Below are 247,087 nucleotides of genomic sequence, written 5' to 3'. Positions count from 1 at the left end.
TTATATTTTTGCAAATGTCTTGAACATCCAGCTTTGTAGAAGCCACCTGGATTTTCATATCTGCTTCTTCATTTAATTTGTGGAGATATGTTATTTAGATTGAAGTATATGGGAAAAAATCTGGTCTCACAATATGGAGTAGATAAAAGGAGGAGTATTTTAATAGGATTTTAAAAATAATTGTAGATATTCTTTTCTGATATTGAAAAGTTGGCAAGTGATAGTTTCCAAAGGTTAGCTCCAATGTGAAATCTGAAATCATATCAAAGACCTTTTATATATTTTTCAAGTCCATTGTTCTATCTTGTACTTTGAATGGATCTCTTATCCGTGCATGATTTTGTAAAAATATGTCTCAGTCATTGTGGAACATACTGTTCTACAGTCCATTTTTAAAATCCATTGTTCTATCTTGTACTTTGAATGGATCTCTTATCCAGGCATGATTTTGTAATAACATGCCTCAGTTATTGTAGAACATACTGGTTCACAGATGCAGAAGTTATTCAGATCTTCCAAATGTTGACATATTTCGTTACACAGTATCAAAAATCACATTCATTGATATCATCTCTGATCCCATCAGAGAACTTTGAGTATTGGAAAGATGTCAAGATCATGACACGGGTTTTCTAACATTTGAATTTTTACTTAAAAGCTCTGATTTCATCAATGGCAACAAATACTGTCTCTTTCTTTCAAGTGACAGGCTCACTTTATTCATTTTCAAACAATTGTCTGCCAAATTTTTAAGTCTGAATAACCATAGTTTCAAGTAAAAATGGTGTTCCATGGGGGAAAACGTCTAGTTCAGCTGGCAAATCCAAAAATAGCACAAGTGCTTTTTTTCCCAGAGCTACCTTCATACTGTAGTATTCAGCAGGAGTGCTTTTTGCTTACTTCTTATTTGTCACATAGAATAAAGATTGTGCTTTAATAATATTAATAATTTTAACTGCTTCATTGAGGACATTCTTAAATAAAAGAACGCATCCTCTGAATGCATCAGGATGAAAAACTCCAACAGCTACTACTGCAGCTTGATGCCACTGCTATTTTTTTTTTTTTTTTTTTTTTTTTTGGCAAGGTGTCACTCTGTAGCCCAGTCTGGAGTGCAGTGGCGTGATCTTGGCTCACTGAAACCTCCACCTCCCAGGTTTTAATGATTCTCCTGCCTCAGCTTTCTGAGAAGCTGGGATTACAGGCACGTGCAACCATGCCTGGCTAATTTTTGTATATTTAGTAGAGACAGAGTTTAGCCATGTTGGCCAGACTGATCTCAAACTCCTGGCCTCAAATGAACTGCCTGCCACAGCCTCCCAAAGTGTTGGGATTACAGGCGTGAGCCACCGTGCCCAGCCTGGCGCCAAGGCTTTGATTCATGTGAAGGCACAAGTGGTTTTACTCATCATTGCTTTTGCTCCAGGCAAATTATGTCAGTGAAAAAGGCAAATTGTATCTTTATGTTTATATGCAAATAATTTTGAACTCGTGGACCACTGAAAGGGTTTCAGGGATCCTTAGGGGTTCATGAACCTCACTTTGAGAAGGGAGAGAAGAACCATGGTGCTCAGAGCTGAAACTTAGCATCTTGAATATCCGACCTAGTTCTTCTCCTAAGCATTACTTGAGACACGTAAGCTCTCTTCAAGGGGCAGCCCAGCTCTCTGTTCCCCCTTATGTATAGGATTCCAAGGTGCCTGATCAGTTTCCATTGAAGTGTGGTGTCCACTGAACCCAACACTCTATGAAGGAACTAATCAGTCTGGGGTCTAGCAGAGTGAGGTCCCTGATACCAAATTTAACCTTTATTATAACAATCAAAGCCTCCGAACTACATTAGAGGAATTCTGGAAAATTAGGAAAAGAAAAAAAGTCACCTATAGTCACACTACCTTGACAACCACTGTCATGCTGTAGCCTAGGGTGGCCTAAAGGTTGACTCATCCTGAACTTCTTGTTGTTGAAAAAATCCCAGGGCTATTTTTTTGTCTTGATGCTGCTAAGCCACATCATTCTGGCCCTTTCCAGTTGGGTCTTAGGTTCCCAAGAGGGGGACCTGATATTCAGATCTATCCACTTCATTCATATAGAGCTCCCCTGTCAGTGGTCCAGAACCCATTGCCCAATTGGACTAACCCTTCTAGCTTCATGTGATCTGCACATAGAATGCATCCATGTCAATGGCTCTTTCCTAAATTCCCTGTTGAGGCTTAGAAAATGATACCCCAAATAAAGTCCTCCACAGTAGCCTCAGAAGCAACCATTTTTCTCTAACCTTCTGCCCTCAAGTCTCTCAGTCCCATGCTCCCCCAAGATTAGCCATAGAAACTGGAATCCCTCTTCTCCAAGGCAGGTAGAAACAGAACCCTTTTCCCCCAAAGTCAGCCATAAAACCTAATTATATTACTCTACTCTAAGTTTCCCTCCACCTTTCTGTATAAAAACTGGCCATAAAGAAATTTTCTTGGTTTCGGCTTTGTTTGACTCTATGTAGGTTGTAAGACTCCCATTCCAGAGAGAGCCCCGTCCTACCCCCAGAAGGAAGGAATGCAGCACAGAGAGGCCAAAAAGAATCTAGAACCTGGGATACCAAGAAGAATCTAGAACCCAGGATACCTAGAAGAATCTAGCCAGACAGGCCTTGTTTGACTGTATGTAGGTCATAAGACTCCCATTCCAGCGAGAGTCCTGTCCTACACCCAGAAGGAAGGAATGCAGCACAGAGAGGCCAGGAAGAATCTAGACAGACGGGCCTTGCTAGGTTTCCCCACTCAGTCCGTTAGCATTAGATCATACCCTTAGGGAGCCTGGATAGCTCAGTCGGTAGAGCATTAGATCATACGCTTTTTGTTCAATTCTGTATCTACACGGCTGTCCACACTTTGCTGAACCTAAGCATCAAAGTGGACAAGTTCCCTCGTCTCTTTGGGTATTCACTCTGTAGGCTCCCATGTACACACATTAAATACATCTGTATGCTTTTTCTCCTATTTATATGCCTCTTCTCTGAGATTTTTCAGTGAAACTTCAGAGGGCAAAAGGGAAGTTTCCCCTTGGTGCCCCCACACCCCATGGGAATCTTGGATTATAGCTCTTGATGGTGAAACCACCGGCACTGATGATGCATCCCTTCTGTATTAGTTTTCTAGGCTGCTGTAACAAATTACTACAGACACGGTGGTTTAAAACATCAGAAATGTCTTCTCTCACAATTCTGGAGGCTGGAAGTCTAAAATGAAGGTGTTGACAGGGCTGCTTTCCCTCAAGAGTCACTAGGGGAGAATCTGTTCCTGCCCTCTTTTACCTCCTGGTGGCAGTGGGAGTTCCCTGGCATCCCTTGGCTTGTGGCTTCTCTTCTATGAGGGTCTATCCAATCTCACTCTGCCTTTCTCTTGTTCGGGCACTTGATATTTTAATTTTTTCCCAAACCTCTTGTGTCACTTCATAGGGCATTTCTGACAGCTGTTAGGGTCCATCTCAATAGTCAAGAATAAGCTCCCTTCTTCAAGATCTTTAATTTAAGCAAATATTTCACCCTACGAGGTAATATTCACAGGTTTCAGGGATTAGGATGTGGACATATACTTTCATGGGGGAGGCACCATTCAGCAGACATTTATTTGTAGCAGCAGTTTTCAGCGAGGAATAATTTTGCCCCCAGGGGATGTTTGGTAATGTCTAAGACATTTTTCAGTTGTCACAACTGTGGGGGATGGAGTGCAGCAAGCATCTGTGAATAGAGGCCAGGAACGCTGTTGAACACGCTACAGTTCACAGCACAGCTCCCCACAGCAAAGAAGTATCTAGTCCAGAGTGCCAGTGGTGTCGATGTTGAGAAATTCTGACTTACAGTAAATTAGTATTATAGTATACACTATCCGAAAAGCAACTGCTGTCATCCCTGTCTCTAACTCTTTTTCATTATCGCCTTTATTACGTATGACATTAAATCTATTCTATCCCATATTTATTTGCTTGTTGTCTCTTTCCCATCCCAAGGGCAGAGATGTTTGTCTGTTTCATTCACTGTTGTGTCCTCAGCACCTTGAATAGCACTCAGCACATTGTGAGCATTCTCAATATTTACTCAATTTATTAGTTAATAACGGTGCAGATATTTCCTCTCTCTCTCTCTCTCTTTCTCTCTCTCTGTCTGTCTGTCTCCAGGGTCTTGCTGTGTCACCCGGGCTGAAATGCAATGGCACAATCATGGCTCAATGCAGCCTTGACCACCTAGGCTCAAGAGATCCTCCCACCTCAGCCTCCTGCCTGGCTAATTTTTAAATTTTTTATAGAGATGGAGTTTTTATTTTATCTTATTTTTTGAGATGGAGTCTCGTTCTGTCACCCAGGCTGGAGTGCAGTGGCACAATCTCAGCTCACTGCAACCTCCACCTCCTGGATTCAAGCGATTCTCCTGTCTCAGCCTCCCCAGTAGCTGGGATTACAGATACACGCCACCACACCCGGCTAATTTTTGTATTTTTAGTAGAGACAGGGTTTCACCATATTTGTCAGACTGGTCTCGAACTCCTGACCTCAGGTGATCCACCCTCCTCGGCCTCCCAAAGTGCTGGGATTACAGGCGTGAGCTACCGCACCGCACCAGGCCTGAGTTGGAGTGTTGCCAATTTGCCCAGGCCAATCTCGATCTCCTGGGCTCAAGCGATCCTCTCGCCTTCATCTCCCAAAGCTCTGGGGTTATAGGCATGAGCTACCACGCCTGGCAGGTACAGACATTTCTTGAGCCCTTACTCTATGCCAGCCACCATGCTGGGTTATTATCTCTTTTTGATACTCACCAAAACCCCTCTACGTTAAGTATAATTTTTCTCCTCCATTTCTCAGATAAAGAAACTGAAGAGGTTAAGTTATTGCTGAAGATCACACAGCTCTTAAGAGGTCAAACCAGGGCCCTTTCTCTGGTGACCCAACTCCAGAGTATTCCCTTGGAGAGGATGTGACTTCTAGGTACCAGGCATGGTGCCAGGCACTGAAACAGAGAGGAAGAAAACACGAGCCCTGTCTTCAAAAAGTCACTAGTCCAGTGAGAGAAACAGGCAAGTAAGCAGGCTCGTGTGACATGAGTTGCCGCGAGGGATGATGAGGGAGAACTGTTATAGGCTGGATGTTTGTCCCCTCAATCTCATGCTGAAATGTAATCCCTAGTTTTGGAGGTGGGGTCTGACAGGAGGTGATTTGATCGTTGTAGCAGATCCTTATGAATGGCTCATCACCATCCCCATCCCTTATGGTAATAGGGAGTTCTTGCTCTGTTAGTTTATGGGAGATCTGGTTGTTTAAAAGACTCTGGGGTCTCCCCCTTCTCTCTCTTGTTCTCTTTGTCGCCATGTGACATGCTGGCTCCCCTTTGCCTTCCATCATGATTGCAAGCTTCCTGAGGCCTCACCAGAAGCAGATGCTGGCACTATGCTTCTTATGCAGCCTGCAGAACCATGAGCCAATTAAACCTCTTTTCTTTTTCTTCTTCTTCTTCTTTTTTTTTTTTTTTTGAGACAGAGTTTTGCTCTGTCTCCCAGGCTGGAGTGCAGTAGCACAATCTTGGCTCACTGTAACTTCCACCTCCCAGGTTCAAGCAGTTCTCCTGCCTCAGTCTCCTGAGTAGCTGGGATTACAGGTGCCCGCCACCACACCCGGCTAGTTTTTGTATTTTTAGTAGAGATGGGGTTTCACCATGTTGGCCAGGCTGGTTGTGAACTCCTGACCTAGTGATCTACCCGCTTCGGCCTCCCAAAGTGCTGAGATCACAGGCATGAGCCACCACGCCCAGCACCTCTTTTCTTTTCTTTATAATTACTCAGCCTCAAGTATTTCTTTACGGCCATGCAAGAACAGACTAACCCAGGATCCCAGCCTTGAAAAATCAGGGGAGACTACTCAGAAGAGGTTACATCTGGGTCAAGTCCTGAGGGATCAGTATTCATGAGTCATAGAAAGTTCTAGGCTAGAGGAGCAGCATGTGCCAAGTTCCAGATGAAAGGCGGCTGGAAGCTGACCATGGCTGAAGGCAGGGTGGGAGCAGGAGACATGGAGAGAGAGCAGTCAGAGATGAACTTGGGAGTTGGTCCGGAAGGGGTTAATCCTGGAGGGCCTGCAAAGTTGGACAAAGAAGTTGAGACTTTGTCCTAGAGAATCCAGAACCAGAGGGTGCCCTTTCAGGGTTTCAAGCACGCTGGCTTCAGTGCTGAACGTGAACCGAAAGGTCCTACTGCAGTGGTTCAGGAAGGGAATGCTGGCTGCCCAAACAGGGGCAGTGTTGTGGGGGTGAGAGAGAGATGGGTGGACACAAAACAGAATGACCAGGCAACATCAATGGAACTTAGGGGCAGGACCCTTGGGGATATCTGCAACAGGGGGCAGGCATGACTGCAATCCATTTTCTAAAAGGTGGGTGAGAATGAACACTTAATAAAATGATGTAAGAAGAAAAAACTATCTTTGGCAAAATGTTGCCTCCCCCTCCAGATCCCAGTCTGTGGATGGCCTCACTCCTCCTGGGTGCTAAGGGACAGGGAAGACAATATGAGGGTGTATCCTCTACTGTCATCCTCCCCACTGGGGGCCATGGCCTTCCACAAGCCAGTCCACAGTCTATGTCTCATCCTAAGCTGTGGCCCTGGGAATGTGCTGCTGATTCATTCTGGCCCCATCGGCTTGGAAAGGTGTCTGCTCTGTCCTACTCCTTTCAAGGCACCGGGCTGTCCTTGTAGTCATGGGGATGGGGCCAAACATCAGTTCTCAACCTTGTCCTGCCACAAGTAAATGATATTCCACGGGCAGCCACTTGTCTCCATTGGGAATGGGAATGATGTGTGGACAATTCAGCGGTAGGTTACCTGCAATTCCTGGTGCACCTGCTACACACCAGGGCATGCTGGGACTGACCACCCTGGAGTGAGCAGGATGTTAGGATTGGTCACTGCAGCATAAGAAGCTGCTGTGGATGAATGCCTGCATAGCAGTCAAAAAATTCCCCAGACTGTCACTGTCCTTCCCTCTACTTTGCCTCTCCTCAATCTGTGGCTATTATGCTTTTATCCAGGTGGCTCAATTTTTTAATTTTCACCTATTGTCAAGCCCAGGATCACCCTACAGGTGTAGAGAGTGGGTTGGCCAGGTATAAGAGAAATCTAAATTGTTCTGAAGGTGTGAGGCAGGCCTTGGCTAGATCTGGGGGATAACCTTGCCTCAACTGCAGGGGCCACCTCTTGGTCCTGCTTGCACAGTCTTGATGAGGCTGTGTGTATTTGATGCTCACCTGTGAACTATAAAACCTGTGGGCAACACAGCAGGATGGTGCCAGTGCATTACTAAGAAATTGTACCTGGAGAGTGAAAGTTGGATCAAGGTTTCATTGCTTCATTTTTTTCAACCACATAAAGTAATTGTGCTGGGTTTTAAAAGGTAGAGCTGGGGGCCTAAGTGGTTAGTCAAGTCCTACTTTTGAACTTCCTAAAATCTGACGTCTCTCACCCTGCCCTGGCAGAGTGCCATCAGGAGAATCTAGGAGACTCGAGAAGCCACTTCACCTAACATCCTCATTGTGATCTCTCTAAGAAAGCTCGCTGATGACGCAGCCCCTGTGCTTCTCACACTCAACAGTAGCTGTGTTAGATGCACAGGTAAAAAGGCTCATTTTCACCAGCCTCCAACCAAGGCATCTGCAGGGACACTTCAGCATGTCACCGCACCAGACAGTGTTGCTGCCCTTGGCTCTCTGTGAGCATGCAGGCCCAGAGATGCCAGATCCTCTGCAATTTCAGGAGTAGCCAAAAGTCCGGATCTTCATGCTAATACTTCTGATTTTTTTTTTTTTTTTGAGATAGAGTTTCGCTCTTGTCGTCCAGGCTGGAGTGCAATGGTGCGATCTGGGCTCACTGCAACCTCCGCCTCCTGGGTTCAAGCGATTCTCTTGCCTTAGCCTCCTGAGTAGCTGGGATTACAGGCCTGTGCCACCACGCCCGGCTAATTTTGTGTTTTCAGTAGAGATGGGGTTTCTCCATGTTGGTCAGGCTGGTCTCGAATTCCCGACCTCAGGCGATCCACCCACCTCGGCCTCCGAAAGTGCTGGGATTACAGGCGTGAGCCACCGTGCCCGGCCAATACTTCTGAATTTTTAAGGAGATAACTAAAACTTCAAAAATGTTTTAAAATTAAAAAACAATATGGCCGGGCACGGTGGCTCATGCCTATAATCCCAGCACTCTGGGAGGCCGAGGTAGGTGGATCACTTGAGGTCAGGAGTTTGAGGCCAGCCTGGCCACCATGGCGAAACCCCTTCTCTACTAAAAATACAAAAATTAGCTGGGCACGGTGGCGGGCACCTGTAGTCCCAGCTACTCGGGAGGCTGAGGCACGAGAATCTCTTGAACCCAGGATTCGGAGGTTGCAGTGAGCCGAGGTCACCCCACTGCACTCCAGCCTCCAGCCTGGGTGACACAGTGAGACTCCATCTCAAAAAAAAATAAAAATAAAAAAATAAAAAGAGAAACAGTAACAGAAGCTACAACAAAAACTAAACACCATGTAACTAAACACTATCAGAGCCAAACCACATAGACCTGTGGGTCACGGCCATGGCCCACCAGCTCTGGGGCTCCTCAGTTCTAAGATTCTGCTCTCCAGCTCCCTCCCACTGGTCATCAGTGTTGTGACTCGTGCCCTGGGTGACAGTCATGTCCGCTTTTGGAACATTACTTCCCCTATCTGCAAGAGGCAAGTCACCCCTACCTTCTCCCCAGCTAAATGTGTCCCCAGGACTTTCCCCAGTGAACCAGCCCAGCACCTGGCCCCCTGGTACCTTGGAGATGGAGGCTGGGCAGTAAGAAAGACGCTGGGCTGGGTGCGGTAGCTCACACCTGTAATCCCAGCACTTTTGAAGGCCAAGGCAGATGGATTACCTGAGGTCAGGCATTTGAGACCAGCCTGGCTGACATGGTGAAACCCCATCTCCACTAAAAAACACAAAAATTAGCCGGGCGTGGTGGCACACGCCTGTAATCCCAGCTACTCAGGAGGCTGAGGCAGGAGAATTGCTTGAGCCTGGGAGGCAGAGGTTGCAGTGAGCCGAGATCGTGCCACTGCACTCCAGGCTGGCCAACAGAGTGTGACTCTGTCTCAAAAAAAAAAAAAAAAAAAAAAAAAAAGATGCTGCACTCCTCTTTTCTTTGCTACTTTCCTCTCCTGGGTTTTTCTCTGCAGGCCACACTGCTTTTAGAAGCCTTTCCCTTCATCTACCACCCGCTGAACATCACCGATGGCAGGCCAGCACTCTCTCAGCTCTCTGGGTAAGACTCAGCTCTCTGGGCTAAGTCTGAGCTCATCTGCCAGCCTAGTGATCTTGCCAAGAGAGGAAGGAGCTGGATCTGATGTGATCTGAACTTCGTCACCATACCGTCACAGCTGATGACCTAAGCTTCCTCCAAGTCGAGGGATGGTGCAGCTCCATTGAAGTCTCCTCTTCTCTCCTCCAGGCTCTGCCCACCTCACGAGAGCACATGGTCCTGACTGCAGTGACTGCAGGAAGACCTGGGATGGAGGGCTTTGCTTTCTCACCATCCTCTTGGCCTGGCTTCTCTAACATGTTAAAAACTTACAGTGGCCCACAACTGTAATCCCAGGACTTTGGGAGGCCGAAGCAGGTGGATCATGAGGTCAGGAGTTTGAGACTAGCCTGACCAACATGGTGAAATCCCATCTCTACTGAAAATACAAAAATTAGCCAGGCGTGATGGCACGCGCTTGTAATCCCAGCTACTCAGAAGGCTGAGGCAGGAGAATTGCTTGAACTCAGGAAGTGGAGGTTGCAGTGAGCCGAGATTGTGCCACTGCATGGCAGCCTGGGCGACAGAGTGAGACTTCGTCTCAAAACAAACATACAAACAAACAACAACAACAAAAAATCCCTCGCTTTTTTGCTGGTATCTATAGTGCTTTTTTTGCTGGTATCTATAGCTTTTGTGAGACTCAGTTTATTTAGCTTTAGCTTTCCTGATATTATTATTCTTACAAATTTTGCCTTGGGACACTCTTTCCATTCATTGATTCAGGCAATACTTATTGAGCACCTACTATTTGCCAAGCACTGGGAAGCCATTGAGAATAAAACAGTGAAGAGTTAGAAAAGGTCTCTGATCTGATGGAGGGCCTATTCTACTGGTGCTAACTGAACAAGTAATATGTGCTCTGAAGACATTAAAACAAGACAATGTGATGGGGGATGCTGAGAATCCAGTAGGAAACTACTTAGATGGGAAAATCAGGGAAGGTCCCTACAAAGGAGACATATATGCTGAAACCTCAATAAAGAGAAGCAGCCAGCCATGCAAGGATATGGAGGGAGAGCAGTTATGGCAGAGGGGTCAGCAAAGACAAAGGCCCTGAGGCAGGGAGGAGCTTAGCATGGAAGGGGAACCTGGGAGGCCGGCTGGCTGGACTTGAGTGAACATGGGGCTGAGATGAGATCAGAGGAGAGCAGAGGCCAGATCCCCCGGGCTCCTAGGTCAGGGTGGGGCTGGTGCTTAGGAGTTCTGAGGCTGACTCTGATTTAGTCTGAGGTCGGTGTCCCTCTCAATCCCGACTCACTTGTGGTCCTCTATGGCCCGCAGGCTTGTTGAAAGTGCCCCACTTCCTTCCTCACAGCAGCCTCTGTGCAATCCGAATTGCGCTGTGAATTTCCCTGCCACTCAGGAGCCCGGGGCAGGGCTTCACCCCTAGTTCAGTTACCAGGAACCAATCTTTCTCCACCTTCCTGCCCTAGCCCCACTGGGTCTGTCTCTGCATCTGTGAAATGGCTGAGTGTGACCAAATGATGCAGGTAGCCTTTCCACTTCTTTCTACCCGTGGCGCCTCGGGTGGAGGCGTGGAGTTTGATTGGAAGAGGGTAAAGCAAAAGTGGAATCCTGGCGAGAAATGAAACTGAAAGAAAAAATTCCTCCTGGAATTTTTTGGCTCTAAGGAGGCCAGCAGCGGGGGTTTGGGGTAGGAGGCAGAGGTAGAGAAGGAGGGAGGTTTTTAGAAAGCTGACCGGGCAGGAGCCCTGTGACCCAGGCTTTCACTTCTCCTAAACACCCAGTAGCGCCATGTGATGCAGGCAGGGGACTGCGGATAGGGCCTGTGAAAGGGGAAGCGAGGGGAGCCCAGAGTTTCTCAAGAAGCCGAGAGAGGGACAGAGGCTGAGCCTGGGGGGAGGGCTGCAGGGGACTGAGAGGGGAGTGTAGGCAGTGGGGGTGAGGGGGACAGGGAGGAGGTGGAGAAGACGGCAAGGGGCAGCAGGGTGACTGGGGCAGAGGGAGCCCCCACCCCACGCCCAGGGCAGGCCAGGAGTCATAAGGAGAGGGGACAACAGGAAGGGGCGACAAACGGGGAGGGGAAAGGGAGGCGGAGGGGCAGCGAAGTGAAGCAGGGAGGGTCGCAGTGTGAACAAGAGTGCGAGGAAGGGTCAAGGTGGAGGGAGGAGAGGGGAGAGTTAGGGAGAAACAGCTGCAGGAGAGGCGCGGGGAGGAAGCCTTAGGGGTGGGGGAAGGGAGAGGGGAGTTGAGAATTAGGGAGGAGGTGGTAGAGTCCGGGTAGTGAGCGGAGGGACAGGAAGGGTAGGGCAAGAAAGGGAGAGGGGACAGGAGGGAAGGGTGGGCCAAAGCGGTGAGAAAGGAGGGCCAGCCAGTTGGGTGGGGGAGAGGGCCGAGGCCCGGGGGCAGGAGTGCAGGGCTCTGAGGCGGGGAGAGGAGAGGAGAGAAGAGCCGCGGGGGGCCCAGCCCGGAGCCAGGATGCCCGCGCCGCGCGCCCGGGAGCAGCCCCGCGTGCCCGGGGAGCGCCAGCCGCTGCTGCCTCGCGGTGCGCGGGGCCCTCGACGGTGGCGGCGGGCGGCGGGCGCGGCCGTGCTGCTGGTGGAGATGCTGGAGCGCGCCGCCTTCTTCGGCGTCACCGCCAACCTCGTGCTGTACCTCAACAGCACCAACTTCAACTGGACCGGCGAGCAGGCGACGCGCGCCGCGCTGGTATTCCTGGGCGCCTCCTACCTGCTGGCGCCCGTGGGCGGCTGGCTGGCCGACGTGTACCTGGGCCGCTACCGCGCGGTCGCGCTCAGCCTGCTGCTCTACCTGGCCGCCTCGGGCCTGCTGCCCGCCACCGCCTTCCCCGACGGCCGCAGCTCCTTCTGCGGAGAGATGCCCGCGTCGCCGCTGGGACCTGCCTGCCCCTCGGCCGGCTGCCCGCGCTCCTCGCCCAGCCCCTACTGCGCGCCCGTCCTCTACGCGGGCCTGCTGCTACTCGGCCTGGCCGCCAGCTCCGTCCGGAGCAACCTCACCTCCTTCGGTGCCGACCAGGTGAGTGGCAGGAGGCCTGCCCCGGCATACTCCGGCGGGTGTGGAGGGAAGGAGGGCTGGCCCCCAGCGTGACCTGGGACAAACCAGGTCCCCTGCCTGCACTAGTTTCCTGATTTGAAAGAAGAGGGGGGCTAGCCCTTGCAAAACCGATGGCAACCGCAGTGGGAATAACCATGGTTGTTTTTTTGTTTGTTTTATTTTTTGAGACGGAGTTTCACTCTGTCGCCCAGGCTGCAGTGCAATGGCGCGATCTCAGCGCACTGCAACCTCAGCCTCCCGGGTTCAAGCGATTATCCCTCCTTAGCCTCCAGAGTAGCTGGGATTACAGGGGCCTGCCACCACGCCCAACTAATTTTTGTAATTTTTTTTTTTTTTTAAGTAGAGGTGGGGTTTCACCATGTTGGTCTTGAACTCCTGACCTCAGGTGATCCACCTGCCTAGGCCTCCCAAAGTGCTGGGATTACAGGCATGAGCCACCACGCCAGGCAGGTTGGTCTTTTTTGAGCTACTTGCAGGCCCTATGCTAAGCACTTTCACTGTTTAACTGATTTAATACTCTTCACCACCCAGGAAGTAGGAATTATTATGCCCATTTTACAGAGAAAGACACTGAGAGGTTTCATGGCATTAATCAACTTGCCCAAGGTGACATGGAGGGTCGAGGAGCCGAGTAAAGGCAGCTGGACTCCAGGTCCCACCATGAACCTCCTCTCTGTGTGTTATGGGGATGTGCGGGCAGGGCAGGAGCAAGCCAGCTTCTTCCTACCAGCAGTGCTAGAGGCTGTCAGGCCGACTTGCTCAGATCCCAGCTCTGCCTTTCACTAGCTGGAGCCACATGGGCAAGAACTCATTTATATCCTGAATGGGCTGCCTGGTCTTCTCCCTTAGCTCAACCTCTGAGCCTTTCTCCGTTCCCCCTTGAACAGAGCATGGCACGTAGAAGAAATTTAATAAGTATTTGCTAAATGAATGAGTAAATGCCCAACAACACGGCTATATTTTGATAGCTGTTCCCAGTGGGATATTAGACAATAATTTAGACTAAAATGTAATATTATTAAAATAACCACATATGGTGTAAATGAGCAAAAGCAGGAGGCAGGACTGCATACAGATAGGACTGCAGCCATGTGGAAAGACGAGGTGTCAACGAAAGGAAACTGGAAAAAGATTGTCACAGTGGTATGATCAGGCCACTGGACTAATTGCACTTTCTTCTTGTCTCAGTTTATCAAATGTTCTTTGATTGCACATATTATACTCATAAAGGGGACATTTTTCAAAAGGATCGTTTCATCCAATTGGCACCCACAATTCAGCACCTAGCAGTTTCCAGTGTCCTTGACAAGGAGTCACTTGTCCAGCTTGTTTAGGATCCTTTGATGATGACTTCATGCCCCCAGGCCAGCCCTGGCCATCTCTTTTCTTTCTTTCTTTCTTTCTTTCTTTCTTTCTTTCTTTCTTTCTTTCTTTCTTTCTTTCTTTCTTTCCTTCTTTCTTTCTTTCTTCCTTTCTTTCTCTTTCTCTCTCTCTCTTTCTTTCTCTTTCTTTCTTTCTTTCTTTCTTTCCTTCTTTCTTTCTTTCTTCCTTTCTTTCTCTTTCTCTCTCTCTCTTTCTTTCTCTTTCTTTCCTTCTTTCCTTTCTTTCTTCCTTTCTTTTGACGGAGTCTCGCTCTGTTGCCTACGCTGGAGTGCAGAGGTGCGATCTCAGATCACTGCAACCTCCACCTCCCGGGCTCAAGCAATTCTCCCTGCCTCAGCCTCCCAAGTAGCTGGGATTATAGGTGCCCGCTACCACGCTGGCTAGTTTTTGTATTTTTTTAGGAGAGATGTGGTTTCGCCATGTTGGCCAGGCTGGTCTTGACTCCTGACCTCAGGTGATCCACCTGCCTCAGCCTCCCAAAGTGCTGGGATTACAGGCGTGAGCCACTGCGACCGGCCAGCCCTGACCGTTTCTTACTTCTTGTTGACATTCTTTCTGACCTAGAGACCCCCAATATTTGTCAATGGGAATCTCTCATCTTCCTTTAATCCTATTATTTCATTGACATCCCACTAGCACCCCCAACCCAGTACCCTTAACCTGTGTCATTGACCCTATTGACCTCCAGAGAGCCTCACCCATCTAGTACCCCCTGTGGCAAAACTGATCTTCTGGAGGCCAGGCCACTGAGCAGAGCCTCCCGTGGCATCAACAGGGCCAGAAGCTCCTGTACGTTCTCCCCTTGGCTGGGCACGAACTTTGGGTGGAGCAAAGGCAGGCCACAAGGCCTCATGAAGTCGGGACCTGATCCCTAGGACAGTGCAGAAACACCAAAATGATTTGAGGCAGGAATGGACATCACTGGATTTGAGCTCTTCAAAAATGGCTCCGGCTGCAGTGTAGATAGCATATGGGTTAACAAGAGTGGGTACTTCACAACAGGCAGGAAGCGGCTGCAGAATTCAGGGGGGCAGTCAGATGGGGATGTGGGGGTGGGTGGGACTGGCACCATCTGGCAACAGCTATACCCCAGGAGCTGCGTGTTTCACATACTTGCTGATTTCAGAAAGGGCCATCCATCACTCTCGACAAAGCATCTGCTCATTCTAAAAGAACTCATTTATATCCTGAATGGGCTGCCTGGTCTTCCCCCTTAGAGTTACAATAGTCACATTCATTTACTTCCAATTAATAAATGGAAGTGGCTGCTTCTAATGGGACCTATTCAATTTTCTGCTTGAAAGTCTAGAGCGAGAATTATCAGTGAGCTGGTATGCCCCTCCCTCCCCACTTCCAGGAGGACCCCGCAGAATCTCCAATGGAATGCGGGTTTAAGTGCATCTGTGTGGACTATAATTTTACATTTGAAAAAGGAAAAATAAATACTTGTCTTTTCCCCAATGCAACTACAGAAAGTAAAGTTTGACAAAATCGCCCTAGCTAGTGGAAATATAAATCTCTACTTGAAAGGCAGTAATGGATCCTGAGATTTGCAGGGGCATGGAAAGGGTGACTGGTTTAGCAATGTAGAGAAGTATTTATTCTCTCCATTGAAATGGCCCCTAGTCCTCACTGCTTTTTTTTTAAATGCAGATGCCCAGGTCCTGCCCCAGACCTGCTGAGTCAGAATCTGGGACCTGGGCCTGGGAGATTTGGAAGCAGCTAGTGCAGCTGACTGGAGCCAACAGACCAGAAGGGGCCTGGGGCCTGGCTGTTGCTGATTGATCCAAATTCTGGGTAAAGATTTTCAGCCCATCTGCCCTTGCTGGGAGGCCTGAAAAAAAACGTTTTTTTCACCAGGCCAGAACTCACTCTTGGGGCTGTGCCTGGGACCACCTCTGCTGTATATCAGAGGGACAAAAGTGGGGTGAAAGGATGGGTCACAGTAGGCTTCTCTGCTTGCCTCTCCGAACTGCAGAGGAAATTCTCGCTCAGACTTCTGTTCTTTCGGTAACATGCATACAACATTTTTAATAATGTGCAATAAAACTGAGATCTTATTGGCTTTTTTCTGATTATAAAAGTAATGAATAGGCCGGGCGCGATGGCTCACGCCTGTAATCCCAGAACTTTGGGAGGCCGAGGCGAGCGGATCACGAGGTCAGGAGATCGAGACCATCCTGGCTAACAAGGTGAAACCCCGTCTCTACTAAAAATACAAAAAATTAGCCAGGTGTGGTGGCAGGTGCCTGTAGTCCCAGCTACTCAGGAGGCTGAGGCAGGAGAATGGCATGAACCCGGAAGGTGGAGCTTGCAGTGAGCCGAGATTGTGCCACTGCACTCCAGCCTGGGCAACAGAGCAAGACTGTCTCAAAAAAAAAAAAATAATGAATAGTGTAGGTTGCTCAGTGAAAAACAAAGGGATAAATCAACCAGAAATGAACAAGTCCATCTGAGACATCTGTTGTATGTGTTCCTCTGCGACAATAAAAAAGCAGTGTGTGTCATGGGTATGCAAAAGCAGCTGGGCCAAATGTCCTGATCTTTAGCAAGTGACTCCCAAGAGAAGGATTCATTCATTCACTCAGCAAATATTTACTGAGCATCTGTTTGTGATCAGAGACTGGGAAAGTGTCGGAACGCCCACCACCCACTGACCCAAGAAGTGTCTCTGTAGGAGGGAGGGGTATGGGTACAGAGAGTGCCCCGGACCCCTTTGGCCCTCACTGTCACCCCTTCCTGAATGGCAGGTGATGGATCTCGGCCGCGACGCCACCCGCCGCTTCTTCAACTGGTTTTACTGGAGCATCAACCTGGGTGCTGTGCTGTCGCTGCTGGTGGTGGCGTTTATTCAGCAGAACATCAGCTTCCTGCTGGGCTACAGCATCCCTGTGGGCTGTGTGGGCCTGGCATTTTTCATCTTCCTCTTTGCCACCCCCGTCTTCATCACCAAGCCCCCGATGGGCAGCCAAGTGTCCTCTATGCTTAAGCTCGCTCTCCAAAACTGCTGCCCCCAGCTGTGGCAACGACACTCGGCCAGGTAAGGAGGGGCTCTGGGTGCAGGGAGCCTCCAAGCCTGGAGAAGCGCTGGATCGCTCCCGGGGAGGCATGGTCCAGGTTGCAGACATTCTGGTTCAGCTACAGTGATAGCTTTTTATGATGATCTGCTCTCCAGTGGGCCAGAGCTGCCCGCTGTGACTGAGGATGGAGGTCAAGGTAGTGGTGGTAGTGGTGGTGGTATTATTGGTTGCCATCTACGTACAGAATGTGTGAGGATGGGGCTGGGGGCGGTGGCTATCCCTCTAATTCCAGCACTTTGGGAGGCTGAAGCTGGTGGCTTGCTTGAGCCTGGGAGTTCGAGACCAGCCTGGGCAACATGGTGAAACCTCATCTCTACAAAAAAATACAAAAATTAGTGGGGTGTGGTGGCCTGTGCCTGTGGTCTCAGCTACTTGGGAGGCTGACATAGAAGGATCAATCGAGTCCAGGAGGTTGAGGCTGGAGTGAGCCATGATGGTGCCACTGCACTCCAGCCTGGGTGACAGAACAGGAAAAAAATAAAAAAAGAAAAATGAAAAAAAAGGAAGTGTGAGGATGATCAGGGTCTTGACAGTGAAGATGGTAGTAAGGATAAGGATGATGGTGTTGGTATCTACACTGAAGACACAAACATTGGCAATGCGGATGACAGTGGCATTAAAGGAGAGGATGATGGGGATGATGTTTCCAATGAAGGCTGTTAGGATACAATGTAAATAATTCCACATTACCCTGTTACTAACCATCACAGCGTCTTAGGAAATCGGCCAAACTCGCTCCCTCCTCATTAGCTGACATCCAAAGGAGGAAGGTTCTGAATGACCTTGCATAGGTCCCATGGCTTCCTTTTGCCCCTCGCCTTCCTAAATTAACTGTCTACTTATGCCAAGCAAATCTGTCTCCAGACCTTGCAGCCAGTTACAGCTCCTGTCAATAGGATCTAAATGAAAAAGGTGAAGAACATGCTTTCCCCAGTCTGGCATATTGCTAGAGGTTTGTAAGTTGTCAGGAGCCGAGAAGTGTGGTGGTTTTCATTACCTATCGCTGCCTAACAAACCACACCAGAGCTTAGTGATTTAAATGACCTTTTTATCTCCTCTCCCAGTTCTGAGTGACTGGGCTCAGTCGGGCCGTTCTGCTTCTCGTGATGGCACTGGGGTTGCAGTCATTTGGGACCTGGAAAGGGCTAGAACTTCTGAGTCTGCTCACTTACATGGCTGGCAGTCAATGTGGGCTGTTGGCTGTGAGCTCAGATGGGACTGTGTGGACCAGAGCACCTTGGTTCCCATTCGTGTGGTCTTACCATGTGGCTTGAACTTCTCACAGCGTCGTGTGAGGGTTCCAAGAGGAGGGAGCTTTCCAAGAATGAATGTTCCGGGGAGGAAGAAAGCAGAAGTTATGGGTCTTCTTAAGGTCCTTAAGAGGCGTTGAAGTCCCAGACCACCACTTCTGCTTCATTCTAACAGGTCAAAGCTGTCACAAGGCCAGCAGGGAAACAATGGCAGTGAAAGTAAACTCCACCTGTTGGTGGCAAAATGGCAGCACACGCTGGGAAGGGTGGAGTTGACAGTGGCTGTCTTTGGAGATGACTACACTAATATTGTCCCTTTTGGAATCTCAAAGGACAGTGCAAGGCTCTTGGACAAAAAGAGGTCAGAAAGCTCTCAGGACAAAGGGCAAAGGGCAAAGGGTAAAGGCTGCAGCAGTGATTGATCAATCTTGTCGCCTACTGATATTCCCTCTACCCCCACCTCTCCACTCTCTATGCCTTGTCATGGAGGGAGAGGGTTGCCATGTTGACTGTTGAGGAGGATGGACTTGAGACAGCAAGGGGGGGGAATTTTGGTGTATCAAATCTGTGACAGCGTCTCTCTCTGAGTCAGGCTTGGACTGGGACTCCCCTGGTTCCCGTGGCAAATTGATGCTACGAGCCAAAAAATCCCTTCAGACTGTTTTCCACAGTCTCTGGTCTTACTTCCCTCAGGACTCAGAGGGGCCACAGCTCTAGAGCGGAATGAGTCTTGGCTAGGCACTTTTGCAGCAAAAGAGAGGATAGAATAATATTGGCAGTAGTGGTGCCAACATTGAAAAAGAGTGATGGTGATGTGAATGGAAACCCCGTGGAGAGGACGATTTTGCTGACAGCAGTCACCTTACTAAAGGTGATGATAGTAAGGATGCTGGCCTTGGCGATGGTGGTGATGATGGCGAAGGTGGTGCTAACAGCGGGGTGGAGGAGATGAGGGTACTGATTTCAGAGACGTGCTGATACTGGGAGGAGGATTAAATTAGGGGGTGATGGTAGAAGTGAAAACGTTGGCTGAGGTGGTGGGGAAGATTATGGCTGCTGCGTTTGTTTGTTTGCTTGTTTTTTGAGAGGGAGTCTGGCTCTGTTGCCCAGGCTGAAGTGCAGTGGCACAGTCTTGGCTCACTGCAACATCCGTCTCCCAGGTTCAAGCAATTCTCCTGTCTCAGCCTCCCAAATAACTGGGACTACAGGTGCACGCCAAAACAGCCTGGCTAATTTTTGTATTTTTAGTAGGGACGGAGTTTCATCATCTTGGCCAGGCTGGTCTTGAACTCCTGACCTCAGGTGATCCACCCGCCTCAGCCTCCCAAAGTGCTGGGATTACAGGCATAAGCCACCAAGCCCAGCCTTGACTGTTGTTTTATCTGCTGCCTCTGGGGTCTCACAGAGACCGTCAATGTGCCCGCGTGCTGGCCGACGAGAGGTCTCCCCAGCCAGGGGCTTCCCCGCAAGAGGACATCGCCAACTTCCAGGTGCTGGTGAAGATCTTGCCCGTCATGGTGACCCTGGTGCCCTACTGGATGGTCTACTTCCAGGTGAGCATACCTGCCCTTTTTCTCTGGGGGCCTGGCTCCCCACTCACCATCTGAATGGCCTCATTTCTCATCACAGAGGCCCAGGGCATGTGGAAAGGGGGAAAGTCTGGGAATAAAGTGAGGTGCTGCCCCGTACCAGCTAGCATGGGGCCTGGCACAAAGCCGTCTCAGCAATCCAACTCCCTCGGTGGTACGGCAAGAGGAACTCTGGAGACAGCTTCCTCCTGCTATACCTCCTGCGGGAGTTGAATTACTGGGATGGCTTTGTGCCAGGCTAGGTCCTTGAATAAGTCACCTCATCTCTCTGGGCCTGTTTCCTCATGTGTACAATGGGTGGCTTAAACGAGAGGCTTTTCCAGCTCTGCTGCATTCAGATTGTCCGACTTGGTAGCTGAGGCCTAGAGAGGGTGTGTCAGTTGCCCAAGGCCCCACGGCAGGCAGGTCAGGGGCAAGCTCACAAAAGTGAGTACTTTGCAACAGTGGTTCCCCAGCCTGGCTGTGCTTCAGAATCACCGGCAGAGCTTTTAAAAATATGCTGTTTTAAAAACAGATTCCAAGTCCAACCACAGGCTATTGAATCAGAATTGCTGGGGAAGTTTCTAGTTTAAGAAACTTTTCAGATGATACAGATACTCAGAGTTGAGAACTATTGTCTTCCACTCACCATATTACTCCTCAGTGGGGAGGTTAGTGATGTGTTTGTGTGTGTGTGTGTGTGTGTGTGTGTGTGTGTGTGTGTGTGTGTGTGTGATAGGAGGGTGGGCAGCAGCTTAATGCTAGCCCCCAGGCCATAAGGTCATTGCCTTCCATACCCCCTTCACAGGAACATTTGTTGGAGCTCCCAGCCTGCTACTTAGGGGCACACAGTATTTCTATGATGAGATGGCGGCATGTGGTGGGAGGGTGTCCATGGCTGATTCTCAGTCATACCAATCAGATACTGACTTCCTTCCATACCAGTTGGTAAATGGCTGCTGCCCTGAGCAGTCCACATGCTCTCCCCTGCCCCAGCCCTTCCTGTGGGAGTCTCCTGGATCCTACTCCATTATATAGCAACTAAAGGGGCAGTGCGTGGTATTGGAGGTGGCCCCTGGGCCCTGCTCCTGCAGCTGTGTCCAGAGCCATTCTGGCAAGTCCATGTCTATGCAGTGCTTGTGTCAACCTGTGGACTCAGCTTGGCTTCAGTGTCAGATGAGAACTCCCTGTGGGGGCAGCCATTATCTTTCCCATTTCAGCAAACATTTATCCATGCTTACCCTGTGCTGGGCCCTGGGGACACAAATACTAGTCAGACCAGCTGTGCCTGGGCTCTGGGATAAGGCTGCACGCACTGCCTACAGGCCTGAGAGCAGAGCACAGGAAGCTCCCTGCCCAGCCCAGCTACCTAGGAGAAAGGAGGGTGGGAAGGTGACTATCTCCCTGAGACTGGGAGAGGGGACAGCTGCCCAGCTGTCCTGTGGTACGGCGCTGAGGAATGCCACCTAGGAGTTGGGAGGGGGCATGGCCGTTTCTGTTCCAGCCTCACCCCTGTCTCTCTTGGCAGATGCAGTCCACCTATGTCCTGCAGGGTCTTCACCTCCACATCCCAAACATTTTCCCAGCCAACCCGGCCAACATCTCTGTGGCCCTGAGAGCCCAGGGCAGCAGCTACACGGTGAGAGATAAAGCATGTGTTCGGCACCCAGTTCAGCCAGGTAGCGGCTTCCTCTGAGAAGAGGAGGAAATGAAACTGCCTTCACACTCCCCTTTCCTGCCTGCAAGGCAACCTCAGGATACAGGAAAAGCACCTGGAGGGTGGGAGGACTTGTGTCACAGCGCAGGGATCCTGCCAAGATGCTCAACTGCTTGAAGGAATTCAGGCCAGCTGCACACCCCCATGCTGCTGCTCTGAAGCAGGTCTCGCTGCCTAATTTGCACCCTCAGATCAAGCATACTTAGGTCCCTTTTCAACTCTTCCTTGTCCCCTCTTTCTCTGGGACCCTTAGATACCTAGATCTCTGCCTTTCCCAGAACTTTCTAAACCAGTTCCTTGGCATTTCAGACTCATGAAATGAATGATCTGCAGAGCTGGCAGATATATGAGAAATTTGCCATTGTAGTCCATTTCCTTGCCCATGGCAGACATCACTAGTCAATCATGACTTTTTTTATGCTGAGCCCATAAATGTTCCATAATCAGCCACTACCAATTGATAAAAGTTAGAATACAAGAGGAACCTATTTGCCATCTCTACATAATCCCACTCCCTGGTTACACAGCTGAGGAGCATGAACTCCAGAGAGGGAAAGGAGCTGGACCCCAGGGTCACCCAGGGCCAGTCTAGAGTCCAGGTCTCCTGACTGCAGCCAGGCTCCTTGCACTCTGCTAGCCTGCCTCTCCTGACTTCCTCCTGCCCAGATCCCGGAAGCCTGGCTCCTCCTGGCCAATGTTGTGGTGGTGCTGATTCTGGTCCCTCTGAAGGACCGCTTGATCGACCCTTTACTGCTGCGGTGCAAGCTGCTTCCCTCTGCTCTGCAGAAGATGGCGCTGGGGATGTTCTTTGGTTTTACCTCCGTCATTGTGGCAGGTGTGCAGAGGGGTGTGGGGCAGGGGGCTGAACTTTGGGCTTGGGGAAGTCTGCTTCCACCATGGGCTGATGCTGAAGTGGTAGCCTGGACCAAGTTCAGCCTCTCCCAGTGGGCGTCAGTGTTGGCTTCCCAGAGGTGCAAGCTGAAAGAGACCCTCCTATCTAATCCAGCTGCCCCTCATTTTGACAGAAGAAGAAACTCAGGCCGAGAGAGGAACAAATATTTTCCCCCAGTGAATTATCAGCTCCTTGAAGGCAGAGATAGTTTTTCTTTTTTTATTCACTGCTATGAACATGCACGTGGGCCCTCCATAAATGTGTTGAATGAATTTTCCACTTAGTGGCAAATGAAGACTTAAAAAAAAATTATCTTCCTTCTTCCATTTCAAAAGGATCTGAAGCCATTTGTTACAAAGTGGGGGTTGGTGGGGGCAGTGGGGGGGATCAGCTAAAGAAGTCTTTCACACTGTTGCACAAACCTGAACCCTTTTTACTTAGTAACTTTATGACCCTGAAGTTCCTTAGAGTCTCTGAGCTATGTCTTTAAAATGGGGACAGGTGTCATTCGGACCCTGAGCAGGGCTCTGCCCTTGTGGAACTCAGTCTGATGGGGGGTGTTGTGAGGATTACAGCAGATGAAGTCTGTAAAGCACTCAGTAGTGTGCCTGGATCACAAGTATGAGCTGGAGAAATGAAAGCTCCATAAACGGTATTGTGTTGAAAGTGTGAAAACCCAACTAGATTTTATTCCAGCTATATCCTTAAAGCAGTTTGTCCTATTTTATCCTCACAATAATCCTGGGAATGTTATTCCTGCTTCTTGAGTAAGGGAACTGAGTCTAGAGAGGTTAAGTGATTTGCCCAAGGTCACACAGCTAGCCAGGCTGGGAACCCAGGTCCCCCAACTCCATGTCCAATGTTCATTCCACTAGAGCACAGCTATCTCCCAAGCAACACAGGAGAAGGAGATAACATAGTTAAACTTGAAAGCCAGGTTAGAAACACTACAGCAATACTTGACGTTGCAGTAGAGAAGTCATGTGATATCATGGAAAGTAGGCCAGCTTTGAAACCAGACATACCAGAGCTCAAATCCAGCCCTGACTACTTATCAGCTGTGTGACTGTGGGCTAGTTGCTTAACTTTCTAGTTAAGCACTTGAAAGTGCTAGTTATTTCACTTTCTTCCGCAGCAAGGATGCATGGTAAATGCCTAGCACATAACAGGTTCTCCATTAATGAGAGTTGTTAGTGTTATTGAGTGCAAAACTCAGCTTGGAGCTTCTAGCAGCCAAGACCAAAAGGGAGGAGTTGGTCACATCTTGGCCCCCTCCTCCACCCCCCAGTCCAGCATTCTTTTCCTTGCCTGCTGCTCAATCTTTGGCTGCTTCATGAGTACCCCATCCCCACCATGTACAAGCTCTTCTGTGGGCTAAGCTGCCTGGGGTGGGCCTGACTATAATCCCCCTCTGCTCCTCCACCAGGAGTCCTGGAGATGGAGCGCTTACACTACATCCACCACAACGAGACCGTGTCCCAGCAGATTGGGGAGGTCCTGTACAACGCGGCACCACTGTCCATCTGGTGGCAGATCCCTCAGTACCTGCTCATTGGGATCAGTGAGATCTTTGCCAGCATCCCAGGTACCCTGGATCCCCTCCCCTGCTCCTGCACCAGTGATGGGCTCTGCCCGGTGGCACCTCAAAGTCAGGTACCCCAGGGATGCAGCCCCCAGGGCCCATCTGCATGGAGGAAGGCAGTGTTTTCTGACCAGGGCTCATTCACCCAACGGGGGTCTATAATTAGCACCTGGTTCAAGTCAGCCCCTATGTGACAGGCACTGGGGATTTGGAGGCGAGCAAGAAACTTCCCACACCAGCTCTCCACGTATTCCCCTGGTGCCAGGTTCTCCACCCTCTGTGTCTTTGAAGTTGCTGTTCCCTCTACCTTAGACTGAAGGTGAACTCCAATATCCCCTTCAATTCTGAGCCTAAATACCAAGGTCCTTGGGCAGAAGGGGTCCTCCCTTCCCGCCCCGTGTTCATCTCTCTATCATAGCACACAGTACTCTGGGTCATAGTAATGGATTTCTATGTCCTTCGCTCCCCACCCTCCCAACCCCCTTCCCCGGGCTGGGAGCTAGAGCTGCAAGGCTGGGGCAGGCCCTTCAGTCAGCAAAAAAGCAAGGGCTTCCTCAGCTGCGGGCCCAGGGCTAGGCTGGGTCAGACATAAAGAAAAGACTGACCCTGGGAGCTCACTCAGATGGGGAGAGAGTCAGGCAAACAGTGAGCCAGTGGAGTGCTGTGGAAGTCAGGGCAGAGTGCAGTGGGAGCCCTTAAGCATGGAGAGGAGGCGGGCAGGTGAGTGGGTAGGAGGAGCGGTCTTACAGGCAGAGGGAACAGCATAAGCAAAGGCCCAAGCCTTTGGGAAGCGTGGGGGATAGGGCTGGAGAGGCATGGGAGGTGCAGGGAGCCGAAGTGTCGAAGGGCTTTGTGCGCTGAGCCTGCACCTTGGGATTTCTCCTGAAGGCAACAGCGCCCCTCCTCTCCAGGGGGTTTTGGCCGGGAAAGGACCCCATCCGAGGTCCTTTAGACTGATGCTCCTGGCTGTGTGAGGAGGACAGGAGTCAGGGGAGTTTAAGAGGCATTTGCAGAAAGTGACCAGGGCTGGGGTTGGACCCAGGGCAGAGGGAATAGAGAGAAGGACATATATTTAGAATAGATTTCAGAGGCTGTATCAAAACAATTTGACGATGACGTTGAAGGTGGGCAGAGAGGGTGGGGAGAGAGAGGAGGTAAAGATGGTGCTGTCACTGAAATGATAGACCTGGCAGGAAGGGGAGGAGGGGAGACAGAGCTATTGGGGCAGCGCATGGAGTACCCCGGTGCAGGGGTTCAGCCAGGAGGCAGGTGAGCAGGGCAGAGGGGAAGGCGGCATTGATGCATGGGTGCTGTCATTGCCACTGAGTGGACAGGCATCCAGGGGAAGCCTGGAGGGTGGCTTGGTGGGGGCAGGGTCAGGGGCAGCAAGCAGGGGCCTGGGCCTGTTCTCTGCGCCTGCACCAGCCCCTGAGATCGTCTCTGCTCCCCCTCTGCAGGCCTGGAGTTTGCCTACTCAGAGGCCCCGCGCTCCATGCAGGGCGCCATCATGGGCATCTTCTTCTGCCTGTCGGGGGTGGGCTCACTGTTGGGCTCCAGCCTAGTGGCACTGCTGTCCTTGCCCGGGGGCTGGCTGCACTGCCCCAAGGACTTTGGTGAGTATGGGGCCTCCCCAGGAGTGGGACATGGATGGAGGGAGGCTTGGAAAGGAGGTGGCAACTGCTAAAGTGCTTTGACTCTGGGGAGAAGCAAGTAGAGGGCTAGACTTGGGAGAATGGGGTTCTAGCCCGGGCTTGGCCAGTCACCCACAGCGTGGCCTCCCTCCTTGGGCCTTTCTTTCCCCAAGTGTTGAACTTAGTGGACCTCCAAGGCTCCTTTCTGCTTCTGGAACTCTGCCATCTCTGGCTGAAGGGTTACCTTTCTCATGGTGTTTATATTTCACGCCCCCTTCTGAATAGCTGAAGAGGAATTGTAGACACCCCTGGAGATCTTCAGGAAGTCAAACATTAGTGGGTATCTGTCCAGTGTCTTCAGATCCCACCACTGCCCACATGGCCTCAGTTGCCAGCCCCAGGGCTAGGACACGGCAGGCACAGGGCGCAAGACAGAGGATCCCTGTCCTGACCCAAATCTAACCCCTCCTTTCCCCAGGGAACATCAACAATTGCCGGATGGACCTCTACTTCTTCCTGCTGGCTGGCATTCAGGCCGTCACGGCTCTCCTATTTGTCTGGATCGCTGGACGCTATGAGAGGGCGTCCCAGGGCCCAGCCTCCCACAGCCGTTTCAGCAGGGACAGGGGCTGAACAGGCCCTATTCCAGCCCCCTTGCTTCACTCTACCGGACAGACGGCAGCAGTCCCAGCTCTGGTTTCCTTCTCGGTTTATTCTGTTAGAATGAAATGGTTCCCATAAATAAGGGGCATGAGCCCTTCCTCACGACCATGGTCCATGACAAGGGGCAGGGCAGAGGGGGCCTGGATGGGAGTCCTTGTGGGGGACCAGGCAGGGGACTTGGATCAACAAGCACCAGACGAGTGGCGGGGGCAGGCGAGAGGCTCAGTGGGACCTCCACCCTCGTTGCCCCAGCTGGTGGCTGACCAGGTGGCTGTGGAGGGTCAGGAGCTGCCCCGGATCCTCTCCATGTAGTTGCGAAGCTCCTCAGGGTCCTTCAGCCCCATGTCCTCACACACCCAGCGGATGTCCTCCTCGCCTGCCACAAGGATGGACTGCACAGCAGGGGCCCCTACAGGCTCCTCAGGTGACTGGGCTGGAGGGGCTGGCGCAAATGTCACAAACTCTACTCGCTTCCGCCGCCCCCCAGCCTCCTTTCGGGCCAGGGTGCTTGAGGAGCTGGTGGTGCCCCCAGGAGGGCCAGGGGCCAGGGTAGGGGCCTCCCCTCCTCCCCCACTCTCACAGGGGCAGCTCCCCTCCCCCTTGGGCGGGCCAGGGGACTGCCGGTCCAGCTGGCGGCTCAGTTCCTCCTGGTCAGTGCCCAGCCAGACCCAGTTGTGGGGCTGGGGGGAGGTGGGGTCAGTGGCACTGTCGGGAGGTTCTTTGCGCTGATAGCGCAGGACGAAGACCACACCATTGACCAAGAAGATGAAGATGGCCACGCAGAAGACTCCCAGCAGGGCGTACATGCCCAGCTCTAGCTCAGTGACATGCTGAGGGGCAGGGACCATCTCCTCCTCCTCTTCCTCCTCCTCCTCCCTGGCTTCGGTCTCCTCCTTCCTGGCCTCCTCCTCTGCCCGCTCAAACTTGCCCCTCACACCTGTGTTGCCCCCGACACTGCCTGCCACCTGCCGTTTACCACCCATGGTGGCTTCTGTGGCTGGTGGGCTCCAAGCAGGGCTGGATGGGAGAGCAGGGGCTGGAGTGGAGGCAGGGGGCAGCCCCAGCCAGGCGGTGCCAGAGGCCAGAGGCACACGGTGGCGGCCCCGGCGGCAGGGCTCGGGCGGGTGCAGAGCCACATGCAGCGGCAGCCCCTCGGCGCCTGCCCCACTCACCACCACCCCGAGCTGGGCACCCTGCTCCTCAGCTGGCAGGATGGCACCAGGCTCCTCGGCTGAGACGGACAGTCCCAGGTCACGGCGGTCGTAGAGCTCAGCTGGGGCCACAGTGTGATCAGAGAAGGACAGCCATAGGGAGAGGGCCACCTCCTGTGGGGCACACAGACACAGGCAGAGACATGCGAGGGCACGCACGCATGCACAGAGAAACCACTCCCACAGAGATAGGCCACATGGAGGAGAGACCAGAGAGAAAACAGAGACACAGGCAGATAGACAAAACACAGGGAGAGAGGGGACGCGTGTCAATCACCTGTCTGCCACTCAGCCCTAGGGTCTGAGTTATTGGGAGGGTCCTCAGTTAGAGCCATCTAACCAACCTCCCACTGCCATACTCCAGCCACTGCTTGATCACCTCCAGCTGCAGAGAGCTCACTACCTCACAGAGTCAGTCCTCACTCTGAAAACCCTAAGGGGTCGAGGTACCAGGGTCCCTTCCTCCCATTCCCCTCTACCATGAGCCCCCATCTGGAGATGTTGACCTCATCCCCCTGACCCCCCAACTGTCACCTGCTTTGGGGCGGGAAGGGCTGACTGTGCCCAGCACGTAGCTGTGACCTCCCCGGGGTGGGCAGTGCCCCGGCTCAAGGTCAGCGAGATGCCCATCACTGGCTGCACCCTCAGCTCCAGCACTGAGACCTTGTCGTCCGTCACAGCCAGCGCCTGCTCCCCCAGGATGGAGTCAGACAGTGGGGAACGCACCTGAGGGTGGAAAGGAGCTGGAGGTGGGGGGCCTTCCATACAGACAGCCCCCACCCAGAGGGAACCGGGTGCTCCCAGCACCCTCACGGGCTGCCCTCCGGAGGTGGGGGAGGTCTTCGCCACGGACAGCCCCCACCCAGAGGGAACCGGGTACTCCCAGCAGGCTCATGGGCTACTATCCCTCTACTCTTTGCACCCCGGTGCATACCTGGACCCCAATCCCACACCTAGGGGGCAGTTCCCTTTTCCCTCAAGACCCGGTCCCCACACTACCCACACCTCAGCCCTTCATAGCTAGAGGGCTTCCCCCCTTATGCGGCCACCCCATTCTGAGCCTATCCCCAATCCCACTGCACTCAGACCTAGACCGCACAACTCCCCCACACACTCTGGGCTCCTGGCACACTCTTCACTCCCACCCACGAACATTTTGGGGGCCCCTCCACCCTTCTCAGGGGGTCTACTCTCCTGGTCCCCAGCTGCTTACCTCAATGGAGGTGACACCGGGCTCCCGGCCCACCACGACACGGCCACCCTCCAGAGAGGCTACACGCGAGTCCAGCACGCGGGCGTGTGGCGCCACGAGGTGGGACACGTCTAGCAGCCAGTCGGGGCCAAGCAGGTGCGTGAGGCGGCGGCCGCCGTCCAGCGGGTGGGCCGCGAAGGGGGCGAGGAAGCGCACACCGGCCCGCTGGTACTGCAGGTGGCAGCCACGGGCGCGCCGCTCGGCCTCATCCGACGCCTCTGCAGCGGGTTCCGCAGGCCTGCAGGGCGGGGAGGCCGGGACTGGCCGTCAGCGCTGAGCGGCCCCAGCCTGCCCAGGGCCCAGCTGCTGGAGACCCGCAGCTCGTCCCCGGCGGCTCCTAATCACCAGCAGCTCCTGTTTCTCAAACGCAGACATCCGCCCCTCTTGGGGTCAGGCCCTTCCACCTGCAGGCGAGCCGCCCCAGCCCACTCCCGACTGGCGCTGTGCCTCGATCACCGCTCTTGCTCCCAAGTGGACCGCAGGGGAGACGCTCTCTTACGGGGACCCTGGGGGCGCTCACTCTCTGAAGGGCCTGGAAGCTAGATTCCAGAGGCGTGGGCCACCTCTCCCTGGGTTTTGGGGAGCCCCCTCCGAGGGTGTTCATTTCCTGAGCTCTGTGTCATCTTAGGCTCTGAGGGTACGACCAGCATAGACAGACCGCAGCTTCAAGGGGCTGACATTCTCGGGGGAGGAGCGTGGAAAGGATGGACAGGCAACATTAACCAGTACTGACGTAGATTAGGAAGTGGAGGGTGCTACGGGAGAAGTGAGGCAGGGAAGGAGGAGAGGGATGCGGAAGTCAGCAATTTCACAGAAAGCGATCATTGGCTGGGCGGCCCAGGGTGGAGGTGGGCAGAAGGAACTGCAAGCAACAGGGCAGTTTTTCTGACCCCGACTTGGGCCCATGGCTGTGTCCCCTGCGCCCTCTCCGTCCCAGTGTGACTCGCCAAGGCCTGCCAGCTTCCTCAGGCCTCCACTCACCCTTCAGCAGGGCCAGGTACCCTCCAGCCGCGGACCTGCTCGAGGGTGGTGTCGGTGAGCTCGATACGCAGCGGTAGCAGGGGGGCCCACACGGTCAGCCGCAGCGAGGCGCGGAGCCGGCGCCACCAGAAGTCCACTCGCACCCCCCGGGCGCCCCGGCTCTCCTTGCCAGCCACGAACACGGCATCACAGGCCTCAGACACCTATGGAAGGGCAGAGGGCAGGTGGGCGGGCTAAGCCACTAAAGACAGGTGTGAGGCTGGGCCGGGTGGGTGGCTCATGCCTGTAGTCCCAGCACTCTGAGAGGCCGAGGTGGGTGGATCGCTTGAGTCCAGGAGTTTGAGACCAGCCTGGGCAACATGGCAAAACTCCCTCTCTACAAAAAATACAATAAATCAGCCGGGTGTGGTGGCACATGCCTGTAGTCCTAGCTACTGGGGAGGCTGAGGTGGGAGGATCCCTTGAGCCTGGGTAGCTGAGACTGCAGTGAGCCGGACTGTACCATTGCACTCCAGCCTGGGGACAGAGTGAGACTCTGTTTCAAAATAAATAGATTAAAAAAAAAAAAAAGGCATGGGCCAGAAGAGAGCAGCCCTGACCTCAGGCCGTAGGACGGGCTCCCACTGAGTTCAGCTCTGTGTGTCACTGGAATGCATGTTGCAGCAGGATTGTTGGTTAAGCCCCTGTTCTTTGTTTAAGATTTTACTGTAGGGGCCATTCCTTGAGGTTCCCTGGGGCTCAGTCAGGGGAACTGGCCATTGCATACCAGTCTTCCTCCTGGCAGAGCAGGGGTGTGAACCCAAAACTTTGGCTCCTTATTCATGCTGGCCTTTGACATTGCTCTTGGAGCCACCTGGCAACCAGCTACAGCCAGGTAGGCAGAGGTGGGACAAAGCAGATCTCCCACCAAGGCCCTCCAGCAGGAACCACACACATTTGAGCAAAGGACCACAAGTGGGGAAAGGCACCTTCCCCCTTCAGGTGGCTGGGATTTGCATACATGCAGACTCCATGCTTCCCCTCTTAGAACTTCAAGATAGAGGAAGTTGCTCTACCACCCTCCCTTTTATTTCACTTCACAATCACCGGTAATAATAATAATAATAATTTTTACCATTGTATAATTATTACATCATATTATAACAGCAATAACTGCCATTGTTTCAGCCCCTGCTATCTGCTAAATACTGTCTTAAAGTGCTTTTAATTCTTACAACAACCCGAAGATATGTTCTCATTTTAAAGTTTAGGTAACGAGGCTCAGAGAGGTTAAGAGACCAGCCCATGATCACAAAGCTGGTTGACAACAAAGATGTGTTTCAAACTAAAACTTTCTGATCCCAGAGTATGTGCTCTCGACTCTCTCAGGCCAGCGCACTTGCCAGTGCAATAATGAGCGTGAAAGTGTCTAAGGTCGGGGGGCTGTTAGGGTTACTTGACTCGGGAGAGAGGTGGCTGGAACAAAAGAAGTTGAAGCTGTGGTTCCTCCCATGAGGTTTCTCGTCTCAAGAAGAAGCTGTTCTCTTGGGGACCCACATGAGGAAGGAGGAAAGGTGTGTGTGCGTAACTGTGCCCACACAAATGCAGACTCACATGAGCTGGGCACCTGCCACTCACCTGCAGGACCTGTGTGTTGGCAGACTCGCAGCCGACATGCTCTGTCACCTCCACCAAGGCCCCCCCGCCGTCCACAGTGACAAGGCGCACGGGGACATGCTGGGGCACTCCAGTCAGTGGTGCTGTATTCACCAGCTCCTCAGCCTGGGGGTGGAGGAGGGGCTCAGCCCCAGGCCCCTCAGCTCATGGGGCTCCTGGGACTTGGCCTCCAGCCTTCCCAGGCAGAGATGGAGGTCTCCTTACCTTGGCCAGTGGGATAAGGGCTCTGATGTCCCGCTCAGACACCAGGATTTCCCACACCATTTTGTCCTTCTCTGCTTCAGGGGCCTGGCCTGGGTACTCCAGCTGCCACGTGACGGGGCGAGTGACCGCTACGCCCCCACCAGTGCTATTCTCCACCACAAAGTCCACCCATAGGAACTCAGACAGTTCAAGGGGACTGCTGGCCAAAGGAGACAGAGAAGCCAAATGCTTGCTAGCTGCCAGGCATGGCCTCAGCACTTCCTGCATTCATGATTATCCCCATTTTACACAGGAGGAAACTGAGGCACAGAGGTTACATAGCTCACTTAAGACCACACAGCAAAAAGTAGCGGGGCTGGGATCTAAACCCAAGCATCCTCGCTCTAGACCCCAAACTCTGACCCACTCTTGGCCTCTCTAAGATCCATGAAGCCATTTAACCACCTCCCACCTGGCAAGGTGGCTCACTCCCCTGCCTGCCCGGGCCCGCTTCCCCCAGACTTCCGCTTTCCACAGCCACTGAGGTGGCATGCGGGAGATTCACTTCCAGGTCCCAGGACCAGACACTTGACCCTCTGAATGATAAGCTTCCTTTGATCAAACAAAAACCTATGTGCTGGGAACCGTCCTGGGTGCCTGATATGTAGCACTGTATTTTATTTTCAAAAATGCTAAGGGATGCATTATTATTCCTATTTCACAAGTGAAGAAACTGAGGCTTGGGTAGGGGAATGTTAACTGGCTTGCCCAAGGTTTTGCCCATCCCAAAAGCATCAGAACCAGAATTCGAACTGGGGCTACTGAGTCCATGGCCTTGACCCAGGCTCAGGGCATGAATAAGAAGAGTTCACAACCGCAGAACTGCAGCTGGGCTTTTTGGGGGAATGTGAACGGCCCAGAGAAAGGATCATTTGGTGGAAGCAGGGGGATGGAGTAGTGGCTATGAGGGCTCTACCTGGGGCACAGGATTGGTTGGCATCTCTTAGAATAAGACTCACAGACACTTGCTATGCCTGGCACATGGCTGGGGCTGGGAAGATAGTGGCCGAATGAATGAATGAAGGAATGGATTATGCCTGCTTTGTGCTGCTTCCTTGAAAAAATCTGTCCTTGGGTCTGCTCACCTGGGGATCTAGAGGCAGCATGGCAGCCTCCAAATCTGCTCAACTGCACTCTATAACCAGCCCTCCCTCCTTTGCCCCCTGGGTGGAGGGAAACTGCCCACCTGGAATCTGGCTCTGTGAGCCCAGCACGGTGGCAGGTGATGAGGGTGGTGTGGTGCCTGGAGCCCTTGAAGCGGTCCAGCTTGGCAGTCCAGAGTGTGGGCTGGGCTGGGCGGGCGGCTGTCACATGCAGCCCCTTCTTCACCTTGATCCTGGGGAAGAGAGTATAGGCTCAGTTTGGCAAGGTGCATGCTGAACTGTGGGCTGGATTGAAGGGGAAAGACAAGGAGCCAAAGCCATCTGACCTCCCTGGCTCCAGTCTGAATCTCCTCTTCACCATCCTCCAACCCAGAAGGACCCCGCCTCAGTGCAGCTCACACCTTACAGCTCTCCCCCACCCAAAGACCACTTACGCCTCCCCACTGCCCATAAGGTCAAAGCTTAGCCGGGCATTTGGGGGCCCTCCAGGGTCTGGTCCAGCCTTAACTTCGGTTGTGACATCTCTCCATGCACTCTCTGCTTCAGCTACACACAAGTTTCCCACACACACGGCACCCATTCGTGACTCCAAGCCTTTGCCCAGTCTGTGCCTTCAGCCTGCTCTGCCCTTTCTTACTTTACCTGCTGATGCTTTAAGCCTCCAACAACTCACAGACCATTTCCTTTAGAAAGCTTTTCCAGTGGTGGGATGAATTTCCCCCTTACTGCACCCACTCACCTGAGCTCCCACCGCACTTTGAACCTCCCTCAGTGCTTACACACCCACATGCCTTCTAATCCAATTCATGCCCATCCAGCTCCCTTCCCTACCACTGGGGCCCCTTTCTGCCAGATAGGGACTGGCCCTTGCTCGTGTTTGGATCTGCAGAGTGAAGACACAGGGCTTGGCAGGCTGTAAGTGTCTAGGAAAGATCTGCTTAATAAGAGTGAGCATAGGAGGGCGTAGGAGATGGGGAGACACAGAGACGGGACATGCACAAACCCAGGCAGGGCTTGAAACTAGGTCTAGGTTTCAAAGCATGTCCACAGACCGCTCTTCGATCCTCAGGAAAGATATCATTACAAAGTGAGCAAGTCCCAGTGCCTCACCCTAACCAAGCCCAGGACTATCCTGCCTAGAACTCAGGCTTCTCAGAATCTTAAAGCCTAAGAGATGCCTCTCCCATGGATTCCTGCGCTGGACTCCAGAAGCAAGTCATACTCTGCAAGCCCTTGCCGGGTGAACTGGGTAGGTGGGTGGGGGCTGCTTTGGGGGAACTTATTACGGAAAAGGACACAAAGAATCAGGGCCTTCCTATGGGGAAGAGCAAGCTCTGTCCAAAGGCTAGACTCCTACGGCGAGGGTGGCAAGGAGGGACAGCATGTAGGTGAACGTGATTGGGGCAAATATCCCTCTCTGGAGCACTGGAGCAAGAGCTCACACTTAGGTACTGCAGTCTCTAAGCCCTTTGCGGGTTCCCCTCCCTGGAGACTTGCAGCTGCCCTGAAGGTGGACCGTTAGCCCCATTGGACAAAGGAATCTCAGGGAGGTGCCAGGGGAAGGGGCAGCTTCCTACTTCTGACTCTAATTCCAGGGCTGTGCCCATGGTGGGCTCCTACCAGCACAGTCATGGCTTTTTACCTGGAAGGAGTTTAGTTTGGTGGACACATGTTTTGCAGAGGTCAAGGATTCCAGCAAGGACCCCAGGAGGAGCAGGTACCTGTCCCTAGTCTTCCCACAGAGGTTCCCACCCTCACCCATCCCCGTGGCCTGGTGCTCACCGCAGGGTCAGGAGGCTGGCTGTGAAGTTGTGCCGAAGCAGGAGGGTAGCACTAAAGAGCTGGCCGGGCCGCACTGGCATGTCAGGCACCCGCAGAGTCACAGCCTCGTCCAGAGGTACCTCCTGGTACTGCGGGGGGTCTGCTGGGCGCAGCTCCACACCCCCCACTGGGAGGGCCTGCTCCCCAGGGTCGTTCTCCTCGCCGGAGCCACAGCCCCCAGGGCCCTCAGCTGCAGGCTCAAGCGTGTAGGCCAGCTCGGCCCGTGTGGTGGAGGCCTGTGAGAACCAGTGCGAGGGAAGCTCCAGCTCCACCACGCAGGCGCCCAGGGATGGCTGTGAAGACACGACAGCAGTAATTGGCATGGGGGTGGGTGCAGGGCGAGGAACAGGATTCTCAGCACCCATGGCAGGAAACCCAGAGCTGGAGGGGCTCATGAAAGGGAGGCCCAGCATGGGCCGGAGACACAGCCTGAGTGACACAGCAAACCAGCAACCTGGCTGGGGCTTCAAACCAGGTCTAGGTTTCAGAGCATGTCCGCAGACCACTCTTCAGCCCTTGGGATAGGTCTCATTACAAAGTAAGCCAATCCCAGGGCCTTACCCTAACCAAGCCCAGGACTATCCTGCCTAGAATCCAGTCTTCTTCTCAGAATCCTAAAGCTCAAGAGACGCCTCTCCCATGGATTCCTGTGCTAGACTCCAAAATAGTGGAAATAGCAATTATAAAAGTAACACTACTAATAATGCAAACACACTGGCTGATTGATTACTCTGCCGTAAGCTATCCTTACATTCATCTCACTTGTTCCTTACTCCAACTCCAGATGGGGTAGGAATTCTTAACACCCCATTCTTCAGATGAGGAAACTGAATCTCAGAGAGATTAAGTTACTTACTCAAAGTCACACACCAAGGACTGAACTCCCTCTGGGGCCCTAAATAACCTTTTCACAGCACTGAAAGCTAGTGGGGGCAGAAATGGAGTCGGGTGGTCCACAACCCCCGCGCTTCCCAGGAGTGGGGGTTTCCTCTCTGCCGCGGGCCCACCACCTGGCTGATGCAGCTGCAGCAGGACCAGCCTAGGTGGGGCCTGTCTACTCACCTGGAAGCGGCAGGCTTGGTGAGCAGTGCCGGCAGGGTGTGTGGCATGGAGCCGGGCACAGGGCAGGCTGCCAGACCCTGGTGGCCAATCCTGCCCTTTGAGGTGGAAGAGAACCCGGGCGTAGGGCTCTGCTGGAGTCACAGCCGCTTCCACTGAAACGGCCCGCACGTCCCATGGGACTGGCCGTTGGTGGGGCTCAGTGACTCGAGGGGGGACCACCTGGAGGGAGAATGAGAGGGCTTAACAAAAGAGGAGCTTGGGAGGGGAAGATCTAGGAAGATGGGATCCCAGCTTGGCAGAAGAGAACCTTTATGGGCCTCAGTTTCCCCCTCTGGAATATGGGGAGCACAGCCGGGGCTGGGGAAGGCTCCCAATTTGTACCCAGCAGACCTCAGGCCCTGAGTCCTGTTAGCCTGAGAGTCCCCGGTGCCCCCTCCTTACCTGCTGAGTGGCAAAAGGTGGGTAGGAGGCCCGGAGAAGTGGCTGGGCCCTGGGCCAGGGCTGTAGGAGCAGAAAGGTCTCAGATCGGGAGCTCAGAGAGGAGTTGGCAGGTGGGTAGTGGCCCACCTGCTGCACACGGAAGTGTTCAGGGGCGTCTAGGAGCTCCAGGGCTGCCGGCAGGTAGACAGGGTCCAGGGGAGCCTGGCCACAGTCCACTGAAGAGGCATAAGAGGGAGAGATGATGACAGCTCCAGAGCTGGCAGGGGCTGACCCGGGTGCCATGCTGGGGCACAGTAGTTGTGGGCAAGGGAGGGAGAAAAGGGCTGTAAATGTCCCTTCCCCTCTCACCACCATTTCACAGATGAGGTCACTGAGGCTTAAAGAGCCTCACACAGGTAGTATGTAGCAAAGCCAGGATTCGAATCTGAGTCCAGGACTGGATGCTTCCCAGCTATTCCTTCTACTTTCCACAGACCTTGGCCTTCTTCTCGCCAACAGCCTTCTCAATGTCTCCTTTTCCCCAACTCCTGCCCTCCATCTACTCGCCTCTGATACCAAGGCACTTCTGGGGTGCAACCGTCGGCAGACTGGGCCAGTGTAGTAAAATATGGTAATGAAGTGAGCTTTCTCTGCCCTGAATCCTTGGCCAGGCTCTGCTGGGCATCCACCCCTCCTCCCCCATCATTGCCATGGCAACCTGCACCATCTTTCCAAGCTTGCTCCCTTCTTCCCTGAACCGACTGGTATCGAGTGCAAGTGTGGGATGGGCGGGCGCGGAAGGTGCTGAAGAGGTCTGTGAAGGCACTTGCTTGCCCTGGGGGTGGGGTGGGGACCAGGAGCCTGGGGAAGACAGTCAAAATAGTCAATCATCAGAAGGACAAAGGAGCACTAAGCCATATTGGTTTGCTCTAACTATGAGCACTAATAATAATAATTAGCATTTTGTGAATGCTATATGCAGGTGAGAATTTAAATACTGTATGTATATGAACTCTTTGAGTCTTTGTAATAATTCTGTGAACCAGGTTCTATTATGATGAATCCCATTTTGTGGATGTAGAAAATGAGGCCGAGAGGTTAAGGTATTTGCCTGTGGTTCCACAGCTGGAGAGTGAAGGAGCTGGGGGTTGATCCCAGGTATTAGCCACTAGACCATCCGGCGTCTCCACCTGCCACTTCTCTCTCCACTCTCCACTGCCACGGTGCACCCTGCAGGCTTCATGCCCTGGAGCGCACCTCCTCTCCTCTGCTCTGCCCGGTGGCACCTCCCTCCTCATTCAGGGCCATGAGTGAATACTGCCTCCTTCTGAAGGAAGCCCTCCTTGGTTACTCACCTTCCCACCAGTCTCCTGTCTTTTGCAACCCTGGGTGCCTCCTCTGAATTAGTAATCTTCCTATAAACAAGGGACCCTGTCTTGCTCATCCTGGAATTCCCCCAAACTAGGAAGCGCTCCCTAGAGAGGATTTCCTGGGAGCCTGGAGACCTGAATTTAAATTGATGAAACTTGGGTCAGGCATTAACATTTTGAAGCCTGTTTCCTCACTTGTAAAAGGGGCAGGAGCATTAGGTGGCACTGTGGACAGGACAGGGCTGTGTAAACTGTGGAGTGCTGTCTGGAGGGAGCAGGCATTATTGCTGCTGCATAATGGATTTGACAAGGTTTTCCTCCTCTCTCTATTAGGACTCCCATGGCGTCCCTCGGGATGGGGAGCAGGTGGCTGAAAGCAACCCCACAGCTAGCTCCCTCTCAGCCCCACAGCTGGACTGTGGGTGGGGGTGGGGGAATTGGTTTCAACCTCCTTCCTGGCCCTCCCCACCAAGGAGCATATGACTGACAGGCTCTCCCTGCCCCCTGCCCCAAGCGTAACAAGTGACCACTGCTCTCTGGGGGCAGCCACTGGCTTCAGGTTCGCCTCCTACTCCATTGCCTCCATAATTACAAGATGCTCTTAGCCTGACTCCCACGGACTCCCATCACCCAGCGCTCGGCTCTCTCGGTGGGGAGGGCAGAGAATGTTTCACTGTCCCTCTGTCTTCTGTGGCATCCTTTGCCTTGCAGCCACAGCCCAGCTAGCCCAGGCCAAGGGAGTCCGACCCCCACCCCGAAGCACAGGGAAGTTGCTGCCCTTTCCCGCAGTGACAGGAATCCTCTCAAAGGTTCTGGAAGGCAAGGATGCGGCCATCCCTGGAGACGCCAAGGTCAGGGAGCCCTGGGGGAAGGGGGAGGGAGGGCTTGCGTCTGTTGCAGGTCCCAGGCAAAGGGGCTGCTTTCCACTCCCGAGGGGGGTGGGTTGGTGGCGGCGGAAGGAGGCTAGGAGGGTGCAGCGCTACAGACCACAGTGAGGGAGTGGGGATGACGCTAGTGCGCCCGGGACCGGGGCCGCCGGGTTCGATGCCCGGGCTGAGGGGTCCCTCGCAGAAGGTGCGGGACGGGGAAGCCCCTGCGCCGGGCTGCCCCGGGTCAGGAAGGAGTTGCCGGGTCGTGCAAGGTGAAGGAAGCCTTAGGGGCGAGTGGCTGGGGGCAGGTTCCCGAGGGCAAGAACTCTCCGACCTTCAGGGCGCTGCGGGGCGACCCCGCTCAGGGTTCAGTCCGAGAACCCAAAGGTTGGTGGCTCCCGGGCATCACTCGCTCCCACTCGGCCGGGCCCGGCCGCCCCTCGCCCCGGCCCTCCCCTCCCGCTGACCTCTCACGACGTCCAGGGCGAGGGCCACCAGGAGGCAGAGCCAGGGGCCGTAGGGCCCCCGAGGGGCCGCTGTTGTGCGACCGGCCATCCGCGCGCACATCCTTCCCACAGAAGGCGGGGACGAGGCGGGCGGCTCAGGTGGCCCCAGTCCCGCACGGCATCTCCCGCACCCGCTCCGCGCCGTCCCCACCTGGCCCGCTGGGTCCCGGCCGCCGCCGCCGCCGCCGCCGCCCGCCCCGCGGCTGCAATTCCCAGACAATGGAGCGGGAGCAGTGGGGTGGGAGGGAGCGAATCGCAGCACATGGGCTGCCCCCTCCGCCCCGCCGGGTCCTAGTGCCCTACGGATCCCCAATCCCTGCGCGCTCAGGCGACCGAGGTCGGGAAGAGGGCCACGTCCCTGGAAGCAACAGAGGACGGCCGCCTCTGCCAGGAGGGACTCGGTGAGTTCTGTGTGGCTCCCTCACGGAAGCTTCTGATCAGGGAAGAAAAAGCCACTTTCTCTGCCTCACCCACCCCCACAAGCAGCTCACTTGTGAAGGCATCTGACACCTGAGTCAGAACCAGAATTCAGGGACACATGGGACGGGAGCTGCAGGGACAGGAAAGGAGGGAGGGGGTCAAACGGGGCCAGATGCCAACCACCTGAGCCTGCCCTGACAGAGCTAGGCCACCGCCGTGGAGGAAGGGCTCTAGGTGCAGGCAGCTCTAGTCTCTTGACCAGCTCCACCTGGGCAGCGTCCTGCAGCGCTTAGGAGGGTTGAGGGTTGCCCAACACTCCCGAGGGAAGGCCAGCCTCAAGGGTCCTGACCCAGTGTTGCCTACCAGGCAGTTTGGGGAGAGGCCCAGAGCAGGGGCCCCAGCTGCACACTCTCATGCCCTGGGCAGCTTACAAAGAAAAAATTATGTCTGAGGCCCTCCGCAAAATTGGTCCAGCCTGTGGGCCGACTGGAAACCTTGGCACAGGAAAGTCCTCAGGTGGGTGGTGAAGGGGAGGGCAGGCAAGTCTTCTCCAGGCTGCCCACCCACCTCAGCACACTGCAGGGAAGGGGTGACCCCTCTGCCCAGCAAGCACACGCATTTCCAGCAGTGCCAGTCGTTCCTACGTTTTGTAATGGGGGCATGCTTTCCTAATTCCTTGTGCTCCTGGAGGGAAGGGTACCTGGTACCAGCCTGCCTTTTCAGCTCTCCCCTCTGCCAGCTTCACACTGCCCCCACAGGGAGAAATTGGGAGGCGGAGCTGCACTACAGAAATGGGTTTAGCAGTAGAGGAGACATGGAAGCAATCCAGACTTGGAGTAAATACATTTTATTCAGAACAAGATAATAAAATAGCGTGCACTTTATTTAAAACCAACCAAGCACTGATAAAAAATATATATCACTGCAGCTGTGATTCCACATCAAACCTGAACAGTAAGAATTGGGCATTTATTCTTCACATCATGTGCCAAGCCTGGCAGAGAAGGACATCCACCTCCACTAGAGCCTCAAAGGAAAAGTGGCCCCTAACCACCAAGACAGGGTACCCTGGTGGAGAGGGGCAGCTGGCAGCTCACCCTGCTCTCTGCAGACCACGTGAAGGGAAAGGAGCTGCCTGTGTTCCTCCCGGGCTGCCGGGGTGGGCACTGGTCAGCAACTCCTTCTCGGTTTCAGGTTGTGGAGCGATGGGGAGAGAAGTGCATGCAGTTGTGCAGACAAGGAGGCGGGTCCTCCCTCCTCTTTCAGGGTCTCTGAAACCCCCACAGGGCATATAATGCCCAGCAAGGTCCCACTTGCAGGCACATGCCTACAAAGCAGCAGCCATCTTTTGCTTTGGCTGATGGGGAATCAAGATTCTGAGAGTGACTGCTCTTTTCTTGACACAAAGCAGCCACAGAACACTTTCCTACATACAGTATGGCAGCAGGCAAGCAGAAGGCCCTGCTGGCTCGGATTAAGGCACTTGAAAGAGACACAAGGTACATCCTCCTCCCCTGCAGCCCCCACAGGCCTCAGGGGACCCTGTTTCCCCACCCTTTATCCTCAGGTCCCCTTACCCCTGCCCCTCCCTACTGCTGGGCAATGAGGAGGACAGGAGCGTGCCTTAAAGGACCATGGTTTGGTGGGAGTACAGGGTAGGAGGATGAGGAAAACAAGAAGGGAGCTGGAGATTTGGCCAAGGAGCAACTTCAGAAGGACAGGAGAGCACGAGCATTAGGAGGAAGCCAAGGCAGCAGCAGAGGGAAGCCAGTTAAGTCATGAGAGACCAACGGCAGTGATGTTTGCTGGCGCAGATGCAGAAGCCAGAGGGAGGCCCCTCCAACCTTCCCTGGTGAGGCAGGCTGGGAGCAGAGAAAGGGTTAAGAGAGCCAACCCCAGACAGAGAACCTCAGAAGACAGGGCCGCAAGGACAGGCAGGGGGAATGGTCTTTCTCTGTTTCTCTTGGCTAGTGGGGCTGCGGCAAGGATCAATGTTCTGAAGGTTCAGAGACAGGGCAAGAAAAGGGCAGGGGGCTGGCAGGAGGGCTGCATGGCCCCGAAGCAGCTCAGCTCTTTGGTATGACACTGGCGGTGTGTGGGGCATCCGGCTCACTCCTCCTCCACACTGCGGGCCCCCTTGGCCGCTCGCCTCTGGCGCCAGCGCAGCTCCTCCACCTGGCGTTCCAGCCCTCGCACCTTGGCCTCGAGTTGGGCCCCAGAGGCTCGGGAGCCAGTGAGCCGGCTCAGCAGGGCGTAGAGGATCAGCAAGGCCAGGAGTAGCAGGGCCCGGGTGGAAGGGTCAGGCACCGACCTCATCAGGGCCACGAAGCCGGCCAGGAAGATGACAAGCTTCAGGCCCCACAGGATCCGCCCCAGCAAGGCCAAGACCAAGCCGAGGAGCAGAGACAGCAGCCAGTAGACGACCAGGGCCCCTGCTCCCCACAGCAGGAAGGTCTGGACCTGGCCAGGGCTGAGCTTCAGGCCCTGGGCGAGGTAATCACCTGGAAGCCAAGAGAGTCACAGAGTCAGCCAACCTGGAGAAGTGGTGAGGGGAGAGCGGGGCAAGAGCTAAAAGGGTGGGAGGTGCTAGGCACATTGCAAAGGAATAAGCCGTTCTCGCAGACTCAGAGTGATATGGGTTGGAATCTCAGCTCTGTTTCTTGCTGGCTGTGAGGCCTGGAGTAGATTACTTGCTTCTGTTGAGCTGCAGTTTCATTTACTAAACGGGAACAATTCTACTGCCTCCCTGTACTGTGGCTGGCAATTAAATGAGATACTACAGCTCAGCACGATGCCTGATAGGAAGTGAACAACTGGCACGTGGTGGCGGAAGTTCTTTTTTAGGGGGTCTGGGTGGGACAGGGTTTTGCTCCATCGCCGAGGCTGGAGTGCAGTGACGTGATCCCGGCTCACTGCAACCTCTACCTCCTGGGCTCAAGCGATCCTCCCACCTCAGCTCCCAAGTAGCTGGGACAACAGACACACGCCACCATGCTTGGCTAATTTTTTATAGAGACGAGGTCTCATTATATTGCCCAGGCTGGTCTCAAACTTCTGGCCTCAAGTGACCCTCCTGCCTTGACCTCCCAAAGTGCTGGGATTACAGGCGGGAGCCACCACACCTGGCCATGGTAGTTCTTGGCTTGCTCTTTGGCCATGTCTCTGCAGAATCCTGGGAAGGGTTAAGCAGCTTGGGGAAAAGGCTAGACCCTGACAAAGATGAACTCCCACAAGTAGGAAAGTACAGGCAAAGCTCTGGCTGACTACCCAGCACTCGAACACTCACCAGCTAGTCCCAAGGCATTCAGCAGCTGTGCGGCGATCCCAGACAGAGCAAAGAAGGCCACAGAAATGGCTGATGAGATGGCCCACAACACTTGGGACGAAGACTGTGGAAAGAGCACGGAGCGAGATGAGTTCATAATGAACAACGGTCCTCGCCTTCACGCCTGATCACCACTGTCCAGGCAAGAACTGCAGGAATGTCTCAGACCTGTTTCTCACCCAGTGGTGACAGGCCTGGGTCAGAGGGTAGGGGCCTTGGGCCTGGCTGAGGGGTCCCTTCCACATCCACCTTCTAGTCTACAGGGATGGCCAACAGGCTGTCTCTCCTTCCTGAACTGGAAACTAGGGCATCTGGGACATAATTTAACTGCTTTGCTGGGATACTTTGGAGGGAGTAGTAGGTGTACTTGTGTGTGAATGACGGAGACAATCAAATACTTTTAGTAGTCACCCTATAAAACTGGAGGCCTGCTAGCTGTCCAGGGAGTCATGAAGGTGCGTGGAGAACATCTGTAAAGGGATAGGATGTTCCAGTGAAAAAGGAGTCTATCAGCTATACTATATTATGGATTTAATAAATGATTGTCTCAGCCCTTCAGTCCAGCCTATCAAAAGTATGTGATACCATGCTTGGGATGCCACCAGGTAAAAAAAGATAACCCTGCCTTAGGCTCCCAATAAGCTCAACCCACTTCTGCAGGTGAAGGAATGGATTCAGGACTTGATATTTTGCCATTTCGAGATTCTAGGTCAGATTTAGACCAAAGTGAGACTCTACAGTCACCCAGTAACATGGGCTTATAAAGATGGCTCATTTCCCAGCCTTTCTGGCAAGGAAAGGGCAGGAGCCAGGAAAGGATAGGGGTGGAGCTAAAAGGCCCTAGGACAGCAATCAAATAACGAGGAATTCAAAGACAAGTGCTGTGTGGCTTCTTTTTGTGGAATTTGGGGCTCTCTGCACCAGAGAGGATGTGGAACTAAGATGAGGTGGCCATTACCAACCTTTCTTCTTTTATTTTTCCTTAATGTGTGTAGTCACACAGGGACTACCTTCCTTACCTCTGACACCAGGTGCATGGTCTCTGGCCCAATCCAGGCATCCAGTGTCCCTCGCACAGATCGACCTATCTGGGTCAAGACATCAACTGGGGCTTCTCTCTTCTGTTGGCCTGGTGGTGCAAAGTCTCGACGGGACTGGGCCAATGCTGAGTGGAGGAGGATAAGGGCCACTAGGACCATCAGAATGGCTTTGAACACATGCTTTCCCCATGGTGAACTGATGCTGGAGGCTGCCATGACTGGGTCTGCCAGGAGAGAAGCACAGTGAGCTGAGTGCCATGGTAGACACACTCACCCTCTCAGCTCTGATTATCCCAACATCCTTCTCCACCCCTACCCCAAGCAAGCACCAAACTAACCCTGGAAAGAAAGTGCTGTTAGCTGGGAGAGGAAGGACTGGGACTTCCAACTGAAGCTGGGCACAACCATCTGACTCACAGGTTCCTCTTTCACATTCTTTACCACTTGCATATTAATTAACCAGCAAGTATTATTCAACACTTTAGAGTTGGCGAGAAGATCTCTCTAAGGTTTGTGCCAGTTCTAAAAATCTGAAGGCCTGTCCCTGTATCTTAGGTGCTATAGGCATAAAAGTATTATAAGACTCTATAAAGGCTCTGTCCCAAGGAGCTTATAATCTACTTAAGATACAGCTGGTATAAAAAACAACTTAAAAATAGCACACAAGTAGGATTACTGCCATATAATGGTATAAAGAAAAGTGCTCAGTTATGTGCTCAAACAAGAATAACTGCACATATGTCATCTTCTCTGCAGGACCATCATGTGAGGTGGCTTTTATCCTCCTCGCCCCTACTGGTACAGACGAGAAGAAACTGTGACTCAGAAGTTAAGCATTTTCCCATGGTCACTGGGCTACACAGAAAGGCCAGGATTTGAACCCAAGCTTCTGCTTCCACCCATCTTCATTAGGAGTCAAGTTATACTGTGGGTCTCAACCATGGCTGCTCACTGGAATCACCTGGAAGCTTCCCAAGTACTGATGTCTGTGTCCCCAGCCCAGAGGTTCTGATATCATTGTCTGGGTGTGGCCTAGCCTTGGATCTGCAAAAGCTCCCTAGGCAGTTCCACTGCATGAAGTTGAGAACCACTGATACAGAGTGACCTCACCTCCCCACCCCCAATGGAGGTGCTATGGTTTGAAGAGCAAAACTCATGTTGAAATTTAACTGTTCTTGCACCTCCTGCAGAGCCTGGGAGCTCCCAGTCCAGCCAAGGATGTTGGATCTCATGGTCCTAAGTACTTCTTTGACACCCCATTCCCCTCAGTAAAATAGTTTGACCCCTTCTCCACCAAAAAAAAAAAAAAAAGAAAGAAATTTAATTGCCATGATGATGGTATTAAAAGGTGGGACCTTTAAGAGGTGATTAGGTTATGAGGGTTCAGCCCTCATGAATGGATTAATGCCGTTATCTTGGGAGTGGATTAGTTATCCCAGGAATGCAGCTCCTGATAAAAAGGATGACTTTGGCCTGATTTCCTGTCTCTGTCTCATGTGCTGGGTTCTGCCTTCTGCCATAGGATGACCCTTGCCAGATGCCAGCGCCATGCCCTTAGACTTCCCAGCCTCTGGAACTGTGACCCTAATGAATTTCTGTTCATTATAAACTACGCAGGCAGTGGCATTCTGTTATAGGAAGCAGAAAATGGACGAGGACAGTGAGCAAGGGTATAATGAACAACCTTTAAAGAAATACTATTAATAAAAAGCTAACATTCAGCTAGGTCTTGCCATGCACCACCGCGCTCATTTAACTGTCACAACAGCCCATCGGGTAGGTGTTGCTATTATCCCCCATTTTACTGAAGTAATTGAGGCAGGTTAAGTATTAACTGGGGAAATCAGCATTTGAATGTAGGTACTTCTGACATTGGACCCCTCATACACAACAACTCTGCTGTATTGTCTCCAACTAAGTCTCAGAAGTGATTTAGAAAGTCATACAGGCCAGGCACAGTGGCTCATTCCTGTAATCCCAACACTTTGGGAGGCTGAGGTGGGAGGATTGCTTGAGCCCAGGAGTTTGGGAGCAGCCTGGGCAACATAGGAGACCCTGTCTCTACAAAATAAATATAAATAAATAAATTAGTCAGGTGTGGTGGTGCGTGCCTGTACTCCCAGCTATTTGGGAGGCTGAGGGGGGAGGATCACTTGAGCCCAGGAGGTCACGGCTGCAGTGAGCTATGATCATGCCACTGTATCCCATCCTGGGCAAGAGAGCAAGACGCTTAAAAAAAAAAGTCACACAACAGATTATTCATGAGTTAAAATAAACTTGGCATCTACCAATCATCTCAGTGAATTACTGGTGAAAATTACCTAACAACTTTGTGCTTTGTGCTCTGGTCTTGTAACACAATGCCACAGACAAGTTAAGACCCAACAAGTGCCAACTCATTGAAGCAGGTAAGGATCAGCCAAGAAAAAGTACACAAGTTCAACTTCTACTTGCCACTGTGCTTGAGAAATGTCAGACAGCGCCAGCAAATTCCCTGTTCCCCTCCAGGTTCAGAAATGAACCTGTAGCTCCAGGAGTTTTCATGATTCAGACCTGATGATCAGAGGCTAAGCCATGCCCCTGAGGTAGGAGCAGTCAGGTTTTTGAACTTTTTGCAGTTACACAGGCACTCAGGGAGTTGACAATAAATCCAGAGCCATGAGGGATGGAGAAGGAAGAGAATGATGTCCTAGTCTTGCTTAGGGGGAAGGAGGAGAGTCTAGGAAAGGGTTCTAAAAATACTACATTTAGGGTACTTTTTGGTCCAGAAACAGCTGCTCTAAGCCCTTCCAGAAGCCTGGAGGGTCAAGCAAGGCTGAAAAACATGCAATTCATGTAGAAGGCCCTCAGGCTGGGAAAGCCTTCTACTGTCTTTGGCACAAATCAAGAACCAGATGGTTCCTGCCTGCCAGTGGTCGCAGATGAGGAAAGCACAGGTGAGTTCCTGAGCTATCTGGGTCATAACCATGTTGGGGACTTAAAAGAGCAGGGTTGCTATCTTGGGTTGGATCCTTTATCCAAGGACCTCCACCAGGAGGGATCAAATATCGTTTCCTCAGCCCTAGGAGGTCAGGGTGCCATAAGCTGCTCCTCCCACAGCAGCCTGCCTTGTTCTGTGCCAGCCCCAACTCTCCAGTGGCTGTCTGCCCCAGTTAAGGGGAGCTAGGAGACCTTGAAATAAGCCCTCTGCAGTGAGGCTGGCATCGTTATGCAGACTGATGTTCTGAAGTGCACCAGATACCAAACCTAACAGGATTGTGTAGTGTATCCTTTGGAGATAATGAGTGCAGAGATTGGCTGGCTGGTCTGCTTTTTCAAATTGTTTTCTTTAATAGGATTCCTTCTCATTTTTTTCCAGGTGAATCTCAGGCAGTATGGACTCACTGCTATTAGGCCTCCTCACTTTGGCCTAATCAAATAGTTTTACTAAAGGCATGGAAACAGTCTCAGCCTCTGAGAGGAGGAAGCATGTCTTAAAACTTCTTCACCTTCTGCAATGCCTGGCCTCAGACAAATAATAGGCACTCAATTAACAACTCATAATAATACAAATGTTATACATATCTATACATATACATATGTTATAATAATTTTTGTGTGGTGCTTTATAATTCACAGAGTGCTTATTGTTTCATCACTTCATTTAACTCTAACAACAATCTTTTAAGGTATTATTACCCTCTTCATCTTACTCAGAAAAGTATGGCTTAGAGAGGTTGAGTGACTTATCCAAGATCACACAGCAGAGCTGGGACTTGACTCCAGTACCCAGGATCTCAATCTTGCCTTTTTGCTTGTCCCATACCCGCATGCTGCCTTGATAGTGGACATAGTCCCTGCCCTCATGGAGCTGAAGTTCACCAACAAGCTCAAAGTGGAAGGACATCCAGACTCCTCCGAGGGAACACATACCAGGAGACCATCTGCCTTCTGGGCTTACAGGCCATGGTTTTGTACCAAGAGGTATGAGAGGACAGCAAAAGGTGGGAGACAAAACCTGCCACTTCTGTTCGGCAGCTGCAATATGGCTCAGGTGGGTCTGGAGAGCCCAGCCTGGCTGGGGAAACAGCTTTACTTATTGTGTTAGTGAGAAGGCGCCACTGCTTATGTTTAGCTGTGGTTTGCTACAAGGGTAGGATGGGGCATTTCGCGCCCCCCCCTCCCAATCAAGGCTCCTTCCTCCTCTTCTCTTTCCTTTTGTTAGTTTCATTTCATGCTATGAATCACCAGGTGGCAGGAGGGGCGGCAAAAAGTGCCCTCTACCGGCTCTGACTGTCCCGCCGCTGCTCATAGCTGCCCCTAAGGAGCGGCGGTTCTCAACTTTGGCTGCCCATCGGAACTGCCTGTGCAGCCTGTTAAACAAGGACGTCTGCCCCACCCAGGGCTACTCACTCAGACTCTTCCAGAGAGGGACTCAGCCCTTTGTTTTGCAAAGCTCCTCAGGAATTTCGGATGCATAGCCAGCAGCTCAGGGAAAAGTCTAAGCAAAGCTTCAAAAGTGCAGCAGTGTACAAAGGACCCCTGACTTCCGTCCCAGGCTCAAGTGTGCCACGGACTAGAAGCTACTACCTTACGCCTGTTACTTAACCTGCCTGAGTTGCAGTCTCCTCAAACGTAAAAGGGAGTGAACCCAGGTGAAGAGTTGCTGTAAGGAGTTAAGATATTTCTGCAGCAAGCGCTTTGTAAACTAAACATCTATAGAAATGTTGCAGCACACACATTACCACTGACTATATATCGTAGCATAATTTAGCAGTTTATCAACCTGCCTTCCCCAGTAGACCGAGCGACTCCCGGTTAGACTTGACATGTTGGAATCCCCAGCGCCTAGTAGGAAAGATGACTAATAAATGTTTATTAAATGAATATTAGCAACCTGCCAAGAAACCGTGAGGGTCGAACGAGAAAGCCATGGAGAGGTGAGGAGGGAGGTTATTTTAATAGTAGATCCAAATATACAGCAGCCACACGAGAAGCACAGCTGAGTCTAAAGGAAGGTCCTAAACAAGGCGAAGCCGCCACTGCAGAGAATGAAGTCAGCGCCCTGGCAGGTTGGGGGCAGCTCCCACTAAACCCCTGACAGCTGCTGCCCAGCAACTGTTTGGGGGCAGGGCGACGGCAAAGGGGCAGCTTCCCTGCCGCTCCGCGCCCTAACCGGGGCGCAGCCTCCCGGAGACAGGGTGTCAGTGGCATGTGCTATTTCGAACGGCGCGTCCCCTGCCAAGCGCTGAGGGGTAGCGTCGCTGGCAAGGAACGTGGCGCGACCCATGAGTTTGGGGCCCCCCGAAGGGCTCGAGCCGAGGCTGCAGGAGGCTGGGCCGTGGGTCGGGGTTCGGGGGCTCGGGCTTGGCGCTGGCCTGGTCCCCACGCCCGGGAGCCGCTCCACCTCTGCCGGACCTCGGAACCTCGCCGCAACCCTCTTCTCCCCGGAAACGTGCGCCTCCCGGGTTGCCTGGAAACGACGCCCCCGGTTGCATAGCAACGGGGATCCGGGTCCCCGGTTTGTTTCGCACGCTGGGCGCGCGGACCCCTCCCCACTCGGACTCTCCAGGCCTCGCGGCTCCGCCTGGTGCCGCCTGCAGCGGCTGCTGTCTCCCCTTCCCGTGCGCTGCCCCACATTCCGACCTCGGCCCGCTCTCACCTTTCTCAGGCCACTGCTATCCTTCACGTGCGACTTCGCTGAAACGCGCCACCAAACCCGCGCCTCAACTCGGGGCGCTGGTTTACCTTCTCCGCATGCGCAAGGCGGGATGAGCTCGGAGACTAGCCGGCCTTCCTCACAATCGAAGCCTGTGCCGGGAGCGCATGCGCCCCGCTTTATCTATTGCGTTTCTTTTTCCCCCCACAAGCATTCCCACCGAGAGAAGAATGGGATCGGAAGTTCCAGCAGGGAACGGAAGTCTCTGGCTGGAAAGGGGAAATAAGTGACTATATCTGGGCTGTAGAGTGGGTAAACTGGATCTTTGAAATCGGAGTGGAAGCTAATCCTCCTCTTGCCACCACTCGGCATTTTGGGTCATGTAGTTCTAGAGCTACAAATGTTCCCTGGGGCATTGTGGGCAATGTAGTTCTAACCGAGCCGCTAACGAGCACCTAGTCTTCCCATACACTTTTCGCGCTAAAAAGGCACAAAAGAGAAAGATATTAAAGGAGCAATTAAAAGCACACTGCTCTAGGAAAACGAATGCGCTCCCCCAGAGAGAAAATTCATACCTGAATACTGTAGACGGCTCCCAAATGTTAGCTCAGAATTTCAGAGAAAGAGAGGAACCAACTCTCACTCTCCTTTTTCTGCCACAAAGGCAGTGCATAGGGACAGGAGGCAGATAAATGCTAGGTAGAAAAGAGCGGGTCCCTGGTGAAACCCCACCCTCAAGCCAAAAAGCCTGAAACCATGGCCCAAAGTGAGAACTTCTATCCATGTTTTTCCAGTTGAATGTTGCCTTTTCCTAAGCCACCCATGGCTCTGCCCTGCCTCATCCTGTGCCTAGAAAGACCCCAGACTCATCTGGCAGAGAGGAGAAGCAGCTGGATGAGGGGACGACCATGGCTGGATGTCAGAGAGAAGCAGCTTGTCTTCAGAGGGACAGCTTAAGGCGTAACTTCTGAGACGAATCTGGCTGGAGATAGCTGGACTTCAAGGGAAGACTACATACCGGCCTGTCCCACCCCCCTCTTTTCAGCTCACCTTCCCTCTGAAATCCACTTTGATCAGCAATAAAATCCCAGGCATTTGTCCTTTAATTTGTTCGTGCAGCTTTATTTTTCTTGGACGCTGGACAAGAGCTCGGGAGCCACGAGTGCGGATACAAAAGCTGTCACGCTGGCCCTCTGCCCTTGCTGGTGGAGGGCAACCGCGGGCCCACGGAGCTGTTAACACTTAAGCTGTCCACGGACGACAGAGCCAAAAGAACACTGTAACATGCCCTCTGGGGCTTCAGGAGCCTCAGGCACTCTGCCTGGACACTGCCCCGGGGCCTGCACGGAGTTCGCTCCTGCCGGTGTCCAAAAGCGCACGCTCTGGCTCCTGCACCCACTCACCTGCACGCTCCCTCCTATGAGGGGTGGAACGCGGTGAATCTTGAGTGAGTGGAGTGTGATCCCACTGGTGCTGAAAAACGGCTGGCTTGTTCCAGCGCTTGTGCACTCCAGTTCCCGCCTTGTTCACTTGCGTACTCCCTCCCATGAGGAGTTGAGAGCAGCGGGCTGAGTAAACGGGGCACCCCTGTTGTGAGTCCTGTGAAAGGTCAGGGCAATATCCTGCTTCAGCAGCACCGTGAAGGAGAATGAACAGGGCTTCAGAATGAGGTGATCTCTTGCCTGTCGTGTGATCCTGAGCACACAGCTTCATTTCTCTGAGCCTTCATTGCTTGACGTTCAAGAACTATAAAGGACCTAAAAATACCACTTCACAGTAGGTGTGAAGTTTCAAGGAAGCAACAAGCATGAACATTAAAAAAAAAAAAAAAAATCCAGGTTGCTGACTGAATGTTTTTATCACCATCAAGAGCTGTCATAGGAGAGCTTCCTTTTGATGTTAAAACTTGTTTCTCAAACTCAACCCTCTAAAACGTAACTCTTCCCTCCCACCCCCAACCATTCAGCCTTCCAGTTCTGCCTTCCTCCTAGAGTACACACTCTGTAGGCTCCCAATCTGTCACCTCACCCAGTTGTTTCTTTCCATCAGATGTTCCTCAGACACATCCATCTTCATCTGAGCTCTTGTCACTTCCTGCCCCTCAGCTAAGAGTCCTTCTTCCAGGACAGGCTCTGGTAGCATCCTAAACCTCACCTTCCAGCTTTTCTAACAGTTTCAATTTTACATTTGCTTGTGCGATCCTTTCTGATGTCTAAGATTAACAATCTCAGGTCACAGACTTTCCTGGGAAAGAAATTTAACCTTTTTTTTTTTCTATGACAAATTAATTTCTTTTCAACTCTCTTTTCCATGTGGGTAGTAGAAACAGTCTCAGACAGTTCAGGGTTCTTCCCATCCTTGATTTTCAGGTCGTAGACACCTTTTGGAAAATGAATATAGGGCCAAAGTTGGGGGAGAAAATGTATCTAATCCTGGCCGGGGGCAATGGCTCACACCTGTAATCCCAGCACTTTGGGAGACTGAGGCAGAGGGATCACTTGAGGTGAAAGAGTTCAAGTCCAGCCTAGCCAAAATGATGAAACCCTGTCTCTCTAAAAATACCAAACAAAACTAGCCAGGTGTGGTGGTGTGTGCTGTAATCCCTACTCAGGAGGCTGAGGCAGGAGAATCACTTAAATCCAGAAGGCAGAGGTTGCAGTGAGCCAAGATCACGCCACTGCTCTCCAGCTGGGTGACAGTGAGTGAGACTCCATGTAAAAAAAAAGAAAAAAAGAAAATTCATCTAATTATCAGTGTCAGTTGTTTAAGCTGGCAACTTCTCCCTGACTAATCTTCTGTCACTTATCCACACAGATTGCTACTGAAGATACCTGGGAAATTAAGCTTCTTTTGGGTCTTTGGCCAATGTGTCCCCATGCTCCCCAGGCAGCAACAGCAGCTTTGGTCTGGGAGGAACAAGGCATAGAGTTCCTTCCTCAGGGACCCACCAGCACCAATGCATATATCTCTTTTCCCTTAACTCTCCCTGTTTCTCTGAAACCAAGTGCCCTGAATTTTTTCTATTCCCTGTGGGCTGGCTTATGAAACGGAAAAGCCTTGACAGGACTTCCTTTTTCCTGCATCCTGCTATCATAGCCATAAACTCCCCAGTAGAGGGACACCTCTGGTTTTGCTCATTGTGATACTACCAACACCTAGTATCGTGCCGGGCTGACACGCTATGGGTACTCAATAAAGATTGGTTCAACAATTAATTACTGAGTCTCCCTCCTTCTAGTCTGTCCCACTCCAACCCATCCAGTAAGTGTCTTCCAGAGGAAACTTCTGAAAGTATGGTTATCACTCCATAGCTCAAATGCAAACACATGCTGTTGTGCTGCCAGCCCAATCACCACCCAAGTTTTACCACCTTGGGTTCAAGGCCTCTCCTAAACGGATCCATTTTATTTCCAACCACACATCCAAGTACAGTAGTTGAGATGACTGGCCTGTCAGGCAACCTGTCTTCCAACCAACAATCATCATAAAGTTCCTGCTATGTGCCAGGCACAATGTGGCACTCTTACACTCTTGAGAGCAAGAGTAACCAGAACAATTATGGTTCCTGCCATCATGAAGTTTACAGTCTAGTGAAGAACCCAGACATCAGATACTTATAAATAGATAATTAAATGATTACAGTTCTTTGAAGTGGTTTGGAGGACAATCACAGTTTGCTGTATGGACTAAATTTAAACCAGGGACCATGAAAAGGGCTCCAGAGGAAGTGACATTTAAGGTGAGACTGAAGTTTACATTGGAGGGTTTGAGACAGGAGGGGGAAGAGGGAGGGGGGAGAGGACAGTGATCCAGGCAGAAGTTCTGAAACCAGCCAGCGCGGGTATGTTTGAGGAACTGAAAGGCCAATGTGGCTGGAAAGAAGATAAAGTGAGACTGTGATGGTCAGCATGGGCCAGATGGTGCAAGACTTACGGGCAAGTTTCCTCAGCCAGAAACTCTCTCCCTCATTCATGGCCTCAGGAATGACCCCTGGTTGGGGCTCAGAGAATGATACCCCAAAGTATGGTGCTTTAGTATTGTTTCTGAGCAAATAGGCTCACTGCCTGATGCACATAGAAGCCAATACTATGGTACCAGCTTTTGAGAACAGAAAGGCTTTATTGCAGGGCCACCCAGCAAGGAGACTGGAGGCATGGCTCACATCTGTCTCCTAATTTGGGGTCTGGGGCAAGATTTAAGGGGTCAGAGGGTGATATGGTTTGGCTGTGTCCCCACCCAAATCTCATCTTGAATTCTCACATGTTGTGGGAGGGACCCAGTGGGAGATAATTGAATCATAGGGGCAGGTCTTTCTTGTGCTGTTCTTGTGATAGTGAATAAGTCTCATGAGGTCTGATGGTTTTGAGAAACAGGAGTTTCCCTGTACAAGCTCTTTGTTTTTGCCTGCTGCCATCCATGTAAGATGTGACTTGCTCCTCCTTGCCTTCTGCCATGATTGTGAGGTTTCCCCAGCCACGTGGAACTGTAAGTCCAATTAAACCTCTTTTGTAAATTGTCCAGTCTCAGGTATGTCTTTGTCAGCAGCGTGAAAACAGACTAATACAGATGGCAAGGAAACGTATTAGGAATTTTGGCTTGGCAGGGTCTGATTGGAGGGTGTCAAATTTGACTACACGGGTATGTTGAGGTGGATTTTACCCCTGGATCTTTCTGGTCAACAGACCCTTTGCTCCTGAAAGAGTTCCAGCATTTAGGTTCCGATCATGTCTAGGTCTTCTTGGTACCACAGGGAGGAATCATTGGTTCTGGGTGTTGTTAGATGTCAAAGCATTTTCTATTGGGCATGCCCTACTGACATGACTTGGAGTTTTGGCTCTGTCATACCTACAAGAGAACATGACATTCTGTTATCAAAAGAGTAGGCCCAGTTTGGATTGGTCCTGAGGTTACAGCATGCTGAGCACTTTTGAATGAAAAGAAATGGGAAGGTCTTAGAAGCTGCCTTAGAACCAAGGACTTTCTAACCTTCTCTTGCCCCCTGACCCCCACCCTAAGTACAGGGAGAAGCTCTCTCTAGAAGTTCCCTTATCTGACTGAGAAAATTTCTTTCAGAAGAAATGCAATTGTCTCAAATCTCCCTCCACAGGAAACTCATCAAATAACCAGGAAAGATTAACCACTGGAGAAGAATAAAAACTAAAAGTCACCAACTCACCACTACACCTAGAGAGACTTTTAATCTATTCTTCTGATGGGAGCTCTAACAGATTACCTGAGAGACCTTATGTGCATAATAAGACAACCTTTGTTCACAATGGAGTTCTGCCCCTCACCTTCCCACAATTTGTTGCCACCTCCTCCAGAGCTCATAAGAACTTTGTCCCAAGGCATTGTTTGTTCTTGGGGCTCATTCATTTCCCCTAAAAATTATTTGCTAGCCCTCCCTAAAAATTATTTGCTAGCCCTCAAAATTGCCTACATTTCCCCCATCTCCGTCTTTCCTGGGTGCCATTTAAGTAAGCATCAGCCACCTGTTCCTTCTTTGAGCCTCATATTTTGTATTACTCCTGTGCACACTCACACACTAATACACTTGTATGCCTTTTCTCCTGTTATTCTGTCGATTGTCAGTTAATTTCAGCAAATCTTTAGAGGGCAGAGGGGAAACTTTTTTGCTCCATACCCTCATTCAGTTCTCAGCAAAAAAATCAGCTCCTCAGTGATGCACTCTCTAAGTGCCCTGCCTCAAGTAGCCGTTCCTCCAATCCCCAGCACCTCTGTCTACCTTGCTCTGATTTGTTGTATTCATAGCACTTACTACTCTGGAATTTTCTTCTTAAGTGTTGATTGTCTCTGTGCTCCCACCACCCACAGTAGAGTGTAAGCTCCAAGACAGCAGAAACTGTGTCTTTCTTGTTGACCTTTTCTATCTCCAGTTTTTACAATAGGGCTTGGCACATAGGAAGCACCCAATCAATATTTGTTGGATGAATGAAATGCCTGGGGAATAACATGAATAGATATTTCGTTCAAAGTGGATCACTGTCTGCTCTGTGGAAAGTAGATTAGGAGGAGGAGGCCAGGCTGGAAGCAAGGAACAAGTGGGAAGTTACTTTGTTGGTGCAAGACAGAGATGAGATGCCCTTTTGCATATTAACTCTTCATAAGAGTTCAGTGAGTTAGTTCTACCCTTGTCATCACTCCCTCTGTTTTACAGATGAGGAAACTAAGGCATAGAGAAGTTCATACTGCCAATCACCTGAGTGGTGCTAGGATTTGAGCACACAGTCTGACTTCAGAGTCCATGCTCTTGGCCACTATGCCATATTGCCTTTTGTACCTGTAACTTTTATTTTTCTCTCCAAGCTTTTGCTTACGTTGTTTCTTCTTCCGGAATGCCTTTCGTTCTCCTTCTCCTCTGAATACTGCCCACCTGTCAAAGTCCCTCTCACTCACATCCTGTTCATCCTGCCCTTTTGTCTTGATACCTTACAGTCCACACCACGTCTTTTGCATGATTCCTGAGAGTATCTTATCTTACAGATATCCACAAAGAATCATACACTATCTGAGCTGGAAGAGAAATAGAAAATACAAAATCCAAAATACAAAATAAAGAAATTTATAGGAGGCCATTGGTTTGGACTGAGCTCTTCTGCTAGGCCTAACAGACCAAGCTAAAAAGAGTTAGTCCTGCTGAAGCTCCACGCCAATAAGCTGAAACGAAGATCTTTACGACCTTCTGAGTGTGTATGTGTGTGTGTGTGTGTGTGTGTGTGTGTGTGTGTGTAGGGGGGAGCTAAATTCCCAAACAGGCAAGTTTTAGGTGGCATGATAAGTCCCCTCCACTTTAACCTTTACAAGAAAAGTAATTTTGAAATTACCAAATGACCAATCCGCTTTTTGTTCTCTGTTCCTGTTTTCCTCAGTCCTTTTCTGTCTATAAAACCAAGTTCTCCTGTTCAGCTCATTGGAACAACCATTATATTTTATAGTATGAGGCACTGCCCAATTCTATAGAATCGCACCTTAAGTCCCAGCTACTCCGGAGGCTGAGGCAGAAGGATCACTTGAGGCCAGGAGTTCCAGGATGCACCTGTGATAGCCATGATTGCTATGACCGCACCTGTGAATAGCCACTGCCTTCCAGCCTGGGCAACATTGCCAGAGTCCGTCTCTTAAGAAAAAAAAAATCTTTGAACTAAGTTTGTTGTGATTTTGTCTTTTGACAAAGAAGAAAGGGCAATGTGAATTGCCCCAAATCACAGAGCGAAATGGTAGTAGTCAGGACCAAAACACTTTCTTAGCCGTTTTCTTAGTTCTTGTACCCATCTGTTTCTGTATTTTCTTCACCAGGCCATCCAGCAGTGTCTCTTAAAGGGTAGCCCGAGAAACAACTGACTTAGAAAAGCGTGGGGCACAGTCTGTCTACGCAGACCCGAGGAATCTGCATTTTAACAAACTCACTGGGAAATTCTCGCGCACGCCAAGGTTTCAAAGACCAGGGTCCCGTGGCACAGTGCCGCACAGTTGTCAAAACAAGTGCTGTCCAATTGTTTTGGTTTTAAATTCTCACTGCGTCATGGGAAATGTAGTTTCGAGCCTCCTCTCTCCCGACGCCCCAGCCAATCCTCCGGCGCTTTACGGAACGAGCCGAGTCAATCCGGAAATAACCGAGTGTTCGTGGCGGGCCCTTTCCTGCCCGGCTGCATTCTGGGAAAGGGCAATTTCCGTTAGGTGCTGAAGGCTGTGGCGCGCGGCTGTCCCCATTCCCACGTGAAGCGCTACGCTAGCATCGCTCGGCTGGCGGCTCCCAGCTCGCCGCGGAGCAGTCCCGGCAGCAGCGGGGGACCGGAAGTGGCTCGCGGAGGCTCAGAAGCTAGTCCCGGAGCCCGGCGTGTGGCGCCTCGGAGCACGGTGACGGCGCCATGTCCCTAATCTGCTCCAGTGAGTGTTGGCTGCGGCCAAGCGCGGGTCTCAGGAGGCCAGAGAGCGGCGCGGGAGCGTGTGCGGTCCGCTGCGGCGCCCGGGCCGGGGTGGAGGCGGGAATGGGGCGCTCCGGAGGCCGAGCGGCGGCCTGTCAGCACCGGAGCCCCCCCCGTCGGAGCGGGGTGCATTTGCGCAGTGCCCCGCAGTTTACATAGTGCCTGAGGTTTATTGTCGCAGACATTACTGAGGCCGGTCGCCTCATTCTACAGAGTGGAAACAGGTCTGGACAGAGAGAGCTGGTGCAAGGGAAGCAGCCTTAATGTAGGAGTCAGAAAACTCGAGGTCTTGTCCAGGGTCCGCCTCCCATTGGCTTTATGAATTGGCTCAAGGCTCTGGGCCTCGGTTTCCCCATCTGCAAAATCGAGAGCATTGCAGTGGATGTTTTGCGAGGCCTCGCTCGGATAGTCGGAGCTTTTGCAATTTGCAAAGGTCACATGATGAGTTAGAGGTAGAGGCAAGGCTGGCAGCCAGGTATCTGGCTCCCAGCCTTACACTGTATGACTAATAAAAACAGCGCACATTTATAAGCCCTTATTGGTTTACAACGCGCTTCCAAGTCTATGATCTCATTTTATCCTCACAAGAATTCCCTAAAGGAGAAATAAAGATCCTGGTTTTGCAGATGAGGATGCAAGGCGCAGGAAGAGCGGGGCTTATCTAAGGATGCGTAGCTAGTCAGTGGCAGAGCTGGGTGACGTAGTTAGGTGACACGGATCTTGGACCCTGAATCCATGCTTTTTTCATACCTTCCACTATCTTTCCCTTTGATATTTTATCATGACGTACAGACATTTTCCTTTCCCTTTTCGTTGTTTCATCAGATTACTCGTTTCCCCTCCCTTTTGCTATTCACTTCCTTCTCTTCTCAGAACCTGTACATTGATCCAAAGAGGGGGAAGAAGGAAGGGAAATGATGGAAAAGGAATCCCTCACTTTGAAGAAATTACAGCTCGCAAAGTACCTTCACATTTATTGTTTCCTTCCAATCTTCGGGAAGCTCTCTTTTACGTTCCCCAGCACCATCCTTCCTGGCATGGTTCACTCATTTGTTAGATGTTTACCGAGTGCCCTGGGGGCATCTGCATTGTACTGGAAGTGAGAGACCAGCTGTAATCCTTATCCTCAAGGGGTGCACAGTCTACGCAGGCAAGAGTGTAAATGATACCTCTATTGCGGGTTGTTGTGAAGATGAATTACTGTACTGTATGCCTAGAATTGTGCTTGGCACATAGAAATGTGCCATGCAAATGTGCCATGTAAATATTTTTAAATATTTTTATTGTAGCGATTGCCACTTTGCTCCTTGGAATCTTCCAGGTGATAAGTGTCTGTACGCTAATCAGTTGACTGGTAGCTGGTAGACTCAATAGCTTCAGGATGGGGACTGGTCACCTAGGAAGACTAAAGGGTATTAGAAGGTTGGGATTTTCAGTCCTACCCCCCATTTACCTGGGGAAATGAGAGGAACTGAAGTCGTCACTAGTGACCAGTGATTTATTGAATCATGCCTTTGTAATGAAGTTTTCATAAAAATACAAAAGGACAGGATTCAAAGAGCTTCTGTATAGCAGAACATGTGGGGGTTCCTGGAGGGTGGGGTGCCCAGGGAAGGCATGGGAAGCTCTGTACTTCTCCCATACCTCATCCTATGCTCCTCTTCATCTGTATCCTTTGTAATATCCTTTACAATAAACTGGTAAACATAAGTGTTTCCCACAATTGTTTGAGTCACTGTTGCAAATTAATTGAACCCAAAAAGGAGGTCATGGGAACCCTGATTTACAGCTGGTAGATCAGAAGAACAGGTCAAACAACCTGGGGCTTGCGATTGGCATCTGAAGGGGCGGGGAGTCTGGTGGGACTGAGACCTCAACCTGTATGATCTGACACTATCTCCAGGTACCTGGTGTCAGAATTGAATTGGAGGACACCCAGATGGTCACATCTGAGGTCACAGAAGTATTTTGTTTTGTCAGAGAATAGGAGAAACTGAGTTTGTTATTCCTGTATTCTCAGACTTTATAATTTCTTTGATAATCTGTCTGGAGCTATAGACTAAGATGGATGGCAGGGATTTGAATGGCTTCATGTGTATCTCCATGTCATGGAGTAAACTGTATTCATAGAGTACACAATCATTGTTCAGATATGAGGTGGTGATAATGGACTGCTATTCTCTAGGTGCTTGGCACATAGTAGTTGTTAATAATTATTTGTTGACTATATGATTGTCAGATAGTCAGGAGACTATCTCCTCAGTCAGGAGACTAAAGGAAAAGGTAGTTCCATAGCTGGAAAGCATTCTGGGGCCAGTACAGAACTGGCTTAGGGTCAAATGTCTTGCTTTCTGCTAGTTGAGTGTGAGGATGCCTAGTCTTGTTGGGGCTAATAGCAGATGAGGAATCCTCTAGGCCCAAGATTGCCTTCACTCCAAGCTCACTACCAGCCTTTTCTCTACAGTCTCTAACGAAGTGCCGGAGCACCCATGTGTATCCCCTGTCTCTAATCATGTTTATGAGCGGCGGCTCATCGAGAAGTACATTGCGGAGAATGGTACCGACCCCATCAACAACCAGCCTCTCTCCGAGGAGCAGCTCATCGACATCAAAGGTGCCTATTGGCTGCCTTAGTCTAGGGCCATCTTAGCTCAGAGCCTGAGAGGATGGGAGGTGGTGCCAGTGCACTGGAGGAAGAGATGGTGGGCTGTTTATGGCTAAAAGGAAAAGATGTGATGGCGGGGGAGGCCCCTGGGTTATGTTCTTCATACCTGCTTTCCCTTTCGGCAGTTGCTCACCCAATCCGGCCCAAGCCTCCCTCAGCCACCAGCATCCCGGCCATTCTGAAAGCTTTGCAGGATGAGTGGGTGAGTTCCTGCAAGAGAATCAGCATCTTCCCCACTTGAAGAGAATGCATTGCTGGGTTAGGACTTGGGGGTAGGAAGGATGGAGCATTATTTAGAGGGTAAACTTTGTGACATCAGGGATTTGTTTTATTCTTCGTTGTATCCCCAGCACTGAGAGCAGCACCTGGTACATAGTAGGTGCTCTAGAGTTATGAATTGAATGATTGAATACATCCTGCAGGACTGTCTGGCACAGTGCCTGACACAACGAGGGCGATCAATAAATAGCAGCAGCAGCAGTGTTGTTATTCTCTTTTAGAGAGGGGACGGCATGACAGCTGGGATTTGCCAGTAAGTTAGGGAAGGTGGGGATGGGAAAGAGCTGGCTCCCACTCCTGTCTGTGTGCCCAGTGGTTCGCTTGGGGTAGGAGCTCAAGAGTGTCTGCCGGCACATTCGTGTTTGCTCGGATATTGTTTGGGTCACTGATACTGGTCTAGGCTCTGGGATAGGAGGCAGCATCCCCTCCCCAAGGGCTGACTCCACTGGGTACTCCCTGCACCCCCCACCTCACCTTACAATGATATTTGCTTCTCCCAGGATGCAGTCATGCTGCACAGCTTCACTCTGCGCCAGCAGCTGCAGACAACCCGCCAAGAGCTGTCACACGCTCTGTACCAGCACGATGCCGCCTGCCGTGTCATTGCCCGTCTCACCAAGGAAGTCACTGCTGCCCGAGAAGGTGCAGCCTCTCCCCTGCCATCCCCCACCCTGGGCTGGTTCTGCATTGTAATATCCCATTTCTAACATCGTCTTTTCTCTCAGCTCTGGCTACCCTGAAACCACAGGCTGGCCTCATTGTGCCCCAGGCTGTGCCAAGTTCCCAACCAAGTGTTGTGGTAAGTGTCCCCCTTCCCTTACCAGCAGCCCATTTGTGTACAGTGGCCCACAGAACTGTCCTTATGCAGGTGTCTTTGGTGCTCTGTGCCTCTCACCCTCACCTTTCTTCTCTTCAGGGTGCGGGTGAGCCAATGGATTTGGGTGAGCTGGTGGGAATGACCCCAGAGATTATTCAGAAGGTAAGTCCTGCTCTCACCTGGTGGGAGTGCTGATGGGCCCTTACTTTTCACCATCTGTCTGGAGTCCATCGTGACTAAAATCACTGTGCTTTTGGGAGTTGAGTGGTGCAGAGCATGGACCCTGGGACCAGATTGCCTGGGTTTGTATTTTGATGCCACTACTTGTAAGCTTTATGACCTTGGCTTACTTAGCCAACCCTTACGTGTCTCATTTCCCTAGCTTCTAAACTGAGAATATGATCATATCCACTGTATAGGCAGGCTGTGGGAATTTAAAAGATTTCATTACTGATAAGTGCACCTTTTAGCTCTTATTGTTATTGAGATTCTTTGCAGATAGTAAACTACTTTTATATATTTTCTTGTTTTTTTTCTATGAGGGCAATAGGATAGGAATTATAATCCTTATTTTGCAGATGAAAGACACATCTGAGAGGCAGAGCTGGGCTTCCTGATTGCAAGTCCAGTGGGATTCTCATTTGCAGGGCTTCTTAGTGTCTTTCTGAGCAGTTCAAATTGTCAGCATGTGTCTGAGCCCTTGGCTTAGTGGCGTGTAGACCTATGGGAGCTCTACAGTCCTAGCTTCTATTCTTGCTCTGCTGTTTATCACCTCTGCGACCTTGGGCAATTGACTTCACTTCTCTGAGGCTCAGTTTCCTCAGCTGTAAAATAAGGTCATCAACACCCCCCTCATAAAGCTGGGATGGAAGTAAGAAGAGAGAATGCCTTTAAGCCTGTAACGTAGAAGTTGGCAGATAGCAAGTTCTTGGTGCTGCTTTTGAAAGCACAGGTGTGACCAGCATCTAATGTACTTTTCTCCTTGCAAGATGATTTGTCTCACATTGAGCCTGTTCTTCCCCAGCTTCAAGACAAAGCCACTGTGCTAACCACGGAGCGCAAGAAGGTGAGTTCTCTTTCTGAAGCCTGGAGAAAGAGCTGGCCTGGTGGGAGGCGGTTGACTCCTTAGGAGAGAGAGGGCGGCTGAATCTTGGATTCATTGCTGCTCTTCTTTGGGGGCTTTTCATTTTCTCAGAGAGGGAAGACTGTGCCTGAGGAGCTGGTGAAGCCAGAAGAGCTCAGCAAATACCGGCAGGTGGCATCCCACGTGGTGAGTGTCTGGGTCTCCACTGTCTTGGAGACAGCCCTCCCGTTTTGTTTCTGGGGTGGGCGGGCCAGCATGGGGAGTGCTGAGTGCAGAGCTGTCCCAGGTTCCTGGCGCTGTTCCTGGTGCTGTTTCTCGCCTGGGCTGCTGAGTTGTCAGGGCTCCTCTTTCTGCCCAGCTGTGGGTTTCCTAGTGATGCAGTGAGGGAGTTACCGTACCAGGCAGATAGCCAAGAGGTATGGATAAGGAATAGAAGTAACTCTTGCTCCCCTGAGAACATGGGTGACTGGAGATGGCAGTAGGGGAGGTCTGTGGCTTTGTGGCCTGCTGTGATTTGGCCGTGACAGGGTTTGGTGTGTCTCTCTGCAAAGGGGTTGCACAGTGCCAGCATTCCTGGGATCCTGGCCCTGGACCTCTGCCCGTCCGACACCAACAAGATCCTCACTGGTGAGAGTCTGGGCCTAGCCCGGCAGGCCAAAGTGGGGAGGGGCAGCAGGGAAGGCGCATGCTCCTTGTCCTCTTCATGGGCATGGGAACAAAAGCATTTCCTTGAGCAAAAGGGCCTGGGTGGGCCTGACTCATTGTTTGGTCTTTTTGGGTCTTCTCCAGGTGGGGCGGATAAAAATGTCGTTGTGTTTGACAAAAGTTCTGAACAAATCCTGGCTACCCTCAAAGGCCATACCAAGAAGGTCACCAGCGTGGTGTTTCACCCTTCCCAGGTAAGGGGTTCTCCTCGCCACCCTTGGTTCTTCTTTCCTTGGCTGTTGTTTGTCCCTCACCCCGCTGCTGTCTCTGTGAAGTGGGGCTGGGAAAGAGCTCTGACTCTGACTCCTGAGTGGGCACTTGGAGGGGCTCACTTTGGAGTTGTGGAGATTGCCCTTCACTCTGCGTGAGACCTTCTAAAGCAGTGATCTTCCAGCCAGGGAGAGAACGGAAATGTGTAGTTTGACAAGCATATTCATTGAAATATTTCATATTAGGGAAAGAAAAAATCTTATAGTGTTCCTAATATAAACTACAGAAAACAAAGCTCAACACAATCTCAACTCACACTTACGAGGAGGACAGATATATCTGCTTTCCCATGATCCTCCAAGATGGGTAAAAATCATGTTGACTGTTGAAAGTGGTGTAGGTTGTAAACAGAACCTCTGGTTTACAGGGTAAAGGTAACTCATGGGACCAGATTAATGATATTATGGGATTCGAATTTTAAGCCTAAGACAGTTTGGGTTTGGGGCTGCAGGACATGGTTGGTTTAGTGCTTCGCAGTCAAGATTTCCCTTGGACCTTAGGGAAATGAGAAATATAAGAATAACATGGTGAATTTTTCATGACTAAATTTGTTCAAATTGAGAGCACTGTTTTCTTGCTTATGGGGTATTAATAGTTAGGTCTCATGAAATTGTATTGATAAAAAAAGATGGTAGTTATTTTTACCTTATGGCTTTTAATATCCTAACTAAACAAAAAATTGGTGAGTGACGCGAAATTCTCTCCCTGCCCCAAATCTTTTGGAAAATTAACTTACCCTGGAAATCCATAAAAGTGGAATGCACTGAAATACAGCCATGCAGCCCCTTCCAGTCCCAGTACTGCTCAGACCTGTGCCATACAGTACAGTAGCAGTTAGCTGCATGTGGCTATTTAAATTTCAATGAAATAGAATAAAAAATTCAGTCCCTCAATTGTACTAGCTACATTTTTCCTTTGGTCCTGGAAATGGGAAAATTGCTCTCTGTTGCAGTTAGCCTTTTTACCACTAGATGGCGAGGACGCCTCCACAAGCCCTGATGCTGTATGAGTTAGCACTTTAATAGCGTTTACCATTGGCTGTCTTGGGCACCATTGGGTGGATAGGTGGTTCCAGGGAGGGCAGAGCTGAAAGGAGAAGCAATTGTTGGCAGTTGTGGGCATCCCCAGCCCCGTTTTATAAGATTGTTTTGGTCTGTATCTCTTTTCTGACTCTGATATTCTGTCTTTGTTTTCCTTGTAGGACCTGGTGTTTTCTGCTTCCCCCGATGCCACTATCAGGATTTGGTCGGTCCCCAATGCCTCTTGTGTACAGGTGGTTCGGGCCCATGAGAGTGCTGTGACAGGCCTCAGCCTTCATGCCACTGGCGACTATCTCCTGAGCTCCTCCGATGATCAGGTGCGGTCCCAGCCAGTGCCCTGGAGAGGCCTGCTGGTCCCCAAGCTTGAACATCCTGGGTGGCAGGAACATCTTCCCACCCCAGCTGGTTCCCCAGAACCTCAAAGGAGAATGTTTGCCAGGGTTTGCCAAACCAGGGGCTCTGTCTTGCTGAAGGGCCACCAGAACCTGGGACCCACTTTCTCACTGACTCCATTGTCTCTTTTTTTTTCCCCAGTACTGGGCTTTCTCTGACATCCAGACAGGGCGTGTGCTCACCAAGGTGACAGATGAGACCTCCGGCTGCTGTAAGTTGCCTCATAGGCACTCAGCTTTTTTGTTTGCTGTTTATTATTTATTTTTACATTTTATTTAGTCATTTGTTTATTTGTTCTAAAGATATATTTACCATGAGCACCTGTCTAGTGCGGGCTTTGTGCTGGGTTCACTGAGGAATGTGAAGAACAAGGAACCTACCTTTGCTGCTCTTAGTCTCTCTCCCTGGTGGGCTCTGACCACAGGTCTCTCTTCCCTCCTCCACAGCTCTCACCTGTGCACAGTTCCACCCTGACGGACTCATCTTTGGAACAGGAACCATGGACTCTCAGATCAAGATCTGGGACTTGAAGGTAGGACATGGTAGGCCTCCATCTGAGGCCCAGGGCCAGAGGGAGTGTTTGTGACAATGCAGTGCTAATTAGGTGCTTGTGGCACCTGGCCCTGAAGGTGGAGAGACACTGGCTGTGCGTGTGTGATATGATGGTGTGGTCTGGGGGGTCCCGCTGGCTGTCCTTCCTGGAAGGACGTGAGGGACATCTCAGGTAGGAGTTTGGTGAGCCCCATTTTCTTCCTCTCATGATCTGTGGGTGACGTATTTTACTACCCACCGCCACTGTAGGAACGTACTAATGTGGCCAACTTCCCTGGCCACTCGGGCCCCATCACTAGCATCGCCTTCTCTGAGAATGGTTACTACCTGGCTACAGCGGCTGATGACTCCTCTGTCAAGCTCTGGGATCTGCGCAAGCTTAAGAACTTTAAGACTTTGCAGCTGGATAACAACTTTGAGGTGTGCCCTTCCCCCTCCGCCCAGCTTTCCATTGTGTCTCCTTGTTTGTCAATTATTTATTGAATTAATCTAATTGCTTCTGCTTATCCGCAACTGCCCCATAGTTTCTGTTCCCCTTGTGTGACCTTCTCTCTTTCTATTTCTGGCAGGTAAAGTCACTGATCTTTGACCAGAGTGGTACCTACCTGGCTCTTGGGGGCACGGATGTCCAGATCTACATCTGCAAACAATGGACGGAGATTCTTCACTTTACAGGTAGAGGCTGGTCCTGGGCTCCTGGGATCTCTCTAGGTGCCCAGGCCCGGAGGGAAGCCTCACTGGGTTAGGAATTTCTAGGGCTTGCATGAATTTACCTAAGCAGCTTTCTGTTACCACCTGAGGCAGAGCTTTATGACTAAGGAAGCAACTGAGTCAGACTGCATGGCAGTAGATGCTAGTGCTTGTTCTGCCACTTCCATGCCCTGTGGCATTGGGCAGGTTACTAAAGGGAGAGAAAAGTCCCTCTGAAGTTTTGATAACTGAATCTAAAATAAATGAACATTAGACAGTGACAGGAGGAGAGCCATTTTAATTACGTGCATATGCACGGGAGGCCCACATTATATTAGATCTGCAGAAGGGTCAGATGATTGAAGCTTATACAGTTTATATATCACTTAATAATGGGGATATGTTCTGAGAAATGTCTTGTTAGGTGATATCGTCATGTGCGACCATTGTAGAGTGAACTTACATATATCTAAATGGTGTAGCCTACTACACGCCAAGACTATTGCTATAACCTTAGTATAGTCTATTATTGCTCCTAGGCTACAAACCGGTACAGCATATTAAATGTAGTGAATACAATTATAACACAATGGTAAGTATTTGTGTATCTAAACAAGTGTAAACATAGAAAAGGTTCAGTAAAAATAAGGTATAAGAGATTTTTTTAAAATGGTACACTGGTATAGTGCTTGCCATGAAAGGAGCTTGCAGGACTGGAAGTTGCTTTCAGTGAGTGAGTTGTGAGTGAATGTGAAGGCCTAGGACATTACTGTACGCTGCTGTAGACTTTATAAACACAGTACACTTAGGTTTTACTAAATTCATAAAAAACTTTTTCTTCAGTAATAAGCCTTAGCTGACTTTTACTTTATAAACTTAAAAAAATGGATTCTTTTGTAATAACATTTAACTTAAAACTAAAACACATTGTACAGCTGTACAAAAATATTGTCTCTCTTTACATCCTTGTTCTATAAGCTTTTTTCTAATTTTTTTATTTTTATTTTTTACTTTTTAAACTTTTCTTGTTAAAAACTAAGACACAAGCACACATTACCCTAGGCCTACACAGGATCAGGATCACCAACTGTATTAGTCCGTTCTCACACTGCTATGAAGAACTGCCTGGGTAATTGATAAGGGAAAGAGGTTTAATTGACTCACAGTGACTCGGGAGGCCTCAGGAAACTTACAGTCATAGCAGCAGGGAAAGCAAACATGTCTTTCTTTACATGGCAACAGGAGAGACAAATGCTGAGCAAAGGGGCTAAAGCCCCTCATAAAACCATCAGATCTCGTGAGAACTCACTATCATGAGAACAGCATGGGGGTAACCACCCCCATGATTCAGTTACTTCCCACTGGCTCCCTCCCACAACACGTGGGGATTATGGGCACTACAATTCAAGATGAGATTTGGGTGGCGGCACAAAGCCTAACCATAGCACCAACATCACTGTCTTCTACCTCCACATCTTTTCCCACCGGAAGGTCTTCGGGGGCACCAACATGCATAAACCTGTCATCTCCTATGATGATAATGCCTTCTTCTCGGATACCTCCTGAAAGGGCCTGCTTGGTGCTGTTTTACAGTTAACTTTTTTTTATAAGTGGGAAGAGTATATTTAATACCAAAAAAAGTATAGTATAGGCATACCTTGTCTTATTGCACTTAGCTTTATTGTATTTTATGGATACTTTGCTTTTTATAAATTGAAGGTTTTTGGCAACCTTGCCCCAAGCAAGTCTGTCAGTACCATTTTTCCAACAACATGTGTTCACTTTGTGTCTGTGTGTCAAATTTTGGTAATTCTTACAGTATTTCAAACTTCTTCATGATTTATTGTGTCCGTTAGTGATCTTTGATGTTGCTATTGTAATTGTTGGGCGGGGGGGCACCATGAAATGTGCCCATAAAAGTTACTGAATTTATTTGATAAATGAAATGCTGTGTGTGTTCTGACCACTCCACCCACCAGCCGTTCCCCATCTCTCTCCCTCTCAGACTTCCCTATTTCCTTAGACACAACAATATTGAAACTAGGCCAGTTAATAACCGTATTATGGCCTCTCGGTGTCCAAGTGAAAGAAAGTGTCCCATGTCTGTTACTTAAAATCCAAAGCTAGAAATGATTGAGCTTAGTGAAGAAGGCATGTGAAAAGCCAAATAGGCCAAAAGCTAGGCCTCAACACCAAATATTAGTCAAGTTATGAAAGCAAAGGAAAATTCTTGAAGGAAATTAAAAGTGCTACTCCAGTGAACGCACAAATGATAAGAAAGCAGAACATCCTTATTGCTGATATGGAGAAAGTTTCAGTGGTCTGGATAGAATATCAAACCAGCCACAACATTCTTTTAAGCCAAACCATAATCCAGACCAAGATCCTAACTCTTGAATTCTGTGAAGGCTGAGACAGGTGAGGAAGCTACAAAAGAAAAGTTTGAAGCTAGCAGAGGTTGGTTCATGAGGTTTAAGGAAAGAAGCCATCTCCATAACAGAAAAGTACAAGGTGAAGCAGCAGATGCTGTTGTAGAAGCTGCAGCAAGTTATCCGGAAGACCTAGCTAAGATCATTGACGGTGGGTACACTCAACAACAGATTTTCAATGTAGACGGAATAGCCTTCTATTGGAAGAAAGTGACATCTGGAACTTGCACAGCTAGAGAGAAGTCAATGCCTGGTTTCCAAGATGCAAAGATCAGAGTGATTCCCTTGTTAGGGACTAATGCAGCTGGTGATTTTACATTGAAGCCAAAGCTCATTTAGCATTCTGAAAATTGTAGGGCCCTTAAGAAGGTGGGGCTAAATCTACTCTGCCTGTGCTCTGTAAATAGAACAACAAAGTCTGGATGACAACACATCTGTTTACAGCATGGTTTACTGAATATTTTTTAAGCCCCCCATTAAGAGGTACTGTTCAGAAAAATAGATTCCTTTCAAAATATTACAGTGCACCTCATTACCCTAAAGCTCAGATGGAGATGTTTCATGCCTGCAACATCCAATCTTCGGCTTATGGATCAAGGAGTAATTTTGACTTTCAAGTCTTATTACTTAAGAAATACATTTTATAAAGCTATAGCTGCCCTGGATAGTGGTTCCTTTGATGGATCTGGACAAAGTAAATTGAAAACCTGGAAAGGATTCACCATTCTACACGCCCTTAAGAACATTTGTGATTCATGGGAGGAGGTTAAACTATGAACATAAAGAGGAGTTTGGAAGAAATTGATTCCAACCCTTCAGCCCTCATGGATGACTTTGAGGGATTGAGGACTTCCATGGAGGGAGTAACTGCAGATGTGGAGGAAATGGTAAGAGAATTAGAATCCAAAGGGGAGTCTAAAGATGGGACTGAATTGCTGCAATCTCATGTTAAAACTTTAATGGATGAGGAGCTCTTAGGGATGACCAAAGAAAGTGGTTTCTTGATGGAATCTTCTACTGGTGAAGATGCCGTGAACATTGTTGAAATGATAATGAAGGATTTAGAATATTACATAAACTTAATTGATAAAGCAGGTGCAGAATTTGAGAGGATTGATTCCAGTTCTGAAAGTTCTACTGTGGGTAAAATGCTATCAAACAGCATCCATCACAGAGAAATCTTTTGTCAAAGGAAGAATCAAATGATGTGGCAAACTTCTTTGTTGTCTTATTTTAAGAAATTGTCACAGCCACTTCAGCCTTCAGCAAACACCACCCTTGTCAGTTAGCAGCCATCGACATCAAGGCAAGACCCTGCTGGTGGGTCTTGGAAAAAGATGACAACTCACTGAAGTGTCTGATGGTTGTTAGCATGTTTTAGCAATAAAGTATTTTTGATTAAGGTATGTACATTGTTTACTAGACATAATGTTATTACACACTTAATAGACTACAGTATAGTGTAAACATAACATTTTTTTTTGAGATGGAGTCTTGCTCTGTCGCCTAGGCTGGAGTGCAGTGGCACGATCTTGGCTCAATGCAACCTCCACCTCCCAGGTTCTAGCACAGGTGGGCACCATCACACCCGGCTAATTTTTGTATTTTTAGTAGAGACGGGGTTTCCCCATGTTGGCCAGGCTGGTCTTGAATTCCTGAACTCAAGCGATCCACCTGCCTCGGCCTCCCAAAGTGCTGGGATTACAGGCATGAACCACCATGCCTGGCCAACATAACTTTTATATGTAGTGAGAAACCAAAAAAATTTGTGTGCCTTGCCTTATTGCAATATTTGCTTTATTGGTAGCCTGGAGCTGAACCAGCGATGTCCCTGAGATATGTCTGTACATAAACCAGTAACGTACTGTACCTAATTATGTTATACTTTTTTTTTTTTTGAGATTGAGTCTTGCTCTGTCACCCAGGCTGGAGTGCAATGGCATGGTCTTGGCTCACTGCAACCTCCGCCTCCTGGGTTCAAGTGATTCTCCTGCCTCAGCCTCCCGAGTAGCTGGGACTTCAGGCGTGTGCCACCACATCTGGCTAATTTTTTTTTTTTTGTACTTGTATTTGTAGTAGAGATGAGGTTTCACTATGTTGGCCAGGCTGATCTCAAACTCCTGACCTCGTGATCTGCCCACCTCGGCCTCCCAAAGTGCTGGGATTACAGGCGTGAGCCACCGCGCCTAGCTATATTATACTTTTATACAACTGGCAGTGTAGTAGATTTGTTTATACCTGTATCCCCACAAACGTGAATAATGCATTGCATTGTGACATGATGATGGTTATGACATCACTTGGTGATAGGAATTTTTCAGCTCCACTGTAATCTTATGGGACCAGTGTTTGTGTGGTCCGTCGCTGACATGTCATTATGTGACACATGACTCTATGGCATCCTGAACTGCAGAAGGGAGTAGGGGCCTAAGGCTTCTAGGGGGTGGTGGTGACACAAGTTATGTGGGGGGATGGGGAGGAAGTGCACTACAGAGTCTCTCAGGTAATAAAAGTTGTCTCAGAGCAGACCTTAGATAAATAATGCATGACAGTCTGTGACAAAGACTGGCATCTAGTCTTCTCTCTTGTGAGACCAGTTCATTTTCCCTGGTTGAGATTCCCAGGAAGGGGATTCATGATGTTCCTTTCAGATGACCTGCCCTTAGAGAAAGAGGGGCAAGAGACAGGAGGGCAGGACATGGTCAGAGAGACCTTGGTTCAAAGCCCTCAGCGTGCCAAACCACCATACTTTGGGGTATTGTTTTCTGAGATCCAATATTACTTAACCTCTCAGAAAAGTGGGAATGGTAACTATAGACTCAGTGGGGTTGTTGAGGTTTAGATGAAAATACATACAGGTGCTCCTTGATATACGATGGAGCCACATCCTGATAAGTGCATCATAAGCTGAAAATATTGCAAGTTGAACCATGGTAAATCGGGGACCGTCTGTGAATACATAGGTCAGAACGGTGTCTGGCACGTAGTCAGGATTTGCAGTTGTTCTCACTCAGCATTGGGTCTTAGTCTGTGGTGGGATAGAGCAGTGAATAAAACAGACCCGATTTGGGCACTGATGTAATTTATAGTCAGGTTAGTAAGGCAGATGTAGATTAATTTCACATGTACACATTTAATTGCAATTATAAGTGCTAGAGAAGAAAAGCATGAGATGCTGAGAGAATGGGTAACAGGGTTTCTAACCTAACAGTTATGTGGCCCTGGGTACGTGACTTTCCCTTTCAGATCTTGAACTCCTTCATCTAGAAAATGGGAATATTGGCACAGCTTTGCAGGGTGTGACAGCTGGTGTTGTGGAGATGGCATGCTAATATGCTGGTAACAGGGTGCCTGATGCTCACTTAAGATGCTACATGAATGGGAGCTACTGCTGTGTGTGTTGATGAAATTCTCGTCCTCATTAGCAGGTTGTGAGCAGGATACAAGATATTTCTTCTTGCCCCGTATTCTCCTGAGCCCTGCTCAGTGTGTTTGTATAACAAAGGTGTCCATCCTAACAATATGGCTCACCGGTTTTCACCCTGTACTGTACCTGGTGTTTTGATTTAGAACCGAGTTAGGTAGCTGAAAATACAGCGTGAGCTTTTTAATGGGGAGTTGGTTGACTCCAGGTGTGATCCTAAATCTAGAAGGAATTTGGCCAGATGTTCATGAATTTCTGGAGTCCCATGAGGAATGTTGCCCAGCCTCATCTGCCTCTTATCTGGTCCTGCTCTGTGTTAGGGGCCTGAGTGCCCTGGGGTTGGAACACTATGAGCTAGAAAATGCTGATGGACTGTTCCACTTACGAGCAAGTAGTGAGCACTAGGCATAAACAAGCTGAGCTCTGAGGTTTTTCAACTAAACCTAGCCGAACTGCAGTTGCCCAGAAAGCTCAGGTGAGAAGGGGGGGCTGGCATTGCTTTATTCATTCATCCCACCAGTGAAAAATGCCAGGCACTGAGGGAGGCACTGGGGGTAGTGTGCAGGTCAGCCTAGGGAAAACAAACAGGAGCCTGCGGTGTGATAAATACTAATTAGAGAAGGCCTGGTTGTTTGGGAATCTGTTATTAGGGATCAGTGTTCAGACTAAAGGAGGAAAAGCCTTCTCACAGTTGCCTCTTATCTTTCTCCTCAGAGCATAGCGGCCTGACCACAGGGGTGGCCTTCGGGCATCACGCCAAGTTCATCGCTTCAACAGGCATGGACAGAAGCCTCAAGTTCTACAGCCTGTAGGCCCTGGCCCTTCTGATGGAAGCTGGGCCTCATCTCAGTAGAGGGGTAGAATTAGGGTTTGGGGGGGGGGGTGGGGGGAATCTATGGGGGGAGGGGGCTCTGTGGGGTGGGACATTCACATCATTTCACTCTGGTCTGAGTGGTGGCCTGAGAACCATGGTGGCATGGACCACCCTCATCCATGCAACTCCAGGCCCCATGGGAACGGATGTGGAAGGAAGAACTGTCACCCTCTTAAGGCCCAGGGTCGGAGCCCAGGGCCTCTCCCTTCCTGTCGTTCAATGGACGTGGTGGTGGCTGTTCCACACCCATTTTGTTGCAGTTCCTGTGAGACAGGAGAGGCTGAGCCAAGGGAACTGTGAAGGGGATGGGCAGGAGGGCTTGTGCAGGGTTTTGTAAGCAGTGATCTAGTTTCATTAAAAAAAGAAAACAATAACCATAACCACCTCCCCGTGTCTGTCTGCACCAGGAGCACCTGGGACTGGGAAGGTCAAGGGGAGGGAGCACACACTGGGACACTGGCTTCCGGGAAGCCCATCTTCCTTTCCTTTCACAGCTCTTACCCTTTTTTTTTTTTTTTAATTGCACAGCAGAAATAAAAACAAATCTGCAGATGAAATTTGCCATGTCCCTGCGGTTCTTGACCTTGTGTCTAAAGGCCTCAAGTCACTAGTCCTGCCACTTGCCTTGTAGACTTGGTTTCCTACACAAGCCTGGAAGGGAGGGAGACCTGCAGGGAAGATTAGCTGGATCTTGCTGGTGGGGAGGTCTGAGCATCTCCATCAGGGTTCTTTAGTTGTAGGCTTTCTAGCCTGTCCTCAGCTGGCATAAGTCAAAAAGGAGATTTTTTTATTGACTCTGGCGATTGAAAAGCTGTGGTAGGACTGGTTTCGGGACAAAGATCTGATAATGAATGTGCCTTATAGGGAATTCCTGTAGGGTCACGTGACTGCTTTAGATTGCAGGTCAGGAAAGGCCTCTGAAGTGGTGGTGATGAAGCTGAAGCTGGAATGAGAGGGACCTGAGAGGGGAGGAGTGTTGGCAGGCAGAGAGCAGGTTCTAGGGCTGGACTGAGCGAGATATATGGAGGAACAGGAAGGAGGTCATGGTGGCAAAGTCGGGGGAACCATGGTGTACAGTCTGGGGTGATTGACAGTCCCCTGACAAGGGCCATCCCAGTGGAAGGTCGGGGCTGGCTGCCTCCCTGGAGTGGGGTAAGAGGATATGAGGTGAGGAAGTGTGGGAGTCAGTGATTATAGACAAAAAATAGTGCTGAGAAGGGGAGCTGAGAAATGGGGTGTTACCAGGAGGGGAGCTTTGGGGGCAAAGTATGGTAGGCCATATTGTGGACATAACAGGAGACCTCCAGGCATGTTTTGCTGGGGCAGTGTTCTGTTGTCAGGGAAGCTCGGCATGCCGTATCTGCCTGGGAGGGTCAGGATGCCTACTAGCTAGGGAAAGCTGAAAAACCCCACAGTAAAGAAACCACTTAACTTATACAAGTTGAATATAAACCATTTAACTTACACCAGTGTTTATTATTAAGAAAAGACCTGGGCCAGGTGCGGTGGCTCACGCCTGTAATCTCAGCACTTCCAGAGGCCAAGGCGGGCGGATCACGAGATCAAGAGTTCGAGACCGGCCTGGCCAAGAAGGTGAAACCCCATCTCTACTAAGAATACAAAAATTAGCTGAGCATGGTGGCAGGTTCCTGTAATCCCAGCTACTCGGGAGGCTGAGACAGGAGAATTGCTTGAACCCAGGAGGTGGAGGTTGCAGTGAGCTGGGATTGTGCCACTGCACTCCAGCCTGGGGGACAGAGCAAGACTCCGTCTTGGGGAAGAAAAAAAAAAAAGACCAATCATACAGTTCTCCCAAGGCAGGACATACTTTAAAAAAAAGTTAGGACAACTGCCTAGTTAAAAGGTGGGCTAACAACAGCTATGGTTTGCAGATGGTAGAATGGGTCACTCGAGTGGGAGAGGGTTGAGGTCGAACTCCCGACCTCAGGTCATCCGCCAGCCTCAGCCTCCGAAAGTCCTGAGATTATAGGCGTGAGCCACCACGCCCAGCCACTCATTTAATTCTTAAAACAACTTTGCCCTTGGCCGGGTGTGGTGGCTCATGCCTGTAATCCCAGCACTTTGGGAGGCCGAGGTGGGTGGATTGCCTGAGGTCAGGAGATGGAGACCATCCTGGCCAACATGGTGAAACCCCATCTCTACTAAAAATACAAAAAATTAGCTGGGTGTGATGGTGCATGCCTGTAGTCCCAGCTGCTTGGGAGGCTGAGGCAGGAGAATCGCTTGAACCCGGGAGGCAGAGGTTGCGGTGAGCTGAGATTGTGCCACTGCACTCCAGCCTAGTGACAGAGCGAGACTCTGTCTCAGAAAAAAGAAAACAACCTTGCTCTTTGCTGTCCAGCAACTCAGCAGATTCTTGGTCCCTGCATAGGACTTCATACCGCTCTTCCTTTGCAGAACGGAGCAGAAGGTGGGAGCATAGTCCTGGCACTGGACTCTCTGGCTTTGAATCCCAGTTCTGGCACTTAGTTGCTGCAAGACCTTGGACAGATTATTTAACTTTTTTCTGTTTGAGTTTCTTCATCCAAAAGATGGGGATAGTGTACTTACTAGAGATATAGTAAGGATTAAGTGAATGTGACAAGTGCTTAGAATAGGAATTGCACATCATAAATGCTGCTACTATTAACTATTACCACTCTCCTGCTCCCTCTCCCTGGAGTCTGCCCTCCCCAGAGATAGACCAAGTCCTTCAGGAAGCCTCTGGAGCCCATTGCTGCCCTGCCAGGTGAGTGAGCTTTCTTGGAGCCCATGGTTCATGCCTTTAGCATAGCTCTGTGTTACCTTGAAGGTGTTTGCGCATTTGTCTTTCCCACTTAGAATCTTAAGAGCAGAACCAGGTATCCGTTGCTATCATTCATCTCTTCAGCTCATGTCACACTGCTGCCAAGTGGCAGATTGAGAGATTCAACCTTGGGGCTCAGTCCAATGCCCAGGCAACGTCTGTCTCTTTCTTTGATAAGTAAACACAGAGGGCTTGACAGAATGTTAGTTATATCAGCCAAAATGAATGAAGAGCTATCACCTCCTGCCACAGCTCACCAGATGTTGGCCCAGCTGCCTTGTAGGTGAACCTTCTGGAAGTAGATCTTGGTTGGGGGTTGGTGGATTCTAAAGGACTCACCTCTGTTGTCTAGCTAGTGAGTTTTGTATTTAGGACCCAGCAGCAGTCAGTAGTCCCAGGTGTCCATAGGGAAATTGTTCGGTGATATTATCAGTGATTACTGCATCTTTTGTGCACTTGGGCCTTTGGTGATCAAACCCTGCTTAGCCTCCGCTATTGAAAGTGAGGAAGCATCTATATTGTTCCTGAGCTTGGAGCACTAACCAAGGAGGTCACCTGGGGGCAGTGTAGTCACAGCAGTCTCCCCAGTAACGTTGGTACTGTGATGGAGCTCCTCACAGTACCACAGAATGACCCTGCCAGACAGGTGGTGGTGTCCCCAGTCTATAGATGAGAAGACAAGCTCAGAGAAGTGCCTTGTTTAGGCCACCCAGTAAATAACGCAGCTAGGGTTTTTAAGCCGTGTGGCTTCAGAGACCAAGCTGATTAAGATAGGCATGGGCAGCTAATGACCCACTGCTCAGCTTTGCAGGAGGTAGTATCATAGTTAAATGCAGGCTCTGGAGCCAGCAGCCCAGGTTTGAATCCCAGCTCTGCACCTTTCTGTGATGTGCATCTTTATGTCTCAGTTTCTTCATCTGAAAAGTCAGTTCCTGGTGCCTACTTCGTAGGGCTCTTGAGAATTTTTATTTTTAGTTTTATTTATTTATTTTTTTAAATAGCATTTCTAATAGAATCTAAACATTGATTGGTCTGACAGGTCTTCTGTGTGGCATTTTTTTGTGTGTTAAATTTCTTAGTGTTTTTTTAAATTATTATACTTTAACTTCTAGGGTACATGTGCACAACATGCAGGTTTGTTACATATGTATGCATGTGCCATGTTGGTGTGTTAACTCGTTAACTCGTCATTTACATTAGGTATATCTCCTCATGCTATGCCTCCCACCTCCGCCCACCCCAGGACAGGCCCTGGTGTGTGATGTTCCCCACCCTGTGTCTAAGTGTTCTCATTGTTCAATTCCTACCTGTGAGTGAGAACATGCGGTGTTTGGTTTTCTGTCCATGCGATAGTTTGCTCAGAATGATGGTTTCCAGCTTCATCCATGTCCCTATAAAGGACATGAACTCATTCTTTTTTATGGCTGTGTAGTATTCCATGGTGTATATGTGCCACATTTTCTTAATCCAGTCTATCACTGATGGACATTTGGGTTGGTTCCAAGTCTTTGCTATTGTGAATAGTGCCACAATAAACATATGTGTGCATGTGTCTTTATAGAAGCATGATTTATAATACTTTGGGTATATACCCAGTAATGGGATGGCTGGGTCAAATGGGATTTCTAGCTCTAGATCCTTGAGGAATCGCCACACTGTCTTCCACAATGGTTGAACTAGTTTACAGTCCCACCAACAGTGTAAAAGTGTTCCTATTTCTCCACATCCTCTCCAGCACCTGTTGTTTCCTGACTTCTTAATGATCGCCATTCTAACCGGTGTGAGATGGTATCTCACTGTGGTTTTGATTTTCATTTCTCCGATGGCCAGTGATGAGCATTTTTTCATGTCTGTTGGCTGCATAAATATCTTCTTTTGAGAAGTGTCTGTTCATATCCTTTGCCCACTTTCTGATGGGGTCGTTTGATTTTTTTCTTATAAATTTGTTTAAGTTCTTTGTAGATTCTGAATATTAGCCCTTTGTCAGATGGGTAGATTGTAAAAATTTTCTCCCATTTTGTAGGTTGCCTGTTCACTCTGATGGTAGTTTCTGTTGCTGTGCTGAAGCTCTTTAGTTTATTTAGATCCCATTTGTCAATTTTGGCTTTTGTTGCCATTGCTTTTGGTGTTTTAGTCATGAAGTCCTTGCCCATGCCTAGGTCCTGAATGGTATTGCCTAGGTTTTCTTCTAGGGTTTTTATGGTTTTAGGTCTAACATTTAAGTCTTTAATCCATCTTGAATTAATTTTTGTGTAAGGTTTAAGGAAGGGATCCAGTTTCAGCTTTCTACATATGGCTAGCTAGTTTTCCCAGCACCATTTATTAAATAGGGAATCCTTTCCCCATTTCTTGTTTTTATCAGGTTTGTCAAAGATCAGATGGTTGTAGATGTGTGGTATTATTTCTGAGGGCTCTGTTCTGTTCCATTGGTCCATATCTCTGTTTTGGTACCAGTACCATGCTGTTTTGGTTACTGTAGCCTTGTAGTGTAGTTTGAAGTCAGGTAGCATGATGCCTCCAGCTTTGTTCTTTTGGCTTAGGATTGTCTTGGCAACGTGGGCTCTTTTTTGGTTCCATATGAACTTTAAAGTAGTTTTTTCCAATTCTGTGAAGAAAGTCATTGGTAGCTTGATGGGGATTGCATTGAATCTATAAATTACCTTGGGCAGTATGGCCATTTTCATGATATTGATTCTTCCTATCCATGAGCATAGAATGTTCTTCCATTTGTTTGTGTCCTCTTTTATTTTGTTGAGCAGTGGTTTGTAGTTCTTGAAGAGGTCCTTCACATCCCTTGTAAGTTGGATTCCTAGGTATTCTATTCCCTTTGAAGCAATTCTGAATGGGAGTTCACTCATGATTTGGCCTGTTATTGGTATATAGGAATGCTTGTGATTTTTGCACATTGATTTTGTATCCTGAGACTTTGCTGAAGTTGCTTATCAGCTTAAGGAGATTTTGGGTGGAGACGATGGGGTTTTCTAAATATACAATCATGTCATCTGCAAACAGGGACAATTTGACTTCCTCTTTTCCTAATTGAATACGCTTTATTTCTTTCTCTTGCCTGATTGTCCTGGCCAGAACTTCCAACACTGTGTTGAATAGGAGTGGTAAGAGAGGGCATCCCTGTCTTGTGCCAGTTTTCAAAGGGAATGCTTCCAGTTTTTGCCCATTCGGTATGATATTGGCTGTGGGTTTGTCATAAATAACTCTGATTATTTTGAGATACATCCCATCAATACCTAGTCTAGGGCTGGGCGCGGTGGCTTACGCCTGTAATCCCAGCACTTTGGGAGGCTGAGGCAGGCGGATCACAAGGTTAGGACATCGAGACCATCCTGGCTAACACAGTGAAACCCCATCTCTACTAAAAATACAAAAAATTAGCCGGGCGTGGTGGCGGGCGCCTGTAGTCCCAGCTACTCAGGAGGCTGAGGCAGGAGAATGGTGTGAACCCGGGAGGCAGAGCTTGCAGTGAGCAGAAATCGTGCCACTGCACTCCAGCCTGGGCGACAGAGCAAGACTCCTTCTCAAAAAAACAAAATGAAACAAAACAAAAGAAATACCTAGTCTATTGAAAGTTTTTAGCATGAAGGGCTGTTGAATTTTGTCGAAGGCCTTTTCTGCATCTATTGAGATTATCATGTGGTTTTTGTCATTGGTTCTGTTTATGTGATGGATTATGTTTATTGATTTGCGTATGTTGAACCAGCCTTGCATCCCAGTGATGAAGCCAACTTGATTGTGGTGGATAAGCTTTTTGATGTGCTGCTGGATTCAGTTTGCCAGTATTTTATTGAGGATTTTTGCATCGATGTTCATTTGGGGATATTGGTCTAAAATTCTCCTTTTTTGTTGTATTTCTGCCAGGCTTTGGTATCAGGATGACGCTGGCCTCATAAAATGAGTTAGGGAGGAGTCCCTCTTTTTCTATTGATTGGAATAGTTTCAGAAGGAATGGTACCAGCTCCTCTTTGTACCTCTGGTAGAATTTGGCTGTGAATCCGTCTGGTCTGGACTTTTTCTGGATGGTAGGCTATTGTTGCCTCAATTTCAGAGCCTATTGTTGGTCTATTCAGGGATTCAACTTCTTCCTGGTTTAGTCTTGGGAGGGTGTATGTGTTGAGGAGTTTATCCATTTCTTCTAGATTTTCTAGTTTATTTGCATGGAGGTGTTTATAGTGTTCTCTGATGGTAGTTTGTATTTCTGTGGGATCGGTGTTGATATCCCATTTATCATTTTTTATTGCATCTATTTGATTCTTCTATCTTTTCTTCTTTATTAGTCTTGCTAGCAGTCTATCAATTTTGTTGATCTTTTCAAAAAATCAGCTCCTGGATTCATTGATTTTTTGAAGGGTTTTTCGTGTTTCTATCTCCTTCAGTTCTGCTCTGATCTTAGTTATTTCTTGCCTTCTGCTAGCTTTTGAATGTGTTTGCTCTTGCTTCTCTAGTTCTTTTAATTGTGATGTTAGGGTGTCAATTTTAGATCTTTCCTGCTTTCTCTTGTGGGCATTTAGTGCTATAAATTTCCTTCTATGTACTGCTTTAAATGTGTCCCAGAGATTCTGGTATGTTGTGTCTTTGTTCTCATTGGTTTCAAAGAACATCTTTCTTTCTGCCTTCATTTTGTTATGTACCCAGTAGTCATTCAGGAGCAGGTTGTTCAGTTTCCATGTAGCTGAGCGATTTTGAGTGAGTTTCTTAATCCTGAGTTCTAGTTTGATTGCACTGTGGTCTGAGAGACAGTTTGTTACAATTTCTGTTCTTTTACATTTGCTGAGGAGTGCTTTACTTCCAACTATGTGGTCAGTTTTGGAATAAGTGCGATGTGGTGCTGAGAAGAATGTGTGTTCTGTTGATTTGGGGTAGAGAGTTTGGTAGATGTCTATTAGGTCTGCTCGGTGCAGAGCTGAGTTCAAGTCCTGGATATCCTTGTTAACTTTCTGTCTCATTGATCTGTCTAATGTTGACAGTGGGGTGTTAAAGTCTCCCATTATTATTGTGTGGGAGTCTAAATCTCTTTGTAGGTCTTTAAGGGCTTGCTTTATGAATCTGGATGCTCCTGTATTGGGTGCATATATATTTAGGATAGTTAGCTCTTCTTGTTGAATTGATCCCTTTACCATTATGTAATGGCCTTCTTTGTCTCTTTTGATCTTTGTTGGTTTAAAGTCTGTTTTATCAGAAACTAGGATTGCAACTCCTGCTTTTTTTTTGCTTTCCATTTGCTTGGTAGATCTTCCTCCATCCCTTTATGTTGAGCCTATGTGTGTCTCTGCACGTGAGATGGGTTTCCTGAATACAGCACACTGATGGGTCTTGACTCTTTATCCAGTTTGCCAGTCTGTGTCTTTTAATGGGAGCATTTAGCCCATTTACATTTAAGGTTAATATTTTTATGTGTGAATTTGATCCTGTCATTATGATCTTAGCTGGTTATTTTGCTCGTTAGTTGATGCGGTTTCTTCCTAGCATCAATGGTCTTTACAATTTGACATGTTTTTGCAGTGGCTTGTACCGGTTGTTCCTTTCCATGTTTATTGCTTCCTTCAGGAGCTCTTGTAAGGCAGGCCTGGTGGTGACAAAATCTCTCAGCATTTGTTTGTCTGTAAAGGATTTTATTTCTCCTTCACTTATGAAGCTTAGTTTGGCTGGATATGAAATTCTGGGTTGTAAATTCTTTTCTTTAAGAATGTTGAATATTGGCCCCCACTCTCTTCTGGCTTGTAGAGTTTCTGCCGAGAGACCTGCTCTTAGTCTGATGGGCTTCCCTTTGTGGGTAACCCGACCTTTCTCTCTGGCTGCCCTTAATATTTTCTCCTTCATTTCAACTTTGGTGAATCTGACAATTATGTGTCTTGGAGTTGCTCTTCTTGAGGAGTATCTTTGTGGTGTTCTCTGTATTTCCTGAATTTGAATGTTGGCCTGCCTTGCTAGGCTGGGGAAGTTCTCCTGGATAATATCCTGAAGAGTGTTTTCCAACTTGGTTCCATTCTCCCTGTCATTTTCAGGTACACCAATCAGACGTAGATTTGGTCTTTTCATATAGTCCTATATTTCTTGGAGGCTTTGTTTGTTTCTTTTTACTCTTTTTTCTCTAAACTTCTCTTCTTGCTTCATTTCATTCATTTGATCTTCCATCACTGATACCCTTTCTTTCACTTGATCAAATCAGCTACTGAAGCTTGTGCATGCGTCATGTAGTTCTTGTGCCATGGTTTTTAGCTCCATCAGGTCATTTAAGGACTTCTCTACACTGTTTATTCTAGTTAGCCATTCGTCTAATCTTTTCTCAAGGTTTTAGCTTCTTTGCGATGGGCTCGAACATCCTCCTTTAGCTCGGAGAAGTTTGTTATTACCGATCGTCTGAAGCCGCCTTCTCTCAACTCGTCAAAGTCATTCTCTATCCAGCTTTGTTCCGTTGCTGGCGAGGAGCTGCGTTCCTTGGGAGGGGAAGAGGAGCTCTGATTTTTATAATTTTCAGCTTTTCTGCTCTGGTTTATCCCCATCTTTGTGGTTTTATCTACCTTTGGTCTTTGATGATGGGGACGTACAGATGGAGTTTTGGTGTGGATGTCCTTTCTGTTTGTTAGTTTTCCTTCTAACAGTCAGGACCCTCAGCTGCAGGTCTGTTGGAGTTTGCTGGAGGTCCACTCCAGACCCTGTTTGCCTGGGTATCACAGCAGAGGCTGCAGAACAGCAAATATTGCAGAATGGCAAATGTTGCTGCCTGATCCTTCCTCTGGAAGCTTCGTCTCAGAGGGGCACCCGGTCGTATGAGGTGTCAGTTGGCCCCTATTGGGAGGTGTCTCCCAGTTAGGCTACTCGGGGGTCAGGGACCCACTTGAGGAGGCAGTCTGTCCGTTCTCAGATCTCAAACTCCGTGCTGGGAGACCCACTACTCTCTTCAAAGCTGTCAGACAGGGACGTTTACGTCTGCAGAAGTTTCTGTTGCCTTTTGTTCCAGGGCTCTTGAGAATTAAGTGAACTGTTTCATGTAGAGATGAGGCACTCAGTAAATGTTGACTACCGTGCATCTTCCGTGCTCTGCCTGCACTGGCATTGTCCTTGAGATTTAACTGTATTGACACATGTCGCCAAGGTCATGGTGGTCCCTGACACTTGACACCTATCGAATAAAGGCATGGTCTGACTGCCTTCTCTGCTGCATTAGTAAACCTAAGGCTCTGTTGACACAAAGCGGCTGGAACATAATCCAGGCACGGAGACAAGAGTCAACAGAGCAATACAGACATGATGCTAGAGTTCTGATAGAGCTGCCAGCACAGAGGACAGGATGTGCAACTGTTTAGGATGTCAGGTGGACCTAGGGGAGGTGGCACAGCCGCGTTTTGAAGTGGAAGTTCCTTAGGTGGACATAGGACAGAGGAACAGAGTAGGGGTGTCTGGTGTGAGCAAAGGTACTGGCAGCCCCACTGCCTGGGGAAGGAGTGAGAAAGCAGGTTTGAGGGAACAGGCAGCTGGGGAGGGAGGAGCAGCACTGTGGTTGGAGACAGGCCCAGCAGATTGTAGTAAGGCAGGCCAGGAGGTTAAAAGTTTTCTGAAATATTCACCCAAAGTGTCTAAAAATGTACCTGTACAGTTTAAAGAATAGTAAACATCTTTGTGTCCACCAGCCAGCTGAAGAAAGCATTAGGGGCCATCAGTGTGTTCCTCAATGAATGCATCGCTCCCTGCCCCTGCAGAGAAAACCACTACCCTGAAATTGGTGCTGATCATTCGTTTGTTTTTCTATACAATTTTACTACTACATTGGGGTTTTGGGGACTGATTTTTGAGCTTTATATAAATGAAGTCATTCAATCTAGTTTCTTTGATTTCACCTTCTCAGCATCGTCCTTGAGATTTACCTGTATTTACACACATGGCCCTAGTTCATTCACTACTGGGAAAACAAAGGAAAATGGCCAAACAGAACTCACACCAGGTACTGTGACAGCATTTATTGAAGGTAGGAGCAGCAGCAGATGTGCCGGTCCTGTGTGGCCCATTCATTCTAGGACAGTGCACGCTGGGAGAGGGATCCTGGCCATTGGGCTATGGGGCTTTTAAGCTGCATGATTAGGAAGCACAGCTCCTCCTCCTGCTGTGATCAAGGCTCTAGGGTCTTAGTTTTGCTGTTGCAGTTATTTGATGTGGTCAGCCAGCAGCAGGATTTACTGCAGTGTGTTCGTGGCTGGAGAAGCATCAGCCCTTCCTCTGATGTGATTAAAGGGCTGGGGTCCAAACCTTGTAATTGATCAGTGTCTTAGGCACTTAGCAATGGCCAGATTCCATGGAACCTTGTAAGGGGCCAACTCCTTTCCTGGGAGGCCAGCCTGCCAGGGACAAACAGGTTAACTCTTACCTCTCATTCATCGTAGAATTTGATTGTAGGAATATACCGGAGTGTATTTATATGTTCTAGTGTTCATGATGGACATATGGGTTGTTTCTAGTTTTTTATTTTTATTTTGCTATTACAGTGTTTCTGTGAACATTCTGGTGCAAGGGTTTTTCTGGGATAGTTAGGAGAGGACTTATATATTAGGGAATGACAATTTTTCAACATAGGTATACCAGTTTATATTCTAATTAACATTGGTAGAATGTTCCTGTCCTCATACCCTCACCAATGCTTATTTTCTGGCTTTTTAATTTTTGCCACTCTGGTGGGTGTATAATATTATCTTCAAGTTTAATTTTTCACATTCATGATTACTGTTGAAGTTGAGCATCTTTTCAGCCACTTACAGACCATGTGAGTTTTTCCTCTTGTGAAATGCCTGTTAGTGTCGTTTGCCTATTTTTCTATTTGTGTTACCTTTTTCTTGATTTGTAGCAGTTTTAAACATATTTTTGGATAGTAATCCTTTGTCAAGAATGTATTGCAACTATCTTCTCACTTTGTGCCCTGACTTTTCACTGTGTGTTGTTATCTTGTGACTTATTGTGAGGTGTTCATCTTGTTTGCAACTTGATCTGTCATAATTCTCTGAGGCTTTGGCTGAAATCACCTTTCAGACAGGACCTGCATTTGCTTCTTCCTGAAGCCTGGGGATCACTTTAAATTAAATTTAGCCCTTGAGGTTTGTTCCTAGATTGAACCTGAGGGGTTCTTTCTCTTCTCTCCTTCAGTCTGAGGATTTGACTGCACACACCAGAGAAGAAGGAATTACACTTTTCATTCTCAAGGTGATTTTTTTTTTTTTCAATACATCCTGCCCCATGATAAAAATAGGCAGGATTCCTTGCTGCCCACTTTTGCCAGAGGCTTGTTTCTCCTTCACTCTTGCACTGAGGACTGGGACCTCTGAAGTTCCAGCTTTAGAGGAGGCCCTGCATCTGGACTTGTTGCCTTTGTAGGCTCCGGGCTTGATCTACAGTTCCCTGGACTCATCAAAGCAGAAGGCCAAGGTCTCCAGAGTCCTGTAGAACTTCCCAGAATAGAAGCTGATTTTACTTCCCAGAGTTTTTGCTTTTTATTTTTGGCCTATCTGCACGCCTCATTCCCCATGTTAATTCAACACTAGTCTAAGAATATTTTAAAATATTTATAATCTGGTATTTTAGTTGTTTACTTCAGGTTGATCCAAGTATCTAGTGTTCCTACTGCTGGAACAGAAGTGGCACTTTTCCATGAAATGTTCTCACATAAGTGTCCAGACAGGGAGTTGAATTCAGCTGAACTAACAGGCGGTGAAGTATTCTGTCCCCTTTATTAAAAACAAAGCACCATGAAGTTAATTTGCTCTCAATGTATAATGTAAGTATATGGAAGCTGGTGGGGGCCTGGGGAATGGAAAGACAGGGGATTCCCTTAGGTCTTATATAGATATAGCCACAGCCTCTGCCCCCATCCCCATCCCCACCTCCCCAAAAGGGCAGGAAGAGACAAAACCTGACGGGCCCTGAGCAGCTCTGCTTCCTGCCACAGGTCAGAGACAGTGGTTATTGTCCCCATCGGGTCTGATGAATTGTTCTCAAGGTCCAGCAGGGGCCTGCTCACATCAGGAGGCAGTAAGAAGGGAGGAAGAAAGCTTTAAATTGGGCAAAATTTAGACTAAATTTTGTTATCTAGGAAAGCCAAAGTTTAGATTGCTTCCCCCGAGAGAAAGCTAGCACTGCAGTGAACTTCATTGTTCATATAGTTTGTATATTTGTTTCAGTAAACAGACTCCTTTGACATGGAATTGTTGACAAAATCTATGCACAATTTATCAGTTGCCAAAATCATGTACCTATATACACTTGGAAGTAGGAGATACACAATTGCATTGTTACTGGAATATCACAATAAAGCAAATGGATACTTGGATGATTATATAGGATAGGGGAAAGTCTTTGCCATACTCAAAAATACAAATATGAGAGGGAAAAATTCATTGTTACATAATCCTTTCTAAGATAAAAGAACCCGGCAGAGAAAAGCCAATGGCCAATTAGATGGAAAATTTATAAAATGAGGATACTGGCCCCTTGATTTGTGAAAGCTCTTTACAGATGAGGAGAGAAATAGTGGAGAGTAGATAAAAGACATGAAGGGTAACTTATGCGATACCAATGGCTAGAAAGATGCTTGACTTCTAATCAAAAAGAGCCCCTTCAAAACGGCCAATGCCATTTGCCTTATGATGCTCAGATAGGCAAAGATTTAGAGTGTTACTGGCCTGTGGTGGCAAGCCTGCACAGTGGGATTGGGTGGGGAGACACTCAGACAGTCCCGAGTCCCACAGTCATAAGAGGTGTGGTCTTGACCCAGCAGTTCTAAGACTGTCTTTCAAGAAAATAGTATACAAAGAACTATATGCTTAAGTAATTGTGTTCAACACTCGTCATCCTTAACCCACTTGGTCTCTATCAACAGATCAAATATCATAGTTCAACCGCAGTTTAGAGACTACCTCTATTTGAAATGATAGGAAATGACACAAGACATCCACCCTTGTGTTAAAGCAAATTCAGTTACACAGCATTATTCCAATTGGTACCTCTGGAAGTTTGAAATCCTTACATGAGCTTGTATGATGGAGGGAGGGGAAGGAGGAGGAGTTAATGCTGGAAGGAACCAGAACCCAGGCCCCTAAGACCAAGTCAACCTGGCTTCTCCAACCAGCCAAGCTAAGAATCCTCACCTATATCACACTGACCCTGCAGGATATATCCTGTGTCTCCCTGTACAAGCCAGGAAGTTGGGCAGGGCAAGACTGGCCGTTGCTAGCCATAGATGGGAAGACAGGCCCAGAGAAGGGAAGTCACTTAGCTTCCATGGCAAATGTTTGGGCCTTCCTGCCTTTTATGTTCTCCCTCTAGCTAGAAGAGTCAAAAGACAGCAGTTTCCCCTAGCCCCTCTTCGTATTGGCCTGTAAACTTGTACATACAAAACCAAACCAAAACATTGACAACAAAAACTAAGTAAGCATTAGGCTTGGGGCAAGAGGAAATGCAATTCTAGTCAGTAGTTAATAGCACCCAGTTACTGTTGGCCGTTATGTACTATTCTAAGCATTCTTATCTGTTAACTCATTTTACCCAATACTTCTATGGGAATAGACATTAACCTCATTTTACAGATGAGAAATCTGAGGCCCAGGGAAGTTGAGTAACTTACTGAATATCACACAGCTAGTAAGAAGCCAGCTCTGGGGTCCACATGCTTGTCCAGTATTCTGAAGACAGGAAAGGCTGAGTAGGCCAGAGCTGGATGAGTAGGGGGTACATGCAGTATTAAGGCCACAGGCATGACTTGAGTACCTCAGCTCCTCTTGTAACAGCTCTCTAAGCTCGTGCTCTACCTGAAGTCCGGAAAGGTGTCTGAAACCAAGTTCAGGCTTCCCTACCAGATTCTTCTCCCTGTCCCATTGAGGCCAAACCCTAGCATCCTGTCCCCTTCTCCACCTAGAGGATTGACATGTCTAGAAAGGGCTTTGCTGCCAAGTCAGAGATGAAGGCCCATGCCATACATGGGCAAACTGGGCTCAGCGGCATAGCCAGCACTGGCACAGACCTGTCTGGTGGCCATGCCCACCATCGCAGCCAGTGTCAGGGCCAGCAGGCTGCCATTCCTCCTGTGCCAGCCCTTCCCACATGGATAGTCTTGGGAGGCCAGGGGAAGGGATGGGAGGCTGTGGTCAGAAATGCAGCCTTTAGCGGTAGGCTGGCAGGCTCAGGGGGTCTGTGAAGTGCTCCTTCAACTCAGTCTTAGAGTAACCCTTATCCATGACAGCAGCTGCTCAGGGTGCTTTGAGGATGCCCTTGTCAGAACTTCTGTGTCTGTGAGGAGGTGACAAGCCTTCACAAGCCATTCATTCCTGCCAGGGGCCCAGTTCCCAGCTGTTGGTGTTCTTTGACTGTCAATGTCTTAACCTCCAGTATCTTTGTCCTGTTTGCTCTGCCTGAAATGCCACCGTTCCTTGTGGAGAGGCAGAGGCTCCCGAGTTGAGCCTTGGGGGACATTGGCCTCTGTGCAGGGTGTGGCATATATGAAGTATTTGTAATCAACGTCACAGTTTTGGAAGGACAGAGCTGACTTGGAGGAAGTTTCTCACATAAGAAATAGTTCTGTTCTAGTCGTCACAAATAACTTCTCCACACCTGGTTTCAGTAGGTTTGAAATGATTGTTTATTGGGCCCATTCACTGTCTGTTGCTTTCCCAGAGCTTCTGGGCCCAGGTCTGGCTCAGGCCCACAAAGACACCAAACCCAAGGACCAGGGCAACAGCTGGCAGCAAAAGGACCGCCCAAAGGAGAGGTCTCAGGCTGGAGTTCCCATTGGAGTCTGTCAGAGAGACGGGATTGGCAGGGCTGGGTGAGGCCCCTCCAACCCTCCCCTCCACCCCAGAACTTTGTATCACACTGGGCAGAGCTGAAGCTGCCTTTCTGCAGATGAGGTGGACTGTGTCTGTCTTCACTTAGTTCCCCACTGACTGCAGTGACACCATCTCTTGCCCTCAGCTATGGCTGGAGCATCCCTGTTTTGTCAGCACAATCTTGGGGGCTGAGAGTGGGTAAGGCCTGAGGGGCCCACCCAGAAGCCCTCCTACCTGTGGGCCCAAGTGTGGGCTCCTGCCCATAAGAATCCTCAAAGCCCACTGGCCCCGGAGAGCTCACGATGTCCTGGGGCCTGGCAGTGTCATTACGGTGACCTGAGGATCGTCGCTGTCCTGCCCAGGGGAAGAATGAAATCTTGGGCTGGTCTCCTGCCCCTGTGGCCCAGAGGCCAGGCACAGGCCTGAAGATGTATAAAGGAACAAATACCACTCGCAACCCAGACTCACTTGTAGTGCCAGTGCTACATGCAGTGGAGCAAGTCTCCAGCCCTGAGGTGTGGCAGGCAGAGGTGCTGCAGAACAAGTAAACCTGGTGGAAGGAGAAGAACATCAAAGTGGCTGGCTCAGTGCCACCGGGCAGGAAGCACAAAGGGAAGGACATGGAATCCCCGAGCTGGGCCAAGTCTAGGCTGCTGCTAGCCAGGCAGGGAGAAATCTGAGCTGCTTGACCAAGATGATGACTGCTGCCCATGCTGAGGGAGTGCAGAGCTGAATGTGTTCCTTCCAGATTTGAAATCCACACCTTCCTTGCTCCCCAAGGTCCAAGTCTGCAGTGGAGTGCCCTGCAGGCGGGGACCACCGCACTTCGTAATGCCCCAGTCCTTGGCGGGCCTGCTTCACCAATGCTGCCTCTGGCTGCACAGCCCCTGGGAGGGCTGGCTCTCTCCCTTCCACCTGCCCTACTGAGGGAGACAGCAAATTCCAAGGAGGTGGGACTTGGCCAGGCAGCAGGATAATAGATGTTTGCCCTCCCTTTGTGACCCCTGGAGACCAGTGACTGGGGGCAGAGGGGAGGGCAGATTACCACCGCTTCCAGATACAGAAGGGCAGGGGCAGTGCCCTACGGGACCAGAAGCAGGAGGAGCTGACCCAACCCAGCACCCAGGAGGCCCCACTCATGGGCAGCACACAGCAGAGATGAGAACGAAGCCACACTAACCAGTGCTTCCAAGTGAAATCAGTCTACATCTGACATAATAACAGGCAGTGATTTAAGAATCTAGAGATTTGGGTATGTGATGTGAAAGATACGTTGTTCAATGGGACAAGTGCATCTGTCACCTCTGAGGCCATCTGTATATTACATAGGAGACCTAAATATACCCTGAGTTTATCTACCTTTACCTTCTGGAGAAGTTGCTGAGTTAAAGAAAATTCAAAGAATTACATGGAACACATTATCATTTCTGGAATCAGAAGTGAGGTGAGGCCACCCTAGAACACCATGACCAGAGTTCAGATTTAGGGCTGATTGCAGCACAGGCAGCATTTTCCTTCCTCCTGGTGGTGGTTATGGGTTACCTTCTTGCTGACCCGAAGCCCGCTGCTTTCCATGACACCTGGTAGACGCCAAGCCCCATCCCAGAACTTTGTCCATATAAGTTCACAGGGTGCCAGAGGGATTTGGCGACCAGCTCCTCCCACTTAACAGATGGGACCAGGCATGCGGCAGCCGGGGCTTCTTACCAGTCCTCTGAGGGCTCTCTGGGAGCCTGAGTCCAGGAGGGCGAAGGTAGCAACAGTGAATCGCTGGTAGTGCGACTGGAAAGGTGTGGCCCCGTCCAAGGCTACCATTTGGGTTCTGTAGCTGTCGCCCTTGAAAGGGCATCTGAGAAGAGAAGTCAGAGAGGCTGTTTACAGGAGGCAGAGCAGGTGGGGGGAGTGTGGGGGCACTCACCCGTCTGACAGGATGGGCCACTGGGGCTGCTGGAAGGGGTTGGCACTGGGAGCGCCCCAGCACTGGTGCAGCAGCAGGACCAGGTTGGGGTCTGTCCTCTGCAGAAGCCGGACCTCCACATGGACTGGTTCTCGGAGCAGCCTCACGATGGGATAGTCATCCTCCCCATAGTACGAGCTGAAGGTCTCGTCTGCAGGGAGAGTGACTCATGAGCCAGGGCGGGCTGTGCATCAGGGAAGTGGGGGCCAGAAGAGAGCAGGGATAGCATAGCATACCTTTGGCAATCCGCAGCTCAAGCCGCAGGGGGCCGGGCTGGGTCATAGGAGCAGGCGATGGGGGTGGGAAAATGGATGCCTGAATGGGCAGGAAGTCACTGGCGTTGAAGACACAGCGCACATGAAGCCTGAAGTCCACGTGCAAGAGGGTGGGGGAGAAGACACAGAATCAGAGCATCCTGTTTACGTAATAAACTAGGCACCAACTCCGTGGGTGCAACAAATAGGGTACTGTCCAGCAGGGCAGATGGATGCTACTTAAGCAATACTCAGCATTTCCAAGGCAGGCTCAGGAAGCTCACCCTGCCCATTCCTCTGCCCACCTGGTCTCCCTGGGATGGCTCAAGCCTGTTATGCCAGGCCCTGCACCTGGTGGGAGAATACAGCAGGATAGAGATGGGCCCTCGGGGGGCTGGCACCTTGTTGGGTCTGCCCTGGCTACCCACAGCTGCCTGCTGTGCCGTTCGAGGCCCCTGGAGCCTGACAGTTGAGGCTGGTGAATGAGCCTAGGTGCTCTGCCTCCCGACAGACCTGGATTTGAGTCTTCTTAGCATTTACAGGCTTTGGGACCACAAGCAAGTCTTCTAACCTAAGCCTCAGTGTCCTCATTTGTAAAATGGCTGTGACTGCCTCCCTTTGAGGGCACTGAGACTGAGTGAGATCACAAGATAATGCACCTGTGTCTTCATTGTCCTTGTAGTTGCAGCTGGTTTGCCACAGCCTAAAGGCCACAGTGTCTAGCATCTTCCTCACTAGCCTAAGGGCCATGGTGGCCACTCCTCCACACTCTGGTGGGGCCAACACCCTCCTAGCACCCCAGAGGCCTGGTACCAAGGAGATGCTGAGTAGGTATAGGAGGCTCACCCCTGTTCTGAAGGCCTTGTGTCTGAGGAGCTCTCTGGCCTAGTCCTGCTGGCTACAGCTGTTTCCCCCTGACTTCTGCCTCCCTCTGAGAATCCCTAGGCACTCTGTTGACCTCTGGCTGACTCCCAGAGCTCTTACATCAGAGAGTCTAAAGGCATGACACAGACTTGTCCTCCACCACTTGGCCATAAGAACATATGGGTTTTTTTAAATTAAAATAAAAAATAGAAATGGGGTCTCGCTGTGTTGCCCAGGCTAGTCTTGAACTTCCAGCAATTCTCCCACCTAGGCCTCCCAAAGCGCTGGTATCATAGGCGTGAGCTACCACCTCTGTGCTACTTAGAGCTTTAAAGCCAAATACATTTGAACTGTGACACAGTCCCCTGCTCCCCAACCCTCACGGCAGGGCGGGAAGGGGAAGGAGATGCCCAGCAACCATGCAGTGTCAAGCACAAGATTTCTACAACCCATTGGCTCCGTCCCACAGGGTGAAGGTTAGGTGCTTTGCCCCTGGTCACACAGGTTCAGAGCCAGGCATGACAGACAGATTCCCTCGGGTCACCCCCACTGGCATCCTGGGCACCTGGGTTGGTTTTGCCTCTTGAGTCAGCAGGTCCAGGAGGCCCCTAACAATGAGGGGTTCCTCCCCCACCCAGTTCCTCTCCCACCACATCCTCAGAGAGGTATCTTCAGCTTCATCTGTGGCTTCTTAACCTGACATTAGGAGGGGCAACAGCCGTAGCCTCAGCCTCCTCCTGGGACCTGGAAGGGGACACTTTCAGTTGCTTTGAGCTTGGTTCTTGGAGAGACCAAGACAGGGCTCTCTCAGGACTCCAGCTCTCTCAGGACTGGCCCTGGGCTTCTAGCCAAGCCCTGCAGGCCAGGCATGGAAGGGCTCCACTTAACACTCATGTCTGCCCTGAGAGAGGGACATTTCCCCTGCCCAGCAGGGGAGGCTGGGAAGAGGTGGGCCCCTTGCCTAAGATCACATAGCCGGGTAACAGCAGAGCCTGGGTTTGAGCTGAGATGGCTCCGAAGCCTGTACTGAGCTCGCCTGTGCCCCTGACACCCTAGCACACAGCCACGCCTGTAGGAGGAGGGCTGCCCTTACTGGAAGGTGCTGTCCCGCGTGATGGAACCCTGTGGCCCCTTTTGGATGTGGATGCCAGACACCAGCCAGTTCTCATAGATGAGCTGGTCGCCAGCCACCTGTAGGAAGAGACAGCTGGGTGAGGCTTTCTGGTGGGGGACCAGGCCCCAGCCTGTGGTCCCGGCTCCTACCTGCATTGTGGTTCCACAGTGGGTGAGAGGGAAGTAGAAGACCACGAAAGCTTCCGTGTGCTGTGTTGGGGAGCAGCTGGTGGGGGCATAGGCCAGGTGGATGTTGGCCAGTGTGATCCTGTGTGTCAAGGCCATTTCTTGGGACACCACGAGGACGAAGTAGCCATCTCTGAAGCACTGGACAGTAGCTGGGACAAAGGCAGATGAGGGCCTTGGGGTTTGGTGTCCATCCAGCACAGAGACGGGATGGCTGGGTGACAGCCAGGCTTTAAGTGCCGGTCTAGGAGAATGGACGCTTACTCTCCACTTAGGCTGGTGTTGGCCCCAGCAAACCCTTTATGGACTGATTTTCTCATCCATGTGACAAATGAGTTGAACTACACTCTAAAAGTAGGTTCACCATATAATCTGTCATCCAAACCAGGGCGTTTCAGATCTGAAAGTCCAGATGTGTGTAAGGTAGATCTATTAATAGTTCCCTGGGACAGTTGTTATAAGGCCAGCTGGGACATGTGACCGCCCCATCTAAAGGTCTCCTCTGCCATCTGCTCTGGGAGTTGGGCTCTCCAGGAGGAGGATAGGAAGCAGTTTCCACCAGCTGGAGGAGACAGCTCTCCTTCCGCTTCAGAATCCAAGGGACCAGGATCTTGCTGGGGTGGGAGGTTGTACCTGTGTTGCCATAGTAACAGGGAACCTCTCTGGTGTTGTCATAGCAGCAGCCAGCCTGCTGACAGGCTTCTTTTGAAGTTCTTCTCACGATGCAGGGGAGGTGCCCTGAGGCCACCTGGCACTGCTCCTGGCTCAGGTGGGTACCTAGGGTTGGGACAGAGTGATGAGGCTGAAGGCACACAGTTTGCAAATCATGGCCCTGGAATTGAATCTTGGGAACCTGCTCCAGAGCTTGTGCTCTTAGCCAGCACAGTAAATGTCCTCCCTCAAAACTGAATATTACTGAAATTTCTAGAGAATATTTTCTGAGAATCAGGTGTTGCTGGCAATGGTTTCAATGAGTTTCTGCCTAAAGTTAGGAAACAAATTTACAAGACCTCTTCTAGCTTTAGTACACCTATACATGTTTAAAGCTGTTTTCCAAATACTACAAAGGAATAAAAGAATCATCTTTTTCTAAAAAAAGAAAAAAACAAAAAAAGAAATGGCTTAGAGCCCAGTAAAAGGCTGTTAGGCCACCCTGTACTCCAGAAGTCCCCAGACAGAGGGTAAGTACACTCAGATGTCCTGCGTACCTATGTAATCTCGTTTGTTCACATCCCAGTGTTCCAAGGTGCCCCAGTGGGGTTGAGCCAGGGTGGCGAGGGTAGGTCCAGGTCCAGGGGATGGTAAAGCAGGGGTTGGGTGGACAGAGCTGTGCCCTGGGTCCAGTGGGCTGGGAAAGGCATGGCCAGAGCCTTGGGAGGTATGGCCAGAGGTGGGGAGGAAGGAAAGGGTTTGTGGGGTTGAGACAGAGAACATGGCGGGTGGTGCCAGCTGGGAGTCCAGAGTCCGGGAGGGGTCAGGTTTGGGACAGATCAGAGTAGCGTCTTGTGCCACATCCACACGACCATTGGGCAGCACAGCCTCCATGAACACCCTCAGGTGGAAACGCCCATCCTGCAGGTGAGAGGCCATCATAGAGCAGCAAGGTGAGGCCACCTAGCATACCCAGGCAGGGGACGGGCCCACGAGAGCTGAGCTGGCCATTAGGCAGGGAGCTGGATTCATGGTGGATTCCAGAAAGTACCTTCCAGAGCTTAGTTTCCCTCACCCACCAGCTCAACAGATCTTCGGCTTTGGCTCCTTTCTGGTTCATGAGGGGCCTCTTCAGCCTGACATGACACTAGGACAAGCTTGCCCCTGTGCCAGAGCATGAACAACCCCTACCTTCTCCAGCACGTGGCAGCCTCTGTAATCGGCCGAGAAGACTGCAGGCTCCTGCGGCCTGGAGGTGACCCAGTGGTAGCAGATGGAGCAGTTGTTGACATCAAATCGGTTCCCAAATTCATCTGCAGTGGGGGAAGGGGAGGGGCCAGGGATGTTGAAGGGTGCAGGGAGAGGTTGCTGGGGTCTCGGAAGGAGTTCCCACTCAGCAGCCAGGAGACCTGGGTTCTTGCCTTAGCTTTGCTATTAGTTTGTTGTGTGGTCTTGGGCAAGCCCCCTCCCCTCTCTGCTCTCAGTTTCCACAGCTGTAAGGGGATGGGAGGGTCTTAGGATCTTTCTAGCTAGGGTTCCCTGCTCACAGCACACGGCAGCAGGCAGGCACGAAGATGAGGTGGAGAAGGGATACACAGGGTCTCAGGCACTGGCCTGAGTATTTCACATCACTTCTTTTAAGCTTAGTTATCCACATCCTGTGGCTGAGGCAGCTGAGGAAGGGAGGGTGCGTGAGCTTTCTTAGGTGCACACAATGAGGGGCAGAATGAGGATTTGAATCCTGGGCTTTGTAGAAAGATCTGAACCCATTTCCCAGGTTAACTGTGGCTGCTGCAGTTGCTTGGAGACACCCCCTAGGTGTCCACCCTGCTTGTTGCCCCAGAACAGCCTGGGCATTCCCTGGGTGTGGGCATGTCCCCATGCCCTTGTTCCATGAGCACGGCCAGGTTCATCTTCCCCACCTTGCAGATGAGGAAACAGAGGCTTATGAGTCAGGTCAGTTGTCCAAAATCATCCCGTTTAGAAGCTGCAGATCCAAACCCCAGTTCTAAACCCACACCAGGCCACGCCTACTAGGTCCTGCTGCTGGAAGTGGTTTATGGACCCTCAGCCTCAGTTTTGACTGAGCGTGGTTAGAGATGCAGAGCCTAGGCTGGGTGCAGTGGCTCACGCCTATAACCCCAGCACTTTGGGAGGCTGAGGCAGGTGGATCACCTGAGGTCAGGAGTTCGAGACCAGCCTGACCAATATCGTGAAACTCCATCTCTACTAAAAATACAAAAAGTAGCTGGGCGTGGTGGCACACACCTGTAGTCCCAGCTACTAAGAGGCTGAGGCAGGAGAATTGCTTGAACCTGGGTGGTGGAGGTTGCAGTGAGCTGAGATCGTGCCAACTGCACTCAAGCCTGGAGAACAGATTGAAAGAAGTGAGACTGTCTCAGAAAAAAAAAAAAAAAAGAAAAGAAATGCAGAGGCTTGGCCCTGCCCCAGGTCCACTGAATCAGAACCTGCACCTCAACAAGGTGGCCAGGTGTTTCCCATGCACACTAACGTGGGAGAAGCTGCCCTGGGTGATGATTCTCCTCCTTGCCCTTTTCTGTGGTGAGGGGGTGGGGGGCTGGACACCCCCAGGCTGGAGGGAGGCCTCTGTTCTTGCTCCTTCAGGGGAAGGGTCCCAGCTCCCTTCTGGCAGCAGCCCGTGGCCAGGGAGGCAGGGGCCAGGACTCTGCCAGCACTCACCCACCACCTTGAAGCGGAGAGTCTGGCCTGGCCTGGGGAACACCAGCAGCTGCATTCCCTTGATCCCACAGTCGTAGCTGTGCCGGAGGCCTGGGAGGCCAGGGTCGGGCTGGAGCCACCTACCCAGCCCCAGGGTGGCAACCAGCAGTAGCAGGGCCACAGGGTAACCCCAGGTCGTGGCTGAGCCTCCTGCCATGAGACGCCACAGACACACCCCCTACTCCCTCGCCACCAGAGCTGGGCCCAGGCCTTTTATGGAGGAGGTGGCAAGTGGGTGCCTGTAAGGGCAAAGGGGGCCCACCTGGAGGAGCACCCACCTGGCCACCAGGGGCTGTGGTGAAACTCCTGTTCCAAAGGCAGCGGGAGGCAGAAAGCTGCACGTGGCCCCTCACCCTGGCTTTCTGTCTCACAGCTGTGGCTTTGGAAGGGAGGAGGGAGCTTTCCAGAAAACTGAGGTTGCAGATGGGCTGTGGGAAGGGATCCAGGGCTAGGAGGTGGCACTGCAGACCTCAGGCCCTCCACTGTCTCCCTCTCACCCCAGCCTTTCTGCATTCCCTTCCTGCCCCAACAGGCTCTCCAGGTCCTCCTTCCTGCCTTGAGGCCTCAGGACCACTGGGAGCTGCCGGCCTGGTTAGTACAGTCACAGCTCCTCAGGCAGGGCTTTAGGGGCATTAGAGCAAGACCAGGAAGACACAGCCCTCAGAGCTGGCAGCGGAATGGGGACTGCAGGTGAGTAAACAGACCAGTAGCACCTCCAAGGGCTCTCCTGAGGATTCAGCCGGTCAGTATGATGATGACTATGACTAATAAAAAATAACAAGGACAACTAAATGTAATGTGGCATCTGGATGGGATCGTGGAACAGAAAAAGGCAGTAAAAGTGAAGAAAGTGGATTTTAGTTAATAATAATGTGTCCACATTTGTTTGTTCATTAATTGTAATAAATGTATCATACTCAAGTAAGATCAGTTATGGGGTAAACTGGGCCTGCGGTGTATGGGAACTGTCTGTACTATCTTCTCAGTTCTGTAAATCTAGAACAGTTCTAAGACATAAAAGTGGCTGGAAACAACAAGAATGGCCTGTGGTCTGCCATGATTACAGTGCCAGGTCTTGCTTGTGTTAGATCCTTATACCGCCTGACCATCCTCTGAGGAAGGGACTGTCACCAGCCCCACGTCCTGGCACTAATTCCTGCAAGTGATTAGCCTAGGGCCCAGCAGCGTTTGAGCTCAGCAAACATTAGAAAATGCAGCTATTATAATTAGCAGCTGCTGGAAGGGGAGAGCAAGAGGCTTGATAGCTAAGAGCCCGGTTCTGGTGAGGTTGCAGAGAAAAAGGAATGCTTATACGCTCTTGGTGGGGGTGTAAATTGGTTTGACCACTGTGGGAGTGTGGTGATTCCTCAAAGAGCTGAAAACAGAACTATCATTTGATGCAGAAATCGCATTACTGGGTATATATCCAAAGGAATATAAATTGTTCTATCATAAAGACACTGAACCTGCGTGCATATGTTCAGTGCAGCATGATTCACAATAGCCAAGACATGGAATCAAATGCCCATCAATGGTAGACTCAATAAAGAAAATCTGGTACATGCTGAGCACGGTGGCTCACGCCTGTAATCCCAGCACTTTGGGAGGCCGAGGCGGGCGGATCACGAGGTCAGGAGATCGAGACCATCCTGGCTAACATGGTGAAACCCTGTCTCTACTAAAAATACAAAAATTAGCTGGGTGTGGTGGCACGCACCTGTAGTCCCAGCTACTCAGGAGGCTGAGGCAGGAGAATCGCTTGAACCCAGGAGACGGAGGTTGCAGTGAGCCGAGATTGTGCTGTTGCACTCCAGCCTGGCCGACAGAGTGAGACTCTGTCTCAAAAAAAAAAAAAAAAAAAGAAAAAGAAAAAAAAAAAAGGAAAATGTGGTACACATACACCATGGAATACTATGCAGCCATAAAAAAGAATGAGATCACATCTCTTGCAAGAACATGGATGGAGCTGGAGGATATTATCCTTAGCAAACAAATGCAGGAACAGAAACCAATACCACATGTTCTCACTTATAACTGAAGGCTAAATGATGACAACATATGGACACATAGAGGGGAATGGCACACACTGGGGCCTATTGAAGGGTAGAGGGTAAGAGGAAGGAGAAGGGTGGAAATAATAACTATTGGGTGCTAGGCTTAGTATCTGGGTGATGAAATAATCTGTACAACAATCCCTCTGGACATGCATTTACCTATATAACAAACCTGCATAAGTAACCCTGAACCTAAAATAAAAGTTTAAACAAAAAAAGTTGGTTCTAATGGTGCCCCAACCACTTTCTTAGCTGTGACTCAGATGCATTATCTATTCTGAGCCTCAGGTTTCCTGTTTGTAAACTGGGGGTGATAATGCTTTCCTTGCCCACATGGTGGATAGGAAGACACAAAGAGACAAGTCATGGGTACCAGGTGCAGTAATGATTTAATGCTTGGCAATAATTCACTTCTACTGTGATTAAAGCTCAGCTGGGAAAGCTTGGTGGGGCGGGGTGGGAGTCCCTCTGGGGGCACAGTGGGAAGAGGCACCCAACACAGCATCGAGGATGGGCGACATGGAAGTGTTTTTGGAGGAAAGGGGTCCTGAGCAGAGGTGGGAGGAGGCGGGGAGGACAGGGATGGTGCAATGGGGATCTGGGGAGAGCAGAGCTGGAGGAGGAGGGAGGAAGCAGGTCACACAAAGGTCCAGGACAAGGACTCCAGGCAGGCTGAGGGTGCTGGCGAGGGAAGGACTAGGAGGGGAAGGAGAGGAGCCAGGCAGGAGCGGGGAGTGGGGTGGATTTTCCCTGAGGGACGATGTGGAAGTTTTAAACTTTTAATTTTGAAATTATTTCAGATTTGCAGAATTTCCATATAGCCTCCTCCAGATTCCTCAGATGTTCACTGTTCACTTTTTACATTTGCTGTAGCTCCCGCTTTCTCTCTCTGCATGTGTGCAGACATACACGCACGCACACGCACACACGCACACATTCTTCCATATCATTCAAGAGTCAGTTGCAGAAATGACAGATTCCCCTTTACCTCTAATTGCTTCAGTATACATTTCCTAAAAAAACAAATCACCCCTACAGTCAAATGATCAAAATCAGGAAACCAACAATGGTATAAACACAACGATCTAATCTGCAGACATTATTGTAAGAAATAAAGAGGAAAGCAACATGAAAGGGCGGTTCAACAGGCAACAGGGACAGGTTTATGTTGAGTAAACCTGAGAGGGGCGGCTGGCCGAGTTAGGTCAGAGCCCCACTCTCTTACAGATTAAGAGTTAAGGATTCAGGGCGGGGGAGTTTATCAGAGGCTTGGACTGCTCCTGTGTCTCTTTGCTGTGCGTATCTGGGAGGGAGAGTTGTGTGTCTGTTCCCATATATCTTTCTGCAGCTACAGGCATATCCCCAGAGTCTGCTTTTAGCTTCCCTATCTTAGTGCCCCTGAAGGAAAAGGAATGTGCTTATTAAGGCCCACTGTTTTACTGGGGCTCATTGTGTGAGGGTGAAGTTTGGCAGTTACCAAAGAGACCTTCCCTCCACCCCGCTCTGTGCCGGAGCTGTCTTATCTGTATTTTACTGTCTGCTCTTTCTGGCTGTTGTAGTTAGAAGAGAAGTGATTTCCTTGAAATGCATGAGGCTAGAAAGGGAGCTGGAGCTTAAAGTGGCAGTATTTGTCCGAGATGACGGTGCTCCTGCTCTGACAATTACTCAACATCTGCCGACTGTCCTAACTGTGACTTTCATGGCAAAGGAGTACAGTGGTTTTGGGAGTCTGCAGGATCCAATCCAGGCTCAGAGTCTCGCTGGCGTGCCTCTTGGCCTCCTCTGATCTGGGACCGCCCTTCTATCTTCTTTTGTCTTTCATACCCTTGACATTTTTTAGTACAGCCGGATGATTTTGCAGAATGGCCCTCAGTTTGGGTTTGTCTGGTGTTTTCTCCTGGTTACATTAGATTTAGTTGATGCATCTTGGCCTTGTATTAGTCCGTTTGGCTGCTGTAACAAAATACAGACTGAGTGGCTTAAATAAGTCTTTTTCTCACAGCTCTGGAGCCTGGATGTGCTAGGTCAAAGTGGTGGCAGGTCTGGTTGCTCCTGAGGCCTCTCTCTTTGGCCTGCAGACAACCGTCTTCTCACTGAGTCCTCACGTGGTCTTTCCCCTGTGCTGGTGCGTCCTTGGTGTCTCTTTGAATGGTCAAATTCCCTCTTCTTCTGGCTGGCACGGTGGCTCACGCCTGTAATCCTAGCACTTTGGGAGGCCGAGGTGGGCAGATCACTTGAGGTCAGGAGTTTGAGACCAGCCTGGCCAACATGGTGAAACCCCATCTCTACTAAAAATACAAACTAATTAGTTGGGTGTGGTGGTGCACACCTGCAATCCCAGCTCCTCAGGAGGCTGAGGTGGGAGAATCACTTGAACCTGGGAGGTGGAGGTTGCAGGGAGCCAAGACGGCACCACTGCACTCCAGTCTGGAAGACAGAGTGAAACTCCATCCCAAAAAACAAAAACAAATTTCCTCTTCTTCTAAGGACACCAGTCAGATTGGATTAGGGCCACCTTAAGGGGCTCAATCTTAAATCACATCTTTAAAAGCTCTATCTCCAAATACAGTCACATTCTGAGGGATGGGGGTGGAGGGTTAGGGATTTCGCATATGAATTTTGGGGGGATACAATTCAGCTTGTACAGAAGTGATGTTGTGTCCTTCTCAGTATCTCGAGGCACACCCCGCTGGCTTGTCCTGTTATTGCTGATGTGACTTTGATCACTTGGATAAGGTGGTGTCTGCCAGGTTTCTCCACCATAAAGTAATGATGTTTCTCTTTGTAATTCATGAGTATCTTACAGGGAGATACTTTGAGACTATGTAATCAATCCTGCTCCTCTTCAAATGTTCACTGGCTAGTGTGGTTGCCAAGTGGGTGGTGGTTCTCTAACTCTACCCTTCCTTCTGCATTTATTTGCTATCATAAGAGAGAACTTTTCCTAACGGGGGCTTTTAGGGGCCAGAGAGAGAATCAGCTGGAGTCTTTGAGAGGCCTGGATTTTGCCTGGTGCTCACTGTTTATGAGCACAAGGGCCCTGGGAAGTCACTTACCGGCTTTTTTCCTCTATCTGGAGAGTAAGGATGAGAATGATTATGGTGGGGATGCAATTACATAAGACACGGAGAGGTGTTTCCCCACTGGTCATGGACCCATGGGGAAAGTACGTCTCCCAAGGTGCTGGAAATGGGCAGGGAAAGAGAAGGGGGGCTTCCTCAGGGCCAAGGGCAGAACACCTTTGGGAAAAGGGTACCAGAGTATCCAAGAGAGAGAGAGAGCGCGCACGAGCGCCCTGAGCCCTCGGTTACGACTCTACGTTCTTGCAAAGACTCATGGACACCAAGAATTATCAGCCTGGGAGGATCCCAGCTCCTCTGCTCACCCACTGGAGACCTTGGAAAAGTCCCTTCCCTGCTCTGTGACTTGCTTTCCTCATCTATAAAATGGGGTTATAATAGCACCTAAATTGTAGGGTTGCTCTGAGGATTAAATGAGATAATCCATGTGAAGCAGGCAGAACAGGGTCTGCACATGGTCATCATTTGAACACGATAGCCATTACAACCACGATTATTTTTATTGATAAAGAGAGAGGGTCAGATGGAGGTGACTTGACTTGGAATCTTGGCTTTATCCACTTGGCTTCTGGTTTTTGGGTTTTTTTTTAGAGATGGGGTCTTGCTATATTGCCCAGGCTGGTCTCAAACTCCTGGGCTCAAGCAATCTGCCCGCCTCTGTCTCCCAAAGTGCTGGGATTACAGGCATGAGCCTCCACACCTGGCCACTTGGCCTGTTTGTAAACCTGTTTGTTCATTTCTTTCTTTCTGTTTTTAACCTATGAATTTTTTTTTAATGGAACTTCAGTTTCTTTTCTTTCTTTTTTTTTTTTTGTTTTGTTTTGAGACAGAGTCTCACTCTGTCGCCCAGGCTGGAGTGCAGTGGCGCGATCTCGGCTCACTGCAAGCTCCGCCTCCCGGTTCACACCATTCTCCAGCCTTAGCCTCCCGAGTAGCTGGGACTGCAGGCGCTGGCCACCATGCCCGGCTAATTTTTTATATTTTTAGTAGAGACGGGGTTTCACCGTGTTAGCCAGGATGGTCTCGATCTCCTGACCTTGCGATCCGCCCGCCTCAGCCTCCCAAAGTGCTGGGATTACAGGCGTGAGCCACCGCACCCAGTTGGAACTTGAGTTTCTTAATCTATAAAATGGAACTAAGAATACAGTCCACCTAAGTGGGGCGCCGTGTAAGTATCAGTTGCTTGCCCTGTCTCCTCTGTGAATAGAGCCTAGGGAAGGCACTGGAGGAGGATGGAGCCTCTCTAGGCTGGAAAGACAAAATCCCCTTTCAGGGGATCCATGCATGCCAGGAAACCAGCAGGAAGCAGGCTGCCTCACTCCGGGGCCTGCAGAGTAACCCAAGAGCAGCGCCAGCTGTGTGTGTATGTATGGACCGTGCTCACCGCAGAGATGCTCCCAGAAGGCCAGTGGGAGCGCATTTAACTGAAGACAGGCAGCCCTGCTTCCCCTGAGGGAACAAAGAACCTCAGAGAATCTCATCAGCTGCGAAGAGCTGGGCTCTGCTGCTGGACCACATGGCTCTGAACTCCAGCTCCTCTGCTCCCCAGCTGAGCAGGCTTGGTAGGGTTGCTTAAGCTCTCTGAGCCTCAGTTTTCCCCTTGGTGAGTGACGATGATAGTGGTACCTAACTCAGAGGGGTGCGTGAATATTTGATGAGCTCATCCATGAGCAAGTTTCAGCCTTACGCTGGCACATAGTGAGTGCCCCATAAGTGTTAGCTATTACTGTTTTCATTTTTTTTTTTTTTTTTTTTTTGAGATGGCGTCTCGCTCTGTCACCCAGGCTGGAGTGGAGTGGCAGGATCTCGGCTCACCATAACCTCTGCCTCCTGGGTTCAAGCGATTCTCCTGCCTCAGCCTCCTGAATAGCTGGTATTACAGGCGTGCACCATCACACCTGGCTAATTTTTGTATTTTTAGTAGAGATGGGGTTTTGCCTGTTGGCCAGGCTGGTCTCGAACTCCTGACCTCAAGTGATCTGTCCGCCTCATCCTCCCGAAGTGCTGGGATTGCAGGCATGAGCCACCGTACCCAGAAGCTATTATTGCTTTCACTGTGTTGAATGGTGGCCCTCAAAAGACATGTCCACAACCTAACCCCTGGAACCTGTGAATGTGGCCTTATTTGGATAAGAGGACTTTGCAGATGTAATCAATTTAAGAATCTCAAGATGAGAGCACCCTGGATGATCCAGATGAGCCCTAAGTCCAGTGACCAGTACTCTGTGAGAGACACATGAAAAGAGGGAGGGGGAAGGCCAGGTAAAGAGGAGGTAGAGATTGCAGTGATGCAGCCCTAAGCCAAGGGACGCCTGGAGCCACCAGAAGCTGGAGGGGCCAAAAAGTCTCCTTTTCTAGAGCTTTCGGAGGAAGTGCTGGCATCTGATTACAGACTCTGGCTTCCAGACTGTAAGAGAATAAGTCTCTGTTGTTTAAAGCTGCCACGTTTGTGGTAGTTTGTTCTGACAGCCCGAGGAAACAAATACACCACTGTTGTTTCTGCGACGATTGCCTGGCACATGTGTGGGCCTGAGCCCAGGCCAGGGCTGCCTCTGCCTGCTCTGCCTTCTTGTCTTCCTTCCTACTATAAAGCGATCAGTCCCCAAGGTTGTACCCACTGCAGGTGAAGACAGAGCCATGGAGAATTGCACCAGACCATGGGTAAGAAAGGTTCCAGAATGGGGCCGGACACAGTGGCTCAGGCCTGTAATCCCAGGACTTTGGGAGGCTGAGGCAGGCAGATCACCTGATGTCAGGAGTTTGAGACCAGCCAGGCTAACATGGTGAAACCCCTTCTCTACTAAAAATACAAAAATTAGCCGGGTGCGGTGGCGCACGCCTGCAGTCCCAGCTACTTGGGAGGCTGAGGCAAGAGAGTCGCTTCAACCCGGGAGGCGGAGGTTGCAGTGAGCCAAGATAGGGCCACTGCACTCCAGCCTGTGCAACAGAGCGAGACTCAGTCTCAAAAAAAAAAAAAAAAAAAAAAAAGTAAAGGTCTCAGAATGGGTCACCACAAGGGACTGGGGTCCTTTGAGGTCTGCACAGGGAAGCCAATTTTAGAGATTCATTCTGTTCAGCAAATATATGTTGGGACCCCTCTCATGTGTCAGGCCCTCTGCTTGCCTTTGGAGGTGAGAAGATAAAACAGGAATAAGTCTCTGTCTTCAGGTGGCTCATGAGGGTGGTGAACAGTTGTGTGAACAAGAGTTACCAGGGAAGACAGGGGGGCTGCAGGTCAAGTGAAGTGGAGATGTGGGAGAGGAGGGACAGCAAGTGGGTCTGAGAGAATCAGCAAAGGCTTCCCAGAGGAGGCAACCTCTAACCAGGGTTTTGAAGGATGAATAGGAGTTCACTGAGAGGCCAAGGGAAGAAAAGGCATTCCAGAGCAGAGCACAAACAGCATAAGCCAGGGCACAGAAACAGCCTGGTGGGCACAGAAACAGCCTGGTGTGTACAGAAAAAGCCTGGTGTGCACAGGACAGGAGGGGACAGTGGTGAGTGCTGGCTGATGACAGGATGCCACTAGGGAGTGGCAGCAATGCCAGGGGAGGCTTGGGTGGGACTGGATCACCGAGGGGCTTGTTGGCCATGCGAGGAGTCCTGTGGGTGATGGTGGCACCAGGGAACTCAACCTGGGCCTCCCCAAGGTATCATTTGGGGCCCTGCCATGCTGCTCCTCTACTGGGTGTGGGTAGCTCGAGGGCCTCCGAGCAAGGGGCTGGAGGATCCCAGGGCAGGCCTCACCCTGCTTCCTGCCCTGCATCTCACTTCCTGTTTGACTGACTTCTTTAAAGTGGCCAGAAAGGAACATAAAAAACCCACCTAGAGGGAGAAGAAAGCCCATGTGGGCTGGGCCTATGCTTGGGGGCTCCATCTGCCCCTCCTTCATTCCTTTGCTCCCTTGGCTGTATTTGTTAAACATTGATGCTGTAAGTATCCTCTGAGTATCTAGTGACATTGGTGGTCTCAGAAAGAGGTCCTGCAGGATGAGTCGTGGAGGGGAAGTGGCATTCCCAGCAGCACGTGCCAAGGCATGGAGGTGGGGAAAGAAAGGATGGGGTAGCTGTGGACATGAGGAAGGGGGTGCAGGGACTGGTGGTTGGTGCACTGGATCCTGAGAGGCCTTGAATGCTAGGTTGGGAATCTGGACAGCTCCCATGGGCAGCAGAGATGCAGCAGAGGTCCCGTGTGCCAGGAAGCGACAGGCTCAGATTCATCTCCTCCACGGCAGAAGGTGATGCTGAGGCAGCGAGGGACCCGACTTCCGCTCTTACTGCCTCTGATATTAAGTTCCAAGCCTTGGAGGAGGTTGTAATTTAGGGACTAGGGCCTGAGCCTGAGTGCAGCTGCATCTTTCTCCCAGTCCTGGGGGACACAAGCCATGGGATAAGGCAGGGCACGGCTCTTCTTCAGAAAATGCCTCTGGGCCCTGCTCATCTGGAACTTGTTTTGGTAACTTTAAGCTTAGTAGCTTTTTTTGTTTACTTAGTAATACATTTTCTTTAGAGAGAACACACACACTGGGTTTTCTTTAGAGAGGAACACACTCGCACTGGGGCTGGACATGAGTCACTACAGTGATTACAGGACTGGAAACAAGGACTGAGAAGGGGCAGATGAGTAAGGGTTTTTTAGCCAGAAAAGAAGCACCTCAGCAGGGTGGCCAGGAGAGGTTGTGCAGGATGTTCACTGTACAAGGATACCAGTGGAAGGGTCAAGGGTGGGCTGAGATCCAGAGGAAGGGCTGTGCCTTATCTCAAGCCTGATGCCCTGGTGCTGAGATGTGTCTGTGGGGTGGGGTGGTGGGGAAGGGGTGATTCTTTTTCTTAGTCCAAAGATAAATCTGGGCTCCAACCCCTGTCCTTTGAGGGTGGGACTGTGCAGAAGGAACACCATTTAAAGTTCATATTTTACTGCTGTGAAGTTACTTGCCCAAGATCACATAGCTGAGGAGTGGCAGTGCCAGATCCAGACACTGGTGGTCTGGCCCCAGAGTCCCTGGGCTTAACCACAGCCTGACACTCTCTGTGCGCAGACAAGGCACACGTGGCCTTGTCTGTGGTTCAGTGGGTTGGGTGTCCGGGGTGGGTGGAAAAGAGGGCACTTTCCCCATGCAGAATGGAATCATCCACCTATGTTCTCTGGAGGGCTGCAGGCATTTGTCTTTGGAAATCAAGCCTTCCCTGACCTGGAGGAGAGGGGACATTTTCCTATTGTTAATGATTTGGATCACCAAGGCTCTTACTGATCTGCCATATTGGGCTACAGTGAGATGTATTATCCCCATCACAAGGGCATAGCATTTTACTCATTTTCCACTCATGATGGTAGCCTCTCAGCAAGAGCGTATTATGCATTAGTCTCTGCGTTAAGACTAGGCCTAAATGGAAGATGCTTGTGCTGTCCATCTCATGGGAGGTGCCTTTGCCTCGATACAGGGATATTGAGTTCTTAAAATGTTTTAATGAGTATCCATTAGGTGCTGAGATGCTGAGGTTGAAGGGATGGTCCTGACCCCAGGAAGCTTGGTCAGCAAATGAGAGTAAGGAGTTAGGGAACAATGAAATGCAAACTTCTCTTATCCTAGGGCTTTGAGCCTGTGTGTTTTTTTGTTTGTTTGTTTTTGTTTTTTAGTTTAAATTTCCATTTTTTTTTTTTTGAGATGGAGTTTTTACTCTGTCACCCAGGTTGGAGTGCAGTGGTGTGATCTCGGCTCAATGCAACCTCCACCTCCTGGGTTTAAGCGATTCTCATGCCTCAGCCTCCCAAGTAGCTGGGGTTACAGGCATGTGCCACCACGCCTGGCTGAGTTTTGTATTTTTAGTACAGACAGGGGTTTTGCCACATTGGCCAGTCTGGTCTTGAACTCCTGACCTCAAGTGATCCATCCGCCTCGGCCTCCCAAAATTGAGCCTGTTTTAAATAAAAGCTATATGACCTTTGCCTTAGAGCCTATATTCATTTTTCCCTCAGAGGAGAAGGAAGCTGATTTTTATAAGCACTTACTGTGTGCCACGAGCTTTGTGCAATCCATCTCATTCAACCCTTACCACAGCCTGTAAGGCCGATGTTACTGCTCCCGTTCACAGATGACAACCCCAGGGCTCAGCAAACAGAAGTGACTGACCTCTTGGACTGCGTTCTTGCCACTGCCCCCACTACCCCACTGTACTTTCCTGGCCTTAGAGCCCTCGGGTCCCTCATGGACAGGCCCCCACACTGCCTGGGAAACTCAGAACAGCTGGAGGGGTTTCTTCTCTGAGGATTCTGGTGTCGGGAGATGGAAGCCCAGGAACAGTGGACAGATGGATGAGACATTCTCCTTCTCACGCACTTATCCTACACACTGGTCACTCTCAAAAGCACACCCCTAGTCACACTCGGGCTCACACTCTCTTGCACACATCGATTTTTTCACGTGCACTTGCACTGCCCTCTGGACTTCTGCAGTCTCCTTCATGAAGCGGGGATGGGTGGAGCAGGGGCTGCCGGCATTGATGGAAATTGATGATATTTGAACATCTGTGTGGCAACTCACTCTCCAGCTGTCCCCGCCTCCCCCAACCCCACCCCTAAACACACATGCACTGGGGCTGACAGCTATTTCCTCTCTCAGCCTCCCTCTCCCACCTCTGTCTGCCCGCTGCCTCTTGTCTAGCTGCTGTCAGGAGCTGACTGCCTCCAGGGCTGGAATCCTGTGCTCCCTCTGTGCCCAGGTAAGGAGGAGTGGCCCAGGGGTTGGGCAGCCTAGTGCCCTCTCTAGACCCACAGAAGAAGGCAAAGTTTTACCAGGTGAGAGGGCTGTTACCAGCTAGGATGGCAGAAGATTGAGTTTACCAAAGACTGGAGGGGACTTGGTGCTCAGAGGAGGGAAGGATTAGCTTCTCTTAGGCATTAACTAGATGTCAGATACGAGGGGAAACCACTCAACTGTCTGTCAATATTCACAAGCAGTCTGGGTGGGAAGATGACACCAGCACGCTTAGAGTAACTGGCCCAAGGTCACGCAGCCAGGAAGCTGAGGAGCTGGGATTCAAACCCAGGTCTTGGACTCCCACAGCTTGCACTCTCTGTCCCTTTTTTTTTTTTTTTTTCTTAACCTGCCAAAGCCGGACCTTAGCTGCTTGGCTCCTGAGAATCCTGGGAGGCTGGGGGCTGTCTCTATAGAGTTAGAAGGACTGATCTGGTGGTGCCCAAGGGTGTGGCAGGACTGTGCTCTCTGATCATCCCCATAGGACTTGGATCAGCAGCAGCTGGTCTGCAGGGAATGTTTCAGGGCAGACAGCGGGTGGTACTTGGCTATCTGCTGGGAGTGAAGTCCCAGCCCCACTGTTGCAGCTGAGGAACGCTGGGCAAGTTGTTGTTTCTTCTTCTGAAAAATGGGGTGTCATAGGTTCATTGCAAGAGTAACTGCTCTGCACATTCTAAAGCCTAGGAAGTATGACCATTCTCAGGAAGCACAGGCTCCTCTTCCATCTACCTGCAGGTCTCTAGCTCCAAGGGGCTCCTCCGCCAGCAGAATTCTAGTTTGATATTCCAGAACCCCACTCTACAAAGGACTGTGGTCTCTGGAAGGGAGTGGGTTTTCTCATCCTGGCCAACAGTGTTTTCCCTAGAAAGATGAGTACTGAAGACCATTGCTCCCCTCTCCCGCTTTTCTTCCTCCTCCTCCATCCTCTCTTCCTTGGAGTAGGGGTAGAGGAAAGAGCACAGGCTGAGCATGAAACTTTCTCCTCCACATGTTTGTGCTGTCTGGGTGGCTCTGGGCCAGTTATTTAACCACTTGAGGCTCAGTTTTCTCATCTGTAAAATAGGATGGAGTACTAGCACCATTTTTCTAGAGCCAGAAAGACAGCACCTATGTGAAGGACCTACCATAGTACCTGGAGTGTCATTGGTGCCCAGGACACCCTGAGTCCCTGTCCCCTGCTACTTGCCTCCTACCTCCTGCATGGAGCCTCATGGAATTTCCTCAGCCCTCACTGGTCTTGACCAGCCTCACATCAGATGGTCTTTCGGGCTTTCAATGAGGATGTAAGCATGCACGTCTTATTTGTTGGATGAGTGCATGATGGAGTAAGTGAATGAACAGGGGTGGGTTTCCTGGGGCGGAGAGAGCTGCTGTGGCTGCTCCTGAGAAGGGAGAGATCTTTTGGCCCCACTGGGCCTCCAGAGCCCCATGTGGGAGTTCCTCCTCCCCAGCTCTCCTGGCTCTTATCTTATTTCCTCTCCAACCATCAGAGGAGGGGCTGGTTCCACTGTTTATGGTCGGCACATCTAACCAGCCACCACTGAGTGCGGGGAGCTGCATGGAGGATCTGTAGAGAGGCAACATCTGGGGGCGCTGTGGATGCTGTGGGAAGGGGCAGCATCTCCATCGCCCAGGCCAGCAGAATCCTCTTGCCCTAATTGTGGGGCCTCCTTCACCCGCCAGTGCTCTGGGGATGGGAAAAAGGAGTCCTGTGTGGCCTGACCTTGTTCCTTTTTCTCTGTGTGATCTTAGACCATTTGCTCCATAATCATCACAATGACACTGATAAAGTGCTTGCTCTGTGCCAGGCCATGTTCTAAATGCTTTTATGTATTAAACTCACTTAATTCTCCCAATAACTCTATGAGCTAGGTGATGTTATGACTGACATCCAAGTTTCAGAGGCAGAAAAAGGCTCGGGAAGGTTAAATGACTTGCCCAAGCACAGCAATGCTGGGATATTATTCCCCCCACCCCCACCGCCCAATATATTCGTGGGTCACATTGGCATCTCCTGGGCAGGGTCCCACTCCGGGCCTCTCTCTTGGTTCCCCGGTGGCCTCTGCACTTCCAACTTAGGCGCCTCCTTCCCTCCACTGCAGAGCCCCACGATGTCGGCCAACGCCACACTGAAGCCACTCTGCCCCATCCTGGAGCAGATGAGCCGTCTCCAGAGCCACAGCAACACCAGCATCCGCTACATCGACCACGCGGCCGTGCTGCTGCACGGGCTGGCCTCGCTGCTGGGCCTGGTGGAGAATGGAGTCATCCTCTTCGTGGTGGGCTGCCGCATGCGCCAGACCGTGGTCACCACCTGGGTGCTGCACCTGGCGCTGTCCGACCTGTTGGCCTCTGCTTCCCTGCCCTTCTTCACCTACTTCTTGGCCGTGGGCCACTCGTGGGAGCTGGGCACCACCTTCTGCAAACTGCACTCCTCCATCTTCTTTCTCAACATGTTCGCCAGCGGCTTCCTGCTCAGCGCCATCAGCCTGGACCGCTGCCTGCAGGTGGTGCGGCCGGTGTGGGCGCAGAACCACCGCACCGTGGCCGCGGCGCACAAAGTCTGCCTGGTGCTTTGGGCACTAGCGGTGCTCAACACGGTGCCCTATTTCGTGTTCCGGGACACCATCTCGCGGCTGGACGGGCGCATTATGTGCTACTACAATGTGCTGCTCCTGAACCCGGGGCCTGACCGCGATGCCACGTGCAACTCGCGGCAGGTGGCCCTGGCCGTCAGCAAGTTCCTGCTGGCCTTCCTGGTGCCGCTGGCGATCATCGCCTCGAGCCACGCGGCCGTGAGCCTGCGGTTGCAGCACCGCGGCCGCCGGCGGCCAGGCCGCTTCGTGCGCCTGGTGGCGGCCGTCGTGGCCGCCTTCGCGCTCTGCTGGGGGCCCTACCACGTGTTCAGCCTGCTGGAGGCGCGGGCGCACGCAAACCCGGGGCTGCGGCCGCTCGTGTGGCGCGGGCTGCCCTTCGTCACCAGCCTGGCCTTCTTCAACAGCGTGGCCAACCCGGTGCTCTACGTGCTCACCTGCCCCGACATGCTGCGCAAGCTGCGGCGCTCGCTGCGCACGGTGCTGGAGAGCGTGCTGGTGGACGACAGCGAGCTGGGTGGCGCGGGAAGCAGCCGCCGCCGCCGCACCTCCTCCACCGCCCGCTCGGCCTCCCCTTTAGCTCTCTGCAGCCGCCCGGAGGAACCGCGGGGCCCCGCGCGTCTCCTCGGCTGGCTGCTGGGCAGCTGCGCAGCGTCCCCGCAGACGGGCCCCCTGAACCGGGCGCTGAGCAGCACCTCGAGTTAGAACCCGGCCCACGTAGGGCGGCACTCACACGCGAAAGTATCACCAGGGTGCCGCGGTTCAATTCGATATCCGGACTCCTGCCGCAGTGATCAAAGTCCGAGGGGCGGGACCCAGGCACCTGCATTTTAAAGCGCCCCGGGAGACTCTGAATCTTTTTCAGAAACAGTGAGTTAAAGCAGTGCTTCTCAAACCTTGATGTGCCTGTGAATCACCTAGGGGTCTTGTTAAGTGCAGTCTGATCCAGGAGGCCGGGGCCGGGTACTGAGAGTCTGCACTTAACAAGCTCCCAGGCCGAGAAGCCAGTGCGGCAGGTTCACAGGCGAGGCCTGGAGTAACACAAAGTGAAACTCATAATAGACTTCCCACTCTAGGGCAGTGGAGTCGGAAGGGCACACGGGGTGCGTCTCCCCGGAGTTCAGTTTTACCAGATGATGGGGGAGGGGGGAAGGAGTTTTATGTTAAACCATCCATGTATTTTTGGAGAAGAGAGAGGAAAGGTTTGAGAAGCACTGTTCCAGCCTGCCCTCTTCATTTAGCCAATGCTTACTGCGCTAGACGCTTCATCCCACAATCTTAAGGGGCAGCTTCTATTAGCCAGTCTTTACAGCTGAGCACATTCTGGCTCAGGGAGGTTAAGTGACTTGCCCAGTTTCAGGGCTAACGACCACAGGGTCTGCACTCTAACCCTAGGCATCACATGCTCAATGACTCTCTGGTGAGCGAGGACATTCTCTGACCTACTCGAGGGACTTAAGATGCTACCTTGTGACCCAGCACTGCCCAAAGTGCTTCCAAGGCAGAAGCAGCAGGGGATGGCGTGGTCAAGCACTCGGGAAACCTGGGGCTAATCAAATCCAATGGGGGAAATGACTAAAAGTCTTCGGTCGTTAGAAGTTGAATGGGCACAGCAACTCTAAGACTACAGCACACGTCATTTCTTAGCTAAGCGGACCAGCCTCCCTGTCGGCCTGGTGTTCTGTGGGATCCCTCTGGGCACTGGTAATCCCAAGATCTGTGCAGCCCCGCCTCCAGGCCACATGGGGCTGGGCAGCTACCATTTCCCTTTTGCGGATGGGAGGGGTAACTTGCACCTCTGACCTATCACTTCCACTGCACCCCGTCTCATTCCTCCACCTGCCGTGGACTTGGGGTCAGAGACTGCTGTGTTTGAGCTCTGCAGCCCAGGGACCGAAAAGTTGGTGTCAATGAATTTTGCTTGGTGGATGAAATGTCAGTGGAAGAAGCAGATGAGAAACTCTTGAGATCTTGGTCCTGTGTTTTTTCTGCCACCAAAGGCCAGGGTCACTGAAGGCCTGGCCCACAGCAGGTGCTGAGCAAAGGGAACAGTGAGGTGCCCAGCTAGCTGCAGAGCCACCCTGTGTTGACACCTCGCCCCTGCTCCCTCCCATCCCTTCCCCCTTTACTCATAGCACTTCCCCCATTGGACACGTGGTGCATTTTGCTTGTTTATTATGTTTTCTCTCCATCAGAATGAAAGCTCCTCGAGGGCAGGGACTTTGGTCTATTGTCTGTATTTGCCGGTGCCTAGGATTGTGCCTGTATGCAACAGGCACTCAATAAATATTTTTGCTGTAGACTGGACAGGCATGAGTTAGATTCTCTGGGGCTTCTGCAGAGACTGGTTTGGGAAAGTGGGTGCTAGGGAAAAGCTCTGCTCCCTGCAACCTCCCCATTTTAATCTTTCAGTATTGAAAAGTGGAGAGGAACCGGATTCAGTCTGCTGGGGACAGAGGCAGTGGGGTGTGGAGGTGCTCAGAGCAGCCTTTGGGAAGGTGTGGGGGAAGCTGGATTCCCAACTGTCAGCCTCCAGGCCTGGGATGGACCTAGGATGCTGAGAAAGGGCATACACTGCTGAGGGAGTCACCTGCCAGTCACCAGCTCACTGAGGAACCAGAAGAATGTACAGTTCTTGGTTTGAAGGCACTTGGAGAAGGAGAGGAAGGAGGGATGGGAGCTGAATCTCTTCCCGCCCCCATCTCTGCCAGGTCCCAGGCCCCCTCTGGGCTTCTGTCCCACACAGACCTGCCTGGAAGCCTTCAAAGGCCGAGGAGCCCCGGTCGGGGTGGGGGTCCCTGTTCTGGAGCCATGGGTTTGGAGTGCCAGCTCCAGCAGAGGCATCTGAGCAGCGGCCTGAGGTGCTGTGTCTGACATGGTTGTTGGCCATGGAAGGCCTCGGGCCGTCCTGAGCTCAGATCTTGGCTGCCGGCTGCTGGGGCGGCTGCTTCTGCAGCAGGGCCAGGGTGTCCCGCTTCTCAATGGAGCGCAGCTGCTTCTTCTTTGCCCGCTTGAGCTTGGCGGGGTTTCGGATCTGGGGGTGGTATGAGGGGAGGACATTAGTGCAGCTGCAGCCTCGGTCCAAATTCCCAGGGGAGAGGAAGGCCGCCCCACAGGGGCCTGAGATCGTAGCATGAGAGTGGGGGTACATGAGGCAGGGGTCGAGGCCCTGGTTTGCACCCCCAAGTGGGGCAGAAGGGCAGAGGGGGAAAACGAGACACTCACCACTTGGACGACCTCTGCCTTCCGCTCATTCTCCAGGCGGCGTTTCAGGTTCTCAGCCCGGCGCTGTTTCTTCTCCTGGAACATGTGGGAGAAGGGGATTTGAGTCGGGGAGCAGAGGCAGCCCTGGTCTCTCAGGCCCCAGAAGAGTGCGAGCGGGCAGAATTCCCAGGAGGAAGGGGAAAGGCCCTCTCTGCCAGGCTCCAGGTTGGTGATGTGTGGGTGGAGGGCTAGCAATCCTGTGCCACGGTCTAGTGCCAGGGGCCTGCTGTGGTGGAAGCTCCTGATAGCATGTTGAGAGGTGGGTATGGGACAGGCAACTGAGGACAGGGGCTGAGACACTGGGGGTGCCCACCTGGAGATTCACGCACATGCAGACAGTGACCCCTCATGCCACCCTCATCAACTGCCAAGGGAGAAAGGGGTGCTGGCCCTTCCCCCATTCCCACCCTCTCCGACAGTCTCCCCCTCTTCCCCTGGAGTCCTGCTGCTGCAGAATGCCAGGCTAGGGGTGAGGGCTGGGTCCCTGAGATTTTCACAGGTGTGGGGCTGGGCAGGGGCTGCACTGCACAGAAAAGGCTCTGGAGCTATCTGGGCTGGGTTTCAATCTGGATCCTGTTATTTCCTAAACAGGAGACCTTAGCTAAGTCTGTGCCTCAGCTTCTTCATCTTTAAAGTGACAGTGACCACAGTATCTACCTCGTAAGATAGTTTTGGGAAATCAATGAGGGAATGCACGTGCAGGACTTGGAGCAGCCCCTAGCTCCTTGGGCACACTGAGACTCTAGATGGAGTCTGTCTTGGGAGGGGAAGCCCAGTGCTCTCTAGCCATGCTGACTGTGTCCCTCAGCAAGGCCAGGGTGGGGACGTCAGCTCCAAGGCTGCTGCATGGTTAGGAGTCTCTGCTGGCTTTGGTGACTTGGGGTAGCAGGGGTGGCCCAGGCCCCTGGGGAGGAAGGAGAAGTGAGCCTTGGCCTCCTGTGGTCAGGGCAGGCCCGGGCTGGGGGCTGGGCAGGAGCACCTCCGCAGTGGACGGTGAGAAGTGAGACGGCAGCTCTGTCTTGCCCAAGAGGGAGCCAGGGCCACACAGGAAAAGAGATAAGGCCTCAGCATATGGTGGCGGACACACTGTTCCTCAGATGTCAGCTGTAAGCTGAGCTGGGGTGACTTAGAGCAGGGGACAGATGACTGAGTGACTGGCCCACCCCTTTTCTCAGTGGCCAGCCTGGGACCACGGACTATGGATGAGTTGTCTGAATCCCGTTCGGCACTCCTCCTACACGCCTGGGTCATTAGAGGAGTGGAGGAGGAATCTCCCACTGACTGCCCTGCCCTGGGGGGCAGGAGCTGACCAATGCCACTCCGCTTTCTCTGCATGCTGCCTGCTGAGTGCCCTCTTCCCCCCGCTTAAAAGTCCCTGGCAGATGTGGGTGAGGCTGTGACCCTTTACAGGGGCTTCCTGGCTCTGGGATGGGTGACAGGGGACAGAAGTGGAGGAAAGGTGCGGGGGCCATCCACGTTGCTGGTGTGTGGGCTGCTTCTTGGAGAATGACAGCAGCCATACCGGGGACATGGAGTTCAAATCTGCAAGCCCTTCCCAACTGAGTACGTCCCAGCAAAGGGCCCTCGACCCCATCTCACTGACTGCCCTACCACCCAGGACTTCCTCCCGGGCTTCTCCCCAAGGCCCGCTTCTGGTCCTCCCCCTCCGTCCCTGTCCCTGAGGCTCTTTCAGCAGCCCAGGCTAAACTGTATGGTCCCCTGGGCCTCCCTGCCCTGTAGTCCCAGATTGCACTTCTGCTTCTGGCCAGGTGCCCTTCCTCCCTCCGGCCTTCAGATTCAAGAACGTTTTTTAACCAAGTCGGCCTCCCCCAGGCACCCGTGGAGGCCCTCGCCTCAGGTCTGTACCAGTAGACACTAGCTTAGTCCTCTGAGCCCCAGCCTCAGCCTGGCTGGCCCCTCACCTGGCGGCGCCTCTCCTTCTCCTCCTCCAGGTGACGGGCAAAGTCCTTGGCCAGCTTCCTCTCCTGTCGTTCCTTCATCTTCCGCTGCCACGATGTGCGCAGGGGCTTGTCCTGAAGCATCTGGGAGAATCTGAAAGGGGGAGAGTGGGTGCATACAGGGTCTGTGGGGCAAGCGCCACCCATGCCCTGTCTCCTCTCGGCCGGAGGCTCTGGACCTTCTTCCCCAGAGCCCAGGCAGAACCACCTCCTTGCTGGCCTGACAGGCGGCCTTCCAGGGCTGCAGAAACTTGGGGCGGGAGGGAACCCTGATCGTGCTGGCTGCCATTTCTCAAGCCTTGGCTACATGCCTCTGAGGTGGGTACTCCTATCCTCTCCACTTACAGAGGAGCAGGCCAAGGCGCGGAGAGGTTAAATAGCTGCCTAAAGATACCTTGTGGCAGTCAGGACTTGAATCCTGTCAGCGACTGCAGAGTCCAGGCTACGCGGCCCCTGCTGTAAAGTTCTGTTGCTTCCGCCAAGTGCATTTGGCCCGGGTGTGAATGCCTCTGGAGGCGGGGCGCTCACCCCCTAGGGAGGTGGCCCATTCCATTTCAGAACAGTGTGAGTGGTTAAAGTTCTGGGTAATGATTCAGGATCTTCCCCGCCAAGACCGGATGCAGTGGTCATGCTTGTAATCCCAGCACTTTGGGAGGCCAAGGTGGGCAGACCACGTGAGTCCAGGAGTTGGAGACCAGCCGGGCAAACATGGCAAAACCTACTAAGCCTACTAAAACCTACTAAAGTTTCTACTAAAAATACAAAAATTAGCTGGGTGTGATGGTGTATGCCTATAGTCCCAGCTACTTGGGAGGCTGAGGTACAACAATTGCTTGAACCTGGGAGGTGGAGGTTGCAGTGAGCCGAGATCGCGCCACTGCACTCCAGCCTGGGTGACAGAGCAAGACTCTGTCTCAAAAAAAAAAAAGAAAAAAGAAAAAAGAAAAAGAATCTCTTCCCCCAGTTGGAGATGAAGTGGGCATCAGGGCTCTCAGGGAAATCTGAAAAGAGCAACGATGATTTTAGAGTTACAGGAGAACTGAGCTCATCTCTGTAAAAATGCATACTACAAGGATTTATGAATGGGATGATATGTCTAGGATGTACTTTAAAATATTTCAGGGAAAAAAAAATGCCAAAGATCAGCCGGGCGCAGTGGCTCACGCCTGTAATCCCAGCACTTTGGGAGGCTGAGGTGGGCCGATCACCTAAGGTCGGGAGTTCGAGACCAGCTTGACCAACATGGAGAAACCCTGTCTCTACTAAAAATACAAAATTAGCTGGGTGTGGTGGCACACACCTGTAATCCCAGCTACTTGGGAGGCTGAGGCAGGAGAATCGCTTGAACCCAGGAGGCGGAGGTTGCGGTGAGCCGAGATTGCTCCATTGCACTCTGGCCTGGGCAACAAGAATGAAACTCCGTCTCAAAACAAAAAAAAAGAAAAAAAGAAAAAAAAGCCAAGTATCAAAGATGAAGCTACACTAGTAAAATGCTGAGCTGTGTTGATGCTGATAATGGGGACTTGAGAGCTTTGCTCTTTCTTTGTATGCTTGAAAATTTCCATTCAAAAAAAGTAAAAACAAAATGCAAAGAAGTCTCTCGGTGGCCTCCACATGCTGAAATTAGGTCTTTCTCTTTTAAAGATTCAAGGCCCATTTTGGTGTCCCTTGGCCCTGCCGACTTCTGGCCCCAGCTCCCTGATTTCCTTCTCCCCTTCCCAAGGCCTTGCCACTGAAGGCCTGGCCTCCTAAGCACTAAGAATGGGGTGCCACATGGACTTCCCCCATAACTGTAAAGCTGGGCTTCCCAAGCTGGGGTACGAGAACCCTGAAGGGACAAGGTGTTGGGAGCCTAGAGACACACAGAACCACAAGACACAGTGCTGCATCTGTGTAGAGCAGGGCTGTCAAACAGAACGTTCTGTGATGGTGGAAACATTCCACATTGACACTGTCCAATAAGGTAGCCACTAGTCATGGGTGGCTGCTGAGCGCTAGAAATGTGGTTGGTGTTGATAGAGAAACTGAATCTTAAATTTTATTTAATTTTAATTAATTTAAATGTACATAGCCACATGTGGCTGGCGGCTAAGGTACTGAGGCAGGGCAGTTCCAGACCATTGGTTCTACCTGGGTATTGAGGAAACTCAGGCCTGGGTTCCAAGTCCAACCTGGGTGACCTGGAGCAAGGTAGCCTCTCTAAGTCTCAGCATCCTGTCCAGTGGAGATGAGAATCATTCCTAACCCAAAGGGTGGTGGGAGATTTAATCGACACACACACGTAATAGGTGCTCCATAAATGCTACTCCTCAGAGAAGGCAGACAGCATGCCCAAGGGCACTATGGAGAAAGTGGCGTTTGGCATGAGCACGAAGACAGGGCTGCAGCCAGGTCTCCCTCACCACATACACTTTCCCAGCTGCGGCTGTCTTCCTCCCTGCAGCAGGAGCTGCTTCCCACCCATCTCCAGGCTCACTTACTACCCACCGAAGCTGCTCCCTCAAAGATCCCAAACATCCATTCAGTGGCCCTGCTGGGCCCCTCGCCACAGACTTGCCTGCAGCTTCGGAAGCTGTTTTAGTTCTCTTGAGACAGCCTCCTTGTGGGTTTTCCTGCCTTCACCCCTGCCCGCCTATGTCTGTGTTCAGTAGCCAGGCTGATCTCACAAGTCAGGTCATTTCATTCCTTTGCTTGACACCCTTCCATGGCTCCCAAGCTCACTCAGGAAAGCCGGGAGTCCCTGTAAGGGTCACCAGGTCCTGCTGTCTCTCTGACCTCATCTCCTACTGTTCCCCTTCTCCCCCTCATTCCAGCAGCGAGACCTCTGGAAAGCCTCTCAAACGGGAGCTTGCTCCCGCCTCAATACCTCTGAACATCCCTTTCCTGTTGCCTGGATACTGTTTCCCCAGATCTCTGCCCGGCTCCCTCTGCTCAGACCTGTTTATCTGCAAGGCCATCTCTGAGCACTGTGGCAATACCCTGCCCTCCCTGTTATTCTCTGGTCCCCATCCTGGTTTATTTTTCTTTGAAGTCTTTATTACTGACATATCATGTGTGTACTTGTTCTTTATCTGTTTCCCACATTTAGAATGTTTGCTTCAGGAGAGCAGAGACTTTTTGTTCACAGACATGTTTACCCAAGATCTGAGCAACTGGTTGATGAATGAATGAACTACCTTCTGTCCTCAATTCATCCACTTGTTCAGCTTAGTGCCCTACCCTGCACTGGGCTCTGGGGCATCTAGTCATGATAGGTAAGTCCCCACTCTTACACTCTCACGGAGCCTCCGGTTTAAAGGAAAACAGGCAGTCAATAAGAATCACAAATAAATAAGCATTTGTGCAAATGGAGGTGTTACAAAAGAGAAGTACAGCACACAATGATAACATAAAGCATGGGGACTTAACCCTAGTTGGATAAGCCAGAGAGGCTTTTCAGAGGAGGTGACATTTGAACTGAGCCCTGAAACATGAGTGGGGGACTGGCCAGGGAAAGAGCCTTTCAAACAGTGGGAACAGCACGTGTGAAGGCGCTGAGGAAGGAGGGAGCGTCACACATGGGAGGAACATGGAGGGGACAACAGTGTGGAAGCTCTAGTGATGGAGGGGAGAGGAGGGTGGGCCTGCCGGCCTCATTAAGGAGTCTGGAGTGCATGCTCTGAGTGAGCAACAGTGAGTCAGGACGGGTCTGCAGTTGGGCAGGGAGCTGGAACCACACACCCTCTCTCCAGACTTCTTGGTCAAGTGATCTGTGGCCTCCTACTCTGCTCCAGCTGCTGATCCTGTGTCTTGTGTGGGCCCCTCCCTTCTCCCCACCTCTGCATGGGCCCAGCCCCCTCTAGCTCAGCAAGCCCATCTCCCCACCTGCAGCGTGAGTACCAGGACCCCAAGCTTCACCCGCTCAACTTGCTCATCACCCTCTTCCCACCTGAACCAGCCTCCTCCAGTTCCACATGGCCATCAACGGCCCTGCCATTCTCCTGTGACCCCCTGGGACAGGGCAGAGGGGTAGTGCCATCATCCACTTCTCCAACAGTTACAGTCACTCTAGCCTCAAAGTCTCTCCCATGGGAGACTTGCAGTAAATTACTCTGTAAGCCTCAGTTTCTTCTGTTTCATCAGGGGTGGGGGGATAATATCCACAGCCTAGGGTTTTAAGGATACAAGAAAAGGGCCTAGCACGAAGCCTGGCACAGAGTCAGCTTCTTCCTTAAAAACACCCTCCTTCCTCATGGTCCCTCACAGGCATACATCCCTGACTCTCCCCTGTGGTTCCCATTAGCTCGAATTGGAACTGAATCCCACACCTCTCCTTCATGGCAGCCTACACTCTTCCTTCTTCAGATGAGCTACTTCGTTCCTTCATTAAATAAGCATTCATTGGGCATTTACTATGCCCTTGGCACAGAAAGACAAGAAAGATCTCGTGCCTGCCCCTTAAGAAGGTCGCAATCCAATTCAAGGTGGATCTACAGGGATTGGGTAAAGGGGTTTTTTGCACACAGGCTTCGGAATCAGATCTGTGCTCAGGTCCTGTGCCTACCACTCATTTAGCCTTGGTTTCCTCACACAAAAAACAGGAATAATAACACCGCCTGCTTCACAGGGCTGACGTGCAGATTAAGCGTGATGACACATGCTGTTCCATGTTTGAAAGGCTGTTGACTGGTAAATCCTTATTAAGGCTGTTGACTGGTAAATCCTTATATAATCAGTGCTCAGTAATACTTTTTATCTTAAAGGCAAATAACTGTAATAGACTATATTGGATGAAGACCTCACTGCTTTGATCAAGTAATGGCTGGTTTACTTGCTTCTGCTTCTCTCACTAGAGAGGGCAGACAACGGTAAATGTCTGTTGAACGAATACAGACCTGAGGTGCTACAGGAGAGGCCCATAGGGACCCTGAGGAGGAAAGGCATCAGAGAAATTGATCTTTGAGGGCCTGGCCCCACCCTCTCCGGGATCCCAGGGCATTTTACCACATTCTGATTGTAATTACCTGTTTGCTAACATCCCCACTAACGTGAGCTCTCTCTAACCCTGGGGCTATTCTCCAGGCTGCAGCAGGGCAAAGGCGGGGTCCCAACACCATAGAGAACGCCACCCCTGTCCATGCTGTCCCCCACTTCACCTTTTCTTGGAGCGGTCCTTCCACACTCGCCCCGATTTGGGCTTCCCCTTCGGGATTACAGGAAGCTCCTCTTTATTCAACTTCTTGGACGCTGGGGCCTGGGATGAAGAACCTTTTCGCTTCTTTGCCCCGAAGCCGCCTGTCACCGTCTCCCCAGCTGGAGGTGGCTTGCTCGGCTCATGCTGACCCCGGGGGGAGCCAGGTGCCCTGGGTGTCAGCTCCAGTAGTGGCTGAGAGGGCTCCGGACCGGGAGCTTGCTGACCGGGGTAAGGCTCTGGTGATCCTGGGACCGGCGGTAGCTGATGCTGGGGGGCCCCCGGGGTCAGCTCCTCCTTATTCTGGGCCAACTCCGAGGCCAGTACTCCCTGGTCCTGAGAACACTTTGGTGCCTCCTCACTTGGCTTCGGCTGACATCGTGGGGATTCAGGACTGTACTCTGGCTGTCTTTGAGGCGACTCCAGGTGTAGGTCTTGCTGACGCTGGGGGGACGCTGCGCCTGGCTCTGGCTGCCCTTGGGGTGACTCCAAGCCTGCACCCTGCTGCAGACGGGGTGATCCTGGGCTTGTCTTCGGCGGCCTTTCGGGGGACCCCAGGCCAGCCCGCTGCACACTCGGAGGAGACCCGGGCTCCCTCGTTTCTTCTGGGTTCGACTCGAACTCCACAAGGGCCCGTCTCGTCCGCGAAACTGAGGTGAGGCTCTCGGGGGATTCGGGCCTTAGGCCTCCCAGCCGTCGGCTGCGCCTTAACGGTGTATCCATGGCTCAGCCGGTAAGTTTCCACACCCCTGCGCACGTGCAGCCCCCGCCGAAACCGGCGCCTTCCTATGACGTCAGGAGTCGCCGCGTCCGTGACGCACAGGAGGGGGGCTGTTGCTGAGGCGGCCATGTTGGTGAGGGGTGGAGAGGCGGGACCGGGGTTGGGGAGAGTGGGGCTCAGCATGCGCATGCGCAATTCGCGCGAGCGCAGTCAACATGTGATTGATGAGCCAGTCTTTTTCCTGGGATTCGCTTTTGCCTTTCTTGCAAAGTTTCCTGGGGAAAGAAGAGCGAGCAAGTAGAAAAGGGAAAGTGGGAGGACCCATTTCAGGGAGAGAACAGAGTCGAAAAAAGGTCCGAGGAGCCCATAGGCAAGGCCCAGTGGATGTTTTGCAGCCAACTCCGGTGCAGTTGGGCAGAGTCCTGCCCTCCTTGGGCCTGTTTTCTCATTTGTAATAGGGGTCATTTTGCACTAGCTTCGTGCATCCCAAATGATCCTGTCAGAGTCCTCCTCCCACCTACCTGAGGGACTGCTACCTGGGGGTCCTGGAGGTGGAAGATCGGTCTTTTCTGTGTTAATTGTTCACACTCTTGATTCTTCCGTCCTGTGCTTCCGTATATAATCCATAGCTCTCCCTCCCTTTTCAGCGTTTTCAACGTTTGTGAGGGAAGTTGAGGTACCAATAAGATGCACCACCTTTGTCCTGTGGCTCACCTGGGCCCTCGACCAGCTGCATATCCTCCCACGTCCCTCTTCTTCTACCCCAGTTCTAGAAACGGGTTGGATCATCTCCGATCTTCCTTTCAGCCCAGACAGTGGTTTTTGCTCGTGTGTGAACCTGCTTCGCCTCCCCTCCCTTCCCTTGCTATTCACCTGTAAATGTACTTTGCTTACTAAGCACTTTGGGACCTCACCAGTGAGCAGGTGTTGACTTCTGGACCTCCCAAGGCCTAGAGAAGACTCTCGGGATGTGGGGTTGGGGAATGTGGGGCTGTGGAGACTTTCGTGTGAGACCTAGGAGTGGGGCTTTGATTTACTTACAGCATGCTTCTTAGGAAGAACATCTTGGAAGTGGCCCAGTTGTGTAATTCTTGGAACTGCCTGGGGTTGGCCATTAAAGGTCCCAGGGCCCCGTCTGACATTCCAGTGGTTTCTTTTAGAAACCATTGTTTCTCCAGCTGCGGGCTTGTGAGAGGGCCTGGGAAATTGTCCAAGAATATCAGGGATCAGAGTGTCCTCATCTTCCTCATGTTCCTGAGTCAAGGAGACCCCTGCAGGGGGGCTTTGCCTGCCTCACTGCTCCTCTCCGGCCATGCAGCTGTCCACAGCAGAAGCAGCCGGGACACCTCCTTGCCCAGCTCTTCCACCCCCCAACTGTCAGAGGAGTGAGTTCCATTCAGTTCCTTAAATGCCCTGCCCCTGCCTGGAGACCCCAATGATCTGACACTCAGAACCAAGCCCGGCAGGTGTTGCCAGAGTGCTGGAGGAGACTGTATGCCCCTCTGCCCTGCTCCAGTCCCCCTTGGCTTGCCCTGCCTCCTAAGCTCTTGTCCCCAGCTGGAGGGATCACTCTCCAGTGCCGATTGGATCATATCCTAGTCTAGCCTGAAATACTTCAGAGGGTGATCTCAGGTTTTCACCAGAGAGAGGGAGATGTGTTTTAGAGGAGGCCTTTGGGTGGCCCCCAGACATTTGGAGGCACTTTGTCAACCTCAGCATCAGATGGGCTCTGGCCCAGAACCCCCTACTCCCACATGAGCTCAGTTTGTCATTGTCATTATACATGGTGTGCAGAGGCCCAGAGGAGACTCCTGAAATTTTCAGAAGCGCCTGGTGTGGCGATCGCTGTTGGGACCCTGTCTCCTTACACTCCTTTGCTTTCTTTTAAAAATTATTATTATTTTTGAGACAGGGTCTTGCTCTGTTGTCCAGGCTGGAGTGCAGTGGCACAATCACAGCTCACTGCAGCCTTGACCTCCCAGGCCCCAGGGATCCTCCCACCTGAGTAGCTGGCACCACAGGCTCATGCCACCATGCCTGGCTATTTTTTTTTTTTTGTAGAAACGGGGTCTCCCTGTGTTGCTCAGGCTGGTCTTGAACTCCTGGGCTCAAGTGATCCTCCTGCCTCGGCCTCCTGAAGTGTTGGGATTACAGGCGTGAGCCACTGTGCCTGGCCACTCCTTTGCTTTTATTGCAGCTTTCTACATCACAGCTTTCTTGCCTTTAGGTGGTAGGATACTGAGGGGCTTCTCTGTAGCCCCCAGAGGCCACCAACAGGATTGAACTTGCATTGCCCACAAAGGTAATCTGCTCATGGACCCTCTTTTGGCTTCATCCCTGTCTCACTTCCCCACTTTCTTATAGATGCTTGCTGAGGTCATTCTCAGAGCAGACAAATATTGTACTTAATCCTCTTCTCAGAGTTGGCTTCTGCAGAAACCTAGCCTGAAACATTGGTGCCAGCAATGATTGGTCCAGGCATTGTTTCAAGTACTCTCCAAGTACAAATCCATTTCTTAATGCTTCTCCCAACAATCCTGTGAGGCAGGTGCAGTTGTTATTACTCCCAGTTTACAGATAAAGAAACTGAGAGGCTGGGTGCGCTGGCTCACACCTGTAGTAATCCCAGTACTTTGGGAGGCCAAGGTGGGCGGATCACTGGAGGCCAGGAGTTCAAGACCAGCCTGGCCAACATGATGAAACCCCATCTCTACTAAAAGTACAAAAATTAGCTGGGTGTGGTGGCAGGCGCCTCGAGTCCCAGCTACTCAGGAGGCTGAGGCAGGGGAATTGCTTGAACCTGGGAGGTAGAGGTTGCAGTGAACCAAGATCGTGCCACTGCACAGCAACCTGGGTGGCAGAGCAAGACTCTGTCTCAAAAAAAAAAAAAAAAAAAGACTGAGGCACAGAGAGGCTGAGACACTTGTAAAGGTCACACAGCAAATAAGTGGTAGAGGCAAGATCCACACCTAGACTGTCTGATTCCAGAGCCACAACTCTTAACAGTAAATCTGCCTGTTATCCAGGCAAGGAATCAGGCATGGGAAGGCTAAGGTGCTTGCCCAAAATCAGACAGCGGCACATTCAGGAGCCAGGATTGTGGTTCCAGAGGTGGCATGCTTAGCTGCCTTGCAGCTGCCCCCACATGGGCCTTGCTCACCTATTCGTCACACTGATTCTGGTCTGTGTGCTGGGAGGAGGTGGGTACCACCTGGCACACACCATCGTGCAGAATGTGCCGAATCAGCAATACCAGTTTATTTATGTAACCTGAGATCTGCTGACTGATGGAAACCAAGCGCTGGCAGATGGATGGAAGATAGGATCAGGTGTTCTCCTCTGAGTCATTGACCTCCCCCCAGCTAAGGGGTGCTACAGTTGAGAGGGTCTGACAGTCCCCAGATGTCAGAGACCTGGGTCCCCATGGCTTTCTGTTCAACACCTAGCCTTGCCTGAAATACTTCAGAGGGTGATCTCAGGTTTTCACCAGAGAGAGGGAGATGTGTTTTAGAGGAGGCCTTTGGGTGGCCCCCAGACACTTGGAGACACTTTGTCAACCTCAGCATCAGGTGGGCTCTGGCCCAGAACCCCCTACTCCCACCTGAGCTCAGTTTGTCATTGTCATTATACATGGTGTGCAGAGGCCCAGAGGAGACTCCTGAAATTTTCAGAAGAGCCTGGTGTGGTGGTGTACTTGCAGAGTGCTTGAAACAATGCCTGGACCAATCATTGCTTGCCCCGGTGTTTCAGGCTGTGTTTCTCCAGAAGCCAACTCTGAGAGAAGGGCAGGGAAAGGGCCCCTGGCGGTCATCAGCAGCATTAACTGAGCACTTACCACGCGCCAGACCTCTTCTGGGTGCTCCTGTGCTCCCCAGAGCTCCGGTTCGGGAGGGTGATTTTCAGCAGGAGCACGGTACTTGATATGTATTTGTTGAATGAATGGATCCTCATTAGGACCTTACAGGGCTGGGGTGATCATCCTCATTGTACTGACCAGGAAATCCCACTCCCAGAGAGGCTGCGCTTCGGGGCCAGGGTGACACAAAAAGGGCGCAGGGTGAGGTCTGGAGCTCAGGGCTTCTTGACTCTAAGCCCTAAACCTCCACCTCCACCAGGCCTAGGACTGGGACATGGGGCTGACTCAGTCTGGGGTGTCATTGGCAACGAGGATGTTGCTGAGCATGGCAGGAGTGAAGGCAGGACCCAGATGGGCAGAGGTGCAACTGGGCCTCAGCTAATCTTCATTGTGCTACAAAGATCCAAGCTGCTCTGTCTTTTGCTCAAAGCTCTCTCAAGTATTTGAAGTCAGTTTTCTTGTAGCTTTTCCAGAATTGTCTTTTATCCAGGTTAAGCATCTCCTGTTCCTCCCATAACATGATAAGTCTTTGGGAAAGACACCAGTTCTCTACAATGCTTCCAGAATGTGGGGCCCAGAGCTCCTTGTGGCACTAAGGTTGACTGCCCCATGGACGGCTGAGTGGATTTGTCACCTCCCTACTCCATGATCTGTATCAGTGTGGTCAAGATCACATTCAAGCCACCCCATGGACATCTGATTGAAACCCTCAGTCTGGTTCCCGTGGCTGTCAGGCTCTCCTGCTCCCTACATCCCCTTGCTCTGATCTTGGACATGAACCGTTGGCTTTTTCGGATAGTGCAGGATTCTTCCTCTGTCCCTGTTGCATTTTGTTTTTACCTCTCTGGGAGCCCAACTCTCCTCTTTCAGTAGTTACCCCCACTTTCTCTTTTGCACGTGTGAAGAGCTGCTTCTAGGTACTTTGAATCAGGTGCCACTGAGAACGTGGAACACTACCAGGGTGATCGTGTGAGTTCTTACCGTGCATGCTTATCTCAGAGGCTCATCTATGCTGCGTGCTTCTAACAGCTCATTATCAGTTTCAGACCCTTGAGAGGAGGTGGGAAGAGACCTCAGGAGAGGGGTCAAGGGATGGGGGAGGATGGAGTGGTACTTGAAATCCCAGCTTGAGACCTCCCAGCTGCCCCTACGGGGCATTGCCAGGGTGCAGAGAAGCTGCCTGGCTGGGAGAGGCCCACTTTGCAAAGCTCTCATGTATCTGCCCCTGCTCAGGGCTGAGGAGAGCAGAGTTTATCTCCTGATCCTCTCACGGTATCTGCAGGTTCTGTTGAAACAGGAAGGGGCCAGACCTGCTACCCCAGGTCACCATGGGGAGGGGGAGGAGGAGACAAGACCTCCTCTCCCTCCTCAGGCCCCTGCCAGCCTCCATAGCATTTCTCCTGCTCCAAGGCAGGCCAAGAAGAGGTGGGGTGGGTTGGGTAATGAACACCTGAACCAGGTAGAAAGTCGTTAACTCAAGAAGGGGGCATGGCACCTCACCCCAGTGTGTCCAACAGTAGTGCTTTTCAAACGTCAGTGTTGGAATCATGGAGGGTATGTTAAAACACAGATTACTGGGCTCTGACCCCCCAAATTAAGATTCATGAATTTGCATTTCTTTCTTTCTTTTTTTTTTTTTTTGAGATGGAGTCTCACTCTGTCGCCCAGGCTGGAGTGCAGTGGTGTGATCTCGGCTCACTGCAACCTCTGCCTCCCGGGTTCAAGCGATTCTCCTGCCTTAGCCTCCCAAGTAGCTGGCACTCCAGGCATGCGCCACCATGCCAGCTAATTTTTGTAATTTTGGTAGAGACGGGGTTTCGCCGTGTTGGCCAGGATGGGTTCAAATTCCTGACCTCAGGTGATCCGCCCGCCTCGGCCTCCCAAAGTGCTGGGATTATAGGCGTGAGCCACCATGCCCAGACTGAATTCACATTTCTGACAAGCTCTCAGGTGATGCTGCTGCTACTGGTCCACAGACCACACTTTAAGGAGCAGTATCTGGTGGGAAGGAACGAGCAATGGAAGAAGAGCTTTCTTTCTTTGCCTTCTGTCTAGGGCAGGGGCTGAGTTCATCATACTATCATTCATTTGTACACCAAGTCTTTTTTGAATGTTTATGACAGGTGTCATGAAGAGGTACAACAGGGAAGAGGGCAATCATGGTCCCTGCCTTAGTGGATCTTACGGCATCTTGGGGGCACAGATAATAAACACCTGAATCTGAAAATTATCCTTTGAGGAAGGCTGAGCAAGAATTAATTCCCCCATTTTACAGGTGAGGAGATGGCATCTCAGAGAGGTTACCTGACTTGCTGAATGTTACCCACATGTTAAGTCACAGGACTTGAACTCAGGACTTCTCAACTCAGAATCTGGCCCCTATTCCCTGGCTATGAGCCATCTCAGCTTCATGGGGCTGCATTTAGATGGGAGAGCTATAGACCCCGTGCATATGTTGCCAGTGGGTGAAAGCTGCGGGCTTCATCCCTGTGTATGGAAGAAGAGCTTAGACAGACAGATGGGTAGGCACACATTTTTACATCCCATACATATGGACTCTCAGTTCCTAAGACCTGAAAAATCACAGTTTCATAGTGAGTCACTTCCCCTCCCTTCCTCTCTGTTCACTTATCCCTATTCTCTCATTTCCTCTAATATTTGGCTTCCTCTCTATTCACTTCTCCCTATTCTCTCATTTCCTCTAAAGCTCTAAGCCTTGCACAGTGCGAGATCTGCCTAAGTGATGGTCATCCCTTCCAATCAATATGGTGGCTTCATCTCAATGGCAACCCCTGGAAACCCTGCCTTGGTGACCAAGGAGGAGCATACCAGGAGCAAATTATGAGCAAATTATGAGATCAGCTTGGTTCCTGGTTTCTTGATTCCTTGCTTCCTGTTGACCACGTGATAGGGAAAATCTCTGCTTTCTCTACTGCTGAGTTTCTCTGACACTCTAGTGGTGATCAAAACCGGCCCCAAATCTGATTCAGCAGGCTCATACAATGCCAGGTTGGTGAGATGAGCCCTCCCCTGAATCAACAGTCTCCCTTCTCTGTTCTCATGGAGCAAACAGAACGTGAGCCCCCCAAGGACGGAGCAACTCCTGGACCCCACTGGATCAACAAGGCTCATTCTTCTGGATCTCCGATGCCATGGTGCATTCTTTCAAAGGGCAGTTATAGAAACAAGCAGATCATTTCCCCAAAAAGGCCCATTCCTGTGTTTACCAATTGAAAAGTATGTCACTTAGGGTAAGCTTTCAGGACATAAGAATGGTCAGCAGTCTTGATGAGAACACATTTTATTGCAGTTAATTAAACATCATAAAAATGGATCAGTTTCACTGGCAGTTTAAATGAGTGAGATTCTTTCCAGAGTAGCTACGAAGGCTTTGGCAGATATTACCCCATTTAATTCTCACAGTAACCCCATGAGGAAGTTAATATCGCTGCCCTATTTTTCAGAGGTGGAGAAACTTGCCCAGGGACAGGCAGCTGGTAAGTGGCACAGTGAGGGTTTAAATCTAGCACTCTGCTTCCAAAGTGTGTACAGTTTCACTCACACCGCTTTGTCTCTGTGTCTTAGGCACTTGACTAAATCAAGAATGAGTCTCCTCTCTAGCCCAGGCCTAATTTTTCTATTCTTTGAAAATAAGCCAGAAATTTCAGATCATTATGAATACCTTCTATACAGGGCAGGGGCTGATCAATTGAAGTGTTATTCTGCTGCTTTTTTTGTTCTCTGCTCCAAACCAAAGATTATACAACACTCAGATATTATCTTTTGCTTGAGTGGTTTTTGCTCTCTGCTTTCAAGATGACTCTGGGTAGATCGAGATATCCCACTTGTTTGGAAATTAGACACAGGTGGTGTAGGACATTGCGTTTTCCCAAGTTGGCCTCAAAAGTATCTCCTACCCGTATGTTTTTCTTACCATGTGACCTAGATGCCCCCTTCCCTCCAGTAGTGGGGTCTACAACCCCCCTGCACTTCAAACCTGCATGGATCTTTGTAATTGCCCTAGCCAAGTATGGCAGGCTGTTGCCATGTGACTTCTTCACGTTATTTTCAGAGACAGAGTCTTACTCTGTTGCCCAGCCTGGTGTGAACATAGCTCACTGTAGCCTCAAAATCCTGGGCTCAAGCGATCCTCCTGCCTTAGCCTCCTGAGTAACTGGGACTACAGGTGGACACTGCTACACTTGGATAATTATTATTATTATTATTATTTTGCAGAGGTCCTGCTATGGTCCTGCTATGTTACCCAAGGTGGTCTTGAACTCCTGGCCTCAAGCCATCCTCCTGCCTCGGCCTCCCAAAGTGCCAAGATTATAGGCATGAGCCACTGCACACCCAGCCTGCCGTGTGACATCTGAGGCTAGATTATAAGAATGCTATGAGCTTCCACCTGGCTTTCATGGACAGGATGCTAACTCTTGGAACTCACCTGCCATGTCGTGAGGAAGTCCAAATCATCCCACATGGAGAGGCCTGTGAAGGTGCTCTAGCTCACAGCCCAGCTGAGGTCCTGGCTGACAGCCTGCATCATCTGCCAGGTATGAGTGAAGATGCTTCCAGATGATTCTAGCTCCCACTCTCAACTTGGATTCTTCCCAGCAGAGGCTCCAGAAATCATAGAGCAGAGATCGCCTCTCCCTACTCTGCTTTGTCCAAGTTCTGGGCTATAAAATCTATGAGCATGGTAGCATGATTGTTTTACACCAGAAAGTTTTGGGGTAGTTTGTGACATAGCAACTGGTACAGAAATTATTTGCTAACAAGCAGGCATCTCTCTCAAGGGGGAAAGTCTTCTGGTTATCTTTGCACCCTTTTCTGGGGCAAATATGATTGGTAGGGATGATGCCCATCATAGCACCATTGCTTCATCAGAGGCCGTTTGGATCAATGAGCCCTTCCGTGTTCTTTAGTCACAATATGTTAATATATCTTACTTGTCCATTTCCCACTGACTAGAATATCAGTTCCCTATGATAAGTTTTTTCCCCTATTTTGTTTGTTCCTATATCCCCCAAACCCAAACTAGTACAGGTGCTCCTCACCTTATGATGGGGTTACCTCCCAATAAACCCGCCATAAAGTTGAAAAATCCTAAGTTGAACCATCTTAAGTTGAGGACCATCTGTGCTTGGTAGTTGCTCAATAAATAATTGTTGCAATAAAAAATTGTCGGATGAATGGTTATGAAACAAACATCTAGTGGGCAAAAGTTTTGATACTGATTTCTGGAGAGAATTTTGCTAACATTACCATGTTCTAGTTGTTATGATAATGTAAAATTACTTTCTGGATAAGGACAAGTTCACATTGTGGTGGTAATTTCTGGAGAATAATTGTTAAACGTTCCCACTTTTTCTTGAAATAACACAAAAGAATCATTAGGAAAGGTATAATGAGTGTTAGGGACACGTCAGGTCCATACTCAGGAGCTTGTTCAAGGAATTGGTACCTGGACACTCTCTAAAAGGATTTGATATCAGTCAACAAGGAAGAAGTGATTCGAGTAAACCTTCCTTTGTTGCCTGGCATATGCTGGGTATCATAGGGACCACAAAAAATGTAAGATGTAGATGCTGTCTTCAAACTGTGTTGAGTCTAGCTGGGGAGACATAAGATTGGAATCTATATACAGATAGCCCAGTAAGGCAAGCTAGGTCCAGTGGTGAAACTGATAGGGTTTCACCAGCTGAGGTCCCCAAGGGTGAGAGAATGTCAAAGAAGACTTCCTGGAGGAGGCAAGTTAAAGGGGATTATGGGTTGGGCAGGTGGACAGCTTCCTGATCCACTAATCAGAGGAACACTGAAACCACAGGGATCCATCAGAAATCTGCTGCCTGTTAACTCAGGTTTCCACCTGCAGCTTCTCACATAGCTGGTGGAAATGAAATTGGTGTCCCTTTTGCCAAAATAGACAATGCCCCTAAGTAGAAAGAAAAGCTACTCCTCCCCAGCACCAGCCTACCTCTGTGGGGGTATTTCTGCAATGTGCATTGCAAGTTGCTGCATCCACTGGCCAGTCTGGCTCTGAGATCAGCCAGCTGGCAGCCTCTGCAGTGGGCATGGCTGGGCAGCCTGAATTCTGAAACCAATTAATGCACTGCAAAGGACGGTTTACCAAGAAGGTATCTGCAAGCCTTAAAAAATATCTCCTAAAAAGTTGTCCACTTGTAGTCCCAGCTACTCGGGAGGCTGAGACTGGAGGATTGCTTGAGGCTATGAGTTTGAGGCTGTGGTGAGCTATGATTGCATCAATGCATACCAGCCTGGGCAACCAAGTGAAACACCGTTGCTGTAACCACAAGCGCCTGAAAACAAGCAATAAATATATCTAGAATAAGACTTGTTATTGCTTCTGCAGTAATTTCTGCTATTTACAAATGAGGGAGAGTGGGTGAGCAATGCTTTCCAGTTATGAGTCAGGGAAGAATCAGGAAAGACAATTCCAAAATCAGTTAGAGTCCTGTTGGTGCGTGTAATACATCTCCACTTTGAACATGAAGAAAGGGGGTTACGATTTGTATTAATGTGAAAATGGCTTCTTGCCATCCTCACTCAGTTGAAATGAGACATATTTGACTATCAATTTGGAAGACTGCCAAATTTTTAGCCTGCCCCAGGCATCCAAGTGTTTCTGATCCGTCCTCTAAGCAGGACTTGTGCCAGGCCACACAATCCTGTTGGTGATATAAGACTAAGAATTCATGTGGAATAACCTCGAAATGCCCCAAAGGCCATGAGTAGCTCCTGGAGTGAGGATAGCTCAGGGTAACCACAACTGGAGGAGCGGGTGTCAACGGAAGCCCAAAGGTACCAGCTTAGTGTCTCTGAACCATGACATTCCTGGCTGTTCCCTCCTTGACCAATTCTGTTCCATTCTGCAGATAAATATCTTTCTGAATGCAGCCTTGAGTGGAGCTGATCCTGCTGGTACCAGTAGCCTCAGCAGGTGCCCGCAAATATCTGAGACTGGTATCTGCCTGGCCAGGGCATTCATGAATTCTTTGCCCAGAGCAGGTGCTCAAGTTCAGTGCTCGATGCTACGCCGCCACCTGGTGGCCGTATGTTGCAAGTCTCTGGAGCTGCCTGCGTGTAGAGAGCCACTCTCCCAGGGTTTACAGGGATATAATTTATCCTCCAAACAGGAACATCTGTTTAGATGCGACACTGGTTGCAAACTAGGTCTATGCCACGGGGACATACGGTGACTGTTTTGGAGTCTCCCAGTTACTGGGATATGCATTCCGCCATAGGCTGTCATGTGACAGAGGTGGGAACCGGGAAGCGCTGCTCTGAATGTTTGTCAGTGGCTCGATAGTCCTCTTGCTCCTCCAGGGCGAGGTGTCTGGGTTGTGTCATTTCCTTCTGAATCAGTGCTATATGATTTGCTAATGTGAGGCCTTGGGCAAGGTATTCAATAAGGCAGCACTTTCAGGTGTCTTCTAGAAGCAGTCTCTATTCTAAGGTAGAGCTTTACATATTACATATATTAACTCATAGAGTCTTCACCACAACTCTATGAGGTGGGAATTAGCATTAGCCCCATTTTACATTTGAGGAAGTGGAGGTCCAGAGAGGTTAAGTAACTTGCCTAATATCACACAGCTAGGGAAGGAAAGAGCCGAGAGTCAAACCCAGACTGTCTGGCCCCTGCGTTGGCACTCTTGGCCATCATATCTTCTGGGACTCAGTTTTCTCATCTATACATAGACTATGTTCTTTCCAACATGTACATACTTATGATAAAGTTTAATTTATAAGTTAGGCTCAGTAAGAGATGAAAAATAATGGAATTAAAATATACTATAATAAAAGTTATATCACTTTGGGAGGCCGAGGTGGGCGGATCACTTGAGTTCAGGAGTTTGAGACCAACCTGGCCAACATAGCAAAACCCCGTCTCTACTAAAAATAATTTAAAAAGCCAGGCGTGGTGGCACGAGCCTGTAATTCCAGCTCCTTGGGAGTCTGAGTTAGGAGAATCACCTGAACCCGGGAAGTGGAGGTTGCAGTGAGCCGAGATCACACCACGGCACTCTAGCCTGGGCGACAGAGGGAGTCTCCATCTCAAAAAAAAAAAAAAAAGTTATGTAAATGTGGTCGCTCCAAATACAGTGTACTCAACTTTTTTTTTTTTTTTTTTTTTTGAGACAGAATCTCGCTCTGTTGCCCAGGCTGGAGTGCAGTGGCGTGATCTCGGCTCACTGGGAGCCTCTGCCTCCCAGGTTCAAGCGATTCTCATGCCTCAACCTCCCAAGTAACTGGGATTACAGGCATATGCCACCACACCCGGCTAATTTTTGTGTTTTTAGTAAAGATGGTGTTTCGCCGTATTAGCCAGGCTGGTCTTGAATTCCTGACCTCAGGTGATCCACCTGCCTTGGCCTCCCAAAGTGCTGGGATTACAGGCATGAGCCACTGCGTCCGGCCAGCTATTTCTGGATTGTGGTGGACCACGGATAACTGAAATCACAGAAAGTGGAACCTCACGTCAGGGGGGACTCCTGAATACATTCAGATTGCTTACTACCTGTATACTTGTCTGCACTGAAAATTTTTCCGAGAATTGCTTGGGTACCTTGGGTTGGGATGGAATACATTTTTCCCATTTGCATTCATGAAAGTATATTTCTTTTTTAGACAAAGTCTCACTTTATCACCTAGGCTGGAATGCAGTGGCGCGATCTTGGCTCACTGCAACCTCTGCCTCCCAGGTTCAAGCAATTCACGTGCCTCAGCCTTCTGAGTAGCTGGAATTACAGGCGTGCGCCACCATGCCTGGCTAACTTGTGTATTTTTTGTAGAGACGAGGTTTTGCCATGTAGGCCAGGCTGGTCTCGAATTCCTGACTTTAAGTGATCTGCCTGCCTCGGTCTCCCAAAGTGCTGGGATTACAAGCGTGAGCCACTGTGCCTGGCCGCATTCATGAAAATATTTTTATTTAACAGCTTCTCACTTAGCAGCAGGGTTTCCAGTAACAAATCCATTAAGTGGGGGAACAGGTGGATACTTGTCCATCCACACATACAGACGTGAGACACCTAGGGTCCCTGCTGTGCACACACACGGACAAGATATGCAACTTTAGTCACTAAATCCTGGTGGATGTGACCCAAGCCACATGTCAACTTTTTGTTGACAGCAAAACAGCGACATTGAGGGATGTTTCTTAGACAGAAAGAGCAGACCCATCTCCATGCTGGGGTGTGTATGAGGATGGGGGTAGTGACCTCTGGGGCTGGGTGTTACAAAGGGAAGGCCAACCCTGCAGCCAGGAGAAGGGGAAGATCGCAGAGCCCCAGAGGTCAGATGCTGGGAGGAGCTCAGCTCCCAGGATCAGCAGATGCCTTGAGTGCAGGCTGTGGCTGGGGGCTGTGGGGCCTGGTGGGTGGATCCTGGGAGTGGCTGCTGTGGCCGTGGGAAGTTCCTGAGCTGGGTTCAGGTACTGGAGTCGGGAGAAGAAGGAAGGGCCAAGGCCACTCGCCTTTAGTCAGCCCAGAAGCAGCCCATGTGACCCTGTGATCCTTTTAGGTTTTCCTTCTGTGCTTTCTCTGGCGATCCAGGCTTTCCTCTCTGCCCACAGCCCTCCACAGACCACGTGGTGGTAGCCTGAGCCCCCAGACCTTGTGCTTTGGGCTGAGTCCTTCTTGTAGCTCTGGTCTTCCCTGAGGAGAAGGTTGCCCGGGAGTCGTACCTGGATTCTGGGGATGGATGTGATCTCAGCCAGGTCACCTTAGTTCTCTGGGCCTCAGTTTCCTCATCTGTGACACGTGGTCAGTCTCTTCCCTGCCCCTTCAGGCCTGTCATGAGGGTCGGGGGAAGGAGCTTGTGGAAGCCCCTTGATGGAGGGAGCTGCTGTAACCACCGTCTCCCAGCGCATGTAAGGCTATAGTTGTCAGCCAGGATCCAGAAGCCTCACCGCTGCCCTTCCTTCCTGCAGCATCGGCTGCCACCACCAGAATCTGGCGGCACCATGCGGCACTTGTCCTAGTCAGTTCTACCTTGGTGCTGAGCTATAAGCTTTTGTAAACATCTTCTTCCCTAGCCACCTCCCTGTTCTCACATGTCCTTCAAGACAGCATCTCCCCAGTGTAGACCAAGTGGGGCTCAGCACGGCCATGGTACAGATGGTTTAGGATGGCAGGAGGGGTTCTGCCTGCCACTCCCCACACAGCCCTCTTGTTGTCCCTCCTCCCTCGGCTCCCCTGTCCAGGCTCTGGGGATCGAGTGAGGGCCTGCCTGTCCTGCAGAGACCTTGCCAACCCACTCACCAGCTGGGTGTAGCAGAAGGTGGCATGGAAGCCCAGGAAGGTAGACAAGAAGGCGATGCCTAGTGCCAGGATGGTGAAGAACAGCAGCAGCACCGAGAGACTCTTCCAGGGCACCTGCAAAACCAGGGTGCAAAGCCTGCAAAAACTGGGCAGTTTTACAGGCCAGCCAGTCCCGGAATCAGTCTGCAGATTCTGACCAAGGAGATGGATAAAAGAAGGGAAGCTTTCTAGAAGGGGAGTGACCTGTCATCTAGTGAGCACCTGTTACGTGCTTATTTTAATCTTAGTTGCCTTATTAGATAGCTACTCTGATTAGCCCCATTTCACAGAGGATGAAACAGAGGTTCAGAAAAATTGAGGTACTTGTCCAAAGCCACACAGCTGGTATGTGAAAGCTGGGATTCAGACCCATCCAATTCCAAGACCCATGTGGTCAACCATTCAGACTGACACCCATCAGCAAAAAAGTACAGAAAGGTCAAGTAAGAAAATACATGGAAAAGCATGTATTTGGCAGTAAGCTACTGGCGGCTGCCCTGAGAGGGCTTGAGGTCTGTAGAGACGGGAGAGGAGGAGATGGAGTCCGTAGGAGATTGTTGCTGTGAAAGGGAAGAGAGGGGAGACCACAGTCAGAGAGGGACACGGGGTCTCCGGGACTTGAGTTTCTGGACCAGAGGAGAGGGAGAGGCATGGATGGAGGAGAGAGCAGCTAGGGAAGGTGAACACAGTGGACTAGGGTCGTGGGGGCCTAGGAGGAATGATTTGTCCTCTACTGATAAGGAAAGCACAGAGAGGGGCTGGGTGAAGATCAGTTTCACGTGAGGTCACGGGCAGGAAGTTGAGTCTTGGGGCCGTTCAGGGACCCCAGGCTACAGGGGAAGGTCGGGGATTCTGGGGCAGCTGGGTCACTGAAGTGGTCAAAGTGTGGGCAGCAGTGGGCAGTGTGTCCCTCGCCCCTGCATGGTGTGTCAGACCCACCTGAAGAGAGTGTTTCTCCTTTCCTCTCTTTCCCTAGGATGAGAGCAGAGGAAACTCCTCCCCCAGTATTCCCAGCCCCATTTTTGCCACGTCCAGGTCCCTGGTAGCAATCTCATGACATAATCACATGTCTTTGAAAAGATGTGACCTCAATGGCCACAGCCAGAAGGCAGGACTCACTGATAAATCTTAGGTATTATTATGCTGGCAGTCCTCCTAATGCACCCTTGACCTCTATGCTCTTACAGGGGAACGTCCTTGGTAGGAGGCAAGCAGCTGGAATATCTTCCTCCAAGCAAATGATTATTATTTTTTTTAAGAAACAGGGGCTCACTCTGTTACCCAGGCTGGAGTGCAGTGGCATGATTATAACTCACCGCAGCCTTGAACTCATGGGCTCAAGCAATCCTCCCACTTCAGCCTTCCAAGTAGCTGGGACTACAGGCCTGCACCAACATACCTGGCTAATTTTTTTCAAAAAAATATTTTTGGTTGAGAGTGGGCCTCACCATGTTTCTCAGGCTAGTCTCAAACTCCTGGGTTCAAGCGATCCTCCCGCCTTGGCCTCCTAAAGAGCCACCACATCAGCATTAACACAGGAAAAACTAGTCCAGAGGGAAGTACCTGGGGCTGTCAAATCCTGGTGGAGTTCTGCCTCAGGGAATCTGGAGGTAATTGCTAAACACTTAAACCCTACTCCCAAAAGCTGGGTGTCATGGTACCTGCCTGGAGTCCCAGCCACTCAGGAGGCTTAGGCAGGAGAATCGCTGGAGCCCAGGAGTTTGAGGACAGCATGAGCAAGTTAGCGAGGCTCTGTCTGTATTTAAAGAAAAAAAAAATCCCACTCCCCATTTTAACTTTGACAATAGAGGATAAGAAAATATCTCTTGGTGGTGGTTTCTAGGATTAAATGGTGCCCAAAGAGTGGATGCTTATTCTCTGGGCCTGAGACACTGATCTGGGTATAGTTGTTGCTGGCAGCCAGCTCAACCATGAAGGCACACACCCCGAGGCTGGCACACAGTGAGCTGACCAGGTTTGGCCCTGTGCTGACCTTCACCTGCTAAGGAGACCGGAGCCCGAGTTACTACCCAGCGGGAAGGGGAGAGTGCTGGCTCACATGCCCTCTGTGTTGCGGGCTTCCTTTGCACGCTTTTGATCCTGGAGGAACCACTGACTTGCCCTAGGAGCCAGGAACCAGTGACCAAGGTGACAGCATCTCTGCTCCACCTGCTGGAGCCCATGGGCCACAGAGGCTATGTCAGCCTTAATAGCCAGGAGATGGATTTGTTGCAGGAGCACAGACAGCAACATGTGTGGCCACTTCTTCCTGCAAAGTCCATGGCAGACAACATCCATCAATCCTCAGAACCCACCAGGGCCGCATCGATAGAAAAGCTATTTGCCATCTTTTGTGGGTTGAATTGTATCCCCCCAAAAGATATGTTGAAGTCTTAACCCTGGTACCTGTGAATGGGATCTATTTGGAAATAGGGTCTTTGCAGATGTAATCGAGTTAAGATGAGGTCATAATGGATTATGACTGGTGTCCTTAGAAGAAGGGAAGGGACACAGGGAGAACAGCCCCTGATGACAGAGGCAGAGACTGGCAGGATGTGTCTACGAGCCAAGGAACACCAAGAGTTGCCAGCAACCACTGGAAGCTGGGACGAGGCCAGAAAGCATTATCCCCAAGAGCCTTCAGAGAGAACTCGATCCTGCCAGCACCTTGACTTTGGGCTTCCAGCCTCCAGAATCATAGACTACAGGTTTCTGTTTTCTTTCTTTTTTTTTTTTTTCTTGAGATGGAGTCTCACTCTTGCCCAGGCACGATCTAAGCTTACTGCAACCTCTGCCTCCTGGGCTTAAGCAATTCTCCTGCCTCAGTCTCCCGAGTAGCTGGGATTACAGGCAACTGCCACCACGCCTGGCTAATTTTTGTATTTTTAGTAGAGGCGGGGTTTCATCATGTTGGCCAGGCTGGTCTCGAACTCCTGACCTCAAGTGATCCGCCTGCCTCGGCCTCCCAAAGTGCTGGGATTACAGGCATGAGCTACCAGGCCCGGCCATGTTTCTGTTGTTTTAAGCTACCTGGTGTGTGGTAATTGGTTACAGCAGCCCTAGGATTCTAGTTTCCTAGGTTCAAAACAGACGGCTCTGGTGGGGATGGAGTCCCCTTTCTGGAGGTCGAACCAGGAGGTCCAGCAAGTTTAATGCCATTTGGGTCTGCATGCAACCTATCCGATTAGGGGTGACTTGCTGAGGTCCAGGCTGTATTAAAGGCATGGAGGAGCTGTGGTAAAGGAGAGGAGACTAGAAACAGACTCAAATTAGATACAGGAAGCTTCTATAGGACAGGAGGATGGTCAGGAGCTCAGACCTGCCAGTGAGTAGGATTGCGGACAAAGGCCCACTCCCTACTCGCCCACCATCCTGTGGAAAGGCCCCACAAGCATCCACTTTCATATAAGGTCTTCCAGGATAAGCTGTGCCCAGAGGCAGAAGAAATGTCTATGAAACTCACCCGGGGAACTGTGCAGTTTGCTGAGATGACCAGGGTGGTTGCTCCTGAAACTAAGAACTGCACAGAGAGGCAGGGAGATTGATGGTCTCAGGGAGCCCAGAGGCACCTGCCTCCTGGAAACCCTAATGCAGGGAAGGTTTGCCATGAGCATTTATGGCTTGGCACAGTGGGCCATGTACCAAGTGTCATGCGCGTCCGTGTGAAGAGAGTCCATCAAACAGGCTTTGTGTGAGCAACAAGGCTGTTTATTTCACCCAGGTGCAGGTGGGCTGAGTCCGAAAAAGGAGTCAGTAAAGGGTGGTGGGATTATCATTAGTTCTTACAGGTTTGGGATAGGCGAACAAAGTACCTTCTTAAGGGTACTTTGAATATTACAAAGTACCTTCTTAAGGGTACTTTGAATATTACAAAGTACCTTCTTAAGGGTACTTTGAATATTACAAAGTACCTTCTTAAGGGTACTTTGAATATTACAAAGTACCTTCTTAAGGGTACTTTGAATATTACAAAGTGGTACTTTGAATATTACAAAGTACCTTCTTAAGGGCAGGGGAGAATATATTGTGTCAGTTAGGGTGGGGCAGGAACAAATCACAATGGTGGAATGTCATCAGTTAAGACTATTTTCACTTCTTTTGTGGATCTTCAGTTGCTTCAGGCCATCTGGATGTATACATGCAGGTCACAGGGAAAATGATGGCTTAGCTTGGGCTCAGAGGCCTGACAACAGGGAGTAATGGGGCTTATGGGAACAGAGAAAGGCATCTAGTCCTCCCCACTGGGCTCTGCATAGGTTGGTGAGATAGGATTTTAGAAGGGGGCCACTAAAGATTCCTAGGTACCTGCCGGGCATGGTGGCTCATGCCTGTAATCCCAGCACATTGGGAGGCCAAGGCAGGCAGATCACCTGAGGTCAGGAGTTTAAGACCAGCCTGGCCAACGTGGCGAAACCCTGTCTCTACTAAAAATACAAAAATTAGCCGGGAATGCCCGAAAGATTCCTAGGTAACTGGTCCAGTACTTTTCAAACTTGACAGAGGACATGAGCGCCTAGGGATCTTGTTAAGCTGCAGACTGACTCAGCCCGTGTACGGTGGGGCTTAAATTCTGCATTTATTTATTTATTTATTTATTTATTTTTATTTTTAATTTTTTTTTTGAGATGGAGTCTCCCTCTTGCTCTGTCGCCAGGCTGGAGTGCAGTGGCGCAATCTCGTCTCACTGCAACCTCTGCCTCCCAGGTTCAAGCGATTCTCCTGCCTCAGCCTCCTAAGTAGCTGAGACTACAGGTCTGTGTCACCATGCCCAGCTAATTTTTATATTTTTAGTAGAGATGGAGTTTCTCCATGTTGGCCAGGATGGTCTTGATCTCTTGACCTCGTGATCCTGCCCGCCTCGGCCTGCCAAAGTGCTGGGATTACAGGCGTGAGTCACCATGCCTGGCCTGCATTTTTTTTTTTAAGAGACAGGGTCTTGCTCTCTGGCCCAGGCTGGAATGCAGTGGCACCATCATAGCTCACTGCAGCCTCCAACTCCTGGGCTCAAGTGAACCTCCTGCCTCAGCCTCCTGAGTAGCTGGGACTACAGGTATGTACCACCATACCCAGCTAGTTTTCCTTTTTAATTTTTTTTTCCTTTTTTATATCTTGTTGCATATCAACATTTTTTATTTTTAGTAGAGACAAGGTCGTGCTATGTTGCTCAGGTGTTCTCAAACTCCTTGCCTCAAGAGATCCTCCCCTCAGCCTCCCAAAGCTCTGGGATTGCAGGCTTGAGCCACTGGAGCTGGCCTGAGACTCTGCATTTCTAACAAGCTCCCAGGTGATGCCAAAGATGCTGGTCTCTGGCCCATGCTTGGAGGTGGGAGGGACTAGTCTCTCATTTTGAAGATGGAGAAACTAAGACTGAGAGAAGGAGGCAACCTGCCTAAGTCACAGGGCTGCTAAGTGATAGATCTGGATCTAGAAATCAAGTCCCAGGGGCTTTTGTTTCATTGTAGTGGCTGAGCGCCTTGACTTGAGTGTTACCCTCGGGGTAAGTCCCCAGGGACACCACCTTTCTCCTTCCTCGGCTGCATATATTGGGGCAGAGGCCCTTTGCCACGACTCCCCCCACCACACGCTGTGAACCAGCTTCAGCTCTTTAGCTGGCCGCCTCAACAGCCCAGTGCCTCCCCTGGGCCATCCAATCCCATGTGGGGTGGGCCTGGAACTTCCCCTCGAGCTCAGAACAGTTCCACCCCCTGCAGCTTCACTCCCACTTCACAGACTCAAACTCCCTCCCAAGGGTGCAGGGAGGATCTGCAGTCCTGGTCTTTGCAGTCCTCTCTGTCTCTGGGCCACCACCAAGTGGGATCTCCAGGGTCCTCAGGAGCACTCCTCCTGCCAGCGGGTACAAGTAAGTGGTGGGGAACTCGGTGGAGCTCGAGGAGGCAGCCAGGATGCGGCCCGCCCCCCAACCTGCCAGCCACCAGTTGCCAGCAGCTGATAATGATCTGCAGGGCCTGGGGGTGGAGGGGGGAGGGCGCAGAGCTAAAGCCTTGGGCTTTCGGGGTTGGGGCTGTGTCTCCCAGGACTTGAGTGGCTGGGCAGGTCTCTGTGCACATGTCTCTGCCGAAAAGGATCTTAGACAAACTCCCCATCCACCTCCTTCCTTGGCAGCCAAGAAAACAGAGGCCTGGAGAGAATAAGAACCTTGCCAACTTCCCCAGCCAGTGAGGGCAGGCGCAGAACCAGGCCTCTTCGTCCCAGGGGCACCGCAGGATTGCAGAACCCTAGAAAGCTTGGGTGAGGGCCATCTCAGGCATCAAGCCCAACACATTGGTTACCTCCAAGGTGCTGGCCCTGAGTGCACCGAGCTTGCTCTGTGCACCAAGTCATTTAGCTCTCACCACACCCATGAATGGAGCAGCACCCTGCTCATGGCATTCTAGGGACGAAGCTGGGGTCTCAGAGTGGGATCGGAGCCTGCCTCTGCCCATGTTCCCTAAGCCTCCATACCGCACATGCAAGCCTGTCCTTCCAGGGCACAGGGTTGACTCAGCCTAGGCTGAAGCCCAGAAGTTTGCGATCATTTGTCTCAAATAGGCTTCTCTGACCTGAGAGCAGCACTTTGACCTCACCCTCAACACTCCACCTCTCTGTCACCCAAGAGGAGTAGCTTCTCCCAGCAGGCTCCGCTCCTCCCATCGTTTCGTGCTCAACGGCAAGGTAAAAGAGACCTCATTTTCAAAACTGGGACCCAGAGCCACACATGCAGAGAACGGAGGAGCTAGGATTCCAGTGCCTGGCTGGGCCCATACTCTCTGCTCAGCTGCCCACATTGACATCAGCGGGAGACAGGCACAGACTTCTGCCCACACGTGCTGGTCTCACCACTGACCAAGACCCAATCAGCTACAATGAGGAGAGCCTTGATGCAGGGGTGCGGCATCAGAAAAGGAAAGCTCCCGGTTCACCCCAGAGTTGCCTTAGAGCGATGGTACCCAGCTCCTGGGGCCTGGCAAGGGGGACATAGGTTTGCTCTCGTATCCTGGATTCAAGCAGTGCTTTCCAGGGCAGTGGCAGCCCCAGCCCTTTGCTGCTAATTTTCAGGGCTGGAGGCCAGGAAGGAAAACCCCAGCAGCTCTGTCTTGCCTCCCTGCTGCTCCACAGTCCCTCCACTGGTATGTACCCTTGGCCCCATAAATTCTACTGACTGCATCACTGTTGGGATTGGCAGTGGCTGCACAGGTCTGTGGAGACTGGGTGATCCACTTACTCCCAAGATGGTTGGCTGTCCCCGGAAAAAGAGCTTCTCTCTGCTGGGGTGGGCATTGCCCAGGGTCTCAGCCTACCAGGATGGCTCCTCTGGGCTCTGCCATGGCACCCCTGAGTTTTCAGAAGGAGGGAGCCTCACTAATTGCTGCTGCCCTGTCAGCTGGCTTCAGAAGGCAGGTGGGCTGTGGGCTGGGCTGCCTCATGTCTCCTGGAGGGAGCTGGAGCCTGGGTCTTGCTTTTGACATTTCAGACACCTGCAGCACACACAACTGGGGTCCCAGGATGAGGAAGAACATTCACAGGCAGATCCCCATTTCCTGGGTCTCAGTTTTCCCATCTGAAAAGTGAAGCTACGTCACCAGGAGGAGTGATTGGTAAAACATGAATTGTGTGTAATTCTTAGCAGCTAAAAGCAAAGGTCAGGATGTCCACAGAGAGCAACGTGGTGGCTCTTAGACACAGGCTGAGAGGGGGAAAAAAAGAACCAAAATGAGACAAAACAATACCATACACACAAGTTAAATATGTGTACACTAATATCCTGTAACACAACATGCATTAAAACGTGCTGAAGTTGTTACCTGGGGCTGGAAGGCTGTGGGGAATGGAGGTAAAAGGGAGTTAATGAGACAGAGGTAAGGGAAGAAGTTTGGACCTGGTGACAACCACTACAACCTCATGCTTACCAGCATGCATTTATAATGTGGTAAGCCCAATCTCCATTTCACTCTTATGCAAACTGAGGACCAGAGAGGTTAAGTAACTTGCTTGGATGACACGGTTAATAAATAGTGGAGCTGGGATCTAAATCCAAGACAGCTGGCTAGAAAACCTGGGTTTTTTTCCTGCTTTACGATACATCCCCACTTATCTCCCAGGCCATTCCCTTCTAGTCCGCCAGGCTAGTTAATAACACCACCAACTCCACAGCCTACACCTGTCTGTATGGCTTGTTACCACTTACCTGGAGTCTTCACACATGGTCCTGTGCTTAATTACTAAGCCTCCTGTGTGATGAGGCCTGGGAGCAACCCTCCAGTTGGCTCAGGTCAGACAGACTGTAAATAGTCGGGCCTATATTGGAACCCATGGCTTCTGACTCCTGTCCAGTGTTCATCCCACTGCCTCCCTAAGCAAAAGTGAGAGACATTAAAAGAAAAATAAAAAGCAACACAAAAACAAAAAACCGAAAACATGCCTCCAATTCTAAGCAAACCCAGGAACAGAGAGCTGGGAGGTCCCTGGGATCCTAAGGCCTGAAGCTCTTGACCTTCACCTGGTCATGGGGCTCTCTGTCCAGCAGCCTGGACACATCTTCACCTCTCCTGATATCACTCCTTCTCTGCCTCAACCTGTGCTCTCACTGCCCTCCAAACATGCTTCACTGAGGTCATTGCTGAGCCTTTGCACAAGGCGTGTCTATGCCCTGCAACCCATTCCTTTTCCTTCTTTCTCCACCTGGTGTTTCCCAATCTTGCTTGATCATAAGAATCATCTGAGCACTTGCTGAAAATACAGTGACTTGGGCCTCACGTTTGGCCTTCTGAATCAGACTCTCTAGGGCAGGGGCCTGGGAATCTCCACGTTTAACATACCCCAGGTGACCCTTTCGATCAGGCCAGTTTGCAGGATACTGGCCCATCCAAACCCTCCCATCCTTCAGGCCCTGGTGGGTTTCAGTGGTGCCTGTGAGGTCTTCTGGCTGCGTAGCCCTCTGTGTTGATGATACAACCCCACACCCAAGCAGGTTCGTTAACCTCCCTGAGCTTTCATTTGCTCATCTCAAAAAGGGGGCAGAGGAATCCCTATTCCATGGGATCTTGTGAGATTAAATGGGATACTACATGCAAAGTGCCCGTGCAGTTCCCAGCACGTGGAGGTGGCTGCATCCATGTTAGCTTTTTCTTTCCTGCCAGACACAAATCAGCTGCAGAAATAATGGACTAGGGCCCTCTTGAGGCTTAAAACTGTGCTCACCCCTTGGGTCCTATAGACCTGTCTCAAACAGCTTGAGATGAGTCCTCGAGATGAGGCCGTCTGAGATGCCCACCTGTCCTCTGTGGAAATATGGGTACACCTCTCTGAAAAGCCTGTGTGTTTCTTTTGTAAGTGGGTATCTGCTAATCCTGACATCTGTCCAGGGCCATGTCTGAACCTCGGCAGTGGATTGGTGGGGCTGGCATGCTGGGAAGGCACCCCGAGCCTCAGGCTCATGGCTTCATGGAGCCCGTTGCAAAAGCCCTGCTCCTCCTGGCAGGTCAGCCCTGTTGCCACTTTCTCACTACTCCCTTAACTCTTTCTGGATATTTTTGGAGGAGTTATTTTTCTAGACTTCTCTGTCACCTGTTTGGGCCATGACAGTGGGGTAGAGCAACCATCAGGAAAAGCTGGTGGGTGATGCTATTGTGGGGATAGAGACCCCTACAGGTGATAGAGTTGGCAGAAGGAACTGGGAACATTCCTGACCATTCAGCAGGAGTTGGCAGGAGACTGCCAGTAGATGGAGGACTGTCTGGAGAGGGAGGAGACCCGGCTGCTTCTACTAACGGTACTGTGTGACCTTGGCAAGTCCTTTCCTATCTCGGGCCCCCACTTCCTCATCTGTGAAATGGAAGCATTAGACCCGATCATGATCCCCAAAGTCATTTCTGATTCTGACATTCTTAGTTTCATGGTTGGGATCAACTATACATTTCTACTATAATTTTTAAAAATTTAAACAGAAAAATAGCATCCATTGTCCAAACATGTGTGACTTCTGTGTCTAATACTTCTGAGGTCCTGCCTGGGCTCTGCCGATATTACCATATAATCCACATTTTCGGCAAGGCTCGGGGTCTCACTTGAGTTACCCACGGATTGTGCTGCACGACAGCTGCACTGGAATTCCAGTAAGTGTGCTTCCTTATGACAAGCCGTTCGACTTTCTGATCCTCAGCTTCCTCTTCTGTGTAAAGGGGGTGGTATTGTCATGGCCAGTCCACTGTAGGTGCTGGATAAATTCCTGCTGTTTCCTTTCTGCCCATTCAAGTTGGGGAGCAGGAGCCTGAGCCCAGCCCCAGCCATGTGGCTGCTCTTTCCTTAAGGGTCCTCCCCAGACACAAGCCGAGAGGAGGGCAAAGTTAGCAGATTTTTTTTTTTAAGAGATGAGTCTTGTTATGTTGCCCAGGCTGGACTTGAACTCCTAGGCTCAAGGAAGGAATCCTCCCGCCACAGCCTCCTGGGTAACTGGGACTACAGGTGTGCACCACCACGCCCATACAGATGTTTTATTCCAACACATATTAAGTGCCAGGATTACAAAGTTAGAAAAATCCCCACTAGTCTCCCAGTCTAGCAGAATTAACACAAATAACAGAAACTGACCCCATTCAGCTTCAAAAGGAAAAGGTTGGCTAACCAAGGACATAGTCTAAGGAAATTAGTCCCCAAAGATGATTAATCAATGGGATGGAGGATCCAGAAGGGTGTCAGGACACAGCTGAGCACTGCCAGGAGAAACTGCCATGTGAGTGCCACATGTCCAGTGTGAGGACATGGACCAGTGTTTGGGGGGACCTAAAGGTTCTTCATTGATCAAGCTTCACAAAGAATAACAAGTTTTCGGGATCTCCTACCTGTGCCATCCTAGGAATAAAGGCAGGGAGATAAGCCCCAGTCTTTGACCTCCAAGAGAAACAATAACAGGTCTGAGGTTCAAGTCCTGGCTCTGCCACTAACATTCTGTGTGATAGGCCAGTTGCTGCCTTCCCCAGGTCTCAGTTTCTCCATCTGTAAAATGAGAGTGATGGGCTAGAATGACTGGTAGATTGCATCCACCTGTTAGGAGTCATGCTTGTATGATGCTGTGACTGTTCTGGTCTTCTAAGGGAAGGAGTTGGAAAGTTATTTTATTGATTTGAGTCTACTCATGTTTTCAAATAAAAACATCTAAGACTATCAATGTCCCTCAAAGAACTGCTTTAGCTGCATCCCACAGATTTGTATATGTTATATTTTCATTTTCTTTCAGCTTATTCATTTTGTAGATGTGGGAACTTATAGCCAGAGAGGAGAAGTTTCCCTTCCCATTGTACCTCCCCAACATCTCCCCCTCCATCCCCAAGGCCACACACAGTGGGCAAACGGCAGGGCAAAACACTTGACTGGCCGTCTCACTTCTACTCATTTATTTTTTTGGACAATATTTGATGAGAATTCCACTTTTAAAATATAGATTTTGACTATTTGAACAAACTGTTGAAATCAAGCATACTCAAAGGTACATTGTGTTCCAGATTTGACTATTGGAATCCATTAATGTGTTTACTTGGGATTTTTTTTTTTTTTTTTTTGGTTATTCTTTTTTATTTTTTTTTAATTTATTTTTTTATTGATAATTCTTGGGTGTTTCTCACAGAGGGGGATTTGGCAGGGTCATGGGACAATAGTGGAGGGAAGGTCAGCAGATAAACAAGTGAACAAAGGTCTCTGGTTTTCCTAGGCAGAGGACCCTGCGGCCTTCCGCAGTGTTTGTGTCCCTGATTACTTGAGATTAGGGAGTGGTGATGACTCTTAAGGAGCATGCTGCCTTCAAGCATCTGTTTAACAAAGCACATCTTGCACCACCCTTAATCCATTTAACCCTGAGTGGACACAGCACATGTTTCAGAGAGCACAGGGTTGGGGGTAAGGTCACAGATCAACAGGATCCCAAGGCAGAAGAATTTTTCTTAGTGCAGAACAAAATGAAAAGTCTCCCATGTCTACTTCTTTCTACACAGACATGGCAACCATCCGATTTCTCAACCTTTTCCCCACCTTTCCCGCCTTTCTATTCCACAAAGCCGCCATTGTCATCCTGGCCCGTTCTCAATGAGCTGTTGGGCACACCTCCCAGACGGGGTGGTGGCCGGGCAGAGGGGCTCCTCTTTTCCCAGTAGGGGCGGCCGGGCAGAGGCGCCCCTCACCTCCCGGACGGGGCGGCTGGCCGGGCAGAGGGGCTCTTCACTTCCCAGTAGGGGCCGCCGGGCAGAGGCGCCCCTCACCTCCCAGACGGGGCGGCTGGCCGGGCGGGGGGCTGACCCCCCCACCTCCCTCCCGGACGGGGCGGCTGGCCGGGTGGGGGGCTGACCCCCCCACCTCCCTCCCGGACGGGGCGGCTGGCCGGGCGGGGGGCTGACCCCCCCACCTCCCTCCCGGACGGGGCGGCTGGCTGGGCGGGGGGGCTGACCCTCCCACCTCCCTCCCGGACGGGGTGGCTGGCCGGGCTGAGGGGCTCCTCACTTCCCAGTAGGGGCGGCCGGGCAGAGGCGCCCCTCACCTCCCGGACGGGGCGGCTGGCCGGGCGGGGGGCTGACGCCCCCCACCTCCCTCCCAGACAGGGTGGCTGCCGGGCAGAGACGCTCCTCACTTCCCAGATGGGGTGGCTGCTGGGCGGAGAGGCTCCTCACTTCTCAGACGGGGCAGCTGCCGGGCAGAGGGGCTCCTCACTTCTCAGACGGGGTGGTTGCCAGGCAGAGGGTCTCCTCACTTCTCAGACGGGGCGGCCGGGCAGAGACGCTCCTCACCTCCCAGACGGGGTTGCGGCCGGGCAGAGGTGCTCCTCACATCCCAGATGGGGCGGCAGGGCAGAGGCGCTCCCCACATCTCAGACGATGGGCGGCCGGGCAGAGACGCTCCTCACTTCCTAGATGTGATGGCGGCTGGGAAGAGGCGCTCCTCACTTCCTAGATGGGATGGCGGCTGGGCGGAAACACTCCTCACTTTCCAGACTGGGCAGCCAGGCAGAGGGGCTCCTCACATCCCAGACGATGGGCAGCCAGGCAGAGACACTCCTCACTTCCCAGACGGGGTGGCGGCCGGGCAGAGGCTGCAATCTTGGCACTTTGGGAGGCCAAGGCAGGTGGCTGGGAGGTGTAGGTTGTAGCGAGCCGAGATCACGCCACTGCACTCCAGCCTGGGCACCATTGAGCACTGAGTGAACGAGACTCCGTCTGCAATCCCGGCACCTCGGGAGGCCGAGGCTGGCGGATCACTCGCAGTTAGGGGATGGAGACCCGCCCGGCCAACACAGCGAAACCCCGTCTCCACCAAAACCAGTCAGGCGTGGCGGCGCGTGCCTGCAATCACAGGCACTCGGCAGGCTGAGTCAGGAGAATCAGGCAGGGAGGTTGCGGTGAGCCGAGATGGCAGCAGTACAGTCCAGCTTCGGCTCGGCATCAGAGGGAGACCGTGGAAAGAGAGGGAGACCGTGGGGAGAGGCAGAGGGAGAGGGAGAGGGAGAGCTAAAGCCTATCAATAGCTAAATATGTCAAAAAAACATTCTGGCCTTTGTTTGGTGAGAATTCATGTCACGGTAGGAGGAAATCTGAAAGTTAGGAATCAAAGTTTGCATGCATTTTAAGGGTGTGCTACTGATATGCACAGGGAGTGGGTTTGCTAATGCCATCCCAGCCACTGATGCAGCTGGACTGGGTACTTGGGATGTTTGTTCATCCCATATCTGCTGTCTTTGACTTAAAATTTCTCCTGCCAACTATGTTTTATGGAATAGCACTGCAAGATTGTCAGACAAGCTGGTAAAAACTATTATCATTTGCAACTACTTGTCTTTTTGATTTAGGCCTTTGCTGACACTATGCAATCAGATCAAATTCAGAAGAGGATGAGTGGATGCAGCTACTACACTCCTTGGTTTCAAATTTTGTGCTAATTGAAACTGCCTCATTGCTCTCATTGATTTTCTTTGTAACAGATAAATGCTATTAAATTGAATTGCAAAATATATAATAAAATACCACCATTACTTGCATTACCTACCATAAGATTTTGCTTTTATAAAGTTCTGCCACTACAAAAATTATCTGGGCGAGGTGGTGGGCACCTGTAATCCCAGCTACTCGGGAGGCTGAGGCAGGAGAATTGCTGGAACCTGGGAGGCAGAGGTCACAGTGAGCCGAGATCATGCCACTGCACTCCAGCCTGGGTGACAGAGCAAGACTCCATCTCAGGAAAAAAAAAAAAGTTTTGCCGCTAAACATTGAAGACTCTTGCCTAATTTTTCTGCCTTTCCAGATGCTGACACAGCTGCAGTGCTTCTTGGTCACTGTGTACCCACAGATGCTTGGGGTGGCATGCATGCAGCCTGAGGGATAGTTCCAGTTCTTCCTTTTAGTCACCTTCTAATTCTCAGGCTGGTCATTTCCATCAGCCTCAGCTTCCTTGGCTGCATAAAGAGGAAGTAGACTACAGTAACTTCAGCTGATGCCTGAAGTACCTGCTGGCTGGGACAGTCTAGGACTCTTTAAGTTGGAGCTCAGGGCATTAATGCACAGGGTGGTGTTAATGCTGTGAAGGTAGCTGATGATAGGAGACAGCTAGATGGAGCAGGAATGGAGAGGCTGGTCTTCACAGAGGCAGAGGGAAGAATTTGCAGGTGATTTGAGCAGCTAGTGTACTGCCATCTAGGTCACTGTTATGGTTTGGGTTATGTTATGGTTGGGTCACTGTTATGAGATATGGGTGTCCCCACCCATATCTCATATTGAATTGTAGTTCCCATAATCCTCACGTGTCATGGGAGGGAGCAGTTGGAGATAATTGAATCATGGGGGTGGGGGAGGTTTCCCTCTTCCTATTCTCGTGATAGTGAGTTCTCATGAGATCTGATGGTTTTATAAGGGGCTTTTCCCCCTTTTGTAATGGACTTCACTCTTGCCTGCCACCATGTAAGACGTGACTTTGCTCCTCCTTTGCCTTCTACCACAATTGTGAGGCCTCTCCAACCATGTGGAACTGTGAGTCTTTTTCTTTATATTAAACCTCTTTTTCTTTATAAATTACCCAGTCTCTCGTATGTCTTTATTAACAGCGTGAGAACAGACTATTACAGTCACCATGTTAGGGTCTGTGCTGCACATTCTCCAGGTGTCCCTCCAGGATCACTCTCCCTACTTCTCCATCCTCCCTATGCCCAGGACTGGAGGTGGATGATGCATATAAATTGCATCATCCTCCCCTCTCCTTTTTTTCAGCCAGGGTCTCATTATGTTGCCTAGCTGGAGTGCAGTGACTATTCACAGGTGTGATCATAGTGCACTGCAGCCTCCACCTCCTGGGCTCAAGCAGTCCTCTCACCTCAGCCTCCAGAATAGCTGGCACTATAGGTGTGCTCCACCACATCCGGCCCCTACCTTCTTAATTTCTATCAATTCTATGCACCCCCTAACTAAGGGCACCCCCCTGGCCCATGCTACAGTAAAAATAGAGAAGGGTAAATCTCTACCCCATGTCTTGGTGCATGTTCAGATGGGGATGCCCAGTGACCAGAGAGGACAGCGAGATGGCTGGAGTGTTCCAAGAGCACTGGTATGGAGGAAGCCAGGAAGGAGAGAGTTTCAAGGAGAATTAAGATGTTAATTTGGAAATTCAGTTACGTGGTCAACAATACTTTGCCATTCTTTGGGGATTCTAATTCATACCCAGACCATGACAGAGATTTGGTGAGAGCTGTGGCCATTGCCAGTTCCACCCAACGTGTTGTTTCTCCAAGATTATGTGCAAAGGCGTGGTGGAGAAAATCTTAATTCAGTTTAACTGGCCAAGCCCTTAATTTGTGTTTTATTATAAAAGACAATAGAAGATGTCACTGTGCTGAAGGAGCTTGTGGTTGAGTAGGGAAGATATGCATACACCAAAGGGCAATTGTCTGTGGTCCTTGGAATTTGACCTTTCTGCTTCTTGGGTCTTGCCCATTTATTTTTTTATTTTTTGGAACTAAGGGACAAGCCCTTTCTAGTTGATGGCCACTCACTGTTGTCTTGCACCCACTTTATAACTCATTTATGCCACTAATCTGAGCCCTGAAGGGCTGTGAGTGTAAAAGCCTTAAAACTGGATGGTAAAAAAGCTGGGCGTGGTGGCTCATGCCTGTAATCTCAGCTACTCGGGAGACTGAGGAGGGAGAATCACTTGACCTAGGAGGTGGAAGTTGCAGTGAGCCGAGATTGCGCCATTGCACTCCAGCCTGGGGGACAGAGCGAGACTCCATCTCAAAACAAACTAACAACAAAAACCTGGACAGCACACATGACAGCCAGGCCACAACAAGGCACCACACACACAACAAGGTGTGTATTGAGGATAAGAAGGAAGGATGAGGAGGGGGATGGGGCGGGATGGGGGCTTCCAGATTTCCAAGCAGAAGAACCAGACAGAGGGGAGTGGAGACCTAGGACATTTGGAGGTGGCGGTGCGGGGTGGATGCCAGGTTTTGGGTGTGGCTGGAGCAAGAGATTTCTGAAAAGGAGAGGAGGCTGGTGGGGTTCTCTACTGGCTGCAGAGGCCACTACTGAAGGTACACATGGATAATACACATGCTCTTCCAGGCTTTTCTCTTTGCCCCACCCAGAAAGCAGCCATGCCTCTGGGGCAGGTGGGTTGGCTGCATCGCGTACGGCTCTCTGGACTCACAGGGGAGTCAGACTCCGAGATAAATGAGGCTGCCGAGGAGCCCTGGCTCCCTTCTTCCTTCCCTTCCTCTCTTCAGAGCCCGCGAAGCCACATTCTCCCACAGATGGGGGGTAGGGGATCTGTTGTTCTCTGGGAGCTCCTCTTGGAGGAGTCTTGCAGGATTTTTGGTGGCAATGAGGCCTGGGGAAGAAAGTGAGTGGAGGCAGCCACGTGGATATCCAAGGAAGCCGTGTCCTGGGAAGGCCTGGTGGGTGGTGGGGGCAGGCAGGCAGAGGCTGTGGCTCACCGAGGGGCAGAGCATGTGGGGTTGGGAGTGGGAGGACCGTGTTGCCCTGCCGCACCCATGGGCCAGAGACCTCGCACAGCCCCCTTGGGCTCAGGCATTTGCTTCCTCCTCTAGCACAAAAGTAACAGGCCATAATCAGCTCACAGACAGGGCCTGCTCCCTTCGCAATGGGAGTTTCCCCGAGCATTGCCCTGGAGTCAGGAGCAGGTGCCAGGAAGTCTCTGCGGCAAAGAAACATCCGCCTTTCCTGCTCGTTGGAGGGGCAGAGGCCAGGAGAAAAATCAGCTGTGCTTTTTTTCACCTTTGTGCTCCAGCCTCTAGGCTCACTGCCTCCCCTTCCTGGAGAGAACAGAGAAATCTGTCAAGGTCTGAGGTCTAGGTTTTTCTTGTCTGAGTGAGTGAGGAGACAACTGGGGAGGTAATGTCATCTTTGAGTCTCAAGGGCTGCCCTACTTATGTTTCCAAGGTAGGTATTCTGGGGAAGATTTGGCCCATCAAAAAAATAAAATGGAGTTGTCTGAAGGGGGCTGAGGGAGAAGAGAAGACAGATGGGAGCTTGGCTAGGAAATACAGACTGGCCCTTTCTAGGGGAGGTGGGAGGCCTGGAAACCTGAGGGGTGGTGGGTGCGGGTTCACAAATGGTGGCGCGCAGGGATGGATCACTCTGCACCCGGACTCCAGGGCAGTGGGGAGGGGCTCACTGGCAGGCCCAGCCCACCCCACCCTGAGGGTGTGAGGGGCATACCCAGGGTGGTCAGCAGCATTGTGTAGCCAAAAGGGCAACAGAGCCCACCATGGATGTGGTCCTTCCTCCTCCCCACTATTATAAGGACAAAGCCCTGGAGTTTCCGTAGAACCCATTGGAGCCAGGCAGAACGCAACAATGACTGAGAAAAGCAGGCGGGTGGGGTTCACAGCCAGGTTTCGCTCAGTTAAGAAAGGTAGAGACATGGAAGGTTTATTTGCCTGTGGTGCCCTTTTAATTCCATGGTGGAGCGTCATGTGCCTCAGCCCATGGTTTCCGTGTGAAATCATCCTGAGAAGGCGGGGAAGTTACTTTATTTGATAGGTGCCTGACAACATTGCTCTGAATAAAGAGGGTGATGATGCAGCGGGACACACACACCTCCCACGCATACACAGGCGCACACCCATGCACACGCCACTCCTGTGTACAGGCACAGACACTCGCACACACTCTTGGGCTGTCTTCTCTCATCTTGGAATCATCCTCACCCCCATGGCTTCTCTTGCTTCCCATGACCACACCTCCCTCTGTCACTAGTTTTTTCTCGGCCCTCTCTTCCCTCCGTCCCTCACCTTCCTGCATCCTTTTGTAGCCAGGCTGGCTCCTCACCTCGTGTGGACTGGCTTGGCTTTGATGGCCAGGGAGGCTTCATGCAGACAGGTCCTTTGTGTGGCCCTGTGTGAGCCCCCTCACCTGGGCAAGTCCCTTACAGCCCTGACCCAGCTCTACCACTCACCTGCTGTGCCACCTTAGGCAAGGCACTTGACCTCTCTGAGGGCGAGAACTGCTGGCCAGAGCAGGGCAGGGGACTCACTGTGGGAAAGGTGAAGGGCAGGATTAAACGGGCAAGAAGTTCCTCAAATACTGGAGCCTGGAGTGTGGTTTGCACAGTGGTTTGCACTGGAGCTGATGAACCAGTGGGGCAATTGCTGGCTCCCATCCAGGTGGGAAATTATCCAGACTTTCTATACTGTGGTCCTAGACAGATCTTCCCAGGACACAAACCAATGGCTCCCTATGGCCTACAGCACAATCTGGACTCTGGGGCCTCATCCTAGCACAGGGTTCCCCAGCCTCAGCAGTACTGGCATTTGGGGCTGGCTGCTTCTCTGTTGTAGGGCTGCCCTTAGCATATAGGATGTCTAGCAGCGACCTCGCCCTCTACCCAAGATGCCAGTAGCATCCCCATCCCTGTCATTACAACGAAAAATGTCTCCAGACGTTGCCAATTAGAACCACTGCTTTAGACTAAATAAATGGGAGCTGTTGGAGGTGGGGGCAGGTTGGGAGGGGGCTGGGGATTTTAAAGGCTTCCCAGATGGTTCTGATCCACGTGGGACCTCTGAGCTGGCCCCACTGCTGCTGCATCCCTACTAGTCTCTGCCTTGCCCAGCAACCCAGTCACGTCAACTTCGAGCAGACCCCAGACAAGACGTGGAACCTCTGAGGAGGTTCAACCGTCACGCTCTGTCCCCCTTACCTCCTGCCCTGCCCAAGATGTTGGGGTAGAAAAAAGTAAGGTTTAAATAGCTAGGGCATTCCCACCAGCTTCCTCTCTGTGAGCTGATGCCCGGAGTGAGTCTATGTGGGAGAGGGAATGTGGTGTTCCCGCAGTTGGTCTGTGTTGTGTTATTAAACTATTTGGGAAATTTAAGAGATCTTCAAGGGCAACTTTGACCCTCCATAATTTTTCTTTTCTTTTTTCTTTTTCTTTTTTTTTTTTTTAGGTGGAGTCTTTGTCGCCCAGTCTGGAGTGCAGTGACGCGATCTCAGCTCACTGCAACCTCCGCCTTCTGGGTTCAAGCAATTCTCCTGCCTCAGCCTCCCAAGTAGCTGGGACCACAGGCGTGCACCACCATGACCAATTAATTTTTGTATTTTTAGTAGAGACGGGGTTTCGCCAAGTTGGCCAGGGTGGTCTCAAACTCCTGACCTGAGGTGATCGCCCGCCTTGGCCTCCCAAAGTGCTGGGATTACAGGTGTGAGCCACTGCGCCTGGCCATCCCCTGCATGATTTTTATCTTGTCCACCGGCTTGGGATACTAATCTCTGTGTAATGGGAATTTCCTGTGTTTGGAGGCTACACTTGCTCCCTGCTTCTCTCATCTCATGCCTTTGTCCATGCTTGCCCTGCGCCTGGAATATCATTCTTCCCCCTGGGACTCAGCTCAGGCATCTAATCCTCCTACAGCACTTCCCTGGCTGCCCCAGCCCAGGCCGAATGTGGCTTGCTCCTCTGTGTTCCTATGACGCCTGGCCCAGGGCCTCCTAATTTCACTGTGTTGTCTTGTGTTGATTTTTTCACTCCCTGGAGCCATCTTGCAGAAGGGCCTTTTCACTTCTGTTTCAGAGACAGAAGAGCCTGGACTTTGTCGTTGATCAGACGAAGGCTTGAGTCCTGTTTCTGCCACCATGAAGCTGCGTTAAGCAGCCTCTCTAGGCCTCCATATCTTTATCTGCAAAATAGAGACAACCACAGCCCTTTTCTGAGAAGATCCTTGAGGATGACCGGGCCTGGTGGCTCATGCCTATAATATCCCAGCACTTTGGGAGGTTGAGGTGGGTGGATCACTCAAGGTCAGGAGTTCGAGACCAGTCTGACCAACACGGTGAAACCCTATCTCTACTAAAAATACAAAAATTAGCTGGGAGTGGTGGTGCGTGCCTGTAATCCCAGATACCCAGAAGGCTGAGGCAGGAGAATCGCTTGAAACCAGGAAGAGGAGGTTGTAGTGAGCCGAGGTCATGCCACTGCACTCCAGCCTGGGCAACAGAGTGAGACTCTGTTTCAAAAAAAAAGAGAAAGATCCCTGAGGATGAAGAGATGCTGATAAACTGCTCAGCCACTTCTGGCACAAATAAACTGACAAACGGAGGCGGCATTGCAGAGCGGCCACGAGTCATAAGTTCAGGTTCTGGCATCCAATGGAGTGTGATTCCTCGTTCTACCACTTTCTTGCTACGTGACTTTCAGGAAATTACTTAACTCCTCTGGGCCTGAGTCTCCTAATCCATAAACTGCTTTTTGTGAGGACTTCTTGCAAAAGTGCTTAGAATGGTGTCTGGCATAGAGTAAGCACTCAGTAAAGGTTAGCTATTGGAGTGGAATAAAATTTAACATGGGGATGTTTGACGACTACCAGCCTCCAGGCTGCCAAAGATAATTCTGTGATTGCCAGTCCTGTCCACTTGTTCTACAACTTCTCTTGCCTCTGTGTGCCTGTGATGATCTTTTGATGTGTCAGTTTGGCTGGGCTACATCCCCAGCAATTCGACCAAGCATTAATCTAGGTGTTAATACCTGTGAAAGTAGGCCGGGCACGGTGGCTTACGCCAGTAACCGCAGCACTTTGGGAGGCTGAGGCAGGTGGATCACAAGGTCAGGAATTTGAGACCAGCCTGACCAACATGGTGAAACCCCATCTCTACTAAAAATACAAAAAATTAGCCGGACGTGGAGGCACGCGCCTGTAATCTCAGCTACTCAGGAGGCTGAGGCAGGAGAATCGCTTGAACCCTGGAGGCGGAGGTTGCAGTGAGCCAAGATCCTACCACTGCACTCCAGCCTGGGTGACAGAGTGAGACTCTGTGTCAAAAAAAAAAAAAACAAAAAAACCTGTGAAAGTATTTTGTAGGTGTGATTGAATCCACAATGAGTTGACTGTAAGTAAGGGAGATTTTCCTAGATAATCTGGGTGGGCCTGATTCCGTTGAAAAGCTTAAAGAATAGAACTGAGGTTCCCCTGATGAAGTTATTCCCCCTGTGGACAGCAGCTCCAGCTCTGCCTTCCCGAGTGTCTGCTCTGCCAATTGTACACTTGCGCCTGCAGCTCCCCCTAATCGTATAAGCCAATTCCTTGCAATGAATCTTAGTCTATATGTCTCACTGTTTCTGTTTCTATGGGGGAACCCTAACTGATAAGAGCATCCAGCACCTGGCAGGGGCCTGACACACCATGGGGACAATCTGCTTCTGAACGGATGCAAGGCAATCGGACTGTTTGGAAGGAAGTGAGGAGGTGGGGAGGAAGTGATCACAGCCATGAGGGGTGGTGAGGGGCAGGCTAAGGGTTTTGACCTGGGAAGAGCTAAGTCTTTGTGCAGAAGAAATGACAGGGCCAGGACAGCTCAGACACCTGCAGGCCTCTTCTCACACAGCCTCTCCTTCTGGCCATGCCCTGTATTCCAGATTAGGTCTCCATCACATTCTCTCATAACGCCTCTCAATTTCCCTTTATGGTAGTTATACATTCGCAGGTGTGATCGTTGGATTAGTGCCTGTCTCTCCCACCAGAGTCCGAGCTCTGAGAGGCTGGGGTTTGCTCATGGTGGTTTGCCCCTGGACATAGCATTGTAGGGACTCAGTCTTTACCTGTGGAATGAATGAAGAGTAAATGAGTGCAATGCCGTCCTGCCTCTGTGACCTGCCTTAAGGTCATGGAGACGGAGAAGGAAGAGGGTGTGGCTTTGAAGTTTCTTTTAGGCTCCCAGGGTCGGGCTGGGGTTAGAGTTTGCAGAATTATCTCATAGTCTAGGGGAGATGATAAATTTGGGAGCCAGGAAGTCAGGGTGCTGGATGCAGATAGGAGTTGGCCGTGTTCCTGCTCTCAGGCTCCTAGGAAAGCAGGTGGGGCAGGCTGGGGAAGTGTGGTGGTAGCTCAGGACCGGGGTTCTAGCCTCATGTCCATCAAAGGTCTGCTGGATAACTTCACTAAGCTTCATCTGGGCCAAGTTTCTCCATCTGTCTCATGATGGGTTAGTTGAGATGATCCGCAAAGATTCTTCCAACACCAGAGTTCAATGAGATTAGGAAGTAGAATTCTAGGTTCAAGGGCCGCAGTAAATTTTTAATCTCAACTGCAGAGTGCAAACCCTTGCACCTCCCTTCTGCAAACAGAGTGGAGTGAAGAGATCTACTTGCCTTGTTTTCCAGACTTCAGTCCTTCAAGCTCTAACTTCATGACTTTATTTTTTAATATTTTTATTAATTTATTTATTTGTTTTTATTGAGACAGAGTTTCGCTCTTGGTGCCCAGGCTGGAGTGCAATGGCTCAATCTGGGCTCACCGCAACCTCCGCCTCCTGGGTTCAAGCGATTCTCCTGCCTCAGCCTCTCGAGTAGCTGGGATTACAGGCATGCGCCACCACACCCGGCTAATTATTTTGTATTTTTAGTAGAGACGGGGTTTCACCATGTTGGCCAGGTTGGTCTCGAACTGCTGACCTCAGGTGATCCACACACCTCTGCCTCCCAAAGTGCTGGGATTACATGTGTGAGTTACCACACCCGGCCTAACTTCATGACTCTAAAACATTTGTGTTTTGTGTCGCTATTTGTTTAGTAAGTTTCCTTAAGTGGCCTCTTTTTTAAATCAATGATTTTTAGTATGGGCAGACTTATGCAAGCATCATTACAATTAATATTAGAACATTTTTGTCACTCCTTCAGAAAACCCCATATCCACTATCACTGTTTTAACTTACATATGTATATTATAAAAGAGCACTTGATAGCACTACCATAAATAGAAATTCAGTATCACTTGCCATAAATGGAAGATACGCATAAAAGTAAACCCAATGGGCATTCTGGCTAATACAGTGAAACCCTGTCTCTACTAAAAATACAAAAAATTAGCCGGGTGCGGTGGCGGGTGCCTATAGTCCCAGCTTCTCGGGAGGCTGAGGCAGGATAATGGTGTGAACCCGGGAGGCAGAGCTTGCAGTAAGCCGAGATCGTGCCACTGCACTCCAGCCTGGGTGACAGAGTGAGACTCTGTCTCAAAAAAAAAACAAAAAAACAAACAAAAAACCAAAACAAAACAGCACAAAAAAAACCAAAAACCAAAAAAAAAAAAAAAAACCCAATGGGAACAAAACTGTGTTGTCGAATTCTGGCTCTATACGATTGCCTGCTGCACGCTGGGCTTGCTGTCTTAGTAAAAGGAAGGAAGAACAAGTGTTAGGTGTTAAAGATATAGCTGTCCCAGGCTGGGTGTGGTGGCTCACGCCGGTAGTCCCAGCACTTTGGGAGGCCGAGGCGGGCGGATCATGAGGTCGGGAGATCGAGACCATCCTGGCTACCACGGTGAAACCCCGTTTCTACTAAAAATACAAAAAATCAGCCAGGCGTGGTGGCACGCGCCTGTAGTCCCAGCTACTCGGGAGGCTGAGGCAGGAGAATTGCGTGAACCCGGGAGGCAGAGCTTGCAGTGAGCCGAGATGGCGCCACTGCACTCCAGCCTGGGTGACAGAGTGAGACTCTGTCTCAAAAAACAAACAAACAAACAAACAAACAAAAAAGATATAGCTGTCCCAAACCAAGATTTTGTCCTTAAATAAATCTAAGAGATTGAAAAAGAAGTAATCCCTAACAGGTTTCCCCTCAGCGTCTCACATTTTGGGGACCACTAAGGTTGGGCTTTCATATCCATGGTCTCTTCGGAGCCTCACTATAACTCTGTGAGGGAGGGATTATCATTCCCATTTTACAGATGAGAAAACTGAGGCTTGGGGAAGTTAGCTGTTTTACCTGAGTTCCACAGAAAGTGGTTGAGGAAGTTCTTAGTTCCAGGTGCTCTTTCTCCCTGAGAGCTGCTGCCCCCCACTCCTGCCCTAGAAAGGGTGAACACAGCCTGCCCCTCCCCAGGCTCAGGAATACTGTGGCAGTATCTTTGTTAGGGAATGAAAGGATCTGCCTATGGGGACCCAGGGCCCTGAGCCTTCTGGTTTATTTACCTCAAGGCCATTGAACTGACATCTCTAAGTTAGAGCATCCTGAGGCCAGATGTTGGCCGTGACATCGTCCTTTTGTCTCACGGTAGAAACCTCGAGTGCTAGAGCTGGCCAGGAACAAAACCATCATCTGGTTCAGTGTCCCCTAAACTTTATCCAGACTTGTGAAGTCCCTGTACATTGTGATGGGCTTCATCATCATATGACTCCTCCAGATATATTTCCAACGACTCTGCATTTTGCGTGGCCCAGGATAAAAAAAGACTCTGAGTAAAAAGAAAAAAAAATGGAGTTCGAGTCATTGGTTTTAATACAGTGTTATAAAGCTAGGGTTTAATACATGTGAAAATTTTCTATAGTATATGTTCAGATATTACAGAAAGACACACTTCAACATTTTCCTACTTGACATGTGATGCCATTTGGTTCATCTTCTGCAAAGAAACTTTGTAGGAGAAGGAAGAAATGAAAAATGACGCTGGCCATGGAGAGACATGACAGTTCCTTGGGACCAGCCGCTAATCGAGGGATGAGCTGGCCCCGAGTACCCCGGGTTGGGTGCAGGGTGAAGGTCACACCATCACCTCTGGAGTGTTCTCCCCAACTGTGCTTACCCTGCATTGAACCAAGATTCGAGGGTCTTCTAGATGTGACTACCAGGCTACAGGAAAGAGGGAGGGTGGAGGAGCAGGGGAAAGACACCTTGAAGAAACCATCAACATTCTGCAAGACAACTGGTCTCAAAAGTCATGAAAAAGCTGAGAGGGCTTTTCTAGATTAAAAGAAAATAAAGTGATGTAACAATCAAATCTAATGTGTGAAACGTGGCCAGATCCAGCTTAAAAAAACACAATAAAGACATTTTTGGCCTAGTGGGGGATATTTGAATACGGACAGGGTATTAGGATTATAGAATTATTTTTAATTTTCCTAGTGTGATAATAGTATTATGATTACATACGAGGATGTGCTTATTCTTAGGAAATAATGCAGGTAGAAGAATTTAGAGAGGAAAAGTCATGATGTCTGCAACTTACAAATGGTTCAATGAAAAAGTATATATACAAATGTATGTCTATCTATGTCTACTATATACATGGTCTATATACACACATACGTATATATAAAGAGACATATATATGTGGAGAAGGAGGGAAAGCAAATATGCAAAATGTTAACACTGTAATCTCAGGGGAGCTATAAGGGTGTCAATTGTACTATTAAGTTTTCTGTATGTTTGAATTTTTCATCATGAGTAAAAATGATAGTAGGCTTCATTTAGGGCTGAATCCATATCAAAATCAGCTGGTGTGGCAGTTCACACTTCTAATTTCAGCACTTTGGGAGGCCGAGGCGACAGGATTGCTTGAGACCAGGAGTTTGAAGAACCAGCCTGGGCAACATATCGAGAGCTCTGCTAAAAATTAAAAAATTAGCTGGGCGTGGTGGTGCACACCTGTAGTCCCAGCTACTCAGGAGGCTGAGATGGGAGGACTGCTTGGGCCCAGGAGTTCAAGCTGGCAGCGGGCTATGGCTGTGCCACTGCACTCCAACCTGGGTGACAGAGCAAAATCCTGCCTCAAAACATTGAAAAAAAAAAGGCTGGGCATGGTGGCTCACGCCTGTAATCCCAGCACTTTGGGAGGCTGAGGTGGGCAGATCATGAGGTCAGAAGTTCGAGATCAGCGTGACCAACATGGTGAAACCTTGTCTCTACTAAAAATACAAAAATTAGCCGAGTGTGGTGGCATGCGCCTGTAGTCCCAGCTACTCAGGAGGCTGAGGCAGGAGAATCGCTTGGACATGGGAGGCGGAGGTTGCAGTGAGCAGAGATCGTGCCATTGCACTCTAGCCTGGGCGACACAGTGAGACTCCATCTCAAAAGAGAAAAAAAATTGAAAAAAAAAAGTCAAAATACAGACTAAAATTTAACCACAGTATTAACAATAGTCAAAGATTGCTTTCTGTTTCTAGCCTGGTGTTAGAAATTCTGCATACTGTGTAGAAGATACCAGCCATTCTAGCAGGTCGCGGTATTGATGAGCCACTCAGGGACTGGGCTGTGGCCATGCTCCGCCGAGACCAGCTAACCCTGCCCGGGCTTCCACCACGCACCTGCGGAGGCAGTGCCCTTTCAAAGGGAACATTGACAAGTCTTCCACTGACTGATTTTTGAAAAATAGAAGTCGAACCAGAAGCCGTTTCAACCTTTATTGATGTAAACCATCAATGTAGCACAATTGCTTGTTTTACAAATGGAGAAACTGGGACCTAGTGAGGGGAAGGGACTGAGTCAAACCCGCACAGTAAGTGATTGGCAGAGCTAGCCTAGAGTTTGCACCCATGTCTTTAGACAACCAAGCTAAGGTTTTCTCCATCACCCCCTTTCATGTTTTGAAAGATTGGGTTTCAGCCAGGGGTGGTGGCTCATGCCTGTAATCCTAGCACTTTGGGAGGCCAAGGTGGGTGGATTATGAGGTCAGAAGTTTGAGACCATCATGGCTAACGTGGTGAAACCCTGTCTCTACTAAAAATACAAAAAGTAGCCAGGCGTGGTGGCGGTCGCCTGTAATCCCAGCTACTCGGGAGGCTGAGGCAGGAGAATTGCTTGAACTCGGGAGGCAGAGGTTGCAGTGAGCCGAGATTGCACCACAGCACTCCAGCCTGGGTGACAGAGTGAGACTCCGTCTCAAAAAAAAAAAAAAAAAAAAAAAAAAAGAAAGACTGGGTTGTCCTAAACATTTGCATGGCTCTCTCTGCCGCTGTCTCAGAACCTAATGCCTTACACTTTACAATCTATTTTAAAGCCAGCTGCAATCTATAGAAGGTTAGAAGCAGCAGATCAGAAGTGGAGAAGAGAGGTGCTATGGCCAAGCTAGTGACCACAGCCAGAAGTGGCAGCGAAAGAGATGACAAAGAGGGAGAATTCAAAGAACCTCAAACCCCAGGGATATTCTGTGCAAGGGCAAATGATACTGAGAGCATCCCTTCACACAGGGATTTTATAAGGCAGTAGAGAGCAGACTGCTATCTCGGACAACTTCAAAACCTGGGCTGGGCACAGTGGCTCACGCCTGTAATCCCAGCACTTTGGGAGGCTGAGGCAGGTGGATCACCTGAGGTCAGGAGTTTGAGACCAGGCTGACCAATATGGTGCAATCCTGTCTCTACTAAAAATATAAAAATTAGCTGGGCGTGGTGGCGTGTGCCTATAGTCCCAGCTACTTGGGAGGCTGAGATAGGAGAATCACTTGAACCAGGGAGGCGGAGATTGCAGTGAGCTGAGATAGTGCCACTGTACTCTGGGCTGGGCAACAGAGCGAGACTCCATCTCAACAAAACAAAAGAAAACAAAACAAAGCGAAACAAAACAAAACAATCTGGGCCACCACAGATATCGAGCCATCAACTATGTAAGAAATGGCTTATCTGAGAGGACAGCGTTCCCAGGAGCTGTGAGGGCTGACTTTGCTGTATAGACCATCGCTCTAGCCTTTTGTATGTGCAAATCTCATCTTCCCAGTGAAAGTGCAACTTTGGGAGAGCAGGGGCTATGCTCCAACCAAGTTTGGGCATTGTCAGGCAGTGGCTCTTCAGTTTGCAGTCTGGGTCCAGATCGCAGCTCCGTCAGTGACTATCCATGTGTCCGGGGCAACTTGCTTAACTTCTCTGAGCCTGCATGAAATGGAGATATTAATAGCAACAGCAGCTAGGTCACAGATCGATGGGAGGATTAAATGACATTGAGATTAAATAGCATTTACTTGGCTCAGAGTCAGTGGCCCAGTAAAGATTCAAAGAGTGAGCTCTGCAAATACCTGGGGGAAGAGAATCCAGGTGGAGGAAGGGCAAGGGTGATGGCTCAGAGGCAGGGGTGTCCCTGGGGTGTCTGTGGAACCTCAAGGAAGCCATGGTGGCTGGGGCAGAGCTAGCAAGAGGAAGGGAAGCAGTGGGTGAGACCACGGGGTTGGAGGGGAAAATTGCGTTTTATTTCACATGTTTGTTATTTTTGGGGTTTGCTTCTGTTTATGGAAAGATACTGATTTCCTATATCTTGCTGCTACAAAGTGCCCCTTTAAAATAATATAGAAAAAAGAATCAGTGTGGAAAAAAAACCAGAATACATTGCAGCTCACAAATAAGCAAAAGTCCTGAAGACTATTCCTCAGATGACTGAAATTAGGAAAATGAGGAAGGCAGGTCCCTCTCCCTCACATTATTTACTTAGCACAAGTAGGTTTGAAATTCCGAGGCTGAAGTTTTACTGGCAACCTCGATGTCACAACTGTGAACCTTGAATTCTCCTGATCTCAGAGCTTTCAAGCTGGGAGACTCCTGGATCATGTCATCCTTGCACCTCCACTTTACAGATGGAGACACTGAGGTCCAGGAGGGCAAAAAGATTCATGCAGAGGGTCTAGTTCAGAGGGAAGAACTGTACACAGTTTCTATGGGACTCAACTCCCCAGCTGCCCTCAGCCCAAATCCAGGGATTCAGACACACAGGCTCCCTCAGAGATGTCTTAGTAGGTTGAGGCAAGGGAAGCCCCTGCCTGTGCCGCTCTGGAGACCTTCCTTCCTGGCTGCCCTTATATCCCCCTGTGCATCCACCATTGATCAGAGAAGGCAGGCAAGGGAGGCCAGAGGGCATGGGGGGCACCAGGGGGCTGCAGGCCCAGGGGTTTGCTCTGGAGGCTGGCAGGGAAGGCGATGGGTCCTGGTTGCGCCCAGGTTCAGCTGAGGTAGTTCTGGTCAACCAAGTCAGGTGCTGAGATGTTCCTGGGGGGCCCTGGGAGTTCCTCTAGTGCCTGAGGGGATAGGACCATTGCTGCCTTGGCTACCACTCCCAGGCCAGGCAGTTCTAGCTGCAGCACTGTTAGCCCCTTGCCCCTTACAGCTCCCCTGGGAACTGGTTTCTATCTATGCCAGGGAGAAGGGGCCAAGCGTGGGTTCTGAAGGTCTGGGGAGCCAGGGCCAAACCTCTTCACCTCTGATGTTGCTTGTGTTGTGCGTCGCCTTGAATCACACTCTGGTAGGATGGCGGGGGCTCCACCGGCAGGCCTTTGAGATGCAATGGTGTATTCGGAACAAGGCATGCATCATCATTCTGCGAAAGAAAAGTCGCCGCCCCTGCTGCTCACAGCTGTGGAGCGACTGGCTGCTTCCGAAACACTTCTCTGCTAGTTCACTTCTGAAGACTCAAGTTCTCCATGAATGTGGGGAAACTGAGGCTTGAGAGACGAAGCGACTTCCATAGACCAGTGTGTGACTCCCTCCACCCTCCCTGTTCTTGAAAAGGGAGTAGGGGGAGGCCCACATGGGAGTCACTGGATGGGGCTCTGGTTCCCGTCCCGCTACCAGTGTCCTGGTGACCAGGTGCAAGTCACTCACCCTGTTGGGTTTCCTGAGGGGGGCTGGGCCATGACCCAAGTCCCTTCTAGCCAGGATACACTCTAGGGGCAGGTCTAATGCCAACAGTGTCTGCCAATGATTGCTGCCACACCTCCATCCCTGATTAGTGATGAGGGTGGCACCAACTCAGTGCTGGAGAGCCTGTCCCTGGCACCATCCTTACCGATGGGGAGGGCACAGGGCCCATTGGGGAACCTGGCATGGCCACTTACTGGCTGTGAGACCATGGGAAGTCACGTAACTCTTCTAAGGTTCATTTTTTCCTCTTTAAAATGGAAAAGCAGAACCTGCGTCCCAGAATGGCCGTGAGATTCAAGGACATCTTAGCTAGTGCAGTAGGGAGAAGCACGGCCCCCAGAAGACACCCATGTTCTAATCTCTGGTCACACGGCAGAGAGGAATTAAGGTTGCAGATGGAATTAAGGTTTCCAATCAGCTTTGAGATTGGGAGATTCTCCTGGATTATCTCTCTGGGCCCAGTATGATGATAAGGGTCCTTAAAGGTAGAAGAGGGAGACAGGGTTATTGGAGGATGTTGTGATGCTGGCTTTGAAGGTGGAAGAAGGAGCCACAAGCCAAGGAATGCAGGCAGCCTCTAGAAGCTGGAAAAGGCAAGGAAAGAGATTCTTTTTGATGCCCCCGGAAGGGATGCAGTCCTGGCGACACACCTTGATTTGAGCCCTTGAGACTCATTTCAAACCGCTGACCTCCAGAGCTGTAGGGTAATACAGGTGTCATTTTAAGCCACCAAATTTGTGATAATTTACTACAACATCAATAGAAAATGAATACAGCCACCTGCAGCACTAGCACAGTGCCTGGAACACAGCAAAGGTCAATAAATAGGAACAATTATTGCTCATAGCTGCAGCTAGGTATGGGGCCCCAGTTTTCCCCATCCTTAAAAGTGGGGTTGGCCTCAGTGACTCAAGACCCCCATCTGGCTTTCTGATGTCTTAATGAGAAGACTTCCTGTCAGGCAGCTAGGAATTAACAAAGACACCTTCTCTGCTTGATGTTAAATGAAACTCAGAGGCCATCAACTTATATATGCATTATGTGAACACTTGGTGTGTGATGAGGTCACTAACATGAAAATCAGTGTCAAACTTGAAGAATTATGGGGGATTTGGCACTTTTTTAAATAATGTTCTAAAGTTGAGATTGTAATATGATTTTTTTTTCTTTAAAGAAATGAGCCTTAGAGATCACTTCTGGTCAGGGTCTTTATTTTTTATTTATTTTTTTTCTTTTATAAAACATCCTTATCCTGAACTGTTCAGGATCTTTGGGGTGAGCAGAGACTTGCCTTCTATTTTAAAATATATCTAGCCCTATGCCATCCCCATGGGTAGACAAGGGCAAGACTGTGGGTTGGACATAGCTCAGGCTGAGTCCTGGATTTCCTAATTGGCTGCTTCGCCTTGAGAAGTGATGTGACCTCTCTGGACCTCAGCTTGCTAGTCTGTAGTATGAGAATGTAAGTACCTCAAAGGGTTGTTGAGGGCTGGGCATGATGGCTGATGCCTGTAATCCCAGCACTTTGGGAGGCCATGGGTGGTGGATCACTTGAGGTCAGGAGTTTGAGACCAGCCTGGCCAGGATGGCAAAACCTCATCTATACTTAAAAAAATACAAAAATTAGCCAGGTATGGTGGCACATGCCTGTAGTCCCAGCTACTTGGGAGGCTGAGGTAGGAGAATTGCTTGAACCCGGGAGGCGGAGGTTGCAGTGGGCCGAGATCGTGCCACTGTACTCCAGCCTGGGTGACAGAGTGAGACTCAGTCTCAAAAGAAAAAGGGTTATTGAGAAGATAAAGTTAAATACAGCTATATTTATCTGTATATCTGCACGTCTATATCCATCCATACATCATCCATCCATCCATCCATCAATGGATGCATCGATTGATGCTTAATAGAGTCCCTGCAATTCCTTAAATGCCCAATCTTTGATGACTCTGTCACTTGTTTCCACTACAGCCAAACTCCACACACACCATAGCTTCCCCAGGCCTTCTCTGTCCTGTCTCCAAGCCAGTGCTCGTGCTCTTCTTGCTCTGCTGAAAGTCTCTCTTCCACCTATGCCTGTGGGTCCGAATCCTGCCCGGTCATCATGGGCCTCTGTGATGCAATTTCCCCAGGGCCTTCAGAGCTGGCAGCACAGTAGCCTCTTGTTCTGGGCACCCATGGAGTTTCCTCTCTGGCAGCCTCACCCTTTTCTCCTTGGATTGGCCTCCTCTCTTGCCCCCGTGCCTTGGCTCCCCTACTGGATCGTGGGCTGTCACTTAGTGAACGCTCAGCAACGTGAGGAATGAATGAAACACGCTCCTCTTGTAACCCCCACATATCTTTCCTTTCTGAGCTCTCTGCTGCCTCATGCCCCCATTTTTTGTCTTCCTGGGAAGACAAGCCCTTGTCTTACCTTTGCAGATGGGCAGTCCCCTCTCCAGGCTGTGACAGCTGTGGGCACTGGCAGGAAGAGCTCTAGGACAGTGAAGCAGAGCAAGGCCAGCTCCAGCCTCTGGATGTGGACCTGAGAGGGTAGAGGGAAGGAAGGCAGGGTGAGGCCTCGCTGGGTGTCTGCACGCATCACGTGGGCTTAGCCAGGCAGGGGTCCTTGCTAAGATCCACAGCAGAGGGCAGGTGGGGTTTCAGCTCCCAGGTGTGCGTGGGGAAGGCAGGGTGGGTCTCTGTGGGACGGGGACTTGGTCTGTCTTGGTCACTGCCCTACACTCAATGCCTGGCACATATGGGTCTTTGGTGAGTATTGGCCTAACGTTTGAGGGCTGGAGAATCTCATGGGTCCCTGGTAAGAATGAAGGTAGCCTTAGGGTCATCTGATCCAAGCCTATTTGACAGATGGGGGTACCTAGTCCCAGAGTGAGGGAGCATGTTTTACAGCAGAGGAGGGGAAGAGCCGTGCAGCTGGGAGTCATCTCATAGTATCACATGCATTTGATGGGGAAGCATATGTATATGTGTGTGTGTGCACGCACATGTGTGTCCATGCATGCTCGCACATGCATGTGATGTGCATGTGTATGCACGTGTGTGTATGTGCTGGGAGGAGATAAGGAATAACAAACCACTATGGTCAGAACCCTTGTGGGCATGGTGGCTCACGCCTGTAATCCCAGCACTTTGGGAGGCTGAGGCGGGAGGATCACTAGAGGTCAGGAGTTCGAGACCTGCCTGGCCGACATGGTGAAACCCCATCTCTACTAAAAATACAAAAATTAGCCTGGCGTGGTGGTGGCTGTGGTGGGTGCCTGTAATCCTAGCTACTCGAGAGGCTGAGGCAGGAGAATTGCTTGAATCTGGGAGGCGGAGGTTACAGTGAGCCTCGATTGTGCCACTGCACTCCAGCCTGGGTGACAAGAGTGAGACTCCGTTCCCCCGCCCCTTCCAAAAAAAAAGAAAAAAGAATTCTTGGAGCCTGGCCCAGAGGCACCCAGTGGTCTGCCTTCTGCTTCAGAGGCAGCAGTGATATGGTGAAAAGAGCACCAGGCTTGGAGTCAAAGACCCACTAATCTAGCCTCTCTGGACCTCCGTGTTCACTCCCAGAAGATGAGGGTAACAAAGTGGACTTGGCCAGCTTTGCAAGGCTGATGGGAGGCTCCCGGATCACAGGGGCCACCAGGCACACCATGCTTAGAGCCCTGGCTGGGAAATCAGCAGTTTTAGGCTGTGGTCCTGGATTTGCCGTCAAGTTGCTGCTTGACCTCAGGCAGGCTCCTCCCCGTCTCTGGCCCCATTTCCCAATCTATAAAAGTGGACTTGGATTCAGTGATGCTGACCAGTCAGCAGCCCAGCACCCACCTTTCCACCACACCTTGTAGGGGACAGAAACAGGTTGGCAAAGGGCCCAGCAGCCCACACCTGGGCTCCAGGAGGGGCTTTCTGTGAGCTGGAAACCTCCTGTTGGCCAAATCCAAGGCAGCACCTTCGCTGAAGTCAGAGGGCCCTCCAGGCCTGGGTACTCACCGTGGAGTTGGGGTACATTCTCCAGATCGGGGACTCAAATGGGCTCTCCAGAAAGAGATCCTTGGAGATGACGAAGAGGCCAGACAGCACGCAAAAGAGGCTGATGAGGTTTGTCATCAGGCACAACATCTTCTATAGGTGAAAAATAAAGGTAACAGCTGTCCAAAGGGTGGAGACCTGGGGCTAGGTCCTCCCCTCATGCTTGCCAGTAGCTTCCTCTGTAGCCTCAGGAGAGACTCTGCCTGTCACTGGGCCCAAGGCCCCCTCTGCCTGTCACTGGCCCCTCAGCCCCTCACACAGGATTGAGCTGAGCTGCTCCTGTGTGACCACTGAGGAGGGTCCAGCTGGCCCTTGCCTTCTATGGGACAAATTGGGAGAACCCAAGAGCTGCCTTCAGATCCAAGAGCTTTGCAATAAAGGATGCCCTATTGCCATTTCCTGCTCAAAGCCAGCCCCGACCATCCTACATCAGCTATGCCAAGTGTCAGGGATTCGACACCCAGGTGACCCCTCATCCAGCCCCTTCCCCACCAGAAAGGTCAGGAGGAGCTCTGAAAGTGCCCTATCCTCACATGTCCCAGTACCAGCCCATTTTCTCCGCCCACCTGCCATGGTTCCTGAAATGCCTGTATTCATCGTCCTCTCGGGTTAAGCATCATTCCAAGAGCCTCTTGCCAAGTGCAAATCCTCCTAGTGAGGAAAGACTATGCACATATGGAATCTGTAGCCTTTTATACTGGAATGGGTTTCTTTACAGTAAGAGTGTCCTTATGCTCAGGTATACAAAGCAAGAGGCCTGTGGTTCTAAAAGGGGCTCAGCCCAGGAGGGTGAGGTCTGGGGAATGGGCACGTCTTTGTCAAGCATCTCCTGCCTCTGCTGGGTAAACTGCACAACCATCCTTCTATTCTGTATGCCCTCTGAGAAAGTAGGGAGCAACCACAGCCTAGCCAGGCTGAGGGACACAAATAGGGAAGGACCTGGCTTGGGCTTCGGGGGCAGAAGGAGGGGAGGTGGGAAGACCTGGGTGTGAGCTGTGATTTGCAGGGATGTTCCTTCCATCATCCATCCACCTCCACCCATCCAGTCTTGTGCTAGGTGTCTACTCTGTGCCTACTTGGGCCACCTTGGGCTATCACTATGCTCGGGCACATTCTGCCCAGAAATAATTTAGTGTACAGTAGAGACAGGTAAGTCCACAGAGTTGTGGGAGAATGGAAGGCAGCCATGGAGGTCAGGGAAGATCTCCGGGAGGACAAGACATACAGGTTGTCTTGAGTGGTCAGGAGTAAGTCAAAGATGGGAGCCATGTGTGCAGGGGAGAGGGCAAGGTGTTTGGGCAGTGGCCAGCACGGGCAGAAAAGGGAGGACCACCGTTCCATCTGCCTGGCTCTTAGAGAGGAGAAGTAGATGCAAATCCAGCTGGAGGCTGGGGCTTGCAGGCTATGTGGTGATTAAGATTAAGACACAGTAGATTTGAGAGGAAGCAAAGTTGTGTCCTAGATGGATGGGTCAGGGTGCCTGGGAGCCATTTCCTTCTCTGCCTCACTGCACTGGAAAGAGAGAAGCTTCAGATGGTGCTTCCTTTCCTCCCACAGCCAAGTCTGTCAGCCTGTCTGCATCTGGACCCTTCTGCTTGGACATCCTCTGCTGTCCTGAAGGCAAGAGCCTGCTCTTAGCAAGTCCTGGAGAAGTGCCCTCACAATCACCCCTACAGACAGATGCCCTTAACAAAGTTATGCCATGCTCAGATGGAAGAGAATGATCTCAGTGTGCCCACTCACCAGGTAAGTTTTAGAAAAGGTCTTCATTGTTATCGCCAAGATCCCTGAAATGAGAAACTGCAGGACAGATTTGAAAGTCAAAGGAGAGAAGCTGGGGTTCCTCAAAACCCACAAATTCCCACCCCCACCCCTATTCTCCAAGAAAATCAACCCTTGGCGGCCAGTGGGGCAGGGAATACTATTCCTCCAGCAAAGTGAGCTCCTCTTGCCTGCCATGTGGCCCATCCAAGAAGCTGCCCCACCTCACATCTTCCCATGTGCACAAACCTCCATACCTCCTCCCATCTCTACACCTTGGACCAAGCTGTGCCCTGCACTTAGAACTCCCTCCTAGACCCTCCTGCTTCCCTCATTTTACAAACCCAAACCATCGCTGGGATCAGTGGCACTATCCCCTCCACCCCGACTGTTTCTCTTTTCTTGAATCTTGCAGTTGGGAGGATATGAGTTCTTGCTTCCAAGGTCTCTGGGAGCACCTCTGCAATCATTCTTTCCAATGTGCACTGAGCACCTACTATGGGCTAGTCCCTGGGAGCACAGGGTGAATAAGCACTGCATGTGTGGAAAGTTCTATCACTGTGCAGTGAAAGCCCCATCCTGTGGGCAGTGAGAACAGTGGACTGATGTGAAAGGGGGATTGGGATACTTGCCCAAGACAGTGCCGTGGAGCTTGGACTTAGTGCATAGGCAGGACTCCACCTGGGAGTCAGGAATGGGGTGGGCTCCCTGGAGACCTGAAGGAATGTAGAGCTTCTGGGAAATGGTGCATGCACTGGTCCAGTGTCATCTCCCATCCTGGCTGATGGCCTTGGGAGGACAGGAGCCACACCTTACACCCTGTGTGTTTTTGTAGCTCAACCCCAACAGGGCACCTGTAGCTGGATCCAGAGGCAGCCTGGCTGCTCAGAAGGCTGGGGAAGAATGAAGCTGTCCCTGGGTCTTACTCACCCTCCTCTTTGCCAAATGCACATATTCAATTATGGGAGAATGGATAGCCTCCAAGTGCTCTCTTGGGACTCAGAATTGACAGGGGCTCCCTGGAAGGAGCTATTTCCATTGTGACTAAGATAAAAGAAGCAGAGCTAGGAACACTGGAGAAAGGGCCTCGCTTCTGCCGCACTCCTATTAGCTCTCTCTATCCCACCCTGCATCCTGTCCCAAATGCCAGGGCCTCCCAGGCCTGCCTTGCAGACTCCCACACCCGGTCTGTGTTTTGCCTTCTACTCACAGAGGCAGCCCCCCAGAATGGATACCAAGACTTCAGCACCACCAGGTGAAGGTTCTTGACTATAGAGGCCAGGTAGCCCCCAAAGACCAGGTGCAGCAGAGCGATGGTGATGTGGAAGGCCTGGGTGGGGAAGAGAGAATGGCTGGGGTGAGGGCATCGGTCACTGGCTCTAATTGAGGCCACTAGTGCCCTGGACCTACTGGCTGTGGTGAGTCCCTTCTGTCCTCTTAGGGATCCCAGAGACCAGGCTCTCTAAGAAGGACCACTCCCCAGGATTTCCTGCAGAAAGAGCTGAAGCTGCCAAGGGCCCCATGGGTGGGAGCTATCTATCCTGGAGCTGGCAGCCTTCTGCCATTCTCCCCAGGACAGGGCCCTGTCCAAACCTCACAAGGCAGTAGTAGGTGTGGGCAGATTCTCTCCAATCTTCAAGGCCTTTTCCAGTTCAGATGAATGTTCAGCAGGAAAGCTGGAGCCTTTCTCTTTTCCCTTTCTTCCCTTGGGGCCCCCCAGCATCCTCCTCATATCCCCCTCTCCTCTGCCTCCCACTGCTGGGACCCTGGGAAGTGGATGCTCACCCCCAGCTCCTTAAGAAGGCTGCTCTTCTTCTGGGACTTCTCGTGCTGGTGTGGAGCCAGGAGCTTGGGCTGGGTCGTGTTCTGGGGTGCACTTGTCTGCCAGGGCTGGACTGGGCTGAGGACTTGCCATGATGGGAGCCCCCTAGCACAACGGCTGGGAATAACTGTGGCTTCTGCTTTCATTGATGCTGGATGGGGGCCCTGGCTGCAGGACGGGGAGGAAGGCCGTCAGAACCCGTCTCATTTCTGAGGCTTGTGCCTGGGTGAGCCTCTGCCAATCACCTCTGTTTAAGGGACCAGATCTTTCCAGAACTGTGGTTGCCCTGTCTGGCAGCCCCTGGTCTTGGTCTTGATTTGACCTGGAATAATCTGGCCCCTGGAGATGGGAGTAATTGCTGCTCACAGCCTTTCTGGGGTTGCAAAGACACAGCTCCTTTTGGGGCAGAAAAATGAGGACCAGGCAAACTTCACAACCAGTGGAAGACAGAGCTCACCCAAAGTGGCCAGACTGCAGTTTGGAAGAGTTGGGAGGTGCGAGAGGTGCAGGTCAATGGAGGGGCTTTGTAAACAGTCTCCATCCACTGGTCCAAGAAGAGTGACTGAAGGCAGGTGGGAAATAATTGTCCTACCTCCTGTGGTGGTGCCCATGCCTCCTGGAGAGAAGGGAAGAAAATATCTTCCACCGAGGACTTTTTATGAGCCAACACTGAGTCAGGAAGTCCATATTTAACGATGCTAACATTTACAAATACTTTCTCTGCTCCAGGCACTGAGATAAACCTTCTACGTGCATTACCTGATTTTGTCCTCATTCCAACCCTATGAGGTAAATACCGTCCTCACTCTCATTTTGCAGATGAGGCTCAGAAAGGTTAAGCCACTTGCCCATGGTCACACAACCAGTAAGTGACTTGGACTTGAAGCATGGCAGGCTGGCTCCAGAGCCTGGGGCTTAAGTCCTTCATGCACTGTTGGCTCAACAATTGGAAATGAATGTTCTGGATGTTCTCATGGGCACAAAAAGGAGTTGGGGAAAAAAGTTAGAAGGGGGCTGGACACACGACCTGCAGACAGGGCCTGGTATAGTGTATACTGACGCCGTGGGATGCACTAGGGCTTGGGGGCTGCCTGGGACTTGGTGAGAAAATCCAACGTAGTCTTTCTGTCCCAGGAAGTGGACAGCTGGGCGGGGAAGAAAGGGAGCTGGCTTGCAGGGATTGAGGTCAGAGATGGTTTCTCCATGGGGATGGGGCTAATGAGCAAATCCTTGAGAGAGAGAGGCTGCTCTCAGACTGTATCCTGGATGAATGAAAAGGGAGGGCCATTCCTCTCACTTTTAAGTCTGACTTGTGGATCCAGGAAGTTCCATTGAGCATCCACATTTTCCACAGGGATGCAGGGAAAGAGTTTTGGGAAGTTTGGAGGGACAAATAGCCCAGGTGACTATATCCTGGATTGGGTAGAGGGGAAAGGAAGGGACATTATCAAGAGCCAAAGAGCCAGATGGGGCCTCACAGTTGGGTGAGCACTGTATGCCGGGCACTGTGCCAGGAGGCAGTTTTGCCTGGCAACCTCCCTTAATACTCAGGAAGTCAGCACCATTGCATAGAAGAGGAAACCAAGGTTCAGAGAGGTTGCCTGCCTTGGCCATGGTCACACAGTGAGGAAGTGCCTGGAATTGGAACCACGCATGGTCTTACTCCATCGCCAGTGCTCTGGGCCTGGGCTGCTGGGTAGGACCCCCTGATTGATATCTCCATGGTCCTGCAGTGACGACCGCTGATTTAGTGGGGTGAGTGGGCAGAGGGTCTCCCTCTTTCCTGGGCTTCAGAAGCTGAGCTCATAGACACAGTGCTGTATGATTCTTTTTGTGACTCTGCCCAGCTATGCATGGGAACTGTCCCTCTGGGAACTGTCCCTTGGGAAGGTTCCCAAGCCTTCAGAAGTCCGTCTGACACAGCTAGCTGGACTAAGGGATGTATTCGGTGGCAGAGGCCTGAACCAGGTTAGCCACTGGCTTCACCTAGACTCTGCACACCTGGGAGGACAATACCTGGACCCAGGCCTGGACTCCACTGCAAAGAACAGAAGAAGAGGGACTTCTTAGTAGAGCTGCCTTGGATGGAACTGCTTGTCCACGGAGATAGTGAGTGCCTGGGCACTGGAGCTGTACCTCCACCTAGACATTCACTTGTGAGAGCTGTGGCAGTAGGAATGGTTCAAATATCCAACAGGGAGTTGGACTCAAGAATCCAGAATAACCTTTCTCAAAGTATGTTCCATGGAACATTGGTCCTGATGTATCTGCAGTAAAAGGGTTCCATGGTCAAATAAGTTTGAGAAACCATGGTTAGCCTCTTCTCCCTTTTTCTCATATTAAAGACTCTGAGATTTTCTACAAGTGGCACACTCTGTTTTAGTATTAAGGGCATTTCCCAAACTTAATTGGCCATATAATCTTTATTATTTATTTATTTATTTATTTATTTATTTCTATTTTTGAGACGGAGTTTCGCTCTTGTCACCCAGGCTGGAGTGTAGTGGCGTAATCTTGGCTCACCGCAACCTCCGCCTCCCGGGTTCAAGTGATTCTCCTGCCTCAGCCTCCTGAGTAACTGGGATTACAGGCACCTGCCACCACGCCCTGCTAATTTTGTATTTTTAGTAGAGATGGGGTTTCTTCATGTTGGTCAGGCTGGTCTCAAACTCCCGACCTCAGGTGATCCGCCTACCTTGGCCTCCGAAAGTGCTAGGATTACAGATGTGAGCCACTGCGCCCGGCTGGCCATAGGATCTTTTTTTTCTCATTGTCTAACGGTTCTATGCAATTGGTATTCTGTGGGGTCTGCTTTTGGGCAAAGTGGCCTTGAAGGTTTCAATTTCTGGTCCTGGGCTCTGGTTTTTGGCCTTTTCTCTGCTTTTGGTTTGCTCACGTGCATATCACAGTGGGAATGGGAATTGAGTGATGATCTCTAAGGTCCCTTCCAACTTTAAATATAATACTTCTCTCACGGGATAGAGAGCCGCTACAAGGAATTTTATACAACCAGGAGAGGAAGGAGTTGCAGAGGGCAGACCTTAGTCATCATGGGGAAAAGTTTGTTATGACTCTCTCGTACGCCTTTCCAAGACAAAGAGCATGAACTCTGATTCCTTAGAACACTTATTCCCAGCTGTCCTGGCCCACTTCCAGGACCTGTGCAGGGCTGCTAGGAGGTGACAGTGTGCTGACAGAGAGGGGGCAGGCAGCAGGCTGTTTGGTGCATAAAGGAACTTTTTTAGCCTTTCCCCGCCCAACCCCAGCCCCCTCAGCCAGCTCAGGACCACGGACCCAGCCAGCTTGGTATCCCACGGGAAACCCACTGCCACTAGGGCCTCAGCGCTCTGCACAGGGCCACGGGATGCCTGGGTCCCACACATATTCTCGTTGTTCCTTCAGTTCTGGGAGTGGAGGGAGGACAGGGACAGAGCTGGGCAGGACCCTCCAGAACCCCCCAGCAAAGCAGCAGAGTGGGCACGGCCCTGAGCGCTGGAAGTTGTCAGCTAGAATGGGTGCTCCGTGCAAAGTCCTGGCTCTGCTCCCCGGAGCTTTGACCTTGGGCCGGTTTTTTACATCTCAGCATCTGAGTCTCCCCTCACCTTCTCATGGGGAGTGCCACTGCCTGTCCCTAGGGGGTAGGTGGTGAGGAGTAGCTGAAACAATGCCTGCAACTGACAGGGACTGGCGTATAGCAATAAATGTCAGCCACAGTTGCCACTGGCCTGTTGCGTGTCTAGAATCCCACCAGTGAGGCTCCACCTTGTCCTCGTCTGGTTCTCGGTTAAGACATGGTACACCCCATCCCTATCATCTGGAGTGGTGAGTTTATTGCCTCCATCTGCATCCTGCTTACAGGGGGAGAGGGCTGTGAGAGCGAGGCTCCACCTTGTCCTCGTCTGGTTCTTGGTTAAGACATGATACACCCTGTCCCTATCATCTGGAGTGGTGAGTTTATTGCCTCCATCCCCATCCTGCTTACAGGGGGAGAGGGCCGTGAGAGCTCTGGGGCCCTGGGGTGGGGGTAGGGGGTCGTGAGGGAAGAAAGGCACTGAGTGTATTGAGCTAGTGATCTGAGATCCAACACTGTCATTCGTGGATTTGTTTGTGGAGTTTCTGCACTGGACACTGCAGGGACCGAGGCAGGAGTGAGTAAGATGTGTCCATGGGAGGTCTGTGGCTGAGCAGGCAGAGGAAACGTGGCATGAATAATATGACCCTCATCAGACTGTGCAGTGGAGCCCTAGAGGACAGAGAGAGCTTCTCAGGGTGTGTGTGTGTGTGTGTGTGTGCGTGTGTGTGTGTGTGCATGTGTGTGCATGCATGTGCATGCATGTCAAGGACAGAAAGGCAGGAATTGAGAGGTGCTGAGTGACAAGAGTGTCACAACATGTGACAGGCAGGCTGGTGTTGGGGGTGGGGTGCCTTAGAGGATCAGCGTTTCAGTGAATGCCAGTTAGAAAACCACCTACGACTGTACTGAACCAGCCTCCTCCTGGTGCTTCCAGACAGTGTGCCTGGTGTAAAGAGAGCTCACCCACCAGCAGCTGGAAGGCCTGCAGGAAACAGAGGCCTCCGTCCAAGGAGGGAGTCAAGAATCTGGATTCTAGTCCTGCCCCCTCGTGGCCCTCGACAAGTCCCTTCTCCTCCCTGGGGCTCTGTTTTCTTGAACTGGTCTCTCTGTGTGTATGCATTTCCAGACTGCAAGAAAAGTGTCTGGGGCTCCTCCAGCAATAAGGGTCAGTAACTGGCAGCAGGATGGGGCTCCGCAGGGGAGAGGCCGACGGTGCCCCCTACTTCCCAGATCCCCTCTGCTGGGTGGGCCACCCATTCTCCAGCTGGTATAATTGTTCATTGCTAAAGGCTCACATCTCCTCCCTTCTGGGAGTTTAAGTAACACCGCTCCAACCCTACAGCCAACAACTGATTGGCTAGGGGTATAAGAGGCCGGTCCCCTGGCTTCAAGGGGGGACCAGGTCTGTACACCTGAGCAACCCCCCAACTCCACATGGAAACACAAAATCACTCCCCTCTGTTCCTGCCATGGGGGGACCACTCACCCCAGGACCTGGGACTGCAGCTCTGAGCTTCCAGCTGTGCTTTGCCCTCTTGCGCTGCCGGAGCTCCCCAGAGACAGCGCTGGGAAATCAGCACATCTTTACAACATTCGACTTTGGATCTTCTCCCTCCTGGACCCACGCCCTGCTTCATGCCCCGGTTGCATGGAAGCTGTCAAAGTCCTTCCCCCTCCCGCCAAACCCCGGCAGGTGAAAATCTTAGTGCCCTTCTTTATGTCTCTCCTTGACAGTTGTAAATTTCCTTTGGCAAGGGAAATGTTGATAATTTAATCTGTTTTCAGGGCATGACTGATGGAGTGAAAGTGGTTGTAATCGTCTTAGATCCTGGGAGTGGAGTAAGAAGTTGAACCTTTTGAAAGAGTTCTTTTAATTCTGGAAAATTTCAAGCACTCACAAAAGTAGAGAGAATGGTTCCATGACACCCCTGTGCCCATTCGCGAGCTACAGCCACCATCAGCAGCTCTTGGCCAATCTTATTCTCCCCCAGAAGTAAGCAAAACTCAGATATCTTCCCATTTTATTTGTAAGCATTTTAGTATTTATCTCTAAAAGATATGGACTCTTTAAAAAAAAAGTGTGACCACATGATCAGAACAAAAAAATTAAAACCGAGTCCTGGTGCTCACTGAGGTCTATTTACGCTCAGAGTTTAACCCTGCAGCCCCACAGAGCTCTGTTGAACATTTGGAAACTAGTCTTTTAAAGGGCCGGGCGGTGGCTCATGCCTGCAATCCCAGCTCTTTGGGAGACCAAAGTGGGAGGATCACTTGAGCCAAGAGCTTGAGACCAGCCTGGGCAACATAGCGAGACCTCATCTCTACAAAAATTCAAAAATTCAAAAATGAGCCAGGTGTCTTGGTCCCTGTCTATGGTTCCAGCTGCTCGAGAGGCTGAGGTGGGAGCATCACTTGAGTCCAGTGAGCTGTGATCACACCACTGCACCTCAGTCCGGGCAACACAGTGTGACCCTGTCTCAAAAAAAAAAAAAAAAAAAAAAGAGGAAAGGAAAAAAGAAACTACTTTCATAGAGCAGTGGTCCCCAACCGTTCTGGCACTGGGGACCAGTTTCGTGGAAGACAATTTTTCCATGGGCCGGGGTGGGGATGGGGGATGGTTCTGGGATGAAATTAGTCCACCTCAGATCATCAGGCATTCGATTCTCATGAGGGTACCACTTAGATCCCTTGCATGTGCAATTCATAATAGGGCCCGTTCTGCTTTGAGAATCTATTGCTGCGGCTGATCTGACAGGAGGCGGCACTCAGGTGGTAGGTCATGCTTGCCTGTTGCCCCTCACCTTCTGCTGTGAGGCCTGGTTCCTAACAGGCCACAGACTGGTATAGCTCCATGGCCTGGGGGTTGGGGACCCCTGTTGTGGGGGACAAGCTTAACCCTAGGAGTCAGAAAAACCTGTTCTTATCTAGTTTTTGGTACTTACCGGGTATCAAATAACTAGTCGGAGCTTCAGTTTCTGATTATCTCACAAATGTCTTGTTACTTTTGATTTGTTCAAATCAGGATCCAGGATCCAGGCATGGCCCACAAATTGCATCTGACAGAATCAGTTGCCACATCTTGTGCCCTGATCTTTCCATGAGCACGGTGCTGCTCTGGGAAGTGTGAAGGTCTTCCGTGAGGCTGTTCTGGTGGAGGAGGTGTGGAGTGGGCTCCAGTGACCCCCAGATCCCATGACCCCCAGATCCAGTGACCCCAGATCCAGCGACCCCCAGGTACCACAACCCCCAGATCCAGGGACCCCCAGATCCCACAACCCTCAGATCCTGTGACCCCCAGATCCCATGACCCCCAGATCCCACAACCCCCAGATCCCGTGACCCCCAGATCCTGTGACTCCCAGATCCTATGACCCCAGATCCAGTGACCCCCCCGATCCAGTGACCCCCAGATCCAGCAACCCCCAGATCCCACGACCCCCAGATCCAACAAACCCCAGATCCAGCAACCTCCAGATCCCACAACTCCCAGATCCAGCAACCCCCAGATCCCACAACTCCCAGATCCAGCAACCCCCAGATCCCACAACCCCCAGATCCAACAACCCTCAGATCCCACAACTCCCAGATCCAGCAACCCCCAGATCCTGTGACCCCCAGATCCAGCGACCCCCAGATCCAGCGACCCCTAGATCCCGCCTTGGGCTCTTCCTTTTCCATCTGGCTTCTCTCTCCACATCGCTCTGCTGAGGGTGGACAGGGAAGCGCGAGGCAGAGCCAGCGGCTGTACAGATAGTCCCTGATGCCAGGACTGACTGACTTTGACTTGCTGAGCACAGCATAGCACTTCAGAGCTGACTCTGCATCTGGGATGCCTGAGTTCAAATCTTGATTCTACCTCTTAATGTTGTGTGACCTTGGGCAAGTTATTTGACTTTGGTGGGCCTCAGTTTTCCCCTCTATAAAATGGGGATAATAGTACCCATCAAGTTGCTGGAGGGTTAAATGAGTTAGAATATGTAAAATGCTTAAAAGCAGCGCCTCACACGTGTCAGTGGCCGTGCCTAATTATTTTAGTTGCTGTGTGCTTCCGGGGTCGCTCGTGCTCAGCTGTCATGCATGTTCAATGTGGCATAGACTTCGATGTCACACACACAATCAGGCAAAAGGCCACTCACCCCTCTCAGACCTGCTGGACTATGCAGGCTTCCCCTGAGGGGTAGGGGGCCAGGCTGAGCAGCAGCCAGTAGCTTTGAGAGAGACCTGTTTCTTCTGAAGGCACTTGCCTGCCCACTGTAATGCTGAGACACGTGAGGCCAATAATCACTGTCATTGGTTGCCTTGCACCCGTTCATCACCCACGACTTTAGCTCCTCAAACATGGGGTGAGTGTTTTTCCAGGACCAGTGCTTTTTTGCTGAGTAGGAAGACAGCCCCCCACCCCCCTGATACCCTTGTTCATTAACTGATCCGTTCATTGATAAAACAGCTAATGAGCACTTACTTGGGCCAGGCGCTGTGTGACATGCTGGGGATCCAGGAGTGGGCAAGAGGCTGCCCCTGGCCTTGAGGAGCTCAGAATTTGTGGTAGTCAGAGCAATGGCACCTCAACAATGTCCACATCCCTAGAATCTGTGAATACGTTACCTTATGCAGTGAAAAGGGCTTTGCAGATGATTAAGTCAAAGTTGTTGATAGGGATAGATTATTCAGTGGGCCCAATGTATTCCCAAGCGGGAGGCAAGAGGGTCAGAGTGAGTGGAAGAGCTTGGCAGGTGGAGGCCAAGGTCCCAAGCCAAGCAAGGCAGGTGGCCTCTAGAAGCTGGAAAAGGCAAGGAAGCGGGGCCTCCCTGGAGCCTCCAGAAGGAACTCAGCCCTGCCGACACCTGGATTTTAGGACCTCTGACCTCAGAACTGTCTAATAATAAGTCTGTGTTATGTTAGGCCACTAAGTTCATGGTAATTTGTTACAGCAGCAATAGGGAAAGAATATGAAGTCCATTGAATAAGATGAACAGGGAGACAGGTAACTGTGCTGTGGACGGGTGAGTGATGTGATACTGAGATGTGGGTGTGGCGAGAGCCTGGAGGAGTTCCCCTAATCTAGAAGGGGTTGGGGGATGAGGCCAGATAAGGCTTCCTGGAGGAAGTGGTATCTAAATGAAGGTCTGAAGTGGGGTTGGGAGCTAAGCAGGACAAATAGGAGGGTTGGAAGCAGGCAGAGAGCAGCCTTCCAGGCAGATGGAGCTCACGGAGACTCAGGATGGCTCGGGGTCAAGTGTAAGTGGAGGGTGAGGAGGGATGGGGCTGGAGAGGTGAACTGCTACATCTCCAGGGCTTTGTAAGTGTTGCTAGAGCATTTGGACTTTAGCCCAAGGGCAAAGGAGAGCCTGAATAAGTTTAGGCAGAACAGTAACATGATGACTTTGTACTTTAGAAAAATCCCTCTGGCTGTCATCTAGTCAAGAGATGCATGGGGCAGGCTCAGAGCTGGGGACGTGGCAGGAGGCTGACGCCTGATGTAGGTGAAGGGTGACGTGGTTCAAAGGTGGTGTGGTTCAAAGATGCAGGTGAAAAGTGATGTGGCTCAAAGGAGGAGGATAAGGAGAGTGGACTCAGTTGAGAAACCAGAGCAAGGAGAATCAGTGGAGGATGATTCTGTGTGGCTTAGAGAGAGGGGAAACCAAGAATGATGCTTGGGTTCAGTCTTGGGTGGCCCAAAGTCTATAGGGACGTCAACTGACATCAGGAACACAGGAGGGGAAATGGCTTGAGTTGGAAGAGAAGATGTAAATTCCTTTTTGTGAGACAAGAAAGTAGATGCTGAGGCTGTCTCAGCAAAAGAGATCTGGGTGGAAGACAGTGATTTGAAAACTGTCAGGATGGTGATAGATGGCTAATGTGAGCTCCATGAGAACAGAGATCTTGGCTAATGTCTGGTGTCTCCAGAGCTTACACAGCACACACCCAATCAGCACTTGCTGAATAAAAGATGAAATGAACCTGAAGTGGTGGATGAGATCATGTAGAGAGTAGGTAGTGTACACAGAGGAAATCTATGGGTAGGCAACATTTAAGAAATGGAGAGAGCTATTATTAAAACAAGGATTTTTAAAAGCCTATTGATTTTGGTGACAAGGTCAATGCAATAACCTTACAGAGAGTGATTTCAATGGGTTGAGTGACAGTGAGGAAAATAAAGGAGAGGAGAAAAATTAACCTGCAGCTGAAGGGTTTTAGGGGGTATAGATAGGGCTTTTTAAACTGGGAGAAAATTAAATACATTGAATTTGCATTTTCAAAATTACAAATTTAAATGAGCAGAACTGTAACTGAGGCAGACAAATTCTAAGGCGGTCCCAATAACCCTTCCCTTTGAGTGTGGGTAGCACCTGTGACTTGCTTCTAACCAGTAACCTATTGCAAAGGTGATGGGGTGGCACTTCCATAATTATGTTGTTATATAAATCTTCATCCTGCTAGTCAACTTGCTATAGGGATCACTCCCCAGCTGGTTTCAAACAAGTAAATGTCCATGTTATGAGGCTCCCTTGGCAAGGAGCTTAGCACAGCCTCTAGGGGCTGAGGGTAATGACAGTCAGAAAGAAGCTATGGCCCTCAGTCCCAGAGTTTCAAGAAAATGAATTCTGCCATCAACCTGAGTGAGCTTGGAAGTGGATTCTTCACCAGTTGAGTCTCCAGATAAGAGTGCAGCCCAGCCGCCATCTTGAGTGCAGCTTTGTGAAGCCCTAACCAGGGGACCCAACCAAGATGCACCTGTATCTGACCACAGAAATCGTGAGGTAATATATATGTGTGTGGCTTTAAGCCATTAAGTGTGTGGTCATTTATTGTGCAGAAATAGATAGCTAATATAGTAACTTTTTAATTTATTTTTTTCCCACTTAAAAAAATGGAGGCAACAACATACAGTAAAGTGCACAGGTGTGTCCAATTTGGTTAATTTTTATCTATGTATACACTCATGCAGCCATAACTCAGATCAAGATATGAAGATCTGCACTGCCCCAGGAGGCTACCTCACACTCCCCTCCCCTGCTGCTCCCAAGGGCCAACAACTGTGCTGACTTCTACTACCATTAGTGTATCTAAACCGTTCTTGAAATTCCTATCACTGGAATAACCCAGGATGTGCTCTTTTCTATTTGTCTTCTTTCACGTAGACATTCATTCGTGTGTTAGATGTATTGGTAGTTTGTTCTTTTTATTTATTCCTTTTTAACGAATATAGAACAGTTTATTTACCTCTATGGTTGATGGACATTTCAGTGGTTTCAAGTTTTTGCCTATGATAAATAAAGCTGTCATCAAAATCTCTTGTCCATGTCTTTTAGTGATTTCTGTTGGGTCCATATCCAGGAATAAAATTGTTGGGTTATACTGAATGTGTATGTTTAGCTTTAGTAGATATTGCCAAACATTTTTTTCCAAAGTGGTTGTATTAATTTTTACTCCCACCAGCAATGTATAAGAAGACTAGCTTCCCAAGCTAATCAACACTTCTATAGTCAGTCTTTTAAATTTTTAGCCATTCTAGTGTGTTGCGGTATCTCATTGTAGTTTTAATTTCTATTTCTCTAAGGACTAATGATGTTGAGCACATTTATTGGCCACTTCTATATCTTCTTTTGTGACATGTCTGCTCAAGTTCTTTGCCCATTTTAAATTGAGCTCTCTTTTATGTATTTATTTATTTAATTTTATTTATTTATTTTTTTGAGACAAGAGTCTCACTCTGTTGTCCAGGATGGAGCACAGTGGCACAATCTCAGTTCACTACAACCTCTGCCCCCCAGGTTCAAGTGATTCTCTTGCCTCAGCCTCCCAGGTAGTTGGGATTACAGGCACATGCCACCATGCCCAGCTAATTTTTGTATTTTCAATAGAGACGAGGTTTCACCATGTTGGCTAGGCTGGTCTTGAACTCCTGACCTCAGGCGATCCAGCCACCTTGGCCTCTCAAAGTGCTGGGATTACAGGCATGATGAGCCAGTGCACCTGGCCTACTTATTATTTTTAGGAGTTATTTATATGTTCTGCACATGAGACCTGTGTCAGATATGATGCATTTCAAAATTCTCTCCCAGTATATGTTTTGCATTTTCACACTTACAATGTGATTTTTGATAAACAGAGCTCTTAATTTTTAATAAACTCCAATTTCTTTTATGGTTTTTATGTCTTTTGTGGTTAGTGTTTTTTGCATTTCTAGTTTAGTAAATCTTTGCTTATCCCCAAATAATATTTTCCTATGTTTTCTCTTAGAAGCTTGCTTTGTTATAAAATTTAGATCTGTGACTCATCCTGAATTAATTTTTATGTACGGTGTGAGGTAGGAATTAAGGTGCATTTTTTTCTATGCCAATATCTAATTGCTTCAGCACCATTGATTAAAAAGAACGTCATTTATCCACTTAATTATGGGTGTCTTTGCCATAGATCAAAGGACTGTATGTGAGGGTCTGTTTCTGAGCTCTCTATTTTATTCCATTGGTCTTTTTGTCTATTTTTGGGCTAAAACTATGCTGTCTAAATTATTGCTAAGTAGTAAATCTTGAAATCAGGTTGTTTAAATCCTCCAACTTTGTCTTTAAGTTTTCTTGTATTTTTAAAGATCCTTTGAATTTCCATATGAATTTTAGAATTGACTTGTCAATTTCCCCAAAATAAACTGCTAAAATTTTGAATGGAATCATATTGAATTTATAGATAAATTTTGAAAATCAATGCCATTTTAACAAACTTGAGCTTCTCAGTTCATGAACATAGGATATCATTTCATTGACTTAGATCTTTGTTAATTTCTCTTAGTAACATTTTGTAGTTCTCAGCGTTCTTTTTCACAGAAATTATATCTCTACCTCCCATTTACTCTCAGTAGTGGTAGAAAACTTAATTTTGCCAATTGAGGATAACTCAGTCACTTCCAATGACTTCCAGTCCATAAGCCCTTAGCCCTCATCTGTCCTTGCTAGCCTCTGCTGAGGTATAGTTTGTCCTTGCTGTTCTCTCAGTGGTGGCCACTGTCCCCACTCTTATTTGCTGCTCATATTTGTTATAAAGTTATAGTCTCACGTAATCCACATTGCACATCTGGCCACTGGCCAGCTCAGGAAACACAGAGAGCTTTCTCACGCTTGGACTGATACACTACATGGGAATGCAGGACTATTGTGTCACCAGGCACAGTCCCCAGCCATCTTTATGTTGTGGCTCCATGCTGTCTGAATATGGGACATCTCTAGTGACCTTGTAGTCTCTAATTCCTCTTAATGGACCTGTGGTTTTTGGCCTACACACTTCCTGAGGGATTTGGTCAGCAGAGGAGAGAGGGAAGCAATCCCAGCTTGGGGCTAACCTCTCTCTTTTTCTCCCTCTCTCTCCCCCAACTCCTCCCCTCAGTTCTGAAATGTCTCTAGTCTCCTTTATATGGCAAGAAAACTGGTCCTAAATCTTCAAGTACATTTCCTCCAACTCTATACTTAATGATCTTAAACTGAAAGCTCTAAATCCTCGAGTCTCCTTTCTTGATTGTAAAAGCCAAAGCTTGTTGTACCCCTTACACCAACTCTGCACTGGCATGATCCTGAGAGTGAATGTCCCCTTGAATGGCACCTCCCTTGCCCCACCCTCATTCCAGTGTTGTGGTCACGGCACTTAGCTACCACGTGGACCACCCTTCCTTTGGGAAGACTTCACAGAAGGGGCAACGTTTAAATAGGGCCTTAAAGGAGGAGGGGGAGTTTGTTGGGTGAAGAAGAAGTGAGTGTGTTGAGGAATGCAGCCCTGCCTTAGTTTTGGGGATGAAGAAACAGAAGGAAGGAGGAAAAGGGGTTGGTGGGAAGCACTTAGGTTTGTACTAAGGGGAGACCAAGTGGTGAGAACACGGACTCTGACGTCACATGGAACTAGGTTTGGATCCCAGTTTTGCTCCTAACTAGCTCGGTGGCCTTGGGCATATAATTTAACACCTTTAAGCTTCAGTGTCCTTAGTTGTGGAGTGGGGATATGAAGGCATGTTTGTTTGAACCGAGATGGGGACAGAGTAAGTGTAAGGATTACACCACACAGAGCGAGGCACCCAGAGGTGCCCTTTTGTGACAGTGGGATAGTTACCCAGGTCCTCTGATAAACATGGGATGACCCTTGGAAGCCCCTGAGGTTAAAAAGAAAAAGTCATTGCAACAAGACCAGCTCAAAATTTAAGCCACATGGTTTATTTCCTTCTGTGGTGTGGATGAGACAAGCCATCTCATCTACCAGGCCTGGTGAACACCAGGCTGACAGTGTCTCCTTGTCCCCTGGAGACGAAGCCCAGGTCCTGTGGTAACCTTCTGTGGTAGCCTTGTCCTTGGGCTATGGGGGTGGGGAAGGGAGTGCTGAGAGGCACAGGGAGGTCCCAAACTGCCACTGCTGTGCCCCTGTCGATGCTGACTGTGGTGGTGCCTCAGGAGTGGGCTGGCGGCAGCTCTCCCCTGCAACCTCCCCTCCATTGGGAGATGGTAGGGGGTGGGGGGCGGGGCCAATGCTGACTTCATATTACAGACAAGGAAAATGAGGGTTTCCAGGAAGCAGGGGGACAATGCCTGGCCTAGACCCAGGACTTCAGGGAGCCTGGGGAGCTGGAAGGGCCTGATGAACCTTATCTGGTTCAACACTCTAGTTTCCAAATAGGAAACCTGAGTTCCATGGATGTGGCAACAGATGACAAAGGACAGAGCTGATCTTGGGGCCAGGAGACCTGCGGCCAGGCCACTACCCTGCTGTGAGGCCTTGGCCTGGTATCGGCACCTCTGTGGAATGCCAGAGTCAGACTCTTCCATTCTGGAGGATTCCGGGCTCTCTGACCTTCCCGAGGCCCGAGGGTCAGGGCAGGCCTCGAACCTGAGTCTCCAATGAGGCCAGGATTTCCCCAATGAGCAGAGAAATGCTTAGATGCACAAGGTGGGTGTCCTGGAAGGGTGACAGGGCTCAGGGAGCTGAAGGACACACACCCCTGACGTCAGCCCGGTGTCTTTTAGAAAGAAAGCACTGGGGAAAGTGTGGGAGAGATGTCCCTGGGGACACTTCACTCAGATGCCGGAGTATGTGTAGATGTGGTGAGGGAGGGCAGCTGGGATGGGGCTGGCCCCTGATGAACAAGGTGGGGGTGGGGAGAGGCTGGGCCCAGAGGGAAAAGGCTGGACTCCACCCGCAGGTGCCACATCTGCTACTCAGACGACTCCTTGGGCATATGCCACATTGTCATAGGCAGGGGGCGCAGAGGCTGCCGGGCTGGGGATGTTGAAGTCTGCGCTGAAGGCGTTTGGCAGGAAGATCACAGGCTGCAAAGAAAACAGCACTGAGCGTCCTGGAGGACGCTGGAGCTTCAGGGTAGTGGTTCAATAGTGCCCCCTTGTGGGTAATCTGAGAACAGCGCCCTGGTACTGAATTCCGCAAGTCTGAATCGCATGCTCAGGGCTCTCCGTGCAACCAATATTTCAAACAACATTTACTGGGGCCAGCTATGATCCAGGCATTGGGAGTACAGCAGTGAACAAAACAGACAAAAGTCCCATTTCTCCAGGCGCTAACGTTCTGCTGTTCTTTTTTTTCTTTTCTTTTTTTTTTTGAGACAGAGTTTTGCTCTTGTTGCCCAGGCTGGAGTGCAATGGCGTGATCTCGGCTCACTGCAACCTCCGCCTCTTGGGTTCAAGCTATTCTCCTGCCTCAGCCTCCCGAGTAGCTGGGATTATAGGCGCCTGCCACCATGCCCAGGTAATTTTTTGTATTTTTAGTAGAGACGGGGTTTCATCATGTTGGCCAGGCTGGTCTTGAACTCCTGACCTCAGATGATCTGCCCGCCTCGGCCTCCCAAAGTGCCGGGGTTACAGGCATGAGCCACCACGTCCGGCTCTGCTGTTCTTTCTCTCCCGACTGCCCTGGCCTGGTTCAGGACTTCGCTCTCTCTTGCCTGCACCGTGGCACCAGCCTCCTTGCAGCTTCCTGGCCTCGAGCCCCGCTTGTCCACCCTCTCCACCTTCCGGCACTGGACAAATCCTCTTGACTGATTTCCCTCAACCAGCTCACTCCCCTGCTCAGACCTTCAATCCCCTCACCCTCAATGCATCCCATCGTGCACCTGCCAAGGGCACCCCACCCTGTGGCCTGCATTTGCCTGCCCGAGGCAGCCTTTGCTCCAACTGGTTCCCCTGCCTTGAACACTCCCTCCAGCCCCTTTCTGTCATCACTGTCCTCCATTTTTTTTGGAAATCAAAGCTTAATTTCCATCTCTATCATGCTGCCCTCCCTGATGCCCCTGTCTCCCATGTGGCCTGGGAACTCCAAAAAGTCTCACTCCTCTGGGTGCAGCACTGCCCCCATGCCCTGAGCCTGGGCCTTCTATTCTGCAAGGCTGCCTGTGGGGCTGCACAGAGCAGTGGCCCTGTGGGTGCTGGTGCACCCAGTGCCACGGGGAGAGCAGTCCTGTCTTCACTGACCTGCGAAGACGTCTTTGGTTTTGTTTTGGTTTTAGAGACAGCCTTCCTCTGTCACCCAGGCTGAAGGGCAGTGGTGTGATCATAGCTCACTGCAGCCTCAACCTCCTGGGCTCAAGCGATCCTCCTGCCTCAGCCTCCCAACTAGCTAGGAGTACAGGCACGTACCATCACACATGGCTAATTAAAAATACATTTTTTTTTGTAGCGATAGGATCTTTTTATGTTGCCCAGGCTTGTCTCAAACTCCAGGGCTCAAGAGATCCTCCCATCTCATTTTTCAAAGTGCTGGGGTTATGGGTGTGAGTCACCATGCCCAGCCCAAAGACTTCTTTGGGCCCCCTGACATGGATGGGACACCCTTCCTAGCGCTGTCTCTTCTTATTGCTTCCCAGAGTGCAGAGGGAGGGGTCTGGAGGCAGAGCGCGCTCCCAGCCAACTGCCTTCCACACAGGCTCAGCTCAGGTTTAGTGGACGTGGGGGTGGGGGTGGGGGTACTCACTGCACTGGCCTGGGCATGGATGGCTTGGCACCCGAAGTGCATGGCAATGACCGCTGTGAAGAACTCCAGGACAGTGAAGATAGTAAGCACGGCCAGATAGCCCCTGTCCACATCCTGGGGACCAAAACCCACAGAAAGGTGAGCCCAGAGTTCTAGAGTAAGGGGGTCCCCCGAGTGAGAACCACTTGCCCAAGGTCATGCGGCTAGTTGGGAGCAGAGCTGTGCCTGGAGCCAGTCCCCCTGCCGCCAGTCCTGCACCCTCCCCTTCACCCTGCAGGCTGCCTCCTTGCTCCTTCTGATGCCTATCTTGGGGAAGGCTCAGAGGATCCATGGATTCATGGGGTCTATAGGGACTGGCAGGCCCTGCCAACGTCCTGGCGCTGCAAACTCTCACCTCCCTACCCTCCTGGACATGGCTGCATCATTTTCCAAGTTTTCCCACCCCGAGGGCCATCTGACAACGCACCCGGTTGGTAACACCAAAATCCATGAGCAGAATGGCTGTCCCAGCAAAGGCCGCCATGACGCTGAGGATGTTGGTGCCCAGGCTGCTCCTCACCTGCAGAGAGCAGAGAGACAGGAGCAGAGGGAATAGGCAAAGAGAAGGAGAAAAGGCAGGGGCTGTGGCTCAGCTGCCCAGCCCCCAGCACGCTGCCTCCCACAGCCAAGGAGGCAGTGGCCACACCACCCTGCACACAGCTGTGTTCTCATTGACTGCTCCCCTTTTCTCTTCTCCTCCCCTGGGACCTCGGGAGGAGGTCTTGTTGTCTCTCTTTCCTTCTCTCGTCTTCTTGGAAGCTGCTAGGGAGAAGGGCACCACCTCCTTTACAGCCTTTCTGGGTGGAGTTTGCAGCCTCCAGCTTACCCCGTACTGTGGCTCCCTCTCCCCCAGGCCCAGCACCTCGCAGGAGAAGCTGCAGCTGAGGCCTGCTCAGGGGCATGGGTTGGGGGAGGCTCTTTGCTGTGGACACTGAGGCCTGGTTGGGAGAGGGGTTGAGTTCATTTCTATGAGGTTCCAGGAAGTGGCTGGCGGAGTGAGGCACTGCAGACACTGGTGGGGCACCAGGCAGGGGAGACAGGAGAGGCAGGAGCTGAAGGTCTGAAGTCTGGGTGGGCTGAGAGGCCTAGGACTCCAGGGTCTAAAGAGCGTGCAGGGCAAGTGACTCCTGGGGTGGTCCAGGCAGCCACCCAGGGGTCACCATCCCCGTGCAGCCCGAACCTGACGGTCTCGTGACCCGTAGCTGGAGCCTTCTGGTTAAACTGCCCCAAGGGGAAACATTCATGGGTGGGCTGGGGACTCTAGGACCTCTTCAGGTTTAAAGACCCCTGATTCTTCTTTTTAAATGGCAATCAGGAGGTCATTGAGATCAGAACAGCCTCACAAGAAATCCATTAATTGATTAAGCCAAAAGCTTTTATTGAGCACCTACTGCATGCCAGGCACTATGCAAAGTGCTGTGAGTCCAGGAGAGAGTAAGTCAGGTCTTGTCCTCCTGGAGCTCACAGCCCGGGGGACACTGGGTTTGGTCCGGAGAGTCCTCGCTTCTAGTCCTGCCCCTCCACAACCCATTCTCTGCCCAGCACCTGGGATACCTCTCAAGTATGGAAACAGGGCAAGGAATTCCCTGCTGAAGCCTCTGTGGTCTCTCATTGTCCTTAAAACAAATCCTGAACTTGGCATTTAGGCTCTGAGTCACCTCCCCGGCCTCTCCCTCTCGGCCCACCCCTTGCCTGTGATGGTCCAGCACTCTGGTCCCCTGTCCAGCCATGGCGTTTCCCGACCGGGCTCTTCCGTGGTTGTTGCCCTCTGAACTGTGAAGACTCGGTTCCGTGATACCTGCTCAGGGACTCCAGACCGTCCCAGCTGAGCTTAGAATGACTCATATTATCCTGCCTGCTTCCTTTCAGCACTTCTCATGCTTGGCAACCATCTTTGTTAGTTTGCTTTACGGGTGTCTACAAGGCACCAGAAGATAAATGCCATGACCTTCACTGCTATGTTCATGACCTTCGCTGCCGTGTTCATGATCTTCATTGCCGTGTTCTCTGAGCCTGACATAAAGCTCATACCCTCCTGTTCAAAGCCTCCATCGCCTCCCAGTGCCTGCAGAAGGCACCAAGCCCTCCACAATCCAGCCCCATCATGGGATTAAATCTCTCTGTCTGATTTCTTTCCACTTTCCTTCTCCTACCTTTGCCTTCGTTGGATGGAGCCAGGCGTGGTTTCAGTGGCGACCCTGCCCACACTCCTCCGTGCATTCTCCAGCTTTCCCTGTGGTATTTCTAAGTCCTCTCTGCTCACCAAGGCCCAGCAGGACTCTTACAGGAGATCTTCTAGCATCTTTCCTTTCTCGGAATGACCATGAGCATGGACCTCACTTTCCACCCTGGCTTGTGTATTGAAAGAGTATCCCTGTCTTCTTCTCCTGGACATGCACAGTCTGCGTCTGGTCTGCCTGGGTGGTGCCCCTCCCCTGGCACTTTGCAGGTCCCCTGAAGTGCTGGGGAATGAGCTGAAGGAGTGAGTGGATGGGAGGGGCAGGGTAGAGTGAGATTTAGCTGTGGCTTCATCCCCGCCCCTGGGTCCCCCTGTTCACACTCACCAGGCAACTGGTGTGGTTCTTCTCGGCTGCCACTGAGAGGGATCCGGAGATGATGAACTGTATGGGGAGAGGGGACCAGGTGAGGCCTCAGCCAGGACCCTGGGCAGGGCAGACCCTGCTTGGGATCTGTCAAGAGGTGCCAGGGAGAGACAACAGCCTCCTGATGCCACTTTCTCTGCCAGGCAGGCACCTTGGGGTCTCTCGGCAGGGGTGTCCCCTGTCCAGAGAACTAGGGCTGTGGCTTACAAGGTGAGTGTTTTCATTGACGTCATATCATCAGGGCCTCATGGGGAAGGCATTGTTCCTTCAAACATTCACTCATCAAACATTTACTGAGTGAGGCTGAACTGAGTGAGCTCATGCCTGTAATCCCAGAAGTTTGGGAGGCCGAGGTGGGAGGATCTCTTGAAGTCAAGAGTTCAAGACCAGCCTGGCCAACATGGTGAAACTCCAGTCTCTACTAAAAATACAAAAATGAGCTGGGCAGAGTGGCGTGCACCTGTAATCCCACCTACTCGGGAGGCTAAGGAGCAAGGATCACTTGAACCTGGGAGGCGGAGGTTGCAGTGAGCCAAGATAGTGCCACTGCACTCCAGCCTGGGGGACAGAGTGAGACTCTGTCTCAAAACAAAAAACAGAAAAACCAAATATTTTCTGAGTGGCAGTTATGTGCCAGGAACATAACAGAGTTGAATAAGGCAGACCAGATCTCTGCCCTCAAGGAGCTTTTTTTTTTTTATTTTATTTTCTAAGATGGAGTCTTGCTCTGTCACACAGGCTGGAGTGCAGTGGCATGATCTCGGCTCACTGCAACCTCCGCCTCCCGGGTTCAAGTGATTCTCCTGCCCCAGCCTCCCAAGTAGCTGGGACTACAGACGCCCGCCACCACACCCAGCTAATTTTGGTATTTTTAGGAGAGACGGGGTTTCACCATATTGGTCAGGCTGGTCTTGAACTCCTGACCTCGTGATCCACCTGACTTGGCCTCCCAAAGTGCTGGGATTACAGTCATCAGCCACCGTGCCCGGCCGGAACTTATATTCTAATTGGGGAAGACTGACACTTAGCAAACAGTGAAGAAAAGTACAGACAGTGGTGCTAAGAGCTGTGATGAAGTCATAGCGGTCACTGGGGCTACTCGAGGTTGGGTGGGTGTCAGGGTTGTCTCTGTGAGCTGGGATGACAACAGCCGGGCACGAGGCTATCCATAAGGATAGCCCAGGGACCTGCATCATGGCACCTATGTACTTGGCAGTCGCCTGACACACTGAGGTGGGGCTGGCCCTGCGTCTGCCGAGCTGAGAGGGTGGAGCTGAGCAGTGCTGCGCCACTCTGGGCCTGCAGCTTAGCAGGTCTGCAATTTGCAGGGGGCACTCAGCTGCCATGCTGGGGAGACCGCAGGGTCAGCGGTGGGTGGAGGAGGCCCTGGGGTGACACGGAGACAGAGGACCAGGAATGAGTCACTACAGGTCTCAAGCAGGTGTAGCTCAGCATGGTGGCCATGGGGGTGGGAAGAAGCGGACACACTCAGGCTATGCTCTGGAGGGTGATCCGGCGCGACCTGCTGCTGGGGTGGATGCGCAGCAGGGAAAGAAGATTCTAGGACAATTCTTGGGATATGTTTAGCTTTGGCAGTTGGGTGGCTGGAGGTGCCATTTGCTGAGATGAGGAGGTGATAGGAGGGATAGGGCTGGGGACAAGCCTATGGCAGGAATCAAGAGTTTCATTTTGATATACTGAGTTGCCTTTTCAGCATCAAGCGGAGTTGTCAAGAGGGCAGCTGGGTTTAGAATCCGGCTCTCTGGGCTGGAGACAGGCATGATGTCTTATTGATGAGAAAGTCAAGCCCCAGAGACAGGCAGCAACTTGCCCAGGTTCATACAGAGAAGGAGGCCTGGCTGCACCCGCATGCCGGCTGACTGCCTCTTTCCTTCCAAGTCATCCACCATCCTGGAATTCTGGGAATGTTCAACTAAGGTCTCCTTTGAGCCTCCAAGAAAAGCTATGAGCCTGCTTTCTAGAAAAATGCACATAATACCCCTGTACTTTCAGGGGTCCCCAGACATCAGTGATGTGAAGATCCAACACAATGATTAAATGTTGGAGCTCACAGGTGTCCTGTCAGGATCTCCCGACGCTCATGTCTCCTGAGATTGAAAATCAAGTTTTTGCTTTTGTTCCTTCCCCCATTTTTGAAGCTTTACTGGGCATATTTGTGATAAAGCCTGGCAGGAGGGGGCTCAGAGGGGAAAGTGACCCCTTTGTTTCTTCCTGTTGTGATTTCTCCCCATGGGTTCTCCCGATTGCAAAATTTTCCTCCACCTTCAGGTCAGGGGGACCATTCAAAGTGCCAGAGCTTGTCCCCAAGGATGGCCAGGTGACCATCCTGATCTGGTTGTGATGTGTCAGCCATTTGTCCTCCCTGAACCCCATTCTGGTGGATTTTGTGCTCTTGCTGGAGGCAGCCTGGGCAGGGGAAGAAAGTCACTGTGCCTCGGTTCTGGAACCAACACTCACACAATGGAGACCCCTTTTATGCAAATCTCTGGCTTTCTCTCGAAAAAGGACTTGCTCAACAGTCACCATTTGGTGCAGAATTTTAGCGTTAGTAATCCACTCACCATGCACATTATCTCTCGATTTCCTCTGCAAACTATGAGGTAGGCAGGGCCAGATCTATGAGCCCAAGTTTTAGATGAGGAAGTTGAGTATCGAGATTCAGTGACGTGCCCAAGGGACTCCATCTTAACATGCGGTGAAGCTGAGATTCAGACCCCGTTGACCTGACCCTGAGGCCTGTGCTTCCTTGGGGCGGCTGGAGGCTCTGGTGATGTATTGATGGGGGTGCAAACACCAAGGTTCACGGTATACACTCAAGTGCCCTTTAATGTTGGCAGTGACAAGGACTCACCTGCCTGTTTTCCGGCACGGGTGAGTGGCCAGTTTGGCCGGAAGGAGGTCAAAGGAATGGGCTCAGGGGCTTCAGAGCTGGTTGGACTCCCAGGGGACAGAGCTCCTGGAGGGCTGGGACCCAACTCAGGGAGCTAGAGGGTTTCTGCGGGAGGGGTTTGGTTGCAGGGTGAGGCTTAGGATCTGGGCAGTGCAGGTGGTTTGGACCCAGCCCTGATGCCCTCCATCCCTTTTTTTTTCTTTTTGAGATGGAGTCTTGCTCTGTTGCCCAGGCTGGAGTGCAGTGGCAAGATCTCAGCTCACTGCAACCTCCGCCTCCCGGGTTAAAGCGATTCACCTGCCTCAGCCTCCCAAGTAGCTGGGATTACAGGCATGCACCACCGTGCCCGGCTAATTTTTGTATTTTTAGTAGAGACGGGGTATCACCATGTTGGTCAGGCTGGTCTCCAACTCCTGACCTCAAGTGATCTGCCTGCCTCGGCCTCCCAAAGTGTTGGGATTACAGGCATGAGCCACCGTGCCCCGCCTTTCCCGTCCTTTTTGGCAGCTTCTCTGGCTGTTTGCTGGGAGCTTTTGATCCTCAGGGGTGGGGTCAGGCTCAAGTTTATGGTGAGCGTTTCCGGCAAGGAGTTAGATTTAGACTCTAGTTCTTCTAGGAAGTGCCTCCAGGCCCCCACCTAGGAGAGGCTGTGCCCAGGAGGATGGTGGGGGTGGGCGCGTGGGGGAGAGGTGAGCCTGGGCAGCATCCCCCTACCCTCCCTCTCCATGGCCCCGGCACTCACGCAGGCTCCTCCCCAGAAGGGGACGCCGCCCTCGATGAAGAAGATGCCCACGTGGCCGCGGCGAACCATGAGCAGCACGCTGCCAAAGCCTAGGTGGATGAGGCCGATGAGGATCTGCACCGTCTGCGGGAAGCCCCGAGGCTCAGTGCCGCGGGCCCTGTTCCACACCGCCCCCTGCCGGCCCCGCGGAGAGCGTGGCTGGCCCCGCCCTCCTCCCGCTTGTTGGCCACTGGGAAAGAAACTCAGATTCTGTTCTTTAGAGGCGATATTATTACAGAAACCAATAGACACTTTTAAGGAGAAAGCTAGTTCCCCGCAGCCTACGGGACCCACAAAGCACAGCTCTCTCAGCCAGCCTGCCTCCTGTTTTCTGCTCTGATCCATGGATCTCAAGCATCGCTGTGTCCCTACCTGGCTTTCTCAGGACTCGGTTCAATGGCCCAACATTCCCTGCACCGCATGCCTCACCTTGCCCTTCCTCATCTCCCACCACCCTGTCAATCTGCAGCGTCCATCACACAATTTCCGTGTCCATCACTGATCGTCCCAGCCCTGTGCAGCAGCTGCCTCTCAGCCTGCTGAAATCTCCAGTGGGATTTTTTCTCTTTCTAAGAGTTGGTTTACCAGCACCCTACTAGTCTATGCCCAGAAGTGGGATGGTTTTCCCAAGTGTGAGCTTCTAGTAAGGTCTGCCAAATAGCAGAAACATTGCAACGTTTTGGGTAACTATTGAATTCCGGAACTGAGTGGAAAGAGATGTTGAAGACCGCTGGAATCCAGCCCTGGGAGCCCAGGAGCCACTTCCGGCTCCGTGACTTTCACGGGGACTCCAGTGACCAGTACTCACCACTACCCAAACCAGCATGGTCCTTTTATGGGCAGTTCTGACTGGGAACAACTAGAATTGTCATGTCAGCATCACGTGGAATATATATTTCTTTCTAACATGAGTGCCAAGTATTTGGATATTCATGGACATGAGCCCCTGAATCTTCAGCTTCTTTTTCTCTTCAGCTACACGTCTTTCATCTTTTCAGTGTCCTCACAGGGCACAGCATGGCATGGTGTCCAAGTCGCCAGCGTTGCTCCCCTTCCTTAGATCTTTCCCCTGTGGATAGACCACCACAGCTACTGCCATTATGCCTTGGGAAACACCAGCTGCCGCTTATTGAATGCCTGTCTATGCTAAGCACTGTGCTGGGGGTTTTACAGATGTGGTCTCATTTAATCCTAATGAGAAGAGGTAGGTTATTACTATTATTATTATTATTTTTGAGAAGGAGTTTCACTCTTGTTGCCCAGGCTGGAGTGCAATGGCACCATCTCAGCTCACTGCAAACTCTGCCTCCCAGGTTTAGGTGATTCTCCTGCCTCAGCCTCCTGAGTAATGGGGATTACAGGTGCCTGCCACCACACCTGGCTAATTTTTGTACTTTTAGTACAAACGGGGTTTCGCCATGTTGGCCAGGCTGGTCTCGAACTCCTGACCTCAGGTGATCCACCCATCTTGGCCTCCCACAGTGCTGGGATTACAGGCGTGGGCCACTGCGCCTGGCCAGAGGTAGGTTATTATTATCCTAATTTTGGAGATGAGGAAACTGAAGGTCAGAGATGTTCAGTAACTTGCCCGAAGTGTCCCAGCTATGAGGCGGCAGGCCAGCTAAGTCTGCAGTGGTATTCTTAGCGGGTGGCATTCCATAACTCTTATTTGTATTTTCCACTTTTTTGTGCTTTTCAGCAGTTTGTTTGTCTCATCAATTTTTTTTTTTTTTTTGGAGGGGGAGAGCTCTGGTTCCCAGGGTCCGCTTTGAGGCTTCGAAATTCCAGCCGCTGTCTCCATGGGCCACAAGTCAGTGGCTGTGTGGCCCTTGGTGTCTGTGCCCCCAGTCCAGTCCCCCTCTGCACCAATGGATGTGGTGCAGCTATTAGGATAGAATTCCAGCATGATTGAGCCAGAGGTCCTGGACGCCACAAAGCAGAGGGGTTGAAAGTAGAACTTTAGGGTCAGCCATCCCTAGTTTACAGGATGCCATTTATCAGCTGTGTGGCCTTAGGCAAATGACTTAGTCTTAAGAAACCTCAGTTTCGTAATCTGTCCAACAGGAACGATGATCCCCTTCTTACAAGGTGGTGCTGAGAATCTAGTGAGATGATGCATGCAAAGTCCCCGGCACAGTACGTGCACCTCTCAGAGATGCTTCATAAGTAAGAGCTGTCATCATCTTCACCTTCATCATCATCACCATTGCTTAATCTATGCTTTCATCTTCTACTTGGAGAAACTGAGGCCAAGGAACATACTGAAGAATCTACATATGTGTGTATATAATTAAAATAGCAGGTGGCCATTAGCCTGTCTCCATAATTTGAGTTCCTACATAACAAACTGCAACCCAACCAGTACAGAAACACACTGAAACCTAACCTAGGAGTATATTTTTGTAACAGATAGCTGGGTTTCAGCTAATGACAAACAGCTTCAGCCAACTGATCAGACTATGCCCAAATAAGGCAAATGCCTCATGACATCATGCCCAAATAAGGCAGACACCTAGCTGCAGCTGATCGGGAGATTTCTCTACTTCACTTCTGTGTTTGGCCTATAAGAGCTTACTGCTCACACAGCTGGATGGAGCTCTCTGAACCTCTTCTGGTTTTGAGTGCTGCCAGATTCCTGAATTATTCTTAGCTCACATAAACTCTGCTAAATTTAATTTGTTTAAAGCTTTTCTTTTTCTTTTTTTTTTTAAATGGGGTCTCACACTGTCACCCAGGCTGGAGTGCAGTGGCATGATCGCAGCTCACTGCAACCTCCACCTCCCGGGTTCAAGCAATTCTCCTGCCTCAGCCTCCCGAGTAGCTGGGACTACAGGCACACGGCTCCACACCCAGCTAATTTTTGTATTTCTAGTAGAGACGGGGTTTCACCATGTTGGCCAGGTTGGTCTTGATCTCCTGACTTCATGATCTGCCTGCCTCGGCCTCCCAAAGTGCTGGGATTACAGGCGTAAGCCACCTCACCTGGCCTAAAGCTTTTCTTTTTAACGCTACATGTATACACACACACGTGCAAATGTGTGTATGTATCTTTCTATCTCTACCTAATATTTTATGACTTCAGTATTTTATTGAGACCAATAGCTCAAGGCCATCTGAGATTGAAATCCTTCATGTGCCTTCAGCTCTATCAGGGCTGACTTTCATCTATCACTTTCATTCCATCTCACCTCCCCCTTTCCTTTGCTCATTACATTCCAGCTATGGCGAGCTTCCACCTCTTCCTTTAACAGCCACACTCATTCCCAAGGCCTTTGCACTCTACCTGGTGAGCCCTCCCTCTCCAGCCCTTCCACTAGCTATTCCCTTGGCTGGCTTCAATCTAACAGCCAGGTTTGGGCTTAAATGTCATCTCCCCAGAGACAAGTTTCCACCTACCCTCGCTAGTATTCCCCTTAGCCCTAGTCATCATTTTCAACCTTACTTTTCTCTTTGGAGGTTTCTGAGTCATTTGTTTACTGGTTTACTCTCTGTGAACTTTATGCGGGAAGGGTGCTTGTCTACCTGGTGCATGGCTGAATCTTTGAGTCATTACTACATATTTGTTAACTGCCTTCTCCCCTCTCCAAAACATGCATGAATGTTCCGGTGCTGGGATACTCACTACCTGCCTCAGGTTGTGCAGAGAGGCTGTTCTTACCCCCAAAACTTTGGGCTCTCCTGTCAGGAATGTCTCCACGGGCCGCAAGTCAGGTGGCTGTGTGGCCCTTGGTGTCTGTGCCCCCAGCGGTGGCTCCTCAAACTGCATAATCCCTGGAGGTTGGCACATGGATGTGGGCAGAATGGCCGGAGGTGGGCAGAGGCCACTGGCGTTGTTTGGCGGGATGACAACAAACACTCCATTGCTGGCGGGAGCTGCAGACATCGTGCTCAGAGAGCCTGGGAAACAAAGGCTTGGGAGATAATAATGGCAATGATGATTGTCACCCATGTGCATAAAGCTTTTTAGTTGATAAGCAACGTGCCTACTTCCCTTGCTTACTGCAGCCCTGCCAGTATGGCCCCAAACGCTCTCATCAAAGCTGGGGAAGCTGAGACTCAGAGAAGCGAAAGATGTCTGAGGTCAAGGGCCTGTAGGTGGGGTAAGACTGAGATTTGAATTCTAGTCTCTCTGGTTTCAGAGGCCTTGCTCTTAATCTCTGAGCTATATTATGTGGAAAGCTCCTTTTGGAGGAGTGTTTATTTAAATGCCCTTCTTTTCCCAGAAAGGGCAAGTGACTTACCTAAGGACACACAGCTAGTGCAAGGTAGAGCTTAGCTAGAGTACCGGTTTCTTCACCCCGAGACCAGGACTCACTGCCACTTCCTGCCTCTCAGCTCTCAACTATTGAGCTAGCGTCAATAATTCCCCTGGGTATGGGAACTTCCCACCTGCTGTGGGAAGCTTTCTATTTGGCCACCCAAGCAATTACCATTGATGTAGCCAAGAAATGTGTAGATATGGAAACTTTATGCAGAGTTTATAGCTTGCAGTGAATGCCAAGAATGAGTTCTTAGACAATTCCAGCTGAGTGGGCCTCGAGCGGGGGTGGCGGGGAGCTCTTCTGAGAGAGTCCACCCCAGCATCTGTCCGCCAAGTATTTATTGAAAGAGCTTGTTAAACCACAAACATCCACTAGATGGCTTTTTGAGGGTCATGAGACACCTATGACCTTATAAAAGCTCTCAAACCACCTTCTTAGGAGGCTGTTTTCAGCGTTCCTTATTACACACCTCAATCCTTGTCCTGTTTTTAGGGTCAAGGAGTTACATTCTCATGCATAAATAACATACACAGAGTGCCTCAGTATTTTTCCATGCCCCAACCTCAAATGCCATGTACATAAGCTTGGATATGTTGCCGTGCACCCTCAACATCTCCCCCTTCTTTAATTTTTAGAGTATGTTGGTTATTTAAAGCGAGGTAAGCTTTTATTGCTTTTTCTTGGTTATAGATGCACTGAGTGACAGCACAGAGCCATTTGTACATACCTAGCAAACAAATACAAAAAAGAATAAGTATATTGGCCATTACCCAAATGTGTATGTTTAACCCAGATAACTAAGTGTTTGGGTTTAACTATTGAAAGCCTTTTTATAATTGTTGAAGGGTATTTGTTTATAATTGCTGTGACCATTTTTTAAGTTGTTTTTTAAATTTACACTTAAGAGTGGGAATTTGAGAAGACTAATGATTGTGATAAGCCCCTTGCAGGTGTGTTTTCACTCTCTCCCAAGCATATTGGGAGCTATTATATGGCAGAGGTGTGACATAGATAGAATTATATTGCCAATTACAATATAAATGTTGATGGGTAATGAATGCCAGCTGCTGATCCCCCAGCCATTCAACTGCAGCTTTAAGAGCCTCCAGGTGAGACAGAGTAGTTTGATTAATATTTACCTGTTTTTGAAATTTATGGGTTACATTATATACCATGTGGTTCACCACTGAAGCTGTGTGAATAGATTTTGTTAGAAAAAGCAGCTGCAGTAGCAGCAGTTGCTAATATAATAATAGCTGAGACTAAAAAAGCAATTAAAGTGGCCAGAAATCTTTTTTTCTGAGTATGAGACAGTGCTTTTCTAAACAGCTGCAGGGTTGAATCTCCTTCCCAGCTCCAGGCTAAATTTACAGGCAGCCAAAATTCTGCACGCCATTTTAAGATCATGACATAGGTTATATTTAACTATGTAACATTTCGATGAGACAGGCATGTAGCATACTAACTACTGGAAGAGACTTTACTACTATAAAAGGATTGATTCTGCTCTATATTAGGAACACTTTGCCCAAACAAAAGTATATAAGAGTGCGTAGTACAAATCACAACTATGTCAGTAACATTATTATGGAAACAGAGGGTATAATTGCCACTGCTAGTAATATACTCATCATGTGAAAGAACCCATTCAAAAAAAGGAAGTTCTAATCTCCAAATTTGGGTATGAGCAGGGCTTAAAGCTTGTTTCCCTTTTAGTTGTAATATTGGTCCTGAAAGCCTGTACTCTGACCAGGTGATAGACTTACTGGGGACTCCCAGATCCAATAGTCTGATTTGCAGACATAAGATAACCATGGGGACTCCAATCAAGTAAGGTGCCATTATCAAACAGAGGCCCTTGACATGGCGCAGGCTGTCTGGATGGAGACCACTGAATGGCCTCAAACTTATATCCCCAGTCCCTACTCAGACGGCATATAGGAAGATCAGGCACTTGTGTAGCTTCATTAGAGACCTCAGTAAGATTAGTGGTAATAGCAGAAATAAAGGTCAAGTTTGCAAGCTTAGCATCCCTTTTACACTGATAGTAAAGATACTCCTGAAGAATAAGAGTAACACACTTAGCATGTGCTATTGTGGAAAAACAAAGAGGGGGATTACTAGACAATACAACCAAGGAGTTATTAAGTTTAATCCATCCCAAATTTTCCACTGAAGGGTAAGACAGGGGCATCCATCGACCTCTCGTCCAAGAAGTATCATTAGATGACAAAGGCAGGTCAGCATCCCACCATGAAATAACATTAAAAACAGGGGGATTTAGAACATGACTCCAGTAAACATGTTCTTGAGGTGATCCCACTTGGCAAAGGACAAGAATTACCAGCCACCCCAACATCTATGTCGTCTTACTTTCTCAGAAGTTTTCCCAATTACCCCCAGATACATAAGAAACTGATTCTCTGCAGTTACAGAGGCTTCTATGCCTGCAAGCCGGATAGTTGCCTGTTGATCCAATTTCTTTAGCTGTCCCCAGGTAATGTCAGGTGCCTTCTGAGTCATCACCGTCATTGTCAGTCGATTCTCCAATGACAGGTCCTGTTCTCGAGAAGAGGGCCCGATATTCCCCCTTTTTTGTTTATTAAGATATACTTTACGAGTTTGATGAGCTTGTTTAATAATGGCCTGACTGGTTGAGTTACAGAGAATCCCAGTCTTGGGTTGTATGTTGATCTTATTGCCAAAGTTGCAATGCATAGCCAAAGTGAGCACTAAGATAGCAGGGGCCATTATCAGTTTTACAGTTTGTGGAAGGCCTGGAGTCATAATAGATTCAAACAAATGAGCAACTGCATCTTTAGTTTTTTCTCCGGCATGGGGATAGCATGTATTAGGTCTATATAAGTGTCCACAGTAACATGGAGAGATTTAAAACGTCCAAAGGGTGGATACTGAGTAACATCAGTTTGCCAGATAGCATTAGGCACCAGACCTCGTGGGTTGGCACCAAGTCCTAAGGAAAAAGGGGAAAGAGAATGCCATTGGCAATCAGGATAAGTTTTAATAATCATGTGAGCTTGAGCAAGTGTTAAATGAAACTGTTGTTTAAGACTGCAGGCGTTCTGATGGAAAAAAAGCATGATCAGCTTGAATTCGCAAAAAAGCAGGAGAGTCTGCAAACCACATCTGTGTGTGTACCAGAGCATTAGCTCGAGCGTTCCCTTCTGATAAGGGACCAGGTAGCCCAGAATGAGAGTGAATATGTGTGATGTAAAGAGGGTGATGATCGAAGGGGGCTTGCCCCTCCACACCTGTGGGTATTTCTCGTCAGGTGGAGACAAGAGACTGAGAAAAGAAATAAGACACAAAGTACAGAGAAAGAACGGTGGGCCCAGGGGTCCGGCACACTCAGCATGCGAGGAACTGCACCGGCGCCGGTCTCCGAGTTCCCTCAGGGTTTATTGATTACTATTTTCACTATCTTGGCATGGGGGGTGCGGCAGAAGAACAGGGTGAACAGGGTGATGGTGGGGAGAAGGTCAGCAGGAAAACATGTGAGTAAGGGAATCTGCATCATAAATAAGTTCAAGGGAAGGTACTGTGCCCAGATGTGCACGTAGGCTAGATTTATGTTTCTCTTTACCCAAACATCTCAGTTAGTAAAGAGTAACAGAGCAGTATTGCTGCCAGCATATCTCGCCTCCAGCCACAGGGCAGTTTTCTCCTATCTCAGAATAGAACGAATAGTCGGCTTTACACCGAGACATTCCATTCCCAGGGACATGTGGGAAACAGAGGACTTCCTCTTATCTCAACCACAAAGAGGCCTTCCTCTTTTACTAATCCTCCTCAGCACAGACCCTTTACGGGTGTCGGGCTAGGGGATGGTAAGGTCTTTCCAATCCCACGAGGCCATATCTCGGGCTGTCTCAGTCGGGGGAAACCTTGGACAACACCCAGGCTTTCTTGGGCAGAGGTCCCTGCGGCTTTCCGCAGTGCATCGTGTCCCTGGTTAATAGAGAATGGAGAATGGCGATGACTTTTACCAAGCATACTGTCTGCAAACATATAGTTAACAAGGCACATCCTGCATACCCCTAAATCCCTTAAACCTTGATTCAGTACAGCACATGTTTCTGTGAGCACAGGGTTGGGGCTAAAGTTACAGGTTAACAGCGTCTCAAAGCATAACAATTTTTCTTTGTACAGATCAAAATGGAGTTTCTTTTGTCTTCCTTTTCTACATAGGCACAGTAACAGTCTGATCTCTCTTTCTTTTCCCCACAATGATGGTCACAGAGGAGCTCTTACGCTGCAAGAAACAAAGCTAGTAGGGGTTCATTAGTAATGCCCTTCACATGTGCAAGATCTAAATGAGTAATACTACACACCGCATAAGCGGAATCACTAACTATGTTTATGTCTTGGTGAGGAAAAGTTTGTAAGGCCAATATCAGGGCACCTAACTCTGCCTGTTGCGTGGTTTTAAAATGTTCCTGGATTTTGTGCTGCCATTTTTGCATGGCCTATTGCCACACTGTAGCTGCTCTTCCAGTTTTTCCTAAACCATCTGTAAAGACAGTAGTGGCATGAAGCAAGGGCTCAGAAACAACAATAGATACAAATTTAACAGGCACAGTTTGTAAAAAGTTCAGGAGCTTAGAGGCTGGTAAATGAAAGCTGATATTACCAATAAAGTCAGCTATTGCGATTTGCCAATCAAGAGCACAAGCTAGAAGAGTATGAAATTGTTTTTTGCTTAAAGGTAGGAAAACAGTAGCAGGGTTATTTTTGCCATATGCCTGGTTAGGTCACAATTACAATATGTGGTTCCGGTCATTATTGCAGCAAAAGTTTGAGTCAGATGAGTTGTAGTGCCTATATTTTGGCATGCTTTAATAAACACACTGATTTCAGTGGCAGTGGCTTAGACTGGAGTTATTGCTGTCTGACAATCCTTATTTGCTTTTTCAAAAGCCAATTGTAACATAAGAAGTTTGGTAGCCTTAGGATGGGATACCTGTTTTTCAATTGCAGCTTGCAGTCGGTTGATAAATTTAATGTATGTTTCTGTGGCACCTTGTTTAACTGTTATAAAGGAACCCTGGGATTGTCTTACGGGATTTTTTTTTTTTATGTTTGTATTGCTAGCTGTGAGCATTGAGGAAATAGATGGCCACCTGCTTGACCCTGAGTCTGAGCTGAAGCAAAAGGCCCTGTTCCCAATAGCATATCAAGTTGTATCGGGATATTATTATCCAAATTTTGCAAGGACTGCTGCATGGCTAAATCACTGTACTCACTCCACCACACAGTATATTCTGCAGCTGAAACCAAAACATTTACCAAAGTTTTCCAATCATGTGGAGTCATCTTATAGCCATTTCCCAGAGCCTCAATCACCTCCTTCGTAAACGGTGAATGTACACTGTTTTCACGGATACTTTTCTTTAACTCTTTAAAGACAGTAAAAGGCAAACTCTCATGCCATCTCCTGTTGCTTTGAACAATAACAGGGAATGCGCCAAAAAGCGCCTCAGAGTCTCCCTTCCTAAGTCCCTCTTGGAGGCACCCCTCTACTAAGAAAGTTTGACGAGGAGTTGGCGTTGAGGACACGGCCACCCGATCATATAGATATTCACTGACTGGAGGTCTTATCCAAGAACCATCTCTTGGGCGGCCTCCAGACTCCTCAAGGGGGATGGGAGGCGCCATTGCCTGAACGGGGCCAACGAATACAGGTCCCTTTAAGGGTGGAGGAAAAGAGGGCAATGGCTTTTCTATAGGGGGAGGAAAAGGCTCCGGTCCGTCCTCATGATCACTAGAAAAAAATATCCTCCTTATGCCCTACAGAAGGGAATGAAGTAGAGAGAGGACCCCCCGCCCGCCTCCCGCTGTCCTGGTTGGCTCCTGTTCTTCCTTCTCCTTTAAACCTCCTGAATTCCCTTCAGGCAAAGACGGGCGGTCTGACCCACTGCAATCTGGCAGATAAAGAGGATACAACACCGAGTGTACCGGCGCCCAGGTGGTCAAAACAATAACCTCAGTAAAATGACCTTGCTCACATCCTGTTTTCAGGCAGTGACCTACCTGCTCCATAACTCAAGTCTAAGGTTCCTTGATCAGGAAACCAAGGGCATTCCTGCCGAATTAAGATCATAGCGTTGTGTAGAGCTCCAGGCTCTGCAGTGCACTGGTTAGCCTTAAGTAGCTGTCGCACTGTTTTTAAAAAACACTTTCTGTTCTTTGGTCATTTCTTGACCCATGATAATCCAACCCCTGATATTTTACGCGTGGGTCCCATCCTCCTGACGGGAGTCAGGACTGTCCCTTACCGGGATTCCCCGAAAATTGATGAGTTTTCCTCCTTCAAGCGTAACTTCAAGGCGATCACGTCGGGGTCACCACTTGCAGAGCTTATAGCTTGCAGTGAACGCCAAGAATGAGTTCTTAGACAATTTCAGCTGAAGGGGGCTGGGAGAGGGGGTGGGGGCAGCTCTTCTGAGAGCCCGCCCTTGTGAGAGCCTGCCCTAGCATCTGTCCGCCAAGTATTTATTGAAAGGGATTGTTAAACCACAAACATCCACTAGATGGCTTTTTGAGGTGGGGTCATGAGACACCTGCGGCCTTGCAAAAGCTCTCAAACCACATTCTTAGGAGGCTGTTTTCAGCGTTCCTTATGACACACTTCACTCCTTGTCCTGTTTTTAGGGCCAAGGAGTTACATTCTTATGCACAAATAACATACACACAGTGCCTCCGTATTTTTCCATGCCCTGACCTCAAATGCCACGTACATAAGCTTGGATATGTTGCCATGTACCCCAACACTTTAGGTGTGGCTGGCCTGGGCAAACACTTTGGGAAAAAACACCCATTACCCAGGTGTCAGGAGATGAGCTTACCAGGAAACAACAGAGTGCTGAATCTGCCAGATTATACAATGAGATCGAAAACAGTCATCCTTCTTGTTGGCATGGGTGTGTGAGGAGTTTACCAGTTCAGTGTAAGGGTCTGAGATAGAAGCCAGGGTTTGAATTCTGGCTCCTCTTGTTACTGTGAGGCACGGGAGCGAGAGGGTCACCCTCTGCCTCAGTTTCCTTACCTGTGAAATAGGGATAATACCAATCTCATAGAGTTTGGTGGGAAACACACACCAACTTGATAAAATCCATCCCTTACAACGTGACTTGTTATAACACGATGCGGCTGAGATGTTTTGTTAAATATAACATATCTAAGCCAGTGACTTACAATGGACCGTGGATGTGCATTGCTTCCCAGTGCTCTGAGACCTACTATGCATGCTCGGGAGAGCACCAGCTTGCAGATTGTGCAGCAGATTCTCTGTGGTTCTGCAAGCGCTCTTGGCTGATAAGGGCTCAGCCTCACTGTTCTGTGCTCAAAATATGTGTGTCTTCAGGAAGCCTCTGTGCCATTTATTTTGTGATAGGTCTGACCTATATTGGTGAACAAAGGGGGCAAGGGACAGCGTTGGACCCTATGCAGAGAAATAGAGCGAAAAGGACACATAGGCTCTTGAGCAAGGTTTTCAGTGACTGGAGGCACCTCCAAGGAGATGGCTGAGAAAACACAGGATAAGAATCTGCTGGCATTAAGGGGTGGGGGAAGCCATTTGACATTTTTAAGGGCTTACTAACATGGCTCCCTTCAGCCTAGGAGGTGTGACCAACACGTGATGCTCAGAGTGGATCACCAGAGGGATTGTGCTGTGACTTCCCAAATAGCACCGTCTCCACTGAGTCTCTCATTTCCAGGATCTGACACTAACCTGATTATTAGTAGACATGACAACTACTCAGAGCAGGGTTGGCAAACTTTTTTCAAGAATCAGATAGTAGGCCGGGCACGGCGGCTCACGGCTGTAATCCCAGCACTTTGGGAGGCCAAGACGGGTGGATCACAAGGTCAGGAGATTGAGACCATCCTGGCTAATATGGTGAAACCCTGTCTCTACTAAAAATACAAAAAATTAGCCGGGCGTGTTGGCGGGTGCCTGTAGTCTCGGGAGGCTGAGGCAGGAGAATGGTGTGAACCTGGGAGGCGGAGCTTGCAGTAAGCCGAGATCGCGCCACTGCGCTCCAGCCTGGGTGACAGAGCGCGACTCCATCTCAAAAGAAAAAAAAAAAAAGAGAGAATCAGATAGTAAATATTTTGGGCTTTGGGGACCCATATAACTTCGATTGCAAACACGTGACTCTTCCATTGTAGTGCAAAGCAGACATAGGCAATATATACCCAAATGGGTGTGGCTGTGTTCCAATAAAACTTTATTTATGCCTGGGTGCAGTGGCTCATGTCTGTAATCCCAGCACTTTGGCAGGCTGAGGTGGGCAGATTGGTTGAGCTCAGGAGTTTGAGACCAGCCTGGGCAACATGGTGAAACCTCACCCCTACCAAAAAAAAATACAAAAAAATAGCCAGGTGTGGTGGCACACACATGTCGCAGCTGCTCGTGAGGCTGAGGTGGGAGGATCTCTTGAGCCCCGGAGGTCAAGGCTGCAGTGACCTGAGACTGCGCCCCTGCACTGCAGCCTGAGTGACAGAGTGAGAACTTGTCTCAAACAAAACAAAACAAAAACTTATTTACAGAAACAGATGGTGAGCCAGGTCTGATCTGTGGGCTGTAATTTGCCAACCCCATTCTTAGAACACTGCCTGGCACATAGTAAACACTCATTAAATTTTAGCTATTGCTTCAACTTGCATGTCTCAGCCTCCAGAACTGTGAGGCATAAATTTCTGTTCTATATAAATTACCCAGTCTCAGGTGTTCTGTTATAGCAGCACAAAATGGACGTATTTGGAAAGACTATATAGTTTCTGAGGACATTGCTAAATATTGCCTATCCTAGTTGTTTATCTTGATTATTTGCTGTGATTTTGGGCAAAATGTGAAATGGCACTGAGCTAGTCTACATTTCCATAAAATAAAAATAAAGATACTGAAGGCTGCTCACTGTGCCTCAGTTTATTGTGAGGGTCGAAAATGGTAAGAAAGTCCTTGGAGATTGGTGAGGTGCTGTGAATGTTTTGGGGTTCACTTTTGGGGGAGGGTTTCAAGATGATGTTGCTAATGATCCTATCTCATCACTCACCTCTCTGGAACTTTCTTTTTTTTTTTTTTGAGATGGAGTCTTGCTCTGTCACCCAGGCTGGAGTGCAATGGCGCAATCTGGGCTCACTGCAACCACCACCTCCCAGGTTCAAGCAATTCTCCTGCCTTAGCCTCCCAAGTAGCTAGGACTGTAGGCGTCACCAACATGCCCAGCTAATTTTTGTATTTTTAGTAGAGACAGGATTTGGCCATGCTGCCCAGGATGGTCTTGAACTCCTGACCTCAGGTGATCCACCCACCTTGGTCTCCCAAAGTGCTGGGATTACAGGTACAAGCCACTGCGCTTGGCCCTCTCTGGAACTTTCTAAACCAATTAACAGTGATAGAGCCCCACATTGTTTCTGCACTGGTGCCAGGTTAATAAGAGCTTATCATAAACATTTTTTGAGGACTTGCTCTTTCCTAGGCACTTCAAATAAGTTATTTCTTATCCTCACAATGGTCCTTTGATAATTCCTGAAAGTTTTTTTTACGGCTGTGATAACCTCGGTTCAGGGCAGTGAAAGGACTTGCTCAAGGTGATATATCATGAAATGGCTGAGCTGGGATTCAAGTCCAAGTTTGGCCATCCGCAGAGTCTGCATCTGTGCCCCCTATTGCTGTCTCCAGTGCCAGACACAACTGTTATCTCCCTATTGTTCCCAGCCCTTACATTCTGGGTGCCTTCAAGTTTGGCATGGCCACGTGACTTGTTTTGGTTAAACCAATGCAAGTGGAAGTAAACGCATAGCTTCTGGGTGGAGCATTTAGGTGTCAGCACGTGACTCTGCAGGGCTCTTTTTCCCTTTGTCACAGTGACTATCAGTGTTCCAGGCAGAGCCTGCCTTATCCATCTGGGTCCCTGAGTGAACAGAGCCTCCAGGAGACATAGAACAGAAGGAAGAAATAAACCTTTGTTGTGTTAAGCCACTCAGCTGTTTGTTATAGCAGCATAACTTAAGTTTCTCCTGATTGTTATATTTTCCCAGAATGAATCCATACAGGAGTAAAACACAAAGTCCATGTCCTCAAAGGACTTAGAGTTTAGTAGGAGGAGCAAGAGCAGTTTGCAATTCAGTCCAACAAACAATTGTTAAGTGTTTACTATGAGCACCAAGTTCAGGGACTGGGAATGCAACGATGAATTAAGGCTGGATGTCCTGCTCTCAGAGACTAGCAAGGTAGAGGAGGCTCGGTGGGGGGAGGGAGAAGGGTTCCTGATTGTGGAACTCAGGGATGTCTTCAGGGAGGACGTGGACCCAAAACAAGGGTCCTCTGCCTGCTCCCCTGCTGTCCCCATCTCCCTTGCCCCACGCTCCTTCTCTTTCCTTTTTCTCTCTTCTTCAATCTCTTTCTTCTTCCCCACCTTCTGTGGTTTGAATGTGTCCCCTCCAAAATTCATGTTGAAACTTAATCTCCATCGTGATGGCATTAGGAGGTGGGGCCTTTTGGAAAATGGTTAAGTCATGAGGGCTCTGCCTTATTAGTAGACTCATGCCTTATAAAAGGCAGAGAGGGAACTAGCTTAGGTCCTTTTGCCCTTATGCCTTCCATCATGTGAAGACACAGCATTTGTCCCCCACGGAAGATGCCGCAACAAAGCGCCACCTCGGAAGTAAGTGAGGAATGGGGCTCTCACCAGACACCAAATCTGCTGGCACCTTGATCTTGGACATCTCAGCCTCCAGAGCTGTGAGGCATACATTTCTGAAGTTTATAAATTATCCAGTCTTGGGTATTCTGTGATAGCAGCACAAAATGGACATATCTGGGGAGACTCTACAGTTTCTGAGGACATTGCTAGAGATTGCCTTGGCTGGGAGTCCATGAACACTGGACAAGAGAAACACATGGCAGAATAATGAAGAACTTGGGGTGAGGGGGGACCCACCCCGCCCATCGGTCTTTCCCTTCCTCAGATGTAATAATGAACATTTACAGCCCGCATCTCACTCTAAGGGAGAGGCAGGCATGGATTATTACGTGTGATTTAGAGATAAGAAAACAGAAGTTCAGAGAGGACGAGTATTTTCCTTCCAGTTGCACAGCACCTCAGCGGCAGAACAGGAATGGACCCAGACTCCCATCTCTCAGTAGGAAGAGTGCTGACGTTATGGAATTCCAGTACTTTTGGGTTTGAGTCCTGGCTTTGTCAGATGAAGGAACAAATGTTTGAACTTCACCCCTGGGAGTAATAGTTCTGAAATGCTTGTTCACAGATCAGCAAATGAGAAACAAATTGGGACCAAATGAGTCTGCCAGTTTTCTACTTCCCCAAGTAAGTTCATGCAAAAAGTCATCCATGTTTTCACCATCATCTAGAAAAGATATTTTAACACCAAAGAAGTAGAAAGGACATAATTTTAAGATACAGGCTGGGCGCGGTGGCTCACGCCTGTAATCCCAGGACTTTGGGAATCCGAGGCAGGTGGATCATGAGGTCAGGAGATTGAGACCATCCTGGCCAACATGGTAAAACCCCATCTCTACTAAAAATACAAAAATTAGCTGGGCATGGTGGCGCACGCCTGTAATCCCAGCTACTCGGGAGGCTGAGACAGGAGAATCGCTTGAACCCAGGAGATGGAGGTAAGCCAAGATCGTGCCACTGCACTTCAGCCTGGGCGATAGAGCAAGACTCCATCTCAAAAAAAAAAAAAAAAGATACAAACACAAAACCTTAAAATTTAACAATTTTAACTTGGTGAGCCCCTCACCACTCTTCCCGTATAGTTGTCATTTCACCAGGGACAGGTGAACACTGCATCTGAGATCCACAGTGGTGTGTGGCAGGTTTGTGGACCTTCTGGGGTGGGGAAGGACCAGCCCCATGTGGTTCAGCTGGGCTCTTCGTGGGCTTTCAGATCAGACTGGGCCTGCGCAGCCCCAGAAGGGAGCACATGTGTAATTAACAACATCTCTCCTGGGCAAGTGGTGAGAAATTTGAGAAAATAGAGACCTTGTGATCCTCAGGAGAAAACACCTACAAAAATAGGCTCCCTGTCAACAGGCAGGTTAAGTGAAATCGTGAGCATGAAAGTGTCACATAGTTCCTGAGATTGCAAATTCCTCTCTCTTCCTAGCCCTCTGCAGCCACCACCAGCACCTCTGAACCCTGGGGCCAGGGACTAACCCATCCGCCACATTCCAGAGGCTACCTGGCCCATGCCCTGGCTCTGTGCCACCCAGAAGGAGGACTCTCTTTTTCTTACTAACCAATCAGTTAGCATGCCCAAAACACAAATGCATGCATGTCAGGGACGGACAGGTGGAAGAGGGAAAAGCCACTGTCCCCTGCCTCTAGGAATCTGCAAGATACCCACCAGAGGAAGAGCTGCCTGTAGCAGAGACACATAAAATACCTAGACATCACCAAAATGCATGTCATCACCCAATGAATGAGCAGTGGTAGTAACAGCCCCTCATATGCACAGCCCTCTCACAGTTTATAAAGAGCCGTCACCTGTATGAGACCACAGAACCATCCAGTAGCCCTGTAAGGTAAGTGTTATTCAGCCCATTTTGCAGACCAGTAAACCAAAGACTAGAAATAGCAGTGTGGGAGAATGGGACAGGCTGTGGGCCTTGAAGGCTGATGTATTTATCAGAGATGTTAAAGGGAGGTTTCAGCTGAGATCAGGTACTGAAGTGAGCTGTGCTGTAGATGGCTCAGTGGGACGTGCGGAAAGCAGGTGGCTGAGAACCTGCTAGATGCCTTTCGCACCTCCCCCATGGGGTAGGGAGTGGGGATTGAGAGTGGGTTTTGGGAGAGAACTTATAGAATCATCTGAGCACTGTATATGGGGGAGGGGGATGCGTCCTTCTTTATCTTAAGGCAGAGAGGCTGGCTTTAAGGTGACTTCTGGGAGACATTTCAATGTACAGCCTGCATAGTGGACCTGACAGTTTCCTCCTGAGTTGAGGGAGGAATTTTGTGGGGGGGACACAGGAGAGAGATCCCAAGTGTCGGGGGCATCTCCGTAGAACCCATGAAAACACCTGCAGAGAAGTCAGCTTTTCCTCTGCCAGTCTCAGGGAGGTGACGCTAGCTTCCAACAGTATCAGACAAGTACGCATTCCTACCCCGTTCCCCTCTTTCCCCATTATTCAGCCTTGGAGAGGGCAGAAGCCACAGTTAGCTGGCTGGCTGGGGAGGAGGAGGGAAATCCAGTGGGAAAAGGGAGAGGAAGCCCACCACACACCCTTTCTCACCTGCCACGTGCCCGGGCTGAGAACCGAGGGGCCCCAAATCAAGTCGTGACATAACACAAGATTGAACACTTTAATTACTAGATCACAGGTGTTTGTCTTGTCTGAGTGCAGTCAGAAAAGCCACTGGACTGCCCCAATTTCAGCCTTCTATGGTTGCTGTGAGTTTTAAAAGAGTTAATACCCAACCTCGTGCCTAGCACAGTGCCTGGTACACAGGAGGCATGCCATTGCCATGCCCTTTAGCTTCTATTATTTTAAAAACCTTATGAGGTTGGTACTATTAGTATTCCCATTTTGCAGATGAGGAAACTGAGCTCAGGACATTCAGTGACAGGCTGCCCCAGAGTCCTAGGCTGAGCTGCCCTGAGCAGCCAGGACTTGTCTTGTGAGCATGTTTATCACCTTTATACACGAAGAGCCAAAAGCAGCTTTGTTCATGGGCTGCAGCTGCTGCCTGGAATGGGGCATTACCAGCTGGAAGAGAGGGTGTCTTGGACAAAATTTATAAGCGCACATCTGGGTGGGGAGGCCCTGCACATCTGCACATCTGAGAGGAGGCAGTTTTGCTTAGTGGTTAAGCTAATAGGCCTTGGGATCAGCTTGGTAAGAATCCACCCTACTATTCAATGAGCTTAACCAGCTGCATGACTTTGGGCAAGTTGCTTAGGCTCTCTGGGCCTCAGTTTCCCCATCTGCCAGATGGGTGGCTGTGAGGGTGGTGGGTGCTCCAGGCTCCTGAGGATGCTCCATCTACTTTGCCCATTGGTCGCTGTGGCCCCACCACTTTGTGGATCAGGTGGGAATTCACCCCTTCTGTCTAAGTCTGACCCCACGGCATCTATCTGGATGCCAGAGCTGGGAGGCTGGACCCGGGTTCCTCCAATCTTAGCCCTTCCAGGACAGCCTAGACCTGCCCCACTGGCCTAGAAAGGATGCCAACAGATGCAAACACACCATGGTGGACGCAGGCCTCCCCTCCCTTCCCACTCCCCAAGCTTGGCCCCTTGGCAGGGTTCTGCTCTACGCCACTGTGCTCTCCATCGTCACTAAGGGCCAGGTGCAGGGACAGCCCCTTTCCTGCACTGGGCTTCCGTTTCTTCATCTATAAATGAGAGGTGAAACAATTTGCCCCTCGGCTTCTTTCCAGCTAAGAAGCCCTGCCGGGTCCTTCTCTTTTTCTTGCAAGGTGCCTGCATCTCAGCAGGAATCACCTTTCTGCCCAGTCCGGGGCTGGGTTGGAGTGAGGACCTACACTCCATTTCCCTGAGAGAATGGTTAGGGCCCCAGGGTCTCTAGCGGATGCCTGAGTCATCTCAGCCACTGGCTTTGAGGAGAGAAGACAGAGGCCCCTCCTTTACCCCACTCACCTGTGCAATGGGGCCCATGGGCTCTAGGCTGGTGGTTCTCTGTCTGTGGGAGGCAAGGAGTTCAGAGGGCCCCAGGAGCCGTCCAGCCCCTTAGTGCCAGGTGGGGGATGAGACGCACAGGGAGGGCCGCACCCTCCTCTGATGAGCAGCTCTATCTCTTTCCTTTCCCGGGGATCCCAGGTGCTCCTGCGCCAGTTCCCCTGCTACACCTCGGGGCTGGGCGGCCTTGACTGCCCCCCTGGAAGGGCGGAGGGTACTCACCGGGCTGCCACCGCTGCTGTGCTGCCGCTCGCTCCCGGCTGCCTCTGTTCTCCCGCAGCCAACTCTACTGAGTTCACACATATTCATGTGAAATCCTTGCTATTCGCGTGGGGCTTGGAAATCTACTCTGCTTGTGAGCTGCCGCCTCTGGGAAATTCTCAGGTCCCTCCTGGCTCAGAGGCCTCTGTCCATATGGCCCAACTGAGGGAGAGGAGGAAGCCGCTCGTGGAATCATCGGCCGCCAGGCCGCAAGGGCCCAGGGAGAGCATCTGGATACCTTCCTACAATCTACAAAAGGGGAAACCGAGGCCCAGAGAGGCAGGTTGCCTGCTGGGGTCCCCCAGTTAGCATCAGAGCTGGGATGGGGATCCAAACTAGCCTTCATCCCCCTGCCGCTGAGAGGGGGAAACTGAGTAATCAGAGGCCAACTGGCTTTCTTCCATTGGACTTGTCTAATGTTAGATTGGGGGCCAGGGAGCCCACAGCTTCCCAATGGCAGGAGCATAGGGGTGTGTGAACATAGGGGTGTGTGAACATAGGGGTGTGTGTGTGTGAGGGTGTGAGCATGTGCACACATGTGTGTGCATGTGAGTGTGGATGTGTGTGAATGTGTGTGGATGTGAGTGTGTGAGTGTGTGGATGTGTGTGATGGTGTGTGAATGTGTGAGGGTGGGCATGAATGTGTGTGCACATACACGTGTGTGTAAATGCATGTGAGGATTGAGTGTGAATGTGTGTGCACGTGTAGGTGTGAGTGTGTTAGTGTGTGCACACGTGTGTGTGCACATGCGCATGTGGGTGCATGCGCATGCATGTGAGAGTAAGGTGTGTGCACACGTGAGTGATTGTGCACAGACGTGCCAGTGCACACACGTGTGTGAGAACACCTATGGGTGAGTGTGCACACGTGCGTGTAAGTCTGTGTGCATCCATGTGCATGTGTGCATACGTATGCATGTGTGTGTACAAATGAGTGTGTGTGCATACGTGTGTGAATGTGTGCACACGTGTGTGTGCACACGTTAGTGTGAGTGTGCACATGGAGTGATATTGGAGTGGCACATGCAAGTGGAGCAAATTGTTCATCAGTTTCTGGGTTCAAGTTCTCACCAAAATTGCTCTTGATGCCCCCACACAAAGTCAGGGAGATGACACAGGACCTGAGGGCTCAAGATGGCACAGGGAATGGTCTGGATGCCCATGGCTGGGCCAGCTCTCAGTTGAACCAGCACCACACCTCTTGAAGCTAGAGATGGAGTCTCTTTTGCCAAATCCTTGAAACTGAGCTGCCTTGTGGCTTCCTTTGCCAATAGAACAAGGCAGAAGTGGCCATGTGTCAGGTCTGAGCTGCTTCTGTTCTCCCTTGGAGCTCTGCAACCACTATGGACCACTCCTGGACCAGCCTGCTGGAGGATGAGACACATGGAGCGCAGCCAAGCTGGCCCAGTTGTCCCCGCTGAGGCCCCACATATGCAGTCAAGGTCAGCAGGGCCACCTAGCTGACCCTCAGCTGAACACAAGCACATGGATGAGTCCTGCCAAGCCCAGATCAAATCAGGAAGGCTGCCCAGACAACCAACAGACTCGTGAGCAAAAATAAACGCTTCTTGTGGGATGCCTCTGAGGTTTTACAGAAATTTTGTGGCAATAGCTAAGTGCAACAGTCCGTTTCTTTATGGTGGCCTGATCATTGCTCGTATCAGCAACCCTGTAGGCCCAGACTAAGCAAGGCATGCTGAAATTTAAGAACTAGGAACAGCAGGAAAAAATGGAAATGTCCAGACTCTAAGCCCAGCACTAAGCCCCACCCTCTCATTGCCCAGTGCTGTGCTATCCCAGCTGATGACCTATTTACCTTCCTTGGTGCTGCTATAGGCTGAGTGATTCTTTCCTTGCTTTTGCTTTTGGGAATGCTCGATTCTTTCCTGTTATTTACAAGTTTTTAGAATAATAGGTGTGCCCTAGCAATCTCCAAAGATAATCACAGATTTTTTTTTTTCTAACATGATGAGCCATGTGTTTCAATCCATTGCAGGTGTTGTTGCAATTATTATTATTGCAATTGCTCTTCCTCTTCTTCTTCTTCTTCCTCCTCCTCCTCTTCCTCCTTTTCCTCTTCCTCTTCCTCGTCTTTTTCTTCTACAGAGTTTCACTCTTGTCACCCAGGCTGGAGTGTAATGGTGCTATCTCAGCTCACTGCAACCTCTGCCTCCTGAGTTCAAGCAATTCTTCTGCCTCAGCCTCCTGAGTAGCTGGGAATACAGGCGTACACCACCACACCCAGCAAATTTTTGTATTATTAGTAGAGATGGGGTTTCACCATGTTGGCCAGGCTGGTTTCGAACTCATGACCTCAGGTGATCCAACCCCCCCGCCCCCCCAGCCTCCCAAAGTGCTGGGATTACAAGCATGAGCTACCGTGCCTGGCCATTGCTATTATTCTTGACGTTCTAATTCGTTCCTTTTTTGGCTATAATTTTGTCATTATGAGAATATTATATACGTGGAGTCATGCAGTGTGCAATACTTTGAGATTGGGTTTTTCACTCATGTCCTTGAAATCCAAATTGTTGTGTGTATTGAAGGAAACCAGATTATGTCACCCCCAAATATGCCTCTTTGACGTAGAAAGTATTTCAAGCTGAAGGCAATTAAGAAGAAGCAAATGCAGGAAAAGTTCCCTCTATCTTCTTCCTTTTCTGCCTAAAGGCAGGATGTAAATTCTCCTTTGCTGAAGAAGAGTCTAAACTCTTATTAGCCCAGAAATGGCTCCAGAGGAAACTGTAAGCAAACCTTACTCCATTAGTTTCTTTCCATATATTTAACTTCCCACCGTTTCCTGCCTTTGGAAGCCTAAAACTGCCTTCCTTTGTCCTGTCATTTCTCTACAAATCCATTGTTCTTTGGGGAAGATGCTATGTAAGCAGATTCTAAGCCACTGCCCTGAGTTACTTCTCCTTGAGGTTTTTCCCAGGTGATGTGTGCTGTGTGGGCTAATTAAACTGCTTTTGTCTTGTGAACCTGTCTTTATGTTAAAGAGCCTCAGCTGAAAACCTATTTTAGCTTGATTTAGAACTGGCTTAGAACTGGTTTTTCAACAATGAACACACATCAGGGACCACGGAACAAAAATGCACCCTGCCCTTTGCCAGGTTAAAAGATACTGAGAGCCAAAGGAAAATTATTATGAATGAAAAAAAAAAAGACATCAATAACAAACAAAAATGAAGATAGGTAGAGGTAAAGTTTTGCTTCCTCCACAGCCATCAATAGCTTGTTCCTTTTTACTGCTGAGAAGTATTCTGTTGTATGGATGTAGCACAGTTTGCTTTTCCATTATTTATCCAGTGAAGAACACTCAGGTTGTTTCCAGTTTTTGTTTATTACAAATAAAGCTGCTATTCGCATTTCGTGTGGAAGTAAGTTTTATTTTCTCTAGGATAAATACCCAGGAACAAGATTGCTGAGTCATATGGTAAGTGTATACTTTGCTTTATAATAATCAGCCAAGCTGTTTTCCAGAGTAGCAGTGCCATTTACATCCTAACAACATCTGAGACCTCCAGTTGCTCTGTTTTCACCAGCACTTGGTATTATCAGTATTTTTAATTTCAGCCATTCTAATAGGTGTGTAGTGTTATTTCATTGTACTTAATGGCTAATAACATTGAACATCTTTTCATACGCTTATTTGCAACCCTATATTCTCTTTGTTAGAGCCTCTGTTCAAGCCTTTTGTCCATTTTGTGATTAGATTTTTTTTTATACTGTTGAGTTTAGAGAGTTCTTTATATATTGTGGAAACATGTCCTTTGTCAGATATATGATTTGCAAATATTTTCTTCCAGCCTATGACTTTTTATCTTAGCAAGATCTTTCACAGAGCAACTGTTTTTAATTCTAAGTCCAACTTATTGATTTTTTTCCTTTTGTGAATTGTATTTTTGGTGTCTTGTTTAAAAACTCTTCACCTAACTCTAGGTCACAAAGATTTTCCTCCTCCTACACCTGGGAATACTGAACACACTCCACATTGCTCCCCCTCCTCTGTGTGGGAGAACCGTGTCAGAGTTAGAGCTGCGGACTGGGAAGAAGTTGGACCTACAAGAATTCCATGGCTGAGGCACCGATTTAGAACCGGTTTTTCAACAGTGAGCATACATCAGGAACCACGGAACCAAAATGCACCCTGAACTTTGCCAAGGTTAAAAGATACTGAGAGCCAAAGGAAAATTATTTATGAATGAAAAAAAAGACATCAATAACAAACAAAAATGAAGCTTAGGAGTGAAGAGGAGAGGAAATGCTTGTTCATTTCAGTCTGGCAACAAGGCTAGGGTCATGGTCATGGAAGTTTCAGGGAGAAGAAAAGATACAGCTACAGTGTATCCCCTTGTCATTGAGACAGGCATCCCATGTCATCTATCTCTGTGCAAATCAGCTATTTCTTGGTACGAGGGTTCGGGGGTACATTGCTGGTGTGGATAGCATTGACACAACTGGTGGTAGCTTTGGCAGGGGCAGTGGTAGTGTTAACGGGGCCAGTTGTCACATTGACAGGGCCAATGTTAGCATTGACAGGACCAGTGGTAACATTGACAGGGCTGGTGGTGGTGTTGACAGGGCTGGTGGTGGTGTTGACAGGGTGAATGGTAGTATTGACAGGACCATTGGTGGCACTGACAGGGCCAGTGGCAGCATTGACAGGACCAGTGGTAGCATTGACAGGGCTGGTGGTGGTATTGGCTGGGTTGAAACTGAATACGGTTGGAATCACTGCCACATTCTGAAAGACAAAGGACATGTGGTCGTCATCTTCCTCTGTAGTAAACAACAACAATGGCCATAATTTTTTTCTTCCTTCTGTTTCCATACCCTTAGGTAGACCCTCTCTCCCTGATGCTGGGCTTGGTCATGTGACTTTCTTTGGCCAAGGGGGCAACAGTAAATATGATCTGTACAGTGTCTGCCCATTGGAGCTTGCTTTCTCTTATTGCTCTTTGGAACACTGAACATAAAGACTGGCCTGCCTGCTGGATAATGCAAGACAAGTGGCCCAGTTGTCCCTGTTGATTGCCAGCTTGCAAAGAGCCAGACACCCATGTGGGACTGCCCAATACTATCCAGCCACCAGGCAACTCACCAACTGACTGCAGACTCATGGCAAGCCCAGCAGAGGTCAGAAGAACTGCCCAGCAGACCCAGGGAATCAGGAGCTAAATAAGTGGTTGTTGAGTAAGCTATTAAGTTTTGGGGTTGTTTGATATGGGGCAAAAGCTAATTGATGTAGAAATTGGTAGCTAGAAGTAAGATAACAATAATCCAACACATGCATTGGGTTTGGGACTAGGTGGCAGGTGGCGCTGGAGAAGCTGTGAGTAAGCCTTTAGCAAAGGCTGGAAAAGTGGTGATCTCACTGCTGAAGGAATCTGGAAAAGGGGAGAGGAAACTGCCACAGCAGACTGGAGAAATGATTTCCCATGTTATGTAGTGGTGGAGTGCTGTTGTACTTCAGAAGACAAAAATATGCATCTAATAACTTTTGGATTTGGCTAAGGAGATCATCAGGCAGAATAATGAAAATGTCATTTGGGTGCTTCTGGTTGCATATGGTAAAGTGCTGTGAGAAAGTGAGGATAAAGAAGGAATGATTTAGTTTGCAAGTGGTATTTAGAGGCAAAGAAGAGAGCCCAGGACTTAATGAGTTAGAAAACAAGATTGTCTCTAATTTCCAAGGTCCTCAATGGATAAATAACATTCAAAGTAAAACTAGGCCTAAGAACAAAGATCAAACAAGGATGTGTCTATACAGCCCTTTGTTAAGACCTTTGAAAGGCTTAATCAGTGCTTATTAGACCCTTTCAGCTAGACAGAAATGCTTCTAAGAATCTAAAGGTATTGGTCTCACAGAAGCCTAATCCCAAAATAGACATTGGTAGATTTAGAGCAAGAGTGTGTCTAGAACACAGTCTTAGGTGTGGCTTTTATCAGATGGTGAAAGCCATAATCTGATACATAAAACACCCTTGGAGTTTTTAAGGGAATTTTATTAGTAACAGGATTACCAACTTGGACCAAATCTGACTGAAATTGCTCAAACTACAAAAAGACCTTTGGGGCTCACTCTTAATATGGGAAGCAGATTGAGAAATCAAGGTGGAAAATACAGGCCTTTCCTTATGAAAAAAGAAAACATGTTTCTGAGAGTAGAGCCAAGAGTCCAGAGGGTGGAGTCAAGGTCCTGGAAAACAATGGATTAGAAAGCTCCTCTCAGGAAGCAATAGAAAACAATGGCATGGGCAGAGTCTTCCAGAGAGTCAAATTGACTCCTAATCAAGAAACATTCTCTGCCCCCAGGGTAGGACAATATGTGCCTCATAGGATTTCAGAATTATTATGGAGCAGTGACAATCTTGTGCTTCTGTTCTTTCCTTTATTGAATGGGGAAATAACAGAATTCTATTTATCCTATTTTTCTCTCACTAAAGTATGTTGGATATATGGGGACAGAACTTTCTTTTAGTTCATGGTTTCTGGATCAAGAAGAGCAATACACCCAAATCCTCAGTCACATCTAGATCTGATTTGGATCCTAGACTTCAAGCCTGATGCCATGATTAGATGGGACATTTGGGCATCCAAAATATGGGTTGAGCATACTTTGCATCTTGGACAGCTGTGAGTAATTTGTGGCCAGAGGAAAGAGTGTTGTAGACTGCAATACTGGTTACAAATCCTTATATTCATTAACCTTTGCTGGGTGACTTTGTAGCTCCTCTTATCAAGAGGTAGAGCTGTTGCTCCACTCGTAGAATCTGGGTTCGGCCATGTGACTGACTGTGACCAGTGGGACATTAGCAAATGTGATGCAAGCAGGGACTTAAAGTGCTTGCCTGTGGGAGCTTGCTGTGTCTTGCTACTCTTGGAACCTAGCTCCCCACAAAGAAGCTCAGGTGGGCGTACTGGAGGATGAGATAACATGTGGAGCAGAGGTGAGCTATTTCATGAAGGTCCCTGGAGACCAACCATCCCCAAGCTAAGATACAAGGGTGAGTTCATCTGAGGCCAACAGAAGAGCTACCCACTGATCATAGCCCAAGCTGATGATGCACAGAATAAAGAGCTAAATAACCGGAAGTCACTAAGTTCTGGGGTAGGTAGCTATGCAGCAAAACTTAACTGATACACCCTCTCTCAGGCCTCATTTCTCCAGATCTCTGGTTACCTCTTGCTATAGCCCACACCCAACTCCAGAGCATGATCTGATTCCTGGAACAGAGTCCAATGCTTACCTCAAATTGTCTGCAGCAGGTAGCCTGGCACCCAAAATGTGAGACCACACAAGTGAGGATGAACTCCAGGAGGGCAAAGGGGAGAAGACCGCCAGAAACCGCCTTTGAATATGTCTAAAGGCAAAGAGAAATGGAAGGCATTTAGTCCTTCAGGTTGATGGCCTAGGTGACAGTCCACATTTGGAGTGCCACACACCTCACCTGGAAGGCCTGAGACCCTCTCTGCATGTGGCCCTTTGGAGCAGGTGCTTGGGTCACCCATTTTATATGCCCTTGCCTTACCCTCTTAGTCACTGGCCTGACTTCCAACTGCCAGCACCTGCATTCCTTTGCCTCAGGGCTCTCTCTGGCCTCTGAAGCCTACTTTGCTGTTTGCACAGGCTCAAAGTTCCAGGAAATGAGTGCCTCTTGAGAACAGCCCTCTCTCCATGACTGTCAGGGGCTGGTGTATAAATACCCCAGCTCTCTTACCCCTTAAGTTGGTGTTTGCTTCCTCTCCCAGATAAACTACTTGTCTCAAATTCTGCTCCTGGGAGGAACCCAAACTGAGACATTTCAACAAGTGCACTGGCTAGGAAACCCTGTATGAGGGTCTGGGCTACTTGCCTGGGGCCAGGGGATAGACACCAGCTAGGTCAGGGTCCTTAGCTCTGTCTGGCTCCTGGCTTTCTCAGCCCTCTTCCAGTATCCCTGCCTCATACTGCCCTTGACAGGTTGGGATGGGACCTCAGAGCTTCAAGGGATTCTGTCAAGACAGAAACTAAGGCAGGATTGAAGGGGTCCCAGAGAGCTCAGTGTGCTCTGGGCCTGGTCCCTGCCCACAGTAGGGTGGAAGGGATCACTGAGCTCCTCTCATCCCTACACACTCTTTCTCTGGAGCAGAGGGTGGGGATCCCAGGGCTTGGAATGCCTGTTGGAATCCAGTGCCGTTGTGCTACACTGCACTAGTATGCTCCTTGATGACAGAGGTCCTGATTGCCAAATGACCACCTTTAGGATTTGTAGCTGTTGTGCTCTTGGTTCCACATGAACACAATCCACTCCCTTGTTGGGACATCCTGTTGCATCCTATTGGACTCCAGAGGCCAGCATCTTGCTGCCACATCCCCTAGATACCAAGTTACACCCTGTGCATCAGGCTTCTTCCTGGGGCCTTCAGGGAGCTCTCCCCTTAGGGACTGCCCTCACCCCTGTAGACATGTCTGGTTTAAGACCCTGTGTCCTGCCAGCCTTCCCTTGCCCACTTGGTTAGTCCCAAGAGAGGATCAGATTGCAGCCAACTGTGGAGCTAGCTACTCTCGATCTTGTTCTTCAGGCCTCCTCAAGTACTGTGTCAATGTTACTGATGTCCTTCCATGCCTGCTGCCTGACTTTCATTTGCATGGCTTCACTTGAGGGCTTCCTTTGGCCACAAGAAACTCCTTTGCCCATGAGCATGGCAGACTGGAAGCACTAGGGAATTGATGCCCCTCAGGAGCAGTTTTTGATCAATGATTGAGGGGAGTTGGTGGATAAATACACCCTCACTCCAGGACAGGGTGTAGCTAAGGCACATATCATTCCCTGGCTACCAGGGCCCCGGCAGGTCCACCTCCAGGGGTCCTTGCCGGATAATACGTTTATAGTGCAGCTTCCTCTCCTTGTTTGTCTTACTTCTTCCCTCCTCTAGTGAGGTTTCCTAGAATAACCTCTGAAATACACGACTTGCACCTGAATCCTTCTCTTTGCATCTGCATCTGGAGGTCCCCGCACCAAAAGACCAGAACTAGCATCCGCACCTCCTGTTTGTGTGAAAGGCTATCCCTCGAGAGACCCCTAGGGGCAGGTGATCTTGTGAGTCTGAGTGTGGCAGCCCCCTAGGCCGCTTACCTGGTCACCTGCTACCTCCAAGTAGAGAAAAGGATAGGTACGAGGAGAGGTCAAGTGGCTATACCTCTCTGAGTCTCAGTGTCCTCACTGTGAAATGGAGTTTATCATGGCCACCTCAGAGGGCACAGGGTTTTGGTGACGGTTAAATAGCTTATGGATGTAGTGGTTGTCATACTAGGATGGAATTCTGGGGCAATTCCATTCTGCTCTGGGGAGGCAACCTCAGAAGCCCTCCTGGTCCTTTGGCAGCACGGGGCCCTGGCAGTCAGATGCTCACCGTCACATAGTAAAGGCTCAGATCTGTAATGATAATGAAGATCCCGGCAAAGGCGAAGAGTGCGCTGATGATGTTGAAGCTGATGCTGCTGTTCACCTGCAGGAGAGGAGGGAGAGGAGAGAGGGAGCCGAGTCTGAAGAGTCTGAAGCCTGGCTTGTGGGGACTCTTGGGAAGTCGGAGAAGAGAGAAGGCAGGGCAGAAAAGAGTTGGCCAGGCAGGGTGGAGAAGCATTTATTTTAGCGATAGTGAGGTGAGAAAAATCATTGCTTTTTTTTTTTTAACTTTTATTTTAAGTTCATGGGTACAAGTCCAGGTTTGTCTCATGGGTCAACTTGTGGCATGGGGGTTTGTTGTAGAGATTATTTCATAACCCAGGTATTAAGCCTAGTACCTGTTAGTTGTTTTACCTGATCCTTTCTTTCCTCCAAACCTCCACCCAAAATCATTCGTTAATCAATGTGCAGCATCCTTCTATGGCAGGGACTGGATTTGTTTGGGAAAATTTCTTTCGAAGCAGCAGAGAGTAGGCAATGAGATTCAGAAAGAGATAAGGCAAAGATGCAGAACTACTCTGCAGAAGAAGTGAGCAGAGATCCCAAGCTTGAATTGAGGGAAGGGAGTCGGGGAGACTTGGTCCCTGTGGTGGAAGGCTGGGGCCAGCATCCTGGCAGGATTGGCTGGGGAAGGTTTTCAGAACCGGAAATTCTCATATTCAACTTTGAGGGGTCTGCCGCTCAGTGCTGAGAGGCTGAAGTCCTCGAATTATTCATTATCCATCCCCTACTCAAGCTGCTTCCCTTTAAGAGGGTTATGGGGATGAAGAGAGAAAGGTGAAAGAGAAAGGGACCGTGTTCTACATTTGGGCTGAGGCCAGGACAGCTGTGAGATGTATAAAGTAGAAACGGAAGTTGAGATTTCAATAGAAAGTCAGATGTCAGAGCAAGAGAGGACTAGGAGACCCCCACGAGTCAGCAGTCACCTTAGGGAGAGCATTTGACTTCCCAGGGGATATGGAACTTCCCAGTCCTGTTGGGATATGAACAGGTGGTGTGAGCTTGGTTGATGCTGGGGTGTCTGGAGGACTCTGCTCTTCCTAAAGGGGGTGAAGCAAGGCAGATTGTGGGGCCACAGGAGTTTGCCTTGCAGACTGGAGATTGGTAATTGGGAAACCCTCTGTTAGACACCCAGCCCCTAGCTGACCTACTGCTTTCCCATCAAAAGGCAGAAGAAAGACGACAAGCCATACAGAGAAAGTGGAGAGGGGAAGGAGGACCTGAGAAGGAAGGAGATGAGAGAAGGGCCATTGTGGAGCTCTAAATTTATCCCTAAGCTTCTTAGAGGCTGCAACAAAAATCAAAACATGACCAGATACTTTGCTGGATGCTGAGACAGAGAATAAATGCCCCAAAGGTGCAAGGGAATTCTGGGCCCTGTGCTCCTGGTTGGGACTTTAAATTGTTCAAGGCAGGTATTGCTCTCACTTTTCTAGGTCCACACAAAGAGGATCATGGAAAATATCTTAAAGAGATGGCCGAGATGCACACACATTTTCGTTTGGCTCAGGCCTGGCTTTCTGCTTAATTCAGAGCACCCATAAGGCACTGCGTGTAAATACTCATGAGTTTCCCAAAGAGCTAAGTTTTTGAATAGTAAAATGCAATAGTTAAAAAAGAACAGCTTTGGAATCAGAGGGCTCTGGGGTCAAATCCCAGCTCTGCCATGTACTCACTGTGTGATCTTAGGCAAGCCACCTGACCTCTCTGCTCCTCAATTTTCTCCTCTGAAAAATGGGGATAATACAGCTTCACAGAGTGATGGGGATTGACTGGAATAAGGTATGGAAATGCACTGTACCCAGGGCCAGGGCCAGGCCACACCACTACTGTGAGTCTCCTTTTTTCATGTTTGGTAGAGAGTCAAATTCTAACATTCAAGGATCATCAAAGACAGCACTGTGACTTACCACACAAGGACTGGGGTCCTTTGCAGCCCATACTGAGAGGGATCCAGATACAATATACTACGCAGACAAAAAAAAAAAAAAAAGAATGACCAATTGTGCAGCATGTTAAAAAAGACAGCTGTCCACTCAGAGACGCATTTCTCAATCTTTATGTTCTATGCACCTTGTTTCACAAAATGTGCAAATCTGTTTATTTCCTCCCAACATTTTTACTATCCCAATGGTTAGGCACCAAATATACTAAATACCGTGATACTCAAACTCCTGTGGGTCTAGGCTAACACCTTCCTTTCCCCTAAAAACCTGAATTTTGTCCCAGGATGCTGTAAATCTCATTATTATTATGTTTTGACTGATTCTCCTTGAGTCCACTGTCTGGACATATCATCGCCAAAATGCATTAATTGCTCATTTGGCCTCCGCTGCCCTATCCTCAACTGTGATCTTGGAAAACCAGGGGCTGAGCAGTGTGGTGGGTGGAGCCTTGGGGCTGGGAGATAGGAGACCTGGGCTGTGGCCTCATCTGCTGTGGTCCTGGACCCAGCTAGAGGGTCCTCTTTAGCACTTGATGCTGCTGAGCAGGTGATGGAAACATGAACATCAGAAGCAGTAAGAGCTCTGTTCAGTTATGAGAGCCCTGAAATGAGGAGGCCTGGGCTCAGGACGTTCCTCCAGCACTTTCTGGCTATGAGGATGTGGTGGTGTCATCCTCATAGCCAGAAAGTGCTGGAGGAAGATCTTGAGCTTCAGTCTCTTCATCTGGCAAATGGGCATACATAATGATTCCAGCCCTCTCTATCTGCAAGTGGGTCATGTAGTTCAAGTGAGAGAACAAGGATAGGATTATTGATGGGGGAGAATAGGGGCACTCAGGGGTTTTGCTAGCTCTCTTGAAGCTACCCCTCAAAGGAACTCACTTCTTCCCAAACAAAATGGCCAGTGGGGGAAAAGAGCCAGCTGCATGCAAATACAGGATTATTCCATGTATATGCGTTTGTAAACAAGCAAAGCCAAGCCACTCGTTGCTTAGGCATATAGGTAAATATGATCGGACCATAAAGAAAAGCAAGGGAGGCTGGACGTGCTAGCTCACGCCTGTAATCCCAGCACTTTGGGAGGCCGAGGTGGGTGGATTATGAGACCAGGAGTTTGAGACCAGCCTGGCTAACATGGTGAAACCCTGTCTCTACTGAAAATACAAAAATTAGCTGGGAGTGGTGGTGCACGCCTGTAATCCCAGTTACTCAGGAGGCTGAGGCAGGACAATCGCTTGAACCTAGGAGGCAGAGGTTGAAGTGAGCCAAGATTGTGCCACTGTGTCTCAGCCTGGGTGACAGAGTGACTCCGTCTCAAAAAAAAAAAAAAAAAAAAAAGCAAGGGAATGAAAAACATTAAATCGGCCAGCCGCCGTGGCTCACGCTTGTAATCCCAGCACTTTGGGAGGCCGAGGCGGGTGGATCACAAGGTCAGGAGATCGAGACCACGGTGAAACCCTGTCTCTACTAAAAATACAAAAAAAAAAAAAAAAAAAAAATTAGCCGGGCACGGTGGCAGGCGCCTGTAGTCCCAGCTACTCTGGAGGCTGAGGCAGGAGAATGGCGTGAACCCGGGAGGCGGAGCTTGCAGTGAGCCGAGATGGCGCCACTGCACTCCAGCCTGGGCGACAGAGCGAGACTCCGTCTCAAAAAAAAAAAAAAAAGAAAAACATTAAATTGAAAATAGTGGTTACCTCTCGGGGCATAGAGGGGATACTTATAGGGATTTAAAAATTTAAAAACCACGTGTGATGCTTTGTTTTTTAAGTTAGGTGGTGGACACGTAGGTGTTCATTTTTTAAAACTTTAATTTAATTTACTATTTTTAATCGTGGTAAAATACACACAACTTAAAACATACCATTCAAACCCCTTCAAGTGTTTGGTTTACTAGCACCAAGAAAATTCATATTGTTAGGCTGGGTGGGATGGCTCATGCCTGTAATCCCAGCGCTTTAGGAAGCCAAGGGGGGCAGATCACCTGAGGTCAGGAGTTCGAGACCAGGCTGGCCAACATGGCAAAACCCCGTCTCTACTAAAAATACAAAAAATTAGCCGGGCATGGTGGCACATGCCTGTAATCCCAGCTACTCGGGAGGCCGACACAGGAGAATTTCTTGAACCCAGGAGGCAGAGGTTACAGTGAGCTGAGATGGCACTACTGCACTCCAGCCTGGGCAACAGAGCGAGACTCCACCTCAAAAAAAAAAAAAAAGAAAAGAAAAGAAAAGAAAATTCATATTGTTGTGCAACCAGCCACCCCAAGATCTCCTTTTATCATCCCAAACTGAAACTCAGTCCCCATAAAACACTAACTCCCCATTACCCTCTTACCCCAGCCCCTGGCAATCACCATGCTGCTTTTTCTATCTTTATGAATTTGACCACCCTAGGGACCTCATCTAAGTGGAATTGTACATGTGGGTGTTCAATTTATTAATATTATTTAAGCTCTGCAAGATGAAATATACTGAATGGCCTGCTGGTAAATGATTAACATCTGCCTTATGAGGTGGCAGCACTGCAGGGAAGGGCCCTGATTTGGAGCACGTGTTGATTTCCATGTCGTATGTATACCCAACATGGCCAACTTCCTGCTACCAAATGGTTTGACAATCATTTTACATAATTCCTGGAAATTTTGCAGTCGGCTCCCATAACTGGTATGGTAGGTAGATGCTGTCTATAGCACACAACTTTACGTACTCTGAGTTACATATGAGATATTTCTTTTTTTTTCCTTTGAGACAGGCTCTCACTCTGTTACCCAGGCTGGAGTGCAGTGGTGTGATCATGGCTCACTGAAGCCTCCACCTCCTGGGCTCAGGTGATCCTTCCACCTCAGCATCCCAAGTAGCTGGGACTACAAGTGCACACCACCACACCCAGCTAATTTTTTGTATTTTTGTAGAGATGGCGGGTGGGGGGAGGTCTTGCCATGTTGCCCAGGCTGGTCTCAAACTCCTGACCCCAAGTGATTCACCTACCTCGGCCTCCCAAATTGCTGGGATTACCTGCGTGAGCCACCCTGCCTGGCCTTATCAGATAAATATCTCATAAAAGAGAACCCAGAGAGGGTGGAAGAGGTAAAGAACATGATAATGAGTGTTTGTACCCAATAGTTCCCTAGAGGCTGGGTGGGGGGTATGGGAGATGGGGAGGGTGGTGGTGGGAGGGAGTGTTGCTGGGGCAGGGAGTTGATATAACCCTTTGCTGTATCTGCAAGTTGGAGGCTGGCTCTAGTCTACAGAGTCATATTACTGGGAATGGGATTCCATGCTCCTTCTTCCTCCACTTCCTTCTTGTCCCAGTCTGGTGACCCAGGAAGGAGACCATATGGCCTTGTACTCACGGATAATCCTCCCCAGAGCGGGTACCCTGACAACCAGGTCACAAAAGGATAGTAATACAGCACAGGGTTAATTGCAGAGAAAATGTGCGTCAGGCCGATGAGGATCTGGATGGCCTGCAGGGAGAACAAGTCACTGTGAGAGAGCAGAACTGCGGGCCTGTGGGCTGTGGAGCTGTGCTTTGCACCCTGGCTGTGCCCCAGAATCACCCCAGGGGTGATTGGTGTTGGGGGCTCATCCCAGACCAAATGGATACAAATCTCTGAGGGTAGGGTCCACACCTGGGTGTTTTTTTAAAAACTTCACAGGTGATGCGAATTTGCACTCAGGCTGAGAATCACAGGCATAAAGGAAAGGTAAGACAGCCTATAACAGAGCAAGAAATGTGTTCCCTTTAGACTGAGCCCACAAGTGTGCAGAGACACGGGCCGAGCCCGGGTTGTGGCTGAAAACCACCTGGCTCCTGTCCTGGCTGCAGCACTGGCCGGCTGTGTGGTCTCCAGCAAATATCCTCTCTGCCTCAGGGTTTCCTTATTTGCAGGGAAACCAAAAATGTCAAATCCTAGAAAACGTAGCATTCCTACACGTGATGTTAACATCGTTCTCAGATAGTTGTCGGCCGAAATTCATGTGATGAATCTGATTTTTCCAAAATAGATGATTCTGATGATTCAGACCATTCGATGTTAGTTCTGTTTAGAAATAACTCGAAGAAAGGTCTTTATATTTTATTTTCACTCTGAAAATCAGCCAGATTTGCTTCAGCCTCAAGAGCATGTTTGAGAGGCTACATATTTGCAAGATGGGGGTAACAGTATCCAGCTTGCAGGGCTGTGGTAGAGATTAAAAGTGCCTATGAAACTTGTAGCCCAGTTCCTAGCATGCAGTAGGTGTTTCTTTTTTTTTTTTTTTTTTTTTTGAGACGGAGTCTTGCCCTGTCGCCCAGGCTGGAGTGCAATGGCGTGATCTTGGCTCACTGCAAGCTGTGCCTCCCAGGTTCACGTGATTCTCCTGCCTCAGCCTCCCGAGTAGCTGGGAATACATGTGCCTGCCACCCAGCCAGGCTAATTTTTTTTTGTATTTTTAGTAGAGATGGGGTTTACCATGTTAGCCAGGATGGTCTCGATCTCCTGACCTCGTGAACCGCCCGCCTCGGCCTCTTAAAGTGCTGGGATTACAGGGGTGAGCCACCACGCCAGGCCTGAATGCAGTAAGTATTTCAATGCCCTCTGCTGACTCCATTCATCTTCCCAGTACCGATATTCTCTTTGTGGCCTCCTCTATGACGTCCCCACAGTTCCCCTTGGCAACGTACACAAGGGGAGATCCTCTGTCCCCTGCAAGTCCTGTGTTTTTCCCCTTACTCCCTGCTTTTCCTCCACTGTTGCCACTGTCTGAAATCTGCTTGCTTTACTCTCCTCCTCCTGAAATCCTATCCTTCCCTTAAGGACCAGAGAGATTCTTTTCCTGAGCCCCCGTCCAGGATGAATCCCCTCTCATTTGGGGCTCCTACAGCATTTACCACTGGCTTCTCTGGGCCTCAGTTTCCTCAGGGATCAAATGACTAGCCTAGGGCAGCTGCTTTCTGTCTTCCTGGTCCATGAGTCTATGAGTTGGTGACAGACCTGGGTTTCACATGAACATCCCTTCCTAAGGCGACATGCTTGACTCTGTCTACAGGCCCACTTTATCAGTATATTAATGAACCCTGTTCCCATTTAGAAAAAAAATAGTGCCGCTCGCTGCCAGCACTCATTTAATTTTACATAAACACACTCTTGAGGCTGAAGCAAATCTGGCTGATTTTCATTGTGAAAATAAATGATAAAAACGGTTTTTCGAGTGATTTCTAAACAGAACTAACATTAGAATTGTTTACTTCGGAAACACTGGATTCATCAAATGAATCTTTGGCCAACAACTGTTTGAGAACAATGTTAACACCATGCGTAGAAATGCTACGTTTTCTAGGATTTGACATTTTTAGTAATCGAGAATTACTGTATTTTGTAAATGGGAATACTACTACTAAAAACAGAATGCTATAAATAGAATGATGTCTCTTGCTTCCAAGGTCAATATGCTAGAGCAAGGCGAAAGTTATAATAAAAGGGAGACATTGGCAAAGTTATCTCGGGCTAAATACTGCAGCTGCAAGTGCTGCTGGCGAATATTCTTGGGGCAATCGGGAAAAGGGCTAAGAGGCACTCATAGTTTCCTTCCCCAAACAAAATTGTAATTGATTAAAGATAGTCTGCAGTTTTGGCTTTTTGGCTTTTCATTTTGTTTGGCCAGGTTCCCCAGATATTTGCTCTGACTTAATTCTGTTTTGACAAATTTTGAAATCCTTCCAAAATATCTTAGAATAATTGCTAGCCAAAGTTAACAAACCTTTACCCAGTATTAATTAATAATAATGATAGTCATTGTAATACAAGATGATAATTACTACGCAATATCATAGACCAGCTTTACCTTTTGGAGGATTTCCGCACACATTTATAATCTCACTTGATGCTTGTGACCAGGATTTCCCTCTTTTTTTCTTTTTTTTTAAAGACTGAGTCTAGCTCTGTAGCCCAGGCTGGAGTGCAGTGGCGCTGTCTCGGCTCACTGCAAGCTCTGCCTCCCGGGTTCACGCCATTCTCCTGCCTCAGCCTCCAGAGTAGCTGGGACTACAGGCACCCGCCACCACACCTGGCTAATTTTTTGTATTTTTGGTAGAGACAGGGTTTCACCATGTTAGCCAGGATGGTCTCGATTTCCTGACCTTGTAATCTGCCTGCCTTGGCCTCCCAAAGTGCTGGGATTACAGGCATGAGCCACCGTGTCCGGCCTGACCAGGATTTCTATTCCTGATTGCTGTTTTATAGAATTTAGTTCAGGATTTGATTTTGATTTGTTTGGGAGGCAAACAACGCCTTGTTCCTGGCACAATCTACTTGTCTACCCAGGATTAAATAAGGAGGAATGGGTCCCCTTCCTGCACCTGTCCTTGTCTTCCTGCCTCCAGGAGGCAGTTTGTAACTTCTCAAAGAAGCCAGACAATTTGCACTTTGGGCAGCCACAATAACTTATGCATGTCTCATGGCAATTGCCAGAAGGTATTGTAATTATGACAGCTGCCATGAACAAAGACCCTCCTTCATCTTCATGGATGATGTTTTGGTTATCTCTGAGTCTCCAGCTCCTTGCAGGGCACGTGCAGTGTTGAATGGATGAGTGCATAGAGTATGGGCATCTGTGACACGCCAGTCTCCATACTAAGAGTTGGCCAGGCATCCAGATCCAGCCAGGCATCTGGCTTCTGCCTCAAAAACAGAATTGAATTGAGCTTTGGAAGGTGCTAAATGAAACTGGAGGAGGCAGGAAAGAGGCAGAGGCCCCCTTGATTGAAAAGGAAATCACAAAACCTTGGAGCTGGAAGGAATTTAAGAAAGCTGAATCTTCTTATTCTAAAGATGAGGAAATGGAGGCCCAGAGCGAGGAAGAGATGTCTGCAAGGCCACTCAGCAAATCTAGCTGGCCTGAGACCTGGATTGCCTGACTCCCTGCTCAGTGGTCTTTTTAGTGGAACTATTGCTGACCCATGCCCCTGATAGATAGCTGGGTAAGGTGGGGATGTTCACTGATTATTCAAACCTTTATCCCCCAAACCATGGGTCTCCTTGGGGAGTGGAAGGAAGACAAGGGAGAGGGGCCAGCATCTGGGTGATTGTACTGGGTCCAGCCTCCAGAAACTGCCCCCCACACCCACTCCACCTCCCCTTTACCCTCTCAACACATTCCCTTCCTCATCCCAGAGCACTAGACGAGGGCTTATGAAGTGACCCAAATCGGAGAGAAGGAGAAATCACACTCACCCCTAATGTTCTGACCTCCTCATTTATGAATTTCTTGGGATTAAATGAAGTAAATGATGCAAATGACGTGTTCCACTGGGATGAGTTTGAGGTGTGTGTCAGCCCAGGGTTAGCATTCAGAGGATTCTGAAGGTCTCCAGGCCATGTCTGGAGATTCGTGGTTCCCTGTGTGTATTGGATCACTCCAGGCACCGTCTGCAAACTGGCTGTTCCCACTGGATACTGTCGCTGATACCCAATGGGTTGACTCTGTACACCTGCTGCTGAGTTCTGGTTCACCACGAGTAGATTCTGTAAGTTTGCTCTTCCTGTATCACAGTGGATTACTTTTGGTGAGATTGGGTAAGTGGTCACCTCTGAAGGCTGCAGATGATTTCCAGAGGCCACAGGGTTGCTGGGCTGGATGACGTGAACATTATCTGGGGCAATAATGCCAGGTACACTGTTGGCTCCAATCACCTGTTCGGTCATGGTGTACAACTGCTGCAAAACACATAAGAAGGTGCATTTCCCTCTTCTGACAAAATGAATAATGCATCTTATCTCATTCTTATCTTTAGTTTCATCTTCATTAAAATAAGAATCACCTAGCATGGTACCAGACAAAATAAACTTCTTGCCTTTCTTGGCAAGAACACACTGTTTTCCTTTTACGGATTTGGATTTGCAAGACTAGGGTTTCCCGAGGCTACTTAGCTTCTTGTAGACCTTTTGTTCACAGTCTGGATGGTGGCTTTGCTTAGCCCCCTGCAGTTGGCATTTTAATCTGCATGCCTTGAGTTTGTTGAGTGGGCACAGGCTACCTCCCCATCTTGCCCCCTGCCCTGGCAAAGCTGATTGATCTGGGGGTGAACAACTGACCCCAAATGCTCTGGTAACTTCTTTCTCCTGGGAATTTGGAACTGGACCCAAGGACTACTGTGGGATGGGAGGCTAGGCAGAGTTGGAGGGGTCACATGTATGTTGTGTGCAGGGGGAGCAGAGAACACCAGTTAGTAGAGTGAAGAGAATAAAGCTGAGAAGCATTGGGGGAGGGAGAGATAAAAGAAGAGGAGAGAAGGAGAGAGAGAGGGAAAGGAAAAGGGGGAAGGAGAGAAAGAGAGAGCGAGAGGGAAGGAGAAAGAAGACACATAGACACAGACAGACAGACACACACGCAGAGAAAGAGGGAAGGAGGGAGGAAGACACAGACACAGACAGACAGACACACACTCACACACACAGAGAGAGGGAAGGAGGGAGGAAGACAGATACACAGACACACACACACACATACACACACACAGAGAGAGGGAAGGAGGGAGGAAGACAGATAACACAGACATAGACACAGACACACAGACACACACACAGATACACACACACACACACACACACACACATACATACACACATACACACAGATACTACCTTGGTCTTTGATGTCCTTTTGACTCTCGGTTCTAGGTTCTCATTTGCCCCAGCTGTACTTCTGTCCTTGAAGTCTATAACTAGTTAACTCATTTATGGGTTTAATTTAATTAAGGCATTTTGTGTATGATTTTTCAACATTAATTGGTTTCAGAGCAAAAAAACAGACTGTCTTTCCCAGGCTTCTTGGGTGCCCTTGACATCCAGGAGGAACCATGGGCCAAGTGGCCTGGGAATGATCATCCCTTTCAATCTCTTCATGGGTCTTGTCCATGTTGGTGTTGGGATTGCGACCATGTAGAAATTTTGTTGCATTTTCCTTGTGTTTAAACCATTATGGTCCAGGGTCCTAGAGATTATGACAGTGATCAAACCCTTAATAGCCTGCAGTTTCTACTGAATCTTGAGCATTAGAAAAAGTTGAGAAGGGAATCACTTGGGGGGAGACCTGGGATATTGTCCCGATTTGATGAGGACTGATAAGCTGGACTTAGAGAATTGCTTAATTTTTTGATGCTGGGGAGCAAGTGTGCAATGGGAGGAGGTAGGCATGTAGCCCTCAGAACATTAAAGATATTATTAGATGCGAAGATATCCCATTCAGATGAGAGATAATGTTACTAGTGTACTTTACTTGTTAATTGTTGTGGCTGGTGGGCTTATCCCTTTACTTAGATTATACAGTCCTTACTGGCAAGACACCAAATCCTATGGCACAAAATAACGTGTGCAGGACCCCAGAGGTATGTTCTCAGGAGGCTTTCTGTCCTCACTAAATCACAAGTATAAATTGATCCCCCTGTCCCAGCTGCATCCTGAGTGAGAGAAACACTCCAAATTGTCAATGGACATTTTGAGTTTGGTGCTAGCTGATGAATTGGCATTATTTAATATTAATCGTCTATAAAGTAAACTCGAAAGCAAGACAGTATCAGGGTTAAGAGCTCAGACAGCCCTAAGTCCACTTCTCAGTTCCTTCATTTATTAGTTGTACGACCTTGAGCAAGTTGCATACGCTGTCAGTTTCTTATCTATAAAAGGTGCATAATAGTGGCACCTTCTCCAAAGGGTGTTTTGAAGATTGAGAAAACTGCCAGCATAGAACCTGGCACAGAGGGAACAGTTAACATTTGTTCTTTGTTGAAAGGTAGAGACCACCCATAAGAGAAGGGCCATTGTTTAGCAAAGTCTTGGAACCAACCCAAATGCCCCTCAACAATAGACTGGATAAAGAAAACGTGGCACATATACACCATGGAATACTATGCAGCCATAAAAAAGAATGAGTTCATGTCCTTTGCAGGGACGTGGATGAAGCTGGAAACCATCATTCTCAGCAAACTAACACAGGAACAGAAAACCAAACATAAGTGGGAGTTAAACAATGAGAACACATGGACACAGGGAGGGGAACATTACACACTGGGGCCTGTCGGAGGGTTGGGGGGCAAGGGGAGGGAGAGCATTAGGACAAATACCTAATGCATGTGGGGCTTAAAACCTAGATGACGGGTTGATAGATGCAGCAAACCACCATAGCACATGTATACCTATGTAACAAGCCTGCACGTTCTGCACATGTATCCCAGAACTTAGAGTAAAAATAAAATAAAATAAAATAAAATAAAATAAAATAAAATAAAATAAAATAAAATAAAAGTGTTACCCCAATCTTAAAAAAGAGAGGGGCCATTGTTGTGAATATTTTTCCTAATTGACCCCAAACTATTAGATTTAGTATTAATAGCAGAGGATCTCAAAGTACGGTCTCTGGACTAGCAGTATCAGTATCACCGGGAACTTGTCGGAAAGTCAAATTCTTGGTCCCCTCCCCAGAGCTACTAGAAAGTCCAGGGGCAAGGATCAGCCATCTGTGTTTCAACACACCCTCCAGGTGAATCTCATGCTGCTGAAGTTTGAGAACCACTTCCATGCAGAAATGCCCTACACTTCTCCTTTGTGGTTTCACTTCTTTTTCCTTGGATCCCAACAGTTCAAAATATTGGTTATATAAAGCTTCAGAAAATTCCCAGCTTTTTCCTTATTTTAAAATCTAGCTGGTCTCTGAGGCCCCTTTCCATGCTACTCTTCCATAGGAAAAACAACTGTCACTGGTCTGACACCTGATGGCTAAGGCATTCACCCCTGTCTTCTCACTCATTTTGATCCGACCCGCCTCTTTGCAAAGTAGGGAGACCAAGGCTCTGAAAGTGGAATAACTTGTCTACAATTATGCAACCCACAGGAATAGATCTGAGACTCAAATTTATTTTTTTCTGACTGCTATTTGCATTTCACTATGTTTTCATTTCCCAGAAGAAATGTTCTACCAGTGACATATGGATGGTGGAACATTCAGCTGCATGAATGGAGGCTGTGCAGGCAGTGTGAGCCACTTCTGCATTAGACCTTGACATTCCTTGCTTTCTTGAAGAATAACAGATTTCCCAGGAGAGTGGTTTAGAATAACAACTACAGCATCCTTGGATGTTGATGCCTCATAACCCTGTAGATATAAGGCAGTTCCCCCAGCAATATATTATTGTTATGACCATTTCTCGGGCAAACTCTCTGAGGCTCAGAGAGGTTAAGTGCCTTGACCATAGTCACACAGCTAGGAAATGCTGAAGTTGAGATTTGAAATACAAGAATTGATAGTCTGCCTGCCTTCAATTTTCATAATGAATACTGTGCTAAATGTTATACTCTGCTTCATGATATTAAAAAATTAATCATTTCTCTCTTCCTTTTTTTCAGAGGACTCCTTCTTTAATGTGTGAAAAACAATACAGCCGTAGACCTGACAATTGGCACAAACAGTTGGGCCCTATGAGGGATGTTCCTGGGACCCCTGAGATTCTACCTCCCGTCAGGAAAATGTCAGGAACAAAGAGAATGGTTCTGCCTGTAATCCCAGCACTTTGGGAGGCCAAGGCGGGCAGATCACGAGGTCAGGAGATCGAGACCATCCTGGTTAACACGGTGAAACCCTGTCTCTACTAAAAAATACAAAAAATTAGCCGGGCGTGGTGGCGGGCGCCTGTAGTCCCAGCTACTCTGGAAGCTGAGGCAGGAGAATGGCCTGAAACCGGGAGGTGGAACTTGCAGTGAGCCGAGATCGCGCCACTGCACTCCAGCCTGGGTGACAGAGCGAGACTCCGTCTCAAAAAGAAGAAGAAGAAAAAAAAGAGTGGTTCCATCAGAAGCCATTCCACCAGTTCTAGATTGAGGTCCTAAGTAGACCTGATCACAGTGTGCCTACAGCTGGGCTTAGGGAGCAAGGCAGCCAGAAAATGCCTAGCAGAGTCTCCAGCCTTCTATCTTAAGATTGCTGTGTCCATGCAGAGACAGGAGCTCAATTTGAGAACCTGTTGTGACTCTTCAGTTACTTCCCAGCCTCCCAGCACCTCCAAGGATGGGTGGCTGCACGCCTGTCTTGCTGGAGGGCACTACCCTATGTCTGAACCCCTGATTCCTTGTGGTTCTCAAGAGACACTTCCGAGGGACCGCCTAGGTCCACGTCTCTGCTGGTGCTATCCAGGCTCTGTCAGAGTCTTGCGGAAGAATTCACAGAAGTCTTACCTTGTGCTCCTGGGAAGTCTTTGGATGCTCTTTCTTCAGGCTCTGTGGGTTTCTGCAGCCTGATCTAGAAATTCTGGTGCTAGCTGATGGATTGGCACTATTTAATGTTAATCATCTAGAAAATAAACTCAAATTAGGTTTCCCTTTCAAGCTCCAAAGTCCTCTTTGCAGTTTCATTTGGAGTCAATACGTCTATTCTCTGGCATCCACGCTGTTTATTTGCCCCTCAGAGTATTTATGGCCTTGGCTAAAGTAGGATTCCATGGGATCTCCTTCCAAAGTTTCTCTTTGAGAAAGTGAGAAATCCAGAAGTGGGTCAAGATTTTCTGAGCCAATAGATTTCCCTTATAAGCAATTAGTGAGCATTTATTGAGTGTCTGGTGTGTGCTAGGTGGTATGCTAGGATACGAGGTGCTCTAGAATTTGCAAGGAGTTGACGAGACAGAATATAACCACTGTTGGGATAACTCTAGTGCAAGTATGGATAGGAACAAACAAATATTCAGTCAGACCATCAGGGATGATGTGGCTGGGAGATGTGTCAAAGGGATGGGCTGGTCCTAGGAGGTTTGTCGAGTGGCTGGACATGGAATTGGACATCTAACTCAAGTTGGACATTGAAAGAAAGACTGGATCAAAGCTGCACTGAAGGCACAGTGTATTCCAGAAGAGTGTGAACCAGAGGTGTGGGAGCATGTCCAGATTCACCCCATCCTCCAACGCTCATCCTGAAGCCTCTTCCTCCACAAAGCCTTCCCTGAACTTTACAGTCAAACTAAATCTCTTTGGAACCCACATGCCCCAAATGTGAGCTGCCTGTGATGTTTGTGTGTGTGTGTGTCTCCAATTTTTCCAGCCTTATAGAATCACCCTTTCCTTTAGTTTACATGAACTGGCTAAAGCCGCCATCCTATATATAGTAGCTCCATTCCCAATAAGTTGGAGGATTTCTTCATGTAGATTACGCTTTACATAGTCAATTTCCTTGCTCAATTTCCTATACACTCCTGATCTCCCTCACATCTCCCCTTTTACGGCTGTTTGTCCACCCCACATGAACTCAGTCCTGGAACACATCTCCTGCTGTGGGTTGAAATGGAACCCTCCAAAAAGATATACTGAAGTCTTAACCCCTCATCTAGTATCTCAGAATGTGACTTTATTCGGAGATAGTTTCATGGCAAAAGTAATTAGGTTAAAAGGGGCCCTAATTTACTATGACTGGTGTTTTTGTAAAAAGGGGATATTGCACAGACTTGCACACAGGAAGAAGCCTGCATGAACATGAAGGCAGACTCTGGAGTGATGCATCTATAGGCCAAGGAGTGGCCAAGATGCCCACGGACCACCAGAAGCCTGCAGGGAGGTCTGGAATGGAGTCCTTCACAGCCCCAGAAGGAGCCCACCCTGCTGACACCTTGATCTCAGACTTCCAGTCTCCAGATCTGTGAGACGATACGTTGAATTAACAAGCCACCCAGTTTGTAGTCCTTTGTTATGGCAGCACTAGAAAACTCTCCCTTCCTTGATTTTCCTACAGCTTTACTCACACAAAGTGGTTCTGTGTAGCGGAATTTTACTAAAGTGTAGGGGGTGGGAAAGATGCCAATGCCCCAAAACAGAGCAATGAACTAAACATCAAGTGCTGGATGTCTCTGATCTTAGTCCCTTGCTCGTTCCTGTCACAGAGAACTTCAGCTGGGCCCTTTCTTCTCCAGGACCCTGGCCTTCCTCCATGCTTCTAGGCCCCATCCTCTTCCTCTCCACTCTTTCCTTTTCTTCCCATCCTAGAGCCTCGTCCTCCGGCCCCTGCAGAGCTGCCCTCAGAATTTCCAGATGCTTCCTGCAATATTGTGCAGAACAATTCTCTGTTTTACCCTCCCCAACCTGGTCATTTCTTGGGATGGGAGGAGGGCTTCATTTCCCATACCCCAAAAGAGCCAAAAACAGTTATTTCCTAAGGAAACCTGCCGCCACTTGAAAAAAATAAGTGCTTTGTCCCTTGACAGCATCCTACTCCAAACTCTCATACCTTTTTTTTTTTGAGAAGGAGCTTCATTCGCCCTCATTCACCCTCATGTCACCCAGGCTGGAGTGCAGTGGCACAATCTCGGTTCACTGCAACCTCCGCCTTCTGGGTTCAAACGATTCTCCTGCCTGAGCCTCCCAGGTAGCTGGGATTACAGGTTAGCTGGGATTACAGGTGGCTGCCACCACACCAGACCCATTTTTTACTTTTGGTAGAGACCAGGTTTCACCATGTCGGCCAGACTGACCTAAGACTATCCACCTGCCTTGGCCTCCCAAAGTGCTGGGATTACAGGCTCCCATAGCGTTTTGTCGGAACCTCTCCTGCATCCTTGCCCCACTGTTATCCGAGTATGTGTGTATCCTTCCTTATGAGCTTCTGAGCTCCTAAGGGGTGGGATGTGGTTCTTACCTGCAGAGGCAGGTGCTTGGCATTTGATGAATGAGTGAATGGATGCCTGAATTTGGTGAGTTCAAGGTAGGAGCCATTGACAGAGAGGCTGGACAACTGGGATTTGGACATTGTGGGAAGAGGGATTGAAGGGCAGCTGAACAGGGTCTTGAATGCCATGGTCAGGAATTTATTCTGTGGATGCTAGGAACCCTTGCAGGGCTTTGAGGAGGAGAATAACAGCATAAACTCTGGTCTCAGGACCCACACTCTTTGGTCTCAGGAGTCCTTTGCATTTTTAAAAGTTATTAAGTACTCTCGAAGAACACTTGTTTATGTGGGTTAAATTTGTTGATATTTATACCATATTAGAAATTAAAATGGAGATACTTAAAAATGATTTACTAATCTATTTTAAAATAAAATATTTATTACATATTAACATAAATATTTTTAAATAAAAAATAATTCTATTTTCCAAAATGAAAAAAAATTAGTGGGAAGAGTGGTATTGTTTTATAGGTTCATAGGAGAGGAGAAATACCTTTTCTTCAACCATCACTACATTTATGGCCAAGGGCCTTTTGACAAAAGACAGATTAACAAGAGAAAAGCATACACATTTATTTAATATAAGTTTTGCTTGATGTGATGGTCTTCATAAGGAAATAAAGACCTGAAGAAACAGATAAACTTGTGTACTTTTTATGCTAGGTTTGATGAGGACGTGAATAATTGTGAAGTATGATTAAATAAAAAACCATGACTTAATGGTAATAAACTGGGATGAAATTAGCAAGGCCTATTTGTTTAATATCATTTTGTAACCACATTTATTCAGAGATAAGGATGTTCCTTTCCTCTCGGTGTAGGGAGGGCACTTTTCTTTTCTACTTTTTTTTTTTTTTTTTGTCTTTGAGCTCCCATTCTGTCATCTAGGCTGTAATGTAGTGATACAATCATAGCTCACTGCAGCCTCGAACTCCTGGCCTCAGGTGATCCTCCTGCCTCAGCCTCCCAAAGGGTTGGGAGGGTACCTTTCGAATTAGGGTCTTATGAGTTGCTTCAGGGAAGAAGTGGTAGGGAAAGGTGAGCATGACTTTCCTGTTTCTGCTGTTTTCACCGTTGCTAGGACACTACATTTTGTGGCTGTGTGACCTGAACCATATCAGGTATGTATACCTCTTTCCTGTTTGGATTACTGGAAGAGAGCTAGATTTTCACATCTGCTTATATATTGTCTGTTTTGATATGTTGTTTTGGTTGAAGTATATGAAGAAAATCAGATCGGTAGTTAGAAAAGTGAGTATTTTAATAGCCTTTTCAGATAATTACTGGTAGTCTTCTTTCTTAGCCCTCAACATTAATGCCACTTTGGGCTAGACAATTCTTTGATGAAGGGGCTGTCCTGTGCATTGTAGGATGTTCAGCATTATCCTTGGCTTCTACCCACTAGATGCCAATAGCACCCTTTCCCTCAACTCCAGTTGTGGCAACAAAAAATACATCCAGACGTTACCAAATTCACCTCTTCCCGCTTCTTAAGAACCCCTGATACACCGAACTCAAGTGTTAGTTCCCGAAAGGTTACTTGCAGTGTGGAATCTGAAGCTGTATCAATAAGCTTTTTGTACTCTGTGCTATAGACTGAACGTTTTTGTCATCCTAAAATTCCTATGTTAAAACCTAGTCCTCAATGTAATGATATTTGGAGGTGGGTTTTTTGGGAGGTGATTACGTCATGAGGGGCTCATGAATAAGATTAGTGGCTTTATATAATAAAAGACTCCAGAGAGCTCCCTTGGCCCCTCTGCCATGTGAGGACATAGTGAGAGCACTGCTGTCTACGAACCAGGAAGCAGCCCCTCACCAGACACCAAATCTGCTGGTACTTTGGTCTTGGGCTTCCCAGCCTCCAGAACTGTGAGAGATACATTTTGCAGTGGCAAAAGAGCATGGGATTTGGAGTGAGGAGACATGAATTAAGACCCAGCTCTATCATTTACTAGCAGTGCAGACTTGGGCAAATTACTTAACCTCTCTGAGCCCCAGATTTTTCATATTTCTCTTTCCTAAAGCATAGATAATGCCACTCTGTATTTTTGCAATACAAAATGAGATCATGCAGCTGAAAGGTGTTAAAGCAAACTAAATATGGCCTGAGAAGGACTCTGTACTTCTATATTTGAGTCCTTGTGGATGAACTGTAACCTAGCTTAATAGTCAGACAAAATCGAAAACCTAACTTAATAGTATGCATCAGTAACAATAGCTGAGCATTGGCCAATCCCAGCGGCCATACTTCAACCATTCATAGACCACTGACTATTCAAGCTGCCTTCAACTAAGGCAAATGCGGAGCTATAACCAATCTCACTGTTTCTGTACCTCACTTCCAATTCCAGTACATTGTGTTTCCTTTTTGTGTATAAATTTGTTCTGAACACGAGGCACTCATGGAGTCTCTGAGAATCTGCTGTGATTCTGGGGGCTTCCCGATTTGTGAATTGTTCATTGCTCAGTTAAACTCCTTTAAATTTAATTCGGCTGAGGTTTTTCTTTTATCAAAGGGCATTGAACAGAATAAGTTGTCAGACATTAAAGACTCAATAAATGTTAATTACTTCCATTTTCATAAGATTGTGTTCATTTGACAGACATTTATTGAGCACTACCAGTCCCGTGGCCAGCACGCTGGCAGTGTTCAGTAGTGGAGGTGGGGAGTGCTCAGTTGCCTGATGCTTCTGGCAGTCTGTGGATTGGCCCACTGGGTTGTCCTTTATGGAATTTTATTACCCTCTTACCTGGGTGAAGTCGAATGTTGCTGCTTTTGCCTTTATTGCCCTCTGTATCTATATAGTTTGTATTGACTCCTGGTTGTTGATTTAACTTTATGAGACATAAAAAGTGTACCTGATACTAGCCTTGCTGGGGTGAGAAGGGGGAGAAGGTTGACCAAAGGGAACATGGGGGACGTAACCTACCAGAGACTGTCAGCAAGTGGTTGGGCTGAGACAGAGTCTTATCTAATACTCTGATTCCGCAAGTCTAAAGGTGAAGGGTCATCTTTTTTTTTTTTAATCTTCCACATGAAAACTTGATGTAATTCATTCCGTTTTGACATAGTTCATTCTTAAGAAGAGCCTCTCAGTACAATTGTCTACAGATGGCATGGGCTGCCTCTGTAAACACCATCATAATGTATGCCATCACGTTAGAAGGTACTCAAAATGAGAAAAACAGTCATTTGAGAAGATGCTGTGGAGCAGTGGTTCTCAAACCTGAGAGTGTGCATCAGAATCACCCAGCAGGCTTGTTCAAAAACAGATTGCTGGATCCTGTCCCCAGAGTGCTAATTCAGTAAGTCTGGGATGGGGCTAAAGCCCATAAAACCTCTGGACTCAGCCACGTGGGACTACCCACCTCTGGGTAGGGGCTACCTGCTTTGGGGCCCTTCTCCACTAAGAGCTGTTTTATTGCTCAGTAAAACTCTTCTCTGCCTTGCTCACTCTCTGGTTGTCCATGTAACCTCATTCTTCCTGGACACAGGACAAAAACCCAGCACCCGTGGAATGGCAGCTGCGAAAGGAGCTGTAACATTGTATCCCTCCTGCCTTCTACTGACGCTGGGCAGCTGCTCTGCATGATGGGAAGCAGGGCAGGGCCAGGCCAGCCCAGGAACTGTGGGCTGGAGCAGGGCAGCAGGACCAAACAAGCTGTAAAACAACCAAGCTGAAACACGTTTCTGGCCAGATTGCCGAGCTATGGGTGGTGACATGCTCTCGTTTGCCGGACTATGAGAGAAGAGCTGTGACCCTTATGGGAGCCCAGATCTTGGTACTCCCTGAGCCAGAGCTGTGACATGCTGTAACACCCATTTGGGGCTCTGCAGTTGCTGGCATCTCTAAGTGTTCAGGCACCATGTGTTCCCCTTGTCCAAATGCCAGTGCTCAAGGTGGAAGCCACTTAAGGCATGCCTTGTCCAGCCATAGCCTTGCACAGAGCTTGTGCCTGTGCTGGCCCCTGGAGCTGCCTGCCCCACCACAGCAGCCAGCACAGGTGTACCATGGCCAGACCCCACTCTCACTCACTTGCTCACACACCCCTTTCTGCTCCATGCCTAACTTGCCCATGGTGGGTGTGAGATCCGGGCTGGTAGCATGAGCTGAGCGCAGCCTGCTGGGCCAAGTGGGAGGAGCCAGCTCAGCAGTCATGAGCAAAACTCTAGCAGAGGTGCTGCTGGCTGCGGAAGTCTCTGGCTGGTGAAGTGGCACCCGAAGGATCCTGTGTCATTTCAAGCTAAGGAAGTGAAGACAGTGTTTTAATCTTAGTCACCCTGATTTTTTTTTACCACATGCTCCTCCTTCTGCAAGGAGCCCTGAACCGGCCATCTGAAGTCCTGGTTCTGGACCTGGCTATACCTCTAGCTGGGTTGATGACCTTGGGCAAATTTCCATCTCTACCTGTCTTAGTCTGTTTTACATTGCTATAACAGAATACCAGAGACTGGGTAATTCATAAAGAAAATAAATTTATTTCTCACAGTTCTGGAGGCTGGGAAGTCCAAGAGCATGGTGCCAGTATCTGCTGAGGGCCCTGATGCATCATAACATGGCTGAAGGGCAAATGAGCACATGAGGCGGAGAGAGGACAAGGACCAAAATTTATCCTTCTATCAGAAGCCCACTCCTGTGATAACTAACCCACTCCCAAAATAATGGCATTACTCCATTCATGAGGGCAGAGGCCTTATGATCTAATCATCTTTTAAAGACTCCACTTTTAAATACCATTACAATGGCAATTAAATTGCAACATGAGTTTTGGAGGGGAGATTTAAACCATTGCACTGCCACAGTGCTATGGTTAAATAGTTGGGTGGGCTACAGATCTCTGAGATCTCTTCCGGGTTTTATGTTCCATTGTTATGGAGTGGATAGGGAGGGGATGGAGCCCTGTGGGTGGAGGGCTTGTGGGGTGGTGCAGAGAATGCATAACATTTTATGCAATGAGCTGTCACCCTAGGTTGGCAATTGGTCCCCCCAGGACAAGGGCCTAGAACACAGGACTAATATAGTAGGTGATAAGATAGGAAAGAATCTGTTCCAACAAGCCCTGTGGTGATTTCAGGAGGGCAGGGTCAGGTGCCCCCATATGGAGAGGCACCAGATGTATTAGAAAGTGCTTTCTCTGGGATGACCCACACTGCAGGAAGCGAGCTATGTTAGCAATATCTGAATTAACTCATAGGTCAGAAATGTCAGGAAGGAGGCTCTGTGAACAGAATGGAGGGTCAGGTTTGAGGGGTAGAGTTCTGTAGGATGAGAAGGAGGTGTGGAGTTAGATGGGGCAGCAAGAGGCAGCAATAAGAAAGGAGGTGGTGAGAGGGGCAGGCTTGCTCTGTTTACCGAGCCCTCAGAGAACGGTGCAAACAGGTGGGTCCCTTTTGGGGAGCTCAATGTCCTAACCTCCTGGCTTACAAAACAGGTATGTGAAGGACTGATCTAGAACCAGGATATTACATGCCTCATATTCCATTTGAAAAAATCAATTTTTCAGGAGGTCTGTAATTCCTAAGGCCCATTTAGTTCTAGGAAATGAAAACACTCCTGTTCCTGGCTAGCTGATGGGCATCAGAAGGATTCCTGATCAGAGAAAATGAGAAGATGCAGGTGCACAGGCGATAGACCTCTAACTGCATGCCATTTAGAAGAAACTTCTTAGATAACCCCAAGAACAAAGTTATTTACAAGAGCAAAATCACATTTTGTATTTAGTAACCAAAACAAACAACAAACAAACAAATCCTTGCAGTGCTTCTGTAGCTAAGGAAAGCTTGACAACAGCTGGATTTTAGAGATGATTGCTATAACCCCACAGAATGCAACTTCTTGGATGCCCATTGGTTATCATACATAACAATGTTTAAATTTTGCGTGTTTCAGGAAGCGACATCTAAATGGGCCATTAAAGGACAGTGAGGGATTTTCAGTATGAGGGACGACGCTGTTTGGGAGACCTTTGGAGACAGTGAGTCGTCTGCTGAAAGGATTAGTCCTTTTAGATGCTGTTACCACGGTAAATGCAGAAATGGTAATAGGAATGACATGGCCATTTCTCTT

The 247,087-nt window shown here is 49.7% G+C and overlaps 10 protein-coding genes and 5 long non-coding RNA genes across 38 annotated transcripts, besides 38 other annotated features; 7 read left to right on the top strand and 8 right to left on the bottom strand.

Moving 5' to 3' along the window:
* Window positions 10,853-10,992: an enhancer, noted in NCBI's record as "active region_4787". NCBI's record gives its function as "activates an Ori minimal core promoter by ATAC-STARR-seq in GM12878 lymphoblastoid cells {active_cell/tissue: GM12878}" and the evidence as "EXISTENCE:reporter gene assay evidence [ECO:0000049][PMID:35858748]".
* Window positions 11,165-26,257, top strand: SLC15A3 (solute carrier family 15 member 3). Of its 4 annotated transcripts, XM_011545095.3 has the most exons (9): window positions 11,165-12,347; window positions 16,520-16,809; window positions 19,505-19,652; window positions 21,196-21,306; window positions 22,051-22,219; window positions 23,703-23,861; window positions 25,316-25,471; window positions 25,775-25,825; window positions 25,968-26,257. In XM_011545095.3, the coding sequence occupies exons 1-8, from the start codon at window positions 11,790-11,792 to the stop codon at window positions 25,789-25,791; spliced, it is 1,608 nt and encodes a 535-aa protein (XP_011543397.1). In that variant the 5' UTR covers window positions 11,165-11,789; the 3' UTR covers window positions 25,792-25,825; window positions 25,968-26,257. The 4 variants fall into 4 exon arrangements, 2 of the variants coding, with proteins under 2 accessions (XP_011543397.1, NP_057666.1); NM_016582.3 differs by lacking the exon at window positions 25,775-25,825; NR_027391.2 differs by lacking the exons at window positions 22,051-22,219; window positions 25,775-25,825.
* Window positions 11,173-11,402: a silencer, noted in NCBI's record as "silent region_3382". NCBI's record gives its function as "represses an Ori minimal core promoter by ATAC-STARR-seq in GM12878 lymphoblastoid cells {active_cell/tissue: GM12878}" and the evidence as "EXISTENCE:reporter gene assay evidence [ECO:0000049][PMID:35858748]".
* Window positions 11,723-11,882: a silencer, noted in NCBI's record as "silent region_3381". NCBI's record gives its function as "represses an Ori minimal core promoter by ATAC-STARR-seq in GM12878 lymphoblastoid cells {active_cell/tissue: GM12878}" and the evidence as "EXISTENCE:reporter gene assay evidence [ECO:0000049][PMID:35858748]".
* Window positions 18,130-18,179: an enhancer, noted in NCBI's record as "active region_4786". NCBI's record gives its function as "activates an Ori minimal core promoter by ATAC-STARR-seq in GM12878 lymphoblastoid cells {active_cell/tissue: GM12878}" and the evidence as "EXISTENCE:reporter gene assay evidence [ECO:0000049][PMID:35858748]".
* On the bottom strand, window positions 26,182-38,881 carry TMEM132A (transmembrane protein 132A). Of its 4 annotated transcripts, none has more exons than NM_017870.4 (11): window positions 38,608-38,881; window positions 35,923-36,137; window positions 35,482-35,700; window positions 34,381-34,712; window positions 32,682-32,831; window positions 31,457-31,655; window positions 31,214-31,357; window positions 29,597-29,799; window positions 28,577-28,853; window positions 27,898-28,089; window positions 26,182-27,477 (listed from the first exon to the last, which is right to left on the bottom strand). In NM_017870.4, exons 1-11 carry the CDS (start codon window positions 38,705-38,707, stop codon window positions 26,434-26,436), a joined length of 3,075 nt encoding a protein of 1,024 aa, NP_060340.2. In that variant the 5' UTR covers window positions 38,708-38,881; the 3' UTR covers window positions 26,182-26,433. The 4 variants fall into 4 exon arrangements, with proteins under 4 accessions (NP_060340.2, NP_821174.1, XP_016873440.1 ...); NM_178031.3 differs by having other exon boundaries at window positions 31,457-31,652; XM_017017951.3 differs by having other exon boundaries at window positions 35,923-38,881.
* Window positions 27,168-27,317: a silencer, noted in NCBI's record as "silent region_3380". NCBI's record gives its function as "represses an Ori minimal core promoter by ATAC-STARR-seq in GM12878 lymphoblastoid cells {active_cell/tissue: GM12878}" and the evidence as "EXISTENCE:reporter gene assay evidence [ECO:0000049][PMID:35858748]".
* LOC124902676 (uncharacterized) lies at window positions 37,944-45,725 on the top strand. Of its 2 annotated transcripts, none has more exons than XR_007062688.1 (2): window positions 37,944-38,122; window positions 44,188-45,725. It is a non-coding gene; the product is annotated as an uncharacterized LOC124902676 (long non-coding RNA). The 2 variants fall into 2 exon arrangements; XR_007062689.1 differs by lacking the exon at window positions 37,944-38,122 and adding an exon at window positions 38,945-39,047.
* Window positions 38,236-38,305: a silencer, noted in NCBI's record as "silent region_3379". NCBI's record gives its function as "represses an Ori minimal core promoter by ATAC-STARR-seq in GM12878 lymphoblastoid cells {active_cell/tissue: GM12878}" and the evidence as "EXISTENCE:reporter gene assay evidence [ECO:0000049][PMID:35858748]".
* Window positions 38,346-38,565: a silencer, noted in NCBI's record as "silent region_3378". NCBI's record gives its function as "represses an Ori minimal core promoter by ATAC-STARR-seq in GM12878 lymphoblastoid cells {active_cell/tissue: GM12878}" and the evidence as "EXISTENCE:reporter gene assay evidence [ECO:0000049][PMID:35858748]".
* Window positions 38,626-38,985: a silencer, noted in NCBI's record as "silent region_3377". NCBI's record gives its function as "represses an Ori minimal core promoter by ATAC-STARR-seq in GM12878 lymphoblastoid cells {active_cell/tissue: GM12878}" and the evidence as "EXISTENCE:reporter gene assay evidence [ECO:0000049][PMID:35858748]".
* TMEM109 (transmembrane protein 109) lies at window positions 39,898-49,183 on the bottom strand. Its single transcript, NM_024092.3, has 4 exons — window positions 49,073-49,183; window positions 43,411-43,655; window positions 42,353-42,455; window positions 39,898-41,567 (listed from the first exon to the last, which is right to left on the bottom strand). The coding sequence occupies exons 2-4, from the start codon at window positions 43,645-43,647 to the stop codon at window positions 41,176-41,178; spliced, it is 732 nt and encodes a 243-aa protein (NP_076997.1). The 5' UTR covers window positions 43,648-43,655; window positions 49,073-49,183; the 3' UTR covers window positions 39,898-41,175.
* Window positions 43,305-44,504: an enhancer, noted in NCBI's record as "BRD4-independent group 4 enhancer chr11:60686309-60687508 (GRCh37/hg19 assembly coordinates)". NCBI's record gives its function as "activates an origin of replication core promoter dependent on BRD2, P300/CBP, MED14 and CDK7 cofactors, and independent of BRD4, by STARR-seq in HCT116 cells {active_cell/tissue: HCT116}" and the evidence as "EXISTENCE:reporter gene assay evidence [ECO:0000049][PMID:35650434]".
* Window positions 47,275-47,324: an enhancer, noted in NCBI's record as "active region_4785". NCBI's record gives its function as "activates an Ori minimal core promoter by ATAC-STARR-seq in GM12878 lymphoblastoid cells {active_cell/tissue: GM12878}" and the evidence as "EXISTENCE:reporter gene assay evidence [ECO:0000049][PMID:35858748]".
* Window positions 47,949-48,947: an enhancer, noted in NCBI's record as "NANOG-H3K27ac-H3K4me1 hESC enhancer chr11:60681866-60682864 (GRCh37/hg19 assembly coordinates)". NCBI's record gives its function as "activates a minimal SCP1, AML or CMV promoter by ChIP-STARR-seq in naive H9 embryonic stem cells {active_cell/tissue: H9 hESC(naive)}" and the evidence as "EXISTENCE:reporter gene assay evidence [ECO:0000049][PMID:30033119]".
* Window positions 48,385-48,554: an enhancer, noted in NCBI's record as "active region_4784". NCBI's record gives its function as "activates an Ori minimal core promoter by ATAC-STARR-seq in GM12878 lymphoblastoid cells {active_cell/tissue: GM12878}" and the evidence as "EXISTENCE:reporter gene assay evidence [ECO:0000049][PMID:35858748]".
* Window positions 48,735-48,894: a silencer, noted in NCBI's record as "silent region_3376". NCBI's record gives its function as "represses an Ori minimal core promoter by ATAC-STARR-seq in GM12878 lymphoblastoid cells {active_cell/tissue: GM12878}" and the evidence as "EXISTENCE:reporter gene assay evidence [ECO:0000049][PMID:35858748]".
* Window positions 49,184-49,277: 94 nt separating the features above from the next.
* Window positions 49,278-50,175, top strand: TMEM109-DT (TMEM109 divergent transcript). Its single transcript, NR_186356.1, has 2 exons — window positions 49,278-49,381; window positions 49,864-50,175. It is a non-coding gene; the product is annotated as a TMEM109 divergent transcript (long non-coding RNA).
* Window positions 49,946-50,944: an enhancer, noted in NCBI's record as "H3K27ac-H3K4me1 hESC enhancer chr11:60679869-60680867 (GRCh37/hg19 assembly coordinates)". NCBI's record gives its function as "activates a minimal SCP1, AML or CMV promoter by ChIP-STARR-seq in primed H9 embryonic stem cells {active_cell/tissue: H9 hESC(primed)}" and the evidence as "EXISTENCE:reporter gene assay evidence [ECO:0000049][PMID:30033119]".
* Window positions 52,412-52,721: an enhancer, noted in NCBI's record as "active region_4783". NCBI's record gives its function as "activates an Ori minimal core promoter by ATAC-STARR-seq in GM12878 lymphoblastoid cells {active_cell/tissue: GM12878}" and the evidence as "EXISTENCE:reporter gene assay evidence [ECO:0000049][PMID:35858748]".
* On the bottom strand, window positions 52,441-56,562 carry PRPF19-DT (PRPF19 divergent transcript). Of its 2 annotated transcripts, none has more exons than NR_186696.1 (2): window positions 56,059-56,562; window positions 52,441-53,914 (listed from the first exon to the last, which is right to left on the bottom strand). It is a non-coding gene; the product is annotated as a PRPF19 divergent transcript (long non-coding RNA). The 2 variants fall into 2 exon arrangements; NR_186697.1 differs by having other exon boundaries at window positions 56,498-56,562.
* Window positions 53,432-53,481: an enhancer, noted in NCBI's record as "active region_4782". NCBI's record gives its function as "activates an Ori minimal core promoter by ATAC-STARR-seq in GM12878 lymphoblastoid cells {active_cell/tissue: GM12878}" and the evidence as "EXISTENCE:reporter gene assay evidence [ECO:0000049][PMID:35858748]".
* Window positions 56,304-56,423: an enhancer, noted in NCBI's record as "active region_4781". NCBI's record gives its function as "activates an Ori minimal core promoter by ATAC-STARR-seq in GM12878 lymphoblastoid cells {active_cell/tissue: GM12878}" and the evidence as "EXISTENCE:reporter gene assay evidence [ECO:0000049][PMID:35858748]".
* Window positions 56,537-57,124: an enhancer, noted in NCBI's record as "H3K27ac hESC enhancer chr11:60673689-60674276 (GRCh37/hg19 assembly coordinates)". NCBI's record gives its function as "activates a minimal SCP1, AML or CMV promoter by ChIP-STARR-seq in naive H9 embryonic stem cells {active_cell/tissue: H9 hESC(naive)}" and the evidence as "EXISTENCE:reporter gene assay evidence [ECO:0000049][PMID:30033119]".
* Window positions 56,537-57,163: a biological region, named in NCBI's record as "H3K27ac hESC enhancer GRCh37_chr11:60673689-60674276".
* PRPF19 (pre-mRNA processing factor 19) lies at window positions 56,756-72,794 on the top strand. The gene is made up of 16 exons (NM_014502.5): window positions 56,756-56,977; window positions 59,480-59,629; window positions 59,806-59,882; window positions 60,460-60,601; window positions 60,685-60,758; window positions 60,876-60,938; window positions 61,801-61,842; window positions 61,972-62,046; window positions 62,412-62,487; window positions 62,650-62,759; window positions 64,037-64,192; window positions 64,410-64,479; window positions 64,715-64,800; window positions 65,070-65,240; window positions 65,390-65,495; window positions 72,078-72,794. The coding sequence occupies exons 1-16, from the start codon at window positions 56,959-56,961 to the stop codon at window positions 72,173-72,175; spliced, it is 1,515 nt and encodes a 504-aa protein (NP_055317.1). The 5' UTR covers window positions 56,756-56,958; the 3' UTR covers window positions 72,176-72,794.
* Window positions 57,064-57,163: a silencer, noted in NCBI's record as "silent region_3375". NCBI's record gives its function as "represses an Ori minimal core promoter by ATAC-STARR-seq in GM12878 lymphoblastoid cells {active_cell/tissue: GM12878}" and the evidence as "EXISTENCE:reporter gene assay evidence [ECO:0000049][PMID:35858748]".
* Window positions 63,679-64,204: an enhancer, noted in NCBI's record as "H3K27ac hESC enhancer chr11:60666609-60667134 (GRCh37/hg19 assembly coordinates)". NCBI's record gives its function as "activates a minimal SCP1, AML or CMV promoter by ChIP-STARR-seq in primed H9 embryonic stem cells {active_cell/tissue: H9 hESC(primed)}" and the evidence as "EXISTENCE:reporter gene assay evidence [ECO:0000049][PMID:30033119]".
* ZP1 (zona pellucida glycoprotein 1) lies at window positions 87,654-95,799 on the bottom strand. Of its 7 annotated transcripts, NM_207341.4 has the most exons (12): window positions 95,584-95,799; window positions 94,075-94,196; window positions 93,441-93,804; window positions 92,866-93,009; window positions 92,197-92,384; window positions 92,027-92,124; window positions 90,052-90,179; window positions 89,777-89,966; window positions 89,566-89,707; window positions 88,327-88,408; window positions 88,093-88,212; window positions 87,654-87,827 (listed from the first exon to the last, which is right to left on the bottom strand). In NM_207341.4, exons 1-12 carry the CDS (start codon window positions 95,777-95,779, stop codon window positions 87,685-87,687), a joined length of 1,917 nt encoding a protein of 638 aa, NP_997224.2. In that variant the 5' UTR covers window positions 95,780-95,799; the 3' UTR covers window positions 87,654-87,684. The 7 variants fall into 7 exon arrangements, with proteins under 7 accessions (NP_997224.2, XP_011543155.1, XP_011543154.1 ...); XM_011544853.3 differs by lacking the exons at window positions 93,441-93,804; window positions 95,584-95,799 and having other exon boundaries at window positions 94,075-94,141; XM_011544852.3 differs by lacking the exons at window positions 92,866-93,009; window positions 93,441-93,804; window positions 94,075-94,196; window positions 95,584-95,799 and adding an exon at window positions 92,497-92,601.
* Window positions 98,847-99,064: a silencer, noted in NCBI's record as "fragment chr11:60631750-60631967 (GRCh37/hg19 assembly coordinates)". NCBI's record gives its function as "represses an EF-1alpha promoter that drives an FKBP-Casp9 reporter gene in an ReSE screen in HepG2 liver carcinoma cells {active_cell/tissue: HepG2}" and the evidence as "EXISTENCE:reporter gene assay evidence [ECO:0000049][PMID:32094911]".
* Window positions 98,847-99,205: a biological region, named in NCBI's record as "Sharpr-MPRA regulatory region 12454".
* Window positions 98,911-99,205: a silencer, noted in NCBI's record as "tiled region #12454; HepG2 Repressive non-DNase unmatched - State 22:ReprW". NCBI's record gives its function as "represses a minimal TATA promoter and a strong SV40 promoter by Sharpr-MPRA in HepG2 cells {active_cell/tissue: HepG2}" and the evidence as "EXISTENCE:reporter gene assay evidence [ECO:0000049][PMID:27701403]".
* Window positions 107,391-112,408, top strand: PTGDR2 (prostaglandin D2 receptor 2). The gene is made up of 2 exons (NM_004778.3): window positions 107,391-107,472; window positions 109,610-112,408. Exon 2 carries the CDS (start codon window positions 109,619-109,621, stop codon window positions 110,804-110,806), a length of 1,188 nt encoding a protein of 395 aa, NP_004769.2. The 5' UTR covers window positions 107,391-107,472; window positions 109,610-109,618; the 3' UTR covers window positions 110,807-112,408.
* Window positions 112,260-121,228, bottom strand: CCDC86 (coiled-coil domain containing 86). The gene is made up of 4 exons (NM_024098.4): window positions 120,459-121,228; window positions 115,288-115,417; window positions 113,327-113,401; window positions 112,260-113,135 (listed from the first exon to the last, which is right to left on the bottom strand). The coding sequence occupies exons 1-4, from the start codon at window positions 121,214-121,216 to the stop codon at window positions 113,016-113,018; spliced, it is 1,083 nt and encodes a 360-aa protein (NP_077003.1). The 5' UTR covers window positions 121,217-121,228; the 3' UTR covers window positions 112,260-113,015.
* Window positions 112,260-121,535, top strand: CCDC86-AS1 (CCDC86 antisense RNA 1). Its single transcript, NR_182293.1, has 2 exons — window positions 112,260-112,575; window positions 121,361-121,535. It is a non-coding gene; the product is annotated as a CCDC86 antisense RNA 1 (long non-coding RNA).
* Window positions 120,803-121,032: an enhancer, noted in NCBI's record as "active region_4780". NCBI's record gives its function as "activates an Ori minimal core promoter by ATAC-STARR-seq in GM12878 lymphoblastoid cells {active_cell/tissue: GM12878}" and the evidence as "EXISTENCE:reporter gene assay evidence [ECO:0000049][PMID:35858748]".
* Window positions 120,803-122,138: a biological region, named in NCBI's record as "MED14-independent group 3 enhancer GRCh37_chr11:60608676-60609875".
* Window positions 120,939-122,138: an enhancer, noted in NCBI's record as "MED14-independent group 3 enhancer chr11:60608676-60609875 (GRCh37/hg19 assembly coordinates)". NCBI's record gives its function as "activates an origin of replication core promoter dependent on BRD2, BRD4, P300/CBP and CDK7 cofactors, and independent of MED14, by STARR-seq in HCT116 cells {active_cell/tissue: HCT116}" and the evidence as "EXISTENCE:reporter gene assay evidence [ECO:0000049][PMID:35650434]".
* LOC105369322 (uncharacterized) lies at window positions 127,194-171,016 on the top strand. Of its 2 annotated transcripts, XR_950149.3 has the most exons (3): window positions 127,202-127,345; window positions 129,307-129,626; window positions 170,834-171,016. It is a non-coding gene; the product is annotated as an uncharacterized LOC105369322 (long non-coding RNA). The 2 variants fall into 2 exon arrangements; XR_001748241.2 differs by lacking the exon at window positions 170,834-171,016 and having other exon boundaries at window positions 127,194-127,345; window positions 129,307-131,427.
* Window positions 147,634-148,369: an enhancer, noted in NCBI's record as "H3K27ac hESC enhancer chr11:60582445-60583180 (GRCh37/hg19 assembly coordinates)". NCBI's record gives its function as "activates a minimal SCP1, AML or CMV promoter by ChIP-STARR-seq in naive H9 embryonic stem cells {active_cell/tissue: H9 hESC(naive)}" and the evidence as "EXISTENCE:reporter gene assay evidence [ECO:0000049][PMID:30033119]".
* MS4A10 (membrane spanning 4-domains A10) lies at window positions 162,036-178,008 on the bottom strand. 2 transcript variants are annotated; one of them, XM_011544989.2, is made up of 9 exons: window positions 177,920-178,008; window positions 172,823-173,027; window positions 172,248-172,367; window positions 171,020-171,076; window positions 169,238-169,369; window positions 167,676-167,786; window positions 164,827-164,945; window positions 163,657-163,766; window positions 162,036-163,513 (listed from the first exon to the last, which is right to left on the bottom strand). In XM_011544989.2, exons 2-9 carry the CDS (start codon window positions 173,003-173,005, stop codon window positions 163,473-163,475), a joined length of 873 nt encoding a protein of 290 aa, XP_011543291.1. In that variant the 5' UTR covers window positions 173,006-173,027; window positions 177,920-178,008; the 3' UTR covers window positions 162,036-163,472. The 2 variants fall into 2 exon arrangements, with proteins under 2 accessions (XP_011543291.1, NP_996776.2); NM_206893.4 differs by lacking the exon at window positions 163,657-163,766.
* Window positions 178,009-186,607: 8,599 nt separating this feature from the next.
* MS4A15 (membrane spanning 4-domains A15) lies at window positions 186,608-206,474 on the bottom strand. 8 transcript variants are annotated; one of them, NR_103481.2, is made up of 8 exons: window positions 206,283-206,474; window positions 199,383-199,635; window positions 195,686-195,774; window positions 191,994-192,050; window positions 191,583-191,903; window positions 189,857-189,949; window positions 189,391-189,504; window positions 186,608-187,736 (listed from the first exon to the last, which is right to left on the bottom strand). NR_103481.2 is itself a non-coding variant. In NM_001098835.2 (7 exons), exons 2-7 carry the CDS (start codon window positions 199,605-199,607, stop codon window positions 187,626-187,628), a joined length of 723 nt encoding a protein of 240 aa, NP_001092305.1. In that variant the 5' UTR covers window positions 199,608-199,635; window positions 206,283-206,474; the 3' UTR covers window positions 186,608-187,625. The 8 variants fall into 8 exon arrangements, 7 of the variants coding, with proteins under 7 accessions (NP_001092305.1, XP_011543114.1, NP_001265171.1 ...); NM_001098835.2 differs by lacking the exon at window positions 191,583-191,903 and having other exon boundaries at window positions 195,686-195,808; XM_011544812.4 differs by lacking the exon at window positions 191,583-191,903 and having other exon boundaries at window positions 195,686-195,808; window positions 199,383-199,621.
* Window positions 187,010-187,639: an enhancer, noted in NCBI's record as "H3K4me1 hESC enhancer chr11:60543175-60543804 (GRCh37/hg19 assembly coordinates)". NCBI's record gives its function as "activates a minimal SCP1, AML or CMV promoter by ChIP-STARR-seq in naive H9 embryonic stem cells {active_cell/tissue: H9 hESC(naive)}" and the evidence as "EXISTENCE:reporter gene assay evidence [ECO:0000049][PMID:30033119]".
* Window positions 187,640-188,269: an enhancer, noted in NCBI's record as "H3K4me1 hESC enhancer chr11:60542545-60543174 (GRCh37/hg19 assembly coordinates)". NCBI's record gives its function as "activates a minimal SCP1, AML or CMV promoter by ChIP-STARR-seq in naive H9 embryonic stem cells {active_cell/tissue: H9 hESC(naive)}" and the evidence as "EXISTENCE:reporter gene assay evidence [ECO:0000049][PMID:30033119]".
* Window positions 187,784-187,903: a silencer, noted in NCBI's record as "silent region_3374". NCBI's record gives its function as "represses an Ori minimal core promoter by ATAC-STARR-seq in GM12878 lymphoblastoid cells {active_cell/tissue: GM12878}" and the evidence as "EXISTENCE:reporter gene assay evidence [ECO:0000049][PMID:35858748]".
* Window positions 188,270-188,901: an enhancer, noted in NCBI's record as "H3K4me1 hESC enhancer chr11:60541913-60542544 (GRCh37/hg19 assembly coordinates)". NCBI's record gives its function as "activates a minimal SCP1, AML or CMV promoter by ChIP-STARR-seq in naive and primed H9 embryonic stem cells {active_cell/tissue: H9 hESC(naive and primed)}" and the evidence as "EXISTENCE:reporter gene assay evidence [ECO:0000049][PMID:30033119]".
* Window positions 195,836-195,935: a silencer, noted in NCBI's record as "silent region_3373". NCBI's record gives its function as "represses an Ori minimal core promoter by ATAC-STARR-seq in GM12878 lymphoblastoid cells {active_cell/tissue: GM12878}" and the evidence as "EXISTENCE:reporter gene assay evidence [ECO:0000049][PMID:35858748]".
* Window positions 197,882-198,061: an enhancer, noted in NCBI's record as "active region_4779". NCBI's record gives its function as "activates an Ori minimal core promoter by ATAC-STARR-seq in GM12878 lymphoblastoid cells {active_cell/tissue: GM12878}" and the evidence as "EXISTENCE:reporter gene assay evidence [ECO:0000049][PMID:35858748]".
* Window positions 198,789-198,918: an enhancer, noted in NCBI's record as "active region_4778". NCBI's record gives its function as "activates an Ori minimal core promoter by ATAC-STARR-seq in GM12878 lymphoblastoid cells {active_cell/tissue: GM12878}" and the evidence as "EXISTENCE:reporter gene assay evidence [ECO:0000049][PMID:35858748]".
* Window positions 199,999-200,088: an enhancer, noted in NCBI's record as "active region_4777". NCBI's record gives its function as "activates an Ori minimal core promoter by ATAC-STARR-seq in GM12878 lymphoblastoid cells {active_cell/tissue: GM12878}" and the evidence as "EXISTENCE:reporter gene assay evidence [ECO:0000049][PMID:35858748]".
* Window positions 200,119-200,178: an enhancer, noted in NCBI's record as "active region_4776". NCBI's record gives its function as "activates an Ori minimal core promoter by ATAC-STARR-seq in GM12878 lymphoblastoid cells {active_cell/tissue: GM12878}" and the evidence as "EXISTENCE:reporter gene assay evidence [ECO:0000049][PMID:35858748]".
* Window positions 209,653-209,864: a silencer, noted in NCBI's record as "fragment chr11:60520950-60521161 (GRCh37/hg19 assembly coordinates)". NCBI's record gives its function as "represses an EF-1alpha promoter that drives an FKBP-Casp9 reporter gene in an ReSE screen in phorbol 12-myristate 13-acetate-treated (for megakaryocytic differentiation) K562 erythroleukemia cells {active_cell/tissue: K562(+PMA)}" and the evidence as "EXISTENCE:reporter gene assay evidence [ECO:0000049][PMID:32094911]".
* MS4A18 (membrane spanning 4-domains A18) lies at window positions 218,313-238,621 on the bottom strand. Its single transcript, NM_001354471.3, has 7 exons — window positions 238,547-238,621; window positions 233,555-234,037; window positions 229,694-229,807; window positions 226,307-226,363; window positions 224,344-224,439; window positions 222,198-222,311; window positions 218,313-219,691 (listed from the first exon to the last, which is right to left on the bottom strand). Exons 2-7 carry the CDS (start codon window positions 234,023-234,025, stop codon window positions 219,347-219,349), a joined length of 1,197 nt encoding a protein of 398 aa, NP_001341400.1. The 5' UTR covers window positions 234,026-234,037; window positions 238,547-238,621; the 3' UTR covers window positions 218,313-219,346.
* Window positions 238,622-247,087: the final 8,466 nt, after the last annotated feature.

The sequence above is a fragment of the Homo sapiens genome, chromosome 11 (genome assembly GCF_000001405.40).
Source record: "Homo sapiens chromosome 11, GRCh38.p14 Primary Assembly".
NCBI classification, from domain to species: Eukaryota; Metazoa; Chordata; class Mammalia; order Primates; family Hominidae; genus Homo; species Homo sapiens.
The sequence above is the reverse complement of the archived record's forward strand: the minus strand, read 5'-3'. Positions and strand labels throughout refer to the sequence as shown.

Bases quoted from the DNA above. Each gene is read 5' to 3' on its own strand.
- SLC15A3 (NM_016582.3), top strand. From the start codon at position 11,790: ATGCCCGCGCCGCGCGCCCGGGAGCAGCCCCGCGTGCCCGGGGAGCGC. The intron at 12,348-16,519 runs GTGAGTGGCAGG...CCTGAATGGCAG, and splicing joins CCTCCTTCGGTGCCGACCAG to GTGATGGATCTCGGCCGCGA. The intron at 25,472-25,967 runs GTGAGTATGGGG...TCCTTTCCCCAG, and splicing joins GCACTGCCCCAAGGACTTTG to GGAACATCAACAATTGCCGG.
- TMEM132A (XM_017017951.3), bottom strand. From the start codon at position 36,276: ATGGTGGTGAGAGGGGAAGGGACATTTACAGCCCTTTTCTCCCTCCCT. The intron at 34,713-35,481 runs GTGAGTAGACAG...GTGTCTTCACAG, and splicing joins ACCAAGCCTGCCGCTTCCAG to CCATCCCTGGGCGCCTGCGT. The intron at 32,832-34,380 runs GTGAGCACCAGG...TCTCTTCCCCAG, and splicing joins GCCAGCCTCCTGACCCTGCG to GATCAAGGTGAAGAAGGGGC.
- TMEM109 (NM_024092.3), bottom strand. From the start codon at position 43,647: ATGGCAGCCTCCAGCATCAGTTCACCATGGGGAAAGCATGTGTTCAAA. The intron at 42,456-43,410 runs GTAAGGAAGGTA...CTCTTTCCACAG, and splicing joins CCATGCACCTGGTGTCAGAG to TCTTCGTCCCAAGTGTTGTG. The intron at 41,568-42,352 runs GTGAGTGTTCGA...CTTGGCTTCCAG, and splicing joins GAATGCCTTGGGACTAGCTG to GTGATTACCTCGCCCAGGGC.
- PRPF19 (NM_014502.5), top strand. The intron at 60,939-61,800 runs GTAAGTCCTGCT...GTTCTTCCCCAG, and splicing joins CCCCAGAGATTATTCAGAAG to CTTCAAGACAAAGCCACTGT. The intron at 62,047-62,411 runs GTGAGTGTCTGG...CTCTCTGCAAAG, and splicing joins GGCAGGTGGCATCCCACGTG to GGGTTGCACAGTGCCAGCAT.
- ZP1 (NM_207341.4), bottom strand. From the start codon at position 95,779: ATGGCAGGAGGCTCAGCCACGACCTGGGGTTACCCTGTGGCCCTGCTA. The intron at 93,805-94,074 runs GTAGGGGTTGTT...TCTCACCTGCAG, and splicing joins GCTGCCACGTGCTGGAGAAG to GATGGGCGTTTCCACCTGAG. The intron at 89,708-89,776 runs GTGAGTGCCCCC...TTCTCTTCTCAG, and splicing joins TGGCCCATCCTGTCAGACGG to ATGCCCTTTCAAGGGCGACA.
- PTGDR2 (NM_004778.3), top strand. From the start codon at position 109,619: ATGTCGGCCAACGCCACACTGAAGCCACTCTGCCCCATCCTGGAGCAG.
- CCDC86 (NM_024098.4), bottom strand. From the start codon at position 121,216: ATGGATACACCGTTAAGGCGCAGCCGACGGCTGGGAGGCCTAAGGCCC. The intron at 115,418-120,458 runs GTGAAGTGGGGG...TCCCCCTTTCAG, and splicing joins AAGGACCGCTCCAAGAAAAG to ATTCTCCCAGATGCTTCAGG. The intron at 113,402-115,287 runs GTGAGGGGCCAG...CACATGTTCCAG, and splicing joins AGAAGGAGAGGCGCCGCCAG to GAGAAGAAACAGCGCCGGGC.
- MS4A10 (XM_011544989.2), bottom strand. From the start codon at position 173,005: ATGAAAGCAGAAGCCACAGTTATTCCCAGCCGTTGTGCTAGGGGGCTC. The intron at 172,368-172,822 runs GTGAGCATCCAC...TTCCCCACCCAG, and splicing joins GCCTTCTTAAGGAGCTGGGG to GCCTTCCACATCACCATCGC. The intron at 164,946-167,675 runs GTAAGACAAGGG...TTTCTTTCGCAG, and splicing joins GGGACTGCCCATCTGCAAAG to AATGATGATGCATGCCTTGT.
- MS4A15 (NM_001098835.2), bottom strand. From the start codon at position 199,607: ATGTCTGCAGCTCCCGCCAGCAATGGAGTGTTTGTTGTCATCCCGCCA. The intron at 195,809-199,382 runs GTAAGAACAGCC...GGCTTCCCGCAG, and splicing joins GAGAGCCCAAAGTTTTGGGG to ACGGTGCAGATCCTCATCGG. The intron at 189,950-191,993 runs GTGAGTGTGAAC...TGCTCTCTGCAG, and splicing joins AGAACCACACCAGTTGCCTG to GTGAGGAGCAGCCTGGGCAC.
- MS4A18 (NM_001354471.3), bottom strand. From the start codon at position 234,025: ATGACCGAACAGGTGATTGGAGCCAACAGTGTACCTGGCATTATTGCC. The intron at 224,440-226,306 runs GTAAGTCACAGT...CCTCTCCTGCAG, and splicing joins AGGACCCCAGTCCTTGTGTG to GTGAACAGCAGCATCAGCTT. The intron at 222,312-224,343 runs GTGAGCATCTGA...CTTTGCCTTTAG, and splicing joins TGAGCCTTTACTATGTGACG to ACATATTCAAAGGCGGTTTC.